Raw genomic sequence first — 288358 nt, 5'->3', positions numbered from 1 at the left:
TGTCACTGCGAGTGATGTAATACATTCTGTAACACTGTCACTGGGAGTGATGTAATACATTCTGTAACAGTGACACTGCAAGTGATGTAATACATTCTGTAACATTGTCACTGCAAGTGATGTAATACATTCTGTAACACTGTCACTGGGAGTGGTGTAATACATTGTATAACACTGTTGCTGGGAGTATTGTGATACATTCTGTAACACTGTCACTGCAAGTGATGTAATACATTCTGTAACATTGTCACTGGGAGAGATGTAATACATTCTGCAACATTGTCAGTGCGAGTGATGTACTGCATTGGGTAACACTGTCACTGGGATATTGTAATATATTCTGTAACCCTGTCACTGGGAGAGATGTAATACATTCAGCAACCCTGTCACTGGGAGAGATGTAATACATTCTGTAACACTGTCACTGCAAGTGATGTAATACATTCTGTAACATTGTCACTGGGAGAGATGTAATACATTCTGCAACATTGTCACTGCGAGTGATGTAATACATTCTGTAACACTGTCACTGGGAGTGATGTAATACATTCTGTAACAGTGACACTGCAAGTGATGTAATACATTCTGTAACATTGTCAGTGCGAGTGATGTACTGCATTGGGTAACACTGTCACTGGGATATTGTAATATATTCTGTAACACTGTCACTGGGAGAGATGTAATACATTCAGCAACCCTGTCACTGGGAGAGATGTAATACATTCTGTAACACTGTCACTGCAAGTGATGTAATACATTCTGTAACATTGTCACTGGGAGAGATGTAATACATTCTGCAACATTGTCACTGCGAGTGATGTAATACATTCTGTAACACTGTCACTGGGAGTGATGTAATACATTCTGTAACAGTGACACTGCAAGTGATGTAATACATTCTGTAACATTGTCAGTGCGAGTGATGTACTGCATTGGGTAACACTGTCACTGGGATATTGTAATATATTCTGTAACACTGTCACTGGGAGAGATGTAATACATTCAGCAACCCTGTCACTGGGAGAGATGTAATACATTCTGTAACACTGTCACTGCAAGTGATGTAATACATTCTGTAACATTGTCACTGGGAGAGATGTAATACATTCTGCAACATTGTCACTGCGAGTGATGTAATACATTCTGTAACACTGTCACTGGGAGTGATGTAATACATTCTGTAACAGTGACACTGCAAGTGATGTAATACATTCTGTAACATTGTCACTGCAAGTGATGTAATACATTCTGTAACACTGTCACTGGGAGTGGTGTAATACATTGTATAACACTGTTGCTGGGAGTATTGTGATACATTCTGTAACACTGTCACTGCAAGTGATGTAATACATTCTGTAACATTGTCACTGGGAGAGATGTAATACATTCTGCAACATTGTCAGTGCGAGTGATGTACTGCATTGGGTAACACTGTCACTGGGATATTGTAATATATTCTGTAACCCTGTCACTGGGAGAGATGTAATACATTTTGTAACACTGTCACTGCTAGTGGTGTAATACATTCTGTAACCTTCTCACTGGGAGAGATATAGTACATTCTGTAACACTGTCACTGCGAATAGTGCATAACATTCTGTAACACTGTCACTGGGAGTGATGTAATACATTCTGTAACCCTCTCACTGGGAGTGATGTAATACATTCTGTAACAGTGTCACTGGGAGAGATGCAATCCATTCTGTAACATTGCCACTGCAAGTGATGTAATACATTCTGTAACACTGTCACTGGGAGTGGTGTAATACATTCTGTAACATTGTCATTGGGTGTATTGTAATATATTGTGAAACACTGTCACTGGGAATATTGTAATACATTCTGTAATCCTGTCACTGAGAGAGATATAATACATTCTGTAACACTGTCACTGGGAGTGATGTAATACATTCTGCAACACTGTCACTGCGAGTGGTGTAATACATTCTGTAACCCTGTCACTGGGAGAAATGTAATACATTTGGTAACACTGTCACTGGGAGAAATATAATACATTCTGTAACACAGTCACTGGGAGTATTGTAATACATTCTATAACACTGTCACTGGTAGTGGTGTAATACATTCTGCAACAACTGTCTCTGCGAGTATTGTAAAACATTCTGTGATATTGTCATTGCAGATGGTGCATTATATTTTGTAACATCAGCAGCATGCATGGTTTGCATGTAAGGAGCAGTGATGAACCAATGAAATGGAAAAATTATGAATTTAAAAAAGTCAACTGTTAAACAAAACCACAAGAATATATACCGCAGTCAAATGGAGTAGTGGCCACGTGACCCCCCTCCTGTACTGGAATTCAACAAACTTGTCTGCAAAGATGGAACTCTTAAACTGATCTGAAATAGCTCTGGAGGAGCACCCCCTCTGAAATTGAAAGGAGCACTATGACATAATAATGACTCTTATCAGCATGAATGAACTAACCAAGGATTCTGGAGACAGACTGACTCACAGCCCAAACAAAGATGAATAGGTGTGAAGTAGCACTGTGTTACCAGAATGGTCCCCATTCAGGCATCAATCGATAGCCATGGTTATCATATCCTGGCCCATTGTGTAGTTACACCTAACAGAAATCCTAATGTGACTGATTTTTACTTTAAAAAGGTAGTTCTCTGGAGTGAGAGAGAGGAGATCAAGCCAGCACCTTCAGAAAGCAGTCCAGCTAGAGGCTGTGCAAGAGATCCAGCCAATCAAGCACAATGCTGAGCAATAATTGAATAGCCACTACAGCAGAGACATCACAAAGTAACTTTAAGATTCTCCATCTGTGAAGGTAACAAAATCTACACTGCCAACTTTGTGCTGAGTTGTAACCACTAGAACTCTACAACAGCTCAACAAGTTCAAGACTACAAACCCCAGGCCTGTACCTTTAAATGAAACTGTCCTCCTGTGAACATTCAACAGGTTTACTCTAAACTATGAACACTTACCTCATTTTGAACTTTGAACCACATCCCACCCTTTTCTCTTTATCTACCCAACAAACAAATTTCTCTGCAGCACCTGTGGAAGAGCCTGTCACTCCAGAATTGGCCTTTATAGCCACTCCAGGCGCTGCTTCACAAACCACTGACCACCTCCAGGCGCGTATCCATTGTCTCTCGAGATAAGGAGGCCCAAAAGAAGACTGGTGTATGTGTGTGTGAGTGAATGTGCGTGTGGATGAAGTTGTGTCCATTTCAGGAATTCTGTAAAAATAGTTCTCCTTTTTTCAACCTATGAGAAAACCTGTTATTTGTCTGTTTATTTGACCTGAAAGACACTCCGGGGCTAACACATCATTTTTAACAAAACACGATTGTGGTCAGTTGGGAGGTGAGCAGTGGGAACAATCCATACCCCTTTCTACCTGTCAATAACAACGCATTACATGCTATCACACTATCACTTACAGCAATCATTAGATTCTGGAACACTGTCACTAGGAATTGTTCGTTATATTTTATAATATTGTCTCAGGGAACAGCACATTATATTCTGCAACACCTCCACAGAGTGCAGTACATTACATTCCATTACACTGTGAGCAATGTGTTATGGCCATGTGGTGAGGGGTTTGGGTGACTCCCACTGGTCAACTCCCACCTGACTGCAGCAAGTGTTTGCTTGTTATTAGGGTTTAACCTTTGTGTTTTATTTGTTAAATAAACAGACAGCAACAGGTGTTCTAGTAGATTTAAAACAGAAGATTAATTATTTATTCAGCAATACGCCATCCCAAAATTATTACAACCGCATCCACTCACGCAGTCACTTGCGCATACACGCACACTTGAGACAGATAGAGAGGAAAAGGGGTAAGTGGTTTTTAAGTGAGGCAGGGTTTTGGAGTTCACGGTAAACCTGTTGAATTCTCTAAGAGATAAAGTTATTTTTTGTTGTAGGCCTGAGATATTTCTCTGTTGGTTGAAAGTAGTTCAGTTTGAAGATAGAGGATCACTTTCAATTCACTGCTGCACAAGTTGAAAATGTAGAATTCACAATAGGGCACCTTCCTTTTGGCTTGTTGGATTTTCTCCCAGCTCTCAGTTGGACAAGCTTTTGGTAATGCTTCTTCTTGGGTCTCTTTTAAGGTCAAAAATGGTTTCACACCTTTGCATCTATTGAGAGATATAGATCTTCCCTGGGGTGACTGAAAATGGCCCAGGATGTGGCTATTTCACACCTTCTTTGTTTCAGAAGAACCCATTCAATCAAAAATGTCTCTTGATGGGTTCAGAATGGGTGTAATTGACACCTCTTCATTTTGAATGTTTTTTTTTGTCTTTGCCAGACAGTTTGAATAAACAAAGCCAGGTCTTTTAACCTTTAACCTTTTTGGCAACTTTTTTTTAGCATATTGTCTACTTTTCAAAAGAAAAGTCTATTTTTATATTGTTATGACTGAGGTGGGAGCAATGCACTGTCAATTCAGTCCCATCACTCCATAGGTCACAGCATATTGTTAAAGTTTTCCCACCCAACTGGAAAATAGCCAAATTAAATACTCAGGTAACTCCCAGAATAAAAACAGGCCAAACAAGGTATCTTTAGACCACAAAAAATTAACCATTTATTAAAAACTAAATCTTAAACACTATTAAAAACCTTACAACTTCTTATTTTAACCTAATTACCCCATTCACACACATACACTCAAACATCAACAGTTACTCTTCTTTTTAAATGATGTTTAAAAAATTAACTGTTTCTTAAGAATAAATAAATAACTGGGTTGTTTGTCTTTGTTGGTTCTGATGGGTGAAGTATCCTAGTGTAAAAATAATCAAATACCACTCAGTCTCCACACGGATTTGTTGAAACAGACTCTTAGTAGATAGGCATTCGGCTGCAGCAGACATTACATAGTTCTTTCAATGATGAGCATAGCAATAGCTCTACTTGAATTTTTAAAAATCAGCAGTCTCTCAGTCGTACCTTTACTGTGTATTCCAGCAAACACAATCAGTCAAGAGAGAGTCAATTTTGTAGCAAAGAGTCTTAGATGGGAAGTAAAGAAAAGGAATTTTGCTCCCTACAGCAATACGAATAGTCTCTTCAAAGGGTTTTTTCCTCCTTAGGCAATTAACATGACCTGTAGCTTATTGTAGAATTTCTGCTGAGAGAAATAGCTCTTTTCTCTAGTAAGCGTGCTTTGCTGGTATCTCTCAAAACTGGTTATAGCTGGTTTTTGCACAGTCAACTTGAAACTTTATACCATGTGACCTCCTCACTCTCCTGCTGTTGCCTAGGTAACAAAGGCAGCTGTGGCACATTGTTCTCAGAAATCTAAAACTTCTCTCTGTCTTAAAGCTACACTGTTTTCAACAGAGTCTTAAAGGCACGCTGTTTCAAACAGAGGAGGAAAAAAATACAGTTCTGTGACAATAACTTTTTAGGGTGAGTTCTTGTAGTTTCAATCGCTGCACTTTATGTGACCATCACAAATGCATTACATGCTGTAACACTAAGAGCAATCAATGCCTTACATTCTGTAAGATTGTCATTGGGAGTGGAGAATTACATTCTATAATGCTGAGAGCAATGATGTGTTACACTTGGAATAATGCATTACGTCTATAAACTGTGACTGGGAACAGTAATTACACAGTCACAGGGAGCAGTGCATTACATTCTGTAATACTTGGAGTAATACATTCAGCAAAATTAGGGGCTGTACAGTTCTATTGGTAACAGTGCCACTGAGAATAATGGATTACATTTTGTAGCATTGCCGCTGCCCAGCAAAAGGAGTAATTAATTACATTTGGTAACACTTGGGTTGATGCATTATATCCTGGGAGTGGCACGTCACATTTTGCAACACTGCCATGGCCCATGGGATGATGTATTACATTCTGTAGCACTCCATTACCTGGATTGCCACAAAGGCCTATACTTGGCCCTTATTCATCTACATGTACATCCTGCCCCATGGCAACATCACCTGAAGACATGGGTTCAGCTTTCACATGTACACTGATGACACCCAGCTCTACATCTCTAACACATCTCTCAACTTCTCCACCGCCTCTGAGTAATCAGACCATTTATCTATGTTAATTGTATATTAATTTCAATGCAATGAGAAGGTATCACGCCAGGATAAAATGGAACCAAAGACTGAAAGGAAATGCTGTAATGGAGCAATTGGCTATCTTCAAGGGTGAAAGGTAGGGGAACCAAAAACAGGGCTCCATGAATGACGAGGAAGATAGAGATTATGAATAAACAAAAAAAGGCGTGTCAGGTGAACTTATCAAGTGAGAACCTGGCCAAATACAATAGATTGAGAGGGGATGTGAAGAAGAAAATAAGTCTGGCAAACAGAGAACATGAGAAGAGAAGGGCAGTCAACATAAAAGGAACCCAAAAATCATCCACCAGCATGTAAATAGTAAGCTGGTAGTAAAAGGTGGAGTGGGACCTATTAGGGACAAAGAGGGTAATATATGCTTAGAGGTACAGGTAAGGCAAGAATACTTAATGAGTACTTGGTTTTGCTGTTTACTAAGGAAGAGGAATTTGACAAAATATCAGTAGAAACGGAGAGCATAGAGACAAAGGCTAGGGTAAAAATTGAGAGGGAGGAGGTACTGGAAAGGCTGACAATGCTTAGGATGGATAAGTTACCTGGTCTGGATGGCTTGCATCCCAGGTTGCTAAAGGAAATGGGGATGATGATACTGGAAGGGCTTGCCAGAATCTTTCAATATTGCCTTGATATAGGGGAGGTGCCAGAGGATTGGAAAGTGACAATGTGGCACCCTTATTCAAGAAAGGGTGTAAGGATAATCCTAGCAACTACAGACCAGTTAGTTTAACATCAGTGGTGGGTAAGGCTTTAGAAACTGTGAGCATGGAAAATACCAGTAAATACTTAGAATCATAGAAAGTTTAAGGCACAGAAAAGGGCCACTTGGTCCATCGTGTCTGTGCCGGCCAAGAAACCTTGCAGAAGTTTGAGTTAATAAAGGATAGCCAGAATGGATTTGTAAAAGGCAGCTTATGTTTGACTAATCTAATTGATTTTTTTTGGTGAAGTAACAGATCAGATTCTTGAAGGGAATGCGGTGGATGTTATCTATATAGATTTTAAGAAAGCATTTGATAAAGTACCGCATAAAAAGCTGGTTAACAAAATTAAGGCTCATTCAATAGGAGGGTCCATGTCCAACTGGTAAAAAAAATTGGCTTAAAGATAGAAAACAGTGAGTCATGGTAAATGATTGTTTTTCAGACTGGAGGATGGTAAGGTCAGTGCTAGAACTACTGCTTTTTTTGCTATATATAAATGACTTGGATTTAGGAATACAGAGTAGAATTTCAAAATTTGCAGATGATACCTAACCTGGAGGAGTGGCAAAAGTGAAGATGATATGAACGGCCTGTAATGCAATATGGATAGGCTAGCAGAATGGGCAGACAAGTGGAGATGGAAGTTAATGCGAACAAGTAGGAGGCGATGCATTTTGGCAGAACAGATGGGGTGAGGCAATATAGACTTTATGCACAGTTCTAAAGAGTGTGCTCGAACAGAAAGACCAAGGGGTGCATGTGCATCAATCTTTGAAGGAGGGAGGACATACTGAAAGAATTGTTAGCAAAGCTTATGGGATATTGGGCTTCATAAATAGAGGCACAAAGTACAAAAGCAGGGAAGTTATGCTGAACCTTAATAAAGCTCTGGTTGGGCCCTAACTAGAGTATTGTGTCCAGTTCTGGTCACCACACTTTAGGAAAGATGTGAGGGTCCTTGAGAGGGTGAGGCGGAGATTTACCACAATGGTTCTAGAGATGGAGGATTTTAGTTACAAGTTAGCTTGGAAAAGATGGGATTGTTCCCCCTGGAGAAAAGGAGATTGAGGGAGATTTGATAGAGGTATACAAGATTATGACGGGTTTAGATAAACTGGACAAGGAAAAGCTGTTCCCATTAACTAATGACACAAGGACTAGCGGACACAGATTGAAGGTTTTGGGCAAAAGATGCAGGGGGAATATGAAGAAGAACTTTTTTACGCAGCAGGTGGTAATGACCTGGAACTCACTGTCAACAAGGGTGGTGGAAGCAGAGACAGTCAAGGATTTCAAAAGAAAATTGGATGGGCATTTGAAGGAAATAAACTTGCAGAGCTACAGGGATCAAGCAGCAGAGTGGGATTGACTAGATTGCCCCATGGAGAGCCAGCATGGACCTGATGGGCCGAATGGCCTCCTTCTATGCCGTAAATTACTCTATGACTTGAATTGTATTTAATTGCAAGTGGTGGACATTAACTGGGGATTCATTTGTGCTCCTATAAAAAGACTCTGGTGTTGGGTTAGGAGGTACATGTTTCTAATATGTATCTCTGTAAATAAATGCTTATAGAAGTGTCTATGGATTGGCTCCAGTTCTATCCTTCACCACCTGGCTTTCTGGACTGTACCAATCTGAACTCCAGTTTTGAATGAATCATCATTTTCTCCAGTTCAGCATTGGGAAAAGCAAAGTAATTGCCTTCAGCCCCCACCACAAACTCCATTCCCTATTCACCAATTCTATCCCCCATTCTGACTACTTTTTCAGGCTGAAGTAGACAGTTCACAACTGCAACATCCTATTCAACTCTGAGCTAAGTTTCCAAACCTAAATCCTCTTCATGACAAAGGACGCCTACTTCCATCACCATAACATCATCAGTCTATTCCCCTTGTCTGAACCCAAATAGAATCATAGAAATTTACAGTCCAGAAGAAGGCCGTTCAGCCCATCATGTCTATGCCAGATGAAAAAGAGCTATCCAGTCTAATCTTACTTGCCAGCTCTTGATCCATAGCCTTGTAAGTAATGGCTCTTCAAGTGCTTATCCAAGTACTTTTTAAATGAAAAGTGGGTTCCTGTCTCTACCACCCATTCAGGCACTGAGTTCCAGACTCCCACCCACCTGCTGGGTCAAAACATTTTTCGTCAACTCGCCTCTAATCCTTCTACCATATTCCTTATCTATCATCTTAACCCTCTATTCTCTTCTCCTTCAGATATTTATCTAGCTTCCCCTTAAATGCATCCATACTGTTTGCTTCAACCACTCGCTGCGGTAGTGAGTTCCACATTTTCATCACTCTTTGGGAAAAGAGGTTTCTTCTGAATTCCCTATTGGATTTGTTGGTGACTATCTTATATTGATGGCCTCTATTATGCTCTTCTCCACAAGTGGAAACATTGTAATACTCTAGCAAAACCCTTCATAATTTTAAAGATGTCTATTAGGTCAACCTTTCGCGTTCTTTTTTCAAGAGAAAAGAGACCCAGTATGTTCATTAAATCCTGATATGTATACCCACTCAGTCCTTTAATGCCTCCAATTTAAAATTCTCATCTTTGTGTTAAAATATCTTCATGGCCACCCTGTCCCTTTCTCTGTAAGCTGTTACAACCCTGCAGTCCTCCACTGAGTTCTGCACTCCTCTGACTCCAGCCTCTTGTGCATCCTCTCCTCCCTATAAACGGAATGGATTCAGAACAGATCTAGCAGCTCCAAACTGGGCATCCATGAGGCGCTATGGGCCATCAGCGCCAGCACAATTGTATTCCACCACAATCCGTAACCTCATGATCCTCAATCTAACATTACCATTAAGCCAGGCAACCAATCCTGGTTCAATTAAGAGTTTAAGAGAGCATGCCAGGAGCAACAGCAGGCACACCTAAAAATGAGGTGCCAAAGTGGTGAAGCTACAACACAGGAGTACATGCATGCTAAATAGCATGCTATAGATAAAGCTAAGAAATCCCATGCCCAATGGATCAGATGAAAACTCTGCCATCCTGCCACATCCAATCATGAATGGTGGTAGACAATTAAACAACTAATGGCAGAAGGAGGTTCTACTAAGTTCCCCATCCTCAATGATGGTGGAGAGCAGCATATGAGTGCAAAAGACAAGGCTGAAGCATTTTCAACTATCTTCAGCCAGCAGTGCTGAGTAGATGATCTATCTCAGCCTCCTCCTGAGGTCCCACCATCACAGATGCCAGTCTTCAGCCAATTCGATTCACTCTATGTGATATGAAAAGCAGCAGAACTACTGGATACAGTAATGGCAATGGGCCCCAACAACATTTCAGTTGTAGTGCTGAAGACTTGTGCTCCAGAACTAGCTCTCCTCTAGCCAAGCTGTTCCTGTACTGCCATAACACTGGCATCTATCCGGCAAAATGGAAAATTGCCCAGGTATGACCTGTCCACAAAAAGCAGGACAAATCCAATCCTGCCAATCAATGTCTCATCAGTCAACTCCCAGCAAAGTGATGCAAGAAGTAGTTGTTAATGCTGTTGAGCAGCACTTACTCACCAATAAGCTGCTCCGCCTGTTGTACATTTTGGGTTCCACCAGGACCACTTGCCTCCAGACTTCATTACAGACTTGGTCCAAACATGAACAAAAGAGCCGAATTCCAGAAATGAGGTGAGAGTGACTGCCTTTGACATCAAGCCAGAATTGGACCAAGTGTAGCATCAAGGAGCCTTAGTAAAATTGAAGTCAATAGGAATCATGGAGAAAACTCTCCAATGGCTGGAATCATACCTAGCATAAAGGAAGATGGTTGTGGTTGTTGAAGGCCAATCATCTTCACCCTAGGATATCACTGCAGGTGTTCCTCAGAGTAGTGTCCCAAATGCAATCATGTCCAGCTTCAATGGCATTCCTTCCATCATAAGGTCAGAAAAGGAGATGTTCACTGATGTTTGCACAGTGTTCAGTTCCATTCAAAACTCTTCAGATAACAAAGCCGGGACAATGTTCAGAATCAGACTGATAATTGGCAAGTAACATTTGCACCACACAAGTGCCAGGCAATGACCATCTCCAAAAATAGAAAATCAAATCACCTCCCCTGGATATTCAACAGCATTACCATTGTTGAATTCCTCCACCATCAACATCCTGGGGTTACCATTGACCAGAAACTTAACTGGACTAGCCACATAAATACCACAGCTACAAGAGCAGGTCAGAGGATGGGTATTCTGTGGCAAGTAACTCACCTCCTGATTGCTCAAAGCCTTTCCGCCATCTACAATGCACAAATCAGAAGTGTGATGGAACACTGTCCACTTGCTTAGACGCGTGCAGCTTCAACAATACTCAAGAAGCTCAATGTCCTCCAGGGTAAAGCAGCCCACTTGATTGGCACCACATCCATTACTTAAACATTCAATCCCTCCACCACTGGTGCAATGTGGCTGCAGCAACTCGCCAAGGCTTTTTCAATAGCACCTTCATCTCTGTCCTAAATGATCGACCTGTTATCCTGCCAGTTGTGCCCCCATGTCTGAGATTCTCCAGCCAGGGGAAACAACATCTCAGTATCTACCCTGTCAAGCCCCTTCAGAATCTTGTATGTTTCAAAGATATCACTCCTGATTCATCTAAACTCCAGACTGTATAGGCCCAATTTACTCAGCCTCTCATCATAAGACAGCCCTCTCATCCCAGGAACCAATCTCATGAACTTTCGCAATACCCAAGGCAAGTATATCCTTCCTTAGATATGTAGACCAAAACTGCGCACAGCACTCCAGGTGTGGCCCTAAAGACTGGAGCAAGACTTCCTTATTCTTCTACTCAAATCCCCTTGCAATAAAGGCTAACATGCCATTTGCCTTCCTAATTGATTTCTTTTTGTGTGTCTTTTATGAATAAACCCAAATCATAGAGTCAAAGAGCCATTTACGTCATAGAATGAGACCATTCGGCCCATCAAGTCCATGCCGAGTCTCTCTGAATATCAGCATTTAAAAGTTTCACACCCTTTAAACATATTCTTCTTTTCTATTCTTATTACCAAAATTACCAATGAATAACCTCAGACTTCCTCACATTCTCCATCTGCTGCTTTGTTGTCCCCTCACCTGTCTATATCTCTGCAGCCTCTTTATGTCCTCCTCACTGCTTACATTCCCACCTAGCTTTCTATTGTCAGCAAATTTGGGTACATTATTTCTGGTATCTTCATGTAAGTCATTAATATAAATTGTAATTAGCTGAGGCTCCAGCACTGATCCTTGCGACACTCCACCAGCTACAGCCTGCCAACTTGAAAATACCCTGTTTGTCACCACTCTCTGCTTCCTGTCTGTTAACCAATTCTCCATCCGTGCTAATATACTCTTATTCTCAACTCCATTATTTGCATATTATAATCTTTTGTTTGGCACCCTATCGGATCTCTATGTTGAACGGTACCACAGTGTAGCTTGCACATCCCCGATTTCCTTCACTCTGCATTGACAGCTGTGCCTTCAGCTTCCCAGACCATAATTTCCCTCCCTAAGCCTCCACCCCACTTTCTCTTTCTTTAAGTCACTCCTTAAAACCAAAAGCTTTGATCAAATTTCTGGTCACAGTGGCGCAGTGGCTAGCACTGCAGCCTCACAGCTCCAACAACCTGGGTTTGGTTCTGGGTACTACCTATGTGGAGTTTGCAAGTTCTCTCTATGACTGTGTGGGTTTCCTCTGGGTGCTCTGGTTTCCTCCCACATGCCAAAGACTTGTGGGTTGATAGGTAAATTGGCTGTTAAAAAAAAAAATTGTCCCTCGTGTAGGTAGGTGGTAGGAGAATTGAGGGAAGGTGGGGATATGAGAGGGAAAAAATGGGATTAATGTAGGATTAGTATAAATGGATGGTTGGTGTGGACTTGTTGGGCTGAAGGGCCTGTTTTGGTGCTGTATCACTCTATGGCTCTAATATCTCTTCATGTGGCTCAGTATCAAACTTCGGGCCTAGACAGTTAAAGGTACAGCAACCAATTTTGGAGTGATGAAAATTGAGGTTGTGCAAGAGGCCAGAATTGAAAGAGTGCAGAGTTCTCAGAAGGTTGTACAGTAGGAAGAGGTTGCAGATATAGGGAGGGAAAGGTCATGTAGAGATTTGAAAACAAAGATGGGAGTTTTAAAATCGAGGTGTTGCTGGACTGGGATCCAATGTAATTCAGTGACTATGGGGTGTTGGGTGAATGGGACATGGTGTGAATTGTGATGTGGATAGCAGAGTCACTAACTATTATTATCCTATCATATAGTCATCATATATCATTTGTATTTTAATTTCTTTCCATATGTGAAAAGTTACATGCTTATAGTTAGTACATGGACATAAGGTGTTGAAATTCAGAAAGCTGGTAATGGAAGAATAATGCTGGAGCCTATATTTAATCAGTTTCACATTTATTGTGCAGAATTAAAGGTTACAAACATGTAACTCCTCACACAAAACCTTTCACCAGTCTTAGTGAGTGTCTGCTTATAAGTGCTCAACTAAGACACCAATTAACATCCTTCACCTGCATATGATCAAATCATTGATGCACATTTAACAGATTAACATAAGGGAAGTAAAATTTAGCATCTATTTTACATTGGTAAGCACTTTAAGGTTAGACAGGCCATCAGGTATCTTTTCGTGATGCCCTCCTTTATGTGCTTGAAGCCTAAACAAGAAAATAATATAAGAGGAATTAGAAACTTCATGTTTGATAGAAAAGGTAGGTTCAGGAGAAGAACTCAGAGTTAGAATAATTGTTAGTCAATGATTGTCATCATTGTCAATCTTTAGAGTATAAGAATGTGGTGGAGCAATTAAAAATAGAAACACAGGCAGAATGTTGGGATATATGACCAAAATGGTGGAGTGCAAGTGAAGGCTTTACAATGTCAGAATTGGTCTGAGCCTCATGCTGAGTAACTGTGCTCTGGATTGGACCCACACCACATGCAATGGTGAGGATGCAGGTAAGAGCAAGCACACAGATCCTGTGACAAGGGGATGAATTCCAAGAACAGATGACAGAAGCTTGGTCTTTGCAGTCCAGAGAGATGGTGGTTATAGGGATGGACAGAAAAGCTCACAGTAAAAGGTGGAATTCACCAATAATTCAGTGCTATGGAATCAATTATGGGCTAAATTGTGAAATTGCCCTATTTCCCAGATGGCCAGTTCTTCCCTGGATGGCGAAGAGGAGATGTCATATATTAAATGCTAGAGACACAGTAAACCTATTTTATTATTGTCAGGGAAGTAAGACCAGAGGATATAAATGTAAAATGGTGAAAAGTAAAACTCATATTACTTAATGTATTAGATACATATGTCCAGTTGGGTCGTGGAATCAAGACACTGGAGAGCAACAAATTGCTGCTGAAAGCTATAATGAGAAGGGCAGGGTCTTACAAGAATGGCCTTTGCTGGGTCAAATGTTCTTTTTATAAGCTTGATTTTCTTATGATCATAATGGCATCATCAATACATTTTCATGCATACTAATTTGTACTAGTGGTAAAGAGAAATTAGGCAGATGTCCTTAACAGCTATAAAGTCCATTTAACATATGATAATTGTAGTCAACTTGAAGATAAGCAAAAGGCTATGTTAATATATTTTGCCATTATTATTTAAAACTGATATTAAGGAAGTTTCTAAAACAAGTAGATTATATTAGCAAAACAGGAGCCTTTCTTTCATGTCCTTTATCATTTTGAAGAAAGTTAGGAAGAAGTGTAATATAAGCTAAAATGCATGCGGTAACAGCAAGGAAAGAACCAGAAAATGTCCAACTGGGCTTCATGCATTTTTTAAACTGTAGAAATCTAAGCCTATTCATAGCAATTATTTTGGTGTTATTCTATCTAGGCATGTAAAACGATACAACAATTTTAATTAGTAGGCCATTTGATAGCCGTGTACTTTGTACCACAATGCTTTCTAAACAAAATACATCAGTCTGAAGTGATCTGCCAAGGTGCCATGGAGGTAGTAAAGTATAAAGATAATTACTCACTTTTTAAAAACTATTTATTTGCAAATAAAATGTAATTAGTCTGCAGCAGCTGCATTTTTAACCCTGGCTTATTCTCCCCCCTCCTCAGCTGTTGGGTGCTAAGGCCATCTGTTACAGTGCGACTGCTATTCCCAGTTCAGATCAGCTTTACTCAGCACAGACCAGGATTTGAGCTTGGGGTGACCATATCTGTACTGACCAGCTGTACAGTAAAGTAAGCAATGCAGTCAGGAATCAGGGAGCTGGCGACAAGCATTAGATACAGCTCAGACTAAGTAAAAGCTAGTGCATGTTAGGTAAGGGTATCAAGGGATATGGAGTTAAGGTGAGTAAATGGAGCCAAGGTACAGATCACCCATGATCTAACTGAATGGCGGAGCAGGCTCGAGCGGGTGAATGGCATATTCCTGTTCCTATGTTCATGTTCCAACAGCTCAGATTATGTGGCTCACACACAGAAATAAAACTAGATGCTAAATGGGATTAATTGCATCCTCATCATAACAGAGAAGTTGATATTTGAGAGTGGCTTCAACTGTATTGGTAATAGAAGAAGTGGTAATTACTTATGTAACATCTGAATAAGTACAGCAACTATATCAAAGGCATTAGCTGCCATTTGCAGGTTACAAGTATCAGTTTAACCTTTGGACTGGATACATTATAGGAATAATTTATTTTGACTTCATGCTTCTGGCAGAAATTCAGTGCGATGCAGCATACAATGTCAAGACCATTAGATCAGGTGCACACCACCCAGCATAACCTTCAGTATCTAATATTCTGTATTAAGGATTACCACCTGCTTCAGTAGAACCCGGCACAAAGCGAAGAACAGGTTTGAGGTGGCTTTAAAAAGATAAATGCAGTCCCATGATTTGTGTTCAGTAAACTGTATCCCCACATTGAAATAAGGTGCTTCCCTATATTGTGCCACCTTTGCATTGCTCCATATAACATATTTAGAAGTTGGTGAGCACTTTGGTGATAGTGATCACAATTCGGTTAGGTTTACCTTAGCAATGGGCAGGGACAGGCATATACAGCAGGGCAAGAATTATAACTGGGGGAAAGGAAATTATGATGCGATTAGTCAAGATTTAGGATGCGTAGGATGGGGAAGGAAACTGCAGGGGATGGGCACAATCGAAATGTGGATCTTATTCAAGGAGCAGCTATTGCGTGTCCTTGATAAGTATGTACCTGTCAGGCAGGGAGGAAGTTGTCGAGCGAGGGAGCCATGGTTTACTAAAGAAGTTGAAGAGCTTGTCAAGAGGAAGAAGAAGGCTTATGTTAGGGTGAGACGTGAAGGCTCAGTTAGGGCGCTTAAGAGTTACCAGCTAGCCAGGAAGGATCTAAAGGGAGAGTTAAGAAGAGCAAGGAGAGGACACGAGAAGTCATTGGCGGATAGGATCAGGGAAAACCCTAAGGCTTTCTATAGGTATATCAGGAATAAAAGAATGACTAGAGATAGGTTAGGGCCAATCAAGGATAGTAGTGGGAAGTTGTGTGTGGAATCGGAGGAGATAGGGGAAGTGTTAAATGAATATTTTTCGTCAGTATTTGCAGTGGAGAAAGAAAATGTTGTCGAGGAGAATACTGAGATACAGACGACTAAGCTAGATGGGATTGAGGTTCACAAGGAGGAGGTGTTAGCTATTTTGGAAAGTGTGAAAATAGATAAGTCCCCTGGGCCAGATGGGATTTATCCTAGGATTCTCTGGGAAGCCAGGGAGGAGATTGCAGAGCCTTTGTCCTTGATCTTTATGTCGTCATTGTCGACAGGAGTAGTGCCGGAAGACTGGAGGATAGCAAATGTTGTCCCCTTGTTCAAGAAGGGGAGTAGAGACAGCCCTGGTAATTGTAGACCTGTGAGCCTTACTCCGGTTGTGGGTAAAATGTTGGAAAAGGTTATGAGAGATAGGATTTATAATCATCTTGAAAAGAATAAGTTCATTAGAGATAGTCAGCACGGTTTTGTCAAGGGTAGGTCGTGCCTCACAAACCTAATTGAGTTTTTTGACAAGGTGACCAAACAGGTGGATGAGGGTAAAGCCGTGGATGTGGTCTATATGGATTTCAGTAAGGCGTTTGATAAAGTTCCCCATGGTAGGCTATTGCAGAAAATACAGAAGTATGGGATTGAAGGTGAATTAGTGCTTTGGATCAGAAATTGGCTAGCTGAAAGAAGACAGAGGGTGGTGGTTGATGGTAAATGTTCATCCTGGAGTTTAGTTACTAGTTGTGTACCGCAAGGATCTGTTTTGGGGCCACTGCTGTTTGTCATTTTTATAAATGACCTGGATGAGGGTGTAGAAGGGTGGGTTCGTAAATTTGCGGATGACACGAAGGTCGGTGGAGTTGTGGATAGTGCCGAAGGATGTTGTAGGTTACAGAGGGACATAGATAGGCTGCAGAGCTGGGCTGAGAGATGGCAAATGGAGTTTAATGCGGAAAAGTGTGAGGTGATTCACTTCGGAAGGAGTAACAGGATTGCAGAGTACTGGGCTAATGGGAAGATTCTTGGTAGTGTAGATGAGCAGAGAGATCTTGGTGTCCAGGTACATAAATCCCTGAAAGTTGCCACCCAGGTTAATAGAGCTGCAAAGAAGGCATATGGTGTGTTAGCTTTTATTAGTAGGGGGATCGAGTTTCGGAGCCACGAGGTCATGCTGCAGCTGTACAGAACTCTGGTGCGGCCGCACCTGGAGTATTGCGTGCAGTTCTGGTCACCGCATTATAGGAAGGATGTGGAAGCTTTGGAAAAGGTGCAGAGGAGATTTACTAGGATGTTGCCTGGTATGGAGGGAAGGTCTTACGAGGAAAGGCTGAGGGACTTGAGGTTGTTTTCGTTGGAGAGAAGGAGGAGAAGAGGTGACTTAATAGAGACATATAAGATAATCAGAGGGTTGGACAGGGTGGAAAGTGATAGCCTTCTTCCTCGGATGGTGATGGCAAACACGAGGGGACATAGCTTTAAGTTAAGGGGTGATAGAGATAGGACAGATGTCAGAGGTAGTTTCTTTACACAGAGGGTAGTAGGGGCGTGGAACGCCCTGCCTGCAACAGTAGTAGACTCGCCAACTTTAAGGGCATTTAAGTGGTCATTGGATAGACATATGGATGAAAATGGAATACTGTAGGTCAGATGGTCGGCGCAACATCGAGGGCTGAAGGGCCTGTACTGCGCTGTAATGTTCTTTCGAATATAGATAGACTGGAGAGTTGGGCAGAGAAATGACAGATGGAGTTCAATCAGGGCAAATGCGAGGTGATGCATTTTGGAAGATCCAATTCAAGAGTGAACTATACAGTAAATGGAAAAGTCCTGGGGAAAATTGATGTACAGAGAGATTTGGGTGTTCAGGTCCATTGTTCCCTGAAGGTGGCAACGCAGGTCAATAGAGTGGTCAAGGAGGCATACGGCATGCTTTCCTTCATCGGATGGGGTATTGAGTACAAGGGTTGGCAGGTCATGTTACAGTTGTATAGGACTTTGGTTCGGCCACATTTGGAATACTGCGTGCAGTTCTGGTCGCCACATTACCAAAAGGATGTGGATGCTTTGGAGAGAGTGCAGAGGAGGTTCACCAGGATGTTGCCTGGTATGGAGGGCGCTAGCTATGAAGAGAGGTTGAGTAGATTAGGATTATTTTCATTAGAAAGACGGAGGTTGAGGGGGGACCTGATTGAGGTGTACAAAATCATGAGAGGTATAGACAGGGTGGATAGCAAGAAGCTTTTTCCCCAGAGTGGGGGATTCAATTACAAGGGGACACGAGTTCAAAGTGAGAGGGGAAAAGTTTAGGGGGGATATGCGTGGAAAGTTCTTCACGCAGAGGGTGGTGGGTGCCTGGAACGCATTGCCAGCGGAGGTGGTAGACGCGGGCATGATAGCGTCTTTTAAGATGTATCCAGACAGTTACATGAATGGGCAGGAAGTAAAGAGATACAGACCCTTAGAAAATAGGCGACAGGTTTAGATAGAGGATTTGGATCGGCGTAGGCTTGGAGGGCCGAAGGGCCTGTTCCTGTGCTGCAATTTTCTTTGTTCTTTGTATCCAAGGAAGAGGTAAATAAATTCGCCAGAAAAAACAACGGACCTGAGGATTGGGAGCAGTTTAGAATTCAGCCAAGAAGGACCAAGGGATTGATTAAGAAGGGGAAAATAGAGTGCGAGAGCAAGCTTGCGGGGAACATAAAAACTGACTTTAAATGTTTCTACAGGTATGTGAAGAGAAAAAGATTCGTGAAGACAAATGACACCTGGCCGGGTTCATTACCCAGTACTAAATCCAATGTGGCATCGCCCCTGGTTGGCCTGTCTACATACTGTGTAAGAAAACCCTCCTGCACACACTGGACAAAAACTGACCCATCTAAAGTACTCGAACGATAGTATTTCCAGTCAATATTTGGAAAGTTAAAGTCCCCCATAACCACTACCCTGTTACTCTCGCTCCTGTCAAGAATCATCTTTGCTATCCTTTCCTCTACATCTCTGGAACTATTTGGAGGTCTATAGAAAACTCCCAACAGGGTGACCTCTCCTCTCCTGTTTCTAACCTCGGCCCATACTACCTCAGTAGACGAGTCCTCAAACGTCCTTTCTGCCGCTGTAATACTTTCCTTGTTTAACAATGCCACACCCCCCCCCTCTTTTACCCTCTTCTCTGTTCTTAGTGAAACATCTAAATCCCGGAACCCGCAACATCCATTCCTGTCCCTGCTCGACCCATGTCTCTGAAATGGCCACAACATCGAGATCCCAGGTACCAACCCATGCTGCAAGCTCACCCACCTTATTCCGGATGCTCCTGGCATTGAAGTAGACACATTTTAAACCAAGCTCTTGCTTGCCAGTGCCCTCTTGTGTCCTTATAACCTTATCTCTGCCCTCACTACTCTCAACATCCTGTACACTGGAACTACAATTTAGGTTCCCATCCCCCTGCTGAATTAGTTTAAACCCCCCCGAGGAGCACTAGCAAATCTCCCCCCCAGGATATTGGTACCCCTCTGGTTCAGGTGAAGACCATCCTGTTTGTAGAGGTCCCACCTACCCCAGAAAGAGCCCCAATTATCCAGGAAACCAAAACCCTCCCTCCTACACCATCCCTGCAGCCACGTGTTCAACTCCTCTCTCTCACTATTCCTCACTTCGTTAGCACGTGGCATGAGCAACAATCCAGAGATAACAACTCTGTTTGTTCTCGCTCTAAGCCTCCACCCTAGCTCCCTGAATTTCTGCCTTAAATCCCCATCTCTTCCTACCTATGTCGTTGGTGTCTATGTGTACCACGACTTGGGGCTGCACCCCCTCCCCCTTGAGGATCCCAAAAACACGATCCGAGACATCACGTACCCTGGCACCTGGGAGGCAACACACCAACCGTGAGTCTCTCTCGTTCCCACAAAACCTCCTATCTGTTCCCCTAACTATGGAGTCCCCAATGACTAATGCTCTGCTCCTCTTACCCCTTCCCTTCTGAGCAACAGGGACAGACTCTGCGCCAGAGACCTGTATCCCATTGCCTACCCCTGGTAAGTCGTCTCCCCCAACAGTATCCAAAACGGTATACCTGTTGTTCACCAATGCCCTGTATAACTGAAGCATAACATCCTTACTTTTATTTTCAATTCTTCTCATCATAAAGGATAGCATTCCATTAGCCTTCTTTATTCATTGCTGCAGTTTTGGTCACCTTATTTAAGGAAGGATGTGAATGCGTTGGAGGTGGTTCAGAGGAGGTTTACTAGATTGATACCTGGAATGAGCGGGTTGTCTTTTGAGTAAAAGTTGGACAGACTGGGCTTGTTTTCACTGGAGTTTAGAAGAGTGAGTGGAGACTTGATTGAAGTACATAAGATCAAGAATGGTCTTGACAAGGTGGATGTGGAAAGGATGTTTCCTCTTGTGGGTGAGTCCATAACGAGGGGGCACCATTTTAAAATTTGGATTGCCCTTTTAAGACAGAGATGAGGAGAAATTTTTTCTCTGAGGGTTGTGCGACTTTGGAGCACTCTACCTCAGAAGGTGGTGGAGGCAGGGTCATTGAATAATTTTAAGGTGGGGGTAGATAGATTCTTGTTAGGCAAGGGAATCAAAGGTTATCGTGGGTAGATGGGAGTGTGGAATTCCAGACACACACACATCAGCCATGATCTTCTTGAAAGGCGGAGCAGGCTAGAGGGGTCGAATGGCCTACTTCTCATAATTCGTGTTCGTATGTTTGTATCATGGGATATCTCTCCCTGCTGCACAAACTCCTTAGCATTAAATGTGGCCATTTCTTTTGTTCCTAGCACTGTAGAGGAAAACAGAAGAGTACAAGAAAACCTGTTTGTTTACCCTTCCACAATTTAGAGGTCAATTTTCCCTCCCGTTTTCCAAATTTCCCGTTTGTCTGGCAGTTCAGATCCCAGACAAGCCCCCAATTGGTTACGGCCACCTGGTGAGGGTGGTTTGCACTGTCAACTCCCACCTGACTGCAGCAAGTATTTTTTGGTTATGAGGGTATAACCCTAACTTGTTTTATTTGTCAAATGAACAGCTGCCTTGTGGGCGTCTCGGGAGAGACCACGGCTAAGGGAGTAAACCCTAACAGAAAATCCGGAGTGGAACCCCGTAGGCGGTCATGTGTCACCTTTGGCATGTTTCCGGCAGTTCCTGCAGCCATACCGGTGCCAAACGTCGTGCTCTGCACTCCTTTGGACCCCACCAGAAAGGCCGAGAGGGGGGTTTTGACGCTTGGGCAACTCTCAACCTCCATACATTCGCCCAGGCATGCGCCATGGAGAGGTCACTCCATAGTTGCCTCACAGCGACTGACACCACTGACCACCTCTAGGCGCTTACCCATTGTCTCTCGAGACAAGGAGGCCAAAGAAAGAAAGAATATAACATATTGTTGCATTCATTTCCCACTGCACTGTAGTGTCAGCCAATAATGTCAAACATGTATATGATATACAGTGCACTGTGAATGGCTGGAAACAATGATAGAGGGCAGCAAGCACAGGGCAAACAATGGCTTCGACAATAGAGAATGAGCTTTAGGGAGGACTAGGTGTTTGATTGTTCAGATAAAAAGAATGCTGGCGATCTGAAATAAAAGTTGGGAACAAATAGCAGGTCTATTAACTTCTGTAAAGACAAAAATAGATTCATGTTACAGGTGCAGATCGATTATCTGGACTGAAATGCCACGGGAATGTGAACCTCTGAATAAGACGAAGGGATAGGTAAAACAATGGGTAGCTATCAAGGGGGTGAAGTCGCCTTGGGCAGTAGTGTAAATGGGCAATAGCAAATTGGTATCCTGTTTTGCACCCTGCCCTAATTGGATTGCCAATTTGCAATCGGTTATACTGACAATGACACAAAAACTCATTTAATAGGTTTCATAAACTGTGGAAAAAAATAAGGTTGTGAAGAGGCAAAAAAAACCTACAATGATGTAGGAAGGATATTTGCAAGCACTACAAAGACCAAAGATAAGGAGAACAGTTTTAAAATTAAATATGATGCAGGTGTGAGAGAAGGACTATGATAAAATACAGCAAGAGATAGCAGAGGTATGACAATATCAAAAACCAGCACAGATAAAGTCAAGGCACATCATAGCAGTGTCATCAAACACAATTTGATACCAAGCCACATAAAGAAATATTTAGGACAGGTGATCAAAAGCTTGGTCAAAGAGGTAAGTTTTAAAGAGGGAGAGGGAGGTAGAGATGAGGAGAGGTTGAGAGAAGGAATTCCAGAGCTGAGGGCCCAGGTAGCTGAAGGCACAAGTGCCAATAGTGTAGCAAAACCTGAAGGAGCCCAGAGATCGTGGAGGGTTGGAGGGCTGGAAGAGATTACAGGGTCTGAGAGGGGAGAGACCATGAAGGGATTAGAAAACAAAATGCAGAATTTTAAAATTGAGGCATGCTGGATTGGGAATCAATATAGCTCAGTGAGAACAAGGCTGATGGTAAACAGTACTTGGTGCAAGTTACAATATCATACTGGATACTGCAAAAGCTATGGGCCCTGACAACTGGCAAACAGTGTATTTACACCTAATCTGTACGAATGCTTTGTCTTCCAACACACCATTAACATATTGTTTGCCTTTGCTCCGTGACCTTTTGGTCAGCTATGTGGCCTGGTCCAATCTAGACCTCCTTTGTTATCTCTTGCCCCACCCCCACCTCACTTGCTTATAACCTGTGACTTTTCTAATATTTGTCAGTTCCGATGAAGGGTTGCTGACCCGAAACGTTAACTCTGTTTCTCTCTCCACAGATGCTGCCAGACCTGCTGAGTGGTTCCAGCATTTTTTGTTTTTATTTCAGATTTCCGGCATCCGCAGTATTTTGCTTTTATTTTAGTGGTTAACTTGGTTGATCCTTATAACGGGTTGTAGCATTCTGTTCGGTTTGGGTTTGTTCATCCTCATCTGGGTCTTCCAAATGAATGACTGGCTGTTGCTTTTGGGGAATAGGGATGATATTTCTCTTATTTCTAAGTATGTTTCCTTCATTCGTATGCAACACATACGATTGCTGGTAGTTCTCATGTCTGTGGATTACCGTACCTTCCCTTTCTAGGTCACGTATCCATACTCTTTGACCATTAATCAATTTTGGTAAGAGTCTGGTTTGAAATCTTCCATTATAATTTCGGGTTTGTTACCTTCTATAAGAGTTTTCCCTGTCTCTTTCTTTCTCATAGACCTGGACATTCAATCCTGGAAGCAATTTCTTAGGCAATACAGGAAGCTGTGTTCTTCTCTTCCTGCACATCAGTAATTCTGCAGTGATAATTCACACATCAATGGTGTAGATTGATAAATTAGAAGCGAAGTTGGAAGATCTTCATTCATCTTCAGTAAAGACTATGGTTCTGACACCTCTTTCCACCTCACCATTTGACTGCGGATACCTCAGTGAACTAGTGACATGTAGAAATCCCATCTTCGTTGCAAAATGAGTAAAATATTCGTTTGCAAACCATGGTCACTTATCTGACAATATTTCATCAGGGATATCATGTGTCTCAAAGATGTCTTGAAGAAATCCGATAACTGTTTCTGTTGTCATAGAATGCAATCTTCGGACTTCTATCCTTCTATCCACCTTGAGAAGTAATTGATGATTATTATGTATGACTTTCTGTTGAACATGAATAAATCTATACCTGGCATTTGCCATGATTTGGTTGGAAATTGGGTAGGTGACAGAGCTTCATACTGCTCTGGCCACTGTATCACACAAAACTGAAAGTTCTGGACGACATGCTCAATGTTCTTCAATATTCCAGGCCACCATACTGAAGGTTGTGCGGCGAAAACTAGTGGTAGGCTGGAGGATTGGGAATTATTTAGGAGCCAGCAGCGGATGACTAAAAAGCCAATAAAGAGGGAGAAAATTGATTATGAAAGTAAATTGGCAAAAAATATAAAAACAAACAGCAAGAGCTTCTATGGGTATATAAAAAGAGAGTGGCTAAAGTGAGCGTGGGAACCTTGGAGGACGTGACTGGAGAATTGATAACGGGAAACAGGGAAATGCAGATAATTTAAACCAACATTTTGCATCAGTCTTCACGGTGGAGGACACTATAAGCAACCCACAGATATCAGATAAGCAAGGAGCTAATGGGAGGAAAGATCTTGTAACAGTCTCTATCATGAGGGACAAAGTATTTGACAAATTAATGGGACTAAAGGCAGACAAATTGCCAGGACCTGATGGCCTGCATCCAAGGGTTTTAAAGGAAGTGGCTGCAGAAATAGAGGAGGCATTCGTCGAAATATTCCAGAATTCACTGGATTCCGGGAGGGTTCCAGTAGATTGGAAAACTACTAATGTGACTCCCTTGTTCAAGAAGGGAGGGAGACATAAAGCAGGAAACTATAGGCCAGTCAGCTTAACATCGATCGTTGGGAAAATGCTAGAGTCCATTATTAAGGAAGAAATAGCAGGACATTTAGAAAAGTTTAACGCAATCAAACAGAGTCAACACGGCTTTATGAAAGGGAAATCATGCTTGACAAATTTGCTAGAGTTCTTTGAGGATATAACAAGCAGAGTTAATAAAGGGGAACCGGTAGATGTAGTGTATTTGGATTTCCTGAAGGCATTCAATAAGGTACCACATAAAAGATTATTGCACAAGATAGGAGCTCACAGTATGGGGGGTAATGTATTAGCATGGATTGAGGATTGGTTAACTCACAGAAGAGAGAGAGTCGGGATTAATGGGTCTTTTTCAGATTGGAAAGACGTAACTAGTGGAGTGCCACAAGGATCAGTCCGAGGGCCTCAATTATTTACTATCTATATTAATGACTTGGAGGAGGGGGCAGAGTGTAATATACCCAAACATGCTGACGATATAAAAATAGGTGGGAGGGCATGTTGTGATGAGGACATAAGGAATCTGCAAGGGGATATAGATAGGTTGAGTGAGTGGGCAAAAATTTGGCAGATGGAGTTTAATGTAGGAAAGTGTGAGGTCATTCACTTTGGTAGGAAGAATCAAAAGGCAGACCATTATTTAAATGGAGAAAGACTCCAAAAAAGTGCAGCACAGAGGGATTTAGGTGTTCTTGTGCATGAAACACAAAAAGTTAGCATGCAGGTGCAGCAAGCAATCAAGAAGGCAAATGGAATTTTGGCCTTTATTGCTAGAGGGTTGGAGTTTAACAATAGGGAAGTCTTATTACAACTGTATAGGGTGTTGGTGAGGCCGCACCTGGAGTACTGTGTACAGTTTTGGTCCCCGTATTTAAGAAAGGATGTACTGGCATTGGAGGCAGTTCACAAGAGATTCGCTAGGCTGATTCCTGGGATGAAGGAGTTGCACACTGCACTTGATTATTCCCAAATGGGCTTGGTGTAGATGATCTAAGATCGCTGATCTCAGTGAACTAGGAATGACTAGTCTGTCATTGTAAACTAATAAGTTGTCGATAATGGTAAAGTATTTCCTGTACTCATAGAACATTTTCATTGTTCTCCCACGAGGACGTTCTTGTGGCCACCCTTGTGTGCAATACTGCCTTATGTGAAAGCATTCATCATCACTTTTTTGGGCTTGCCGTATTTCTTGCAACTTCTGTTAGCTTGCTGAACAATTTTGTCCTGTATGTTGCAAATATGATTGTATCTCGCATACAAAATTCACATCTTGCTGTGTTGGATGGTCTACCATCGTCCTTGATAATGCATCATCTGACATTTGTAATTTCCCTTAGACGTATACTGTCCCATATGAATACCTCGTCAACCTTAGATGAAATCTTTGTATTCATGGGGCATTTTTGCAATCTCCTTTTCATCTAACAAAGGTTCATGGTCTGTCTCGATGACAACACTCAATCTCTCTATATAGTCAGAAAATTTTTCACAAGCCCATGCGACAGCTTGTACTTCTTTTTCTATGACCGCATACCCTGTCTCCGTGTCTGACAAAGCTCTAGATGGGTAGAATATTGGTCCATGAGAACCATCAGGTTGCTCCTGAAAAAGAACTGCCCCTAAACCAGTTGAAGAGGTGTCGGCCGCTGTTGTTGTAGGTAGTGTAGGGTTGTAGTGTACCAAGATGTCCGGTGTTATAAGCATCTCTTTAATCCTCTGAAATGCTTGTTATGCTGTTTTTTAAGACGTTGTCTCAGCAGTTCAGTTATCTGTGTTATGTGAGGTAGAAACTTTGCTAATTGGTTTACCATTCCCAGGAATCTCTGAAGCTGCTGAATGGTAGTAGGTGGAGGAAATTCCATAATGGTCCATGTCTTCTGTGGATCTGCCATTCTACCTTCACTGCTCACTGTGGGTCTCAGGAAACAAATTGAGTTTTTGGAAAATTCGCACTTTTCATTCAAATTTAGCCCTGCTTCTTGAACTCACTGTAGAACCGCTCAAACTCTTTGGTCATGTTCCTCTACTGTCCGCTCATGTATCAGGAAGTCATCCATGTGACAAACAACTCCTTTGAACCCCTCTAAGATGTTAGACACAGATCTTTGAAAGATCTCTGGTGCGGATGTTATTCCAAATGGTAACCTATTGAAATACAACCTCCCAAAAGATGTTATAAATGTGGTTAATAATCTTGAGGTCTCATCTAAGGGTCCCTGCTAAAACCCACTATTGACATCAAGTTTTGTGAACATGGTGCTTTGAGAGAGTCTCACTGAGCTGTCATCAACAGTGGACATTGGGTGAATCTCACGCGTTACTGCTTTGTTGAGCTGTGATAAATCCACACAAATACGCAGAGTTCCATTTTGTTTCAGGACAGGAACCATGGCCGAACACCACTCTGTTGGTTGTGTTAAAGGAAAGATTCCTGTCATCTCTTCCTATTGATCTTCAACTTGGTTTAATAATGGGTGAGGTATCTTTCTGAGTGCAAAGATACACACTGGCCTGGCCCCTTCCTTAAGTCTGATTCTATACTCCGTCTTGAGACTTCCAAGCCTTGTAAAAAGCTTCGGGTATTCTGCTTGAAAGCAATTGTTTACCTGTGTTTACTTGACTTCATCAATCTTCTTGATCATATGGAGGTCTAAGCATGCTTTTCTACTCAGTAAGGAAAATTCTCAATTATGCAAGTCTTATGGGGTTTCCATAATTTGTCTCCCTCTATACTGGAGAGTTGCTTGAAGTTTACCTTTTACTTTTGGTTGTGTCCTGCCTGGATCATGCAGCTGGTTGTAGCAATGTCTCATCAACCATGGCTCTTGGTCTGACACAACTGTGCCATTAGCACCTGTGTCCAGTTTAAAATTTAGAAGGTGTCTATTTACGTAGATGTCCACCGTCCAGAATCCTTGATTTGGGTTATTAATTTCTCCTTGGAAATCTCCTGGTTCTTTACCTTCCGGATATTGATGCACTTGGTTCACTGCTTTTTGTGTGAAGGTCTTCTGCTTTGCATTCTTAAGCGAAGAAATTTTATTCTGGCACATTTTCCCACAATGTCCAGTCTTTTTGCAATTGTAACACACCTTTACTAGCTGGACACTGCTCCCGTCTGTGGGTCTTCCTGGTTCCACAGCATTGGCATGGTTTCCCGGTGTTGTGTATCTTCTCAGCTGTGTGTATCTTATTTTCCACAAAAGTGTTTTTCTGACTTTGGCTTTACAAACTGTATAGCCATTGAACTTCTTCTCATCCACGGCTTGTCTGCAGCCCACATAATGGTTCTATTTTGATTGCAGATTTCAGCCTGTCTTACAGGTAAGGTCCTCTTTCGACTGCAAAAGGTCTGACAAGGATTTATCAGCTATGCTGACAACTATTCGATCCCTAATTAGTTTTGCCTTTAATTCACCTTATTCGCATCCCTCTGCCAATCTGTACAAATCATTGATGTAAGAGTCTATGGATTCGCCTATCTTCTGCACCCGCTTGTTAAATTTGGCTCTTTCAAGGGTCTTATTGCTACAAAGATTGAAATATGTATCAAAAGCTTGAAGTACATCTTCAAATTTATCAGAAGCCTTGTATATCCCTAGCTGCACTAATACGTCGTCCCCAATCTCTCCAATTGAATATAAAAGGGTATTCACTTGTTCTACTTCTGATTTGGTATGGAGTTGGGAAGCAATTCTAAATCATAGGAATCTTTTCCTCCATCAGGCCCAATTTGGTACCCGATGGGTCCTTCTAGAGCACAGAAACTCTCAGGCATTCCAAATTTTGACTCCATAGTCCTTTCTTGGCATTTGCAAGGCTTTCTAGGGTGTTCCCATTTGTTTTTAAATCTTTCCAGCTTGAATGGATGTGTTCACAGTCTTTTTTGGGGATTTCCTGTGCTTTCCAACTTTCCCGCACTTCCTCTCCACGGCCTGGCTAAGCAATGACTGCTGACTCTGCCCGACGTCGGATACGCCTTTTCGCCAGAGATTACACAAGAAACACAAGAAATAGGAGCAGAAGTAGACCATATGGCCCATTGAGACTGCTCTGTCATTCAATACGATCATGGCTGATCTCGGATTTCAATTCCACTTTCCTGCCTGCTCCCCATATCCCTTGATTTCCTGCGAGACCAAAAATCTGTCTATCCCAGCCTTAAATGTATTCAATGATGGAGCATCCACAACCCTCTGGGGTAGAGAATTCCAAAGATTCACAACCCTTTGAGTGAAGTAATTTCTCCTCAGCTCAGTCCTGAATGATTGGCCCCTTATCCTGAGACCGTGTCCCTGTGTTCTAGATTCCCTGACCAGAGAACAATCACTCAGCTTCTACCCTATCAATTCCTTTCAGAATCTTGTATGTCTCAATTAGATTGCCTCTCATTCTTCTAAACTCCAGAGAATATAGGCCCAATTTACTCAGCCTCTCATCATAGGACAAAACCCTCAACCAAGGGACCAATTTAGTAAATCTTCGCTGCACTGCCTCCAGTACAAGTATATCCTTTCTTAAGTGTGGAGACCAAAACTGCACACGCTATTCCAGGTGCAGTCTCACCAAAGCCCTGTACAATTTTAGTAAGACTTTTTTATTCCTGTACTCCAATGCCCTTGCTATAAAGGCCAACATGCCATTTGCCTTCCTAATAGCCTGCTGCACCTGTATGTTAACTTTGTGCATTCCTTGTATGGGTACCCCCAAGTCTCTCTGAACGTCAACACTTACCAGTTTCACACCTTCTAAAAAATATTCTGCCTTTCTATTTTTACAACCAAAGGGAACCTCACACATCCCTACATTATACTCCATTTGCCATCTTGTTGCCCATTCACTTAACCTATCTATATCTCTTTGCAACCTCTCTACATCCTCCCCACAGCTTACCTTTCCACTGAGCTTTGTATCATCAGCAAACTTAGACACATTACTCTCTGTCTCTTCATCCAAGTCATTAATATAGAGTGTAAATAGCTGAGGCCCCAGCACTGATCCTTGTGGCAGTCCACTATTCACTGCCTGCCAGCTTGAAAACACCCCATTTATGCTCACTCTCTGCTTCCTGTCTGTTAACCAATCCTCTATCCACGTTAATATATTACCCCCGACACCATGAGCCCTTATCTGGCCTATTAATTTTTTATGCGGAACCTTATTGAATACCTTTTGAAAATCCAGGTCTACTACATCTGCTGGTTCCCCTTTATCTACCCTACTAGTTACATCCACAAAAAATTCTAATAAATTTGTCAAACAGAATCTCCCTTTAATAAAACCATGCTGACTTGTTCTAATCATGCTATGCTTTTCCAAGTGCAATGTTAAGAATTCCTTAATAGTTTCTAGCATCTTCCCAACGACTGATGTTAGGCTAACTGGCCCATAGCTCCCTGTTTTCTCTCTACCTCAGAAAAGTATAAATTCAAAAGCAGTGAGGCAAATGTCAAGGCAGAACAGCGCAGAATTTTGGGTAAAAATAAGCAGAATGGGTCAGGGACAGTGAGAGTAACAAAGGTGTTAGGGTATTAGTGACTAAGGTTGTTTTATGATTCTCTTTAAAATTGATTTCCCTTAAAGATCTTAGCATGTTAATGAGCTAAGTACAAGGACATAATCACGTGACTTGGAGCCAGAGTCACACTGCAACTGTAACACCTAGAGTCAAGTTCTGTAAATAGTTAGCTCTCTACTGTACATACTTGTTAGCTGTAATAAACCTGTTCTGAGGTCTTCACCAACTGGACTCCATGCATCTCATTTATGTTGCATCAGACAACATAAAAAAGCTCATTATATGGTGGCAGCTGTAGTTAAAAAATGAAATCTAAACTTGGAGACCACAGGAAAACAGCTCTGAAAATGACTATTCCTACAGCCACTCAAGAGAAAGTTCAAGAAAAGTACTGGCTGAAACAGTACAAAAAAGAATTTACCTCAAGCTGTAGAAGACAGAACTCAAAACGACAGGCTGCAAGTAAATTGGGTGAGTCATTGCTAGTTTAAAAAAAAACGAGCCTTGAAGTGCTTAAAATTGATCTCCTTTCAAAAGCCTCTATAAAAAGAAGGGAAGACCTGACACCCCTCCCAAGCTGATCGGGTTTGGCATCATTACAGGAGGCATTCATTAGAAAAAACGTGGGAAAACCTCGATCTGTGCAGAACCTGATCCACGTAACCAAAGTTTAAAAAAACATTAAAACCACTCGAGAGTGAAGAACCACAGCTGTGTAAACAGAGAGCCTTAAGTGCTAAAAAAAAACTCTAGCAGAAAAAAAACCAAACTGTCTATTGAGCAGCTATGTAAACATACCAGATGGAGTGCTAAAAGCTAGATAAACAGACAAGCACCAGCAAAGACTGGTCCTGTCAATCAAAGTAGCTAGTCTAAATAATAGAGAAGTTTCTTAAAGGGGAAGCAGTGCAGAGTCATCGAACAAGTCTTAAAGCAAGTTTTAAGCAAAGAACAGCAGAAGTATGGATACCAAATTTCTCAGCAGGAACTGGAAAGTCGTGGATATCCTGTTCAACTGTTCAAACAAAGAATGCAGTTATGCTTTACAGACCAAGTAATTGTGGAACCAGAAAAACAGGCTGTGAAAATACTAATAGCAGTTGGAAATGAGTGATTGCACAGAATCAATATATCTGGCTTATCTGAAGAGGACCAGAAAGATCCCACAAAGATATGGAAAGTTCTAGAAGATCAGCTCCAATTACGAGTGAATTTTAAAATTCACCTCCTGGAATTCGTGTCCTACAGGCAACAGCCACAGGAATCAATAGATCAATTCATCAGTAGATGCTGTAGTAAGGGCAATGAATGCGACTTGTCAGAAACTGAGCTGTCGGACCGAATAATGGAGCTGGTGATCGTATCAACACCCATTGAACTGTTTCAGAAAGACCTCTTGGGGAAAAAGAAAGGTCACAGCATTGATGCAGTGCTGCAAGATGGCAGGAAGTATGAAACCATTGTAGTTGGGCAACAGCCCCTACAAACACTGGGTGCAGCCAACAGTATTGGCATGATAACCAGGTCAAAAAGAGCAAGCAAGCTGTGTGATAAGTGTGATTGGTCCCACTCACTGCAAAGTTGTCCTGCATTTCAAGACTTGTGCAAGGCATGCAGTGCAAAAGAACACTGGGCCCGCCTATGCAAGAAATCTGGCTCCAAAGACGAGGCCAGAAGTCACAGTAGGACACAAGCAGCAACACGGCAACAGCAGCAAGGAAAGCGCCAGAGACCTGCGTAAACGCAAGCCGATACATGAGGTCCACAGCAAAACAGACATGAGACAAGACCCAGAGAGAAGTAATTCTCAGACAGAAAACAAGAAATCCTTCCACATTGTGAACCTGACACATCACTTTGATGAAGTCCAACAACTGGAAGTTTTTGCCACTATTAGCAACATGTGCCCAAAGAAAGCTGGCAAACACATACTCAAGGTCAAGATTGATACTTGCGCCAGTGCAAATATCCTGCCAGTCTGAATCCTCGAAGATATGTACCAGAATCGTTGGAAATCAATGACAACTGCCAAGTTATCTGCATACAACGGGTCAGTGGCACACTAACATTGCAATGCAGCTATGGAAAGTCGGCATGGAAACCACAAACATTCTACCTAGTAGACATGAGCTGACCAGCAGTGCCAGGAGTACCAGCACGTAAGGACCTCACATCATGACCATCCACGAGATTACCAAGGTACCCATTACAGTGGAAGAGACCCATATTGAGTCAGTCCATGACCTACAAAAAATGTAGCAGACAGGTTTGACGCCATAGGAGATTTCAAAGGCGATGCCTCAGAGAGGATGCAATTCCGTTAGTCAACTCCCCCCACCCCCAGAAAGTGCAGCGTGCACACACAAGAAAAGCTTAAGTGGAGTTAGATGACAAGGAATGCAATGGCATCATCCATCATGTGCATCATCACACAGACTGGTGCAACTCAATCACTTGCCTATTGAAGAAGGTTGGAGCAATCAGGGTATGTCTAGATGCGAGGCATCTAAACCTCTCCCTAAAGAGATGCCCCCACAAGATTCTGACATTAGAGAAATTGAATCCCAAGGTCCTAGGAGCCAAATTATTCTCCAAGTTGGATGCCAAACATGGATATTGGTCGGTAAACCTGGCCAAGGAATCTCAAAAAATCACCACCTTCAGAACACCATTTGGAAGATATTGCTTCCAGAGACTACCCTTCGGCTTATCTGTCAGTCAAGATCAGTTTCAGCAACATATGGACAGAATTATAGAAAACACGCCTGGTTGCATATGCATTGCCGATGACATTATGGTAATGGACAAAACCAAAGAAGAACATGATCAAAATCTCCATTCCCTGATGGCAGCAGCTTGTCGCAAGAATGTAAGTCTAATAGACTTCTTTGGCTCCATCTATTCCAGTTGCAAAATCCGTCTTGACTCAGGCAAAATCAAAAATGTAAGGCATATGCCTACCCCACAAGAAAAGGAAGGCCTCCAGAGATGTCTTAGATTTTTCGACTTTTTGACTTGGCACCGTACATTCCAAACTTTTATGGCAAAGCATCATCGCTGAGAGAGCTCTTAAAAAATGACGTACCATTTGTATGACAGGAGGACCTCCGCATATGTTTGAGTCTCTCAAACAAGAATTGGCAGCAGAGACCTGTACCCTGCAGTACTACGACCCAAGGAAGAAGACAATCCTGGAAGTTGACGTCTCACAGAAGGGGCTAGGAACATGCATCCTACAGGATGGCAAACCAATTGCATTCGGGTCCAAATGTTTATCCTCAGCACAATCCAATTAGTCAAACATAGAGCGTGAAATATTTTCTCCGATGTTTGAGATCACAAGGTTCCACACCTACCTGTTTGGCAAGCAGTTCACAGTGGAAACTAAGCACAAAGAACTGGAGATGATCTGGCGCAAACTATTGACAAGCGCACCACCTCGACTACAGTGGCTCGTAGTGAAACTACATGGTTACGACGTCAACGTCTAGTACAAACCGACCAAAATAGTCACCTTGGATACGCTGACAGATTGCCAAACCTGAGCAAGAATGAAGAAGTTCCACAGGATCTACAAGTGGACAGCATAGACATCAAGGTGGAAGATGTGCTCAAAATCAATTTATTGCATTTCGGTCAGCACAAATGTGACCAACTACAATCAGAAACATCAAATGACCCACAACTGAAGGCACTAAGGAGTGTCATCATGGAAGGCTGGCCTGACACCGTAAAAGTGTTGCCAGAAATCCTCAGATGCTTTTGGCCTTACAGAGATGAACTAGGTATCTCAAGAGGCATCACCTTCAAGGGCAAACAAATAATTGTGCCAAAGCTCTCCAACAGGACATCTTGTTACAACTTCACCAAGGTATTATGGGCATAGAGTGAACAAGATGACTGGCACTTGACACTGTTTATTGGCCAGGGATAAACAGTGACATCAAAAGGTTAGTGAGGATGTGCGAGGCATGCCTGAGCCACCAGCCACAACACAACAACACAGGTATATGTGCACCAAATGGGGCGTAAACCATATGATGTCCTCACCACATTACCCTAGCTCTAATGATCTTGCCGAGCGAATTGTTCGCATAGCAAAATCCCTGATCCTAAAGTGTAGGACAACAAAACAAGATCTTTGTGTTGCCATACACCTATGGATATGGGCTTACCATCACCAACAGAGATCATGTTTAGCAGCCAAGTGCGGACGCCTCTGCCAAGCTATCATCTGTCCAAATTAACCGAGATGCAGGAGACACAGCTCGAGAAACAGGGGAGAATGAAGATAGTGCATGACTGACATGCAGGGGCGGCACTACCTCAGTTACACGTTGGACAAAAGGTCAGGGTCATACACCCTAAAATGAAAACATGGTTACCCACAGAGGTATCCAAAATTTGCAGTGAGCCTAGGTCCTACAAGATTACAACATCTAGCGGAGCAGTGTTGAGAAGGGACCGCAGTCAACTAAGAGAAGTGTGCAATACCCCAGTTGCACACGGCACTCCGACGATGAGGGTGTGATGGAACAACAGGACAATAACCAACACAGTGACAACATGCCTGCAAACCCAAAACAGCCAAGGATGACATCCCCAGAAGTTATACCATAACCAGATCTGGAAGAGTTGTCAAACCACCGAAACGATATGTGGACTATTAAGCTTCTGCACCTGTAAAGTTTATAATCTCTATACCTGTGTAAATAATTTTGGTGTTATCTAATATTATGTGTTTTTAGTTTTAGCATATGAGAATTATCTTTGGAAAGAAGGGGGATGTTGCCTTTAAGATTGATGTCCCTTTAAGATCTTAGTATGCGACTGAGCTCAGTGCCAGGATATAGTCATGTGACTGGGAGCCAGCATCACTCTGCAACTGTAACACTTAGAGGCAAGTTCTGCAAATGGTTAGTTCTGTACTCTATATACTCGTTAGCTATATTAAACCTGTTCTGAGCTCTTCAACCAACTGGACTCCACACATCTCATTTACGTTACATCAGACAATATCAAAAGAATTCATTACAGGTGATATCAGGGAAAATTAGAAAAAAAATCAAAGCTAAACGCACTATATCTGTATGTGCAAAACATTCACAACAAATTAGATGAATTAATAACACACATAGAAATTAATAGGTTTGATCTAATAGCCATAACAGAGACGTGGTTTCAAAGTGGTTAGGAACTAAATATTCCAAGATACTTAACTTTTAGAAGACGTTAGCAAAATGGAAAAGGAGGAGTGGCAGCCCTGATAATAAAGGATGGGATAAAGACAGTAGAGAGAAAGGATCTTAGCTCAGAAAGTCAAGAGGTAGAATCAGTTTGGGTGGAGATAACCAACAGCAAATGGGCAGAAAAAATTGGTGGGAGTTGTTTATAGGCCCTCAAAAGTAATTGTAGTGTAGGGCAGAATATGAATCTGGAAATTAGAGACGTGTGAAATAAGTGTAATACAATAATCATGGGGGACTTTAATCTTCATATAGACCACGTAAACCAAATTTGTAATAGTGTGGAGGATGAGTTCATGGAAAGTATACAAGATCGTTTTCTAGATCATTATGTCGAGGGACCAACTAGCGAGCAGGCTATTTTGGATCTGGTATTGTGCAATGAGAAAGGGCATAAAATGCACACTGGGTGGGACTCTTCAATGCCCATCACCAAGTGTGGCTGGGCGGCACAGTGGTTAGCACTGCAGCCTCACAGCTCCAGCCACCCGGGTTCGATTCCGGGTATTGCCTGTGCGAGTTCTCCCTGTGACTGCATAGGTTTTCGCCGGGTGCTCCGGTTTCCTCCCACAGCCAAAGACTTGCATTTTGATAGGTAAATTGGCCATTATAAATTACCCCTAGTATAGGTAGGTGGTAGGGGAATTGTGGGGATGTGAGAGGGTAATGGGATTAATGTAGGATTAGTATAAATGGGTGGTTGATGGTCGGCACAGACTCGGTGGGCCAAAGGGCCTGTTTCAGTGCTGTATCTCTTAAAACAACAAATACGACAACTGGCAGAGTCCTGAAGTATGTGGGTGCCAGACTGGGCCTACAACAGGTGGTGAAAGAACCAGCATAAGGGAAAAGCCTACTTGACCTTGTCCTTATCAACCTACTTGTCATGTTAGTATTGGTAGGAGTGACCACCGCATACTCCTTGTGGAGACAGAGTTCCATGTTCACACAGCGGCTGTATGGCACTATCACTGTGCTAAATGGGATAGATTCAGAATAGATCTAGCAGCTCAAAACTGGGTATCTTTGAGAAGTTGTGGGCCATCAGCAGCAGCAGAATTATATTCCACCAAAAACTATAAGCTTATGCCCAGCATATCCCTCACTGTACTATCACCATCAAGCCAGGGGACCAACCCTGGTTCAATGAAGAAGGTCGGAGAGCATGCCAGCAGATGTACCTAAAAGTGAGGTGGCAACCTGGTGAAGCTAAAATGTGGAAGCAGCACGGTAGAGATGGAGCTAAGCTAGTCCACAACCAGTGGGTCAGATCAAAACTCTGCAGTCCTGCCACATCCAGTCATGAATGGTAGTGGACAATTAAACAACTTATGGGAGGAGGAGGCATCCCCATTCTAAATGATGGGGGAGCTCAGCATGTCTGTGCAAAACACAAGGCTGAAGCATTTATAACCAACTTCAGTGAGAAGTGCCGAGTGGATGATCGATCTCGGACTACTCTTGAGGTCCCCAGCATCACAGATGCCAGACTTCAGCCAATTCAATTCATTACATGTGATATCAAGAAACAGCTGAGTGCAGTGGACACAGTAAAGGCTATGGGTCCTGACACCACCCTGGCTACAGTGCTAAAGCCTTGTGCTCCAGAACTAGCCACACCTATAGCCAAGCTGTTCCAATACAGGTGCAACACTGGCATCTAACTGGCAAAGTGGGAAGTTGCCCAGTATGTCCTTTCCACAAAAAGCAGGACAAATCCAATCTGGCTAATTCCTGCTCCATCAGCCTACTCTTAATCACCAGCAAAGTGATGGAAGGTGTCGCACTTACTTATCAATAACTGCTCACCAATGCTCAGTTTGGGTTCTGCCATGATTACTCGGTTCCAGACCTCATTACAGCCTTGATTCAAGCATGGACCAAAGAGCTGAATTCCAGAGATGAGGTGAGACTGACTGCCCTTGACATTAAGGCAGTACTTGACTGAGTAAAGTTGAAGTCAATGGGAACTTTCTGATGGTTGTGGTCAAACCAAGCTTAAAGGAAGATTGTTGTGGTTGTTGGTTTTTGGAGGTCAATCATCTTAGTCCCAGTACATTACTGCAGATGTTCCTCACAGTAGTGTCCTAGGTCCAAACACCTTCAGCTGCTTCAACAATGAGCTTCCCTCCATCATTAGGTCAAGATGGGAATGCTTGCTGAAAAATGCAGTGTTCAGTTCCATTTGCAACTCCTCAGATAACGAGACAGTCTGTACCCACAAGCAGCAAGACCTGGACAATATTCAAGCTTGGGCTGATAAGTGGCAAGTAACATTCATGTCACACAAGTATCAGGTAATGACCATCCCCAACAAGAGAGTCTAACCACTTCCTCATGAAATTCAATGGGATTACCATTGATTCATCAACATGCATTGACCAGAAACTTAACTGAATGAGCCACAAAAATACTATGGCTACAAGAGCAGGTCAGAGGTTGGGTATTCTGCAATCAGTAACTCACCTTCTGACTACCCAAAGCTTTTCCACTATCTACAAGCCACAAGTCAGGAGTGTGATGGAATACTTTGCACTTTCCTGGATGAAAGCAGCTCCAATAACTCTCAGGGAGCTCAACACCATCCAGGATAAAGCAACTCTCTTGATTGATATTCTATCCATCACCTTAAACAGTGAGGGGAGGCAGTGAGAAGAGACATTTGCCTGAGTGAGACATTGCCAGAGTGAAGCTGGAATTTGGCGCACGTGGGAATTCAATGCAGAGTCTCCAGCAGCTCATGAGTCTTCTTCCTTTGATTACAAGGTAGATGATTAGTTGGTGAGTGTTTTATCACTAATCTTTCAAAACTCAGGTAATTTTAGAAATTGTAAGGTTTTTATTTGGTAATACTAGTTCATAAAGCAGCCAGAAGTACTGCACAAAGAACAGCTAGGCGTTGCGCAAACGACTACTGGCAACACCTATGCAGTCATATTCAGCTGGCCTCAGACACCGGAAACATCAGAGGAATGTATGATGGCATGAAGAGAGCTCTTGGGCCAACCATCAAGAAGATCACCCCCCTCAAATCTAAATCGGGGGACATAATCACTGACCAACGCAAACAGATGGACCGCTGGGTTGAGCACTACCTAGAACTGTACTCCAGGGAGAATGCTGTCACTGAGACTGCCCTCAATGCAGCCCAGCCTCTACCAGTCATGGATGAGCTGGACATACAGCCAACCAAATCGGAACTCAGTGATGCCATTGATTCCCTAGCCAGCGGAAAAGCCCCTGGGAAGGACAGCATTACCCCTGAAATAATCAAGAGTGCCAAGCCTGCTATATTCTCAGCACTACATGAACTGCTATGCCTGTGCTGGGACGAGGGAGCAGTACCCCAGGACATGCGCGATGCCAACATCATCACCCTCTATAAAAACAAAGGTGACCGCGGTGACTGCAACAACTACCGTGGAATCTCCCTGCTCAGCATAGTGGGGAAAGTCTTTGCTCGAGTCGCTCTGAACAGGCTCCAGAAGCTGGCCGAGCGCGTCTACCCTGAGGCACAGTGTGGCTTTCGTGCAGAGAGATCGACTATTGACATGCTGTTCTCCCTTCGTCAGATACAGGAGAAATGCCGTGAACAACAGATGCCCCTCTACATTGCTTTCATTGATCTCACCAAAGCCTTTGACCTCGTCAGCAGACGTGGTCTCTTCAGACTACTAGAAAAGATCGGATGTCCACCAAAGCTACTAAGTATCATCACCTCATTCCATGACAATATGAAAGGCACAATTCAACATGGTGGCTCCTCATCAGAGCCCTTTCCTATCCTGAGTGGTGTGAAACAGGGCTGTGTTCTCGCACCCACACTTTTTGGGATTTTCTTCTCCCTGCTGCTTTCACATGCGTTCAAATCCTCTGAAGAAGGAATTTTCCTCCACACAAGATCAGGGGGCAGGTTGTTCAACCTTGCCCGTCTAAGAGCGAAGTCCAAAGTACGGAAAGTCCTCATCAGAGAACTCCTCTTTGCTGACGATGCTGCTTTAACATCTCACACTGAAGAATGCCTGCAGAGTCTCATCGACAGGTTTGCGTCTGCCTGCAATGAATTTGGCCTAACCATCAGCCTCAAGAAAACGAACATCATGGGGCAGGATGTCAGAAATGCTCCATCCATCAATATTGGCGACCACGCTCTGGAAGTGGTTCAAGAGTTCACCTACCTAGGCTCAACTATCACCAGTAACCTGTCTCTAGATGCAGAAATCAACAAGCGCATGGGTAAGGCTTCCACTGCTATGTCCAGACTGGCCAAGAGAGTGTGGGAAAATGGCGCACTGACACGGAACACAAAAGTCCGAGTGTATCAGGCCTGTGTCCTCAGTACCTTGCTCTACGGCAGCGAGGCCTGGACAACGTATGCCAGCCAAGAGCGACGTCTCAATTCATTCCATCTTCGCTGCCTTCGGAGAATACTTGGCATCAGGTGGCAGGACTATATCTCCAACACAGAAGTCCTTGAAGCGGCCAACACCCCCAGCTTATACACACTACTGAGTCAGCGGCGCTTGAGATGGCTTGGCCATGTGAGCCGCATGGAAGATGGCAGGATCCCCAAAGACACATTGTACAGCGAGCTCGCCACTGGTATCAGACCCACCGGCCGTCCATGTCTCCGTTATAAAGACGTCTGCAAACGTGACATGAAATCGTGTGACATTGATCACAAGTCGTGGGAGTCAGTTGCCAGCATTCGCCAGAGCTGGCGGGCAGCCATAAAGACAGGGCTAAATTGTGGCGAGTCGAAGAGACTTAGTAGTTGGCAGGAAAAAAGACAGAGGCGCAAGGGGAGAGCCAACTGTGCAACAGCCCCAACAAACAAATTTCTCTGCAGCACCTGTGGAAGAGCCTGTCACTCCAGAATTGGCCTTTATAGCCACTCCAGGCGTTGCTTCACAAACCACTGACCACCTCCAGGCGCGTATCCATTGTCTCTCGAGATAAGGAGGCCCAAAAGAAAGAAAAGAACTAGTTCATGGGGAAGATGTTAGAATCAATAATTAAGGCGGCTATAGCTGGGCACCTAGAAAAACTCAAGGTAATCAGGAATAGTCAGCATGGATTTGCGACAGGGAGATCATGTTTAACCAATTTATTGGCGTTCTTTGAAGGAGTAACATGTGTCGTGGATAAAGGAGTGTCTGTTGACGTACTGTACTTGGATTTCTAGAAGGCATTTGACAAGCTGCCACATAAAAGGTTATTGTGCAAAGTAGAAGCTCATGGTGGAGGGGGTAACATATTAGCATGGATAGAAGATTGACTGACTGGCAGAAAACAGAGAGTAGGCATAAATGGGTTCTTTTCCAATTGGCAGGATGTGACAAGTGGAGTCCCGCAGAGGTCTGTGCTGGGGCCTTAACTTTTTACAATTTATATCAATGACTTAGATGAGGGGAGCGATGGCATGGTAGCTAAATTTGCAGCTGGCACAAAGATAGGTCGGAAAGTAGGTTGCTGTCCGATATAGATAGGTTGAGTAAGTGGGCAAAAATCTGGCAGATGGAGTATAATGTGGGAAAATGTGAAGTTGTTCACTTTGGCAGGAAGATTAAAAAAGCTTAAATGGAGAACGACTGCAGAACTCTAAAGTGCAGAGATCGAGGTGTTCTCTCTTCCCATCCCTGCAATGTTAACTCTGGTGTCCCCCAAGGATCGATTCTTTGCCCTCTTCTAGTTCTCATCTACATGTTGTCCCTCAGTGATATCATCTGAAAGCACAGCATATGCACTGATGACACCCAGCTCAACCTTATGGTCACCTCTCTTGACTCCTCCACTGTTATTAGATGATCAAATTTCTTATCCAACATCCAGTACTTGATGAGCAGAAATTTTCTCCAATAAATATTGGGAAGACTGAAGTAATTGTTTTTGGTCCCCACTCCAAATTCTAGTCCCTGAGTACTGACTCCAACCTTCTTCCTGGCAACAGTCTGAGATTTAACCACTCTGTTTGCAACTTGCTGTCATATTTGACTCTGTGATGAGCTTTCGATCACATATGCGCTCCATCGCTAAGACTCCCTATTTCCACCTCCGTAACATTGCCCAACTTCACCCATCTCTGCTTATCTGCTGCTGAAACCCTCATTTATGCCTTCGCTACCTCTAGACTTGACTATTATAACACACTGCTGGCTGGTCTCCTCCATACTACCCTCTGTAAACTCAGATCATCCAAAACTCCACTGCCTGTGTCTTAACTCACAACAAGTCCCATTGTCCTATCACCCCTGTACTCACTGACTTTCACTGCACCCTGGTCAAACAACATCTTGATTTTAAAATTCGTATCCTTGTTTTAAAATCCCTCCATGATCTTGTCCCTCTCTATCTCTGTAATCTCCTCTAGCCCAGAACCCTTCAATATATCTGTGCTCATCTAATTCTGGCCTCTTGAGTATCCCAGATTTTAATCATTCCACTGTGGTGGCTGTGCCTTCAGTTGCCGAAGCCCTAAGCTCTGGAATTCCCGCCATAAACCTCACTTTCCTCCTTTAAGACACTCTTTCAAACTCCTTTTTGACCAAGATTTTGGTTATCTAACCTAATATCTCCTTAAGTGTCGTAAGTGTTATATTTTATTTTATAATGCTCCTGTGAAGCACATTGGGGCATTTTAATAAGTTGTTGATGTTACATGGAGAAGGTACAGATGAATTGCTGCCTCATGTGGAGGCAGTACAGGTAGATTGTTGTCTCACACGAAGAAGCGGCACGGGGCGGCACAGTGGTTAGCACCGCAGCCTCACAGCTCCAGCGACCTGGGTTCAATTCTGGGTACTGCCTGTGTGGAGTTTGCAAGTTCTCCCTGTGTCTGCGTGGGTTTCGTCCGGGTGCTCCGGTTTCCTCCCACAGCCAAAAGACTTGCAGGTTGATAGGTGAATTGGCCATTATAAATTGCCCCTAGTATAGGTAGGTGGTAGGGACAGGTGAGGATGTGGTAGGAATATGGGATTAGTGTAGGATTATTATAAATGGGTGGTTAATGGATTACAGCCTCAATTGAAGGAAATATGTGTTGATTCTTGTCACATGTGGAGGCAGTACAGGTGGGTTGCTGCCTCACATTGGAGGAAGTGCAGGTGGATTACTGATGAGGTACTGGAGAATTCCTGTCTCATTATGAAGAAGTGCAACTGGATTAAAGTTTCACTTGGATGAGGTACAGGTGGATCCCGTTTCACGTGGAGCTTGTTGTCTTAAATGGAGGATGTAAAGGTGGATTTCAGTCTCCCATGGAGAGGGTACAGCTGGATTCCTGTCGCATGTGGAAGAGGTACAGTTAGAATTCAGTTTCACATGGAGACAGTACAGTTGGATCAGTCTTGCATGGAGGTGGGTACAGGTGGATTACACTCACATGGAGATAGTAGAGCTGAGTAGTTCCAGATGGAGACAGGGCAGTTGGATTACAGTCTCACATGGAGATGGCACAGGTGGATTATATTCACAGGTGGAGAGGGTACAGGTGGATCAGTCTGATGAGGAGGTACATGTAGGTTATTGTCACATGTGGTGGTACAGGAAGATTGCTGTCTCAACTGGAGGAGTTACAGGTAGATTACTATCTCACATGGAGGAAGTACATGTGGATTGCTGTCACATGGAAATGGCACAGGTGGATTAGCGTTATATGGAGACAGTACACATGGATTGCTGTCCTATGTGGAGAAGGTACATGTAGATTAGTCCCATATGGAGACAGTACAGGTGGATTACTATCTTATATAGAGAATGCACTTGTGGATTCCTGTCATATGTAGGGGAGGTACAGGTGAATTGCTCTCACAGGGAGATAGTACACACGAATTGTTGTTGCACATTGTTGAAGCTCAGTGAATTATATAGAGGAGGTATGTGTAGTTCAAACTAAATGATGATTATATTCTTGAGCAGCTGGTGCCCCTCAGTATTGAAAACTACAAACATCTGTTCAATATATTCTAGTTTAAATGGAGAATGCTGATGAAAGCACTATGGAACTGATTTGGAAAAGTTACTAACCTCAGTGGAAGGAGACAAACATCAGAATAGTGAGTGAATAGCAATGTGAAATGGTGTATTAATGAATGACCCAAGCGACTGCTTGAATTAGTTTTGATTGTCAAAGGGATCACGAGGAATTTCCCAGATTCTTATCCCCTCTCCACTACCAAATCGGCGTGACTTTTATCTGCCTTTGCTGCGCTCCCAGGAGATCTCAGTTTCAGGTGGGATGGAGAGTATCGATATTATAATACACAAATCACAATTGTAAGGGACAAGCAAGACAGATTAGAGGGTCCTTTTCTATTTGTCATAGTTCATATGAACCATGCAGTTCATTTGCACAAAAAGTATCAGAAGTGCTAATGGAGATGAAACACTTGGATCAACTAATAAGCATCAGAGAACAAGCTCAAATTGAGAAGTGATTAAAAAAACAAGAAAAATGGAAAGAAGATTACATGGGGACAGATAAAGTGGCATAAAAACTGGACTCCACTGTAATTTAATCTGGGGAACAATGAAGCTTGTGATTGAACTGGAGATTATTCTTGATAGTGGCACTGAGCCATAGACATGAGGTGCATTCACATCTAGCAATGTAATTTCTTATATTACATGGGGAGAAAATATCCACATTACAAGGTTAGACAGGTACCGCGAGGGATGTGAAAGCCATTATCTTTTCCAAATGTACTGTTTCCTATTACCTTTAATGTTATCCAATCATTGCTGTAATATTTCTGTTCAGTACTTTTAATAATTTGACCAGAAAGAGCCCAGTCACCTGTTCAGTGGATTCAACTTTACCATCTCCATGAGATAATCTACCCTGCATGGTTTTTCATTTAAGTGTAAACGACCCTCAAACTGCAAGATATTGCCTAGGTTAACAGGAAAAATCATTCAGCATACAACTCCTTTAAGACATTTTTAATGCCATTGGGGGTGAAATTTGTCTTTGCCAGTAGCTGCTACCCTGTCTGACTTTCTTTTCCTTTCACTCTGTAAAATGGCTGCCGATTTGCTATGAACATATTTTGTGCCTCTGGTGAAGCTCAATTTCACCCCCAATGAGTTGGCACCACCACCCATGTGGGCTCTTTTTTGCCAATACTGTACTTCCCTAAACAGCAGTTCTTCTCTCCAGAGCAGGCAAAAATAAGGGAAATAACATTTTGGTGTGAAATTAACAGGAGGATAATATAGCTAGATGGCAAGAATTGTGGGATGTGGTAAATGCTTCCAGCTGAACAGCAAGGATGAGACCATGGCAGATAATCGAGCTTTCTTCATTCAAACACCTTCCACCAAACACAGGAAACTGACTGAATTGCAACCAGGAACAGAAGGCCCTAAAAGAGAGTCACATGTATCCAGGATGAACCCACAAAGAGAGATTACCTGTCAGTTGAGAAATAATGCTGAATGAAAATTGTTCCAACTAGCACCTTTACACAGATGCTGTCTTGTAACCTTCTTGAGGCTAGCCCATGAAGTAACTGTAGACTTACTTGAATGATCTTCCGGCCTACTTAGATTTTGTTCCTGCTCAGTGGTAACAATGCAGAATAAATTCAACCAGTCATATGACCATTCTTTTATACTACAAGACATAGTTCCAGTTAGAATGTGTCAGTAACAGCTGACATTGTGCAGCCTATATAATAAACTAATGTCCTTTGAATTCACAAAATGGAAGCTCAGTGCCCACTCAGAATTATGCTTGAAGATCAAAGGAACAGTACCTCCTTTCTGCAAACAAAGTTCCAATACTACAGCGAGGAAAATTCATGGAGGGAGCACCTCTGACACCAAAAGGCAGTGCTCGTTGAATCAGGATAATTGACCGATCTACACATTGTTAACAACTGGAACACTGCATGGTGGTGAGCAACTAGATATGTACTGCTGGACACTGTTCCAACATGAAAGCCCACCAGCACAGGCCAACTTTTCAGCTGTGCCACCTAGAATGCCCCTGAAGCATAGAGGTATAATTCTGTATTACACAAGCTCCTCAACCAAAGAACAGTACAGCACAGGAACAGGCCATTTGGCCCTCCAAGTCTGCGCCGATCTTGATGCCTGCCGAAACTAACATCTTCTGCACTTCCGGGGCCCATATCCCTCTATTCCCTTCCTATTCATATATTTGTCAAGATGTCTCTTAAACATCGCTATCGTATCTGCTTCCACCACCTCCCCTGGCAGCAAGTTCCAGGCACTCACCACCCTCTGTGTAAAAAACTTGCCTCGCACATCCCCTCTAAACTTTGCCCCTCGCACCTTAAACCTATGTCCCCTAGTAACTGACTCTTCCAACCTGGGAAAAAACTTCTGACTATCCACTCTGTCCATGCCGCTCATAACTTTGTAAACCTCTATCATGTCGCCCCTCCACCTCCGTCGTTCCAGTGAAAACAATCCGAGTTTATCCAACCTCTCCTCATAGCTAATGCCCTCCAGACCAGGCAACATCCTGGTAAACCTCCTCTGTACCTTCTCCAAAGCCTCCACATCCTTCTGGTAGTGTGGCGACCAGAATTGCATGCAATATTCTAAGTGTGGCCTAACTAAGGTTCTGCACAGCTGCAGCATGACTTGCCAATGTTTATACTCTGTGCCCCGACCGATGAAGGCAAGCATGCCGAATGCCTTCTTGACTACCTTATCCACCTGCATTGCCACTTTCAGTGACCTGTGGACCTGTACGCCCAGATCTCTCTGCCTGTCAATAGTCCTAAGGGTTCTGCCATTTACTGTATACTTCCCATCTGTATTAGATCTTCCAAAATGCATTACCTCACATTTGTCCAGATTAAACTCCATCTGCCATTTCTCCGTCCAAGTCTCCAAACCAATCTATATCCTGCTGTATCCTGACAATCCTCATTATCCACAACTCCACCAACCTTTGTGTCGTCCGCAAACTTACTAATCAGACCAGCTACATTTTCCTCCAAATCATTTATATATATTACAAACAGCAAAGGTCCCAGCACTGATCCCTGCGGAACACCACTAGTCACATCCCTCCATTCAGAAAAACACCCATCCACTGATACCCTCTGTCTTCTGTGACCGAGCCAGTTCTGTATCCATCTTGCCAGCTCACCTCTGATCCCGTGTGACTTCACCTTTTGCACCAGTCTGCCATGCGAGACCTTGTCAAAGGCTTACTAAAGTCCATATAGACAACATCCACCGCCCTTCCCTCATCAATCATCTTTGTCACTTCCTCAAAAAACTCAAATCAAATTAGTAAGACATGACCTCCCCTTCACAAAACTATGCTGTCTCTCGCTAATAACCTAACCAGTTAGGAAAGCAACTGTTACCGAAATCCAGAACAGCAATGAAATCTGTAATCCAAACAGAATACTTGGTTCCAATGCCACCAGTGTTCTATCTGCAAAACTTGTTAATGGGGAGAATTTGAAAGATGGTTCAGTGAGTAAAATGCCTGCTGTACCTACCTGATCTGTGCTGATTTACCCAATCTCATCTACTTGAATGATAGAGGAGTAATCAACTTACATCATAAAAGGGACCGCAACACCTGCCTCAAAAAAATGTCTGCACACGGCACGGAAAAGGAAATTTAGCAGGTCATGTAAAGTCAAAATAACAAACACCCACGGAAACACCCAACCTGGCTTACTCTAAGCAACGTAAAAACATTGGAACAAAGAGAAGCCACTCGCTGGACTATTAATATTTTAATCCACAATAGGAAAAATATTATTTGCTCCCATGTAGTCAGTTTTCCAATTTTACTGAAGAGTAAATACTACTGCAGTAGGATGTGATTAATGCTGCAGCTAGCCTTAAGTGACTGATGCAATAATACAAGAATTTTTGTGTTCTCTAATGTCATCTCCTCTCTCCCAAAGGTGGCACATCATGCATCTGTTTGCTCCCACTATTGGTTCCAACTCTTCAACATAGAAAATAAAAGCAGTCGGCCACTCTGCCCTTCGAGCCTGCTCCATTCATCAGCATCATGGCTGATCATCCAACTCAGTAACCTGTTCGCGCTTTCTCCCCATACCCTTTGATCTCTTTAGACCCAAGAGCTATATCTAACTCCTTCATGAAAACATACAAAATTTTGGCCTCAACTGCTTTCTGTGGTAGCGAATTCCACAGGCTCACCACTCTCTGGGTGAAGAAATTTCTCCTCATCTCAGTCTTAAAAGATTTACCCCCTATCGTTAGACTATGACCCCTGGTTCTGGACTCCCCCACCATTGGGAACATCCTTCCTGCATCTACCCTGTCAAGTCCTGTTAGAATTTTACAGGTTTCTAGGAGATCCCCCTCACTCTTCTGAACTCCAGTGAATATAATCCTAACCAACTCAATCTCTCCTCATACATCAGTCCCGCCATCCCAGGAATCAGTCTGGTAAACCTTCACTGCACTCCCTCGATAGCAAGAACATCCTTCCTCAGATAAAGAGACCAAAACTGCACACAATATTCCAGGTGTGGCTTCACCAAGGCCCTGTATAATTGCAGCAAGACATCCCTGCACCAGTACTCAAATTCTCTCGCTGTGACAGCCAACATACCATTTGCCTCCTTTACCGCCTGTTGCACTTGCATGCTTACCTTCAGTGACTGGTGTATGAGAACACCCAGGTCTCGCTGCATATTCCCCTCTCTCAGTTTATAGCCATTCAGATAATAATCTGCCTTCCTGTTTTTGCGACCAAAGTGGATAACCTCACATTTATCCACATTATACTGCATCTACCATGCATTTGCCCACTCATTCAGCTTGTCCAAATCACCCTGAAGCCTCCCAGCATCCTCCTCACAACTCACCCTCCCACCCAGTTTTGTGTCATTTAGTTCCCTCATCTAAATTATGAATATATATTGTGACTAGCTGGGGTTCTAGCACCGATCCCTGCAGTACCCGAGTCACTGCCTGCCATTCAGAAAAAGACTCATTTATCCCTACTCTGTTTCCTGTCTGCCAACCAATTTTCTATCATCGCAATACACTACCCCCAATCCCAGGCACTTTAATTTTAAATGCTAATCTCTTATGTGGGACTTTGTCGAAAGCCTTCTGAAAGTCCAAATAAACAACCACCACTGGCTCCCCCTCATCAACTCTACTTGTTACATCCTCGAAGAATTCTAGAAGATTTGTCAAGCAGGATTTCCCTTTTGTAAATCTATGCTGACTCTGTCCGATTCTACCACTGTTCTCCAAGTGCTCTGCTATAAAGTCTTTGATAATGGACTCTAGATTTTTCCCCATTACTGACGTCAGGCTGACTGGTCTATAATTCCCTGCTTTCTATCTATCCCCCTTTTTAAATAGTGGGGTTACATTAGCTACCCTCCAATCTGTAGGAACTGTTCCAGAGACTACAGAATCTTGGAAGATGACCACCAATGCATCCACTATTTCTAGGGCCACTTCTTTAAGTACTCTGGGATGCATACCATCAGGCCTTGGGGATTTATCGGCCTTCAATCCCATCAATTTCCCAACACCATTTCTCTACTAATACTGATTTCCTTCAGTTCCTCTCTCTCATTAAGCCCTGTGTTCCCCAACATTTCTGGTATATTTGTGTCCTCCTTTGTGAAGACAGAACCAAAGTATGCATTTAGTTGGTCAGCCATTTCTTTATTCCCCATAATAAATTCCCCTGTTTCTGACTGCAAGGGACCTACATTTCTCTTCATAATCTTTTTCTCTTCACATACCTAGAGAAACCTTTACAGTCAGTTTTTATGTTCCCTGCAAGCTTGCTCTCGTACTCTATTTTCCCCTTCTTAATCAATCCCTTGGTCCTCCTTTGCTGAATTCTAAACTGCTCCCAATCCTCAGGTCTGTTGTTTTTCCTGGCAGATTTATTTGCCTCTTCCTTGGATCTAATGTTATCTCTAATTTCCCTCATAAGCCATAGTTTGGCGACCTTTCCCGTTTTACTTTTGCGCCAGACGGGCAATTCATCCATGCGCTCTTTAAATGTTTGCCATTGCCGATCCACCGTCATACCTTTAACTAACGTTTCCCAATCTGTCATGGCCAATTCGCCCCTAATACCTTCGTAGTTTCCTTTACTAAGATTCAGGACCCTAGTCACAGAATCAACTACATCACTCTCCACCTTGATAAAGAATTCTAACATATTATGTTCGCTGATCCCCAAGGGGGTCTCACCACTGGACTGTCAATTATTCCTCTCTCATTCCACAATATCCAGTCGAGGATGGCCTGTTCTCTAGTTGGTTCCTCAATGTATTGGTCGAGAAAAATATCCCGTATACACTCCAAGAACTCCTCCTCTACGGTATTGTGACTAATTTGATTTGCCCAATCTGTATGCAGATTAAATTCACCCATAATTACAGATGTTCCTTTATCTCATGCATCTCTGATTTCCTGTTTAATGCCATTCCCAACATCACCACTACAGTTTGGGGGTCTATATACAACCCCCACTAAAATTTTTTGCCCCTTCGTGTTTCTCAGCTCTACCCATACAGATTTCACATCGTCAGAGTTAATATCTTTCCTCTCTTTTGTGTCAATTTCCTCTTTAACCAGCAATGCAACTCCACCGCCTTTTGCTTTTTGTCTGTCCTTCCTAAATACTGAATATCCCTAGATGTTCATTTCCCATCCCTGGTCACCTTGCAGCCATGTTTCCGTAATCCCGACTATATCATACCCGTTTACATCTATTTGCATGATTAATTCATCCAATTTATCGCAAATGCTCTGCACGTTAAGGCACAAAGCCTTAAGGCTTGTCTTTTTAACATTACTTGTCCCTTTCCCACTACTTTTCACTGTGGCCCTGTTTGATTCTGACCCTCGATTTCTCTGCCTATCACCTTTCTTATTCCCCTTACTGTCTTTTGTTCTTGTCTTTGATTCCCCCCCCTCCTCTGACTCCTTGCAAAGGTTCTCATCCCCCTACCATTTTAGTTTAAACCTTCCCCAACCACGCTTCAAATACTCCCCCTAGGACATCAGTCCCGGTCCTGCCCAGGTGTAACCCGTCCAGTTTGTACTGGTCCCACCTCCCACAGAACCGATCCCAATGACCCAGGAATCTAAAACTCTCCCCCTCACACCATCTCTTCAGCCACGTATTCATCCGATATATCCTGCTATTTCTACACTGACTAGCACATGGCACTGGTAGTAATCCTGAGATCACTACCTTTGAGGTCCTGCTTTTCAACTTACTTCCTAGCTCTCTCTATTCTACTTTTAGGACCTCATCCTTTTTTTTTAAAAACCTATGTCGTTTGTACCAATGTGTACCACGACCGCTGGCTGTTCACCCTCCCCCTTCAGAATGTCCTGTAACCGCTCTGAGACATCATTGATCCTAGCACCAGGGAGGCAACATACCATCCTGCAGTCTCTTTTGCAGCCACAGAAACGCCTATCTATTCCCCTTACAATTGAATCCCCTATAACTATTGCATTCCCATACTTTTTACTCCTCCCCTGTGCAGCAGAGCCAACCGTGGTGCAACGAATTGGGCTGTTGCTGCTTTCCCCTGAAAGGCCATTTCCCCCAACAGTATCCAAAGCAGTATACCTGTTTTGCAGGGGAATAGCCACAGGAGATTCCTGAACTGCCTGCCTAGTCCTCTTGCTCTGCCTGGTGGTCACCCATTCCTTTCCTGCTGGTGAAGTCTGAGCCTGCGGTGTGACCACCTCTCTATACGTGCTATCCACGATACTCTCCGCCTTGTGGGTGCTCCACAGTGTCCCCAGCTGCCGCTCCAGCTCCGAAACCTGGCTTCCAGGAGCTGCAGCTGGAGACACTTCCTACACACATGCCGGTCCCGGGCACTGGAAATGTTCCCAGTTTCTGACATGGAGCACAAGGAGCATATCACGGCTTTGAGCTCTCCTGTCATAACGTAACCCTTTAAATTAAACCTTTCGGAAGATCTTAATATCAAATAATATCAATTACTCTAGTGCCCTTCTTCCCTTGTCCTCGTTACTACAGAACTCCCTAAAAAAAACACTACTTACTATATATGAAAAAAAACTGTAAACCTTTCTTACCTTAGATACTTACCCAACTATTTAGAGCTATTACCTAACGCTGTCCTAAGTGATCATTCTTCATCTGAGCCTGAACTGTCTGTCACCAGACTTTTAAACTGTGGGGTCATCACACTTGACCTGCCCCAGGCACACATCCAACAAGAGTTGCTGAGTAGGTATTAGGAAGGGTAACTTTAGCTTATTATTTCTTCCCCCTTATAGCCTATGACTGTCGAGCCCGAAAGGTAGCAGACCCACACCTTCGAACTGAGACCAACCACTAATGCCACACACCACACATATGGCATACATTTGATTACTATTTGAGAAATTATTTCTCAATTCCGCACCAACCTTTTTAAAAAAAAACAAATCTCAGAGCTGAATTCACAGATTAAATTAAAGGCTAGTTTACATCAAATGTAAGTAGCATCTAACAGAATTGTGCATCACTGTGCAAATAGCTCAATGCTTTAACCATTCCCTTATTTCAGTGCCACTCTTGCAGCTTAAATAGTGTATTTGTGAGGCATCTCTGGTCGTAGCAGCAGAAAGATGAAATATAATTAAAGCATAGGCATGCTCCACAAATTAGTACACACATTACAGTTTAAAACCGGAATTACAGAAAATCAGCAAAAACAAACTTGTTTTTATGATGGCAATTACGGATATACAGATGTGCATAAATATTCTGAGGTATCGTTGCAGAGGAGCAATAAAATCTGCAATGTAGTCAGTCAAGTTCCAAATACAGTTTAGATCAAACAGACTTCTGAATACAGACAGTTTCAATACAATGAAACTCTAAAAATAAACAAAGTGGACAGTTTCTGCAGTAAGTGGAGGTGAAGTAATGATATTGAAGGCATCCAGACTTGGTTTCAGTGGATATGGTTTTGATCATAATCAATTCCATGGGGTACTTCACTCCAGGGTTTGCCAATCATTCATCACCTAACTCTTGATAGGGAAAATACCAAGTACAATCTGATTTAATTAACACCCAACGCATTGAAATTTTTTTTTTTTTGAAGGCACTTGCTTGCTTTAAATTTGTACCTTCCCCCCCTCCCCCCCACACTTACCAATTTTCTCTCTTCCCATCCTCTCTGGAAAAGGCTGAGTCCTTGCTGGGGTATGGTACTACAGGCACCTTGTTTAAATGGGCTTTATTTACACTGAAGCCTTGACTCTGAAATGTGAGATCTTTCTGGCTGGGTACAGTTCAGCAATTGGGAGAACACAACGTTAAGTGCTCTCTCAGAGTGCTGGTGACATACAACAGCTTGTGCTCCCATTTCAAAAAAGGTTCAAACTCATTCAATGTGCCTGCAGTTCAGGAAGATTTCATGCCCAGTATGCAAATTAACTGATCTTGGCAGGCTACAAATTGGCCTCAGCACCCTTGGATTAAAGAGGGAGAAATGGGCTAGGATCCCTGCTCCTCAGTGGCCTATGTTGGAAGTATGCATGTATGGATATGAACAGGACTGGGTGCTCCCCTGGAGGAATATGCTGCCAACATTCAGTGTCAAGGGCTATGAATAATGGCTACTTTGACAATGTACCTTGGAACCATACTCAAGCAAGGAGTGAATTCATTCATGTGAGGAAGGACGGAAAATGTATAGAGAAACTCGGCAAGAAAAATAAAATAAAAAATAAATTTGCCCAGTCCATTTAATACTACAATAACTTTTAATCATACTTGTAAGTAGCTATCCAACTACCTTTAACAAAAATACATACCAAAATGCCTACTAACCCAAACAGTGAAAATTGATCACAAATGCTGCAAAATCTGTTTATGAACATATGTACAATTTGTTATATTTATAACAGCACATGAACATTCATTTGGGTGCCTGTAAAATGAAGACGTGTGCATCAAACAATGTTCTAAAAAATCAATAGCACACTGGGAATTTATCCTTCTGTGGAAACCTACACGAGAACAAATCCAAGTCATTTCTGTGTTAGTGCAACAATATCCTGTAACCGAAAATGGCATCTTCCGTCAGTCTCTCTTTTGATCGGGCACTGCTCATGAAGGTGCCTCTGTTGCTCTGAGTTCCTGCCCTTTCTTCCCTTTGCTTTGTGTCTCACACAGTTTGAGAATTACATTGCGTATTTCTTCTCGTTTCTTTTTAACTTGCTGCTGAGGAAACCAGTCCATCAAGTTCATAGGAAGCTCAAAACTTGGAATCGGATTCTGTGGATAGTATAGTCCAAACATTAAATGAACAGTAAAGTGCGCAGAGGGGGAACAGACAGCATTCTGCTGCAAATATTATCAGCCAGTGCTTTTGTACCTACTCTCTATCCAACTTGGCTGTCCTTTTCAACAACTCACATTTTTATAGCACCTAAAACATCCCGAGGTGCTTTACAGGAGCATTATTAGACAAAATCTGACATACAAGGAAATATTAGGACAGATGTCCAAAAGCTTAGTCAAAAAGGTAGGTTTTTAAAGAGTGTCTTAAAAAGGAACAGAGAGGTGGAGAGGCATATAGATTTAGGGAGGAAGCTCCAGACTTTAGGGCCTAGACAGCTGAAGACGCAGCCGCCAACAGTGGAGTGATGAAAATCGGGAATGCGCAAGTAGCCAGAATCGGAGGAGTGCAGAGATCTCAGAGTTGTACAGCTCGGGGAGGTTACAGAGATATGGAAAGGAGAGGCCATAGGTAAATTTGTCGACAAGGATGAGAATTTTAAAATCAAAGTCACTGCTTGACTGGGAGCCAATGTAACTCAGCAACGATGGGTGAACAGGACCTGGTTTGAATTAGAATACAGGTTGTAGCGTCTTGGATGAGCTTAAGTTTACGGATCTGACAAGCAGAGGCACTGTCCAGGAAAGCATTGGAACAGTCGAGTCTAGAGGTAACAAAGGCATAGTTAAGGGTTTCAACAGCTGAGGAGCTGAAATAGGGGTGGAGAGGGACAATGTTATGCAGGTGGAAGTAGGTGATGAAGCTCAGGGTCAAAGGTGCTAGCCCACTACTGAAGGGCCATTTTGAATGTGATCACAGTAAGGAGAACTAAAATGGCAACACTCATGAGAGGCCCAATCATTTGTGGTGAATGCCAAAATCTTAAAAATAAACAAAGGACAGACCCTATTTTCGGGACTTGAATGCTTCATCTAAAAATATTTAGACCAGCAGCCTGCAGTATTGGGCCATTTCCTAAAATGTGACTGAATGCTTTGGTTAGTGGTTTCCAGTGTTTCTTTACTCCTATTGCAATTCTCAGATTGCGAGTTCACATGCAGCAGGAATAAAGCTATTAAGTGGTGAAAACTAAATTTCGAGCCAGCACAGTCATTGGGGTGCGATGTTGGGGTGGTTGGTGGATGTAAATTAGCCAGGTCTTCCACTACTGATCAGCTAGTGAACTTCTGTTGGATAGTATGTTTACATGGACAACAGTATCGGGCCCACTGTTGATTAACTTATCGGCTAGTTGCTTGCGTGAGGTGACAGCTGGTGGCTGCCACCTCATGGATCTGTATCTGAATAAGTCAGGGCCTTCAGAAGCAGAGGGAGGAAGATAGAGCGCAAACGTGATTAGTTATTACAGATGTATATAAAAGCAAAGCCTTCCTACTTTCAAAGCAGATTCCCTCTCTTCCCCAACCAACAATAAAAGTTGACACCAACCTCAAAAAAGCTTTCTACATACTGTAGGATGTATACACCGCAGTCACTAAAGTTGTCTTGCTGAGGAACACGAGGATTGGAGCCCTTCATCACGTCTTTAGTGAAAGACCTTTTGCTCGCTTTCCTCATTTCCCACTCTACTTCAAGGTACCTGTTCCAGAAACCAACAAAAGGGAGTTAAATGGGACTATTCCTGTTAGAATAAAAAAAATGAATTCATGATTTGCAGAAGTGCCCTTACTCTCGCAGGATCTTAACTACATTTGTACGACTTGGTCCACGTAAAGAATCCATGATGAGAATGCACGGCCTGTGAAAAAGAACAACACTATGAAGATGCACGTGATTAATTGGGTTATGATTGTCAATTGAGTAACGAAGGCCTAGACAGAATTTAATATCCCCTGTCAAATATCCTGGAATTTTAGGAATATACCTGCCATCTCACATTCTTGGATATCACATCAAGTACAATTGTTCATCTTCCACCAACCCAGCTTCCAGCAACATTCCTGGTACATTTCACATCATCATCCAGGGCCCCCAAATGCACTTCCCACGAGACAGCGATTTGTGGCCACTTTTTCCAATCTAGCACACTGCACTCATCACTCACATGTACAGCCTCCTTTTACACTGGGGAGACCAAACGCAGCTGGGTGACCACTTTGCGGAACATTTCCATTCTGGCCGCAAATATGACCGACTTACTCAGGCCTCTGCCTGCATACTCCTATACTTGTTTTTAAACAGTCAAGCTCAATTCAACCTGCATGAACAGTATCTCTGCTTTCTTCTGAGCTCCCTGAAACCTTCTGATGTGATTACTGACTTTTGCACTTTTAGATCACAGCAAACTGTTGTTGTCTCAGAGACAGAGGCATTAGTGATGCATGAAACCTGTTGACAGCTGGAAGGAGTAGCCAGCCTCATGACGTGGGGCATTTGTTAGAGCACAGTGCTGACTGGGGGCAGCTTAGGATGTAATTTGAATGTTCCTGATCTTTTATGTGTTGGCAGCCTACTGTGCATTTACAGCATTTTTTGCTTTCAACTCCAGATTCCCAGCACTCAAATTTTTCCTCATACCCCATTTCATACTTTTTCCTTCCCCAACATCTGTTCATAGATAAAGTTATCTCTGATCACTTCCTTGTATCACTCTTCACCAACCCCTTCCCCCTCCCAGCCCTAAAAAAAAACTCTCCCAATTCACTTACAACTTCACTTTCAAATCCTAACTGCCGAGCCTTTGGCCTTCATTCACTACATTTTTGCAGCGACCAACCTGCTCAACCACACCCTGACCTTTGATGGCTTAGTCCCCATCAAAACCACCACGCTCTCATATACTGGCTGTTCCCCTGGTACAGCCCTCATCTCTACACCCATAAGACCAAGGAATTCAGGCTTGAATGGTTCTGGCAGACAACTGGTTTGGCAATTCACCAGTAGATCTGGCTGGACTGCAAAGCAGTATCAGGTCCTGCACGTCTGCCAAAATTGCTCACTAATCCAGCATCGTCCTGGAATGCAAAGATAACTCGCAAATCATCGTCTTAAATCCCTCTCCCCTGTCCCCTTCACCCTCACCAACAAGTGAGGAGCTCATGGTGGTCTGTGTCACTAAGATTAAGACTATCTAATCAACTGCCTCTGCCACTTCCCTCCCTTCCACACACCCACCGGGCCAAAATTCCTTTAAGGTTCCCCCCAACCTACCCCTGCCTTGCATCTTTCTCTAGTTTCTCTCCGATCGCCCTTCATATCCATTCTGAACTTATCTTGTCCACGAGGCCCACCTCCTGCTCTCTTGACCCTATTCCCACTAAAACTGCTGACCACCCAACTTTCCTTCCTGGCTCATGTATTAGCTGATATTAACTGTTTCCTTTCTTCAGATACTGTCCCCCTCTCCTTCAAATCAGCTGTCATCACCCCTCTCAAAAAGCAAACTACCATCCCATCTCCAACCTTTCTATTCTCTCCAACGTTCCTTGAACGTTCTGTCAACTCCCAAATCTGTGCTCATCTTTCCCAAAACTCCATGCTTGATCTTCTCCAATCAGGTTTGTCTGCCACAGTTTTGTAACAGATCTTAGCAAAGTCATAAGTGACATCCTATATGACTGTGACAAAGGTAAACTATTCCTCCTCGTCATTCTCGACCTGTCTGCAACCTTTGACATGGTTAATCACACCATCCTCCTTCAAAGCCAGAGTGGGTGGGACTGCATTCACCTGACTCCATTCTTATCTATTCAATCGCAGCCAGAGGTTTACTTGCAACGGGTTCTGTTCCTGCTACCACACTGTTACCTCTGTTGTCCCCCAAAGATCTACCCTTGGCCCCCTCCTATTTCCCATCTACATGCTTTCTCTTGGCAACATCATCTGAAAAGTTAGTTTCCACATGCACGCTGATGACACCCAGCTCTACCTCACCACCACCTCTCTCTCTCTCTGTCTCTCGAGCCCGCCCTGTCGAAGTTGTGAGACTGCTCGTCTAGCATCTAGTACTGGATGAGCAGAAATTTCTTCCAACTAAACACTGAGAAGAATAAAACCATTATCACTGGTGTCTGTCACAAGCTCTGTTCTCTAGCCACCGACTCCATGCCACTTCCTGGCAAATGTTCGAGGCTGAACAGGACTCTTCGCAACTTGGTGTCATATTTGACTCTGAGATGAGCTTCCAACCACACATCCATGCTAACATTAAGACCGCCTATTGCCACTTCCCGAACATTGCCCTACTCCACCCCACCTCAGTTCATCTGCTGCTGAAATCCTCATCCATGCCTTTATTATCTCTAGACATGGCTATTCTAACGCACTCCCACATTGTACCCTCTGTAAACTTGAGGTCACCCAAAACTCTGCTGCCCATGTCCTAATTCCACCAAGTTCCATTTACCCAACGCCCCTGTGCTCGCTGACCTATACTGGCTCCCAATCAAACAAATCCTCAATTTTAAAATTCTCATCCTTGTTTTCAAATCCCTTCATGGCCTTGTCCCTCGCCATCTCTGTAATCTACCCCAACCCTATAATGCTCCAAGATGCCTGTACTCCTCCGATTCTGGCCTCTTGAGCATTCCCGATTTTAATGGCGATGGCCACAAAAGGAGGCCATATGTTCAGCTGCCAAGCCATTAAGCTCTGGAATTCCTTTCCTAAACCTCTCTTTCCTCCTAAGACACTCTTCAAAACCTACCTCTTTAACCAAGATTTTTGCCATCAGCCCTGATATTTCATGTGGATTGATGTCAAATTTTGTTTGATAATGCTCCTGTGAAGCGCCTTGGGACATTTTTCAACATTAAAAGTGCTACATAAATACAAGTTGCTGTTGCTGCTGATTCGCTTGCTAAGATGATCTTCATAAATTTCCATCAGCTTTGATCCCTTTAAACAAAAATTAAGCCATTGCATCCCTTCTTTCTCCTCCTCTTATTTTTCAGTTCCATCAAACAGCTCACTTACCTTCCAGTTTCCAATTCCGATGAAGAGTCCACACCAGACATATTACTATCTTCTGGGCTACTGTCATGTTAAAATTGCTAACTAAGAGAGCAAACACTGTATATGATGGGCTTCAATTCTGAAAAATTCTACCACTGCATTTTGATTGGCGATTTTGTTGGCAATTCTACATCGATTAACTTGTTTTCTTTGCCAGAAAGGAAGCAAGCAGATAAACTCAGGATTTTACTGTGGTTCCGATCAAATTTCTGGAGGATTATCAGACTCAAGAGCTTGGTTAGTACTTGGCTACTGAATTTCATGTGACACTCTTAATGAGGCACGATACTCTTTCAACTTAAAAGATTAGGTTATATGGGATTTGGACTTTGTCAGGTGTTTCCAAGTAGATGGCACTTGTAGGTTAGTAACAAGTCTAGGGTGATGCACGTAAGTAGGGACAGTATCAAGTTTAAGAAGTTGACCATGTCAGATAATTGTAAGTTCCTGAAAGGCGTTACTGTGCAAATGAAGTGGTACTTGGCTGACGGTACCATTTCAGGCATAACTTTCATATTATTAATGAATATGGTTTCAAGGACGAAAAAGTTACTAGCTTGAGTAGAATGGCAATGACATGAATTTCCACAATCTGGTTGTAGGAAGATTATATATGTACAGATTGTGGGAGAATCTAGAACTAGGGGTTACTGTTTAAAACTAAGGGGTCACCCATTTAAGACAGAGATCAGGAGAAAATTTTTCTATGAGTCTTTGGAATTCTCTTCTTCAAAAGGCAGTGGAAGCAGAGTCTTTGAATATTTTTAAGGCAGAGGTAGATAGATTCTTGATAAGCAAGGCGGTGGAAGGTAATCGGGCATAGGTGGAAATGTGGAGCGATCAGATCAGCCGTGAACTTATCAAATGGCGAAGCAGGCTCGAAGGGCCGAGTGGCCTACTCCTGCTCCTAATTCGTATGTTTGTAAAAAGTAGTGCTAGAACTGATCCATAAGGCAGGTAATTGATTTGGTATTTCTACAAGTTGGTGTGATCAGCTAGGTGTACTCTGAAACTTTGGCCCTGCAGCAGTAATTCACCAAAAAGTTGACCCAATATGACAGGATCTTCAATATTTTTGCCAGAAGACCAGACGGTGTCATTGGCTGCTGTTAGATAGAGGTAGAAGACTCTACTTTTAAGGATTTTTCTGAAAGCCATTTTTAATTAACGTGGTTAGGGCAAGTACTTGTTTATAAGTGTAGCCATGTATCAACTTGGTCTGGGCTTAGTGCAGCATCAATTATCAGAGTTACACATTAGAGGACCAGTTCAACTTTGCTAATCTGAGATAGATGCTGGATTACCAGTCGCTCGTGCATCTTACAGCACTCAGGAGGGAGATTGATCAGTAGCCCACTCTTAACTGTTGAGAAAGTCAAAACATGAAATAACCAGAACTGCCAAATGTGCCAACTTTGCCTCATCAGCAAATACGCCAACTTCACAATCATCCTTTCTTGCACTCCGCTATTCAATTGTGGAAAATTCCATTTCGGCTCACTCACTACACATAAGCTGGTGGATACTCAGCTCTAAGCTACTATGGGCCTCGTGTCAGGCACATTGTGCCCTACATCCCTCCCATGATTTTTGCAATGTAGTTCCTCCAGATCTTCACCATTCAGATGCAGTAGCAAAATTGGGGAATAGAGACAAAAATCATGTTGGCAACTTGCTCCAATTTGTTCTGTCCATCAACAGGCATCTTCAAGACATCCAATATGGTCAACTTTTTCCGATTCCTTGGACATTTCCTTAGTGACCCGTCAGCGTGAAGACTGGTCTGCGGAATCCCCTATAAAAACTCACAATCTCCAACTCTACAGACCGTCAACTCAATTTAGCTGTCCATATCAGAGTTGGACACTTCTGAACCACTTTCAAATTGCAATGGGACACTGCGCCCGAAATCTTCACACCCATGAAGCCTTTGTGATGACGACAAACGTCCTCGTTAACAAATATAACCATGTCCCACCATCACTGACTAAACTAACTGATTGTCATCACCAGCATACAAATTGTAGACCATGTTATTTAAAATGGCTGGAATTATAAGCCTAGCCTACATAGGCTAAATGAATTCCAAGAAATGGTTCAATTTCAAGAAACTGGGTTTACCTTTGAAAAAGGGCTGATGAAATGTCTATAAGGAGTGGTCGGATTTGTAGGTTACTTGTATAGTTTTCTAGTACAACGTGTTTAGAAGACCCAGAACCCAAAGTGGGATGAGGAGAAAAATTATCAATTTTTGTGACAATTTTTAAAGAACTGTATAACTGTGAAAGACAAGTTTGTAAGCAAACTATGTTCAACTCAGACCTGTTCTGTTTCATAACACTCGTACTCACTGTTTAGAAGGTTGCTGACCCCACGGCACGCTTTCTGAAGAGTGATCCTCTGCCATGCTCCCAGCTTCATTGCTGTCCTCCTGAACAATAGCAAGTTCTACAGTCAATACCAAGAACAACTGATCCAGAAACAGCAGTGAAGTGAACACCATATGCAAGTCACTGAGTTAAAATCACCAATTCCACCCCCCTCCACCCTTAACTGGAGTACTGAGAAGGACATTTAACCAAAACTACTTATAGCAGACTCCAGCTGTCACGCTGACACAAGGAAAGCTGATGCTCTCCAACAGTTCTTGTACAAAATCAAACTAGAAAGGAAATTGCTGGTTTAGCATTATCCCCGGTTAACAAACTCAGGCACTGAGAAAATCCACAGACAAAATACCACACCTCTGTAAGAACTAGTTCAATTGTCAGAAACATTTGAAATCTTAGGATATAGCATGGTATGCTGGCAAAAGCAACGGGGACAGCAAATCCTGCAGTCAACTTTTGTTCCGTAGAAAGCGTCACAGTGATCAACAGATGTTACGGACCGCATCGTGATGTTATTGTAGTCAAATAGCAATGCTCAGCCAGTAGCCTTGGAGGACAACATTCCTCTTGTTGCAAAACTAAGCAACTCCTTATCCCTGGCTTCAATGTGCAGCTTTACCCCCATAATCAGATGGTTTAACATTGTTTTATTTTAAATATTAAAATAAGCTTAAGCTAAATACAAAATGTCAACCCCAAGAACTCTTAAAACCAAACATCATACTTCCTTTATCCTCTAAGTATTTGTAACTTAAAGATACCTTATGGTACTTACAACATAAAACAGGATGGAAGACATAGGAGAGGTAGTTTTAAATTTAGCGATGCCATAGTGAAGTAGGACAGGTGAGTATATTCTGCTTAAGATAGGCTTGGAGAGGCTAAAGTGTGAGCGCTACATATATGGACAATGAATTGAGAACTGAAAAACACTGCTAAAGATCAAGGCAAAATCATTAGTCATGCAAATAGTACAAAAAAACTGGACTAAATACTGCACAAGACGGGGCAAATGTAAGGCAGTCTACGATGGGTCTGGAGTGCAAGCGTGTAAATGCACAGAGAATGGTAAATAAGGTTGGTGACCTGGAGGCACCGTTCGCCACAGGGGACTATGATATGTTTAGTTTAGTTTAGAGATACAGCACTGAAACAGGCCCTTCGGCCCGAGTCTGTGCCGATCATCAACCACCCATTTATACTAATCCTACACTAATTCCATATTCCTACCACATCCCCACCTGTCCCTATATTTCCCTACCACCTACCTATACTAGGGGCAATTGCTAATAGCCAATTCACCTATCAACCTGCAAGTCTTTGACATGTGGGAGGAAACCGGAGCACCCGGAGGAAACCCACGCAGACACAGGGAGAACTTGCAAACTCCACACAGGCAGTACCCAGAATTGAACCCGGGTCGCTGGAGCTGTGAGGCTGCGGTACTAACCACTGCGCCGCCCTAATATAGTGACAACAACACAGGCCAGGCTCAAAGAAAGGGAAGATTGGGAACTTCTGGCTACAAGGTATTCAAGGAAAGATAGGGAAGGCAAAAAAAAAAGAAGGGTTTGGCAGCATTGGTCAAAGAAACTATTATAGCACTGGAAAGGGTAACGTAGTTGAGGAGTCAAAGATAGAATCTATTTGATTAGAATTAAGGAACAGAAGAAGAGCTTTTATGCTACTGGGAATGTACTGTAGGCCACCAAACAATGGAAGGAGATCCAGGAGCAAATTTGCAGGCAAATTATAGATGGATGCAAAAACTATAGAGTAGTGATAATGGTGGATATCAATTGTCCTAAGAAAGACAGGGATAAGAACAGTGTAAAGGGTAAAGAGGGGGAAAGATTCCTGAAATGTGTACAAGAGAACTTTTTTTGATCAGCGTGTTTGCAGATCAATGATGAAGGAAGCACTGATGGATGAAATTTTGGGGACTGAAATGGGGAAAATGGAGCCTGTTTCAATGAGGGAACACTTGGGGAATAGTAATCATATCACCTGGTTTAAAATAGGTATGGAAAAGAACGGAACAATCAAGTGTCAAAATACTTAACTGGAGGAGGGTTAATTTCAGGGAGTTGAAAAGGGATCTGGCCCAGGTGGATTGAAATCAAAAATTGGTAGGCAAAACCATAATTGAACAATGGAATGCCTTAAACAGGAGATACTTTGGGTACAGAATAAACACCTTTTCACGAGGGTGAAATGGAGGGATCCAAAATGTAGAGCTCCCTGGACAACAAAAGATATAGGGGGCTAATGGCACTGTTGATTGGCTGGATGCCTGAGCAGGGGGGGGCCAAGATCATGAGTGGTTAGGACCATTTAAAACTAGCCTGCACTGCTTAAAGCTAGCCTCTTAGAAGGGGTGGTGTATTGCTGCTGGAACTGGTGCTGGGAGTCCTGTGGGAGCTAAATCTAACCTGGGAAAGACAGAATGACACAACAAAGAAAGCAGGCTTCAAGGTTTTCAGAAGTTGCACTGGAGGCCTTAGTCAAGAAGTAAATATGTCCTGTATGCACAGGGGCCAGGAGGCCCTCGGAAGGCAGTCGGAGCAGATAGCTGTGGAGGTCAATACAGGAGTCAAGCCCCAAAGACCTGGATGCAGTGCTGCAAGAAAATAAATGACCATACACGAGCAGTCAAGGTCAGCAAATGAACCTTCAAATACTATATCTTACCAATTGCACCAGTCGCCTCAGACACTTCTCAATTCACCATACCACCCCCATCACTCTCCTACCAATCTGAACTCACACCAGACACATATATGCTTCGCTACACCCTCATTCATTTAGCATTGCTAAAAGTCTCACACACAGATCTCAAAGCTTGCATACACTGTCAGCTATTCAACCATGACAGTCACATCAGCCAAATCGATTGCACGACACTCACTGGCACATTTCCATCTCACCTGCAGGACAATATGGCACATAACCAGAGGCAGCAGGAGCTAATCAAAGAGGGATAGGTGCTCCTGCACATCCTGACTCTCATGGAGATGATGGATAGCCATTATTAGGACATCCATTGCTGAGGCTGTGGTCAGCCGAGGGGCTGAAACCATAGAAAATAATATACACGTACTTAATCCTCCTTCCTACATCCCAACTCTCCCGATTTAAAAGCTGATGATGTATACATGCACCTCATACTTCGCCCCTCCTTCTTATCGTTGTGTCTTTCTCCTTTCAGGTACCCAAGATGTGCAATCTGGCTGGGCAGTTGGGAAACAGCAAGACAATAATGATGAAGACACAGAACCGCAACTTAATTCCATACTCACAGGTGCGAACTCAGATAGTGACGCTGCATGTAATTTAGAGAACAGCACAGAAGTGGAATCTGCATGTGGTGAGACACTGGGCACAAGTGGCATGCAGTCAGGGCAAGGACAGCACAGGTGTCAGCTCAGAGGTCGAGGTCGCACGCCAGTTCTGCTGCATAGCAGAACAGCAGCTCACAGAAGAGACTGATGGTTGGGGCATTGGGAAGTCTGCAGTCAATGCCAAGGTGCATGGAGGAGTCCAGCATCAACTTGGCATAGGTCATTGCGGAGAGCTTGGATTCCATCCTTTCCAGCACAATTGTGAGCCGAACCATGATGCAGCATCTGATGGCCATATCTCAGCTTCCATTGCAGCACAAGCTACTTCCACCAAAAGCCTGTGTGCTGCAGTGGAAGCTCAGACTGAAGTCATGCAAGCTCAGATTGCTGTCATCATGGCTATGGATTGTAGTGTGCAAAGGGGCTTGCAGGATGTTACAGCAGTCCAGCAATCTGTCCTCCAACAGATTATTAGCATTGCTGAAGCAGAGCCCCAGGGGAATGGCAATGGCTTCAAAGTGCACAAACCTGCTGTTATGTCTCAGGAAGAAAGTATTTGTCCTCCCACATCTCCCACTCTGCCTGTGTCCTGGCTGTTGCCTGTCAGCCAGTCAGCCCAGACTGCTATTGTCCATGCCGAGATGGTGCAGCGCAGTCCAGTCTTCTTGGCCTAAGGCTGCTCAAGGTCCTCTTCCAAGGCCATCTGCAGTCTCCTACACTGAAGGTCAGCAGCTTCCCACCAGTCATACTGCAGCCACTGCGTTGTAGCACTAGGACAGGCAAAGGCACACAGAAGACAGCCACTAAGGGAATGCCCAAGAATGATTAGTTTACTTCAGTATGCAAATGGAATTATTTCATTTATAAATTTGGCTTGGCATGTTTATTTTGTGGTGGTTTTTAATTTTGCATTGTGGCTATGCAGACACTGTCATGGTCAGTGACAGAACAAAGGGACTGTCAGTGAATGCGGAATTGGGGTTGGCATTACTAGTATCTCACTCTGAAGACTGCTTCATGGAGATCCCAGCCAGAAAGGGGTTGTGTCCTCTCCTCCTCCTGAGCTGCTCACCATATAGCTGGTGGCAAGGGCTGTGCCCTTGTTGTGCTGCATGCAGCAGACCATAACAAATCTTGATACCTGCTCTACTAAGTACTGCTGAGTGTTGTTTCAACACACCAATGGTCTGCTCGATCACATTTCCTGTGGTAGCATGACATCATTGTATGTGTGCTGCAAACATGGGCATGGGTTGTGAGCCAAAGTCAGGAGTAACGTTGCCAGCAGATAGTCATTGCCGTGCAGTAGATACCCTTTGGTTTCCTGTGACAGCTGAAATACAGTTGGAGGACTGCCGAAGAATGAAGACATCATGAGTGCTGCCAGGATACCAGGCATTCACCTGCATGATTCACTGCCTAAGGCCACACACCAGCTGGTTCTGGTGTAGGGCAGAGTTGACATACTGCACCGCAAAATGATGTTAGCACATTCATTGGCACCCTGCACCATGAGGAAGTGTGCAATCCGAGTGCAGATGTGTGCTCACGCCTCCTGCTTCTCTCTGGCAAGAATGAAATAAATGTATAATTAGCTCGCAATGAGTACAGCATCAGTGACTTCTCTCATGCAAGGTCATCATTACAGGTTGGAGTTCTGGAAGCAACAGATGGCCGATTTCAGTGAGGACATTCTTATTGAAGTGCAGATGTTGCACGCATTGTTCCTCGCTGAAGTTCAGGTTGGAAAATTGCTCCTTGAACAGATATAGCCTCAGGCTGAGAGCCCTTTCCCACACCTCTCCCTCTTCTAGTCACTTATCCTGCTCTGCATGGCCTCTGCTCATTCTCTCAGTGATGCTGTATTCCAAGGAAAATGGCTACTACTGCTCCCAAGACTGGGAGCATCTGTTTTGTGCTGAAGCCTTGCACTCATCAAAACCTCCTTAAGCCACACCACTCCCTGTAGACTTCTGAAACTTGAAATAACTATAGAACATGTCAAAAACACACAGAATCAAAGCCAGAAGAAACTAACTGGGCGGCGCAGTGGGTAGCACTGCAGCCTCACAGCTCCAGCGACCCGGGTTCAATTCTGGGTACTGCCTGTGTGGAGTTTGCAAGTTCTCCCTGTGTCTGCGTGGGTTTCCTCCGGGTGCTCCGGTTTCCTCCCACATGCCAAAGACTTGCTGGTTGATAGGTTAATTGGACATTATAAATTGCTCCTAGTGTGGGTAGGTGGTAGGGAAATATAGGGACAGGTGGGGATGTGGTAGGAATGTAGGATTAGTATAAATGGGTGGTTGATGGTCGGCACAGACTTGGTGGGCCGAAGGGCCTGTTTCAGTGCTGTATCTCTAAACTAAACTAACCTATAATAGTCAACGGTCCCTTTAAATAGTGCTAGTTGGGGGGAGGGGGGGGGTTCCTTTCTGCTGCTGAACGCATGCTTGGCTGTGCAAGGTTAAGAAAGGGCATTAGCTTGAGCACTGAGCTCCAAAATGGCACCACTGATGTCAAATCAGCATTGTACACTGACTGATATCATGATCTGTTTGCTCTGCAGACTTTAACGGCTTTTCACTGCACGTGCTAACACCATACCAATATAGTGTTTGGCATGACTCACCCCACGTATCCCATTTGGGACAAACTGCCCAAACAATGAGCACTGCCAATCTGAATTGTGTGCCAATAGTGATTAAAATGAGACAGAGAAAGTAGGCTTAAGACAAACATAAGATGCACAATATAGTAGAGAACACAACTGATTATACAAAGTACAAGAGGAGATCTTAAAATTGGAATAAGACAAAGAGTATGAGAATGATTAGCGGCTAACACAAAAGGAAACCCAAGATTCTTACTATTTGTGCGTTTATGAAAAGGTGTAGTCAAAGGAAGGGTTGGGTGGAATAGGGTTGGGAGATATACTTGTGGGGGCAAAGGCCTCAAAAGAGAAGTTAACCAGTCTGGATGGGATGCATCCTAGGTTACTGGATGAAGCAAGGGTAGAAACTGCAAAGGCTCTGGCCACAATTTTCCAATCCTCCCTAGAGACAATAAACCAGGACAAAATTAATTAATTGCCATTTAGAAATGTATGGGCTAATAAATGAAAGTCAGCACTTATTTGTTGAAGGCAAAATATGTTTGACTAACTTGATTGAGTTCTTTGAAGTAACAGAATGTTGTTGATGCTATGAATATGGAATTCAAAAGGTTTTGACAAAGTATCACATAATAAACTGGTCAGCAAAATTAAAGCTCATGGTATTAAAGGGACAGTGCCAGTGCAGATCTGAAATTGGCTGAAGGGAAGAAAATAGAGTAGTGGTGAGCGATTGCTTTTCAGACTTGAGGGTGGTGTTTCCCAAGGATTAGGACCACTGCACTTTTTGAAATATATTAATGGCTAGGGCTTGGATATACAGCACATCATTTCAAAGTTTGCAGACGACCTGAAACTTGGAAATGTAGTAAACAGTAACGAGGATAGTAACAGACTTCAGAAGGACATATACAGACTATGTACTGGGCAGACATACAGCAGGTGAAATGTATTGCAGGTAAATGTGAGGTGATACATTTTGGTAGGAAGAACAAGCAGAGGCAATATATATTAAATGATACAATCTTAAACAGGGTGCTGTGACAGAAAGGGCGATAATGCATATAAATCTTTGAAGGTGGCAGGACAAGTTGAGAAGGCTGTTATAAGATATATGGGATTCTTGGCTTGATAAATAGAGGCTGAGAGTACAAAAACAAGGAAGTTAAACTAAGCCTTTATAAAACACTGATTGGCCACAGTTGGAGTTTTGTGGCCAATTCTGGGCACCATACTTATGAAAGGATGTCAAAGCCTTGGACAGAGTCCAGAAGAAATTTACTAGAATCATACCAGGGATGAGGCACTTCAGTAATGTGGAAAGACTGGAAAAGCTGGAGTTGTACTGCTTAGAGCAGAGAAGGTTATAAGGAGATTTCATAGATGTGTTCGAATCATTAACAGTTCTGACAAAATAAGGAGAAACTGTTCTAGTAGCAGAAGGGTCGGTAACTAGAGAACACAAATTTAAAGGCGATTGGTGAAAGAACCAGGTGATGTGAGGATTTTTTAATTCCATTTTGCAGCAAGTTGATGTGATCTGGAATGCACTGTTTGAAAGGCTGGTGGAAGCAGATTCAATAGAAACTTTCAAAAGGGAATTGGATAAACACCAGAAGGGAAAATATTCACATGGCTATGAGGAAAGAGCAAGGGAGTGGGAATAATTGGATAAAGCCATCAAAGAGCTGGCAAAGGCACAAAGGGCTCAACCTACCAAATCATCACCATGAAATACATTCCACAACAACTGCTTGCATTTCTATTGCACTCTTTAAAGAGATGAAGTTGTCTCAAATTGCTTTACTTTAAGGCAGCAAAAAAATAGCAGATGCCATGCAGGACAAAGGGAAAATACAGAAAGTTAGGTTGGACAAGTTAAAAATGGTTGAAGAGAACCATTTTAAGAGGTTTTTGAAAACTGGGAAGGTGACATAGTTGAAGCGGAGCTGGGTAGGGAGCTAAAGGTGGCAGGAGCACAATGGCTGAACAGCAGCCACCAATGATGGAGTAGTGGCCAGGACAGGGGAAATATAAAGCTGAAGGACACCATTAATTTAGGTGCAGCAAGACCATAAGTGATATTTTAAACGAAGGATTTTGAGGTCAATTCATTGGGGCAAGAGGATCCATTAGAGGCTTGAGAAAAATGGAACATTGGAGGGAGATGGCAATAGCAATGACTGCTGAGCTTTGAATGCATTGTCACTGAAAGAAGAGAGAAACTGGCAGATTGGCTTGAAGCTCATTAGGTCCTCAAGACAATGAAGACCTATATTAGGGCTTTGGTGGCACAAAGTATTATTCAGTGGCATGATGCACAGAATGCTGACGAATGGCTAATGGTACAGACAAGGAGGAACAACAGATTTTTTATGAACTGTCTTCTTTCAAATTTTGCTTTAGTGACAATAGCACTTGTTTTTGTAGTTATGAATTCTAGCCTACAGAACAATAGTCAAAGTAACTCAGTGCACACAAGTGTTATGAAATGCTTCTAATGAAAGCACTACATAAATGCAAGTTTTTTTTTCTTTGAAGTTCTGACAGCAAATGCTGCAGTTAATGAATCCACATGGATATTTGACAGGCTGGTGTCATTCTAGAATACAGGCACCGTAGTGCAGTAGTTAGCACCAATTCATAAATTTATGATATCATAAGCAGATTATCCTTTCATAATAAAATAATATTTATGGATATTTATGTACAAGTTATAATCTCACCTGGTTATACTCCTGATCTGGTAAAAAGTCAAAGGGATCATCGTTATCATCAGCATAACTGACTTGGATTTGCCTTAAGGCATCTGTTTAGAAAAGTCAACATACATCATCAGCGGTCTTAAAATTGAAGTTTCTAATCATCAATAGTTGCATCAAGCCTCTAGCTGTGACAATTAAGCAACAGATGTTAAAATGGTTCAGAACATGCTGAAAATCTACATTTATAGCAGAATGTCCCCGATCTTAAAATAGTTCTTAACCAATTTGCCTTTGTCCTGCAAGTTAACAATTGTTGCAGATTTGTCTTTGAACACAGCAACTGTTCAACCATAAAGACCTCAATATAAACCCTCCACAGCAGGCAGGAGGGGGTTGGGGGTGAGGGGGAAACAGTGGGTGGGTGGTGGTTTAAAAGGTAAATCTAGGTAACAGGCAGAGAGGCAGAAAACTTGATTTTTTAACATATTTAAATTGGGCTCCCACAGTGCAACTGGGAGACTCCTTTAAAATTTACTATTGCTGCAAGGAGTGAAAGGGAGGTGGAAAATGCTGCTTTCACAAGATGGGTGCCTCTTTCAGCACTCCCTGGGACCAGGAGAACAAAGAGCTACCCCCCCCCCCCCCACCGGCCTCTCAAGGGAACCTTCAGCCATCCCCAGCCCCAAGGGCCAATCTCTCTCCAGCCCTGATCACCAAACACACCCCTCAATACTTCCAATTGTGGGCCCATACAACCTCCCAATCAAGGACCTCTCTGACCTACCAAGGACTGTCCACAAAGGTTCCCAATTGCAGTATCCTGTTGCTGGCCAGTCAGGTTGTTCATTAAGCCAGAAAATGAGATAAAAAAAATTAATGAGGCCCTGCCATTAAGACTTGTCTGTCCTTGGCCTTCACATTCTTCTGCCGTTTTCGGTCTCACCCATACCCTCCCTGCCAACATCGAGGCCAAACTGTGCAGTTATTGACTGGGATAATATGGAGTCAAAAATAAATGCTTGGCCGATGTTCTGAAGCAGGAGGTTTCCACTTGACTGGGGTAATATTTTTGTATTCTACCAAGAACTCCTAGATTTGTCAAGTAGGTAACTGGCTCAGGTTAGAACTGTGGGACACACATTCTGTTTGGGTCACTGTGACCCCAATCGACTGCACGCTCAATGGGATATTTTATAATCTCTTAGAGGTCAAACATTGTGCACAAGACTGGCAAATGATTTTTTAAAGACACATGCTTAAACTCTTCAAAGTTAGCATTTGTGTAATAAAACTTGCTATTGCTGTGAGTAGGAATAAAACAAACTGCAAGCACTTTTTAAAAATGGTTATAAAATCAATAAAAGTGTAACTCCGAATCTCATCACCTGAATCCACAATTTTAGCGTTTCAAAATATATAACTTTTGAAACAAAAGCAGTGTGGAACATCCAGTGACAAATGGAAGGGAAAACAAAATGACACTCCTATCAGGGACATTTCACAAAAGGTGCATCATTTTCAGTACAATGAAACAATTGAAAGAGAAGGCAAGGAGAGTCTGGAGATGGTGGACCTGAATCAGCAAAACCCAGACTGACAAGGTAAGAAAATTGGTTCTACTTATTAGTTTTGAGCAGGACAGCAGTTGGATTCAACAACTAGACCAGTCATGTGTGTAGAATGCATGAAGTGAAATACCCTTGATTTGTGAAGTATCCAAGGGTGCTCAAACTGAACAAAACTATAACTTAAATAGACAGCACAACACATTTCACTGCCTGCTGCATTTTTAAATTATATTTCAGATAAAATATACCATAATTTTCTTATTTATATTTGAGATCTCTGAAAGATCATGCCAAGTTCATCAAAATGCCTTCACATTTAGTTACAATAGTAACTGAACAATCTTGCCAGAATGACTTGAGAAGTTCTAATATATTGGGAAGAGGAAAAATCTGCAGTGGGGAAATCTTACACAGCTCAGTTGAAAACACATTTCTATCTCAATGAATCTTACTCCCCTGACTCTGAAAGCTAAGTCTTTTCAGATAGATCCTCTATTCTCAATATTTATTTTAAGTTTTAGGAATCAAGGAAATCTCCTGCAATTCGACATACAAATGTATTATTGATATCCACTGAAATGGGAAAGTAGTGCAAGGTTATCATTTAATTGTGAAATTAATTTTCAAACAAATTCTGAAATGGCAATTTGGTTATGACGACTCCTTTAACTGGCAGCTGGTAAAGCTAACAGTTTACTTAAATCTTGACAATTTCAGCTTCTGTACAGGATTTTATCCACTTCAGGAAAATGACAAAATGACAAGTTCATTTAAAATTGAAGAGTTGTTTTTATTAGCTTAGTTCTGAAATTAAAAATAAAACAGGTACCTAGCTGTTTACCTTCCGCAACATGTTCTGCTTTCTGATTTGAGCTTTGGTCGTCTTCTGATTCAGTATCCAGCTGATTAACATTGCTGAGGATTTTATTAGCTGCTAACAGGCATCTTCTTGTGTGGAGTTTATCAAACTCCACACTTTCAGAGTTACTGCCAACACCGAGTTCAGGCATTTTGTCTATAGTGTCAGGAGCTTTTCTCAACACATTTGCAGAAGTTGCGTCGTCGGCTAAATCATCAGTCTCCCCTTGCAACGATGACCAGTTACTGTTGCTTTCCTCTAGCGCAGAGCTGCTGAACTGCATTCCTTCATTTTCCTGTGACTTAAGATTTGGCTCAGTGCAAAGGCCAGGAAAACAAATCACAGCCAAAAACCAATGAGCCCTATAGCAAAGAAGAAAAGATTTTATATTAACTTAGTTTATTTCTAAATAACAGACATTTAATTCAGTTTGCTGGGTTAAACCAATAGATCCAGAATAAAAAGCTTCTCAGTTATAGAAGGAATGTATTATGAAAGTATGTAAACTGGCACAGAACCCCAGTTAGCTCAGTAGCTGACCATAAAATCTAGGCCCTATTCCAGATTTGTACTAATTTAATTGATCTCAATTGGTTATAATTGTAGAACTCAATTAGTGTCAACACAAAGATGCAATGGTCTCTGACTCAGCCACTCCCTGCCTCATCCATTCCATGCTTCAACAACTCTCTCCTTATTCCCAGTTTTAATCTGATGACCCCTTGTCTGACTCCCCAACCAGAGGAAGTGGTCACTCTTTCAAAATCTCTGTAGCTTTATTGAATCTCCTCATAGTCTTCCCTGCTCTGTTGGCAATAGATCCCAGAATTTTGTGGATGTTAATGTGCTGGAGAGAAAATTTACTAGAATGGTACTAGGGGTGAGAGACTTCAGTTATGTGAAAACTTTAGAAAAGCTGGGATTGTTCTCCTTGGAGCAAAGTGGGTTAGGCAGAGATTTGATAAAGGTGTTCAAAATCATGAAGGGTTTTGATAGAACAAATAAGGCAAAACTTCCCATGGGTAGAGGGCAGGCAGGGTCAGTAACTAGAAGACATAGACTTAAGATAATTAGCAAAGAAACAGAAGGAAGGTGAGGAGCAAGCTGTGATCTGGAATGCACTGCCTGAAAGGGCAGTGGAAGCAGATTCAATAGTAACTTGCAAAAGGAAATTGGATAAAGACTTAAAGAAAAATTGCAGGGTTATGGGAGGGGGGAGTGAGGCAAATTGAATAGCTCTTTCAAAGAGCTGACACAGGCACGATGGGCCAAATAGCCATCTTCTGTGCTGTAAGAATCTATGATTGCAACAGATGTGGGTTGGGAAGGGAATATTTGCCAAGATCCCTGCTCCCAACAGCTATCCGGTGACCTCTAAGTGCACATGTGGATTTTGGCTGAAAATAGCATCAGGCTAGGGTATGACACCTCCAGCACTTGATTCATCAGCCAACATTCTGTCCTGGGCGAGGCGTCATTAATAGCACTCGGACGATGTACTCCAGTTAGGGGTTATGCAAAAAATGCAGAGAAAGTTGGGGTTGGGAGCGAGAGAGAGCGAGACGTTTTCAAAGAACAGAATATGCCTTTATTGTACAATAAATGAACCAATTTTAACTAAATCTTTACTGAGAAAGCAGTTTAGTCCAAATCCACTTGTTCACATACCTGGAATTAAGCCATCTTTGGCCCTCAGCTCTGGGATTCCTTCCCTAAACCCCTCTCCCCTCCTTTAAGGCCAATCTTAAAAAGCCAGTTTGACCAAGTTTTTGGTCACCTGCACTAGCGTCTGCTTCTTTGGATCAGTGCTAATCTTCTTATAAAGCTCTTGTGAAGTGCCATGGGATGTTTACTACATTAAAGGTGCTACATAAATGCAAGCTGTTGTTATTCTTCGATATAAAAGTATAAATTTCGCATGCACAGTGTTCTAATCTCATTTGTGGGACTTCAGGTGATAATTCAGATACTGGTTTCTGCTTTGCATTATTCTTTCGTCCTACAGTTACACCATGTAGCAGCACTAATCATCAGAGCAACATTCTATTTAATCTATAGTCCCCGTATGGGTCTTGTTTAATATAAAAGCCTCTGAAAACTGTAATAAATACAATGAATAAGTCACTATGATACTCACGTTTCATTAATAGGAACAAAAACAAAATCCTTTTGAAATAGATCCACATGCCTGGTCCACGTTTTCACCCTGGCATGACGCCGTTGTGGTAATCTAAAAAGTTGACATCAGAAGATTTGTTGATATTATAAAGCATATCTACACACAACAGAAAAGCATACAACATAAAAGGACTCATGACTGTACAGCAAATATGAAAAATTTATTAATGGAGATTGATTAACACAGCCTTCAATTTCCATGCCAACCTAATTTTGGGGCAGTGTTAAATGTTTGACGACCCTTAGCTGCCTCTGCCATTTCCCTCCCTTCCACTAGCCCACCTGGCTAAACTTCCTATAATACTTCCCCCTGCCCTAGCCCTGAACTCGCATCTTTCTCTAGTTTCTCTCCTATCTCCCCTCATACCATCTCTGAGCTCATCTTGTCCATGAGACCCACCTCCTGCTTCCTTGACTCTATTCCCACTAAATCGTTAACCACCCAACTTCCCCGCCTGGTCCCCATGTTTGCTGATATTGTTAACGTTTCTCTCTCAGGTGTCGTCCCTCTGTCCTTTAAATCTGTCATCACCCCTCTCCTCAAAAAACCAACCTTTGACCCCACCGTCCTTGTAAACTACTGTTCCATCACCAACCTCCCATTCCTCTCCAAAGTCCTAGAATGTGTTGTCACCTCCCAAATCCATTCCCATCTTTCTTAGACCCCGATGTTTGAATCCCTCCAATCAAGTTTCTGCCCTTGCCGCGTATCGAAAGTGCTCTAATCACAAATGACATCTTATGTGACTGGCTCGATGGGCTGAATGGCCTACTCCTGCTCCTATGTAACTTTCCCTCCTCGTCCTTCTCAACCTGTCTGCAGTCTTCAACAGAGTTGACCACAACATCCTCCTCCAACCTCCCTATGCTGCCATCCAGGTGAGTCGGACTGCTCTCAACTGGTTCCATTTTTATCTATCTAACCGTAGCCAGACTATCACTTGCAATGGCACCTCCTCCTGCACTGTTACCGCTGGTGTCCCCCAAAGATCTATCCTTGGCCTGCTCCTGTTTCCAACATGCTGCCTCTCGCAACATCATAATAAAACACAGTGTTCATTTTCACATATACACTGACAACACCCAGCCACACCCTCATCACCTCCTCTCTCAACTCCTCCACTGTTGTTAAATTAACAGACTGCTTATTCAACAACCAGTACTGGATGAGCAGAAATTTCCTCCAATTAAATATTGGGAAGACTGAAGCTATTGTTTTCGGTCCCCACTTTAAACTCTGTTCACTAGCTACTGACTCCATCACTCTCTCTGGCAACAGTCTGAAATTAAATCAGTCTGTTCGCAACCTTGGTTGTCACATTTGACCCTGACGTAAGCTTTCAATCACATATTCGCAGCAGCATTAAGACAGCCTAGTTCCACCTCTAAAAATCACCCGACTTCATCCTTGTCTCAACTCATCTGCTGAAACCCTAATTTTTGCCTTTGTTAGCTCTAGACTTGACTGTTGCAATGCACTCCCACATTCTACTCTCTGTAAACTTTAGGTCATCCAAAACTCTGCTGCCTGTGTCTTAGCTCGTACCAGGACCTTTTCACCTATCACTCTTGTGCTTGCTGACCTACACTGGCTCCTGGTAAAGGCCTGCAACCCGATCCAAACACAACATGTGTCGGGTTTGGGTTGGGTCGGGCCCCCTCTTCCGGGTCTGACTTTCGGGCTCTGCCGGTAAGTATTAAAAATAAAAAAAAAAAACTTACCTGAGCTGGGAGTCCAGGACGAAACTGAGTCTGCGCAGTGAGCAAGTGATGTCACTATGACGTCATCACACATGCGCTGCAGCTTCGTGGAGCTTCCCAGTCGGAAGGTCGGGTTGGGGCGAAATTAGAGGGACTCGGGCCGGGTCAGGCTCTGGTCTGCTGTGGATTGGTCGGGTTCTTTTTCCCGACCTGAGGAGGCCTTTAGCTCCTGATAAAGCAACACCTTGATTTTAAAAATTCTCATCCTTGTTTTCAAATCTCTTCATGACCTTGCTCCCCCCCCTCTCTATTTCTGTAATTCCCTCCAGCCCCACAAAGCTCAGAAGTACCTGCGCTTATATAATGCTGGCCTCTTGAGCATCCCCAATTTTAATTGCTCCATTATTGGTGGTTGCATCTTCAATTGCCTAGGCACTAAGCTCTGGAATTCCCTCCTGACACCCCTCCGCCCCGCTACCTTGCTTTCAACCTTTAAGATACTCCTTAAAACCTACCACTTTGACCAAGCTTTTGGTCATCTGACTGAATCTCTCATGTGGCTTGGTGTCATATTACATCTTATAATGGCCTCTGTAAAGTGTCTTGAGATGTTTCATTACATTAAAAGGTGCTATATAAATGTAAGTTGTTGTTGTGTTGGATAGTGACAACATTTACATAGCACCTTCGACATACAAAACATCCCAAGGAACTTCAGAGAAATAAAAATTGATAAAGAAACACAGGGAAAAGTTAGGAGACTTGACTGCAGGCTCGGTTGAAAATAAAGATTTCCAAAAGTTGCCCACAGGAATAGAGATGTAGAAGAATTTAAGGTGTCTCAAACAGGAGACCCATGATGGCTGAAATCTCTGCCACTGATGGTAGGCTGAAGTGGGGGAGAATGCAGAGGACTGAAAGGTGCTCGAGGGGATTCAAAGCTGGAAGAGTGAGGCATTAAACAGAGAAGGATATTAAATCAGACACATTGGGAAATTTTGGGATCCAGTGTAGTTCAGCAAAAGGGGGCCAGTAGTGGGGTTGGGGGTGGGGTGTTGTTGATGGGTGAACTGAACTTGGTGCAGGGCAAGAGGTAGGCAGCTGCATTTTGGATAAGTTGAAGCACGTGAATATGGGTAAGGGAAGGGCAGAAAGGAAAGCACTGGAGTAAAAGCAATGGAGAATTTTTTGAAAGCAAAAACCAAGTAGACAAGAAACCATATCCAAGCTTGGACAACAGAATAAAATTTTTAAATACAATAAAATAAATTTTTTGAATACAGTAGAATAAAAAATTTTGAATACATGGACACAGAAACACATGGGTAATTTCCAGTTCACAGAATATTGTCATAAAGGTAGTAAGAGCAATAGTTAACCCACAGTACAACATTAGGTCCAGTTTCAGGCACTCCATTAAGGCAATAGAGTGCATAGATTCACCAGAATGATGCTAGAGATGGGAAAGTATAGTTATGAACATACTAGGACTATTTTCACTGGAGCAGTAGAGGCATTGCAGAGATCTGATACAGTTTTTAAAAATTATATAAAATTTTGATAGGTAAATAGGCAAAGACTATTTCCTCTGGTTGGAGAGCATGATGAGGGATCATCCATTTAAAATTGTCACTAAGATAATGAGGAAAGAGGTTGGGAGAAGTTGAAATATGGAGTAAGGTGGGGCAGGAGGTATTTTAATCTCCAAAAACAGGTGGGAAGCTGAAAAGCTAAAAATCTGAAACACAAACACAACCCACCTCGAACCAGCCCACTTCCAGTTTTAATGGAGATGGAATGACGGGTGAATGACCAATGCACTCGCAGGAGGCAGGATGGTCATTTCATTATTTTAATGAGGCTGCCTGTCTTCATAGTAAGTGATTCTATTTTTAACCACAGTCAGCCAGATTTCTTTGGCCTCAGGAATCTTGGAAGGTGAAGATGAGAAAGGCTAAATCCATGTTAAGTGCCTTTACAACACAACTTGTGGGCCAGGAGGAGCAGGAGTGTTTCCTCTACGCCAAACAAGCTAACCAATAAACCCCCAACCTCCTCAACGACTGTCCCCTACCCCCACTATCAGAACCAACCATCAGCGGGCCCCCCAGCAATCAGACCCTCTCCCCCCTCCCCCCCCACAAGACCTCTCTGTTCTCAGCCCAGCTTTGTTGCGATCTCGTGCTGTAGGATTTCCTGCCTGGTAAACAGCCAACCTGTTAATCAGGTGAGCAATGTACACAAAAAATTTAAAGACATCCTGCAGTACAAAAACTACAGAACATTCAGAAAACCCATACTTCCAGGTTTCCCAACCTTAAAAACAGTCCCCAGCTCTGTTGCTGTCAGAGAGATAATATCCAGTCCATGGAATTCCTGGTCATGACAAGTGGCAGAGGCAGAGGCAATTGCATCTTTCTAGGGAAAAATGTACATATAGAAAAATATTGGAGCAGAGCTTGATACCCAGCTACAGGGAGAGAGAAGTAGAATGTGATGAGTATTGGATTGTTCAAGCTAAGAGGCAACATAGAAATAATGGACTAACTCGTTCCCCTTTGTGCTGTCAATTTCTGTGGCTCTCAATTCCCTTAGCAAATTCATTGAAAATCCAACAAAACATTAAAGTCATTGATGGGAGAGGTTATTGGTTAATGGAGTGTTATGACACCCATTTTTAGCTAATGCACAAAATGCTAGGGAGATTATAAAAAAAATTCAACTTTCTTCCAAAAAAGGTAAGGGGCCACATCAGCTGGGATTCTGCACACACCAAATAAGTGATGTTCAGTCGATTAAAATGAATGGGCAGAAAACTGCAGGCTGGGGAGGAGGGGAAAACCCCAACCATCGTTACTTAGATACATTAGAATGCAAAGTTAGTAAATGCAACTATTTTCCCAAGAGGATGAACTCTATGTCACACTCTGGGTAAACAGAATGATCCAGCATATTTCCGGATCAAAGGAGCACTTGTTTTTTCCAAAGTGAACTCAAGTGTCCAATGTGGGTACAGATTGTTTAAACTGAGCTGGAAGTATTTTTTAAGAGAACACTGGTGACAAGTTAATGCTCTGATATGGATGGTCGGCCCCTCATCAACAGCTCACTTTTTTTTCATTGGTGGGGGAGGGTGGAGGGAGAAAGACATCCCCAAAATTTTGGGAAAACAGAGGATTTCTTCACAAAACCATTTCCATGCATTCCACACTTTCCACTTCTCTGGGGAAAAGTTACACAACTCTCAATTTTCAGTTATGATAGCTTACGAGAGATTGGCAGATTCTGGAATGTTCCGTCGTTCTCGCTGATTCAGACGTTTGTAAAAAAAGGAGCTGAAAATGTGTACTCTATCTGCATCCTGCTGTTTGATTTTTTCAAGTACTAAATACCTGCAGAGTTACAAAGAATGGGTCAGGACAAAACAGAAAAAAAAGTTCATCTTCATTCATCATGGCAAAGCTACCTCAAAATACACTACTCTCCTGGCAGATATGTGAATGGTTTAAATAGGTAACTCAGGCCTTGCAGTTCTTGATGCCATGCATTGTGATAAAGATAATTACCTCAATATTTATACAACTTAGACCAATGCACAGATAATTGACAAGTGCACCTATGAGATAATATAAAAAGAACTTGAGAAGATTTGCGGGTTGATAGGTAAATTGGCCATTATAAAAATTGCCCCTAGTGTAGGTAGGTGGTAGGAGAATTGAGGGAAAATGGGATTAATGTAGGATTCGTATAAAATGGGTGGTTGTTGGTCGGTGCGAACTCAGTGGGCTGAAGGGCCTGTTTCAGTGTTGTATCTGTCTATGACTATGCCAATCTACACTTGTCCCTCATTTCAGATCTCCTCAAAGTTGGAAACAATTAATTTGACAAATATCTGAAATAAAGATTAATCTATATTAGATCTCCACCCTAGAGACTGGGGGGGGGACGACAGAGCGAGAGATGGGTGGGGGCCGACACAGAGAGAGATGGGTGGGGGCCGACACAGAGAGAGATGGGTGGGGGCCGACACAGAGAGAGATGGGTGGGGGCCGACACAGAGAGAGATGGGTGGGGGCCGACACAGAGAGAGATGGGTGGGGGCCGACACAGAGAGAGATGGGTGGGGGCCAGAGCGAGAGATGGGTGGGGGCCAGAGCGAGAGATGGGTGGGGGCCAGAGCGAGAGATGGGTGGGGGTCAGAGCGAGAGATGGGTGGGGGTCAGAGCGAGAGATGGGTGGGGGTCAGAGCGAGAGATGTGGGGTTGGGGGAGCAACAAAGCCATCTTCCAATCTAGATCTTCTACCTTATATCGCCTTTTGCTTCTTTGCATTACCAGTCAAAACCTTACGATTCGGTGATACTCTTACCCAAGTGCTCCCCCACATTCACTTGGTCCACTCGGCTCAACTCACTTCCCAGCACCACATCCAGCAATGCCTCCTTTCTTGTTGGGCCGAGAATGTACTGATAAAGGAAGCTCTCCTGAACACATTTCAGAAATTCCTCCGCCTTACCCTTTACTATAAAATTATCCTAATCAATATTTGGGTAATTAATGTCCCCCCCCCCCCCCCCCCAAAATATCACCACACTATAGTTCTTGCACATCTCTGTGATTTCCCTGCAGATTTGCTCCTCTATCGCGCTCTCACTTTTTGGAGGCCTACCGAATACCCTCCAATAGCCTGATCATACTGTTTTAACTTTTCAACCCTAACCAAATGGATTCTGTCCTTGCCTCCACAAAGACATCCTCTCTTTCCAACACTTCAATGTCTTTCCTAATCAGTACTGCCAACCCACCTCCTTTGTTCCTCATCTATCTTTTTTTTGCCATTTTATATCCATGTATAATTAGTGCCCAGTCCTTACCATTTTTAAGCCACGTTTGTTATTGCCACTACATCAAGTTCCCATACTGCTACTTGAACTTGTAGCTCACCAACCTTTGTTGCATTTACATACGTGCATGGTAATCCTGTCTTTGCATGCTTTGTAGCCCTTCTCAGTCCACCCCTACCTAATATGGAACTATTCTCTACTCTAATATTGTCCAACATTCTCACATTATGCACCTTATTCCTCTCATCTACTACGATATACTGGTGCCCAACCCCCCTGCCAATTTAGTTTAAATGCTCCCCAAACACACTATGGAACCCCCGGCGAGGACATTAGTCCCAGCCCTGTTGAGGTGAAACCTGTCCCTTTTGCTCCACAACTGAAGTCTTCCCTCCCGCACCATGCTTCCAGCCATGCATTGATCCTCCCCATCCTTCTATTTCTACTCTCATTAGCACGTGGCACTGGAGTCATCGAGTGATTACCACCTTTGAGGTCTACTCTTTAACTTCTTCCCTAGATCCTGAGGATCTGACCGTAGGATCTCAATACCTGCCCTCTTTATGTTGTTGGTTTCTTTAACCTTTTTCAAATTCACCAAAGAAGTCTCCTAGCATTAGTATTATTGCACAATTTCGGTCATTTGTTTGTGCTGAAACTAAAGAGAAATTCTGCAACACTGCAGAGTTTGAAAGTAGATTGTTTTATATTTTGGAACTAAAGTACATTTCAAGAGTTTTCAGATAGTGCCACCCACAGGCAAGAATTATGTACTACTATATATAAATAAAATGATATTAAAGCACAGTAAAACTTCCATATTGGAGGGGACAATTACCATACAAGTCTATATTTAATCAGTATTCGCATGGTTATTGGAGGGAGCTTTTATTTGTTGCTGCACCGGGAACGGAGTTGGGGGTATGGAGATGGGGAGCCAGGAGCGAGCGGAAAACCCGAAGTCTGGGCTTTCTTGCGTGCCATGGCATTTTTAACCAGAGGGTGCATGGGTGGTGTGAGTCTAATCCCGGAGGCACAGGGAGGAAGCACATAGATTTCTCCTGAGCCACAAGGCGTGCTAGAAGGTACTTTTCTTCTCCCCAAAATTGTCCCCACTTCCCAAGGCTCCAGAATAGCAGCCAGCCAGAGTTAAATCTGCAAGCCAGGTTAAATGACACTTGCAGCCTCATTAACATATTTACAATGCCAGTTCACCAACACCCCACCCCGCTCTCCTTCCTGGGAGCAGGTTAACTGTCCACCCCTTGTTCCACCTCAGTAAAACCTGGAGGTCGGTGGGTTGGAGCAGGCTTTCCAATGCACTCAGAACTTTGGTCCATTTAACCACCAAACCCACCACCCATACCCAATCAAACCTGCTCATGCATATTAAAATACCCATTACCTCAGCCTTGCTTTCACAAACCCGAATTAACACAAACCTGAGTTAACATTTTATTTATCTAGTGTTCAGTTTGGCTGTTTGCATTTCTGTGATGATCTCCATGATCATATTCTGGATGGTTAACAGAAAGTTTACTTGGAACTTTATTTTTGTTGTCACCAAGTGCTTGTCTCCACTTAAGGCCTGGGGCTGTTTTGGATACCCCATGCTGGCCTGTAGGGACTGTACTATCAGGGAATTTGTGGTAGGGGGCTGGTTATCATTTGATCCGGAGATCTCTGCATTCTTGAGGTGAGGGGCAAGAACAGCGAGATGGAGATGCTCTAGCACTTGTTTTGGAGGTGAGGTTTTTGCATTGCTGTTCGTGATGCTGAGTTTGGCATTGTTTTTGATTTCACACCCTGAGCTGTGGGAGCTGTTGGCTGGGCATCCCTGGGGGATGTTTCACAAAGCTAGCGTAGATGAAGGTACCTTATTTTTCGGGATGCATGGGGACTAGGATGAACTGTTGCCTGGTTGGGTGGCTTGGGCTCCTGTAGAGTGCACCAGGATGGGGGTTGGAGGGGGGTGGGGGTGGTGGGTGAAACCTCTGGATACTCCTTGGATTGTCTATTTTGCAGCTCCCTATCTCCCAGGGTGCACAAATTTTCTTGACTAACAACCTTATTGATGGAAACCATTTCAGCAATACAACCATTCACCCCAATTAGAATAAAAAAACAAAAGGTTTCTTGCATTCATGGAAATGATCATGTAAAAGGAGTATTATTCATTGTGAACTTTATTTCTGGGGGCTAAATGGATTATACTAGAATATACCATGCACGTCTCTGAACATTAAGCCTTCAAGGAGTGTACCAACAAGTTGTTACGCATCACCTTTCATCTCAGCCAGACATATGAAAGGCATGAAAAAGAAAAAAAGTGATTTAAATGTAACTTCAACATGGAAGACAAAACAATGGAATGGGCAGAGGAGCTGAAGCTGAAGACCATTTGGAACATAGAAATTAAAAGTAGACCATTCTCAGCCCATGAGCCTGTTCAATCATGGATGATCCAAACGTCAACTCCATTCACCCTCCTTTGATCTATATCCCTCGACACACTTCTCCAATAAAACTCTATCAATCTCAGTCTTAAAAAATTTTAAACTGACTCAATATCCAGATTTTCACTACCCTTTGAACCAAGTATTTTCTAATCTCACTCCTGAATGTATATACCCTATCAAATCCATTTTCATTTCTAACACCTCAGTTAGATCACCCCTCAAATCTTCTAAACAAGGGAATAGAAACTATTTATGCAACCTGTCCTTCGAAATTTACCATTTAAGCCTCAATAACATTCTGGCGAATCTGTGCTGAATGCCCTTCCAAGGGCAATGTATCTTTCCTGAGGTGCAGTACTCAAAATCAAATGCAGGGCTCCAAATGGGGTCGAACCAAGGCTCTGCACTACTGAAGCAGAACTTCCTGCCCTTTGGTGTCACAACCTTCTTGAGGTAAAGGCCAACAATTCCACTTTTGATTACATTTTGTACCTATGCACTAACCTTTAGTGATTTGTGTCCATGAACACCTAAATCCTTTTGCTCCTCCACAGCTCCTAGTGTCTCACCATTATGAAAATATTCCAATTTGTCTCTCTCAGATCTAAAGTGCATGACCTCACACCTTCCCATATTAAACACCTGCCACAGTTTTGCCCACCCACTCAGTACATCTCTGTAACTTCCCTCATCCATCTACAAAACTTACTGTTCCTTCTAACTTAGTGTCATCTGCAGACTTGAATATACAACTCTATATAGCTTTACCCAACTGATTAATATGTATGGTATCAAGTTGAGGCCCCTATGTAGATCCCTGAAGAGCACCACTTACCACATTCTGCCAATCACAATATTCCTTTTATCTCCTACCTGTCAACCAATTAACCATGTCCTAAGGTTACCTCTAATTCGTTGTGCTCTCATTTTTGTGAATCATCTTTTGGCACATCAAAGCGCATTTTGCTACTCAAGTTCATCCAACCAACAATTCAATTACATTTTGGATGCCATTCATTTAGTTCTACTTGTTTTATCGATCATATTCCAAATATCTTAACCAACTTAAAACATTTATTGGAATATATTCCTTTAATTCTATTTTTCAACAAATTATGTAATTGGCACAACTTCAAACTAATATGCTGAATTCACTATGTATGCTATTTAAAACTTTTAATTATTTCAACTGTAAAGTGCTTTCTATAAAGCTTATGCAACTCTAACCCTTTCTCACAACTCATACTATTTGTACAGCATCATTTTGTTCTCTGCATCCTCTATAACACCCACACATAACCAGAATTTTATAAAGTGGCAATCAGGGCATTACAAGTGCCTCTACAAAACCTCTGCAGACTTGCACTGCATTGTTCTGGCCAAGTACCCCAATAGTCTACTTGCTTTCCTTCAATTACTTCTCCAGATGGTCAACATTGACTCTCGCACCTTTTAAAGTCTCAATTATGCCATTTTCCAAGCTCAAAATCCAGTATTCATAAAAAAACTTTCATCTGTCTGTTCAATTGCATTGTATAACTAATTGGTCTGCAAATTGCTAACTGCTTGTATCCTTCCTTTAATATCCGCAAATTAAACAGGTTTACAATTGCTCTTTACAAACAGATTATTTATGTCGACAGGGAAAAAAACAGGGGTCCAAACATTGACCATTACTGTTTTCCATTCAGTAACATCTCCTTCGTCGAACCGTTACCTCGGACACTTTGACGTGGCACCCATCATGAGTCTTCTGCTTTCTACCCAAAGTCTTATCCAGCCCCATGTTCTATCTTGGATTCTCAGTCAAGTCTAACACATTGTAAAAGTCTTTCTGAAGGTTCAAAAACTATTTAACAGAGAGTACCACTGTTCCTCATTTATAGTATTCACAAGGAAGACTGCGGAGGTTTGTCAAGCCGTATCACCCTCTTATAATTCCATGCTAGTCTTTTTTTTCAAATTAGGCTACCGCTATACAAGTATTCATCGAGCCCTACTCCATGAAGTGACTTCCACCATTTATCCCATTTCTGGCTATTAGGCCTTTTGTTGCCTATGTCAAGAGTCTCTCTTTTAAATATGCACACATTTATATTTTCTGTTGTTGCTTACATAAATACATAATAAACAGTTACTCACTTTAAATAAAAATCTATGATAACATCGTTCAAGAATTCTCCCTCTTTCAAACAATAGAGATCTTCATTAGTCACAGATATGCCGCCCTTAGATGGAGGAGGTGGGTAAACTATCAACCTGGCAAAAACAGAACCACACTTGGAATAATACAATTCCTTGAGAGATGGAAATATATGCTGACTATAGACAATGTCTTATTCTAGGTAGTGCAACATTTAAATCCAGAATTAAAACCACCCCTCGGCACAGAGTTTTAGGTGCATTAAAGCATTACATGGAATCCTAAAGTCAAGACAGAAATGTTTTTCAGGTCAGATTTACATCAGAAACTCTCCTAATAAGGAATGGTGATAAGAGGGAGGAAAGCAGAACAAAAACCTAAGAAAGTAAATTCAATGGCCTGACAGCACACAGGAGGAAGAGGGCTTCTGCAAATCAACGGTTGCTAAAGTTTCTTCTGTTTTTCCCTACTCCACGGGGAGATATTTGGCCTCTGCTTAAACGCTCATAGCAACAGCACCACTGAGCTCAGTTTTCAGTGGAGTAGGGGATTTAAACTGCTAAGCTCCCAGACTCATTTTATGCAAGTCTACCTGCTCTACCATGTGCTGTCCACTGTCAACTGTTTTTGGAAAAAACTTATTTCTCTTCTCCAAAATGTTTTAAAATTTCACGACTGAGTCATAAACTGGACTTACAGCTTAATTTAACAGTTTTCTTAATCTATACAATCATTCTGAAATAAACACAGTATGTTTTAAGGACCTTTGCTCAAGTACTGTGATTTCTTCCTTCAATTTAACACTTACTTTTCAATAGGACCCGCAAAGGAAGTATGGGATGTTCCCAATCCATCGTCACTTGAAAGGGCGGTGTTCCTCAAACAGTATTTGGGGGAAACCTAGAAATTAGATTTAAAGTACAGGTCATACATAGGAGTAGGAGAAAATAGAAGGGGGAAAAAGTAACTTTCTGCCGTTATTGTAGTCACTTTTTCAATTAGGGCAATTCCATATTCTACAGATTAAAATCACATGCCCAGTAAAACAGCAAGGCCTCTCCCACTCAAATTCCTTAGGTAGAACTATGTGAGTCTTTCCCCTCTCAACTGTATGATATCCAGTGCCCATCTTTACCTCCCATCAACCAGCTCACAGCAGCACACAGTTAACACGTGACTTTTGGAGGAGTCCAGTGCCTTTCGTATGTAGAAGGAAGGAAATTACCTGTATTTGACAGCTAATTAGAATTTAAAAACACAATTAATATCCAACACTTCAGTATTAAACTTCTTTAACTTACCAATTCATTCAGTAGAAAACCTACATTCACTAGCTTGGGGCACGGGGGGGGGGGGGGGGGGGGAAAAGATGACACTTGCAACATGCTTTCATGTAAAAGTTAAGGTCAACAATACCTAAAGAGGTCTTACATCTGCATCACTACATCTTGCAAACCATTAGAAACATATCCAGGCTTTTTAAATACACCCATGGTCTGACTTGGGATGTGATAACTGACAAAAAAAAAAAGCCCTCAAACTGCATGAGCAGTATTGCAGAATAAAGTGCATTTACTAACTGACATTCAGATTCTACTAATAGATGACTGATGTTGCAGATGGGTCTAGCACACTGACTGCGGGAACAGGAAACTAACGAAATGTGCATTCGGCTTAGTCCCATGGAACTTCCTTGCTTGTATATAAATATTACAAGATATTCCAACTCTTAACAGAATGCTATGTTGCCTATGAGTGAAAATGCCAAGGGCACAATGTTCCTTTAATTAGGCTAGATGTATTAGAATTGAGTAACCCAAAAGGTATATCCCTGACCTAGGTACCGGTCATTAATTTTAAACTGGGCAGTGAAATGTATAAGCTCATTGCCCACAATGGCCTCAGATCTGCATGCAATGATTTCAGTATTGCCTAATACATTTCATTAGTCTGGCTGGATGTCAAAGTCATTCATTAGTCTTTCAAGTCTGCTGGTGAGTATGCCAGTGCCACCTAATGGACACTAATGTCTGTTGTGAGTGGCATAACGGAGGTAACTGCATCTACTGTACATCAATCCAGTCTTTGGCAGTCACCCAATGCCAGAATTCGACTGGTAAACATGAAGACCAGTCCATGTTTATATTCCATTCTTGTTCCTACATAAATCCACTTCTCACACCCAATGCTGAGGGATCATTTATCTAGCAACACATTTAACTTCAAGAACCTTGTGTTTGGAATAGTCTTAAGTGTTCATCTTTGCCCAATCCAATGCAACAACACTAAACCTTCTTGCTCTTTCAAGGAGAAAGGCCAAGTGACCTCAGCTGCTCTCGTTTTCCTGCAGCATTCCCATTGTTCTTCAGAATTTCCAACCTTCTTGCACTTTACAATCTCAATTAGGCATAGACAGAAATACCACAAAAAAACTGATTTAAAAAAATTATTTGTTCACTGGATGTGGGTGTTGCTGGCTAGGATAGCATTTATTGCCCATTCCTAATTGCCCGCGAGAAGGTGGTGGTGAGTTGCCTTCTTGAACCACTGCAGTCCATGTGGGTAGGTACACCTACAGCGCTGCTGGGAGGGAGTTCCAGGATTTTGACCGAGTGACAGTGAAGGAATGGCGATATAGTTCCAAGTCAGGATGGTGTATGGCTTGGAGGGAAACTTGCAAGTGGCGGTGTTCCCATGCAACTGCTGCCCTAGTCATTCCAGGTGGTAGAGGTTGTGAGTTTGGAAGGTGCTGTCTAAGGAGCCTTGGTGCATTGCTGCAGTGCATCTTGTACTTGGTACACACTGTTGCCACTGTGCGTCACTGGTGGAGGGAGTGAATGTTTGTAAATGGGGTGTCAATCAAGCAGGCGGTTTTGTCCTGGATGGTGTCGAGCTTTGGGGTTGTTTGAGCTGCACCCAGCCAGGCAAATGGGGAGTATTCCATCACACTCCTGACTTGTGCCTTGTAGATGGTAAACAGGCTTTGGGGAGTCAGGAGGCGAGTTGCTCGCTGCAGGATTCCTAGCCTCTGACATGTTCATGTAGCCATGGTATTTATATGGCTAGTCCAGTTCAGTTTCTGGTCAAAGGTAACTCCCAGGATGTTGATAGTGGGGGATTCAGCAATTGTAATGCCATTGAATGTCAAGGGGAGAAGGTTAGATTCTCTCTTGTTTGAGATAGTCATTGTCTGGCACTTGTGTGGTGCGAATGTTACTCGTCACTTGAACATTGACCTTGTTGTTAATTTGGTGCTCCTGAGGATCATACTTAATTTCATACAATCAAAGTTATACAGCACATAAACAGGCCCTTCGGCCCATCATGCCCGTGCCAGCCATCAACCACCTATCTATTCTAATCCCATTTTTCAGCACTTGGCCCATAACCTTGTATGCTATGGTGTTTCAAGTGCTCATCTAAATACTTCTTAAATGTTGAGGATTCCTGCCTCTACCACCCCTTCAGTCAGTGTGTTCCAGATTCCAACCACCTTCTGGGTGAAAACATTTTTCCTCAATCCCTTCTAAACATCCTGGCCCCTTACTTTAAATCTATGCCCCCTGGTTATTGACACCTCTGCCAAGGGAAAACGTTTCTTCCTATCTATGCCCCTCATAATTTTGTATACCTCAATCAGGTACCCCCACAGCCTTCTCTGCTCTAAGGAAAACAACCCTAGCCTTTTCAGTCTCACTTTATTGCTGAAGTGCTCCAGCGCAAGCAACATCCTGGTGAATCTCCTCTGCACCCTCTCCAGTGCAATCACATCCATCCTATCGTGCAGTGACCAGAACTGTACACAGTACTCCAGCTGTGGCCTGACTAGCGTTTTATATAGCTCCATCATAACCTCCCTGTTCTTATATTTTATGCCTCGCCTAATAAAGGAAAGTATCCCATATGCCTTCCTAACCACCTTATCTACCTGTGCTGCTGCCTTCAGTCATCCATGGCAAAGTACACCAAGGTCCCTCTGTACTTCCGAGGGTCCTACCATCCATTGTATATTCCCTTGCCTTGTTAGTCCTCCCAAAATGCATCACCTCACACTTCTCAAGATTAAATTCCATTTGACACTGCTTTGTCCATCTTACCAGCCCATCTACATCGTCCTGTAATCTAAGGCTTTCCTCCTCACTATTTACGACACCACCAATTTTCGTGTCATCTGTGAACTTACTGCTCACACCTCCTATATTCACATCTAAATCATTAATGTACACTACAAACAGCAAGGGTCCCAGCACCGATCCCTGCGACAGACCACTGGTCACAGGCTTCCAATCGCAAAAACAACACTCGATCACCCTCTGCCTCCTGCCACTAAGAAAATTTTGGATCCAATTTGCCAAATTTCCCCGGATCCCATGGGCTCTTCCCTTCTTGATCAATCCCCTATGCAGGACCTTACTGAAGTCCATGTAGACTACATCAACTGTTTTACCCTCATCTACACACCTCGTCACCTCCTCGAAAAATTCAATCAAATTTGTTAGACACAATCTCCCCCTGACAAAGCCATGCTGACTATCCCTGATTAATCCCTGCCTCTCCAAGTGGAGATTAATCCTGTCCCTCAGAATTTTTTCCAATAGTTTCCCTACCACTGATGTTAGACTCACTGGCCTGCAATTATCCGGTATATCCCTACTACCCTTCTTGAATAATGGTACCACATTCACTGTCCTCCAGTCCTCTGGCACCTCTCCTGTGGCCAGAGAGGCTTTGAAAGTTTGTGTCAGAGCCCCTGCAATCTCCTCCCTTGCCTCACAAAGCAGCCTGGCATACATCTCATCTGGGCCTGGGGATTTATCCACTTTTAAGCACTCTAAAGCCGCTAATATCTCATCCCTTTCAATGCTAATTTTTTCAATTGTATCACAATCCCCCTCCCCTGATCTCTGCACCGACATCGTTCTTCTCCATAGTGAACACAGATGAAAAGTAATCACTTAAAACCTCATCTACGTCCTCCGGCTCCACACACATATTGCCACTTTGGTCCCTAATGGCCCTACTCTTTCTCTGGTTATCCTCTTGCCCTTAATATACTTATAAAACACCTTGGGATTTTCCTTTATCTTGCTCGCCAGTGTTTTCTCATGCCCCCTCTTCGCTCTCCTAATCACTTTAAGTACCCCCCTACACTTTCTATACTCCTCTAGGGTTTGCGCTGTTTTCAGCCCTCTGAATCTACCATAAGCCTCCTTTTTTCCCTTATCCAATCCTCTATATCCCTTGACATCCAGGGTTCCCTGGACTTGTTGGCTCTACCCTTCACCTTTACAGAAACACGTTGACTCTGAACTCTCGCTATTTCCTTTTTGAATGACTCCCACTGATGTAATGTAGACTTTCCGACAAGTAGCTGCTCCCAGTCCACTTTGGCTAGATCCTGTTTTATCATATTGAAATTGGCCTTCCCCCAATTCAGTACCTATATTTCGGGTCCATCTTTGTCCTTTTCCATAACTACCTTAAATCATACAGAGTTATGGTCACTATCCCCGAAATGCTACTCCACTGACACTTCTACCACTTGTCCGGCTTCATTCCCTAAGATTAGGTCCAGTACCGCCCCTTCTCTTGTAGGGCTTTCTACAAGACTGGCTCAAAAAGCTCTCCTGGATGCACTTTAAGAATTCCTCCCCCTTTAAGCCTTTTGCACTAAGACTATCCCTGTTAATATTGGGGAAGTTGAAATCCCCTATTATTACACTACTATCTTTATACCTTTCTGAGATTTGCCTACATATCTGCTCCTCTACCTCTCCCTGATTGTTTGGAGACCTATAGTACACTCCCAACAAAGCGATTGCCCCTTTTTGTTTTTAAGTTCTCCCCATATGGCCTCATTTGAGGAACGTTCTAAGATATCCTCCCCCTTTACTGCAGTAATTGTCTCCTTGATCAATCGTGCAATACCACCTCCTCTTTTACACCGCCCCCCCCCCCCACCCCCGGTCATGCCTGAAGATTCTATACCCTGGAATATTGAGCTGCCAGTCCCGACCTTCCCTCAACCATGTCTCTGTGATAGCAATATCATATTTCTGTGTGTTGATCAAAGCCCTCAATTCATCTGCCTTATTTGTAAGACTCCTTGCGTTAAAACAGATGCAATCCAGTCTTGCATTATTCACTTATGCTTTAACAGGTCTATATTTCCAGACTGACTCAGCAGCAAAGAAAGTCATGGCTTTGGAATTGTGCATTGAGGAAATTAATATATAGTACCATTAAAGCATATGTGGCACACTAATGCAGTACTGAAGGAGTGCTGCATTATTGGAAGTGCTGTCTTTTGGGCGAGACACGAAAGGAAGATCTCATCTGCCTGTGCCGCCAGATATAAAAGATCCCATGACACTATTTCTAAGAACAGGGAAGCTCTCCTCAGTATTCTGGCTAATATTTAATCCCTCAACCATTAAAAACAGATTTCTGGACTTTATCAGACTGCTGTTTGTGAGACCTTACTGTGTGCAAATTAGCTGTTGCATTACAACAGTGACCATACTTTGAAAGTACTTCATTGGCTGTAAAGCACTTTGGAATGTTCTGGGGTCACGGATATGGAGTCATTTACAGCGCAGGAGGCCATTTGGCCCATTGAGTCCATGCTGGGTCGCTGCAGAGCAATCCAGTCAGTCCCTGTCCCCCGCTCGATCCCCGTAACCGTGCAAGTTTATTTCTTGCAAGTGGCCATCCAATTTCCTTTTGAGATCATTGATTGTTTCCATTTCCAGCAATCTAGCTGGCAGCGAGTTTCAGGTCACTACCATGCACTGCGTAAAAAAGTGCCTCCTCATATTTCCCCTGTATCTTTTGCCCAAAGCCTTCAAAATTGTAACCCCATGTCCTTGTACCATCAGTTAATGGGAACAGTTTTTCTTTGTCTACCTTATCTAAGCTGTTCATTATCTTGTACACCTTCTACGACCATACGAATTAGGAGCAGAAGTAGGCCATTCGAGCCTGCTCCGCCATTCAATCAGATCATGGCTGATCTGTTTCTGTCTAGAATTCCACACTCCCATCTACCCTTTGATTCTCTTTCCTAACAAGAATCTATCTACCTCTGCCTTAAAAACATTCAATGACCCCACCTCCACCAGCTCTATTAAATCTCGCCTCAAACTCCTTTGTTCTAAGGAGATCAATCCCAGCTTTTCCTAACCTCGTAAGTAATATTCCACATTCCCTGAAACCATTCTGGTAAATTTCCTCCGCACCCTCTCAAGGACCCTCAAATCCTTCCTGAAATATGGTGACTAGAACTGGACACAATACTCTAGTTGTGGCCCAACCAGAGCTTTATAAAGGTTCAGCATAACTTCCCTGCTTTTGTACTCAATGTCTCTATTTATGAAGCCCAAGGTCCCATACGCTTTGCTAACCACTCTTTCAATTTGTCCTGCCACCTTCAAAGATTGGTGCATATGCACCCCCAAGTTCCTCTGCTCCTACACACTTTTTAGAACTGTATCATTAAGTCTATATTGGCCCTCCCTATGTCAGAGAAATATCCCAAGCCTGTTTGTGAAGAAGACACTGAGACTAGGATGCTTTGGTGGAGATAGTTTATTGCTTGCCACAGAGCTTACGTCTGCTCTCCAAACACCACCAACCACTGCTGGCTGGCTCATATATATATATACACTTGAATACAATTAACTAATTAACACCCAACACCTGTTCACCCTATTATTTTGAATTACCAGGTATTTATCATCCATTAAAAGAACTTCAGACCCTAACACCCTATCCTTTCTGACAAAATGCATCACCTCATACTTCTCTGTATTAAATTCCATCTGCCACTTGTCTGCCCATTCTGCTAGCCTATTTATGCCCTGTTGCAGGCAATTCACATCATCCTCACTATTTGCCACTCCACCAAATTTGGTATCATGGGCAAATTTTGAAATTCTGCTCATGAAAGGCACTATATAAATCCAAGATTTTCTTTCCTAAATACATTAATACATTGGCCAGACCCCATCATAAGTACTGTATACTTCTGGTCATCTAATTACAGTAAGGATGGCAGTGTCTAAGAGGCAAGCAATAAAAAAATTACCAACAATTGAAAACTTAAGTTCTGTTAAGTTCTGAGAAAGATGAAGAATTTCCTCCCAACCACCCAGAATAGGAGAAGCTTTCAGGTAGTTGAATTCAACTTTCCAAGATCTGAAGGGAAGCAACAAAACTAAGCCAAGCAAATTGCTCCTGGTGATGAAAAGTTCAAAAACTTGAGAACATATGTTAGGAATGGGTAAGTTACCTCTTCCGTTCCTAACATTTCTTATAACCTGGACCTCTGCCTTTCAGAGACCGGACTGAGACCTGCACAACGTGGTGTGTTTTTTCAATGTCACTGGTATTGGGTGTTAATCAGTTAACTGTATTCAAGTGCGTATATATAAAGAAGAGCCAGCCATAAGGCGGCCAGTCAGTCTGCACTAAACACACACCCAAGTTTGTAGAGGTCTAGAAGAACCAAGGTTCATCATTTGACTTTGCACTCCATTGTTTTGCACCCAAGCATCCGTAAAACAAGTACATCAGTGGAAACGAACCAGAGTAGTACAGCCACATGCTTACCCTGCTGTCGTCAAGTAATAGATTCCCCTTGGTATGTTCCTCTTGGTTGTGTGTAAACAGAAGCAGCCTGCTGTTTGCTTCAACAAATGATATGGGGACAAAAAATTTTGGTACACTGTTCTTTTTGCCAATTTCAGTTAAAATCCTTTCAAAAATAGCAGTCGCTCGAAGATCCGGAACAGACTCAAAAATCAGGACAATGTATCGTTCATCAGTAGCTGCAAAATACAACACACAAATGCTGCTCAACGTCTTTGCCACCAAAAACAGCTACGCTGGTGTTTAAGATGTGCCAGATATTTTCCACATTGTTACTGTAATATTATGAAGGAAATGCAACAGATTCATATTAATTTCCAAAAGGTACATGATAAATTGCTGCATTGGTTGCCTGTTGATGATGCTAAGGGAATTTTAAGCACAGATAGGAAGTTGGTTAATAAAAACAACTCATGTGCATATGGCACCTTTCATGGAGACTGCATCAAGGCACTTCCAGAAGTGAGAGTAAAAGTAGGTAATGAGTCAAAGGAGGTGAGATTCAGAGAAAGCCAGCATGGACTTGCAAATTATTGATCTGGCTAGGAAATTGCATGAGCAGCAGCAGTCAGAGGGTAGGGATAATGGGTAGATGCTCTCATTGGCAGAATGTGATCAGTGGTGTCAAGCAATGATCTGTGTTGGGGCTTCAATTATTCACTGTATTTATTAACAACTTAGATGACAGGATAGAGAACCACATATCCAAGTCTGCTGATGACACAAAGATAGGTCTGGATGGAAAGAAGTGTAGATGGAAGCATAAAATTACTGCAATATAGACAGATTAAGTGAATGGGGATTTCAATATAGGCAAATGTGAGGTCATCCACTTTGGACCTAAAAAAGGATAAATCAGAATACTTCCCAACTGGCGCAAAGCTCAAAACAGCAGAGGTCCAAAGAGACTTAGGGGTCCATGTACATGGATCATTAACATGCCATAGACCTGTACATAAATAATAAAAAAGGCTAATGGAATGCTGGCCTTTATATATAGGAGGACTATAATACAATGGGTTAGAAATCATGCCACAGCTATACAAAGCCCTGGTTAGACCATTGCTAGAGTAGCGTTTTCAGTTCTGAGCACCATACTTTAGGAAGGATATACTGGCCTTGGAGGGAGTTCAGCATAGATTTACTAGTATGATAACTGGACTCCAAGGGTTCAATTATGAGGATTACACAAACTAGGGTTGTATTCTTTTGAATGTAGAATGCTAAAGGGTGATTTAATTGAAGTTTTGAAGATATGAAGTGGAACTGATAGAGTCAATAGAAAGTATTAAAACAAACAGCAAGGGAGTTGAGAGAAACTGACGTCACAGTAAAAGTAGAGGAGTATCTCACATCATAAGGAGGGGTAGCGGGGGCAAGTTACAGCCCTTACCCCCTTAATTACTTTATTTAATCTGCCTACAACTTAAACTTAAGACTCAATTACTAGATCAAGTTTATTTCTGGTAATTTCAGTTATTCATCTAATCAATCGAGCGATGGCAGGGCACCTCAGTCCCATCAAATGCACATCCTGTGCCATATGGGAATTCCAGGACCTGCGACCTCAACCATCAAGAACAAGGGCAGTAGACGCATGGGAACACCACCAAATGTAAGTTTTCCTCCAAGTCACACACCATCCTGACTTGGAACTGTATCATTGTTCCTTCACTGTTGCTGGGTCAAAATCTTGGAACTCCCTTCCTAACAACACATGGACTGCAGCAATTCAAGAAGGTAGCTCACCATCATCTTCTCAAGGGCAATTAGGGATGGGCCACAAATTCTGACCTTGCTCGTGACACTCCCATCCATGAATGAATTTTAAAAAAAGGATGCTTCTTCTGTCCTGGACAACAACATGCTCAGTGTCATCAGCTGGAGGAGCACGAGCTCCAGGTTTCAGAGCTTTAACAGCAACTAGCACTACTGCAGTTCATCTGTGAGGCTAACAGCTACTTGAATAGCACATTTCAGGAGGTGGTCACCCAGCAGCTTAACCGTGTGCAGGCAGACAGGAAATGAGTGGCTGCCAGACAGAAAAGGAGGACAAGGCAGGTAGTGCAGGAGTGCCCGGAGTGCATCTTGCTCTTTTAACCTGTATTCACTTGTGAAAACTGGTGAAAGCAATGGTTTCTCTGGGGAGAACAGCCAGAGCCAAGGTCACAGCACCATGTATGGTTCTGCTGACAAGGGGGTTGGGGGAAGGAGGTGGGGGAAGGAGGTAGAGGAAGGGGGGTCAGGAAAGCAATAATGATAGGGAATTTAACTGTTAGGGGAACAATCAGGTGTTTCTGTGCTGCCCACATGAATCCAGGATGGCGTGTTGCCTCCCTGGTGCCAGGGTCAATGACGTCACTTAGTGGCTGCAGAAAAGTTTTTGAAGTGGGCTGGTGGGGCGAGGATGAACAGCCAGCAGTCATGATCCATATCGATACTAATAACATCGGTAGAAAGAGGGATGAGGTGCTGCAGACAAATTTTCGGAAGCTTGGAAACAAATTAAAAACCAGGATCTCAAAGGTAGATTACTCCTGGTGCAACATGCTACTTAACCCAGAAATAGGAGTAGAGTGCAGTTCAATGTGTGGCTTTTCATGGTGCATATATCAATGACTTAGATGAAAATGTAGAAGGGCATGATTAAAAAGTTCGCAGATAATACAAAAATTGGCCACGTGGTTGATAGTGAGGAAGAAAGCTATAAAATGATCTTATTGAATGGTGGAACAGGCTTGAGCAGCTAAATGGCCTACTCCTATGTTCCTAGGAATGTGAAGTGATACATTTTCAGAGGGACAATAAGAGAGGAAATTTGCACTAAATGGGAATACTTTAAAAGCAAAAGAACTTGTGAAGTCCAGATATACTAACCTTTAATGGTAGCAAAACAAATTGAGAATATTTTTTATTGATAGGAGCATCAAATGCTAAACTTACACAAATCATTTATTTGGGATAAGTAATATAGATACATATACATAATTATTAAAAAAAGGACTTTAAGCAAAAGAATGAGATATTAGGAGAGGTAGTCAAAAGTTTAGTCAAAGAACTGGACTTTGAGGCGGGTCTTAAAGGAGGAGTTAGAGGTGGAAAGGCAGAAGAATTTAAGAATCGAAAAATCAGTTGCCAATGGAGACATGGGGGTGCAGGTGTGGTGCAGCAGAGAGGGGAGAATACAAGAAGTGCCACATTCAAAGAATGCAGAGTTCTGTAGCACTGTAACACAAGGATAAGAATTTTAAATTGTAAGTATTTGGGTACTAGGAAGTAATGTCAGTCAGCAAGATAAGGGCTGATGGTTGGAGAGAGTTTTGGTCTAGCGGCAGTTTATGTAGGAGGGAGATCAGAGGCTGGCTGGGAGAGCATTGGAAGTGTTGAGTCTGGAGGTGACAGGATCAAACTTTCAGTGGCTGATCAGCTGATGTAGGGACAAAGGTGGGCAATATTACAGAGCTCTTTATAATGGAGAGGATATGGGGATCGGAGGTCAGTTCGGGGTCGAATAGAATGCAGAGGTTGTGAACAGTCTGATTGAGGCTGACAAGTAGCCAAGAATGGGGTTGGAATCAGTGTCAAGCGTCCACAGTTTGTGGCTGGGACCAAAGAATACTACCTTTGGTCTTCCAAACGTTTGAACGAAGCGTGGCTCATCAAGAACTGGACATTTGACAAGCAATCTGACTATACAGAGGCAATGGAAGAGTAGAGAGAAGTGTGGTGGGGTACAGCTGTGTGCCATCAGCGTACCTGTGGAAGATGATCCCATTAGGTAGCATGTAGATTAAGATGAGGACGCCATGGGTAGATTCTTGGAGGGCTCCAGAGGTCACTGTTGGAGTTGGAAGAAAAGCCATTGCTGGGGATGTTCTGGTTATGGCTGCATAGGCAAGAGTGAACCCAAGGAGCTGGACAACTGTGGGAGGATAACTAGGCCATGGAGAGGGGAAAAGGAGATTCACTACGGTAATATCACATTAAAGACCAGAGAAACTGGACCTTTTATTAGAGCAGACAAGGTTAATGGAGTAGTTCAAAATTTGAGGGATTTTGATGAAATGAGAGAGAAAACTATTTCCACTGATGTGTGAATCAGTAATCAGGAGGTCTAAAATTGAGATCACCGAAACAGAACGGTTAGGCTAATTAATTAAAACAAATCAAAGGGTTATAAGAACAAAAAAATGCCCTACCAGAAACAATGTGGTACTAATTGAAATAGAAAAATCTTAAAAAGTCAGGACAAAGGGCACAGAAATGGAATTAAAAGGAGCTAACTCAAAGAGCAGGCACAGAGACAACGGGCCAAATAGCCTCCTTTGGTGTTGTAACATTATTATTCTATGAAAAGCTCAAACTGTCTCAGGTTAGCAAATTAATTGAGGTTGACAGAGACATGGTGAGCAACATTCTGCTTCTACGATGGCTACGATCCCACACACAAAAAAGAAAGTGCTAATTGCCTTAATTCAGCAACAAAAACAACTTGTATTTAAATAGCACCGTTAACGCAGTAAAACATCCCAAAGCATTTCATAGGTGTGCTATCAAACAAAATTTTACACTAAGCCACCTGAGGAGACATTAGGACAGGTGAAAAAAAGCTTGGTGAAAGAAGTAGGTTTTAAGGAGCGTCTTAAAGGAGGAAAGCGAGGTAGAGAGGCAAGAGATTTAAGGAGTCAATTCCAGAGCTTAGGCCCCAGGCAGCTGAGGGCGCAAGCACAAATGGCAGAATGATTATGAATGGGGATGAGCAAGAGATCAGAATTGGAAAAGAGCAGAGATCTCAGAGGATTGTATGGCTGGAGGAGATTACAGAGATAGGGAGGGAGGCTGGGGGTGTGGAGGCCGTGGAGTGATTTGAAAACAAGGATGAAAATTTTAAAATTGAGGCTTTGCAGGACCAGGAGCCAACGTAGGTCAGCGAGCACAGTGGTAATGGTAGAACGGGACTGAGTGTGATTCAGGATACAGTGGCACCTGCACTTGGGTACAGTATTTTTATGTAAAAGATCAAAAAGTTCACGTGTGCTTATCAATTTAACATTGGCAATACAGTGGATTATACTTACTGGTCCCTTGAGAATCAAACCAGTTTTTCTCTTTGTTCATTTGGAGAGATGATCGTATATTGTGGCAAGCAGCAGGCGTCATTTGGAGAAAAAGTACTGGTAATACACGTGCATGGCACCATTCACACATAATGAATTCTGAAGCTTGTAAAACAATGTCCTGGGATGACTCATTAGGTACTGCAAAGGAAGGACAGATATGTTGTTATATTCTATTCACTTTTTTTTTTATACATGTAATGATTTTCATATGACTGATTTGGTTTAGTTAATGGTTAATAAAAGCCTCACTTTCAATTGATCAAGTACAAGAAATTCAAATATTCTGATTGAAATATCTGTCCACTTTCACCACTGAAATATATTTAAACAGGAGCAATCAGCGCATTTACTTGTGCTTACTATGCCCAATAGTATGAAGAGCAAAATTAATATGAAATCATTCATCCAGGCTGCTCCAGTGAATCTATCCACTAGTCTGACATCCTCTTACATTAATACCACCAAACTAATCTTCCACGTAGCAATAATCAGGAACAGAAAAAAAAGCAAAGAATGCTTAGAAGATAATGATTCAGAATCATGTGATCAACCATTGCGTGCTGCTGGAGGGCAGAGAGTGTGAAGAAGGAAGTTTGGTAAGTAAAGGAGTTCGGTAAGGAGGGGAATTATAAATTGAGAGAAAATAAATTTGTCTGCACAGAGAGCTACTTTGAGTGCAGAGAGTGTAAAGTGGGAGTTTGGTGCGTGAGGGAGGGGCTCCTTTCTTTTTCTACCTTTTTTCAGCCTCTAGTAGCTGCCTCTCTCATCGGTACAGGGGATGAAGCTGATTGGTGAGTAACTGGTAAGTTATTCTACTTCTAATTGTAATATATAGTTTTTAAAGTTAAGGTATGGCAGGTCAGCTTGGCCAAGTGGAATGTACATCCTGCGGTATATGGGAAGTCATGGACGCACCAGTTGTCCTAGATGAACACATCTGCAGGAAGCGTCACCGGCTACAGAAGCTTGAGCTCTGGGTTTTGGAACTCAAGCGGCAGCTGGAGTCACTGTTGTGCATCCACGAGACAGAAGACTACGTGGATAGCACGTTTCGAGAGGTGGTCACACCGCAGGTTAGGAGCATGCAGGCAAGGAGGGAACGGATGACCGCCAGGCAGTCCAGGAGAATCAAGCAGGCAGTGCAGGAGTCCCGAGTCTATCGTGCTTGCTAATTGGTTTTCCATTTGGATACTGGTGAGGACGATGGTTCCTCAGGGGAGTGCAGCAAGAACAAAGTCTGTGGCACCACTGGTGGCACAGCTGCACAGGAGGGGAGGAAGAAGAGTGGAAGAGCAATGGTGGTAGGGGATTCAATAGCCAGAGGATCAGACAGGCGTTTCTGCAGCGGTAAAGGTGACTCCAGATGGTATATTGCCTCCCTGGTGCTCAGGTCAAGGATATGACGGAGCGGCTGCAGGACATCCTTCTGGGGGAGGGTGAACAGCTAGAGGTCACAGTCCACATTGGTACCAATGACATAGGTAGGAATAGGGATGAGGTCCTGAAAGCAGACTTGAGAGAGTTAGGGAGGAAATTAAAAAGCAGAACCTCCAAAATGGTAATCTCAGGATTACTCCCAGTGCCACATGCTAGTGAGCATAGGAATAGGAGGATTGATCGATTGCAGATGTGGCTGGAGAACTGGTGTGGGGGTGGGGCGTCAGATTTCTTAGGCATTGGGACCGGTTCTGGGACAGGTGGGACCTGTACATGATGGATGGGCTGCACTTAAACAGGACTGGAACTAATATCCGCACATGGAGATTTGCTAGTGCTGTTGGGGAGGGTTTAAACTAGCTTGTCAGGGGAATGGGAACCTGAGCAGTAGCTCAAATTGGAAGGAAGTAAAGCTGGTAACATGAGGTAGAAAAGTAGCAAGCGACATTAGAGGGCAGGCGAAACAAAGGAAAGCATCAACTAGGTTTAGAATGCAGAATAATGCCAAGACGACAAGGTTAAGGGCACTCTACCTTAATTCATGCAGCATTCACAACAAAGTAGATGATTTAAACGCACAAATAGAGGTAAATGGGTATGATCTATTTACCATTATGGAAACGTGGTGTCATGCAGGCCCCCGCCTGCCAAGCATGAGGCACATTAATTTGACCACATGGACATTAAACTTAAAATTGTTGCTGGTAAGAAAAGAGGGCCTATCACAAGGAATTGCCAAGCCCCTCGCCGGAAAGATATTTTTGCATACCAGCAGACAGTGTTGGAACAAAGGAACCAGTCCCTGCTCCCTAATACACGTCGTGTGGTCAGACCAGTTTGGTCACATGACTAGCTGGTGGTTGCAGAGTTTCGAACTGAGAAATTTTGAACTGACAGAAAGCTCCTGCCTGCTCTCATCTCTTTCTCACCAGCTTTGGAATCCATTGAAGACATATGAACCCCCAAGAGGGAAAAACCTATGTTTACTGGTTATCACATGACTCAAATTAAAAATAGAACAGAAACCCTGGTAACTGGGTAAGATGTGGGCAGAGAAGTGACAGTCGTGTGCCCCTTGACGAGACAAGCCTGCTGAAGAAGTGTCATGGAAGAAAAGACCAGATTCTTACTGACTGTTTAAACAGTCAAGCCTGCACAAGAAGAGAAGAGAATTTCCAAGGCAGGACAGAAGACCACAACCCAGCTGAGCTTTCCAGCACCTCTCTGAAAGACCGAGAAGTCCACTGTGTCAACTCATCTCGTCTCCAGTCTTTGAAGAAAAGCCTACTAAATTAATTCTCAATGCCGCCTGAAAAGAACAGTTCTAAGAGATTCCAGTGACCCATCTACGTGTATTTGGAGGCTAGACTGTACGCCAGTTTTGGAACACAACATATCTCATCTGCTGTTTTCTGCAAAAATGAGCAAGTATTCAGCCCAAGTATTTTTTTGTCTGTTACAGACCTCTGAACAAAAAAAAACCTTTTATTTTTCCGGCTAACCAGTGTATATGTATTTGTGTGAGTGAATGAGTGTGAGGGGTTAAGGTAAAAACGGAACTTTCAAATCTGAATCGGTGTGTTTATGCTTTACTTCATTATTTGTTAAGACCTGTTTTATAGCTAAATATCTATAACTAAATAGCTACCTTATAAGTGGTAAGGTTAATACTACTAAGGTTTTAGCTGGTGTAATTTATTAGTAATTACTAATTAGAAAGTGCTGTTTGGACAGAGTGTGAGGCTGTGAGTTGGTGTGTGAAGGAGTTCAGTGACAAGGGGAAGGAGGTGCTCTTTTGACACTTTCTTTTCTGCCTTTTCAGCCTCCACGGTACAGGGGAAGAAGCTGATTGGCGATTATCTGGTAAGTTATTCTACTTATTGCACTTATGACATTAGTTTGTAAAGCTAAGGCATGGCAGGGCAGCTTGTCCGAGTGGAATGTGTACTCTGTGGTATGTGGGAAGTCATGGATGCACCATGTGTCCTTGGCAAACACATCTGCAGGAAGTGTCACCGGCTGCAGAACCTTGAGCTCCAGGTTTCGGAACTCGAGTGGCGGCTGGAGTCACTGTGGTGCATCTGCAGGCAGAGAACTACGTGGATTGCACCTTTAGGGAGGTGATCACACCGCAGGTTAAGAACGTGCAGGCAGAGAGGGAATGGGTGACCGCCAGGCAGTCTAAAAGAACGAGGCAGGTAGTGCAAGAGTCCGCTGAGTCGATCTTGCTTGCTAACTGGTTTGCCATTTTGGATACTGGTGAGCGCAAGTGTTCCTCAGAGGAGTGCAGCAAGAGCTAAGTCTGTGGCACCACAGGTGGCCCGGCTGTATATGAGGAGAGGAAAGAGAGTGGAAGAGCAATAGCAATAGGGGATTTGTTAGAGTAACAGACAGGTGTCTCTGCGGCCGCAGATATGACACCAGGATGCTATGTTGCCTCCCCAGTGCCAGGATCAAGGATGTCAGAGAGCAGCTGCAGGACATTCTTCTGGGGGAGGGTGAACAGCCAGAGGTCGTGGTCCACAGTGGTACCAACGACATAGGTAAAAGGAGGGATGAGGTCCTGAAAGGAGAGTTTAAGGTATTAGGAAAGAAATTAAAAAGCAAGTCCTCAAAAGCAGTAATCTCAGGATTACTCCCAGTGCCACGTGCCAGTGAGCATAGGACTAGGAGGATTAAGCAATTTAACAAGTGGCTGCAGAATTGGTGCAGGAGGGAGGGCATCAGACTTTTGAGGCATTGGGATCCGTTTTGGGATGGTGGGACCTGTACAAGATGGACGAGTTGCACCTTAACAGTACCAGCCAGAACATCCTCGCAGGGATATTTGCTACTGCTGTTGGCGAGGGTTTAAACTAAATTGGCAGGGGGTTGGGAACCTAAGAGGGAGCTCAGATTGGAGGGAAGCACAACTGGTAACAGGAAGTAGAGAAGTAGTAAGCGAAATTGGAAGGCAGACAAGGGGAAGGCAAACATCAAATAGGATTGGAGTGAATAATAATGTTAAAACAAAGTTAAGGGCACTCTGTCTGAATGCACGCAGCATTCGCAACAAGGTAGATGATTTGAAGGCACAAATAGAGGTAAATGGGTATGACTTAATTGCCATTAAAGAAATGTGATTAAAGGGTGACGAGGACTGGGAACTGAGTATTCAGGGATATTCGTCAATTAGGAGGGATACGCAGAGGGGAAAAGGAGGTGAGGTTGCGCTGTTAATAAGGGACGAGATCAGTACATTAGTGAAACAGGATCTTAGATCGACGGAGCAAGTTGTAGAATCAGTTTGGGTAGAGCTAAGGAACAGCAAGGGGCAGCAAACATCAAAGGGAGTTATTTATAGGCCACCAAACTGTAGTGGTAATGTTGGGCATGGTATAAATCAGGAAATTAGAGCTGTATGTAGCCTGGGAAATACAGTAATAATGGGTGACTTCAATTTACATATAGATTGGGCAAACCTAATTAGCACTAATGCTGTGGAGGATGAATTCCTGGAGTGTGTACAAGATGGGTTTCTGGAGCAGTACATCAAAGAACCAACGAGGGATGAGGCTATTTTAGATTTAGTATTATGCAATGAGAAAGGGCTAATTAACAACCTTGTTGTAAAGGAGCCATTCGGATATAGTGACCACAATACAATAGAATTCTATATTAAGTTTGAAAGCGATATAGCTTATTCTGAAACTAGGGTCTTAAATGTGAACAAAGGAAACTATGAGAGTATAGCAGGTTGGCTATGGTGGATTGGGAAAATAGATTAAAAGATTTGATGGTAGACAGGCAATGGCTAGTATTTCAAGTAGTATTATACGGTTTACAACAAATATACATTCCTCTAAGACAAAAACCCAACAGGAAAGGTGAATCTACTGTGGCTAACAAAAGAAGTTAAGGAATTCATTAGGTCAAAGCAAGTGGCTTATAAGATCGCCAGAAAAAGCGGTAAGCCCGAGGATTGGGAGCAATTTAGAGTCCAACAACGGAGGGGCGAGAAACTGATAAAGGGAAAAGACATTATGAATCTAAGCTAGCCAGAAATATAAAGGCAGACTGTAAAAGCTTCTTTAGGTATGTGAAAAGGAAACAATTAGCAGGGATGAATGTGGGTCCACTGCAGGTGGAGACAGGAGAGTTTGTGGTGGAGAATGAGGCAATGACAGAGAAATTAAACAATTACTTTGTGTCTGTCTTCATGCAGGAAGACCAAGAATATATCCCAGAATTACTAGTGTACCAAGGGACTTGTAAAAATAAGGAACTGAGAACAATTAGTATCAATAAAAAGGCAGTAATCGAAAAATTAACTGGATTATAAGTTTATAAATCCCCTGGACCAGATGAGCTACATCCCAGAGTATAGAAGGAGGTGGCTACAGAAATAGTAGCTGCACTGGTGGTTATCTTTCAAAATTCTACAGATTCTGGAAGGGTTTCTGTCGACTGGAAAGTAGCAAATGTAACCCAACTATTTAAGAAGGGAGCGAGAGAGAAAACAGAGAACTACAGACCTGTTAGCTTGATGTCAGTAGTAGGGAAAATGTTGGAATCTATTATAAAGGATGAGATAACTGGACACTTGGAAAATAATGATTTGATTGGGCAGAAACAACATGGATTTGTGAAAGGGAAAACATGTTTGACAAACCTGTTGGAGTTTTTTGAGGATGTTACTTTTAGCATAAAGGAGAACCAGTCGACTTGGTGTATTTGGATTTACAGAAGGCTTTTGAGAAGGTCCCACACAGGAGGTTAGTAATCAACATTAAAGCTCATGGGATTGGGGGTAATATACTTCAATGGATTAAGAACTGGTTAACAGACAGAAAGCAAAGAGTAGTAATAAATGGGTCATTCTCAGGATGGCAGGCTGTTATTAGTGGGGTACCACAAGCTTGGACCGCAGCTTTTTACAATCTATATAAATGACCTGGATATGGGGACCGATTGTAATATTTCCAAATTTACGGATGACACAAAACTAGGAGGGAACCCAAGTTGTGCGAAGGCTTCAAGGGGATTTGGACAGGCCAAGTGAGTGGCAAGTACATGGCAGATGGACTATAATGTGAATAAGTGCGACTTGATCCACTTTGGTAGAAAAAAACAAAAAGGCAGAGTATTTCTTATATGGTGAGAGGTGGGGAAGTGTTGATGTCCAAAGAGACCTGGGTGTCCTTGTTCATGAGTCACTAAAAGCTACTATTCAGGTGCAGCAAGCAATTAAGAAGGCAAATAGTATGTTGGCCTTTTTGCAAGGGGATTTGAGTACAGGAGCAAAGATGTATTGCTTCAATCATATAAAACATTGGTGAGACTGCACCTGAAGTATTGTGTTCAGTTTTGGTCTCCTTTTCCAAGGAAGGATATACCTGCCATAGAGGGAGTGCAACGGAGATTCACCAGACTAATTCCTGGGATGGCGAGATTGTCTTATGAGGAGAAATTGCATAAACTGGGCCTGTATTCTCTCGGGTTTCGAACAATGAGAGGTGATCTCATTGAAACGTACAAAATTCTTACACGGTGTCACAGGGTGGATGTAGATAGGATGTTTCCTCCGGCTGGTGAGTCTAGAGCAAGGGGACATTGTCTGAGAATAAGGGACAGGCCATTTAAGACTGAGAGGAGGAGGAACTTCTTTACTCAGAGGGTGGAGAATCTGTGGAATTCTCTACCCCAGAGGGCTGTGGAAGCTCAATCATTGAGCATGTTTAAGACAGAAGTCGATAGACTTCTAAATACTATCAAGGGATATGGGAATAGTGGGGAAAAGTAGCGTAGAGGTAGATGATCAACCATGATCTGTTTCCATGGCTCAACTGGCCGAATATGTCCTATAATATTTCCTATTATATATTCTATAATAAACTGATAATTTTATTGTTCATTAAAGAAACCTGGTTAGTGTGTTTTATTCTGGGAAAAATAGAGCATATGATTGACCATGTCAGTAAGTGGGAAAATTTAAATATATGTTGTGACCTGTGGAGAAGTGGAACTAGAACAAACAGTGCACTCTTCCCACCTCGGTCACAACAGAAGAAACATTAATCCCAATATGTAAGTTGAATTTAAAAAGATACACCTTTTGGCAACTTTTAAGGAAACAATTTTAAATAACTCTTTTCGCATTCCAACTCTATTTGTGTTCTCAGTCTGATATGGATACTCTCAGCCCCCATAAATTTTGAACACCAGTTTTACAAACCACTGATCTGTAATTTTAGAAATTAATTGACTTACCTCCCATACTGACCTTGATGAAGTCTAGACTGAACTGAAATAAGAAAATCTGTTTTACGTGTTTGCAAATTCAACAATTTCAGCTGTTAAATAGCATCAGTGATAAAGAATTAACAAAACTGCAACAAACCACATCTTCTCAAAATAACAGCACTTCAATAAAACCAATTTTCTTTTTCTTCAAATGAAACCTAAAACAATCTCAATTAAATTCAAAACAAGAAACGCTGGAAATACTCAGCAGGTCTGGCAGCACCTGTGGAGAAAGAAGCAGAGTTAATGTTTCAGGTCAGTGACCCTTCTTCAGAACTGGCAGATACAAGAAATGTAAAAGATTTTAAGCAAGTAAAGCGGGGGCGGGGCAAGAGATAACAAAAGAGAAGGTGGCGAAAGGACAAGGTCACAGAATAGCTGACCAGAAGGTTTGGAGCAAAGGCAAACAATATGTCAATGGTGTGCTGAAAGACAAAGCATTAGTACAGATAGGGTGTTAATGGGCTGAAACTGAACAGCCACAAGTACAAACATGTAAAAAAAAAAGTGGGTAGGCACAGTAGAAACAAACCGAACAAACTAAAATAAACATAAAAAATAACTAAAAATAAAAGTAAAATGGGGGGCCCGTCATGCAATTATTGAACTCAATGTTCAGTCCGGCAGGCTGTAGCGTGCCTAATCGGTAAATGAGATGCTGTTCCTCGAGCTTGCGTTGTTGTTCACTGGAACACTGCAGCATTCCCAGGACAGAGATGTGGCTGTTCTTTCTCCACAGATGCTGCCAGACCTGCTGAGTATTTCCAGCGTTTCTTGTTTTTATTTCAGATTTCCAGCATCCGCAGTATTTTGCTTTTAAATTAAATTCAAATTGGTTTGTCACACATGCCTTATTTAGGTGTGACCATTCAGAATCATAGAAATTTACAGCACTCTCGTGTCTCCAGCTGGCACTTCAATGTGATTTCCCATTAAGTGAGCAGCTACTAATCACCACGGGCCCTCAGACTTGCCTGCAGTTCCATACACACGAGATGGAGCCTCAAAAGCCCCAGTTCAAGGTTTCTGAATGTTTTCTCCATGGTACCATCTTGGTTTCTCTTTAAGTGATAGTTCCAATTTTCTGCTTTAAAAAAAATGTTGGTCTTTTGTTTTAAGGTCTAGCCACCTTTCAGCTTCCTGCCTCCCTGCTAAAAAATTTTAAATTTAAATTGGATTCCTGTCTACACTTGCTGGCTTTCAGGCCTGACTTCACTTCTGCCTCGTTTCATCTTCCACTGAAATGCATGCCTTTGTTACCTCTAGACTTGACTATTCCAATGCTCTCCTAGCTGGTCTTTCAACCTTGCATCCTCCATGAGTGAGAGCTCATCCAAAACTCTGCTGCCTGTATCTTAACTTGCACCAAGCCCTGTTCAACCAGCACCCACACTCGCCAACTTACACTGACTCCCAGTCCAGCAAAGCCTCAATTTTAAAGTTCTCATCCTTGTTTTCAAATCCTCCATGGTCTTGCTCCTCCCTAATGCTGTAACCTCCTCCAGGCTTACAACCCACTGAAATCTCTGCACTTCCCCAATTCTGGTCTCTTTTGCATACCTTATTTTAATCACTCCAACATTGGTGGTCGTGCCTTCAGCTGCCAAGGTCCTAAGCTCTGGAATTCCCTCCCTCAAGCTCTCCCTCTCTCTACTCTCCTGTAAAACGTTGAAACAAACCTACCTCTTTGACCAAATGTTGGGTTATGCAGCTCAGTGTTAAAATTTGTTGGGTAATGTTCCTGTGATATGACTTGGGATGTTTTACTACGTTAAAAGTGTTATATCAATGCATGTTGCTGTTGTAAGTTGCCCATTGTAAATATGTTGATTTTTAATTTTAATAATACGTATAAAAGAAACTGTGGTGTTGTGGTAATGTTGAACTAGTGATCCAGAGGCACAGGCTAATGCCCTGGAGACAAAGGTTCAAATCCCACCACAGCAGCTGGTGGAATTTAAATTCAATTAATTAATTTTAAAAATTCAATTAATTACTAAAAATCTGGAATTGAACGCTAGTCTAGGTAATTGTGCCATGAAACTACCGATTGTCATTAAAAATCCATCGAGTTCACAAATATCCTTTAGGGAAGGAAATCTGTCCTCCTTACCTGATCTGGCCGTGATGTGACTGCAGACCTCAGCAATGTGGTTGACTCTTAACTGCCCTATGAAATGGCCTAGCAAGCCACTCAGTTGTTAAGGGTAATTAGGGTTCGGTAACAAATACTGGCCTTGCCAGTGACATCCACATCTCATGAACGAATTAAAAAAAAAATTCATTCCCAAGATCTAAATATTCTGTACTCTGTAAATATATACTTACTCCCTAGCTCCCAAAGTAACAGAAATACAATCACAGCTCCCTCTTAGGCTCTGCTTGCCTCCCATTATCTCCATTCGATAGCATGGCACCTACTCTCTGCCAAACTGACATCCCAAGTCAGCCAGCCACTAGCCTGCCTTCACCTGCCATCACTAGTCATCAGTGGCTTAACCCTAGCTTTCCAAGCCTGGCATTGCTTCCCACCCCCACTCACACTTCTACCCTGTCTGCTGCATTTATGCCCAACTGTCAGCAGCCTGCCCCAACTCCAGCTTGTGCCTTGCTCATCAGAGTGCTGTCTGTTGTTGTCCATGGCTTGGCGACTCCAATCCCTTAGGTACCAGCGTTAAAGGCAACGGTAGAGAAAATTGCTTCTGTTGTGGGGGCGGTTCAAAGTCGGGAGACAAAACAGAATATCAATAATGTTTGAGTTTGTCAGTCCTCTTCCCTAACGTCAATTCAGAATACAATTTTCTTTTTAAGAACTATACTCCCTACACCCTTCGCCCCCATTTCTGCTCATGGTGTTACTGGATCCAAAAGTGCAGCAATTCTACATGCTCCACCTGCTGTGGCATCATTTGATTCTCTCATTTGGTGTCAGCCGTGGCTCAGTGGGTAGCACTTATACCTGAGTCAGCTGACTTGAACATATAATCCAGGCTGACATTACAGCATAATGAAATTAAAGTTCCTTAATCTGATTGCACGAAGCATCTGAAACAAGATAGATGAACTAGTGGCACAAATAGAGGTGAATGATCTCGATCTAACTGCCATTCCCGAGACATGGTTACAAAGAGATCAAAGTTGGGATATTAATATTCCAGGGTACACAATATTTCAGAGGCAGACAGAATGGCAAAGGAGGAAGGGTAGCCCTTATAGTAAAGGATGACATAAGGGCATTAATAAAAAAGGATCTGGCCTCAAAAGATCATGAAGTAAAATCAGTTAGGGTGGAAATTAGGAATAGCAGGAGTCAGAAAACATTGGTGGGAGTAGCTTACAGACCCCCTAACTGTAGTCATATTATTGGACAGAACATTAAACGGGAAATTATTGCAGCATGTAAAAAAGATAATGAATTGTGGGGGACTCTAATCTGCATATAGACTGGGACAATCAAATTGGCAACAGTGGACCAGAAGATGAATTTGTAGAATGTTTTTGAGACAGTTTCTTGGAGCAATATGTCGTAGAACTGACTAGGGATAAAGCTATCTTAAATCTCGTATTGTGTAATGAAGCAGGGTTATAAGCAAAGTCATAGCAAAAGATCCACTGGGAAATAGTGATCATAATACCATTGAATTTCATGTTAAGTTTGAAAGTGACATATTTCAATCACAAACAAGAATCTTAAACTTAAACAAAGCCAATTACAAAGGTATGAGAGGAGAACTGGCTATGGTTAATTGGGTAAATAGACTGGAAGGTATGGTGGTAAATGAACAGTGGGATAGATTTAATGAAACAATTCAAAGGGTTCAACAAAAGTACATTCCATTCAAAAATAAAAACTCGTCAAGAAAGACCCATCCATGGCTCACTCAGGAAGTTGAGAGTATTAGACTAAAAAAGAGGCTTACAATGTTGCAAAAAATAGTAAAGTCTGAGGATTGGGAGTGTTTTAGAAACCAGCAAAGGGCCAATAAAAAGTTTATAAAAAGGGAAGAAAGAGAATGAGAGTAAACTAGCCAGCTATATAAAAAGATTCTAAGAGCTTTTATAAGTACTTAAAAAGAGAGTAGCTAAAGTAGAAATTGGCCCTCAGAGGCAGAGACAGGAGAAATCATCATGGGGAATGAGGAAATGGGAGAGGCCATTGAACAAATATTTTGTGTCTCTCTTCACAGTAGAAGACACAAGTTGCATACCAGAAATAGGCAGTAATCTAGGAAACAGTGAGGAACTTAAGGATATTGGTATCAGCCAAGAAAAAGTATTGGAGAAACTTGAGGGACTAAAATCTCACAAGCCCCCGGGACCAGATGACCAACATCCTAGGATTCTAAAAGAGATAGCTGCAAAGATAGTGGATGCCCTGACTATGATTTTCCAGAATTCCTTAGATTCAGGAATGGTCCCTTCAGATTGGAAGTTGGCAAATGTTACGCCGCTTTTCAAGAAAGGAGGTAGAGCGAAAACAGGGAACTACAGGCCAGGTAGCCTAACATCAGTCGTTGGGAAGATGCTGGAAACAATTATTAAAGTCTTAGCATTGCACTTGGAAAAGCATGGTATGATTAGAACAAGTTGGCATGGTTTTACTAAAGGGAGATTCTGTTTGGCAAATTTACTAGAATTTTTTGAGGATGTAACTAGTAGGGTAGGTAAAAGGGAACCAGTAGTTGTAGTATACCTGGATGTTCAAAAGTTATTCGATAAAGTGCCACATAAAAGATTAATAGGCAAGATAAGGGCTCATGGTGTTAGGAGTAATATATTAGCGTGGATAGAGGATTGGTTAACAGGCAGGAAGCAGAAACTGGGCATAAGTGAGGCATTTTCAAGTTGGCAGGCAATGAATAGTGGGGTGCCGCAAGGATTAGTGCTGGGGCTTCAGCTATTTACACTCTTTATTAAATGACTTGGATGAAGAGACAGAGAGTAATGTATTGAAGTTTGCTGATGATACAAAGCTAGGTGGAAAGGTAACTGGCGGGGAGGATGTACAGAGGCTGCAAAGAGATCTAGACAGGTTAAGTGAGTGGAAAACAAGATGGCAAATGGAGTATAATGTAGGAAAGTGTGAAGTTGTTCACCTTGGGCATAAAAATAGAAAAGCAGAATTTTTTTAAATGGTGTGAAACTGGTATGATGTTCAGAAAGACTTGGAGGTACTTGTACAGGGAAGGCACAAAGTTAACATGCAGGTGCAGCAGGCTATTAGGAAGGCAAATGGCATGTTGGCCTTTATTGCAAAGGGATTGGAGTACAGGAATAAAGAAGTCTTAATAAAATTGTACAGGGCTTTGGGGAGACTGCACCTGGAATACCGTGTGCAGTTTTGGTCTTCACATTTGAAAAAAGGATATACTTGCACTGGAGGCAGTGCAGTGAAGATTTACTAAATTGGCCCCAGGGATGAAGGGGTTGTCCTATGAAGAGAGGCTGAATAAATTGGAGAAAACTGTCTGGAGTTTAGAAGAATGAGGGGCAATCTAATTGAGACATACAAGATTCAGAAAGGAATTGATAGGGTAGAAGCTGATATGGTTCCCACTGGTCAGGGAATCTAGAACACAGGGACACAGTCTCAGGATAAGGGGCCAATCATGCAGGACTAAGATGAGGAGAAATTACTTCACTCAAAGGGTTGTGAATCTTTGGAATTCTCTACTCCAGTTGGTTATGGATGCTCCATCATTGAATACATTTAAGGCTGGGACAGACAGATTTTTGGTCTTTTAGGGAATCAAGGGATATGGGGAGTGGGCAGGAAAGTGGAATTGAAGCCCAAGATCAGCCATGATCATATTGTATGGCGGAGCAGGTTCGATGGGCCGTATGGTCTACTTCTGCTCCTATTTCTTGTGTAGTACTGAAGGTGTCGGGGGGTGCTGTCTTAGGGCAGACATTTCATGCATATCAGGTAAACATAAAAGAACCCATGGTGATATTTCAAAGGAGCAGGGGAGCTTTCCTGAATGTCCTGACCAACATTTATTCTTCAAAGGCCTGTTTCTTCATGTCAAGTCTGACTATGCTTTTTAAAAACTGCACTCCCCATCTTACATTTGTATTCCAAAACAGAGTAAAGTTAATTTTAAAAAAAAAATCCACCATATATATCCTAGTTCTTTTTACTGTTTCTTTTCCTCCCTTCCTAATCCTGCTTTTCCATTCTAACCCTGCTCGTTACTTCTCTCTAATTTTCCTCTACCTTCTCCCTTCCATTTTGCCTCTTCACACTGAAAGCATAGTCCAACCTATATCCAAATCCAATTACTTGACGTGTATGCATTTGCCCTTGACACCATGAGCAACAGCATGGGAAATTGACTGGTTAGTGTCCACACTAGAAAGGATTCTAAATATTTCAACATAATAAAGCCATCAGCAGCCTGGCAATGCATTTGCTTCCCACAGACAGCGAACCTTGGAATCTTGCTGCTGCCAATACTGCTGCTTGGTTACTTCTCCTCCACTGTGTATATGGTACAGATCCTCAGCAAGGTATGAGTTTAGCTTGTTTCTTCATGTCAAGTCTGACTATGCTTTTTAAAAACTGCACTCCCTATCTTACATTTGTATTCCAAAACAGAGCAAAGTTTAATTTATTTTTTAAATCCACTGATCTGGCAACAAAAAAACTACTTCAACAAAATGCAAACTTCCATGACTGCACTTACAATAACAGGTTCCAATACTGTTGTGCGAAAGGTTCCTATTCGTATACTTCGGCACTTGAGAATAATACTTTCACAACTGCTTTCCGCTTGCGAACTAAGAACATCTGTGTGTGTCTGAGTAACCTCAAATTTTCTTTTTTTGCCTCCTGTTTCGTGATAAGAATTTCCAAACTGTAAAGAGAGCAGAGATAGCACATTTAAATGCATGAAAATAAAACAGAATGCTTGTGGTCAGAAAACTTTGGACTTGATCCGAATGTGGTTTAGTCAGCAAAAGAAGTTTGGAACAAATGAGGTACTTTGAAGCAAACATAAAGCCATGTGGCCTCCTGCAGAGTTTGATGCCTAAAGAAGCTGATGTGCATTCTCATGTCTTGTCCCTCAGGTTTGTTCAGCCACCTGAACATGGCATAGGAACCGAACTTCATGCTACCACCACTACAGAGAAGGTAAAATGCTTCCGACAACTGCTGCGTGGCATTAACTAGAGCCACAACTTGGTAATATCCATGTTAGTGGGTTCAAGTGAATTTAAGCATAATCTTAGAATTCATCCTTTAAGGGACTAATTACTGAATTCAATCATAAACCTTATTTATAACATTTTATATTTTCCTCCTTTCTTGAATGCAGTGAGCTCTGCAAAACATGCAGAAACAAAATAGGAGATTAGACACATCTGGGTTAGGATATTCTTCGTTCTTTAGGACTACAACTGTGAGACAGAAATAAATGTGGCACCACAAGTGTAACTATTATTTCAGATGTTGCAAGTACACCATCAAGATCACCCCTAATTTTTGGAAATGGACTTTAGTATTTATTTAGAAATGTAAATAGTCTTAAGTCTAGGAAAATAGCAACAGCGCCCCCGAGCCTGTTCCACAATTCAATTAGATCATGATTGATCTGAACCTCAACTCCATATCCCTGGATACTCTTACCCACAAAAATCTATCGATCTAAGTCTTAAAAGCTCCAATTGTCCCATAATCTGCAGCCTTCTGGAGGACAATTCCAGATTTCTACTATTATTCATCTGAAAATATACTTTGTGAATTTCCTCCTCAATCACCTAACTCTAATTTCAAGATTATATCCCCTCATTCTTGATTCCACCATCAGAGGAAATAGTTTCTATGTAATGACCCTATCGATTTCTTTTAACATTTTAAACACCTCAATCAGATCATCCCTTGGTCTTCTATAATCAAGCCAAGTTTATCCAAGCTGCCCTGATAATTTAACAGTCGAAGCTCCAGTATCATTCTGGTGAATCTGCATTGCAGCCCCTTCCAAGGCCAATATTATTCTTCTCGACAGAAGCAAGCCTCTTGACCTTGTCAAGGAGCCAGAAGAACTGTGCAACCTTTCTTTCACAACACTGGTGTGAGCAACCTAACATTCAGGACATGGTATGTATTTTTTCCAGTTCTGGATTTTCAGGACCGATTCCTGCAAGCTGAGCGTTGCGCCTACAAGTGGCATCTCTGCTCTCACATGCCCTCACAGAACTGCCCAGAGGCTAGCAATTACCCCATTTGCTGCAATTAATGCAGTCTTCAACAATGTCACTGAGTCAGAGTTATACAGCACAGAAACAGGCCCTTTGGCCCACGGTGTCCGTGCCGGCCATCAAGCACCTATCTAGTCTAATCCCATTTTCTAGCACTTGGCCCGTAGCCTTGTATGCTATGGCATTTCAAGTGCTCATCTAAATATTTCTTAAATGTTGTGAGAGTTCCTGCCTCTACCACTCCTCCAGGCAGTGTGTTCCAGATTCCAACCACCCTCTGGGTGAAATTTCTTTTCCTTAAATCCCTACTAAACCTTAAATCTATGCCCCCTGGTTATTGACACCTCCGCTAAGGGAAAAATGTTTCTTCCTATCTACCCTATCTATGCCCCTCAAAATTTTGTATACCTCAATCAGATCCCCGCTCAGCCTTCTCTGCTCTAAGGAAAACAACCCTAGCATATCCAGTCTCTCTTCATTGCTAAAATGCTCCAGTCCAGGCAACATCCTGGTGAATCTCCTCTGCATCCTCTCCAGTGCAATCACATCCTTCCTATAGTGTGGTGCCCAGGACTGTACACAGTACTCCAGCTGTGACCAAACTAATGTGTTATACATCTCCATCATAACCTCCCTGCTCCTATATACTATGCCTCGGCTAATAAAAGCAAGTATCCCATATGCCTTCCGAACCACCTTATCTACCTGTGCTGCTGCCTTCAGTGATCTATGGACAAGTATACCAAGGTCCCTCTGACTCTCTGTACTTCTTAGGGCCCTACCATCCATTGTATATTCCCTTGCCTTGTTAGTCCTCCCAAAAAGCATCACCTCACAATTCTCAGGATTAAATTCCATCTACTACTGCTCTGCCCATCTTACCAGCCCATCTATATCATCCTGTAATCTAAGGCTTTCCTCCTCACTACTTACGAAACCACCAATTTTCGTATCATCTGCGAATTTACTGATCATGCCTCCTATATTCATGCCTAAATCATTAATGCACACTACAAACAGCAAGGATCCCAGCACCGATCCCTGTGCTGCGCCACTGGTCACAGGCTTCCAATCACAAAAACAAGCTTTGACCATCACCCTCTGTCTCCTGCCACTAAGAAAACTTTGGATCCAATTTGCCAAATTGCCCTGGATCCCATGGGCTCTTACCTTCTTGACCAATCTCCCATGCGGGATCTTATCAAAAGCCTTACTGAAGTCCATGTGGACAACATCAACTGCTTTACCTTCATCTACACACCTAGTCACCTCGAAAAATTCAAATCAAATGTTAGACACAATCTCCCCCTAACAAAGCCATGCTGACTATCCCTGACTCTCCAAGTGGAGATTAATCCTGTCCCTCAGAATTTTTTCCAATCGTTTCCCTAACAACCGATGTTAGACTCACTGGCCTGTAATTGCCTGGTTTATCCCTACTACCCTTCTTGAATAATGGTACCACATTTGCTGTCCTCCAGTCCTCTGGCACCTCTCCTGTGGCCAGAGAGGATTTGAAAATTTGTGTCAGAGCCCCTGCTATCTCCTCCCTTGTCTCACAAAGCAGCCTGGGATACATCTCATCTGGGCCTGAGGATTTATCCACTTTTAAGCCTGCTAAAACTGCTAATACCTCCTCCCATTTAATGCAAATTGGTTCAAGTATATCACAATCCCCCTCGGCCTTCTCCACAGTGAACACAGATGAAAAGTAATCATTCAAAACCTCACCTATGTCCTGCGGCTCCAACACAGATTGCCACTTTGATCCCTAATGGGCCCTACTCTTTCCCTGGTTATCCTCTTTCCCTTAATATACTTATAAAATGCCTTAGGACTTTCCTTTATCTTGCCCGCCAGTGTTTTTTCATACCCCCTCTTCACTCTCCGAATTACTGTTGTAAGTACCCCCTACACTTTCTATACTCTTCTAGGGCCTCCACTGTTTTCAGCCCTCTGAACCTGCCATAAGCCACCTTTTTATTCCCTTATCCAATCCTCTATATACGTTGACATCCAGGGTTCCTTGGATTTGTTGGTCCTACCCTTCATCTTTACAGGAAGATGTTGGCCCTGAATTCTCAATATTTCCTTTTTGAATGACTCCCACTGATCTGATATCGACTTTCCTACAAGTAGCTGCCCCCAGTCCACTTTAGCCAGTTCCTGTTTTATCATATTGAAATCAGCCTTCTCCCAATTCAGTACCATTATTTCCAGTCCATCTTTGTCCTTTTCTATAACTACCTTAAATCTTACAGAGGTATGGTCACTATCCCCAAAATGCTCCCCCACTGACACTTCTACCACTTGTCCGGCTTCATTCCCTAGGATTAGGTCCAGTACTGCCCCTTCTCTTGTAGGACTTTCTAATGTGCTGGCTCAAAAAGCTCTCCTGTATGCACTTTAAGAATTCCTCCCCCTTTAAGCCTTTTGCACTAAGACTATCCCAGTTAATATTGGGGAAGTTGAAATCCCCTACCCTACTATTACTCTGTTACTTTTACACCTTTCTGAGATTTGCCTACATCTCTGCTCCTCTATCTCTCCTTGACTGTTTGGATGCCTGTAGTACACTTCTAGCAAAGCAATTGCCCCCTTTTTGTTTTTAAGTTCTCCCCATATAGCCGCATTTGAGGAACCTTCTAAGATATCATCCCTCCTTACTGCAGTAATTGATTCCTTGATCAATCGTGCAATACCACCTCCTCTTTTACACCCCACCCTGCCCCACCCCCAGCATGCTTGAAGATTCTATACCCTGGAATATTGAGCTGCCAGTCCTGCTCTTCCCTCAACCAAGTCTCTGTGATAATATCATATTCTCATGTGTTAATCAATGCCCTCAATTCATCTGCCTTGCATTAAAATAGATGCAATCCGGCCTTGCATTATTCGCTTGTGCCTTAACAGGTCTATATTTGCTCTGCCTTCCAGACTGACTTAATTATATCTGGCTGTGTAATACCCCCTACTCTCCCTCCCATCCCCCTGCCAAATTAATTTAAACCACCCCCACCCAGCTGCCCCCAACAGCACTAGCAAACCTCCCTGCAAGGATGTTGGTCCCGTTCCGGTGCAACCCATCTGACTTGTAAGGTCCCACCTTCGCCAGAAACAGACCCCAGTGATCCAGGAAGCTAAAGCCCTCCCTCCTGCACTATCTCTTCAGCCATGCATTCATCTGCTGTATCCTCCTATCCCCATAATCACTAGCACGTGGCACTGGGTGTAATCCAGAGATTACAACCTTTGAGGTCCTGCTTTTGAAATGAGAGATATCACATAATCCAAAGGTTCACAATCTAATGCAATTACTAACTTTATTTACAATTAAACAGTGATAGGAAGAATAACATTTGGAAAACCTGTTGTAAAAGTATTTCTCTCAAGCAGGGAGAGATAGCAGTTCTCTCCTTTAGTAAGAAATCTATTTCAACCTGGTGTCAAACTCAACAGTTCAATTATCTCCTCGAGATAACCTATCTGGAACCAGAAAATTTAGAGGTTTTCTATGCAGGTCAGGAATTACTCGGTCCATTTGAGAGATTGAAAGAACCATCCCTCCTTCCAGAAAAAGCTAAAAAGTTAGTGTGCTGTTACTTTATTCATTGGACTGGCAACATACTGAAGTATACATGAAGGTTGAAGAATTGAAAAAGTAGCAGCAACTTCGAAAGCTGCAATCTATTTGAAAGTTAGGTTTATACATTTGACCTCAACAAGTGGAAGAGAACTTATTAAAGCAAATTTGTGGCCATTTAAAATACATATAAAACTGGAACTTATTGTGAATTATGTTAGTAGATCACTCAACATACAATTCACCCAGCAAAGCAAGACAAGTCCTCAACATAAATTTAATTTGTAAAATTTTTCAATTAAAAAAAGAATCAATTCAATTATAAATGATCGGAAAGTGTAAAGGAGCAGGAAAAGAAAAAGAATGGACCAACGGTTACTTCTTTCTTGAAAATACAGTTTTAAGCAAATACACCAACAGCAAGTTTTAAAGGAGGTGATTTTATGTGGGCTCTCAAGAGGAAAATAAACCATGGCAACAAGCAGTGACAGTGCAACTCTGAAGCTGGGTTCTAATCTAAAGGAGGGGTGAGGAAATCTCTGGAGGATACAGCTTCAACTCGCTTCCAATTGATGCTACGTGAAATATAACTCTAGTGCGTAGAACTCAAGCACAGCATCAAGCCTTCTAGACATTTCACAAATTGAAGCCAAAATTCTTTTTTTTCAGAAAAATATTTGAAAAACTGTTCAGGTTTACACAAAAATGGTGCTGGGGTAAAAAAAACAAACACAAATTATCAAACATTTCTTTTTTCCAAGCAGTTTACGAGATGTGTTTCAAATAAAATAATTATATCATGGATTATACGAACATGGGATCTGTAGTAGGCGATCTCGCCCCTTGAGCTTATACCACCATTAACAAAAATTTATCAAATTTAGATTTAAAATTAACATCTGAACTATCAATTGCCATTTGCAGAACAGTGTTCCAAACGTCTACAAACTTAGTGTGTACAAGTGTTCCTTAATTTCTCTCCTGAAAAGTCTGGCTCTAATTTTTAGACTATGCTCCATTATCCTACACTCCCCAACCAGCAGAAATAATTTCTCTGTCTACACTATATCAGTTCCCCTAAATATCTTGAAAACTTCAATTAAATTACATCTTAGCCTCCTAAAATCCATGGAATACAACTCTAGTTTGTTGAATCTCTGCTTGCAATTTAGTCCTTGGAGTCCAGGGATCATCCTGGTAAATCTATGCTGCAAGCCCTCCAAGGCCAATACATCTTTCCAAAGTATGGTGCCGAGAACTACTCTGTACTCCAAGGTGTGTTCTAACCAGGGCTTTGTATAGCTGTATCATTCTACTGCCTTGTATTCTAGTCTTCTAAATATAAAATCCAGCATTCAATTAGCCTTTCTGATTACTTTCAGTTGCTGTTCATAATACTTTAACGATCTATGTACCTGGAACTCCATGTCTCTTTGGACTTCCCCTATTTCTTACTTTCCAACATTTAGAAAGGACGCTGTTCTATCCTTTTTAGGCCTTACATTTGCCTACATTGAAATCCATTTGTCACAGTTGTCCCAAACATTTCATCAATCAATATCTTTTAAAAATTTTGCTTTCATTTACACTGCTTACAATTCTGCCTACCATATTGCTATCCGCAAATTTGGATATATGGCTTTGTATCCCCTCAACTTTCTTTTCTTTTTTCTTTTGGGCCTCCTTATCTCGAGAGACAATGGATACGCGCCTGGAGGTGGTCAGTGGTTGGTGAAGCAGCGCCTGGAGTGGCTATAAAGGCCAATTCTGGAGTGACAGGCTCTTCCACAGGTGCTGCAGAGAAATTTGTTTGTTGGGGCTGTTGCACAGTTGGCTCTCCCCTTGCGCCTCTGTCTTTTTTCCTGCCAACTACTAAGTCTCTTCGACTCGCCACAATTTAGCCCTGTCTTTATGGCTGCCCGCCAGCTCTGGCGAATGCTGGCAACTGACTCCCACGACTTGTGATCAATGTCACACGATTTCATGTCGCGTTTGCAGACGTCTTTATAACGGAGACATGGACGGCCGGTGGGTCTGATACCAGTGGCGAGCTCGCTGTACAATGTGTCTTTGGGGATCCTGCCATCTTCCATGCGGCTCACATGGCCAAGCCATCTCAAGCGCCGCTGACTCAGTAGTGTGTATAAGCTGGGGGTGTTGGCCGCTTCAAGGACTTCTGTGTTGGAGATATAGTCCTGCCACCTGATGCCAAGTATTCTCCGAAGGCAGCGAAGATGGAATGAATTGAGACGTCGCTCTTGGCTGGCATACGTTGTCCAGGCCTCGCTGCCGTAGAGCAAGGTACTGAGGACCCTCAACTAACTCATTAATAAACACGGCAAATAATGGAGGCCCCAACACAGATCTGTGCAGGACAACACTAATCACATCCTGCCAATGAGAGTACCTGCTCATTATCCCTACTCTGTCTTCTGCCGCTCAGCCACTTTCCTAACCAGGTCAATAATTTGCCTTTGATTTCATGACCTTCAACTTCAGCTAACACTCTCCTGCAAGAATTTATCATATGCCTTCTGGAAGCCCATACAATCAACATCTAAAGACATTTCCCTGTCCACTGCTTTAGTCACCTCTTCAAAAAATTCAAACACGTTCATCATGCATGGCCTGCCCTTCAAAATCCATGCTGATTCTTGGTGATTTATTAGATAATAAACCTTGGTACTACAAGTAAACCCTGCTACTACTCATACTGTTACTAATAAAGCCTACCAAGAGTAATAAATCTTACTATTGGTAATAACCTTACCAATAGTAATAAACCTTCCTGAAAAATAAAAGACAAGACTCATCAGCTACTCACTTGTTACCTGTTATTACTACTTAATATTTTTAATGTTTTAAACTCCCAGTCATTTACATCCAGTTCCTGAGCAGCAAAACTCACCAGCTAATCAACTCATGACTTTCCTATGATGTCACGGTTTGATATTCTTTCAAACTCAGGGCGCACTTGGACTCCAGTCTGCTGCTGTCCCAGAAGGTTCATTGGCATAGGCCACGATTCTCGGGCTTTATTTAGCTGCTCCCCACTCTGTGTTTCGCCTGCAGGTCCACTCTTGTCTGCTGTTTTGGCTTGTTACCCCCATCATGAGTGCAGGCACCTTACCACTCAAATGCGCCACCCCTCCCCACCCCCCAACAAATCATTCATTTTCTATTTGCAATACAGTGATCGACTCAGATATAAATGTCAATCACAAGGGAAGCACGTGGTTAAAATACTGACAGGTATACATTTCTCCTATGAGGTACTTCACAGTGAACAGATTTCAGACAAAACTTCACTGAACAAAAATGGAGCTTTGATAATGGTGTCAGCCATGCCTCAGTGAGAGCATTCTTGCCCAAGTCGGAAGGTTTAAGTCCCACCGCAAAGTAAAGGCCTGCTCGGGTCTGCAAATAAAAACCTGACCTGAGCCCAACAGAACCACATCTGACCCAAGCCCGACCCAGCCCGAGTCCTTCCATTTTTTCCCATGCCTGACCCGACCATCAGTTAACTTGCCTTCCGTTTTTCACTTTGTTGCTGATCTGCGCAAGCTTAAAATAACTAACAAAATCACCTTTCCAGTCCAAAAATTAAATTAACATTGGAGCCACTTACCTGTGATACAGCGTGTCCGACTCGGCCCGACCCGAGCCTGAATGCCAGACCCGGAAGTGCAACCCGACCCGGACACACGTCATCGGGCCTGTCAGGTTCGGGTCGGGTTGCAGGCTTTTACCCCAGAGACACGAGCATAAAATCTAAGCTGATACTCTAGTCCAGTATTGTTGAAGGTGCCATCTTTCAGATGAGACATTAAATCAAAGCCCTGTCTGACCTCTCAGGGACATAAAAGATCCCAAAGCATGATTTTGAAGGAGGACAAGGGAATTCTTCATGGTGTCCTGGCCAATATTTATTGCAAAACCAACATCGCTGAAAACAGATTATCTGGTTATTGTCACATTGCTGTTGTGGGATCTTGCTGCTTTCAAATTGGCCGTTGTGTCTCCATTACAGCAGTGGGAACACTTAAAAGAAAGTACTTAATTAGCTGTAAAGCACTTTGAACATAAGAAATAGGTGCAGGAGTAGGCCATTCGGCTTCCCGAGCCTGCTCCGCCATGTAATAGCATCATGGCTGATCTGATTGTGCCCTTAACTCCACTTTTCTGCCTATCCCCCCATACCCCTCGACTCCCTTGTAGATCAAAAATCTGTCTCACTCAGCTTCGAATATATTCAATGACCAGACCTCCACCTCTCTCTGGGGAAGAGAATATCAAAGATCAACGACCCTCAGAGAAGAAATTCCTCCTCATCCCTGTCTTAAATGGGAGACCGCTTATTTTGAAACTGTGCCCCCTAGTTCTAGATTCCCCCAGGAGGGGAAACATCCTCTCAGCATCTACCCTGTCCATCCTCCAGAGTCTTATATGTTTCAATAAAATCACCCCTCATTCTTTTAAACTCCAATGAGTATAGGCCCAACCTGCTCAACCTCTCCTCTTAAGATAACCCCTTCATCCCAGGAATCGGCCTAGTGAAGCTTCTCTGAACGGCCTCCAATGTAAGTATATCCCTCCTTAAATAAGGGGGCCAAAACTGTAAGCAGTGCTTCAGGCGCAGTTTCAACAATGCCCTGTACAGTTGTAGCAAGACTTCCCTACTTTTATACTCTATCCTCCTTGCAATAAATGCCAACATTCCATTTGCCTTCCTAATTATTTGCTGTACCCGCATGCTTTGTGATTTGTGATCAAGGACACCCAGATCCCTCTGTACTGCAGCATTCTGCAGTCTCTCTTTATGTAAATAATACTCTGCTTTTCTATTCTTCATGGCAAAGTGGACTACCTAACATTTTCCCATATTATACTCCATCTGCCAAATTCTTCACAACTCACTTAACCTATCTATATCTCTTTGCAGACACTTTGTGTCCTCCTCAGAACTTGCTTTCCTACTTATTTTTGTATTGTCTGCAAATGTGACTACAATACATCAGTCCTTCATCCAAGTCATTAATATAGATCGTAAATAGTTGAGGCCCCAGCACTGATCCACATGGCACTCCACTTGTTACAGTTTACCAACCTGAAAATGATCCATTTATCCCAACTCTGCTTCCTTAAGTTAGCCAATTCTCTATCCATGTTAATATATTACCCCCAACACCATGAGCTCCTATCTTGTGTAGTAACCTTTTACGTGGCATCTTGTCAAATGCCTTTTGGAAATCGAAATACACAACATCTACTGGTTCCCCTTTAATCACCCTGCTTGTTACATCCTCAAAGAACTAATAAATTTGTCAAACATGATTTCCCTTTCATAAAACCATGTTGACGCTGCCTGATTGCATTATGATTTTTTTTTAATGTCCTGCTACTACTTCCTTAACAATGGATTCTAGCATTTTCCCCAATAACAGATGTTAGGCCAACTGGCCTATAGTTTCCTGCTTTCAGTCACTCCAGCCCTCCCCACCCATTTTCTTGAGCAGAGGTGTTACATGTGCAGTTTTCCAATTCGCTGGGACCTTTCCAGACTCCAGGGAATTTTGGAAGATTACAACCAATGCATGCATTCTCTCTGCAGCCACTTCTTTTAAGACCCTAGGATGCAGACTATCAGGGGACCTGTTGGTCTTTATTCCCATTAGTTTTCCTAGTACTTTTCCTCTAGTGATAGTGATTATTTTAAGTTCCTCCCTCCCTTTTCTCTCTTGGTTTTCTGCTATTCTTGGGATGCTTTTTGTGGCTTCTACTGTGAAGACAGATACAAAATAATTAATCACAGTCTCTGCCATTTCCTTGTTTCTGATTATTAATTCCCCAGTCTCATCCTTTAAGGGACCAGCAGTTACTTTAGCTACACTCTTCCTTTTTATATATTTGAAGAAGCTTTTTTGTCTGTTTTTATATTTCTTGTTAGTTTACACTCAAACTCTAATTTCTCCTTTTTTGAAAGTTATCCTCTGCTGGTTTCTAAAACTTTCCCAATTTTCTGGCCTACCACTAATCTTTGCAGCATTGCATGCCTTTTCTTTCAATTTGATACCATCCTTAACGTCCTTAGTTAGCCACTAATGATGCATCCTTCTCATAGAGTCTTTCTTTCTCAATGGAATATATCTTTGTTGAGACTAAAGTATCTCCTTAAATGTCTGTCACTGTTTCTTTACTGACTTACCTTTTAACTTATTTTCCCAGTTCACTTTAGCCAACTCTGTCTTCATACCCTTGTTGTGCCTTTATTTAAGTTTAAGACACTTTGGGATGTCCTGAGACCATGAAAGGTGCTATTTAAATTCAAGTCTTCATTTTTTCTGGATTTCACACATAAAACACAACAGGATATCTAGAGCTCTGCGCTGCATTACCTTGTCCTTCATCTTTGCCTTTCTTGGCAACATGGCTATAGATTCTACTTCTGCGAGAGTATTTTCAGAAAGCTGCTCAGCTGGATTTCCATCAGGAGTCTCCTCGGGGACAGGCTCTAAGGGTCTAGTGGAGGGCACAGGAGAAAGGCTTGCAGCATCAGTAGTTCTACCAGCAGAATGAACACTGTCCATTCTGCTACTTCCAGTACTGGCATTGTCATCGTCTTCCTCTTCATCATCACTGGACAGCACAACTGGGCAAAAATGGCAAAATTAGTGTGCAGAGACGTGCAATTATCTACGTAGTAACATTCCCCTTATACTTTATACCCATTTTAAGTCTGACAATTTTGCTCATATATCACCGAACGTTGCACAAAAATACAAGGGGCCAGGGTGGAAAGAGAATAAAAATTGCTAATGGTTGCTTTCCAAACATGGGAGATTATATGCTATTGGGACATTATATTGAAATTAAAATCCTCAAGAAATCTACTTTGTTGAGAAAACCTGTTTGGAACAGTAACCATTCACTATTGGAACAAGTTGCGAGATCACTAGAGTGAAAATGGATTGACAGCATCAAGTTTTTTTTTTACAAACACCTCATACGCTTAAACTACTTCCTCATTTCTGGAACATTTCACTGAAAAAGGGAGAGACTTTCTGAATTATGTTATAGGAGTGATGTCAGGAAAATGTTCTTCACACATAATGATCAACATGTGGAATGAACTTCAAGGTTTAATCATGGAAGCAAAAAAGGGCTTATTTATTAAAAAAAATCTTTAAAATGCCATTTTAACCAATGACCAATCCATCTCATGTATATTTAATGGTACAATTGCTTATAAAAAGGTTCTCACATTGGCCTGCCCTTCTGTCTAGATCTGGGAATCTGCAGCTGTCATCCACAAAATTGATATGAAAGAGACTGAGTAGAAGGAAGAGTGGGTTGAGGGTATAATGGGAGTTCTAGTTTTCATCTTGCTCCGATTTTCCAAATTTCACTACAATAATCCATCATACGACAGAAGTTACAGCTAGGTTCATAATTTTCACTGTTGCTAGATCCAAATCCTGGAACTCCCTCTCCAACATCACTGTGGGTATACCCGCACCAGATGGATTGCAGCGGTTCAACCACCTTCTCAAGGGCAATTTGGGATTGGCAATAAATGCTGGCCTAGCCAGCGACGCCCACATCCCATGAACGAATAACTAAAAAAAAACTCTACAGGAGGAAGGGAATGATCCAGAAATTGTGGTACAATTCACTATTAATGAGATAGAACAGGTATTAAAGATCCGATGGTTAGATTTTGAGGAGCTAGACAGGAAGTTAAAAAGTAGGATCTTGAAGATAGAAATCTCTGGATTATTCCCAGAGCCATGCAGTAGCAAGTGTAGTGACAAGAATATAGGGGGATCAATGTATGGTTTGAGGCATGGTGCAGGAGGGAGAATTTCAAATTCTTGGGGCACTGGGACCAGTTCTGGGGGAGGAGGGACCTACTCAAAAGGGACAGGTTGCACCTCAACAGGACCAATGGCCCCTGGGGTGGTCCACTAGTCTGGTTTAAATTGAATTGGCAGGAGGATGGGCACCAGCATATAGACAAAGAAAAGAGGAATAAGGTGCATGAAATGATAGTGATCGATGGTACTAAAGAAGCAAGTAGTACCATATTAGATAGCAGCAGACCACCAAGGACTATGAGGAATACAAAGACAGGTTTAGAATGCATGTATATAAATGCACAAAGTGTGGCAAAGAAGTTTTAGTGAGCTACAAGCAGAAATAGCTGTGTGGGAATATGTCGTTGTAGCAGTAACAAAAATATGGCTTAAAAATGGTGAGGACTGGGCGCGTAACTTTCAAGGATACAAAGTGATCAGAGACGATAGGAAAGGTAAAAAGGAGGTGGGAGTCAAAACTGGTTAGGGACGATATTGTAATGCTGGAAAGAGAGGAGGTCCTTGAGGGGAAAAGACAGAATCCATTTGGTTAGAGCTGAGAAGCAGAAAAAGGTAAGATCATGCTACTGGGGGTATTTATTTATTTATTTAGAGATACAGCACTGAAACAGGCCCTTCGGCCCACCGAGTCTGTGCCGACCATCAACCACCCATTTATACTAATCCTACATTAATCCCATATTCCTACCACCTACCTACACTAGGGGCAATTTACAATGGCCAATTTACCTATCAATCTGCAAGTCTTTGCCTGTAGGAGGAAACCGGAGCACCCGGCAGAAACCCACACGGTCACAGGGAGAACTTGCAAACTCCGCACAGGCAGTACCCAGAATCGAACCTGGGTCACTGGAGCCGTGAGGCTGTGATGCTAACCACTGCGCCGTATTCTACAGGCTCCTGTTACGACCAGGTGAGAAACAGGTCTAGGGGTTCTCTTTCAGCCTTCATCTGGTCTTACTGTATCAGGATTTTGTTTTTAAACACACTGTTTTGAGCTCCCCCTTGGTGAATCCTTGGTTCACCGCTTTCCAACTATAAAGCAAAGAAATGAGCACGAACAGGCTTTCTTAGGTTTAAAGAAGAAACGTAAAATTTATTAAAACTTAAACTAAAGCTCTAATTGGGTTTAACGCCTACAGATACTAGCCCCATGCTAGCATGCATATGCGATATGCATATGCAAATAGAGACAGAAAAGAGAAGAAAAAGAGTGGAGAGGTTTGAGTCAATCTCTGAAGAAGGGTTTTTGTTACTGTGCTTCGAGCTTGCGGTAGTCCTTGCTTGTAAGTAGATCTTGCTTTTCGTTGGGGCCCAGTATTCTCTTAAACCTTGTTCACTGTCGGAGACTTTTCTCTCTTGGGGTTCATATGTCTTCAATGGATTCCGAAACTGGTGAGAGAGATGAGAGCAGACAGGAGAGGCTCTTTTCAATTCAGGAGCAAACAGCTTTCTCCAGTTAAAAACTCTGTGGCAAGTTCAAATTCAAAAAACTCAGGTTGCCCAGCAGGTGAGTCATGTGACTGGGGGTGTGACCACATCCATTTATGCATTCGGCCATCTTAGCCGTCAACCTGGAATATGAACTCCTCCACCCTCAATGTCTGGTAATCAAAAGTCCATTGTGGATTAATTTGGAGCAGGTTCCTTTGATCCAACACAGTCTGCTAGTATGCAAAAAAAAAAATGTCTTTCCAGCCAGGGGCTTGGCAACTCCTTGTAATAGATCTTCTTTTCTTCCCAGCAACAATTTTAAAATTTAATGTCCATGTGGCAAAATTAATATGCCTCATTCTTGGCATATGGGGGCCTACATGACAGCTCCAAATAGTGAGAGAAGCTAGAGGAGCAAATCTGCAGGGAAATTGCAGAGATGTGTACAAACTATAGACTGATGATATTGGGGGACTTGAATGTTGGAGTGAGGGGAAAGGAGGGGGAGGAATTTCTGACATGTGTTCAGGAGAACTTCTTTGAGCAGTATGTTCTCGATCCAATTAAGAAAGAGGCATTGTTGGATCTTATGCCTGGGAATAAGGCGGGCCAAGTTGACCAAGTGTCTGTGGGGAACACTTGGCTAACAGTGATCATCGTATCATAAGGTTTAGATTAGCAATAGAGAAGAACAAGGAACAATCTAAAGTAGAACTTCTAAATTGGAAGAGGGCGAACTTCAACGGGATGAAAAATCTAGCCAGGGTAAAATGGAACCAAAGACAGACAGGAAAACCTTTAACAGAACAATGGGTAATCTTTAAAGGAGGCGAAGTTTTATGTTCAGACTAGGTACGTTCCAACAAAAGAGAACGGTAGGGGAATCAAAGCCAGGGGTTCTTGGATAACGACGGAAATAGATAACATGATGAAACAAAAATAGAGGATGTATGATGCATGTCAGTTGAATTCTTCAAACGAGAACCAGGCCAAATACTATACATTGAGAGGGGAAGCGAAGATGAAAATAAAATTGCCAAAGAGAGAATGTGAGAATCTTCTTCTTCTTTGGCCTGCTTGTCTCGAGAGACAATGGGTAAGCGCCTAGAGGTGGTCAGTGGTTTGTGCAGCAGCGCCTGGAGTGGCTATAAAGGCCAATTCTAGAGTGACAGACTCTTCCACAGGTGCTGCAGATAAAATTGGTTGTCGGGGCTGTTACACAGTTGGTTCTCTCCTTGCGCTTCTGTCTTTTTTCCTGCCAACTGCTAAGTCAAGAATAGAATGTTAATATAAAAGGGAAACCAAAAATCTTCTACCGCATGGTAAGCGGGTAGTATGAAATGGGGCAGGTCTTTTTGGGAACAAAGAGGGTGGCATATACTTAAAGGCACAGGGCAAGGCTAGAATGCTTAATGAGTACTTTGTCTTGGTGTTTCCTAAGGAAGAGGATGCTGACAAAATATCAGTACAACAGGAGATGGTATAGGTAATGGATAGAGTGAAAATTGATAGGCAGGAAAGGCTAGAGTGGAGAGGTTGCCTGGTCTGGATGGCTTGCATCCTAGCTTGCCAAGGGAAGTGAGGGTGGAAATAGCAGAAGGCCTTGCCATAATCTTCCAATCTTTCCTAGATATGGGGGAGGTGCTAGAGGACACTCTTATTTAACGAACAGTACCTACAAGCTGGTCAGTTTAACATCAGTGCTGGGTAAGGTTTTCGAAACAATAATCAGGGGGAAAAAATATCTATGGGAAAGGTTTGAGTTAATAAAGGAGAGCCAGCACGGATTTGTAAAATGCAGATCGTGCTTGATTAACTGAAGTTTTTTTTGATGAAGTTAACGGAGACGGCTGATGAAGGGAACGCAATGGATGTTGCCTATATGAATTTTAAGAAAGTATTTAACAAAGTAGCACCTAAAAGGCTGGTTACCAAAATTAACACTCATGGAATAGGAGGGTCAGTGTCAGCTTGGCTAAAAAGTTTGGTTAATGACAGAAAACAGCCAATCATGGTAAATGGTTGTTTTTCAGACTGGAATACAATGGCTTCCCCAAGGTTCAGTGTTAGGATCACTACTTTTGATAAATATAAATGATTTGAATATTGGAATACAGAGTAAAATTTTAAGATTTTCCAATGATACCAAACTTGGAGGTGTGGTAGATAGTGAAGATAACAATGGACTGCAACAGGACATGGATAGGCTAGCAGAATGGGCAGACAAGTGGCAGACAGAATTTAATAGAGAAGTGTGAGGTGATGCATTTTGGCAGAAGGGATAGGGTGAAGCAATCCAGACTTATTGGCACAATTCTAAAGTGTGTGCAGACTTGGGGATGCATATGCATTGATCTTTGAAGGTGGCTGGAGATAGAGAGAGTGATTAGCAAAGCATATGGGACCTTGGGCTTCATAAATACAGACAGTGAGTACAAAAGCAGGGAAGATATGCTGAACCTTTATAAAGCTCTGGTTAGGCCACAACTAGAACAGTGCGCCAGTTCTGGTCATCAAACTTTAAGGAGGATGTGAGGGTACTTGAAAAGATGCAGAGGAGATTTACCAGAATGATTCCAGGGACGAGGGATTTTAGTTATAAGGTTAGGTTCAAGAAGCTGGGGTTCTTCTCCTTGAAGCAAAAGAGATTAAGGGGAGACTTGATAGAGGTGTACAAGATTATGACAGGTTTAGCGAAGGTAGACAAGTAAAGCTGTTCCCATTAGTTGATGGTACAAGAACTAGGGGACTCAGATTTAAGGTTTTGGGCAAGAGATGCAGGGGGAATGTGAGGAAGAGCATTTTTAATCAGCAAGTGGTAATGACCTGGAACCCACTGCCTATGAGGGTGGCGGGAGCAGAGGCAATGAATGATTTCAAAAGGAAATTGGATGGGCACTTGAGGGAAATAAACTTGCAGGGCTACGGGGATGCAGCAGGGGAACGGGACTGACTGGACTACTCTACAGAGAGCCGGCAAGGACTCGGGGCTGAATAGTCTCCTTCTGTACCTTAACGACACTATGACTCTATTTTTACCTCACGTCAGTAAATTGGCTGAACAGTCTGTCACTTTGTGCTTAAAAATGAAAATCAAATTTTTAATCAAACAATCTGAATAGCAGCAAGTTAAATGCTGAAAAAAAATTATAAATTTCGTTATTGGATGTGAAATGCTTTGGGACATCAGAAAGGCACTATATAAATGCAAGTTCCCTTTTTTTTTAAAACTGACTGTGAAACATTCCTATCAGTAGTTAAGCAAAGTTACCAAACAACCAACTATTGTCAACAAATCAAAATTTGCTCAATTTTCTTGCAAAATTACTACTTCATGAACTAGCAAGCATCACAAATTTCATCAGGTTGCTCACAATTATATTCCAATTTTCTGTCAGCCATGTTTCTGTTTGAGCCACTGACCACATGCAGCTAAAATTTAATTCATAACACGACAAACAAAGAAAAATATCAAATAAATCAAGAAACAAAGACAGTAATGTCCTAATTTTATTTTGGAAATCCCAGTAACAACTTCCTGCTGCACAGGCTTGCCTTTTTCTCTGAACCTGGGGCTTGATTCCTAGTGTTAGCAGCCTTCACCTAGATACACCAACTCAGCGGGTGGCCTGTCTTGCAATCTTTAGGAAGGAGTACATTTGTAAAATCATACTCTTCAGGAAGTCTCACCTTCGGCTGCTATAACTACTGAAGTTGAGAACCCACTCTCCAGAGCTGCCAGGCCAGCTCCAGCCCCTCCCTCATACAGCCATTCTATTCTTTGATGGAGCTAGGTGCTTCCCATACATTACTCCAACAACTTAGAAGTCAGTGGAAGTGAAAACTGGAATTGTTTAATGGGTGATCAATCCAATTTACACGATCACCAGAAGTTGAAATGCCCCTCCAATTAGTTACTTTCTAATTTGAATACGTAAAAAGAATAGCAGCCATTCTGCACAAGCAACAGCCTACAAACAAGGAGATGAAAGGCCAGTTAATGGATTTTTTTTTGGTTCGCTTGCTTAAGCGTGGCCACAACACTGAGTTGTACCATAAGATCTTTAAATGCACCTGAAAAATCAGGCAATTTATCAACTACAACAATTCCGCATTTTGCTCGGTACTGCTTTGGCGCATCAATTTAGACTACCATTTTCTTCTGTGAGGAACACCACAGATCAACTGTAATACATTGTGCATTAACTTGTATAAAAAACTGTCAGAATCATACAGAACAAACGGAGGCCATCATGCCTGGGCCGGCTCATTGAATGAGCAATCCAATTAGTCCCACTCCCCTGCTCTTTGCCCATAGCCCTGCAAATTTTTCCTTTTCAACAATATACTCAAACCAGTTTTGAAAAAGGCACTCTTGAATGGGCTTCCACCACCCTTTCAGGTGGTGCACTCCAGATCATCATAACCCACTGCATTAAATAATTTCTCATCACCCTGCCCAATTCTTGGCAAACTATCTTAAATAAGTGCCCTCTATCACTTATTCGCTGATTATCATGTACAATAGAGATCGACTAGATTGGGGAAAAATGGGTTTTTGTTTTTGTCAAAGCGTGTTTCAAATTTGTCGTTATTCTGTAATAAATTTCAAAGTAGTAATGCGCAATCAAATCATCTAACTTCTCCAAGAAATCAATTCTTCAGAACCGTTTCTTTAAAATAGTTATGAATGGACAAGTGTTGTAATGACTTGATGATTCTTAGGTGAATCAAAACATCACAAGGTTTTGATGAAGGAAATTAGGAAGAACCGCTTCCATTGGTGGTAAGTTGTTATCTGTGGTGCATAAATTTAAGTTGAGTACTGAAAGAATAAAGTGGTTATCAAAAAAAAATCAGAGTTGTTAAGATATGGAACAACCTGCCAGAAACAGCGCTTGAAGCATACTGAATAATACCTTTTAAAAGGCAAGTATGAATTGTATGAATGTTTTTTATATGAAAAGGGTCTCGGAATAAGCAGAGAGCCAGTGCGGGCACAATGTGTGGAATGTCCACCTTCTGTACTGTAAAATTGTATGATTCTACACTGATAACTGAAACATGAAAACAGTAATTTTATAAGAAAGATTTGCATTTGGATACAGCTTTTCCTACCCTCAGGATGCTACAGGACACATGGCAGCCAACTTGCATACAGCAAGGTCCCACATACAGTAACATAACAATGTCCAGATAATCTGCTTTTATGTATAAAGTGATGTTGGTTTAGTTATAAATATTGGCCAGGGCACCAGGGAGAACTGCACTGCTCTTTTCTGAAATAATGCAATGGATCTTTTACATCCACCTGAGAATGCCAAAGGGGCTTTAGGTCAATGTCACATCTAGAAGACAGCATTTTCAACAGTGCAGAAGAGCTCCTTCAGTACTGCACTGGAGTGTCAGCCTACATTTTGTGCTCAACTCTATAGAGTGGGACTTGAACCCACAACCTTCTGACCCAGAGGTGAGAGTGCTACCACTGGGGCACAGCTGACAATTATTTTCAATATTTAGGTCTCCTTTTAAAAATGGTAACAAAAGCCACTCAGGATTCCTTCCAGGAGCACCATGTGAAGGCAGTACTGTCATGCAGTCTCATCTACCCCATAGGTTGAGCCAGGCTTCCAAGCATCTGCTGTGGAGTCTGATGTGACTGCTTCATAATCAGGAATGTGACTAACCTGGCTTGATACAGCTTCAAGATAGACAAGTTCAGCACATTATCTCTCAGAAATTTAAAATGCTTTTTATAATTTAGAAGTAGCAGCACAATTTTTGATGGGAGGGGATGAGAAGGAATAAAGCCAACCATCTCCTTGGCCATAATGTGAACTTACTATTCCCAGATCAACAACTTAAATTTATACAGTGCCTTTAACATCAGAAAACAGCCCAAGGAGCTTCACAGGAGCATTATTTAAAAAAAGTGATAGAGTCACATAAGGAGATATTGCATCAGATAACCAAAAGCTTGGTCAAAGTAGTAGGTTTAATGAATGTTTTAAAGGACTAAAGAAATGTAGAGAGGCAGAGACATGCTAGAAGGGAATTCCAGAGCCAAGGGCCCACGCAGCTGAAGGCACGGCCACCAACAGTGGAGCAATTAAAATCAGGGATTGTCAAGAAGCTAGAATTAGATGAGCGCAGCTATCTCAGAGGATTGTGGGGCTGGAGGAAAAGAAGCAAGGCCATTTAGGGATTTGAAAATAAGGATGAGAATTTTAAAATCAAGATGTTGCTTGACCGGGAGCCAATGTAGGTCAGCAAGCACAAGGGCAAGAGGTGAACGCGTCTTGGTGGGTGTTGGATGACCTCATGTTTACAGAGGGTAGAATGTGACAGACCAGCCAGGAGTACGTGTATGTGCATATATGTAGTCCTGGAAAAATGCAGCTATGAGGAAAGATTGGACAGGCTGGGGTTGTTCTTCTTGGAACAGAGAAGGCCAAGGGGAGATCTGATTGAAATGTACAAAATTTAGAGGGGCCTGGATACTGTGGAGGTGAAGGGCCTATTCAGCTTAGCAGAGAGGTCAGTGACTAGGGGGGGGCATAGATTTAAAGTGGTTGGTAGAAAAATTAGAGGGGAGATGAAGAAAGATTTTTCACCCAGAGGGTGGTGGGGGTGTGGAACTCACTGCCTGAAAGGGTAGTTGAGGCAGAAACTCTGAACTCATTCAAAATGAGTCTGGATATGCACCTCAAGTGCCATATGCTGGAAGGTGGGATTAGAATGGGTGAATTGTTTTTCGACTGGCATAGACACAATGGGCGAAGTGACCTCTTTCTGTGCCTTAAACTTTCTATGATTCTATTCTATGAGTGCGTTAGACTTGTCAAGCATAGATGTAACAAAAGCATGAATGAGGGTTTCAGAAAATGAGCTGAGAGAGGTTGAAGTTGAGCAATTTTACAGAGGTGGAAATAGGCGGTCTAAGTGACAGTGCAAAGACGTGGTCGGAAGCTCACCGCGAGGTCAGATATGACACCAAGGTTGCGAACGGACTGGTTTAATCTCATACTGTTGCCAGGGAGAGGAATGGAGTCGGTGGCTTCATTCATTCCAATATTTAACTGCTCATCCAGTACTGGATGTCAGATAAGCAGTCTGATAAATTTAGCAACAGTGGAGAAGTCATGAGAGGTGATGGCGAGATAGAACTTGGTGTCATCAGCCTAAGTGAAAACTAACGCTGTGCTTTCTGATGATGTCTCCGAGGGGTAGCACGTAGATGAGAAATAGTGGTGGGGGTGGGAAGGGAGAGGGGTGCCAAGGATAGATCCTTGGGGGACATCAGAGGTAACGGTATGGAAGTGGGAAGAGAAGCCATTGCAAGTGATACAATGGCTATGATTAGATAAATAAGAATGAAACCAAGTGAGAGCAATCCCACCCAGCTAGACAACAGTGGAGAGACGTTGGAGGAGACGGTGGTGTAGTGGTATTGTCACTGGATGAGTAACCCAGAGACCCAGGTTATTTCTCTGGGGAGATGGGTTCGAATCCCACCACAGCAGAAGGTAGAATTTGAATTCAATTAATAAATCTAGAATTAAAAAAAAAAAAGCTAGTCTAATGATGGCCATTAAACCATTATCGATTGTTGCAAATACCTGTCTGGTTCACGAATGTCCTTTAGGGAACGAAATCTGCTGGCCTACATGTGACTCCAGACCCACCGCAATGTGGTTGACTCTTACATGCCCTCTGAAATGACCTAGCAAGCCACTCAGTTGTATCTAACCGCTACGAAGTCAATAAAACAGAATTAAACCGGACGGACCACCCGGCATTGACCTAGACACTGAAAACGAAAATGGCAAACCAGCCCTGTCGACCCTGCAAAGTTCGCCTCATGAACATCTGGGGGCTTGTGCCAAAGTTGGGAGTGTTGTCCCACAGACTAGTCAAGCAACAGCCTGACATAGTCATACTCAAGGAATCATACCTTACAATGTCCCAGACACTGCCATCACTATCCCCGGGTATGTCCTGTCCCACCAGCAGGACAGACCAAACAGAGGTGGCGGCACAGTGATGTATAGTCCAAAGGGAGTTGCCCTGGGAGTCCTCAACATCAACTCCGGACCCCATGAAGTCTCATGGCATCAGGTGAAACATGAGAAAGGAAACCTCCTGCTGATTATCACCTACCGTTCTCCCTCAGCTGATGAATCAGTATGCCTCCACTCCACATTGAACACCACTTGGAGGAAGCACTGAGGGTGACAAGGACGCAGAATGTACTTTGGGTGGGAGACTTCAACGTCCAATACCAAGAGTGGCTCGGTAGCACCACTACTGACCGAGCTAGCCATGTCCTAAAGGACATAGCTGCTAGACTGGGTCTGCGGCAAGTGGTGAGGGAACCAAGAGGGGAAAACATACTTGACCTCGTCTTTACCAATCTGGGTGTCGCAGATGCATCTGTCCATGACAGTATTGGCAGGAGTGATCACCGCACAGTCCTTGTGGAGACGAAGTCCCACCTTCACATTGAGGATACTCTCCATCGTGTTGTGTGGCACTTCCACTGTGCTAAATGTGATAGTTATCGAACAGATCTAGCAATGCAAAACTGGACATCCATGAGGCACTGTGGGCCATCAGCAGCAGCAGAATTGTACTCAACCGCAATCTGTAACTCCATGGCCTGGCATATTCTCCACTCTACTGTTACAATCAAGCCAGGAGACCAACCCTGGTTCAATGAAGAGTGCAGGAGGGCATGCCAGGATCAGCACCAGGCATACCTCAAAATAAGGGGTCAACCTGTGAAGCTACAGCCCAGGACTACTTGCATGCCAAACTGCGTAAGCATCATGCGATAGACTAAGCGATCCCATAACCAATGGATCAGATCTAAACTCTGCAGTCCTGCCACATCCAACCATGAATGGCGGTGGACAATTAAACAACTAACTGGAGGAGGTGGCTCCATAAATATCCCCATCCTCAATGATGGGGGAGCCCAGCATATCAGTGCAAAAGATAAGGCTGAAGCATTAGCAACAATCTTCAGCCAGAAGGGCCAAGTTGATCATCCATCTCGGCCTCCTCCTAATGTCCCCAGCATCACAGATGCCAGACTTCAGCCAATTCGATTCACTCCACGTGATATCAAGAAATGGCTGAAGGCTCTGGATACTGGAAAGGCTATGGGCCCTGACAATATTCCGGCAATAGTACTGAAGACCTGTGCTCCAGAACTTGCCGTGCCCCTAACAAAGCTGTTCCAGTACAGCTACAACACTGGCATCTACCCTGAAATGTGGAAAATTGCCCAAGCATGTCCTGTACATGAAAAGCAGGACAAATCCAACCCGGCCAATTACCACCCCATCAGTCTACTCTCAATCATCAGTAAAGCGATGGAAGGTGTCATCGACTGTGCTATCAAGCGGCACTTGCTTAGCAATAACTTGCTCTGTGACGCTCAGTTTGGGATCCGCCAGGGCCATTCAGCTACTGACCTCATTACAGCATTGGTTCAAACACGGACAAAAGAGCTGAACTCCAGAGGTGAGGTGAGAGTGATTGGCCTTGACATCAAGGCAGAATTTGACCGAGTATGACATCAAGGAGCCCTAGCAAAAATGAAGTCAATGGGAAACAGAGGGAAAATTCTCCACTAGTTGGAGTCTTACCCTAGCACAAAGGAAGATAGCCGTGGTTGTTGGAGGTCATAGAGTCATACAGCATAGGAACAGGCCCTTGGGCCCACCGCGTCCATGCCGACCATAATGCCTATCTATACTAATCCCACCTGCCTGCATTAATTCCATATCCCTCTATGCCTTGCTCATTCAAGTACCTGTCCAGATGCCTCTTAAATGTCGCTACTGTTCCTGCCTCCACCACCTCCTCAGGCAGCTCATTCCAGATACCCACTATTCTTTGTGTGAAAAATTTACCCCTTTGATCCGCTTTAAACCTCCTCCCACTCACTTTAAATCTATGCCCTCTAGTTTTAGTCACCCCTACCATGGGAAACAGACTCTGGCTATCTACCCTATCTATGCCTCTCATAATTTTATATACCTCTATCACGTCCCCTCTCAGCCTCCTTCGCTCCAGAGTAAATAGACCCAGCCTATCCAAACTCTTTTTATAACTCAAGCCCTCCAAACCAGGCAACATCCTTGTGAATCTTTTATGCACCCTCTCTAGCTTAATCACATCTTTCTTGTAGTGCGGCGACGAGAACTGCACACAGTACTCCAAATGCGGCCTAACCAACGTTATGTACAACTGTAACATGACGTCCCAACTCTTGTACTCAATGCCTCGGCCGATGAAGGCAAGCATGCCATACGCCTTCTTCACCACCCCGTCTACCACCACTTTCAGGGAACTATGTACTTGCACCCCAAGGTCTCTCTGCTCAACAACACTCCCCATGGCCCTGCCATTCACTGTATATGTCCTGCCTTGGTTTAACTTCCCAAAATGCATCACTTCACACTTGTCTGCATTAAATTCCATTTGCCAATCCCTTGCCCACTTTCCCAGTTCATCTACATCCTGTTGTAACCTTAGACAACCTTCTTCACTGTCCACTATACCACGAATTTTGGTGTCATCTGCAAACTTACTAATCATGCCCCTTACATTCACATCCAAGTCATTAATACATATGACAAACAACAGAGGGCCCAGCACCGATCCCTGTGGCACACCACTGGTCACCGGCCTCCAATCTGAAAAACAACCCTCCACTACCACCCTCTGCCTCCTATCACCAAGCCAATTTTGTATCCAATTGCCTAGCTCACCCTGGATCCCATGTGTTCGAACCTTCTGGACCAGCCTACCATGCTGGACCTTGTCAAAGGCCTTGCTAAAGTCCATGTAGACAACGTCCATCGCCCTGCCCTTGACAATCCTCTTGGTCACCTCCTCGAAAAACTTAATCAAATTTGAGAGACATGATTTCCCACACACAAAGCCACGCTGACTATCCCGAATCAGACCTTGCCTTTCCAAATGCATAAAAATCCTGTCTCTCAGAATCCCTTCCAATAACTTTCCCACCACTGATGTAAGGCTCACCGGCTTGTAGTTCCCTAGTTTATCCCTGCTGCCCTTCTTAAATAAAGGCACAACATTAGCTATCCTCCAGTCTTCCGGTTCCTCACCCGTGGCTAACGATGATACAAAAATCTCTGCCAGGGCCCCAGCAATCTCCTCCCTTGCTTCCCATAGCATCCTAGGATACACCTGGTCAGGCCTGGGGATTTATCCACCTTAATGCGCTTCAAAACCTCCAAGAGCTCCTCCTTTGTAATGTTTGTATGCTCCAGGATGTTCCTCCCTTGAACTCACTAGCTTCTATGACCTTCTCCACGGTAAATACGGACGAGAAATATTCATTTAAGACCTCGCCCATTTCCCGTGGCTCCACACATAGAATGCCACACTGATACTTAAGGGGACCTACTCTCTCCCTAGCTACCCTTTTAATATACTTATAGAATCTTTTAGGATTCTCCTTTATCTTATCTGCCAGGGAAATCTCATGGCCCCTTTTCACCCTCCTAATTTCCTTAAGTGTACTCCTACATCCCTTATACTCCTCGAGGGACTCGCTCGATCCCAGCTGCCTATACCTGACATATGCCTCCTTCTTTGTCCTGACCAGACCCTCAATATCCCTCGTCAACCAAGATTCCCTAAACTTGCCAGCCTTGCCCTTCCATCTAACAGGAACATGCTGGTTCTGAACTCTTCCTATCTCGCTTTTAAAAGCCTCCCACTTACCAGATGTCCTTTTACCTGTAAACAGCCTCTCCCATTCAACTTTTGAGAGTTCCTGTCTGATGCCATCGAAATTAGCCTTCCCCCAATTTAGGACTTCAACCTGAGGACCAGTCCTATCCTTTTCCATAACTATCTTGAAGCTAATAGAGTTATGGTCACTGATCCCAAAGTGCTCCCCCACTGACACATCAACCACTTGCCCATCCTCATTTCCTAAGAGGAGGGCGAGTGTTGCCCCTTCTCGAGTAGGGCCATCCACATACTGCTTCAGAAAACTATCCTGGACACACTTAACAAATTCTTCCCCATCTGATTCCTTAGCACTAAGGCAGTCCCAGTCAATATTAGGGAAGTTAAAATCACCTACTATTACAACCCTATAATTCCTACACCTATCTGTGATTTCCCTACAAATATGCTCCTCCACTTCCCTCTGACTATTGGGGGGGCCTATCGTATAATCCCATCAAAGTGATCACCCTTTCTTATTTCTAAGTTCTACCCATATGGCCTCTCTGGACATTCCCCCCAGGATATCCTCTCTAAGTACTGCAGTTATGTCCTCCCTAATCAATAGTGCAACTCCCCCTCCACTCTTACCACCACCTCTGTCATGCCGGAAAGATCGGTACCCCGGAACATTGAGCTGCCAGTCCTGCTCATCCCTCAACCATGTTTCCGTAATAGCTATAATATCACAATCCCATGTACTGATCCATGCTCTAAGTTCATCTGCCTTACCTTTAAGGCTTCTTGCATTAAAGTAAATGCAGTTTAGCCTACCAGACCTTCCACGCTCCCTGTCCTGCCCCTGCCCGGCCTGCCTACTGGACTTGCTTGCTTTAACCTCTACATTTGCCTCCACTATCTCATCTGAGAAACGACTACTTTGGGTCCCACCCCCCTGCAAGACTAGTTTAAACCCTCCCGAGTAGTGCTAGCAAACCTCCCTGCAAGGATATTGGTCCCCCTCCAGTTTAGATGTAACCCGTCCTTCTTGCACCAGAAGAGATCCCAATCATCCAAGTAGCTGAAGCCCTCCCGCCTACACCAGTTCAGCCACGCATTCGTTTGCCTAATCCTCCTATTCCTACCCTCACTAGCACGTGGGACAGGGAGTAATCCTGAGATTACAACCCTAGAGGTCCTGCTTTTTAACCTTCTGCCTAACTCCCTATCTTCACTTTGCAGGACCTCTCTTCCTGCCTATGTTGTTCGTACCAGTATGGACCACAACCTCTGTCTGCTCACCCTCCCCTTTCAGAATATCCTGCAGCCGCTCAGAGACATCCTTGATTCTAGCACGGGGGAGGCAACATACCATCCTGGAGTCTTGTTTTTGGCCACAGAAATGCCTATCGGCACCCCTTATGATAGAATCCCCTATCACTATAGCTCTTCCAACCCTTTTCCTCCCCTGCTGTGCAGCAGAGCCCTCCGTGATGCCACGAACCTAGCTGTTACTGCTTTCCCCTGGGAGGTCATCCCCCCCAACAGTATCCAAAGCAGTATGTTTGTTTGAGAGGGGGATGGCCACAGGGGACTCCTGCACTACCTGCCTGCGCCTACTACTCCGTCTGGTGGTCACCCATCTCTTTTCTGCCTGTGCAGCCATTACCTGCGGTGTGACTACCTCACTAAACGTGCTATCCACGACTTCCTCAGCATCATAGATGCTCCACAGTGAATCCACCCACAGCTCCAGCTCCGTTTTACGGGTAGCCAGTAGCTGCAGCTGGATACACTTCCTGCACACATGGCCATCAGGGACACTGGAAGCGTCCCTGATTTCCCACATAGCGCAAGAGGAGCATATCACGGGGCTGAGCTCTCCTGCCATGACTTACCCTTAGGTTAATTAGTTACTCCCTTCATTAAAAAATACTGATTATATTAGGGGTCTTGTTCTACCCACTCCAATCTAAAGTCCTTCAAAAAAACACTTTAGTAGTACTCACCTCATCACCAGAGGTTTTATTTTCAACAAATAAAAACTTAGCCCTCTTTTTTTAAAAACGATATTCTAACAGCTGCTACTCACCAACCAATCAACTTGCAGCTCTCCTGTGATGTCACTGTTGGCTTTTTTTCCCAAAACTCAGGCGCACTGTCGCTGACTTTTTAAACACCGCTGGTCTCAGTCTCGTTCTTTCTCGCTGTCGCTGCTCTTTTTAAACACCGCTGGTCAATCATCTCAGCTCCAGGACATCACTGCAGGAGTTCCTCAGGGTAGTGTCCTAGGCCCAACCATCTTCAGCTGCTTCATCAATGGCCTTCCTTCAATCATAAGGTCAGAAGTGGGGATGTTTGCTGATGATTGCACAATGTTCAGCACCATTCGCGACTCTTCAGATAGTGAAGCAGTCCGTGTAGAAATGCAACAAGACCTGCATAATATCCAGGCTTGGGCTGATAAGTGGCAAGTAACATTCGTGCCACACAAGTGCCAGGCAATGACAGCACTGTCAATGACACCTTCCATCACTTCACTGATGATTGAGAGTAGACTGATGAGGTGGTGATTGGACCTTCCCTCCATCATAAGGTCAGATGGGGATGCTCGCTGATGATTGCACAATGTTCAGCACCATTCGCGACTCCTCAGATACTGAAGCAGTCCGTGTCCATTCGGACAACATTCAGGCTTGGGCTGATAAGTGGCAAGTTACATTTACACTACACAAGTGCCAGGCAATGACCATCTCCAACAAGAGAAAATCTGATCATTTCCCCTTGACATTCAATGGCTTTACCATCACTGAATCCCCCACTACCAACATCCTGGGGACTTACCATTGACCAGAAGCTGAACTGGACCAGCCATAAATACTGAGGCTACAAGACAGGTCAGAGGCTGGCAACTCTGCAGCAAATATCTCACTTCCTGACGCATCTTGTCCACCATCTGAAAGGCACAAGGCAGGAGTGTGATGGAACACTCTCCACTTGCCTGGATGGGTGCAACTCCAACACTCAAGAAGCTCGACACCATCTAAGACAAAGCAGCTAGCTTGATTGGTACCCCATCCATCACCCTCTACATTCACTACTACACCACCGCGCAGTGGCAGCAGTGTGTACCATCTACAAGAAGCACTGCAGCCACTCACCAAGGCTCCTTTGACAGAACTTTCCAAACCCGCGACTGCCACCAAGAAGGACAAGGGCAGCAGATGCATGGGACCACCACCACTTGCAAGTTGCCCTCCAAGCCGTGCACCATTCTAACTTGGAACTATATCGCCGTTCCTTCATTGTCGCTGGATCAACATCCTGGAACTCCCTTCTTAACAGCACTGTGGGTGTACCTACACCACATGGACTGCAGTGGTTCAAGAAGGTGGCTCACCACCACTTTCTCAATGCAATTAGGGATGGGCAAGAAATGCTGGCCTTGCCAACAATGCCCCCACATCCTATGAAAAAAACATTTTTATTCAGTCCAGAATAACCATCTTTAAAAGACTTGAATTTTGCTCCACAAAAAAATCAGGTCATTTAGGTTGAGGGGTATTGAACTCAATGGGAAAAGGACGGTTACAAGCCAACTTCCTAGCTAATGGTTTTCTCCAAATATTATACGTAGGAAAGAAAGAAGGTTCAGTACTTCAATGCACTTGATAGTGGACAGGTACCAAAAGTCACTTCTGGACAAATGACTAGTGAAAAATCATAAACTGGATTCAAGTTGTTAGCCTCGGCTCAGTCGTAACACTCTTACTTCACTCAGAAGATCTAAGATTCAAGCCCCACTCCAAAGACTTAGCATAAAACCTAAGCTGACACTTTAGTGCAGTACTGTGAAAATGTTGCAGGTTCAAAAGTGCCATCATTTGGATGCGACTTTAAACTGAGGGTCCGTTTGCCCGCTCTGGCATTATTTTGAAGATCAGGATAGTTTCTGGTATCCTGGCCATTATTTATCCCTCAACCAACATCACACATAAAAAAAATATCTGGTCATTGTCACGTTGCTGTTTTTAGGCTGTCACATTTCCTACATTACAACAGAGACTACAATTCAGTACTTTATTGGCTGTGAAGGGCTTTGGGACATCCTGGTGCTGGAAAAGGCACTAAATTAGTATAAGTTCTTTCTTTTTTTTTGGATATGTGGCTGCCCTCAATAGGATTTATTTTTAAAATCTAGTTGAAGGACTTGCAGTGTTAGCGTGTAAGAAGTTAGAAATCTGTTACATCTAAAACAGCATTATGAAGCAACATTAATCTCGATAAATATTACACAGTATCATTTCGTTTCAAGGTCTAGTAATCCATTGATACCCATCCGATTTAGGACATGGCCTCAATTAAAAGTTTAAACAACAACTTGCAGCCATGTTGAAAATCATTATGGTATTGTCCCTCTCCGTCCTGAAGGATGCCTTGGAGAATGCTATGCATCAGAAGAGTATCATAGATCAAGGGCATACACTGAACCTCAGGTGTGTTTTCATTTCCTACAAACTAGAAAGGAGGCAATGGGGATTGTTACGATCGAGGCAGGAGTGCACGATCTTCCTCCAGTTCCACTTCTCCATGGGCCACAACATATATTTAGCTGTTTACCCAGTTACCGACATGGACAATTATATACTCTTTTTATTTCAGAATAAAATTCACCAACCAGTGATCTTTAATAAACAACAAAATCATCAATTTATTATCAAACAAGACTTATCCAGTAAAGATGCATAGCACTAACACACAGATTGAAATATGAAAGTTCCCTTTTAAATTAGCCCAACACATAAACACGCACACACCAGTTAAACAAAAAATAAAGTTTTCTCTGCAGAGATCTCTTTACGAAAAAGACAAAAACTTTTGCTTGCCAGCCTGCGATTTTTTACCCATTCATTTTATAATGGCCTTGTTGCTCACATACAGTCATAGAGAGACTTGGCCCACTGAGTCTGTGCCGACCATCAGCCACCCATTTATACTAATCCTACATTACTCCCATATTTCCTACCACATCCCCAATTTCCCTTAATTCTCCTACCACCTACCTACACGAGGGGCAATTTACAATGGCCAATTTACCTATCAACCTGCAAGTCTTTGGCTGTGGGAGGAAACCGGAGCACCCAGCGGAAACCCACGAGGTCACAGGGGGAACTTGCAACCTCCGCACAGGCAGTACCCAGAACCAAACCTGGCTGCTGGAGCTGTGAGGCTGCGGTGCTAACCAATGCGCCACTGTGCCACCCTTACCTCTGTTAAACAACCAGTCTGGTCTTGTGTCAAATGTTGCCTGAAAAGTTCATTTGCAATAGTAGCATACTGATAGTTGGTTTAAGAATTTCCAAGTCTTTCTTCAGTAGAAATTAAACAATATATTCTATTAAAATAAAGACTTCAGTACCTGTTAAGGTGGTGCATTAAACTTGTTCTTGCAGTGTATATTGTCTGAGCCCTGGATGACTTACTTCTATTTCCTTCTGAAGACATTAAAAACAATCAAAACAAAATCTGTGCCGTCATTGAAGGCTCAGCTAGCAAACTCACTGCCCAGTGTAAAATTAAGATTAAAATTAAGCCAGAGTACTAGTCTATCTATTACCAGTATGCAGAGCTATCTAAACCAGAGGCTGATGCAGTAAGTTCCTATGCCTTTGAGGAAAGAGTACAGGTGATTTTTTTAAAAAGCCAAGGTTCTCACTCCCAATGGCTACCCAGTAACACCTGCTGAAAAGTGCACACATCAACAACTGATGACTAGAGACTTGAGCTTGGCCCAAAATTATTTAGGAGAATCTGAACCTGTAGCTACTGGTAGTCATCTACCAGTCGATGAGCTATCCATTCCATTGTTTAGACACCATTATGTCATTGTGCAGAAACATGGGGTATCAGTATTATTGTACCCATAGTATTTTCTTTCTCTCTAATTTGTTTCAGATTCTTTTTAACCTTGAGTTCTGTTTTGAACTTTACTATGCAACAAATTCATTACATGATCTCTGCCATAAGTTAGTATTTGGTCATGTCTGAGTCTGGAGGAGCTAAATGTTGTGGAACAGCTTCGAGTTAATTCTACTGGGAGCTCGACGGGGAGGAGCAGTTGGCCCGAGTGCCCATGAGGCGGTCGTCGAGGCTCAGGGCCTCAATCCGGCCTCGGTCGCCCTTCTGCTGTCACAGCTGGGAGCCAGGAAAGAAGCTCCACCGTGAGCTGGATGGCGACCACGAGCGCAGCTTCAGCCTGGGGGACGCCGACATTGAGGAGGCCGTGCAGGCTGGCCCGCTCGCCAGGGTCGCGACCCCCGGCGGATGCCTCCCCCCTCTCACCCCCTTCCCCCCACCCTCCCTCCATGAAATCGCACAGTTTACCTTTTAGGGCCCCTGCTCAGGGATAGAAGCTAACAACCCCACTGCCTTGTGGGCGCCTCGGGAGAGACCAAGGCTAAGGGAGTAAACCCTAACAGAAAATCTGGAGCAGAACCCCTAAGGCGGTCATGTGTCACCTTTGGCATGTTTCTGGCAGATCCTGCAGCCATACCGGTGCCAAACTTCGAGCTCTGCACTCCTTTGGACCCCACTAGGAAGGCCGAGAGTGGGGTTTTGACGCTTGGACAACTCACAAACTCCATACATTCCGCCCAGACATGCGCCATGGAGAGGTCACTCCACAGTCGCCTCACAGCGACCAAAACAACCCGGAAGGCAGCAGTTACGGGTTATAGGTCCAGCTCAACTGGCGTAGAAATTGGGTACCACTGCTTGCCTTGGTCGGTGGGAGGGGTCATCGCATCTCACTGGACAGCTACCGCCCACCTCAAACTGGGCAGCCCCCAGTCAGAAAGGTTCTGTCCCGCCACAGTCCACCTGCTTCAATGGATGCTTGGAGCTCAGGGTCATTGCCCGACAAGTGGACTGTAACACCGCACCAAACAGCATGACAAAAAAAAAGAAAGAAGGTACCAGCCCTTCGTTTTGCAAGCTGGAACATCAGAACTATGTGTCCTGACCTGTCGGAAGACTTTACACAAATCAACGACTCTCGGAAGACCGCCATCATTAACAACGAGCTCAGTAGACTCAATGTGGACATTGCAGCACTTCAGGAGACACAACTCCCTGCAAGCGGATCTGAGAGAGAGCAAGACTACACCTTCTTCTGGCAGGGGTGGGATCCTGAAGAACCAAGACAGCATGGAGTGGGCTTCTCCATCAGAAACTCTTTACTCAGCATGATGGTGCCACCTTCAAATGGCTCAGAATCCATACTGTCCATCCGACTGCTCACCGCCTCTGGTCCAGTACACCTACTCAGCATCTATGCTCCAATACTCTGCTCCCCACCTGAAGTTAAAGACCAGTTCTCCAAGGAACTCCATAATATCATTAGTAGCATTCCTAACACCGAACATTTGTTCCTGCTGGGGGACTTTAATGCCAGGGTTGGGGCCGACCATGACTCATGGCCCTCCTGCCTAGGGTGCTATGGCATTGGAAGGATGAATGAGAATGGACAGAGACTGCTGGAGTTGTGTACCTATCACAACCTCTGCATCACCAACTCGTTCTTTCATATTAAACCCTGTCACCAGGTTCATGGAGCCAACCAAGATCACGTCGTTAGCACCAGCTGGACCTCATCGTCACAAGGCAAGCCTCTATAAACAATGTCCAAATCACATGCAGCTTCCACAGTGCGGACTAAGACACCGACCACTCCTTGGTGTGCAGCAAAGTTAGACTCAAACCAAAGAAGCTATATCACTCCAAGCAGAAGGGCCGCTCGTGCAACACTAGCAGAATTTCTCATCCACAGCTGTTGCATAAGTTTCTAAATTCACTTGAAAAAGCGCTTCAAAACACTCCTGCAGGGGATGCAGAGACGAAGTGGGCCCACATCAGAAACGTCATCTATGACTGAACAATGACCACCTTTGGCAAACGTGAGAAGCAGAATGCAGACTGGTTTCAATCTCACTTTGAAGAGCTGGAACCTGTCATCGCCACTAAGCACACTGCACTGTTGAATGACAAGAAAGCCCCCAGCAAGTGAACATCCGTAGCACTTAAAGTAGCCAGAAGCGCGGCACAAAGAACAGCCAGGCGCTGTGCAAATTACTACAGACAACACCTACGCAGTCGTATTCAGCTGGTCTCTGACACCAGAAACATCAGAGAAATGTATGATGGCATTGAGAGAGCTTTTGGGCCAACCATCAAGAAGATCGTCCCCCTTAAGTCTAAATCAGGGGACACGATCACTGACCAACGCAAGCAAATGGACCACTGGGTGGAGCACTAACTAGAACTGTACTCCAGGGAAAATGTTGTCACTGATACCACCCTCAATGCAGCCCAGTCTCTGCCAGTCATGGATGAGCTGGACGAACAGCCAACAAAATCGGAACTCAGTGATGCCATTGATTCTCTAGCCAGTGGAAAAGCCCCTGGAAAGGCCGGCATTACCCCTGAAACAATCAAGGGTGCCAAGCCTGCTATACTCACAGCACTCCATGAACTGCTTGGTTTGTGCTGGGATGAGGGAGCAGTACCACAGGACATGCGTGATGCCAATATCATCACCCTCTAGAAGAACAAGTGTGACCGCGGTGACTGCAACAACTACCGTGAAATCTCCCTGCTCAGCATAGTGGGGAAGGTCTTCGCTCGAGTCTCTTTAAACAGGCTCCAGAAGCTGGCTGAGCGTGTCTACCCTGAGGCGCAGTGCTGCTTTCGAGCAGTGATCGACCATTGACATGCTGTTCTCCCTTCGCCAGCTACAGGAGAAATGCCGCGAACAACAGATGCCCCTCTACGTTGCTTTCATAGATCTCACCAAAGCCTTTGACCTCGTCAGCAGACGTGGTCTCTTCAGACTACTAGCAAAGATTGGATGTCCACCAAAGTTACTAAGTATTATCACGTCATTCCATGACAATATGAAAGGCACAATTCAGCATAGCGGTGCCTCATCAGACCCCTTTCCTATCCTGAGTGGCGTGAAACAGGGCTGTGCTCTCACACCTACACTGTTTGGGATCTTCTTCTCCCTGCTGCTCTCACGTGCGTTCAAATCTTCAGAAGGAATTTTCCTCCACACAAGATCAGATGGCAAGTTGTTCAACATTGCCTATCTAACAGCGAAGACCAAAGTACGGAAAGTCCTCATCAGGGAACTCCTCTTTGCTGACGATGCTGCATTAACATCCCACACAGAAGAGTGTCTGCAGAGACTCATCGACAGGATTGCGGCTGCCTGCAGTGAATTTGGCCTAACCATCAAGAAAACGAGCATCATGGGGCAGGACGTCAGAAATGCTCCATCCATCAATATCGGCGACCACACTTTGGAAGTGGTTCAAGAGTTCACCTACCTAGGCTCAACTATCACCAGTAACCTGTCTCTCGATGCAGAAATCAACAAGCGCATGGGAAAGGCATCGGCTGCTATATCCAAACTGGCCAAGAGGGTGTGGGAAAATGGCGCACTGACATAGAACATAAAAGTCCGAGTATTTCAAGCCTGTGCCCTCAGTACCATGCTCTATGGCAGCGAGGCCTGGACAACGTTTGTCAGCCAAGAGCGACGTCCCAACTCATTCCATCGTCACTGCCTCCGGAGAATCGTTGGCATCAGGTGGCAGGACTGTATCTCCAACGCAGAAGTCCTCGAGGCGGCCAACATCCCCAGCACATACAACCTACTGAGCCTGCGGCGCTTGAGATGGCTTGGCCATGTGAGCCGCATGGAAGATGATAAGATCCCCAAGGATGCATTGTACAGCGAGTTCATCACTGGTATCAGACCCAGCGGCCGTCCATGTCTCCGCTTTAAAGACGTCTGCAAACGCGATATGAACTCCTGTGACATTGACCACACATCATGGGAGTCAGTTGCCAGTGATTGCCAGAGGTGGTGGACAGCCATAAAGGTGGGGCTAAAGAGTGGCGAGTTGAAGAGACTTGGCAGTTGGCAGGAAAAAAGACAGAAGCGCAAGGAGAGAGCCAACTGTGTAACAGCCCCGACAACTAATTTTTTCTGCAGCGCCTGTGCAAGAGTCTGTCACTCTAGAATTGGCCTTTATAGCCACTCCAGGCGCTGCTCCAAAATCACTGACCACCTCCAGGCGCTTACCCATTGTCTCTTGAGACAAGGAAGCCAAAGAAGATGCCTGCAATTTTGACCACACAGAATAGTTAAATCACATTTGGTTATATGGGAACAGAATTTTTTTCTTTCTGCTGCAGAGTCCTAGCCACCAGGATTAGTTGGTAATCTGCCACTTCTGCGATTTCATGGTATTCTCTTACAACAGATAGCCTAAAAAGCTCTTCATTACCATCACCACAGGTGACTCAAACCTGTGACCTGGAGGTAAAAGAACACTGTGATTCCACCCAGTTTAATTGTCACTTGCTAGGGTTGGTGACAATTATTTCCTGCTTGGTGTACAATTTGGTAAATGACATCATCACTCCCTCTAAGATACAGTCTGCACCCTATGGAATTTAATGTGTTCAACTCTTCAACCTGAAGTTCTGAAAACCCTGATTTGAGAGAAGGGGTGATACCAGGGAATGAGACACAGATGCCTTGCTGCAAGTGAGTACCTAGTATGAGAAAGGACTACATTAAGAGATTGTTGAATAGTAACATTCGCTGTTGATAAACTGCGATCGGCAATTTTTTGCACTTGGGACGCATTTGAAATTTGTCACATATTATCTACAAGACTTTTACATAGATAGTTAAATACTAGAGAATGCATAAGGGTAGTTTTATTCCATTTTGCATCTTGTTAATCAGCAGCAACTATCAGTGAATGCAAGCAGTGCAGTCCATGAAGTTAATACATCACAATGCCCACAAGGATGGTTTAGTGATTTTGACACAATCTCTGAAAGTTTAAAACTATTAATTGACACAAATAAACGTTAAATGCAGCATTACATTACACCCAAATACAGTTACTTAAAATAACTGAACGCAATATATCTAAATTACTGAACGAGAATTTATCCTTCAATGGCTTCCAAAAATACAACAAAGATTAACCTGGTATGAAATTACAAAATGGTAGATCAAAATTCAATAGTTCTTTCTGTTCCAGCTCCCCCCACTACCACACCAATAAAAACCTAGAATGAAAAGCTCCCCAATAACATGAACTACCACGTGTTCACTCAGAATATGCTGCAAACAGATCAGCAAAGACAGCAAGCTCCTAATCTTGGATAATCCAATAGCGTAAGTAATTGAGCAATTACAGATCACCAAAACAGATCACCTGGCCATTATCACGATACCGTTTGTGGGATATTGCTCATGCACTAATTGACTGCTGCATTTCCTACATTATAATGGTGACTGCACTTCAAAAGTATCTAACTTGTTGTAAAGTGCTTTGGGACATGGTCATGAAAGTGTATTATAAATGCAAGCTCTTTCTTTAGTTTACTCTGCTGATTTCAGTCAAAGTCAGGTCTTCAAGCACGTGCAATCAGCTGTCTGCACCTCAGTGAAATACTATTACCTTAGTGATGAGATTCTAGATGTAACTGCAAACAATTGAAGAAATGCACTGCTGAGTAATTTCCTGCTTTTTTTTTTAAGTGGATATTGTCGCCACTGTGTCAGCCAATGAGTTGGAAGTGGGCAGGATTTATGGCTTTCATTTGCTCAAGCTACAGTAAAGAGTTTATTTACTCAGCAAATAAAGTCTCCAGAGTACAGCAGGATTGCTTCTCAGCAAAATACAGTAAGTGGAGAATAGTCACGTAATACAAATCGTGTGTGTAAAATCAATGGAGTGTCTCCTAACAATGCAGAACATGCACAGAGCAATTACTGACGTTATCAATACGTCCAAACATTTGCCAGCTTGCCAGTATGTATCTGCGCATGTGCGTGGCAACATCAGACGTAACGACATCCGATTGTTGCCTCACCCAATAGCTGCAATCGCTGTCTCCACCCACCCAACAGTTTCCCGCTCCCTCCCGCGATCGCTGCCTCAACTGCCGTTTCTCTTCCACACTCTTGTCTGTTCGCTGCTTGCTTCCTACCTCGCCGCTCGCACCACCGTTTGAGGGAATGGGGAGCAGATGGGTGCGAGATGAAGCAACGGTCAGGCAGGCGTGGGAGGGAGCGGGAAACTGAACGTGGCCATTGAGGCGGCTATTGCAGTAGGAGCGGGCAAGAGAAGCAGCGATGGTGGGTGCGAGCAGGGTACTGTTGGGGGTGTGGTTGGGGGGGGGGGGGTGGGGGGTGTGAGTGGAGGTGGCAATTGCAGCCATTGAGGGGTAAGGGGCATTGGGTTCTTTTTTTGTGTCAAATTGAGCAGCACCATTTTTATTACTGGCAGCTGCCCGACACATCTCAGACAGTGATGTTTCAGTCGATGAGACTGCATTTGTGCATGTGCCAATCCTGTGCCTCGTGTTTGCGTGGTCAGCAAACGCAGCCTAAATATCAATCCCAGTCAGTTACAGCAGTGTGGTCTTCAGGCGTGATTGACAAGGGAATTATCCAATCAATCTTCACTATTCCTGTTGTGTTATTATATGTAGCCATTTTTGAAATGTCATTTACTTATCTCTTTGGTTTTGCCGTCCACAGCATATAGAGTGCAAACCGCATTAACCTCAAACTGCCTGCCATACTGTATTTGCAAGCACAGTGCCACACCATTCACCACTTCTGGAACATATCCTTACATTTCTGCTGTGGAGAACGCGAAGCTACTGAAAATGTCCATACTTACTGGGATCATTCATTACAGCCTTCCTGGAGTCCATCCGTCCAGTTCCATATACAACTGTACGCCCCATCAACCCTATGCTGCCATTAGTTTGTAAAAGGTTGCTCCTGGTAGAATATAGTTTAGTAGTGGGTACTGTAGTCAATATTATGTCAAGAGAAGGTTTGTTGTAAAACATCTTGGCACTGACACTCATGTTGCCTTCAGCTTGCGTTGGGGAACATGCATGAATAGATGGGCGTGGATCAGGTGTCCCAACATATTTGGAATCTGAAACTTGTTTGGGTCGTCTTGTTGCATCCTTAGGTATTGGCTTCCTACAATGTTCACATTTTGTATGGTCTTCACTTTTTCTCCCACAATTTTTACATATACTGAAGAATTCATCGAGTGTCTGCGCCTGAAATTTGGAAAACAACACCAAAATATTTTTTCAAAAATCCAAACATTTGTATTGTAGAACTATCTTGTACTCCTTTCTCCTTCACAGTCCTAAAACTGGAATTTATCAAGATAATAGACTAAAAATCAAACCAAAGATGTGAAAAGCATTCTGCAAATGCAAGGTCTTTGGGTCTTTAATAAAAACAGACAATTCTAGCAACACTCAGCATGTCAGGCAGCATCTGTGAAGAGAGAAACAGAGTTAATTTTTCAGGGTGCTGACCCTCCATCAGAACTGGAGGTTAGAGATTTAACAATTTATAACCAAGTACAGAGCAGGAGGGCAGGGGGAGGGGAGAGGAGAACAAAAAGGAAGGTCTTTAATAGAGTGGAGAGTCAGTGATTAAATGACAAGAGTTATGATGGTGCATAGCAAAAAGGTAATGGGACAATGAACAAAGGATGGATCCAGAGAAGGTGGAAATGGCAACAGAAACATTATCAGCCACCACCCCCCCGCTCCCCCTCACCACCACCTTGCATTTTATTCCTGGCTCTGCACTTGCTTATAAACCTTTAAATTGATAACTTCTTCCAAGTTCTTATGAAAACTCAATGCCCTGTTTCAGACGCTGCCTGACCTGCTGAGTGTTTCCAGCAATCTCTATTATTTCAGTTTTCCAGCGCTCGTGGTATTTTGCTTCACCTATGTTTGAAAGGTACTAAAACATATATTGAAAACAAGTAGACAATGATGGTAAAACGAAAAAAAAAAACAAATACTGGAAACCAAATTAAAACTGAAAATGCTGGCAATGTTCCATCAGATCTGAAGGAGAAAGGTCTCTGCAAAATTGGTTTCAGTGTTTAGAATCATTGAAAGTCTACGGAACAGAAAGAGGCCACTTGGCCCATCACGTCCGTGCCGGCCGAACAAAAAAAATAGAGCCACCCAGCCTCATCCCAAATTCCAGCATTTGGTCCGTAGCCCTGCAGGTTACAGCACTTGAAATGCACATCCAGGCACCTTTTAAATGAGATGTGGTTTTCTGCTTCTACTACCCTTTCAGACAGTGAGTTCCAGGACCCCACCACTGGGTGAAAAAAGTTTTTCTCATCTTCCCTCTAATTTTTCTACCAATCACTTGAAATATATGCCCCCGAGTCACTGACCTCTCTGCTAAGATAAATAGGCCCTTCCAATACTATCTATCCAAGCCCCTCACAATTTTGTATATCGCAACAAAATCTCCATTCAGCCTTCTCTGTTCCAAGGAGAACAACCCCAGCCTATCCAATCTTTCCTTATAGCTGCAATTTTCCAGTCCTGGTAACATCCTCATAAATCTCCTCTGTACCCTCTCTGGTGCAATTACATCCCTTCTGTACTGAGGTAACTGGTACTGCACACAGCACTCAAGTTGCGGCCTAACTAATGTTTTATCTCGTTCCAGCATAACCTCCCTACTCTTATACTGTGCCTCAGCTAATAAAAGGATATCATTCCACATGCCTTCTTAACCATCTTTTTGACCTGTCCTGCTACCTTCAGGGCAAGGTCCTCACTTCCTCTACACCTCTCCGTATTCTCCCATTTCTTGTGTTTGACCACCTCAAATGCATCACCACACAGTCCTCTGGGTGAAATTCCATTTGCCATTTTTCTGCCCACCTGACCAGTCTACTGATATCTTCCTGCAGTCTACAGTTATCCTCCTCACTAACAATTATGCAGCTAATTTTTGTGTCATCCGTAAACTTCTTGATCATTCCCTCTACATTCATGTCCAAATCATTAATATAGACCAATCAAAGCAGGGGACCTAGTTCCAAGCCCTGTGGAACACGACTGAAAATAGCCTTCCAGTTGCAAAAATACCCATCAACAATTAACCTTTGTTTCCTGCCACTGAGCCACTTTTGTATCCAGCTTGCTACATTCCCCTAGATCCCATAGGCTTTTTTTTTTTTTAAAAGTCTGCCGTGTGGGACCTTGTCAAAAGTCTTGCTAAAATCCATGCCAATCACATCAACTGCGTTACCCTCATCAGTCCTCCTATAAAGGCCAATTCTAGAGTGTCAGACTCTTCCACAGGCGCTGCAGATAAAATTGGTTGTCGGAGCTGTTACACAGTTGGCTCTCTCCTTGCGCTTCTGTCTTTTTTCCTGCCAACTGCTAAGTCTCTTCGACTCCCAACTCTTTAGCCCCGCCTTTATGGCTGCCCGCCAGCTCTGGCGATCACTGGCAACTGACTCCCACGACGTGTGGTCAATGTCACAGGAGTTCATGTCGCAATTGCAGACGTCTTTAAAGCAGAGACATGGACGGCCAGTGGGTCTGATACGAGTGACGAACCCGCTGTAAATGTGTCCTTGGGGATCTTGCCATCTTCCATGCGGCTCACGTGGCCAAGCCATCTCAAGCGCCGCAGGCTCAATAGGGTGTATATGCCGGGGATGTTGGCCGCCTTGAGGACTTCTACGTTGGAGATACGGTCCTGCCACCTGATGCCAAGGATTCTCCGGAGGCAGCAAAGATGGAATGAATTGAGACGTCGCTCTTGGCTGACATACGTTGCCAGGCCTCGCTGCCGTAGAGCAAGGTACTGAGGACACAGGCTTGAAATACTCGGACTTTTATGTTCTATGTCAGTGCGCCATTTTCCCACACCCTCTTGGCCAGTTTGGACATAGCAGCGGACGCCTTTCTCATGTGCTTGTTGATTTCTGCATCGAGAGACAGGTTACTGGTGATGCTTGAGCCTAGGTAGGTGAACTCTTGAACCACTTACAAAGTGTGGTCGCCGATATTGATGGATGGAGCATTTCTGACGAGGTCAAAGGCTTTGCCGAGATCTATGAAAGCAAAGTAGAGGGGCATCTGTTGTTCACGGCATTTCTCCTGTAGCTGGCAAAGGAAGAACAGCATGTCAACAGTGGATCTCTCTGCTCGAAAGCCGCACTGCGCCTCAGGGTAGACATGCTCAGCCAGCTTCTGAGTCTGTTCAAAACAACTCAAGCGAAGACTTTCCCCACTATGCTGGGCAGGGAGATTCCACAGTAGTTGTTGCAGTCACCGCGGTCACGCTTGTTCTTATAGAGAGTGATGATATCGACATCGCGCATGTCCTGTGGTACTGCTCCCTCATCCCAGCACAGGCAAAGCAGTTCATGGAGTGCTGAGAGTGTAGCAGGCTTGGCACCCTTGATTATTTCAGGGGTAATGCCGGCCTTTCCAGGGGCTTTTCCACTGGCTAGAGAATCAACGGAATCATTGAGTTCCGATTTTGTTGGCTGTTCGTCCAGCTCATCCATGACTGGCAGAGACTGGGCTGCACTGAGGGCAGTTTCAGTGACATTTTCCCTGGAGTACAGTTCTAGGTATTGCGCCACCTAGTGGTCCATTTGCTTGCATTGGTCAGTGATCGTGTCCCCTGATTTAGACTTAAGGGGGACGATCTTCTTGATGGTTGGCCCAAAAGCTCTCTTAATGCCATCATACATTTCTCTGATGTTTCCGGTGTCGGAGACCAGCTGAATACAACTGCAAAGGTGTTGCCTGTAGTAATTTGCACAGCGCCTGGCTGTTCTTTGTGCAGTGCTTCTGGCTACTTTAAGTGCTACGGATGTTAACTCGCTGGGGGCTTTCTTGTAGTTCAACAGTGCAGTGCGCTTAGTGGCTATGACAGGCTTGCTGTACAATGTGCCCTTGAGGATCCTGGCATCTTCCATGCAGCTCACATGGCCAAGCCAGCTCAAGCGCCGCTGGCTCAGTAGGGTGTATATGCTGGGATGTTGGCCGCCTCGAGGACTTCTGCGTTGGAGATACGGTCCTGCCACCTGATACCAAGGATTCTCCGGAGGCAGCGAAGATGAAATGAATTGAGACGTCGCTCTTGGCTGACATACGTTGTCCAGGCCTCGCTGCCGTAGAGCAAGGTACTGAGGACACGGGCTTGATAACTCGGACTTTTGTGTTCCATGCCAGCGCCAGTGATTTCACCCCTCCACTTTCTATACTCGTCTCAGCTTTCTGTAGTATTGAGTTCTCGGTGTCTGACATAAGCTTTCCTTTTCTGGCTGATCATACCCTGTAAGCTCCTTGACCTCCAGGGGGCTCTAAATTTGGCCGTCCCACTCTTTTTCTTTGTGGGATTATGTTTACTCTGAACCCTCTGAGTCTCCCCTTTGAATGCTTCCCATTGCTTTGACACTGATTTCCCTCCAACTAGCTGTTTCCAGTCCACTTTTGATAAATAAATCACTTTCCAGTTTAGTAAAATTGGCCTTAGCCCAATTTAGAACTTTAACTCCTGTTCTCTCTCTGTCCTTTTCCATAACGATGTTAAAACAAACAATTATCACTACTACCAAAATGCTCTTCCACCTGTCCAGCTTCATTACCTAAAACCAAGTCCAGAACTGTGCCCTCTCTTTATTATGGCCAAAAAGATCTCCTGAATGCACCTTAAGAATTCTGTTCCCTCCATTCCTTTCGCACTAAAACTATTCCAGTTAATAGTAGGGGATTTTAACTACCCTATTACTGCCCTATCGTTTTTACAAATCAAAGATTTGCCTACATATTTGCTCGTCCATCTCGCTCTGACTGTTTGGGGGTCTATACTACACTCCTAGAAGTGTGCCTGCCCCTTTTATGTTCTTATGCTCAATCCATATGGCCTCAATTGATAATCTTTTTGACATATCACCCATCCTCATAGCTGTAATTGCTTCTCTAACTAAAGGATACCGCCACCCCATCAGCCTACTTTCGATCATCAGCAAAGTGATGGAAGGGGTCGCTGACAGCGCTATCAAGTGACACTTGCTCAGCAATAACCTGCTCGCTGACGCTCAGTTTGGCTTCTGTCAGGGCCACTCAGCTTCTGACCGTATTACAGCCTTGGTTCAAACATGGACAAAAGAGCTGAACTCAAGAGGTGAGGTGAGAGTGACTGCCATTGACATCAAGGCAACATCTGACCGAGAATGGCATCAAGGAGCTCTAGCAAAACTGGAGTCAATGGGAATCAGGGAAAACTCTCCGCTGGTTGGAGTCATACCTAACATAAAGGAAGATGGTTGTTGCATGTTAATCATCGCAGCCCCAGGACATCACTGCAGGAGTTCCTCGGGATAGCAACCTAGGCCTAACCATCTTCAGTTGCTTCATCAATGACCTTCCCTCCATCATAAGATCAGAAGTGGGGGCAGCACAGTGGCGCAGTGGTTAGCACCGCAGCCTCACGGCTCCAGCGACCCGGGTTCAGTTCTGGGTACTGCCTGTGCGGAGTTTGCAAGTTCTCCCTGTGACAGCGTGGGTTTCCGCCCACAGCCAAAGACTTGCAGGTTGATAGGTAAATTGGCCATTGTAAATTGCCCCTAGTGTAGGTAGGTGGTAGGAGAATTGAGGGAATATGGGATTAAATGTAGGATTAGTATAAATGGGTGGGTTGTTGGTCGGCACAGACTACGGTGGGCCGAAGGGCCTGTTTCAGTGCTGTATCTCTCTATGACGCTATGATCATGACTATAATTGTACAATGTTCAGCACCATTCGCAACTCCTCAGATACTGAAGCAGTCCGTGTCCAGTTGCAGCAAGACCTGGACAATATCCAGGCTTGGGCTGATAGGTGGCAACTAACATTCACACCACACAAGTGCCAGGCAATGACCATCTCAAACAAGAGAGAATCTAATCATCTCCCCTTGATATTCAATGGCATTATCATTGCTGAATTCCCCCACTATCGACGTCCTGGGGGCTTACCAATGACCAGAAACTGAAATGGACCAGTCACATAATACTGTGGCTACAAGAGCAAGTCAGAGGCTGGGAATTCTGCGGCAAGTAACTGATCTCCTGACTCCCCAGTGCTTGTCTACCATCTACAAGGCACAAGTTAGGAGTGTGATGGAACACTCTCCACTTGCCTGGATGGTGCAGCTCCAACAACACTCACGAGCTTGACACCATCCAAGACAAAGCAGCCTGCTTGACTGGCACCCCATCTACCACCTTCAACATTCACTCCGTTCACCACCGACACACAGTGGTAGCAGTGTGTACCATCTACAAGACGCACTACAGCAACTCACCAAGCCTCCTTTGACAGCATCTTCCAAACCCGCAACCTCTACCACCTAGAAGGACAAGGGCCACAGATACATGGGAACACCACCACCTGCAAGTTCCCCGCCAAGCCACACACCATCCTGACTTGGAACTGTAATCGCCATTCCTTCACTGCTGCTGGGTCAAAATCCTGGAACTCCCTTTCTGACAGCACTGTTGGTGTACCTGCACCACAAGGACTGCAGCAGTTAAAGAAGGCAGCTCACCACCACCTTCTCAAGGGCAATTAGGGATGGGCAATAAATGCTAGCCTAGACAATCATGCCCACATCCCGTAAAAGAAGAAAAATTGCCACCCCCCCTCTCCCTTTCTATTCCCATCTCGTCTGAAAACACTGTAACCAGGAACATTGAGCTGCCATTCTGTCCCTCTTTAAAATATGTTTTTGTGATAGCTATAATATCATACTGCCATGTTTCTATCTCTGCCCTCAGCTCATCTGCTTTATTTGTCATACTCCTTGCATTGAACTATATACCCTTGAAAACTACCAAACTCTATTTTCTATCCTTTGTTTCCTCTGCCTACCAGACTCGCTCACTAATTTTCTGCCTTCCATTTCTGATTTTACCCCATCTGAATCTATCCTCAGGTTCCATCCCGCTGCCAAACTAGGTTTAAACCCTGCCCAACAGCACCAGAAAACCTCCCAGCAAGGATATTGGTCCCGGCCCTATTGAGGTGCAAACCGCCCAGCTTGTACAAGTCGCACCTCCCCCAGAACCAGTCCCAATGCCCCAGAAATCTAAAGCCCTCCTCTTGCCATGCATTCATCAGCTCTAACCTCCTATTTCTACGCTCACTAACGCATAGCACTGGCAGTCATCCGGAGATTACTATTTTTGAAGTCCTGCTTTTTAATGTCTCACCTAACTCCCTAAAATCTTTCAGGACCTCATCCCTCTTTCTACTTATGCCGATGGTACCAATGTGAACCATGACTGCTGGCTGTTCACCCTCCCTCTAAAGAATATCCTGCAGCCGCTCTGTAACATCCTTGTCCCTGGCACCAGGGAGGGAACATACCATCCTCGCGTCATGTCTATGGCTGCAGAAATGCCTGCCTGTTCCCCTATCAAATTCCCTACCACTATTTTTCTTCAACTCTTCTTCCTTCCCCCCTGTGCAGCTGAGCCACCCAGGTGCCCTGAACCTGACTCTTGCTACACACCCCTGAGGAACCATTGCCCTCACCAGCATCCAAAATGGAAAACCGGCTCCTGAGCGAGATAGACTGAGAGGACTCCTGCACTACCTGCCTCCTCCTCCTAGACTTTCTGGTGGTCACTCATTCCCTCTCTGCCTGCATGATCCTAACCTGTGGTGTGACCACCTCCCTAAACGTGCTAGCCACATAGTTCTCAGCCTCGCAGATCGACCACAGTGACTCCAGCTTCCGCTTGAGTTCCGAAACCCAGAGCTCAAGCTTCTGCAGCTGGTGACACTTCCTGCAGACATGTTCCTCAAGGCCACTTGAAGCGTCCACAATTTCCCACATACCACAGGAGGCACATTCCATTCAGCTGAGCTGCCCTACCATACCTTAACCTTACTTTTAAACTAATTGTCAGTAGAATGTAGAATTACAGACCCTCACCAATCAGCTCCTTCTCCTGTAGGTAGGTAAAGAGTTATTCAAAACTTTTACATTTTTCTATTATGCAGCTATTTACACAGTCCCTTACAGTGGATACTCACTGACCAATCAGTTTACGAGTTAAGTTGCACTCTCCTAGGTTGGAGTCAAAGGAAGAAAAACTCACTAACTACTGGAGGCTGAAAAAGATAGAAGAAATGAACACTTCCTTCCCATCTTCACCAAACTCCCAGCTTCACACTCTGTTCCCAAACTGCACTCCGTGACAAGCTGCACTCCAGATCCTTGTATTTATGCTGCCTGAAACTCAGACGAGTCAGCTCTGCTACAGCTACAGAAACCAGTTTAAATGAGCTACCTAATTAACTAATTTCAGCTGCTCTCCAGTAGAGAGCTTGTTTATCCCCGCTTAAGACTTGAAGAAACTTACAGTAAATTTTAGTTCAATGCTAAATTCAAACAAGACTAGATTTTAGAAAGAGATTAACCCTCAAGATTCCCTCACTCATCGAACTCTCAGCTTCACACTCTGTGCCCTAGCTACAGTCCAGACCCCTGCATTTCCATTGAAAGTTTGGCAGATTTACTGTTTACCCATAAAAAGCTTCTATCCAAAACATGAACCTGTGTTTCCTTTTCAGATGTTGATGGGTCTGCCATGTTTCCAGCATTTTCTGTTTTAATTTGTTTTTTGTTATAATTACACACATTCACATTCTTGTCTTTTGTTCACTCCACGAAGGTATTTTTCTAAAACTGCCTACCAGTGATCTAACGGAATGTATTTGGTTCAAATATCAACACACAACTTAGCTAAGATTGATCTACTCATTGCTTGCACAGTGATGGGAATATGGTGCAAGTCTAGAGAATAATTTTCTGCCCTGAGTATTAGGCAACTTCACGTCAGGCGATTTTGTAATAAGCAAAAAAACAAAAATCACTAACTGTATGCTTAATTAAATTCTACCACACAGAGGTTATTCATTTATATGTTTAAATACAAAGAGTAAAGGTCAAAAATTTAAACAGAAATGTACACTGTGTAAAGTAGGCTTTCTTTGCATTTTCTACGCGCAAATAACCAGCAAGACCGCATCCTCGTTGAATGGTTTTAAAAAAATGCTCAAAGCTATTCAAAACACACAGATCAAAGACACATTCTTTTAAAATCAAGAAGTAAAGCACTACAATGATTAAGAAGCATGTCCATTCATTTTGTACCACTAGATCAACTTGCATGGAGGGCACAGTGGGGTGGAGAGAGGATACGACATTACGTGCGTATATGTAGCCTGTGAGGGCAGGGTTCGAGGAGGAGGAAGAACAGCAACATGCAATTGGCATCCAGGGCTAAAAAGTACAGGATACAAGCTGGCTAAACATGCACGGATGTAATCTGGAGACCCTGAGTAACTTGAGTCGAGATGGCTCCTGGGAAGAAAACTAATGTTTTCTCAGCTTTCAGATTTTAAAATTGCTATTCCAAATCACATGGTTAAAGGTACTATTTACACCAAAAACCTGACTGAACACTTCAGTTTAGTACTGGCAGATGGTTAGATCGCACCTGTTACGAATATTTCAACCAGACTTGCAATCCCATTCCCATCTTCCTGAACCACTACCTGCACCAATCAAAAACCTTGTTTTTTTTTAAAAACAAATCACCTGTACAAATGATCTCTCAGTGCATACTAATGAATACTCTCTGCAGGATTAATGTTTCCACACGCAATACATGATTTAAAAAAAAATTACTATTCTGTAGAGATCCAAGAGACACAAGTGGCAGTGCATATCTGAATGCTGAACCCAGATGAATATATCTCAAGATAAACAATATTATATATCAACATGCCCTCTACTACTGCTTTTTTCCCAAAATTCCATAACACTTGTTGAAATAGCCCAACTGCATCAAAAAAATTGACTTTATCCTTCCCAATAACAACAGACTTCACTGCGCAGTCTTGAGTTTTTCTTTATGCTACACCATCAGTTTTTACATATCTGGAAAAGCAGATAACTTTCTTTCGGTAAGAAAATCTCCAATGCCCACCTCAGTATGTGCCGGACTTTGTGCAGCAGAAACCTCAAGGTCTGTTGATTCTGGCAAAGCTGTTGTCAAGTCATCTCTTAGTCGCTTTGTCAAAACACGTCTCTTAATATTTGGTATGGAATACATCTGTTCTTCCAATTCTGTAGAGCCTACATCTATCAAAAGAGCACAGATCTCTCTCTGTAAAGAGCTTATGAAACCGGTGACAATCTAACAATACAAAAAGATAGTTAAACTTGCAGTACGTTTATTTAAAAAAATGAAGATGCACATCTAGAATAGTTTGAAGAACAGAACTCTGAATCACAGTACCAAACAATTTGATCTACAGCCAGTGATATGGAACATTTACACTTAATTTTGCTTAGACCTGGTCAGCTAGTCCTGGAATGGTTGTCTTCTGTTTAAAGGTCATGTAAGTGGTTGGGCATCTCACACCCCTCAATCTACCTACCTCAAACAGAGTGTAACTGTGTGATGACTACACAGACGATAAAACCTTCAGAGATATAAATACAAACTAAAAAAAAAGTCAGGAATCTGCCTCAAACTACACAGACTCACCTCTTCCATCAGACTCCATTAAAATAATACTGTCCACTGGAACCCTTTGAACATCAGCTGGATATTCTTTTCTGAAAACAAACAACGGATTTTAAGATAAACAATGAATAGATTGTCAAGACTACTACACAATCTCCACAGAAAATATAACATTTATTTAAATACATTTCTCAACAAAGAAAAAAAGTGTATTCCTGCAGTTCTCAGCATCAATTCTCACAAACCACCCACAGCACTAAAGCCAGACCCAAATTTTAAAGAAGTGACTATTCACATTCAGTTAGGAGAAGCATTACTAACACAAAACAAAAACTATTTGAGATCGTCTGTCCCTAACCATTTTATTACATCTGCCAAACATGGAAGTTTCTTGGGATTCTACCTGCAACACAACTGGGGGGAGATGGAGGTCAGTTTTATTGAAGAATAAAAAGTGTTCAATATTTGCAAAAATACTGGGGCAATAAGTATATTATAGTCATTAATACAATAAGGAATCCAGGAGAAACCTCTTTACTCAGAAAGTGGTTAAAACATGGACCTCGCAACCACAAGTAGTGCAGCAAATGGAAGAGATGCATTTAAGGAGAAGCTAGATAAACCACATTAGGGAGAAAGGAATAGAAAGTTATGCTGATAGGGTTAGATGAAGAGGGATAGAAAGTGGTTCATGTGGAACATTAACACCTGTATGGACAGGTTGGACCCAACGGCCTGTTTCACATTGTACATTATATGTAGTTCTATGTAAGACCAACCCAATGAAAATTAACCTGGGTTATTCCAAGTAATTATGTGCAAAACAACTTTTTTAGAAAAACACGACAATCAGATTACAAGGTACAACACAGCACATGCAATTCATATTTCGACAAAAAACCCACAATTAGGTTTGACAAGAAGCCTGCATTTACATGGCAGCAAGTTACATTTGAATGAAGCACTGAAGCATGGAACCGATTATTCATGTCATCCTGCATTTAGCGACAGCACACCTGAAGCTTCAGTATTAGGCAGGGTGCATTAAGCTATGTTAAGCAAAGCATTTTAGGTTAGCCAAGTATCCACCCAAAGAAGCTGCACCCGAGTAAAACAACAGAATTAAAATACAAGTTGAACAGATATATTAATAATGGATTCGAGTTTAATCCAAATTGGGCTGGAATGTCAAAGCAATGGTATACTTTTATGACACGTGAAAATATTGCTACATTGTACATAGTTGACCACTATACAGAAGGCCCGAGTAAAATTTGTTGAGAAACACACATTATCACAAATCTTGGTGAACAAACATCAATATTTGGCTCATTGTACACTCTGATTCATCCTTTTGGGCACCAAATGCTCTTTCACATATACTATTTCACAATAGATACTGTTATTAACTGGAAGTTATTTCCTGTAGATTTACAATTAAGATTAAATTTAGAATGAAGTAGATTTGATTCCTCAATCCACACTGTACTCAGAATAAGCTTTGACGCAGAGATTCTGAATAATAGCAAACTTTGTAGAACAGCAGACTGTATAGTGGTGGACTAATGATGACTCATTGAAAATTGTAATGAATCTTTGCAGGCTAAGCCAATTCACCACTATTCTGATTGGAAACTAATTAATTCCATTACTGTTTGTAAAGAACTGTTTTCATCTCTAATACCTAGATCCTATATTCGAACTGCAGTACAAAGAATAACTTTTACAGCTTTGGAGCAGGGATTACTGTTGCTTGCACAAATTTGTTGGTGAACAGCAGAACAGCAAGATTAAATTGAGGTAATTTCAGAAACATTCATAAGTGACTGATAATGAGCTCAGCACCTGAAACTGAAATTTGAAGTGATTGGATCACTGCATTAGGGTTAGGATCAATGAACAGTATAATTAGAATTACATCACGCACATCCTGCAATACTCTGGGATGTTTACTGTGCAATATTAATTTGGCAAAAAATTGTTCCTAGATTGGCAAGGTCACACAAAACACCTACTGTGGAAAAATACCATTGTGGTAGAAGGCGGCACAGTGGCGCAGTAATTAGCACTGCAGCCTCACAGCTCCAGGGACCTGGGTTCGATTCTGGGTACTGCCTGTGCGGAGTTTGCAAGTTCTCCCTGTGACCGGGTGGGTTTTCGCCGGGTGTTCCGGTTTCCTCCCACAGCCAAAGACTTGCAGGTGATAGGTAAATTGGCTGTTGTAAATTGCCCCTAGTGTAGGTAGGTGGTAAGTAATATGGGATTACTGCAGGGTTAGTATAAATGGGTGGTTGTTGGTCGGCACAGACTTGGTGGGCCGAAGGGCCTGCTTCAGTGCTGTATCTCTAAATAAAAAAATAAAAAATAAATAAACATGAACATGAGGGTGGGTGAAAACAGCGTACTTGCATGTCTTGATTGCACACAGTTTAAATAAAGTCCCAAGCAACTGACAAGCACACAAACCACTGACACCTAATGAAGCTATTTTTGAGACCATGCAATGTCAATCCCAGCTGTTAAGCATACACATCAATGACACTTACCCCTCATCAGTTAAGCCAAGATTGCTTTAAAAGATGAAAGAAAACAAGAGGTAATAATCTCAAATTAATGTTTACGGGATGACACGACAAATTATTAGTATATTACATTTTGTATTTTTCAGTTTCTTTAAAAAGGCAGTTACAATGCTATTTACAGTTACATGAGAGAAGACTCATTAAAACTGATAATTTTTAAGGTAATGTCTGGTTATTACAAAATTTCCAACAATATCACTTCTGCTAACCAAAATATACACTTAACCATGAGATTCAACATCAATTCTAATCAAACTTAAATGGTTTATAATTTTAGTCCATGCACCTTTAAGATCATATTCCCAGCTTTATCTCCCAATACTGCAATATCAGAACATCGCCAAGCTTGCAAAATGCACTTGCCACTTTTAATAAATATTAGTTATTCCTCCTACAGCAGATGAGATTTATGGAGTTTAAGATTTAATAGCCAGCTGTTAATATTTTCTGTATAGGAATTTGGATCAGATTGTTGCTATATCTCTTAAATGCCACAAAATGTTTATCACAGGTTGAACATAATGTACTGCTAAGGAATTTCAAAGCACTGTTACTAAGATTCTACACACGAATTGTTATGTGATTGCCTTTAAGAGTGATGTCCTTTTAATATCTTAGTATGCTAATGAACTAAGTATCAGGACGCAGTCATGTGACTCGGAGCCAGTGCCTCACTCTGTAAATGGAACACCAAGAGGCAAGTTCTAGAGATAGCTCTGCACTGTATATACTTGTTAGCTGTTAATAAACCTGTTTGAGATCTTCAATCAACTGAACTCATTTACGTTGCATCAGACAACATAAAAAGCTTCGCATTACAGATTCATCTAATGGTCATGATCTAGTTGAAGCGGTTTGCACTTCAATATTTTGCAAAGTGATCTTATGGTCCCACCATGGGTAGACCTTCATTGTGCAAGCAAGTTTAAATGTAAAAGGAACCAACATCAAATTAATAACTGCACAGGTTTCAAACTGCATTAACATTTCTTATGATCAAGACAGCTAGCCAACACTTTTCAGTTACACGTGGATCATTCTGACTGGTTAAGTGGCAGAGATGGTGGCATGATTCTTTGGAAATTCTGTTCAAAATGAAACACAATATAAGAACATAAGAACTAGGAACAGGAGTAGGCAATTCAGCCCCTCAAGCCTGCTCTGCCATTCAATATGAAATTTACTAGAACAATATTGTTACGATCGAGGTGGGAGGAGGGCACCATCTTTCTATTGTTCCACTTCTCCACAGGCCACAACATATATTAAATGTTTACCCAGTTACCGATACGGCCAACTACAGACTCTTTATTTCAGAATAAAATCCACCAACCAGGTTTCTTCAATAAACAAAATTATCAGATTACAAAACAAGACGTATTAGGTAAAGATGCAAAACATTAACTTACAGACTGAAATAAGAAAGTTCCCTTCTAACTTAGCCCAACACACTAACACCGGTTAAAGAAAAAAAAAAGTTTTCTCTCCAAAGATCTCTTTACCAAAAAGACAAAAAAAATACTTTGGCCTAATACTTGTTAATTCTTGAAGGAAAAAAGATATGGAAACATATCAGTTGTCCCTTTATTCTGATGTCCCAAATGCACGGAGATGGGTGTCACTGGGATCTTTTTGGAGCAGTTCTCTTCAGGCGACGTCGAGGATTAGTCTGGCAGGCTTTCGAGGAGAAATGCCGTATCAGGTGTTTCAGCTATCGCACACTGGATTCTCAGGGTTTCTCACAGAGATGGAGAAAGGATGAACTGATGTCTTCTCTCTTAGTAGGCTGAACCCCAACTGACTGAAAACAATATCCAAAATGAAATCAACTTGACCACCATAAATCTTGACATGTCACTTCTCTGTAAACAACTCCCCTAGTCACCAAGTCTCTTGCTGTTTATTTAGCTTAAGGCATGTGACATCCAGTAAGGGGTTATTTTGAAACAAAGTCCTTACAGTGACTTTTTAAAAAAAACCAAAGTGCAACATCTAAGAAAAATCATCAGTCCTTCAACTGAATCAATTTCCACAATATTTAGACAAGAACCCTCAAAAAATATTTTTTTTTTAAAAAAGAAGCACTTTCATAGCATCTTCATCCTTGAAGGAATGAAATACCATTTTAAAATGCATTTCAAAGTGTGGAAAAAAAACAGATGATGAAAACTATTAAAACACATTTACACACTCATTCTCATTCACTCTTTACCTGTAACTAACGCAGTTATGCCTTGTACCATCTTCTGTACTCATAACTCAAAGCAAGGTTAAATTCTAGACAAAGCGGCACAGTGGCGCAGTGGTTAGCACTGCAGCCTCGCAGTTCCAGAGACCCGGGTTCGATTCTGGGTATTGCCTGTGTGGAGTTTGCAAGTTCTCCCTGTGACCGCGTGGGTTTTCGCCGGGTACTCCGATTTCCTTCCACAGCCAAAGACTTGCAGGTTGAACGGGAAATTGGCCATTGTAAATTGCCCCTAGTGTAGGTAGGTGGTAGGGAATATGGGATTACTGCAGGGTTAGTATAAATGGGTGGTTGTTGGTCGGCACAGACTCAGTGGGCCGAAGGGCCTGTTTCAGTGCTGTATCTCTAAATAAATAAATAAGCATCAGCAATTACATTTTTGTTTCCCGAAATGTGGATAATCTTCAAGTGATAGGGCTGTAATAGTAAACTCCATCAAAATAGTCTGGAAATCTGTTTTTTTTTAATTTTTCCACAAAGGCTATGGGGTTAAGATCAGTACATACCAGTTTCTTTCTGTAGTCGTGGCAGACATATACTTCAAAATGTTTAAGAGCTAGTATTAAGCAAAGGGTTTCTTTTGGTGTCCATTTAGCTTTTTGAAAAAGTATCCTACTGGCCTTTCTGTGCCCGATTCATCTTCCTGCAACAGGACTGTACCTACCCCCAAGTCACGAGCATCAATTGATACCTTGAGGCACTGAGTGAAATTTGGGGCAGCCAACACTGGTTCCATTGATCAAAAAGACTTTCAGCCTCTCAAAGGATGCTTGGCACTTTGCTGATCACACTATCTTGGCATTCCTTTTTGTAGCACATCTGTCAGTGGAGCAGCTATAGAGCTGAAATCTGGTACAAACTTGCAACTGAAACCACATATCCCCAAAACCCTCATAGAAAATAGGAGCAAGAGTAGGCCATTCAGCCCTTCGAGTCTGCTCTGCCATTCGTTATGATCATGATTTCTTCTTGTTTGGACTTAGGGGCAGGAAACACCATCAATGCTTATAACTTTTGCTATTCTTGGCAACATTTGTCTTTGCCCTTCTATATGCCCTAGGTAGGTTATTCGCCCTTTTGAAACTTCACTTTTGGCAAGGTTTACCACCAAATCAGCCGACTGTAATTCTCTAAATAGAGCTTCTAGTTCCAAGTGGTCCTTCCAAGTGTCAGGGAATACCAGCACATCAAGGTAAACCACACAGCTAGGGACACTGGCTACCACTTGGTTCATTACTCACTGGAAAGTTGCTGGAGCATTTATTAGCCCAAAAGGCATCATTCAGCATTGGAAAAGACTGTCTGGTGTGAAAAAAGCCCGGTATTTCTTTAGCTTGGGGTGTTAAAGAAACCTGCCAGTATCCCTTAAACAAATCAGTTTTGGTAAGAAATGTGGCATGACCAACTTTGTCAATACAGTCTTCCAAGTGAGGAACTGGATGGAGTCTGCATTTGTTACTGCATTAAACTTGCTGTAATCTATGCAAAATCTAGTTGAACTGTCAGGCTTAGGCTCCAACACAACTGGGGAACACCAGCTGCTTTGACTGGGTTCAATTAGGTGATTTTTCAACATATTGGATTTCTGCTTTCACCTGGGCCGGTTTCTACAGACTTAAGCAATAAGGATGCTGTTTTATAGGAGAGGATTCTCCTACAACCACATCATGTATGGCTAAGATTCTACATCCTGGTTTGTCCCTAGACTCTTTAAATGCTCTGAGTAGCCTGGTTAGGTCTTTTCGTTGTTCTGAATCTAAATACGAGAGCACAGTGTCTAATTTCCCCAACAATTCAGTATTAGCTAATCAGACAGGAGGAGTTTCAATTTGAGAATTGTCTAGGCCTCATTCTGCCTCATCCTCACTATCCCTTTCATCCTTCACTATGCTGACTACCTGAAATACCTGTTCTTGCCTTTATACCTCCTGGCGGTGATACTGTTTCAACATATTCATGTGACACAGCCAATTCTTTTTCCAACGATCTGGGGTGTCAATCAAATAATTTACGTTACCAATCCTTTTTACTACGCCATACGGTCTACTGAATCGTGCCTTCAGCAGTTCACCCTGTAAAAGCAGCAATACATCCTGTAAAGGCAGCAATACTAACACCTCATCCCCTGGTTGAAATATTCAAGTCTTGGCATGCTTGTCTGCCCATTCCTTCATGGTTGTTTGGGACGTTTCAGGTGTTCCTCAGCCACTTTGTAAGCTCTCGTGAGCCACTCCTGGGACATGGATATATAATCTAAAATGGAAGGTTCGTCCCTCCGTTCTAAAATCTTTTATTTGATTAGATTTAGGAGGACCCCTTACCTCACGTCCATAAACTAATGCAAAAGGACTAAAATCGGTACTCATTAGGTGAATCCCTAGAGGCAAACAAAAGAAATTCCAGTCCTTTGTCCCAATCATGGGGATATTCATGACAATATGCCCTGATCATCATTTTGAGGGCCTGATGGTACTGTTCTAAAGCCTCTTGTGTCTGTGGGTGGTATATTGAAGATTTTAACTGTTATACCCAGATTGCTCATAAACTCCTGAAAAATTTTAGACATAAAAAATTGGAACCTTGATCTAACTGGATCTCAATCAGTAATCCATATCTAGTGAAGAACTGGGTTAACTTTCCTACCACTACCTTAGCAGAAATTATTCTCAAGGGAATGGCCTCTGGGAACCCACTAGCCATATCCATAATAGTGAGTATATATTGATGTCCCACTTTTGTTTTTGGTAAAGGTCCCACACAGTCTACCAACACCCTACTAAATGGCTCCCTAAAAACTGGTATGGGAATTAGAGGTGCTGGTTTTATGGCGGGTTGCTGATTTCCCACAATAAGGCACGTTTTACAAAACTGTACGTCCCAGTAAAGACCTGGCGAATAAAAATCGCGACTTATATGTGATTGAGTCTTCCACTATCTGGTGAACCGTCCATTCTACATCCACAGGTCTGTGAGAAGGTCTCCACTTCCTCATCAGAATCCCATTTTTAATACAGTAGCTTTCCGAAACTCCCTTTGCTTCAGCTTCCATTAGAGCCAATTGTGCCACTTAACACTGGATCGGCTTGCTGAACCTTAATCAGAGAAGATTTACTGAATATTTCCGTCAGATTATGCAAATTCCCAAAGAAAGTTTCAGATATTCAGCTATCTGTGGTGCCAATTTGACCTCCAACAATGGAACTTATTTAGCCATTGCTCGGATCGCTACACAAAGGAAAAATTCCTGGAATCTTTTCCTGCAACTGCTCTGTCTCTTTGACTTCACTTGGTCTTCCCGTGACTAATGGAGAAGCTACTACCTGTAATCTGGCCAAATCATTCCCCAGGAGTACGTCAACTCCATCTACAGGCAAACTATGAACAACTACTACAGTTACCATTCCAGACATTAGGTCACACTCCATTTCACCCGATACAAAGGTATGGGTACATACCCCCAGCTGATACCATTCACTAAAATCTTGGCATTCAGTGCACTCTCTGGTGGAAAAGTTATGCCTTTCCCCAGCAAGAGAGTTTGGGTTGCTCCTGTATCGTTAAGTATAACTATAGGTTTACCTGCCTCACTTAAGGGATAAGTAGTCACTTTTTCTTTTGACAAGAATTCCCTATAAGTCTCAGGTATCTCATTCACGTCCTCCGCACTCAGTGGTTTTGTTACTTAGCCTTACAAATGCAGTCAGAGCTACAGTCTGATCTGTCACACTCTTGCTCAGGGCCCCTTTCTCTGCATTGGTCTGGTGTACCCCAATAAGTCCCATGGGTTTACCACAGAACTTCCAGCATTCTGCACAAAGATGTCCCACTTCATGGCAATGGTAACACTTGAGCTTTCAGACCTTACTTCCACCCTCAGCACCTTCCATTCTGGCCCGAGGAGATCCTGGGGCATTCCCAGCTATTCCTTCTTGTCCCTGGTTACTTACCATTCAGCTCCCATCTTCTATCTTTTTCAGGTTTGTGGGGGTGACAGAAGAAGGGTTTGGGCTTGTACACGATCTCAGCTGCCTGTCTAGCTGTTGACATCTTCTGGTTCTCTACATGGGTTTTTACCAACGGATGGAGTGAATTTTAAAATTCTTCCAGAATTATTTCCCTAAGTGTCTCGTACGTGGCCTCTACCTTTAGTGCCCGCATCCAACAATCAAAATTAATTTGCTTTATCCTCTCAAATTCTATACAAGTCTGCCCAGGCTGTAACCAGAGGTTCCAAAATTTCTGCCAGTAAGCTTAACGCATAAGCAGCAAGAATAGCCTTTTTTGCATTCTTATAGCCTGCAGCAGCTTCCTCAGAAAGCAGAGCATAAACTTCATGAGATCTGCCAATCAACCTGCTTTGCATAAGCAGTGTCAAGCTTTCCTTCGGCCACTTCATCTGTCTAGCTATTACTTCAAACGAAATGAAAAATGCCTCTACGGTCCGTTCCTCAAACTTCGGAAGGGCTGGCACAAATTTAAATAGCTCTCCACTGGGTCCTGGGTGGGAGTCAGGTCTTCCCTCACCAGACTTTTCACTGGAGTCAAGGCCACCCTTTTGTTTTAGTTCCAGCTTTTTAAAATTCGAATACCCTTTCTTGCTCTCTCTCCTGCCTCTCTTCTTGTTCCCTTTGAAACATCCTGTCTTTTTCCTTTTCGTCTCTTAGAAGTGCTTCTTTTTCAAGTTCAAGTTTCTTCATAGTCAATTCACTTTCTTGTTAAAGCTGCTTCATCTGCAACTGAATTCTAGCTAATTCAACTGAATTATCATCTGGATTGCCTTTGCCTTCTTCCAATTTCAAATGCTGCGCTATTACTTCAATTATGTCTTCTTTCTGAGCTCCTGGTTTAAACTTTAACTCTAACTTGCCAATTATTTTAGTTTAGCCTTAGAATCATAGAGCTGTACAGCATAGAAACAGGCCATTTGGCCCACCGCATCCAGACTGACCATAATGCCTAACTATACTAATACCACCTGCCTGCATTAATTCCATATCCTTCTATGCCTTGCTCATTCAAGTACCTGTCCAGATACCTCTTAAATGTTGCTACTATTCATGCCTCCACCCTTTAAACCTCCTCCCTCTCACCTTAAATCTATGCCCTCTAGTTTTAGTCACCCCTACCATTGGAAACAGACTCTGGCTATCTACCCTATCTGTGCCTCTCAGTTTTATATACCTCTATCATCTCAGCCTCCTTCGCTCCAGGGAAAACAGACCAAGCCTACCCAATCTCTCTTTATAACTCAAGCCCTCCAAACCAGGCAACATCCTTATGAATCTTTTCTGCACCCTTAGCTTAATCACATCTTTCCTGTAGTGCGGTGACCAGAACTGCACACAATACTCCATATGCAGCCTAACCAACGTTATGTACAACTGTAACATGACATCCCAACTCTTGTACTCAATGCCTCGGCCGATGAAGGCAAGCATGCCATACGCCGCCTTCACCACCCTGTCTACCTGTGTTGCCATTTTCAGGGAACTATGTACTTGCACCCCAAGGTCTCTCTGCTCAAGAACACTCCCCATGGCCCTGCCATTCACTGTATATGTCCTGCCCTGGTTTAACTTCCCAAAATGTATCACTTCGCACTTGTCTGCGTTAAATTCCATTTGCCAATCCCTTGCCCACTTTCCCAGTTCATCTAGATCCTGTTGTAACCTTAGACAACCTTCTTCACTGTCCACTATACCACCAATTTTGGGGTCATCTGAAAACTTACTAATCATGCCCCCTACTTTCTCATCCAAGTCATTAATACATATGACAAACAACAGAGGGCCCAGCCCCGAACCCTGCGGCACACCACTGGTCACCGGCCTCCAATCTGAAAAACAACCCTCCACTACCACTACCGCCGGCTATCACCAAGCCAATTTTGTATCCAATTTGCTAGCTCACCCTGGATCCCATGTGTTCGAACCTTCTGGACTGGCCTACCATGTGGCACCTGGTCAAAGGCCTTGCTAAAGTCCATGTAGACAATGTATGCCGCCCTACCCTCGTCAATCCTCTTGGTCACCTCCTCAAAAAACTCAATCAAATTCCTCAGACATGATTTCCCACGCACAAAGCCATGCTGACTATCCCTAATCAGACCTTGCCTTTCCAAATGCATATAAATCCTGTCTCTCAGCATCCCTTCCAATAACTTTCCCACCACTGATGTAAGGCTCACCGGCCTGTCGTTCCCTGGCTTACCCCTGCTGCCCTTCTTAAATAAAGGCACAACATTAGCTATCCTCCAGTCTTCCGGTACCTCACCCGTGGCTAACGATGATACAAAAATCTCTGCCAGGGCCCCAGCAATCTCCTCCCTTGCTTCCCACAGCATCCTAGGAAATACCTGGTCAGGCCCCGGGGATTTATCCACCTTAATGCGCTTCAAAACCTCCAACACCTCTTCCTTTGTAATGTTGATATGCTCCAGGATATCGTTGTTCCCTTCCTTGAACTCACTAGCTTCCATGACCTTCGCCACAGCAAATACAGAAGAGAAGTCTTCATTATTTAAGACTTCGCCCATTTCCCGTGGCTCTACACATAGATTACCACACTGATCCTTAAGGGGACCTACTCTCTCCCTAGCTACCCTTTTACTCTTAATACACTTATAGAATCTTTTAGAATTCTCCTTTACCTTAGCTGCCAGGGGAAATCTCATGGCCCCTTTTCGCCCTCCTAATTTCCTTAAGTGTACTCCTACATCCCTTATGCTCCTCGAGGGACTTGCTTGATCCCAGCTGCCTATACCTCCTTCTATGTCCTGACCAGACTCTCAATATCACTCGTCAACCAAGGTTCCCTAAACTTGCCAGCCTTGCCCTTCCATCTAACAGGAACATGCTGGCTCTGAACTCTTCCTATCTCACTTTTAAAAGCCTCCCACTTGCCAGACGTCCTTTTACCTGTAAACAGCCTCTCCCAATCAACTTTTGAGAGTTCCTGTCTGATGCCATCGAAGTTAACCTTCCCCCAATTTAGGACTTCAACTTGAGGACCAGTCCTATCCTTTTCCAAAACTATCTTGAAGCTAATAGAGTTATGGTCACTTCCCCATCTGATTGATCCCTTAGCACCAAGGCAGTCCCAGTCAATACTAGGGAAGTTAATATCACCTACTATTACAACCCTATTATTCCTACACCTATCTGTGATTTCCCGATATATATGCTCCTCCAATTCCCTCTGACTATTGGGGGGCCTAAAGTATAATCCCATCAGAGTAATCACCCCTTTCTTATTTCTAAGTTCTACCCATATGGCCTCGCTGGACATTCCCCCCAGGATATCCTCTCTAAGTACTGCCATGATGTCCTTCCTAATCAATAGTGCAACTCCCCCTCCTCTCTTACCTCCACCTCTGTCACGCCGGAAGTAGCGGTACCCCGGAACATTGAGCTGCCAGTCCTGCCCATCCCTCAACCACGTTTCTGTAATAGCTATATCACAATCCCATGTACCGATCCACGCTCTAAGTTCATCTGCCTTACCTGTAAGGCTTCTTGCATTAAAGTAAATGCAGTTTAGCCTACCAGACCTTCCATACTCCCTGTCCTGCCCCTGCCCGGCCTGCCTACTGGACTTGCTTGCTTTAACCTCTACATTTGCCTCAACTATCCCATCGGAGAGACTACTACTTTGGGTCCCACCCCACTGCCAGACTAGTTTAAACCCTCCTGAGTCGTACTAGCAAACTTCCCTGCAAGGATATTGGTCCCCTTCCAGTTCAGGTGCAACCCGTCCCTCTTGTACAGGTCACCTCTGCACCAGAAGAGATCCCAATGGTCCAAGTAGCTGAAGCCCTCCCGCCTACGCCAGCTCTTCAGTCACGCATTCATTTGCCTTATCCTCCTATTCCTACCCTCACTAGCACGTGTGACAGGGAATAATCCTGAGATTACAACCCCAGAGGTCCTGCTTTTTAACCTTCTGCCTAACTCCCTATATTCACTTTGCAGGACCTCATCTCTCTTCCTGCCTATGTCGTTCGTACCAATATGGACCACAACCTCTGGCTGCTCACCCTCCCCTTTCAGAATGCCCTGTGCCTGCTCAGAGACATCCTTGACTCTAGCACCAGGGAGACAACACACTATCCTGGATTCTCGCTCACGGCCACAGAAACACCCATCTGCCCCTGACTATAGAGTCCCCTATCACTTCTGCTCGCCTACACTTTGACCTTCACTGCTGTACAACAGAGCCAGTCGTGGTGCCATTGACCTGGCTGCTGCTGCTGCTTTCCAGAGAGGCCATCCCCCCCAACAGTATCCAAAACAGTATACCTGTTATTGAGGGGAATAGCCACAGGGGACTCCTGCACTACCTGCCTGCCCCTCCTGGAGGTCACCCATCTATCTGACTGAACCTGCGGTGTGACCACCTCCCTGAAACTGCCATCTATGATACTTTCTGATTCCTGTATGCTCCTCAGCGAGTCCAACTGCCGCTCCAACTGATCCATGTGATCTGAAAGGAGCTGCAGCTGGACACACTTCCTCCAAACCTATTAGTCAGGGACATTTGACTTCTGCCTGATCTCCCACATTTCACAGGAGGAGCATACTACCCCAGTGACTGCCATTTCCACCCCTCGCATTACTTCTGGCTTAAAGGAAAGACAGACAGAAATTGGGAATAAAAAAAAAACTAAGCCTTACCTTGTCAATACTCACCCTCCTCACCGAAGCCCGACCTACACCAAAGCCCGCACTTTGACCTTACAAGCAGCACTGCGACCTCGCAGCTCCTCCCAACGATGGCCGCTCTCGGATTTTTAATTGCGCTTTCGGATTTTACCTCAGGGAAGAAGCCACTGGATGCTGATGTCAATGTGAGTTGCTGACTCTGGGAATCTCCAACTGGGGCTCCGCCGATCCCGGGCCTGTAACCAGTCCTCGGGGCCCCCACACCCGTCCCACGCCTCTGCGATGTCTCCAGGTGTGCAGCACTGGGCTAATCTCCAACTGCAGCCCCCCGCTGTGTCCCGGCCGGGGCGGGTAGGCCTCTCCGCGGGCCCCGATGACTGCTGCTGTTGGTGTAGCCCGACCACTGGCTGGCTGCAGGTAGTCTGGTGCCGGCTCCCCGGTGCTGATGGTAGTCAGTGTGGGAAGCCTCTCCGCTACGCCAGGGACCAGAGCCTGGAGACGGCACCAGGGATGCTCCGAGCAGTGGACAATCCCAAACTGGTTAAATTTTGGTTAAGTTTTTCAAATCACTCAGGGATAAGTTCTCCCTCCCCAGAAAGGTCATAGCCATTCTGGTAGTGTAAAGTTTACTCTAATGCAAAATAAACCTGGCATTTTCTTTTTCCCCTTTTCAATTATTATTACCCCACTTACCATTGCACATCATCGGTTTTGGTTAGACTAGCCCCAAATTATATGTTATGACCAAGGCGGGAGGAGTGCATGGTCTTCATCTAGTTCCACTTCTCCACAGGTCACAACATATATTGAAATGTTTACCCAGTAATCAATACGGCCAATTATATACTCTTTATTTCAGAATATAATCCAACCAAGTTTCTTTAATAAACAAATTGATTAATTTATTATAAAACAAGACTTATTCAGTAAAGATGCAAAGCACTAACATACAGATTGAAATAAAGTTCCCTTTTAAATTAGCCCAACATCTACATGCGCACGCACACACACAGGGTAAAGAAAAAATAAGTTTTCTCTGCAGAGATCTCTTTACGAAAACAGACAAAAAATACTTTGGCCAAATACTTATTAATTCTTGAAGGAAAAGGATAAGGTATGGAATGAAATCAGGTGTCCCTATATTCTGCCATTAAAAAACGCGTAGACGGCTGTCACTGGGATCTTTTTGGAGTAGTTCTCTTCAGGCGACGTTGAAGCTTAGTCTGGCAGGCTTTCGAGGAGAAATGTGGCATCAGTGGTTTCAGCTATCACATACTGAATTCTCAGGGTTTTATCGGAGTGGTGGAGCAGGCTGACCCCCAACTGACTCAAAACAATATCCAAAACAAAACCAACTCTTGACCACGATAAATCTCGACATGTCACTTCTCTGTAAACAACTCTGCCTAGTCACCAAGGCTCTTGCTGTTTCTTTAGCTTAAGGCATGTGACATCCAGTAAGGGGTTGCTTTTAAGTAAAGTGCCAAAGTCATTCCAGTCACCTTTTTAAAAAGAAACAAAGTCCAGCATCTATGGAAACTCTTCAGTCTTTCAATTGAATCAATTTCCACAATATTTAAATACAAGTCGCCAAAAAATATTTTAAAAATGGAAGCACTTTCATAACATGAAAAGCATGAGCAGAAGCTACAGTGCAAGTGGCGAAAAAATTGAAAAGGATCCCCTTTCCAAAAACAGGCAGACATCAAGCTTCAAAAATAGGACTCCAAACTACTCAGCAAACATTGACCTAAATCACTTTAGTTTTGTGATGGAAAAAAATTGCAAATGCTGGAAATATGAAATATATGGATAGGCAATAAATACACAGATCAGTCAGCAGCTGTAAAGAACGGACACATCCAGCACATTAAAGAGAAAAGATCAGTTACGGATGCTGACTGATATATGCATTTACAGTTTTTTTGCTTTTTCATCACTACTTTATTAGATAAATACATGAATCTGATACTAGTGCTGAAACTCTTACTCTAGCAGTTATATTTGTCATTTCTTCGCACCACAAACATCAGCATGAAACAAGAGAAAAACCTATATAGAATATTAAGCAATTTCTTTAAATCTTTGCAGTTGTATTTTGAACAGTGTTTGATGTTGATTATTTGTTACACTTTTTTCAATGAAAGAAGGTAAATGTAATAACTCCACCTAACAGGGCTGACAGTCCAGAAATCACATTTGACTCAAGCCAGTAACTGATGGGTTTTTGGCAGCTGTTCGACGTTTTCAGCAATCACCATTCCCTACAAAAAAGTAAACAGTCCCTCTGCTGGTGGTTTCAATATGGCTGCACACTCTGCAATAATGCTGTTTCTACATTCAACAGCAGCCGTTAATATTAGGATTAATAATCAGGAAATTGCTAGAGTCTCTAATTAGGGATTGGCTGACTGAATATCTTGAAAATTTTCAGCTCATCAGAGAGCGCCAGCATGGATTTGTAAAGGGTAGGTCTTGCCTCACAAATCTGATTGCCCCGTTATCACTTTTAAAAATTCAATGCTATGGATGTTATTTATATGGACTTACAGAAGGCATTTGCTCAAGTCCCTCATAAGAATCTGTTAAAATTAAAGCTCATGGATTTGAAGGCAAATTATTGACCTGGTTCAGAAATTGGCTGTGTGTAAGGCAACAGAGTAGGGATAATGGGCAAGTATTCTCATTGGCAGGATGTAACTAGTGGTGTCTTGCAAGGATCGGTGTTGGGGCCTCAACTATTCATTGTATTCATTTGTTGCTGATACAAAGATAGGTGGTACTGTAAACAGTGTAGATGCAAATATCAAAATTACAAAGATAATTTTAGATTAAGTGAATGGACAAAACCATGGCAAATTGATTTCAATGTAGGCACATGTGTGGTCATCCACCTTGAACCTTAAAAGGATAGAACTAGGTGCTTTGTAAATGTGGAGTTTCAAAGAGACTTGGGTGGGTCCAGATGCATTGATTAAAATGTCATGAACAGGTACAGAAAATAATTTAAAAGGCTAATGAAATGAATACTGGCTTTTATATCTAGACAAATAGAATACAAGGGGTAGAAGTCATGTTTAAGCTATACAAAGTCCTTGCTAGACCACACCTTCCGAAGGATGTACTGATCTTGGAGAATGTGCAGTGTAGATTTACAAGAATGATAGCTGGACTTCAAGGGTTAAGCTACAAGGAAAGATTAAACAAACTCAGGTTGTATTTCATGGAACTTAGAAGGTTAAGGGGTGATTTGATTGAAGTTTTCTGATATTAAGGGAACTGACAAGTTTCTCCCAATCTACCCTATATCCGCTGGTTGGGGTGTCTAGGACTAGGTCAGAGTCCAAAAATTAGAGCCAGATCTTCCAGGAGTGAAATTAGGAAGTACTTCGCCATACAAAGGGTGGTAGAAGCTTGGAACTTTCTTCCACAACTGGCAATCGATGCTAGATAAATTGTTAATTTTGAAAGTGAGGCTGATTGATTTTTGTTAATCAAAGGAATTAAAGGATACGGGCAAAGGCAGTTACATGGAGTTAATTCATAGATCATAAAGTCATAGAGAGATATAGCACCGAAACAGGCCCTTCAGCCCAGAGTCGGCGCCGACCATCAACCATCCATTTATATTAATCCCATTTTTCCCTCTCACATCCCCACCTTCCCTCAATTCTCGTACCACCTACCTACACTAAGGGCAATTTTTTTTAATATAATGGCCAATTTACCTATCAACCCGCAAGTCTTTCGCACGTGGGAGGAAACCGGAGCACCCGGAGGAAACCCACACAGTCACAGGGAGAACTTGCAAACTCCGCACAAGCAGGACCCAGAACCGAACCCGGGTCGCTGGAGCTGTGAGGCTGCGGTGCTACCCACTGTGCCGCCCTCTCACTGAATGGCAGAACAGGCTTGAGGAGCTAAATGGCCTACTCCCGCACCTATGTTCCTCGAAAAGCGCTTATAATTGTGCTGACCATTTTAGGAAACACCAGCTAATATTCATGCAGCTGGTATCAACCAATTAACCAGTTGGACGGAATCGTGGAATGAATGCAGCATAAAGAACCAACACCTCATCATTGACCCAACAGAGAGTTCCTTGGCTTCGACCTCCCTCGAAGGCAGTAGACGGCACTCAACTGAATCCACACAGGGCATGCATGATGTGGCCAACTGCTCCAAAAGTGGAAGGTGAGGGATGACCCAAAGTGCAAGTATGGCCATGAGCCCCAGACCATGGAACATACCATGTCAACCTGCCCACTGAGATTTGTTTCAGGTAGCACCCCATTTCTTCCCTCAGCATTTCAGGAGGCCATTGAGCCAATCTGACATCCCACTAAAATAATACACAAAAATAATAGCGACCAGCACACAGGACATCTTTAGTTCACAAAAGAGATCATGAGTGAAATTTTCCAACAGCTGCAGCCACAATGGCAGCCTCAAATCAGGACAAGGAAAGCATTGCCTATCATAGTCAAGATGATGGTGGCTCTTAACTTTTACGCATCTAGTTCCTTCTTGCCTGCTGCTGGATGTATAAGCAACATCTAACTGCATAAGTCCGTAAGGCTTTCTATACCCAGACTTCATCTTGTTCACTCTAGCCAGAGAGGAGCAGGCGAAGCAAGCATAGGTTGCATGGATGGCAGGCTTCTCCATGATTCAGGGTGCCACTGCTTGCATGCAGGAAATATGTCTTATGCAAACTAATACTTCATTAAGCGAAAGGAATTCCAATCCCTCAATGTGAAGTTGGTTGTAATACAGACAGTGCTTCATGCAAGTGAATGCCCGTCATCCTGTCAGCAGTCACGATCCTTTCTTCTGCAGTAGTAATCTGTCTTACCTCTATTTGAACTAACATGGCAAGACGAAGGCTGGATACCTGGGGTTAAAGGACTATCTGACACATGACATGGCTCCTGAAACGAGTCCTGAACCCAAACACACAGAGGCCTATAGCCAAAATCATGCTGCCACAAGAAACCCTATTGAGGATGGCATTGTATCCTCAAAGAACACTTCTGCTGCCTGGACCACTCTGGGAGGAGCCCAGAAGTACTCAACTGAGCAGGGATTGAGATTTGTGATAATATGTTGCATATAGCGCAACCTGGTCATTATGAAGGAACAGCCCTTGCCACAAACCCACCATGAGAGAAGCAGGACATGGACTGCAGTGGCTCAAGCAAGAGGCTCACCACCACCTTCTCGAGGGCAGTTAGGGATGGGCAATAAATGCTGGCATAGCCAGCAATGCCACATCCCATGAATGAATAAAAAAAGAGCAGGTGCGCTAGGAAGAGAAGGAAGGGGAGGTCATGCAAGACGTGGAGGAAGGGGAGTGTGAGCCACTTACAACATAATTCATCAGGGGGCCCAATGAATTGCACAGATAGCACTGGCTGCATGCAACAATCTATATAAAACAGCACAAAGCCCGAATGGTAAACCGAATGAGCACTAATGCTGTTGAGGACAAGTTTCTGGAGTGTGTTAGGGATGGTTTTCTAGCGCAGTATGTTGAGGAATCGACTAAAGAACAGGCTATTTTAGATCTAGTATTATGTAATGAGAAAGGGCTAATTTATAATCTTATTGTAAAAGAAGCTTTAGGGATGAGTGACCATAATATGATGGAATTTTACATTGTTTGAAAGTAATGCAGTTCAATCTGAAGCCAGGGTGTTAAATTTGAACAAAGAAAATTATTAAGGTATGAGGGGAAAATTGGCTGAGATGGATTGGGAAAATACATTAAAAGGTATGACAGTGCATAGACAATGAATAGTCTTCAAAGAATTATTACATAGTTTACAGCAACAATACATTCCTTCAAGGCACAAAAACCCCACAAGTAAAGGCAGTCAACCGTGGCTAACAAAGGAAGTTAAGGATTGTATAAGATTAAAAGAAAAGGCCTATAAAATTGCCAGAAATAGCAGTAAATCATAGGATTGGAAGAATTTTAGAATACAGCAAAGGAGGACGAAGAAACTGATGAAGGGAGAATAGAATATGAATGTAAACAAGCAAAAAAAGAACCAACTGTAAAAGCTTCTATAGTTACGTAAAAAGGAAATGTTTGGCTAAGACAAATGTGGGTCCAATACAGGATGAGTCAGGAGAATTATAATGGGGAATAGAGAAATGGCAGAGAAGCTAAATGATTACTTTGCCTCTGTCTTCACTGAGGAAGATACAAGAAATCTCCCAGAATTAGAGATCCAAGGGATTGGGGGAATGAGGAATTGAAGGAAATTAGTGTTAGTAAGAAGGTTGCATTGGAGAAATTGATGGGGCTGAAGGTTGATAAGTCCCCAGGACCTGATATTCTACAACCCAGAGTGTTGAAAGAGGTAGCTATGGATCAGTACTTGGGCCCTAGCTGGTGACAATAAACATCAATGATTTGGATGTGGGGATCAAATGTAATATTTCCAAGTTTGCAGATGACACAAAACTAGGTGGGAATGTGTGTTGTGAGGAAGATGCAAATCGGCTTAAAACAGATTTGGACAGACTTAGTGAGTGAGCAAGAACGTGGCAGAAGGAATTATAATGTGGAAAAATGTGAGGTTATCCATTTTTGTAGGAGGAACAGATGTGCAAAGTATTTCTAAAATGGTGAGATTAGAAATTGTAGATGAACAAAAGGACCTGGGTGTCCTCGTCAATAAGTCACTGAAAGCTAACATGCAGGTGCAGCAAGCAATTAGGAAAACTAATGGTATGTTAACCTTTATCGCAAAAGGATGAGAGTTCAGCAGTAGTGAAGTCTTGCTTCAATTGGTTAGAACCTTGGTTAGACCACACCTGGAGTAGTGTGCAGTTTTGGTCCCTTTACCTTAGGAAGGATATTATTGCCATAGAGGGAGTGCAACCAAGGTTCACCAGACTTGTTCCTGGGATGGTAGGAATGTCCTATGAAGGGAAACTGGGCCTGTATTCTCGAGTTTCGAAGAATGAGGTGATCTCATTGAAACCTACAAAATACTTAAAGGGATAGACAGGGTAGATGCAGCCAAGATGTTTCTCCTGGTTGAGGAGTCTCGAACCAAGGGACACAATTTCAAAACAAAGGGAAAGTCCCTTAGGACAGTGAAGAGGAGAAATTTCTTTACAGAGTGGTGAATCTTTGGAATTCTCTACCCCAGAGGGATGTGGAAGCTCAGTCATTGAGTATGTTTAAAGTAGTGATTGACAGATTTCTAAATACCAATGACATTAAGGGATATGTGGGGAAAAAGGCATTGAAATGGATCATCCATGATCATACTGAATGGTGGAGTAGGCTCGATAGGCTGAATGGCCTGCTCCTATGTTCCTATGAATTTCATGGGCTGCCTGCAATGTGAAGAACGGGTGTGAGTAAATCGCATACTGCTTTCTCAATGCCCATTTTGGGAGTTTATCCAATTTAACCCCCATAGACTCATCACTTTCAGTGTCCAAGGTACACAACAGTAATTCATAGTGGTTTTCAAATAAATAGAACATCCCCAAGCCAATATATAGGAAGAAATCTGGACACCGAGTAACAACTTATATTTATACACCGCCTTTAACATAGTAAAAATGTAAAAAGGAGAGAGGCAGAGAAATTTAAGGAAGGAATGCCAGCGCTTAGATCTTTGGCAACTGAAGGCACGGCTGCCAATGGCAGAAAGATAGATATAAGAGATGCACAAGAGGCCAGAACTGGAAGAGCGCAGAGATCTTGGCAGGGGCAGCAAGACAAAAGTTAGGGCAAAATGCTTGAAGACACAGTTGAAGAGATGTTTTAAGAGGATATTAGAAGGAAAGGAAAGAGGAAGGAAGTCAAAGAGAATCGGAAAGCAAATTCCTGGAAGCAAGGACACAGTGGCCAGAGGTTAGACAACAGATAATAGCAACATAGAAAATAGGAGCAGGAGTAGGCCATTCGGCCCTTCGAGCCTGCTCTGCCATTCATTATGATCATGGCTGATCATCCAACTCAGTAACCTGTTCCCACTTTCGCCCCATATCCTTTGATCCCTTTAGACCCAAGAGCTATATCTAACTCCTTCTTGAAAACATACAATGTTTTGACTTCAACTGCTTTCTGTGGTAGCAAATTCCACAGGCTCACCACTCTCTGGGTGAAGAAATTTCTCTTCATCTCAGTCCTGAAAGGTTTACCCTGTATCCTTAGACTATGACCCCTGGTTCAGGACTCCCCCACCATCGGGAACATCCTTCCTGCATCTACCCTGTCAAGTCCTGCTAGAATTTTATACGTTTCTCTGCGATTCCCCCCTCACTCTTCTGAACTCCAGCGAATATAATCCTAACCGACTCAATCTCTCCTCATACGTCAGTCCCACCATCCCAGGAATCAGTCTGGTAAACCTTCATTGCACTCCCTCTATAGCAAGAACATCCTTCCTCAGATAAGGAGACCAAAACTGCACACAATATTCCCGGTGTGGCCTCACCAAGGCCCTGTATAATTGCAGCAAGACATCCGTGCTCCTGTACTCTAATCCTCTCGCTGTAAAGGCCAGCATACCATTTGCATTTTTTACCGCCTGTTGGACCTGCATGCTTCCCTTCAGCGACTGGTGTACGAGAACACCTAGGTCTCATTGCATATTCCCCTCTCTCAGTTTATAGCCATTCAGATAATCTGCCTTCCTGTTTTTGCTACCAAAGTGGATAACCTCACATTTATTCACATTATACTGCATCTGCCATACATTAGCCCACTCACTCAACTTGTCCAAATCACATTGAAGCCTCTCTGCATCCTCCTCACAACTCACCCTCCCACCCAGTTTTGTGTCATCTGCAAATTTGGAGATATTACATTTAGTTCCCTCATCTAAATCATTTATATTGTGAATAGCTGGGGCCCTAGCACCGATCCCTGCGGTACCCCACTAGTCACTGCCTGCATTTGGAAAAAGACCCATTTATCCCTACTCTTTGTTTCCTGTCTTCCAACCAATTTTCTATCCATCGCAATACACTACCTCCAATCCCATGCGCTTTAATTTTGCATGCTAATCTCTTATGCGGGACTTCTGTCGAAGTCCTTCTGAAAGTCCAAATAAACTACATCTACTGGCTCCCCTCATCAACTCTACCAGTTCCATCCTCGAAGAATTCTAGTAGATTTGTCAAGCATGATTTCCCTTTCGTAAATCCATGCTGACTCTTCCCAATTCTACCACTGTTCTCCAAGTGCTCTGCTATAAAGTCTTTGATAATGGACTCTAGAATTTTCCCCACTACCGACGTCAGGCTGACTGGTCTATAATTCCCCGTTTTCTCTCTACCTCCCTTTTTAAATAGTGGGGTTACATTAGCCACTCTCCAATCTGTAGGGACTGTTCCAGAGTCTATAGAATCTTGGAAGATGACCAACAATGCATCCAATATTTCTAGGGTCACTTCCTTAAGTACTCTGGAACGCATACAATCAGGCCCTGGGGATTTATCGGGCTTCAATCCCATCAATTTCCCCAACACCATTTCTCTACTAATACTGATTTCCTTCAGTTCTTCTCTCTCACTAAGCCCTGTGTTCCATAACATTTCTGGTATGATATTTATGTCCTCCTTTGTGAAGACAGAACCAAAATATGCATTTAGTTGGTCAGTCATTTCTTTGTTCCCCATAATAAATTCCCCCGTTTCTGACCTAAGGGACCTACATTTGTCTTGACCAATCTTTTTCTCTTCGCATACCTACAGAAACTTTTACAGTCAGTTTTTATGTTCCCCACAAGCTTGCTCTCGTACTCTATTTTCCCCTGCTTAATCAATCCCTTGGTCCTCCTTTGCTGAATTCTAAACTGCTCCCAATCCTCAGGTCTGTTGTTTGCAGCAGAGGGAGGGTACACGTACACCAGACCAGAATCAGAGATGCAAAGTGTGCAGCAGACAGCAGATATAGGATGAGGCAACACAAGTGAGAGGTGTAAATAAGATAAGAACTTTGAAATCCATACCCTTGGGACAGGGAAGCAGTGGACATTGACAACGTGGCAAACCACTTTAAAAAAGCTAACAAAACACTGAAATACATAATCTTCATTAGTAGACAAAGAAAAGCTGTTCCCATTAGCTGATGGCACAAGGACTAGGGAACAAAGATTGAATGTTTTGGGCAAGAGATGCAGGGGGAATGTGAGGAAAAACTATTTTTCACAGCGAGCGCGAATGACCTGGAACTTGCTGCCTATGAAGATGGTGGGAACTGAGATGATCAATGATTTCAGAAGGAAACTGGATAGGTACTTGAGGGAACTGAACTTGCAGGGCTATGGGGATTTCAAGGGAATGAGAGATTGGACTGCTCCACAGCGAACTGGCATGGACTTGATGGGCTGAACAGCTTCCCTCTGTACCGTAATGAATCTATGACTTATGGTGATTCATTATGATAGGAAGAATGAGAAGAGGCAATACAAGCTAAATGGTACAATTTTAAAGGGGATGCAAGAACAGAAATACCTGGGGGTGTTTGTGCATAAATCTTTCAAGGTAGTAGGAGAGGTTAACAAAGCAGTTTATAAAGCATATAGCATCCTGGGCTTCACAAATAGGGGATAGTGGCCAGGAATGCACCAGTTCAGCCTCAGCTGGAGTACTGTGTTCGATTTAAGATCACACACTTTAGGTAGAACATGAAGGCTTTGCAGAAAGAGAGATTTATTTATTTATTTTTATTTAGAGATACAGCACTGAAACAGGCCCTTCGGCCCACCGAGTCTGTGCCGACAATCAACCTCCCATTTATACTAATCCTACACTAATCCCATATTCCTACCACATCCCCACCTGTCAATATATTCCCTTACCACCTACCTATACTAGGGGCAATTTATAATGGCCAATTTACCTATCAATCTGCAAGTCTTTTGGTGGTGGGAGGAAACCGGAGTACCCGGCGAAAACCCACGCAGACACAGGGAGAACTTGCAAACTCCACACAGGCAGTACCCAGAATTGAACCCAGGTCGCTGGAGCTGTGAGGCTGCGGTGCTAACCACTGCGCCACCCATTTACTGACATGGTTCCAGGAATGAGGGATTACAGTTATGTGTATAGACTGGAGAAGCTGGGGTACTTCTCCTTCGAGCAAAAAAGGCCAACAGGAAATTTGATAGAGGTGTTTAAAATCATAAAGGATTGAGAGAGAGTAAATAAAAAGAAATTGTTTCCAATGGCTGAAGGGTGAATAACCAGTGGGTGCAGATTTAAGGTGATTGGCAAAAGAACCAGAGGTAGCATGAGCAAAACCTTTTTTTAAATAAAAAGAGTGGTTGGGATTTGAAGCACAGCATCAAGGAGAAAAATTGATATAGAGAAAGAATGGAGGAGTAGGACTACATGGATTGTTCTTTGAAAAAGCCAGTGCACACTCAATGGCTCCTTCTGTACTGTACTTTTCTATGATTCTATATGGTAAAGATAAACAACGTGACTCAGCCAGACCATTCTGGTCACCAGGCCCCAAATACATGTACATCCGCTGGAGAAGGAACAGAAACTATAAGATTAGATTCTCTCCCACCTGCAACAAGCATTGATTAGACAAAAACAGGAATACTGCCCAGAATGTTCTGATGGTGCTTATAGCAAGTCAATAATCTCACTATGGATGAGGAATCTGAAAATTAAATTTTTATGGTTTAGAAAAGTTCATGAACGGGAGACTTCAGCGAGGTATATAAAATTTTTAAATGATACAGATAGTACTACTTGAAATTCGGACCAAAAGTACCAAATTAGTGAAAAGTAAAGATTAAAATGAGCAAAGCTGCAAGAGGAAAGAGCTTCAATGGGCTAAAAATCCATTTCTCATCCTTTACCTTTAAATTGTGATTATAAGCTGACATTGTACATCTGCCTTAAATGAGGTCGATTCAAAATCTGCTAGTGGGGGTTCAAGTGCACATTTGATGCCATCAAAATAAATCACTCTGCAAAATGAATGGCAATTTAGTGCAATAACGTGAACAAATCATAAAAAGGTTACCTGAAATTTTGATTATTAAAACCATAGAAAAATTACAGCACAGAAGGAGGCCATTCAGCCAGTCATGTCTGTACCTGCCGAAAACTAGCCGCCCAATCTAATTCCACATTCCAGCACCAGGTCCATAGCCTTGCAGGTTACAGCACTTCAGGTGCATGTCCAGGTACCTTTTCAAATGAGTTGAGTGTTACTGCCTCCACCACCATTCCTGGCAGTGAATTCCAGACACCCACCACCCTCTGGGTGAAAGAGTTTTTCATATTCCCTCTAATCCTTCTACCAATCACCTTAAATCTGTGCCCTCTGGTAATTGACCCATCTGCTAAGGGAAACAGGTCCTTCCTGTCTACTCTACTCTATCTAGGCCCCTCATAATTTTGTACACCTCAATTAAGTCACCCCTCAGCCTCCTCTGTTCTAAGGAAAACAACCTTAGCCTATCCAATCTTTCCTCATAGCTGCAGCTTTCAAGCCCTGGTAACATTCTTGTACTCTGCACTCTCCCAAGAGCAACTATGTCCTTCCTATAACGTGGCAACCAGAACTGTACGCAATACTTCAACTGTGGTCAAACCAGCATTTTATACGGTTCCAGCATTACTTTCCTGCTTTTGTATTCTACACCTCGGCCAATAAAGGAAAGCATTCCATCTGCCTTCTTCACCACTCTTATCTACCTGTCCTGTCACTTTTAAGGACCTGTGGACATGCACTCACAGTCTCTCACTTCCTCTACCCCTCTCAATACCTTCCCATTCATTGTGTACTCCCTCGCTTTATTTGCCCTCCCCAAGTGCATTACCTCACACTTCTCTGGATTGAATTCCACTTGCCACTTTTCCACCCACTCGACCAAACCATCGATATCATTCTGGAGTTTACAGCCATCCTCTTCACTATCAACTACACGACTAATTTTTGTATCATCAGCAAATTTCCCCATTATGCCTCTGATATTTAAGCCCAAATCATTAATATATGCCACAAACAAGGGACCCAACCCTGAGCCACTGGAAACAGCTTTCCATTCACAAAAATATCTGTCGACTCTGACCCTTTGCTTCCCGTCACTGAGTCAATTTTGGATCCAACCAGCCATATTCCCCTGTATCCCGTGAGCTTTCATTTTACTGACCAGTCTGCCATGTGGGACCTTGTCAAATGCCTTACTAAAATCCATACAGACCACATCCACTGCACTACCCTCATCAATCCTCCTTGTTACTTCCTCAATGAATTCAATTAGGTTATTAAGACATGACCTTCCCTAAGCTGACTATCCCTGATCAGTCCATGCCTAAGTGGCAGTTTATCCTGCCCCTCAGAATTAATTCAAATAATTTACCCACCACAGGAGGTCAGACTGACCGGCCTATAATCATTTGGCTTATCCCTCGCACCCTTTTTAAACAATGGTATAATGTTCACAGACCTCCAATCCTCTGGCACCTCGCCCGTATCTAGTGAGGATTTGAAGATGATCCTCAACGCATCCGCTATTCCCTCCCTGACCTCCTTTAACAACCTGGGATGCAATCCAACCAGCTCTAGTGATTTATCCACTTTCAAGGATGTCAGACCCTCTAGTACTTCCTCTCCCATTATGCTAATTGTATCTAATATTTCACACTCCTCTTTGACTACAATGTCTGCATCATCCCTCTCCTTTGTGAAGACCAAGGCAAAAAACTCATCAAGAATCCTGCCCACATCATCTGCATCCACGTATAAGTTCCCTTGCTCATCTGATAGACTCTACCCGTTCCTTAGTTATCCTCTTGCTCTTCATGTACTGATAAAATATCTTTAGGTTTTCCTTGATTTTACCTGCCAATATTTTTTTCATGTCCTTTCTTTGCTTTTCTATTTTCCTTTTTTACTTCACCCCTGCACTTTCTATACTCCTCTAGGCTTTCTAAAGTATAAAATTTTCTGTGATCGTCATAAGCTTTCTTTTTCTGCTTCAACATACCCTGTAAACCTCTAGATAACCAGGGGGCTCTAGATTTGGCCATACTACCTTTTATCTTTGTGGTGACATGCCTGCACTGTGTCTGCAGAATCTCGCTTTTGAATGCCTCCCACTGGTTTGCCACTGATTTTCCTTCCAGTAGCTGTGTCCAGTCCACTTTCACCAGATCGCCTCTCAGCTTTGTAAAATTTGCCTTCCCCCAATTTAGAACTTTAACTCCTGTCTTATCTTTGTCCTTTTCCAGGATTATGCTAAAACTAACTGTATTATGATCGCTATCTCCAAAATGGTCACACACTGCTACTTCATCTACTTACCCAGCTTCATTACTGAAGACTAAATCTAGAATTGCGCCCCCTCTCGTTGGGCTTAAGTGCTGGCTAAAAAAGTTCTCTTGAATGCAGTTCAAGAATTTTGCGCCCTTCACACTGTTTGTATCCTAGTTGATATTAGGGTAGTTGAAATCCCCAACTATTATTGCCCTATAGTTTTTAAACTGTCAGAAATTTGCCTACATATTTGTTCCTCTATCTCCCTCTTACCATTTGGGGATTTATAGTACACTCCTAGTAATGTGGCTGCCCCTTTTTTATTTCTGATCTCCACTCATATGGCCTCATTTGATGATTCATTTAGCATATCATCCCTCCTCACAGCTGCTATTGATTCCTAACCAAGAATGGTACACCCCCTCCTTTTTTTAATCCCCCTCACTATCCAGGGATGATGAGCTGCCATTCTTGCCCCACTTTCAGCCAAGTTGCCATTAGAGCAACAATATCGTGTTGCCACGTGTCTATCTGTGCCCTACTGTGTTAAACATTTTTTGCACCTCTCACTATCAAACAATATAACTGCAGTCAATGATAAAAACTTAACATTTAACATTCTCATATGACAAAAATGCATTAAAAAAATCATTATTTCCTCTTAACAAAAAGTTACGAGCTACTTAAAGTTAAGCTATCAGGTAACTCTTCTTCCTGTGGTCAGGGCATTGAGAACAAACGCAGCTTACCTGCAAGACAGCCCAATTGAATAAGTAATCAGTAGCTAAGAACTAAACAATTGGTTTAGATATTTATAACACTGACCCTTGGCATTCCCCTTAAATTCTGAACATAATTGACTCTGGACCTGCACTACTTAAAGCAATGAGAAGCAAGACTTGTTCTCAGGTGGTAGCACTCTCACCAAGTCAGAAGGCTGTAGGTTCAAGTCCTACTCGAGATTTAAACACATGATCTAAGCTGACACTGCCAGCGCAGCATTAAGGGTGTATGCGCTGTCAAAGGTGTCATCTTTCAGATGATTGGTTAAACTGTCTGCCTGCTCAAGTGGACATAAAATAACCCCTCAACTGGACATAAAATATCCCATCACACTGTTTTGAAGAGCAGGAGAGTTCTCCCCAGTGTCCTGGCCAATACTTATCCCTCAGGCAACATCGCTGAAACAAATTATCCGGTCATTATCACATTCCTGTTTGTGGGACCTTGCTGTACACAAATTGGCTGCCAGATTTCTTACATTACAACAGTGACTACTCTTCAAAAGTACTTCATTTGCTGTGAAGAGCTTGAGGATGTACAAAGAACAATACAGCACAGGAACAGGCTATTCGGCCCTCCAAGCCTGCGCCGATCTTGATGCCTGCCTAAACTAACACCTTCTGCCCTTCCGGGGTCCATATCCCTCTATTCCCTTCCTATTCATGTATTTGTCACGATGTCTCTTAAACGTCGCTATCGTATCTGCTTCCACCACCTCCCTCGGCAGCAAGTTCCAGGCACTCACCAACCTCTGTGTAAAGAACTTGCCTCGCACATTCCCTCTAAACTTTGCCCCTCACACCTTAAACCTATGTCCCCTAGTAACTGACTCTTCCACCCTGGGAAAAAGCTTCTGACTATCCACTCTGTCCATGCCGCTCATAACTTTGTAAACCTCGATCATGTCGCCCCTCCACCTCCGTCGTTCCAGTGAAAACAATCCGAGTTTTTCCAACCTCTCCTCATAGCTAATGCCCTCCAGACCAGGCAACATCCTGGTAAACCTCTTCTGTACCCTCTCCAAAGCCTCCATGTCCTTCTGGTAGTGTGGCGACCAGAATTGCACGCAATATTCCAAGTGTGGCCTAACTAAGGTTCTGTACAGCTGCAGCATGACTTGCCAATTTTTATACTCCATGCCCCGACCGATGAAGGCAAGCATGCCATATGCCTTCTTGACTACCTTATCCACCTGCGTTGCCACTTTCAGTGACCTGTGGACCTGTACGCCCAGACCTCTCTGCCTGTCAATGCTCCTAAGGGTTCTGCCATTTACTGTATACCTCCCACCTGCATTAGATCTTCTAAAATGCATTACCTCACATTTGTCCAGATTAAACTCCATCTGCCATTTCTCCGCCCAAGTCTCCAACCGATCTATATCCTGCTGTATCCTCTGACAATCCTCATCATTATCCGCAACTCCAACAACCTTTGTGTCGTCGCAAACTTACTAATCAGACCAGCTACATTTTCCTCCAAATCATTTATATATACTACAAACAGCAAAGGTCCCAGCACTGATCCCTGCGGAACACCACTAGTCACATCCCACCATTCAGAAAAGCACCCATCCACTGATACTCTGTCTTCTATGACCGAGCCAGTTCTGTATCCATCTTGCCAGCTCTCCTCTGATCCCGTGTGACTTCCCCTTTTGTACCAGTCTGCCATGAGGGACCTTATCAAAGGCTTTACTGAAGTCCATATAGACAACATCCACTGCCCTTCCTTCATCAATCATCTTCGTCACTTCCTCAAAAAACTCAATCAAATTAGTAAGACACGACCTCCTCTTCACAAAACCATGCTGTCTCTCGCTAATGTTTGTTTGTTTCCAAATGGGAGTAAATCCTGTCCCGAATAATCCTCTCTAATAGTTTCCCGACCACTGACATAAGGCTCACCGGCCTATAATTTCCTGGATTATCCTTGCCACCCTTCTTAAACAAAGGAACAACATTGGCTATTCTCCAGTCCTCTGGGACCTCACCTGTAGCCAATGAGGATGCAAAGATTTCTGTCAAGGCCCCAGCAATTTCTTCCCTTGCCTCCCTCAGTATTATAGGGTAGATCCCATCAGGCCCTGGGGACTTATCTACCTTAATGCTTTGCAAGACACCCAACACCTCCTCCTTTTTGATAATGAGATGACAGACTATCGGCACTCCCTTCCCTAGGCTCATCATCCACCAAGTCCTTCTCTTTGGTGAATACTGATGCAAAGTACTCATTTCGCACCTCGCCCATTTCCTCTGGCTCCACACATAGATTCCCATCTCTGTCCTTGAGTGGGCCAACCCTTCCTCTGGTTACCCTCTTGCTCTTTATATACGTATAAAAAGCCTTGGGATTTTCCTTAATCCTGTTTGCCAATGACTTTTCATGACCCCTTTTAGCCCTCCTAACTCCTTGCTTAAGTTCCTTCCTACTGTCTTTATATTCCTCAAGTGCTTCATCTGTTCCTAGCCTTCCAGCCCTTACAAATGCTTCCTTTTTCTTTTTGACTAGGCTCACAATATCTTCCTGAAACTTGCCAAACTTGTCTTTCTTCCTCACAGGAACATGCTGGTCCTGGATTCTAATCAGCTGACGTTTGAAAGACTCCCACATGTCAGATGTTGATTTACCCTCAAACAGCCACTTTCCTGCCTAATATTGTTATAATTAGCCTTCCCCCAATTTAGCACCTTCAAGAGGACTACTCTTATCCTTATCCACAAGTACCTTAAAACTTATGGAATTATGGTCACTGCTCCCGAAATGCTCCCCCACTGAAACTTCGACCACCTGGCCGGGCTCATTCCCCAATACCAGGTCCAGAATGGCCCCATCCCTAGTTGGACTATCTACATACTGTTTCAAGAAGCCCTCCTGGCTGCTCCTCACAAATTCTGCCCCATCCAAGCCCCTAGCACTAAGCGAGTCCCAGTCAATATGGGGGAAGTTAAAATCACCCACCACCACAACCCTGTTACCTTTACATCTTTCCAAAATCTGTCTACATATCTGCTCCTCTACCTCCCGCTGGCTGTTGGGAGGCCTGTAGTAAATCCCCAACATCATGACTGTACCCTGCCTATTCCTGAGCTCCACCCATATTGCCTTGCTGCACAACCCTTCTTCCGAGGTGTCCTCCCGCAGTACAGCTGTGATATTCTCCTTAACAAGTAATGCAACTCCCCCACCCCTTTTACATCCCCCTCTATCCCGCCTGAAGCTTCTAAATCCTGGAACATTTAGCTGCCAATCCTGTCTTCCCTCAACCAAGTCTCTGTAATAGCAACAACATCATAGTTCCAAGTACTAATCCAAGCTCTAAGTTCATCTGCCTTACCTGTTATACTTCTCGCATTGAAACAAATGCAATTCAGACCACCAGTCCCACTGTGCTCCGCAACATCTCCCTGCCTGCTCTTCCTTTTAGTCTTACTGGCCTTATTTACTAGTTCCCCCTCAGTTATTTCACCTGCTGTCCTACTGCTCTAGTTCCCACTGCCCTGCCACACTGGTTTAAATCCTCCCGAGTGACGCTAGCAAACCTCGCAGCCAGGATATTTGTGCCCCTCCAGTTTAGATGCAACCCGTCCTTCTTGTACAGGTCCCATCTGTCCCTGAAGAGATCCCAGTGGTCCAGATATCTGAAACCGTCCCTTCTACACCAGCTGTTCAGCCACGTGTTCAGCTGCACTATCTTCCTATTTCTGGCCTCACTGGCACGTGGCACAGGGAGTAATCCCGAGATTACAACCCTAGAGGTCCTGTCTTTTAACTTTCTACCCAACTCCCTAAACTCCCCCTGCAGGACCTCGTCACTCTTCCTGCATATGTCATTGGTACCGATGTGTATCACAACGTCTGGCTGTTCACCCTCCCCATTCAGAATGCCCCCTGTCCGTTCAGAGACATCCTTGACCCTGGCACCAGGGAGGCAACATACCATCCTGGAGTCTCTTTCACGTCCACAGAAGCGCCTATCTGTTCTTCTGACTATACAGTCCCCGATAACTATTGTTCAGCAGGGAGGGACAAAGCGCAGAAGAGCAACAGTGCCAGCCACTACTGGTGCCACTGCTCTGGCTGCTGCTTTTTTCCCGATAGGCCATCCCCCCCAACAGTAGCCAAAACGGTATACTTGTTAGAGAGGGGATAGCCACAGGGGATTCCTGCACTGACTGCCTGCCCCTTCCAGCGGTCACCCATCTATCTGCCTGCACCTTGGGTGTAACCACTTCTCTAAATCTCCTGTCTATGACGCTTTCCGCCACCTGCATGCTCCTAAGTGTATCCAGTTGCCGCTCTAACCGATCCATGCGGTCTGTGAGGAGCTGCAACTGGGTACACTTCCTGCAGATGTAGTCGCGCGGAATGCTGGAAGCGTCACGGACCTCCCACATCTCACAGGTGAGATGTACTCAGGTCATGAAATGCACTATATAAATGCAAGAACTTAAAAAAAATTCATTGATGCAATATGAGCATTGCTGGCAAGGCGAATATTTATTGCCTATCCCGAATTGCCCTCAAGAAGATAGTGATGAGCTGTGTTCTTGAATTGCTGCTGTCCGTGTAGTGCAGGAGCATACACAATGCTGTTCGGAAGGGATTTCCAGGATTTTGACCCAGTGATGGCGAAGGATGATATATTTCCAGTCAGGATGGTGTGCGACTTGGGGTGGTGCTCCCATGAGACTGCAACATTTGTTCTTCTGGGTGGTAATGGTCGTGGGTTTGGAAGAACATCGCTTTTATTACTTTGCTCAGGCAAGCAGCTTCCATTTTAAGCAAAAAGGGTCCATCCACCAAGTACAACAGCAGCTGCGTTCTAAAAAAGCAACTCAAATGAAGCAGAGCACGTCACACCATCTATCTCTAAATTTAATGTGTCGCACCCTGGTTCCCCAGGAGGCGGTGGCGTAGTGGTAATGTCACTGGACTAGTAATCCAGAGCCCAGGCTAATGCACTGGGGACTTGGGTTCGAAACCCACCACGGCAGATGGTGAAAGTTGAATTCATTTAACAAATATGGAATTAAAAATAAAAGCTAGTCTGATGATGACCATGAAACCATCGCCGATTGTTGTAAAAACCCATCGGGTTCACTAATGCCCTTTAGGGAAGGAAATCTGCCTTCCTTACCTGGTCTGGCCTACATGTGACTCCAGACCCACAGCAATGTGGTTGACTCTTAAAAATGCCCTCTGAAATGGCCGAGAAAGCCATTCAGTTCAAGGGCAAAATTAGGGATGGGCAATAAATGCTGCCTAGCCAGCGACGCCCACATCCTACACAACAAATAATAAAAAAAAAAATAGGACTACTGCTTTTCTTGATATATATTAATGACCTAGACATGGGTGTACAGGGCACAGTTTCAACATCTGCAGATGGCACAAAACTCAGATGCAGTGTGAAGGGTCAAGAATCAGAGGACACCAATTTAAGGCGATTGACAAACGAACCAACCAACAGCGACACGTGGAACAACTTTTTTGCTCGACGATGGGCTAGTGTCAGGAATGCACTGCCTAAGAGGGTGGTGGAGGCAGATTCAATCGTGGCTGTCAAAGGAGAATTGAATAAACACCTGAAGGGAAAAGATTTGCAGAGAAGTGGGACTAGCTGAGTTGTTCTTGCATAGAATGGTCTCCTTCTATGCTGTAACCATTCTATGATTCTGTGCGAAACATTTGAAATAATGTAGTATTTGGTTACAGCTAGTACAGACTATCAGATCATCCGCACCAAAAAAAATTCAGAACTCGCAGCAATAGCCAAGTTCTTTTTTATTTGGGAATTGACATTTCATGAATCAGGACACTAAGATTCAGTAGTCAGTTTCAGAATCAAGCATTTAATATCATGGAAATTCAATACCGTGATTAACAAATTTCCACAGTACTTTTGCATTTACCCATCATTTACCTCTCTCTGCAGAAGTTGAGTCACCATTTCAAATAAACATAAAATAGTTTGGGTGCAAAAATCCAGTTCAGGCTGATGAGGCTTTCACCCCAAGTATAAGATAAAAGGTTAAGCAGTCACAGACCCAGTGCACAAGATTCTACACAGTCTGCTAACTCGCAGCCCTCAAGGATACAAGGAGAGATAGTGTGAAAAATGGATGCATTGGTTGTAATCTTCCAAAATTCCCCAGATTCTGGAAAGGTCCCAGTGGATTGGAAAACCGCAAATGTAACACCCCTATTCAAGAAAGGAGGGAGCCAGAAAGCAGGAAACTATAGACCAGTTAGCCTAAAATCTGCCATTGGGAAATTGCTGGAATCCATTATTAAGGGAGTAGTAGCAGGACATATAATACGATCAAGCAGAGTCAACATGTTTTTACGAAAGAGAAAACCTTGTTTGGAACCTTTATTAGAGTGTTTTGAGGATGTAACAAGTAGGGTGGATAAAGGGGAACCAGTAGATGTAGTGTATTCGGAATTCCAAAAGGCATTTGATAAGGTGCCACTCAGAAGATTACTACATAAGATAAGAGCTTATGGTGTTGGGGTAATATATTAGCATAGAAAGAGCATTAGCTAATTAACAAGAGATCAGACAGTCAGGATAAATGGGTCATTTTCAGGTTGGCAAACTGTAACTACAGAGGTGCCACATGGATCAGTGCTAGAGCCTCTACTATTTACAATCTATATTCATGACTTGGATGAAGGGACAATGTGTATCATAACCAAACTCGCTACCGATATAAAGATAGGTAGGAAAACAAGTTATGAGGCCACAAAAAGTCTGCAAAGGGATATAGATAGGTTAAATGAGTGGGCAAAAATTTGGCAGATGGAGTATAATGTGAGGTTATCCACTCTCGAAAAATAATAGAAAAGTGAAATATTTAAATGGTGAGATACTATAGAAAGCTACAGTAGAGGGATTTCTGTGTCCTTGTACATGAAACACAAGAAGTTAGCATGCGGGTACAGCAGGTAATTAGGAAGGCAAATGGAATGCTAGCCTTTATTGCAAGGAAGGTACAGTTTAAAAGTAGGGGCGTCTTGCTACAACTGTAAAGGGCGTTGGTGGGACTACAACTAGAGTACTATGTTCAATTTTTGTCTCCTTACTTAAGGAGGGACATCTTGCATTGGAGGCAGTTCAGAGACGGTTCGCTAGGCAGATTCCTGGGATGAAGGGGTTATCTTATAGGAAAGGTTGAGCAAGCTGGGTCTATATTCAATGGAGTTTAGAAAAATGAGAGGTGATTTAATTGAAACAATATTCTGAGGGGGGCTTGAAAGGGCAGATGTTGACAGGATGTTTTCCCCTCATGGGGGAATCTAGAACTAGGGATCTCAGTTTCAGAATAAGGGATCACCCATTTAAGAGATGAGGAGGAATTTCTTCTCTCTGAGGGGCGTGAATATTTGGCATTCTCTACCTCAGAAAGCTGTGGAGGCTGAGTCATTTGATATTTTCGAGGCTGTGATACGACAGATTGTTGAACTATAGGGAGTCAAGAATCGTGGGTAACACGCAGGAAAGCAGAGCTGCAGCCAAGATCAGATCAGCCATGATCCTATTGAATGGCGAAGCAGGCTCGACAGGCTGACGGGCCTACTCCTGCTCCTACATCTTAGGCTATGAAATAGAAGTTTCACACTACCAGAGTAGTGTGTGCCTTTCGCAGGTTAGCATTAAGGCCGATGACGAGAGAATGGAGGAAGTCCTATCCTGCAGGTGGACATACTATATTCGAGCTGAGTATATGTCAGGAGCAGCATCACAAAGGTGGAAAGTGTTTCATTCTTCTGCACTGCCATTTCTCATCTTGACATGCATAAAAAAAGATGAAACAAACAGAATGAGGATAGAGGTTGTGAATTGCAGTGTTACAACTTTGCGGCACATTCATCACTACAGCTGTAACATTTGTGCAAGGCATTTTTATTTTGTATCAATTCTATAATCACTACGTAAATCCAGCCTAAATCCAGATTCAGAGCCTGAAGTGAAGAGACAGCCTCACTCTTCTTCACTCTGGAATCAGTTAGGGAAATAGTTAACATTAGGTTCTGTTCGTTAGCAGTAGATTGAAATTAATTACTTATTCAAAACTAGTTTTACAATCTAAGACACACCGTATGAGCTATAAATGCCAGCAATGAAAACACAATGATCTAATTTTTAAGGCTGATGACAATTATAGCAACTGTTTGAAGGTCAGCAGGAATTATGCTTAGATTACATGACATTCTTGATGAGCCTAATCCTCTGCCAATACAGCTAACCTGCAATAGTCTGAATCTTTTTAAATACTGTGACAAATGCCATTTGTTATGCTTGCTTAGAAGAAACTTGGAGCATACTGCCCCACTGTAGTTATGCAACATAATACTTTAGGGTTCTAATCCAGCTATGTAGAATACCAAAACAATCACAAATTAATAGCTAAACACGAAAGACCAGACCTACCTTTGGGCCGCTGTTTTTACGGCTGATTGTGCATTGGCATGGTGAAAACGCCTTCCATGTAAAACTATCCCTGCATTTGAAGGACCACTAATTACAAAGCATTTGTTTTGACTTTTATCGACCTCCTTGTTTGATGAGTGTGGTGAGATCACAGTTGACACACTTTCACTGTAAACAAAGAAATTTAGCATCTCAGTACACTGTAGAAACATGCCATTCTAATTACAGAATCACAGAATTCAATGGCATTGCAAATGCTGAATCCCCCACTATCAACACCCTGGAGGTCACCATTGACCAGAAACTGAATTGCAGCCGCCACATAAATGCTGCGGCTACAACAGCAGGTCAGAGGCCGGGAATACTGCGGCAATTAACTCACTTCCTGATTCCCCAATGTCTGTCCACCCTCTACAAGGCACAGGTCAGGAGTGTGATGGAATACTCTCCACTTGCCTGGATGGGTGCAGCTCCAACACCACCCAAAGAAGCTCGACACCATCTGGGACAAAGCAGCCCGCTTGATTGGCACCCCATTCCCCACCTTCAACATTCACTCCCTCCACCACCGATGCCAAGTGGAAGCAATGTGTACCATCTACAAGATGCACTGCAGCAACTCACCAAGACTTCTTCAACAGCACCTTCCAAACCTGCGACCTCGACCACCTAGAAGAACAAGGGCAGCAGATGCATAGGAACACCATCACCTGCAAGTTCTCCTCCAAGCCACACACCATCCTGACTTGGAACTATATTGCCTTTCCTTCACTGTCATTGGGTCAAAACCCTGGAACTCTCTTCCTAACATCACTGTTGGTGTACCTACACCCAAAGGACTGCAGCAGTTCAAGAAGGCAGCTCACCACCAACTTCTCAAGGACAATTAGGGATGGGCAATAAACACTGGCATAACCAGCGATGCCTGCATTCCCAGAACCAATAATAAAAAATTGTTAGTGTAGGAGGAAGCTATTCAGCCCATCATGTCTGCACCGGCTCTCCGAATGGGCACTTCACCTAATGCCATTTCCATGCCTTCTCCCTGTAACCTTGCACATACATTCTTTTCATAAAAACAATCTAATTCCCTTTTGAATGCCTTGACTGAGTCTGCCTTCACCACACTCTCAGACTGTGCATTCCAGATCCTAACCACATGAAGTCTTTCATGTCACTTTTGCTAATCACGTCAAACCTGTGCCCTCTCGTTCTCAATTCTTTGATGAGTGGGAACAGTTTTCCCCATCCACTCTGTCCAGACCCATGATTTTGAATACCTCGATCAAATCTCCTTTCAGTCGCTCTTCTCCAAGGAAAACAGTCCTAACTTTATCAATCTATCTTCATAACCGAAGTTCCCCATCCCTCTCTCCAATGCCTCCAATGCATTTCCTAAAGTGTGGCGCCCAGAATCGAATGCAATACTCCAGCTGAGGCCGAACTAGTGTCTTATAACCTCCTTGCTCTTGTATGCCACGCCCTAATTAATAAAGCCTTAGAATGCTGTATGTTTTATTAACTGCTCTTTCAACCTGTCCTGTCACCTTCAATGACTGATGCACATATACACCCAGGTCCCTCTGCTCTTGCACCCCCTTTAGAGTTGTATCCTTTAGATTATATTGTCTCATGTCCTTCCTACCAAAATGAATCACTTCACATTTCTCTGCATTGATCTTTATCTGCCACTTGCCCGCCCATTCCACCAACCTGTCTATGTCCTCCTCTCAGTTGACAATGCTTCCAAGTTTCACATCATCCACAAATTTTGAAACTGTGCCTTGTACAAAGTCTAGCTCATTAATATACATCAGTAAAAGCATGGGTCCCAACACTGACTCCTGGGGAACTCCACTACAAACCTTTCTCCGGTCCAAAAAACATCCATTAACCACTGCACTCTGATCCCTGTCACTCAGCCAATTTCGTACCCATGTTGCCACTGTCCCTTATATTCCATGGGCTCTAACTCTGCTCACACTGTATTGTATGGCACTGTATCAAATGCCTTTTGGAAATCCATGTACACCAAATCAACAGCATTGCCCTCAACAACCCTCTGTTACCTCTTCAAAAAAACTCCAGCAAGTTAGTTAAACATGGTTTTCCCTCAAGAATCCTTGCTAGCTTTCCTTAATTAACCTTTAATTAAATAGGTACTGACAAGTGGCAACCTCAGCAGCTCAGTTGTGTGCAAAGGGGGTGGAGAGTGCTGAAAACATCCAAACTGGCTAGCTCACAATCATCACAAGACTGATGGTCTCAAATAAGCCGTTCAAAAAGTTGAAAAACTTGTACAAGCTCATGCTGTGAGTAAGCTGATCAAAATCAACACTAGTACAACCTCCAATTCAAAATGTCGTACTGTATAACATTTAAGAAAATCTGTTAATGTTTAGGGCAGTTAGTATAACCCCCACAGATACACATTTGAAAGTTTGTACTAAAGACAAAGTTGTATAGGCCTTTTTTTAAAGCTGTGCATACATGTTTGAATCATTCCCAGGTTTTGTAATGCGTCACAATTACTGAGCATTTTGCACTTAATTTAGGTCTCTGCAACTTCACTTGCCCCATGCATCCAACTGGGCATCACTGTGCAGCCCCAACGTTCTCACATTAAATCACAGCACCCAACCAACTATACTTCACTTCATTCTTAAAATCTATGTCTAGTACAAAGGCATTTGTTTTATATGAACACAGAAATAGTGTTATGAAAAAGATCATTTAATCATATAAACTTCTTTTCTACAGCCTGAAGCAAGCAGAGCATAGCTCATTTTGAAAATTCTAGATGCCAAATTTCCAAGGAACATTACTTCATGTATTTTCAATAAGTTACATTAAACATTTATGAGATTGAGTGCAAATTCAAACCATAGCCCTCTGCAGAACTCAAGTGAACTCCCAAGTTTAGAAATGTATGCTTGTTGCAAAAGTGTGTTAGAAACAGCTTCCAGTGGCGGTAACCAGACGACAGATTTAAGTTGGTTGGCAAAAAAACCAGAGACGGTATGATGAAACGTTCTGTTATGCACAAAGTCATTATGATCTGGAATGTACTGCCTCAAAGAGTGGTGGAAGATGATTCGTAGTAACTTTCAGAAGGAAACTGGATAAATACTTGAAGGGGAAAAAATACAGGGCTATAGGTAAATAGTTGGTGAGTAGAACTAATTAGATAGTTCTACCAAAGAGCTGACACAGGCACTGTGGATCAAATGGCCTGCTTCTGTGCTGTATGAACTTCATTGTTAGAAAGGACATAACACCAATATTTTGGCTTGCCCATACACCTTAATATGCTGAATCAAAGCAATGTCATAAGCAAGTTTTGCGTGTAATGGTAGAGGTTAGAGAGCGTACAGCAAACAATACTCAGCCCAAATGCTCGAGAGCAAATACGTTCACCAATTTGACAGACCTTAGTTTCTTGCCAGACCCCAACATGTTGAGTCCAGTTGCATTTCCTTTCAAAGTTTTACAAAAAACACTTCCTTGATTTCTTCTTGTATAGCTTTTCAAGAAACTTGTACTGTTAACTGATTGTGATGAAAATGGAGCTTCACTCTGAAAGATAAAGTAATCACAAATGGCACTTCAGTGCAAAAGTTTTTTGCATTTTTGTAGTAAGTTGCAAACTATGTTTTTAAAATAAAAACAAGAAATGCTGGAAATACTCAGCAGGTCTGGCAGTATCTGTGGAGAGAGAAGCAGAGTTCTGATGAAGGGTCACTGACCTGAAACGTCAACTCTGCTTCTCTCTCCACAGATGCCGCCAGACCTGCTGAGTATTTCCAGCATTTCTTGTTTTTATTTCAGACTTCCAGCATCTGCAGTATTTTGCTTTTATACCTATGTTTTTTAATTGGCTTTTAAATGTCGACATTGTAATTCTTCCCATTGTATTTTGTCAGCTCCTGCATTGTTCCTTTTCACCTCAAATCTTGGATCGGAGGGTAACCTCAAATGGAAATAAAGACTGAGCGTCTTTGCAGGGCCGCCTTCTCATCTTTTTCAGTCAAGATCAACTAAAATAGAGTATCATCCATTTAGTCTTTACTTTAGCAAAATGGAATGAGTTTAGTGTTTAGGGTTATGACAGGGCCCCGATCCATTTCTGAACAAAACATAAAACACATATGATGTTGAAAATCTGAAATAAAAACAAAACACGCTGGATAGATTCAGGTTAGAAGCATCTGTTGGGGGATCACAAACCAGCTCACGTTACAGATATCGATCTTTCCGAAGAATCCAGTTCTGAAAAGAAAGTCATGCATTTATATAGTACTTTTCACAACCTTGGGACATGCCAATGAAGCACTTTTGAAGGCTAGTCACTACTGTGATGCAGGAAACATGGCAGCCAATTTGCACACAGGCAGCTCCCACAAACAGCAAAGTGATGGTTTGGCCAGATAATCTGTTTTTGTGATGTTGATAGAGAGAAAAATATGGGCCAGGGCACCAGGGTTAACTCCCCTGCTGCTCTTTACAGTACTGCCATGGGATTTTTTAATCTGAGAGGACAGAGGGTGCCTCAGTTTAACATTGCAACTCAAAGACAGTACCTCCAATAATGCAGCATTCCCTCAGTGTTCCACCGGAAAGTCAGCTTTGATTTATGCTCTCAAATCCTGGACTTGGGACTTGAACCCAGAACTTTCTGACTCAGAGGTAAGAGTGCTACTGAAAGAGCCATGGCTGACAGCATCTATAACTGATAGATGAAGTGATGTACTTTCTTGATGGATGCTCCCCAACCTGATGTCCCTTGTCTTTTTTTTCTGGGTTATTTGGAAGGAGAGGTGCAAGGGCTTAATGGGAATTTATGAGGATGCTTTGCAACACTGACGTCTGTATGTTGGTCTAGATACTAAGCTACGTTTAAACTGCGTTTCTTTTTGCAATGTGTAGTTTAATAGAAAAAACAATTTAAGTCACAATGAACTAACGAAATACATGATGTTGATTGCTATAATATCCTGTGGGTTACCACTGACCAGAAACTTAACTGGACTAGCCATATAAATACTGCGGCTACAAGAGAAGGTCAAAGGTTGGGAATCCTGCAGCGAGTAATTCACCTTCGGACTCCCCAAAGCCTGTCTACCATCTACAAGGCTCAAGTCACTTGCCTGGATCAGTGCAGCTCCAACAATACTCAAGAAGCTTGACACCATCCAGAGCAAAGCAGCCTGCTTGATCGGCACCCCATCCACTACCTTCAACATTCTCTCCCTCCACCACTGGCACAGTGGCAGTAGTGTGTACCACATACAAGATGCACCACAGCAAATGTGCTGTGCCTTCTTCGACCCGCAACCTCCACCACCGAGGGCAGCAACACATGGGAACACCATCTGCAAGTTCCCCTCCAAGTCAACATCATCCTGACTTGAACATATAGCAACATAGGAGCAGGAGTAGGCCGTTCAATATCATGACTGATCACCCACTTCAATGCCTTATTCCAACACTATCCGCATGTCCCTTTATGTCATTTGTATTTAGAAATCTGTCAATCTCTGCTTTAAATATACTCAATGACTGAGCTTTCACAGCCCTCTGGGGTAGAGAATTCCAAAGATTCACAACCGTCTGAGTAAAGAAATTTCTCATCATCTCGGTCCTATGTGGCTACCTCCTCATTTTGAAATTGTGTCCCCTGGTTCTGGACTCCCCAATTACCCTGTCTATCCCTTTAAGTATTTTGTAGATTTCAATGAGATCACCTCTCATTCTTCGAATCGCTAGAGAATACAGGTCCAGTTTACCCAATCTCTCTCCCTAGAACAGTCCCGCCATCCTGGAAACAAGTCTGGTGAACCTTCGTTGCACTCCCTCTATGGCATTCAGATCCTTCCTAAGGTAAAGGGACCAAAACTGCACACAGTACTTCAGGTGTGGTCTAACCAAGTTTCAATGCAACTGAAGCAAGACTTCACTACTCCTGTACTTAAATCACCTTGCAATAAAGGCCAACATACCATTATCGTTCCTAATTCCTTGCTGCACCTGCATGTTAGTTTTCAGTGACATATTGACGAGGACACCCACGTCCCTTTGTACATCTACACCTTCTATTCTCTTAGCATTTAAGAAATATTCTGCACATCTATTCCTCCTACCAAAACGAATAACCTCACAATTTTCCACATTATATTCCATCTGCCATGTTCTTGCCCACTCACAGTCTATCCAAATCCCTTTGAAGCCACTTTGCATCTTCCTCACAACACACATTCCCACCTTTATCGCCGTTCCTTCACTGTCGCTGGGTCAAAAACCTGGAACTCCCTTCCGAACAGCATTGTGGGTGTATCTACACCAGCTCACTATCGCCTTTCAAAGGCAATTATGGATGAGAAACAAATGCTAGCCTTGCCAGTAACACGCACATGCCATGAAAGAATTTTTAAAAATCTTTCATGGCTTGCTTGGAAATAATCGAGGGACTCAGTTAGCACCACTTAAACAACTATATGAGGATTTCTAATTTCAACAGAAGCACAGTGTTATGAAAGTGATTTTTTTTTTGGTTAAAATATTTTTAAAGGAATTTATGGTTAAGCTGAATAAATGTTGGATCAGTTGTTTTTTTTTTAATTAAGAGGACATTGAGGGAGCCAGATTGGCAACTGTGTTGCTGGCTGTCACATGGCTCCAGTTAGGCTCAAAGCAGATGCCTTTTTAAATGGGGCAGAAAAGTGACAAGCGCTCCCCTGATTGGACAAGCCCAGTAGTTAGAAAGAACACCTGGATGGGGAGAAAGTAAAAGTGTCTGTGTCTGTGTGTGTGTGCGTGTGTGTGGTTTTATCTTCCAGAAGGAGATAAAGTCAAGCGCTGTTGACGTGTCAAAAAAGGGAAGGAGACAATTCCAAGGAAGACGAGAACCCAGCTCGCTTTACCACAATTCCCTAAACGATTCTATGAAGTTCACTCTGTCGAATCATCTTGTTTCCTGTATTTGGGGAAGGCCTGCTAAATTACTTTTAAGTGTGTTACGACCAGGTGAGAAAGGTGTCATGGGGTCTTTCTCAGCCTTCACCTGGTCTTATTATAACAGGGTTTTAGTTTGAAACACACCGTGTTCTGAGCACCCACTTGGTGAATCCTTGTTCACCGCTTTCCAATTATAAGACAAAGAAATTAGCATAAACAGGCTTTCTTAGGTTGAAAGAAGAAAAGTGAAATTTATTAAAAACTTGAACTTAAACTCTAATTCGGTTAACGCCTACGGATCCACGCTGTGTCTCACGCTAGCATGCATACACGATACGCACATGCAAATAGAGACAGAAAGGCGAAGAAAACAAAGTGGAGAGGTTTGAGGCAATATCAGAAGAGTTTCATGTTACTGTGCTTTGAGCTCACTGTAGTCCTTTTGTAGATAGATCTTGCTTTTCGTTGGGGCCCAGTATTCTTCTTAAACCCTGTTCACTGTAGGACACCTTTCTCTCTCGGGGTTAATATGTCTTCAATGGATTCCAAAGCTGGTGAGATAACGAGATGAGAGCAGACAGGAGACAAGCCTTTTTGAGTCTAGGAGCACACAGCTTTCAGGGTTTTAAAACTCTGTGGCAAGTTCAAATTCTAAAAAACTCCAACAGCCAGTAAGTCATGTGACTAAACTGGTCTGACCAAGTGTGTGTGTATTCAGCCATCTTAGCAGTTAACCTGGAATGTTAGCTTCTCCACCTTCAATGTCTGGTAATCAAAAGTGCACTGTAGATTAAATTGGAGCAGGGAGTGGCCCCTTTGTCCTTTCCAAGTACTGTCTGTTACCATGCAAATGTCTTTCCAGTCAAAGGTCTGATTTTTTTTTTTTAATAACAAGTTCTTTCTTTACTCCATGTGGCGAAATTAATGTGTCCCATTCTTGGCAGGTGGGGGCCTGCATGATAAGTGCCTCCTGACGAGAACGGCGTGCGCTTGGAAGTTTGATGTTCCAGTTTGATGCAGCGTGCCTCATCTGCTATTTGCTTCAGGAGTATGCAAGTGATCTGCCCGCGTGTTTTTTTTTGTCTGTAACAGAGCTCGGATATAAAAATCCTTTGAAATTTCTTTTTCAGTAAACCAGTGTGTGTGTGTGCGTGCGTGAGAGAGAGTATGTGAAGGGACTTTAAAATTTGATTCTCCCTGCTGCTTTCACATGCGTTCAAGTCCTCTGAAGAAGGAATTTTCTTCCACACAAGATCAGGGGGCAGTTTGTTCAACCTTGCCCGTCTAAGAGCGAAGTCCAAAGTACGGAAAGTCCTCATCAGAGAACTCCTCTTTGCTGACGATGCTGCTTTAACATCTCACACTGAAGAATGCCTGCAGAGTCTCATCGACAGGTTTGCGTCTGCCTGCAATGAATTTGGCCTAACCATCAGCCTCAAGAAAACGAACATCATGGGGCAGGACGTCAGAAATGCGCCATCCATCAATATTGGCGATCACGCTCTGGAAGTGGTTCAAGAGTTCACCTACCTAGGCTCAACTATCACCAGTAACCTGTCTCTAGATGCAGAAATCAACAAGTGCATGGGAAAGGCTTCCACTGCTATGTCCAGACTGGCCAAGAGAGTGTGGGAAAATGGCACACTGACACGGAACACAAAAGTCCGAGTGTATCAGTCCTGTGTCCTCAGTACCTTGTTCTATGGCAGCGAGGCCTGGACAACGTATGCCAGCCAAGAGCGACGTCTCAATTCATTCCATCTTCGCTGCCTCCGGAGAATACTTGGCATCAGGTGGCAGGACCGTATCTCCAACACAGAAGTCCTCAAAGCGGCCAACATCCCCAGCTTATACACACTACTGAGTCAGCGGCGCTTGAGATGGCTTGGCCATGTGAGCCACATGGAAGATGGCAGGATCCCCAAAGACACATTGTACAGCGAGCTCGCCACTGGTATCAGACCCACCGGCCGTCCATGTCTCCGCTATAAAGACGTCTGCAAACGCGACATGAAATCCTGTGACATTGATCACAAGTCGTGGGAGTCAGTTGCCAGCGTTCGCCAGAGCTGGCGGGCAGCCATAAAGACAGGGCTAAAATGTGGCGAATCGAAGCGACTTAGTAGTTGGCAGGAAAAAAGAGAGGCGCAAGGGGAGAGCCAACTGTGCAACAGCCCCGACAAACAAATTTCTCTGCAGCACCTGTGGAAGAGCCTGTCACTCTAGAATTGGCCTTTATAGCCACTCCAGGCGCTGCTTCACAAACCACTGACCACCTCCAGGCGCGTATCCATTGTCTCTCGAGATAAGGAGGCCCAAAAGAAAGAATGAAGGAAGAAAGGTAGAAAGGGGACTTTTAAAAAATTTAATGCTGGAACTTTAAAAATTCGATCTACGTGTTTATGTTTTACTTTATTACTAGTTAAGACTTGCTTTATAATAAACAGTTAATTTTGTTGTTCAGTAAAAAAAACCTGATTAGTGTGTTCTATTCTGGGGGAAAAACAGTGTATCTGATTGACTGTTTCAGTAATTGGGAAAATTTAAAAAACATGTTTTGATCTGTGGAGAAGCGGGACTGAATTAACAGTGCACTCCTCCCACCTTGGTCGAAACAAATGCTAGCCTTGCTAGCGATGCTCACATCCCATGAAAGAAAAAAAAAATCGTTCATTGCTTGCTTGAAAATATTATAGAGGGACTTAGTTAGCAGTTGAACAGCTATGTGAGGATTATCAATTTCAACAGAAGAGTAGCAGCTTAAATATTCTGATCAGCAATGTTAAGCTACACGTCATATGCATGATCTTATTCTTTGAAGTGCAGGTCATTTGCTTGTTTTGTAGATTTACTTACATTCAGAGGAAAAAATCCTGAAGACATTGTCCCTTTAAGCACTGGCAATGTATAGAAGCCATAATCATTACACAAAATTTCTCACTGTATATACAACCCTGCTTTGGAAAATTATGTGGCTGTTTATAAATAAGACCACAGTAGAGAAAAAGATTGATGCAATGAGTTTGCAACAAGGGTTTTGTGCTGTCACACATTAGTGCCATTGTTAACCAGCTAAAATACAATTAAGAAAACATTCTGAGATGGAGTAGCCTCATATATGGTTTATGACCATGGAATGTTACCCATTGAATGGATTCAGGGCTAAATAATGGAGCCTATAATGTTAGATTTACCCTAACGTTTTTGGTTTTTGACTCCGGGGATGATGGTTAAGTTTCAGTTATTTATTCTTTTGAAACTACTACATGTGATCATTCATCTTCTTTAGCAGATTGAATACCTTGGATAAGGCTCATGACAGTGCAAACTAAACCAAATCTAAAAGAAGAACAAGCTCCGTCAGCTGACATTTTCTCATTCAATTGGTTGTCACATTTTAGAATTTCTATTTCACCACAGTAGGTTCTTGATACAATTCATATTGAAATGATATCAAATTTAGCTCACAGGGGATTAACCATAAGGAAGGGAGGGGTGGATGGTGGATTAAGTCTGAACTGAGCAGTTTGTGGAATGCTGCCTCTGGCACATGGACACTGGAAGTCCAATTAGGCATTCTTGTAAACTTGCTTTCCCATTATTTCAGGATGGTATTTATTACATAACACACCAATTGCGACAGTAAGATTTCTTAATCTATGCCAAAAAAGGATTGGATGATTACAGTGGGATGGGTTCTTTGCTGTGAACTTAGTAGGAGGTGGTTCAGGGGAAATACCAATTTTGGGTGTGAGGAGGAAGAGCATTTTATCTGGCAGCTTTAGTTGTGAATCCCTGGACAGGAAGAGCTCGCAGAAAGTGAAAGCTCAAGCTGCTGGCTTCCTGGCAGAGAGCTAAGTCAAGGTATGATTATACTGATCTACAAATGTTGCTCTACTCATTTATTTAATAATTGCAAAGTAAGCAAATTTGTTGATAGTGACCTCACCATGCTATAACATTAAGTAGCCTATCTTTCAAAAGGTTGGAGAAGTACACATCAAAGCACATGCAAAATTAGTGTGATGCTCATATAACAAAGGAGTTTCACTGATACGAGCTCATTGGTCACACTATCATAGGACTTGATATTGGCAGTGAAGATAGAGTCATAGAGTGATACAGCACAGAAACAGGCCCTTCGGCCCATCACATCTGTGCCAGCCATCAAGCACCTAACTACTCTAATCCCATTTTCCAGCACTTGGCCCGTAGCCTTGTAAACACTTCTTAAATGTTGTGAGGGTTCCTGCCTCTACCACCTCTTCAGGCAGTGCGTTCCAGATTCCAACTACCCTCTGGGTGAGAAAAGATGAACTCCTGATCATAAGGAACACTTACAGAAGAGAAGTCACATTGAACCCATGAGAATATCTGTAGCAAACTTGAAATTTATAATAGTTATACCTTGGATGTCAATGAAACGCATTAAGACATACACTAGGTTGTACACTTATGGTTATATGGCACCCTTGAGGTCATAACGTACTAAGTACACAGTGCGTGAACTATGAGTCACGTACTCAGTTGAATTTGAGAAATCACAAGATATGTAAAGACTACTTAGTTGAAACCTTTTTTTGCTTGGGAATGGAATACTTCCTATTTTACACAGTGACACTATCAGGTCAGATATAGATAGCACAATTAATTGGAAAGCAAACCTCACTATGCTGTATTGAAGTAACCTGCTTCAACCACCAATCTCAGGTAAGCATCCCCATTGCATCAGAGTGAAATTTTCCATGTTCCAAACAACCAGAAAATGTTTTCTTGAAAAAAATTAACGCCTAGAATGCAAACCTTCGTCAAATTCTTCATACTAGCAATGAAAAAGAAACTGACCCACTTCTTGGGAAATGTATCTTTTCTCAAGCATGCACGCTGCTGTCATGTCACTATGATCAAGGTCAAAATAACATTTAAAAGATCACCCTTACAATTTTTCATGTTAATGACCTGCTCCTATTCTAATTCAGTACAGAAACCCCAGTTCCGATATTAATAATGGTTTATAAATGGTCATGGTGCCCTTAATTGGTTTTGGGCATAACTTTCGAGCGTAAGAAAACATTTAGTGAAAAGGATGTACAGCCTCATTATTATTGGTAATGCATAATGTTAGATTAGATTAGATTAGAGATACAGCACTGAAACAGGCCCTTCGGCCCACCTAGTCTGTGCCGAACATCAACCACCCATTTATACTAATCCTACACTAATCCCATATTCCTACCAAACATCCCCACCTGTCCCTATATTTCCCTACCACCTACCTATACTAGTGACAATTTATAATGGCCAATTTACCTATCAACCTGCAAGTCTTTTGGCTTGTGGGAGGAAACCGGAGCACCCGGAGAAAACCCACGCAGACACAGGGAGAACTTGCAAACTCCACACAGGCAGTACCCAGAATCGAACCCGGGTCCCTGGAGCTGTGAGGCTGCGGTGCTAACCACTGCGCCACTGTGCCGCCCAGCAACTCACTGCTGTTAGGATACTCCCCCATCTAATGATGATCAAATGTGCTTTTTAATATCGAACAGTAATTCACTTTGAAATACTTGTGCTGGTTACCCCACTGGGATTTCCAAATGATCTAGCTGGGGTAAATGGTGGGATTGCAGCTTTCAATCTTATAATGCAAACCATCTTCCATTAAAAAAGACAGAAAAAGCTTGTAGGAGTTTGAATGATAAAAGCTAGAAGGCGAGGATGCAAAAACAGCGAGCCTATGAAATGCTTTTAAATATTGCCAATAACAACTGGAATACTGTCCTCCTTCAAACTGCTCCAATATGTTCTTTGTACTTTTTTGTATCTAAGTTTTAACTTCACTCCAATGCATTTGAAAATGCTTTAAAATAAATATCATGTGCAGAATAAAGGCCACACTACATCAATTTGCAGCCACATGGCACCTTTAATTGGTAAAAAAGGTCTAAGGTACTTCATAGAAGTGTAATCAGAGCCAAACAGAGAAACAAAGAAAGAGATATGCTAAAATAAAAGCAAAATACTGCGGATGCTGGAAATCTGAAACAAAAACAAGAAATGCTGGAATCACTCAGCAGGTCTGGCAGCATCTGTGGAAAGAGAAGCAGAGTTAACGTTTCGGGTCAGTGACCCTTCTTCGGAACTGACAAATATTAGAAAAGTCACAGATTATAAACAAGTGAGGTGGGGGTTGGGCAAGAGATAACAAAGGAGAAGGTGCAGATTGGACCAGGCCACATAGCTGACCAGAAGGTCACGGAGAACAGGCAAACAATATGTTAATGGTGTGTTGAAAGACAAAGCATTAGTACAGATTAGGTGTGAATATACTGAATATTGAACAGCAGCAAGTGCAAACATGAAGAAAAACAACCTGAAAAAAACAGTGGGTCAGCAAACTGAACAAACTAAGATGAAATGAAATAAATGCAAAAAAAGATTGTAAAAAATGTAAAAAGGAATGTAAAAAAAAAGGAAGAAAAAATAACTAAAAATGAAAGTAAAGTGGGGGGCTGTCATGCTCTGAAATTATTGAACTCAATGTTCAGTCCGGCAGGCTGTCGTGTGCCTAATCGGTAGATGAGGTGCTGTTCCTCGAGCTTGCGTTGATGTTCACTGGAACACTGCAGCAATCCCAGGACAGAGATGTGAGCATGAGAGCAGGGGGGAGTGTTGAAATGGGAAGCAACCGGAAGCTCAGGGTCCTGCTTGCGGACTGAGCGGAGATGTTCCGCAAAGCGGTCACCCAGTCTGCGCTTGGTCTCCCCAATGTAGAGGAGACCACACTGTGAGCAGCGAATACAGTATACTACATTGAAAGAAGTACAAGTAAATCGCTGCTTCACCTGAAAGGAGTGTTTGGGGCCTGGGATAGTGAGGAGAGAGGAGGTAAATGGGCAGGTATTACACCTCCTGCGAGTGCAAGGGAAGGTGCCCTGGGACGGGGACGAGGTGGTGGGGGTAATGGAGGAGTGGACCAGGGTGTCACGGAGGGAACGATCCCTTCGGAATGCTGACAGGAGAAGGGAGGGGAAGATGCGACTGGTAGTGGCATCACGCTGGAGGTGGCGAAAATGGTGGAGGATGATCCTTTGGATATGGAGGCTGGTGGGATGAAAAGTGAGGACAAGGGGAACCCTGTCACGGTTCTGGGAGGGAGGGGAAGGGGTGAGGGTAGAGGTGCGGGGAATGGGTCGGACACGGTTGAGGGCCCTGTCAACCACAGTGGGGGGAAATCGCAGGAGGTGTAATACCTGCCCATTTACCTCCTCTCTCCTCACTATCCCAGGCCTGTATGATTGCCTGTATCGGTAATTGGGTAAACATTTGGATAGATGTCGTGACTTGTGCAGAAGTGGAGCTAGAAAAGAGTGCACTCCTCCTATCTCAGTCGTAACACTAAAGAAGTTATGGATGGCATCAAATTGAAAGAAAAGGCGTACAGTGCCGCAAAAATTCGTGGTAGCACAGCTGATTGAGAAAATTTTAGGAACCAGCAGAGGATGATTAAAAAAAGAGATCAGAGTATGGGAGTAAACTAGTAAGAAGTATGAAAACAGACAGAAAAAGCATCTACAAATATATAAAAAGGAAAAGAGTAGCTGAAGTAAGTGTTGCAGCTGCAGTATGTGGGAGCAGGTAGACACCAGTGTGATCCACAGCAAACAGATCTGCAGTAAGTGTCTGCAGCTCAAGGAGCTTCAAGTCAGTGAGATGGAGGCCTAGCTACAGACACTGTGATGCATCAGGGAGGGGCAAAATATTACCTGGACACTTGGTTCCGGAAGATAATCACATCCCTTAGGACAGAATCTTCTGATTTGGTCAATGGTCAGGGATAGGAGGGTGTGACTGCTAGTAAGGCAGGTAAGGGGATCGAGAAGGAAGTAGAGAAGCCACAGCCCTTGCAACTGTCCAACAGGTCTGAGGTTCTTTCAGCTCTGAGGTTCTTTCAGCTCGTATGGATGAGAGCGAGGGTTGCAGGGTGGATGAATAAACTGACCATGGCACCATGGCAGGAAGTCATTCAAGCAGGGGGAGTAAATAGGAATGTAGTAATATGAGGAGATAGTATAGTCAGGGGGATAGACACAGTTCTCCGCTGCCAAGAGCGAGAGTCCAGAAGTTGTGTTGCCTGCCCAGTGCCAGGGTTTGGGACATGTGCTCAGGGCTGGAGAGGAACCTGCAGTTTTTGTGGTCCACGTGGCTCCTAACGACATTGATAGGACTTGGAGAGAGGTTCTGCATAGGGAGTATGAGTAGCTAGGAGCTAAATTAAAATAACAGAATCTCAAAAGTAATAATCTCTGGATTATTAACTGAACCATGAGCAAATCGGAGTAGGGTAAATAAGATTAGTGTGTTAAATGCCAGGTTCAAAGATTGGTGCGGGAATAGTGGGTTTCAATTTATGGGGCACTGGCACCAGTACCGGGGAAAATCGGAGCTATACTGTTGGGATGATCTTCACTTGAACTGTGCTGGGACCAGTGTTCTGACACGTCATTTAACTAGGGCGGTAGAGAGGGCTTTAAACTAAATAGTGGGGGCAAGGGATCAATTGAGGAAAGATGTGATAATTTAAAGAGAGCAAGGTAGCAATAAGGAAATTGATAATCTGAGTGTGGCAGGAAGGGACAGAGTGTACAAACCTAAGAAAGCATCAGTGGATAAGGCTAGGGGTTGTGAAAATGATAAAAAGACAGAATTAAAGGCACTCTATCTGAATGCATGCAGCATTTGCAACAAGGTAGATGAATTGATAGCACAAATAGAAGTAAACAGGTATGATCTAATTGCCATTACGTAGACATGGCTGCAGGGTGACCACGGCTGGGAACAGAATGTTCAAGGGTATTTGACATTTAGAAAGGATAGGCAAAAAAGGAAAAGGAGATGGGGAAGCGCTGTTAATAAGGATGAGATCAGTACATTAGTGAGTGAGGATCTTAGATTGAAGGATCAAGACATAGAAACAGTTTGGGTGGAACTAAGAAACAGCAAGGAGCAGCAAACATTGGTAGGAATTGTTTATAGGCCACCAAACAGTAGTGATAATGTAGGGCACGGTATTGTCATGGAGCTGGTTTTTTTTCTCCTCTGTTTAAAACAGTGCACCTTTAAGACTGTGCACAGTCTGCCAACAACTGCATCTGTTTCCCAGGCCACAGCAGGAGAGAGAGAGAGAGAGAGAGGAGGAGACATGGTGTACTGTAACTTTTAATGGTGGAAAAAGACCAGTTTTAACCTGTCTGAACTGGAGTCCAGCAAAGCATGCCCTGAACGAAGCAACTGTCTGTTTCTCTTAGCAGAAAAACTACATTGAGTTACAGGCTGTGTTATTGCCTAAGGAAGAAAGAAACCCTGGAAAAAGAACATTTGCCTTCAAGATTGACACTCTGTCGTTCGTTTGTGTTTGCTGGAATTCTCGGTAAAATTTCTACTGAAAAACTACCAATTTTAGAATCCAAATAGACCTGTGGCTATACTCTTTGTTAAAGGAACTGTGTAATGCCTGCTGCAACTGAGGTACTTTGAACGTCTATCCATCATAGGCTGTCAAATTCGCCTGGAGGCTTCGAGTGGCATCTGATTGTTCTAATCTGGAACACCCCATCAACCAGGAACACAACTCATCAGGACTTAGAACCCAGCTACTTAATTTATTCCTAAGAAATACTATTTTTAAAAACCGGTTAACCATTGCTAGTTTTGAATGCATGTGTGTGCATGGGAAGGTTTAGGTTAAATAAGTTAGAAAATCTTCAGACACAGATTTATCTTTAATAGTGTTAAGATTTTGTTGATTAATAAATAGTTAATTTGTTGCTGTTTAAAGATTCCTGGTTAGGTCTGTTTTATTCTGGGGATTACTAAAAATTTGGCTAATTTCCAGTAAGTGGGAAAACTTTAATAATATACAGGACTGAATTGACAATGCATTACTCCTGCCTCGGTCATAACAATATAAATCAGGAAATTACAGGTGCATGTAACAAGAGTAATATCGTAAGCATGGGGGACTTCAATTTACATATAGACTGGATAAACCTAATGAGCACTAATGCCGTAGCGGACAAATTTCTGGAAAGTACACGAGATGCTTTTCTAGAACAGTATGTTGAGCAACCAACTAGAGAATGGGCTATTTTCGATCTGGTGTTGTGCAATGAGAAAGGGCTAATTAAGAATCTTGTTGTGAAGGAACCTCGAGGGAAGAGGGACCATAATATGATAGAATTTTACACCAAGTTTGAAAATGATGTACTTCAATCCAAAACTAGGGTCTTAAATCTGAACCAAGGAAACTACAAAGGCATGGGGGTAAGTTGGGTGTGGTAGATAGGGAAACTACATTAAAAGATATGATGGCAGACAGACAATGGCTAGCATTTAAAGAATATATGGTTTACAACAAATTTACATTCCTTTGAGGCACAAAAACCCAACAAGTTAAATATTGTATAAGATCAAAGAAAAAGGCTTATATAGTTGCCAAAAACAGTTGTAAGCCTGAGGATTGGGAGCATTTTAGTATTCAGCAAAGGAGGACCGAGAAACTGATAAAGGGAAATAGAATATGTAAGCAAACTAGCGAGAAACATAAAAGCAGACTCTAACAGTTTCTATAGGTATGTAAAAAGGAAAAGATTAGCAAAGACATATGTGGGCCCATTACAGGAAGAGTCAGGGGAATTTATAATGGGGAATAAAGAAATGCTAGAGAAACTAAACAAATACTTTTGTGTCTGTCTTCATGGAGAAAGATACAAAAAATCTCCCAGGTATACTAAAGATACACGTGCAAGGCAGTTGGATATCTGTTGCATTTCTGTTATGCTGTAAGGCATTTTTAAATATCTCATGCATTTCTCTTTATAAGTAAAATGTAACCAGTTGTGTTGTGAACCAATGTGTGGGGCTCACCAGGTCGTAAGAGCATGGCGTGTGGAGGACACTGGGACGAAGGGAGAAGAGTTCTGACCAAAGACTTTCTTTGAACAACAAGGACAGTTTAACTGAACGCACACGTACGTACCAGGACATGCCACTAAGGTGGTGGCCCCAGACTATTACAACATCAGATACTCTGCCTACAACAACTCGCAAACAATGGCCTCTTGGAATATGTGTGAATGGTTTCCTTCTTGCCTTATCAAGATGTAGATATCACATCCATTGCTGGTTTGCACCTAAGGCCCCCCCACCCCTTGCTGAGAGCAGGATATGACACCATGCATGTGGTCTTGCATAGCCATGGTGGGATTGATAAGGCACTGAAACCCAATCGGGGGACTCAATTCGAGACATTGCCTTGTATGTCGAGGGACCAGGGTCAGAACATTGTTGCTGCAGCCGGGAAGTGTGACTTGGTCAGTCACAGAAAGGCTTGCAGAAGAATTTGTTCAGCACACTGACCACCCCAGGCACGAGCTCCTGTATGCGGGTCCAGCTAAGCAACTGGTGTTCTAAGTACATACTATTGTTTAGTGGGTTAAGAAAGGTCTTCCACATAAAATGGAAATTGCATCCAGTGTTTGTTTCGTCTCATTGATACTAAGTACGGGGTCAGGACCTTAGAGGGAAGTGACCCCGTTTAAGAATCTTACAGATTCTGGTGACCACAAGCAGGGACCCCAAAAAGTAAACAAAACCAACTATAGATGGGTTAGTCACAAAATATGTGGCGGGGAGACTGCCCCTGAAGGAGGGGTGGGTTAAGGTGATTCTGGAAGCCGAGTAGGAGCTGATCAGTGGACACAGGGATCCACATGCAAACGAGCACTAGTAAAGGCAGTCTGGTTGATATCAAGGGAATGCCATGAAATGGAGGCAAACTTGATTAAACTGAGAAAGGAGAAGGAGGAAAGATTGGCTATAGTGGACAGAACCATGGAAGAATTAAAGCAGGAAAGGGAACAGAGACATAAAGAGAGTGAAGATCAGAATAGAGAAGGGGGGGGGGAAGCGAGAGGGGGCAGGGAGAGAAGGAAATGACATCAGAGCATCCTACAGGGTTCAGCAGTAAGAAAAGGACAAGCTTACTGACCACACACATTATCGGCGACATATTGGGATGCTGGAGGCGAGATTGTAACAGCATCGGGGCGTCATTTGCGCATTAGGGAGAGGACACGATGTAGACTTGGAGAAAGAGGAAAAGATGGGGGAGAAGTTTGAGGATGGCAAGGAGGGGAGAAACGGTGCCTGTGCTGGACAGGCAACATTCTGGCCACCCAGAAGCGAGGCCAGGGAGAATGGATGGGTCTAGTTTTGTAGAACAAGGAGAATGGAAGAGGGGTTGTGGGATCCATGACCCCCTCCGAAGCTGGCTATAAAATTACTATCCCACCTCAGCACCCAACATGTTGAGCTGGTCACTGTCACCTATATGGTTATCCACCCTCAGGAATTTCCTACCCACTATATGGTCTGCTCAGACTCAGTGTTTACCTGCAATGCTGTGACTGAAGTTTTAGCAATTTGGAACTGTAGGGGTTTCACATCGGCAGACAGTCAACCCTTAGTCAGCGCGCCTTTGCTGAAGGCTATTCTCCAAGTGGTCGGGAAGGGGGATGGCCAGTATTGCATCCACAAAGCTAAGGCTTAATCTAAAACTAAGCCTAGGTGGGAGTGGAATAAGGTGGCGGAAGAATTAGCCAAAAGGGGGGCCGTAGAAGGAATGCTTTGGGGCCCCCATCAGTTGGGAGTAGTAATGGCAATTCCTCCCAGTACACCTGTTGAGATCCAGCTCCCACCCAACTTGATAAAGGTACAAATGAAAGGTGTAGTTCTGAGAGCAGCCATTCAAGTCAAACTAGACAACTGCCCAGTGGAAAGACCCTTTGGAGTGCTAGATGGCCAGTTAAGGGAAGGAATGTTATTAAAGATGATAGGTGGGTTGTCCCCGAGGGATATCGTCAAGAGATTAGTCTAGTGCATGGGGGTGCAGAAGTGGGTCACTCTGGCCCTGAGACTACCTGGGAATGGATCAGGCCTGTGGCTTTGTGGCTTAGCATCCACTAGGATGTTGTCAGTCATTGCAAAATCTGTTTGGTATGTGCAGCGAACAAGCCGGATTCTCACCATCACAAGGTTTCCACGGGTCATACTAGGCGCAGAGACACCCTGGCAGGATGTGCAGATCAACCTACCACCAAGAAAGGTAAAAAGTTTGTCTTGTCCTAGTAGACAATTTTACCAAGTGGGTGGAAGCTTTTCCCTGTAAGGCAACCACTGCATTGTGGACTGCCAAGATCCTAGTTAGGGAAGTGTTTTCTTGATGGGGGCTACCGCAGATGGTGGTGTCAGATCAGGGCAGCCACTTCACAGGACAGGTAATGCAGTCTACTTTAAAGCTATTAGGGATTGAAGGTAAATGGCATGCTGCATACAACCCCCAGTCTTCAGGTATCATGCAACGCATGAACCACACCCTCAAAAATGTTATATGTAAAGATCTCCTCGTTCAGTACTGTAAGTGGGATGAGATCCTCCCACTGATAGTCATGAATATCTGAGGTACAAAATCCAAAGGGACGGGTTATTCCCCTCATGAACTGGTCAGTGGGCGTCAGATGAGAACACCAGTGCAATCTGCTTGTGCGCACCCTTACTGAGATTTTGTATACAACATTATGAGGGGCATAGATAGGAAGAAACTCTTCCCCTTAGCAGAGGTGGCAATAACCAGGCGGCATAGATTTAAGGTAAGGGGCATGAGGTTTAGAGGGGATTTGAGGAATGAATTTTTCACCCAGAGGGTGGCTGGAATCTGGAATACACTGCCTGAAGGGGTGGTAGAGGCAAGAACCCCCACAACATTTAAGAAGTATTGAGATGAGCACTTGAAACGCCATAGCATACGAGGCTACGGGCCAAGTGCTGGAAAATGGGATTAGAATAGATAGACTTGATGGCCGGCGCAGACACGGTGGGCCGAAGGGCCTGCTTCTGTGCTGTTTAACTCGATGATTCTGGGACACAGGTCAGGGAAATGACCAAGGACAAATTTACAGCTGAGTTCTGGCAGACATTGTGTTCCCTATATCTCAAGGGTCACAGACACCAGCATAACTGCTTGAACTTGAAGCCACTGAAACCTCAGGAGTGCAGTGTGGGAGATCAGGTCATGGTCCTAAATTATGCTAGAGTGGGAGCATTTGAACCACTCTAAGACCTCTACTCTATAGTGAACAAAGCCAGCCCTATGGTGTATGCAGTCCACGCTTCCCAAGCCAGTCAAGCGGTTTCACATTAAACAGATGAAGCTTCACCAGCCGCCAAACGCAGGACCGAAGCCCAACGGTTCTGGCTAAGTTGCCTCTCTGCAACCCTGTGATCCAATCATGTGGGATTGTGATGAAACCTCAAACTCACATCAGGGGGATATCATAGATGATACTCCCGTAGGTGACATTACAGACGACAGCTGGACATTCGAACACTTTTTTCAGAGGGCAGCTGGAGATACTAAAATTGAGGCATCTGGGAGAACACCATCGCCATGACAGAAAATGCCAATGCAGCCCGAGGAGGAGCAACAGGGATAGGAGATCCAGATGGGACTCTAATTTCATGTACCATTGAAGTTCAATTATATAATATGCCTGTGACCAAATTTGCTCGCAGAGCAGGGCTTGGTTTTGTTTTTTCTTTTATCTTACAGAATCATGCAGGCGATGCTAAGGGTGATGATCCTGGGATTCGTGACTGGCAACCTATGACTGGACAAGATGCTTAGCACTTCAAAATAAGAAGGATAATAATAATAATGCAAAGCCAGTCATTTTGCGCATCTGTCCACTGAAAGCCCGAGGGCTGAGGCGGAGGTATACATCAGGAATCCAAGGATAGAGTGGGGCAAATTGGTGGGCATGAGAAGGAAGTTACAACATGGTGCTCAAAGGAAATTGCAAAATAAAGTGCACCTTCAACAGCGCCATGAGAGTCTGGGAAGATCAAGAAGGGATAGGGGTGTGCATCAAGTGATCCATCCAAAAAGACGGATGGGAGAAAACAATACAGTCTGCATTGGAAGAAACTCAGAGACAGTTCACTTGGCTGATTCCTGGGATGAAGGGGCTATGCTATGAGGAAAGGTTGAGCAGGTTGGGCCTATACGCATTGGAGTTTAGATGAATGAGAGGTGATCTTATTGAAACATATAAGAATCTGAGGGGCTTGACAGGGTAGATGTTGAGAGGATGCTTCTCCTTGTGGGGGAATCTAGAACTAGGAGGCACAGTTTGAAAATAAGGGGTCTCCCATTTAAGATGAGGAGAAATTTCTTCTCTTGGAGGGTCATTAATCTTTGGAATTCTCTTCCACGGAAAGCACTGGAGGCTGGCTCATTAGATATATTCAAAGCTGAGTTAGACAGATTTTTGATCCACAAGGGAGTCAAAGGTTATCGGGGCAGGCAGAAATGTGGTGTTAAGGCTACAATTAGATCAGCCATGATCCTATTAAATGGTGGAGCAGGCTCGAGTGGCCTACCCCTGCTCCTACTTCTTCTGTTCTTACGTTTGCCAGCATCACTCACATCCCATGAACAAAATTTTAAAAAATAAATAAAATGGTACATCTGTTCTAATAATATTGCACCTTCATGCTCAAGCCTGCTCAAAGCTTGGGTTTCAACTGCTAAACGTTGTACATGTCCAAGAGATCAGAGTCCAAGGAATGCAGTGGAGACACTAGGCTGTATCTTGATGGAAAGTGCCTTAAACCATGCTGGATGCCTTTGCTGTTGAGGAATATCACTGGTACAACAAAAAAACCTTCAAGGATCTCAAGTACTTACTGCCTTATAGACTAGGCCCGAAGGCACAAGAACACAGCATTGAGACATTGCAAATAATGCATGTTAGACCCAAAATAAGTAATTTTTTTTATATTAAAGACTAGTATCCTGAATTTACAGCAAGGAGTAACTGGACCAGCTAAGCTCACAGCCAAAACATCATCTACAGAAACACATATACTATAGATACAACTTAATAAGGAAACAGTAAGACGACCAAAACTGCACACAGTACTCCCAATGTGGTCTCATCAAGGTTCTCTATAATTGCAGGAAGATTTCTTTACTCTTATACTCCAATCTTTTTGTAATAAAGGCTAACAAACCATTTGCTTTCCTTATTGCTTGCTTGATTTGCATATTAACTTTGTGGTGCATGTACAAAGACACACAGATCCCTATAAATATGAACACTTCCCAGTCTCTCTGCTTTAACAAAAATCTACTTTTCTATTTTTCCTACCAAAGTGAATAATTTCACATTTTTTTTCTACAATATATTCCATCTGCCACATTCTTTTCCATTCACTTAGCCTGTCTATATCCCTTTCCAACCGGTTTCTTCCTCATATATAACTTTCCCATTTAACTTGGTACCATTAGAAAACTTGACATTACACTCAGTTCCCTCGTCTAAGTCATTGATACAGATTGTAAATAGCGGAGGTCCAAGCACTGATCCTTGAGAAAGCCCACTAGTTTATACCCACCAACCCAAAAACGACCAGTTTAATCCTATTCTGTTTCTGTTCAACCTCAATTCATGAGCCCTAATTTTGTACAATAACCTCTTGTGCGGCACCTTATCGAATACTTTTGGAAAAACCAAATTACACCACAAGCACTGATTCCCCCTTATCTACTCTGCTAGTTACACCCTCCGAAAACTGACAGCTTTGTTGAATACAATTTCCCTTTCATAAATCCATACTGGCTCTGCCTGATCATATTTAATGATTTATCACATCCCCAATAACAGATTCTTGCAGTTTCCCTACAACTGATGTCAGTCTAGCTGGCTTATACTTTCTCTCTCCCTCCTTTCTATAAATAGCCAGGTTGCGTTTAATACCTTCAAGCCCACTGGGGCCATTTTAAAATCTAGGGAATTCTGGAAAATCAAAATCAACACATCCACTATCTCCATCATCACTACTGTTAAAATGCCAGGTGTATCCCACCAGGTTGAAGGGATTAACCAGCTTTCAGTCCCATTACTTTCTCCAGTACGACTTCGTTACTAATACTAATTTCTTGAAGTTCCTCGGCCTCACTAAAGCCTTGGTTCCTGACTATTTTCAGATGTTTTTTTTGTGTCTTCTACCATGAAGTCAGATACAAAGTACTTGTTTAATATCTCAGCCATTTTTTTATTCCCTATTATAACTTCCCTAGTCTCTGCCTGTAAGGGACACACATTTACTTTCGCAGATCTCTTCGTTTTTATATACCGTAAAAGCTTTTAAATCTGTTAAAGTCTCCTGCTAGCTTACTTACATTCTACTTTCTCTGTGAATTTCCTGATCAATCAGTGCTGAATTCTAAAATCCTCCTAATTCTCAAGCTTACTACTCTTTGTGGTAATGGTTTAAGCCTCTTCCTTTAATCTCTAGTTGAACCACTTTTCCTGTGTTTTTTTTTCCCCTCAAGGGAATGTACATTCATTGTACATTATAAATTATTTCTTTTAAATATTTGCCAATGCTTATCTGTCATATTTTTAATCTGGTCTTCCAAGCTACCTTAGCCAACTCACCCCCTCATTCCTATGTAGTTCACTTTGTTCAGATTTAAGACTTGCACAATTCTAGATCTAAAATAGCCTGCTCTCTACTTGGTTCCTCGAAATACTGATCTAAGACATCATCTTGAATGCATTCCATGAACTTGTCTTCTAATCTATTACTGCAAATTTGGTTTTCCCGTTTTATATGATTACTATATTACTCTTGTACATGCACCTTTAATTTCCTGATTTATACTCTGGTAAACACTACAAGTACTGTTACAATCTTGGGATGGCCTCCTTAAAACTTGAGGGAGTGGCTGCTATCACACATAGGTCCTGTGCTTTTACACATCTGATGAAAAGAAATTCTCCAGAACTAATCACAATTAGAAACATTCCAACAGTGAGAAGATACATCAACAAAACCTGCTGCAAAGAAATATTAAGCAGCAAAAATAAAAATCCAATTTCGACAACTTTTTAAGAACAGCAGAAATGTTTGGTCTAAAGTTACAACAACTCCATCATTGTCGGACAGAGATTTCATTATCAACACCTCAGATGGCCATTCAAGAGTTCCAAGGATTTCAGCTCCTAAATTCCATTATCAATTTGTGAAACATGATGCAAGCCCAATCACAGTAGTCTAAATTTGCAAAATAATGCGCATTAAAAAGCCTCAGCTCCAAAGACTTGTGCATATAACGTAGGCCAACACTTCAGTGCAGCACCCGAGAGAGTGTTGTCTTTCGGGTGACATATTAAATTGAGGCCCTCAGGCCGATTCAGTTGACGTAAAAGATCTCATGGCACTTTATTTATTGAAGTGAAGGAGAAAGTTCTTCCATTGCCTTTGCCAACCAACAGCCTTCAACTACCATCAAAACAGATTAACTAATCATTCAGCCACAAATTAGCTGTGATGTTTACTTAAGAACAGTAAATACAGCAAAAGTAATTCATTGGCTGTAAATATTTTCAGAGAGCATGAAGACATGATAGACGCTATATAGATGCATATTTATATAGTCAAAGAATTTAATGGCCAGAAGGAGGCCATTCGGCCAAGAAACAGCTATTCAGCCAAATCCCACTTTCCAGCTCTTGGTCCACGGTCTTGTAAGTTATGGCACCTCAAGTACTTCATAAATGTGATGAGGGTGCATGACTCTATCACCCTTTCAAGCACTGAGTTCTAGATCTCCATCACCCTGTGGGTGAAAGAAATTCTCAACTCCCCTTTAATCATTCTGCAATTACTTTAAATCTATGCCTCGGATATTGACCACTCTGCTAAGGGAAATGGGTCCTTCCTATTCACTCTCACTAGGCCCCTCATAATTTATACACCTCAATTAAAATCTCTCCTCAGCCTCCTCTGTTACAACCTATCCAATCATTACTTGTATTTAAAATTGTCCAGCCCTGCCAACACCCTCATAAAATATTTGTTCTTTCTGATAAGACCAATAAGACAGTTAAAAAAGATGATCAGTTTTTATGCGAAAGTAAACATTCATTCTACAAATCTGTCGCAAAATACTTTATTGCTTCCAGAAAATGTGTTTATACTGTGGGGGAAAAAAATAGCAAATATCCTCAATAATTTTTAAAGAGCTCATTTCCTTACCTTTGGTTCTTCAGTTTCCATCTCTTCACTATCAGTACTCAGCAGATTGGACTCACTGTGAAATGAAATGGTGTGGTTACACTAAGCTTAAAATGAGACTTAGGTATTTTTTTTTTTAAAAAGCCAACATCAACTTACAAAATTTTGTTTGCATTTGTTGTTAGTGGAAGATAAGTGGAGAAATCCATTAAAGTGCAAAAGCTACCAAGGGGGTCATCTAGCAAGAGAACAATCAGATGTATGAAGGGAACAAATAAAAGATAAAAAAAATGCTATAGTCAAAGTTCCCAAATATCTGCCTACAGACAGTGTCACAACACACCCATACCTGCAGCTCAGAGTCTCAAAATAAGATTAAAGTAGTAGAATCAGCACATACCCAGTACTTAAAATGGACAATGATTTTGAAGAAGAAAGCAGAGCCCAAGCATTAAGCTTATCCTCAGTGTGACGGCACGGAATAGGCACTGTATCTAACCAAAAAATGTGGAATTGAAGGAAGAAACGTTATGCCAGCTAGTTGCGCGGTGGGGGGGGGGGGGGGGGGGGGGGGTGTTGGTGGCTTGATAATGAAGACATCACTGTTCCCTGGCCAGCCTGGATAGCAGTTTCTGCTGCAATTCCACCCCTCTCCATTAATAAATTAGATTATTAATGCCAGGCTGCTTGAAGAGCATCCTTATTTTGAAATGAAAACAACGACAGCAGTATGCTTTTATTGACTGTTACTCAATGCTGTCATACTGGAAACTAGACTATCATATTAAGATGGTCCAATTAAGTTCAAACTTTACCTATCCTCATCTTGAATCATTTTTCCATTTACAATGGATTGAATTTTCCTAATCTGCATTCCGCGAGCCAAAAGCACTTACTCAGTAACATTTTTTCCCCATTTTGAAATAGGAAAAAACTGTATATTGCAAACACAAGAAAAAAAAACACAGGCCTCTGCTGGACCTGGGGATCCAGTCCGGATTTTACAGTCCCCAGGCCTGAAATTGGTCTTAGGCAGGACTTCCACCTCATTCAGGCATCGGGAGCGGTGGCCACTGCTGGGACTGCAATCCAGCTTCCGCATGAAGAGGATGGACAGCCCCGGAAAAAGTTAGAGTTCTGTGGCCTCGCTTGGGGTGATTAGTCAAGCCCCGGCGAGGCGGCTGGGGGGGGGGGGGGGGGGGGAATGCTGGGCTTTGGAGGTAACCCTCCATCGGGCACAGGATGCCCGATCAGAAGCAACCCCCCTACTCAGAAAACATGCTGGGCTTTGGAGGTGACCCGCCATCGGGCACAGGATGCCCAATCAGAAGCAACCCCCCTACTCAGAAAGCCACCTACTTTTGCCAGGTGGCTTTTCTCAGGCCTGGGCCACCTGCCTGCCAACGGTAAAATCCCTCTAACTGCAGCCATTTTAGGGTCTTGATTGGCCTGGGGCGGGCGGGCCATTTCCTGCTGCCGCCCCGTGTAAAATGGCAGTGGAGGTGGGTGCGGGTCTGGAAGGGCCCCGAGTCTCCCCCTCCATTATACGCACTGCCCACCCCCCCACCCCCTGCCACCAGCCCACTCTTTGGGTGGGGGAGGTGGGGCAGGGGGGGTCATAAAATTCCAGCCACTAATTCCCTCTAGAAATCCAGCACTTTGTTAAACTTCAAATATAACATAAGCAACACCTTAAGGAGCTTTGTACCCCACAGGCCACTCTATTTTATTGCATTCCTTGTTTAATTAAGTTTCTTTTAATACTTATTTTTTCCCAAATTTACCACTTGAAAATACTAACGCACTTGTTTCTTGGGGTGGGGAGAGAAAATGAGTGGTATGAAATTCTTGCAGTCTAGCAGGTTCATTCCATTACACCTATAACAGGAGGACACAGGTTTCAGGCCAACATTCCTTACCCTGGAAGTTCCCAATCTTGGCTGGGCTGTCAAGGGGATGCACCAAATACAGGAGAAGAGCTTCCCTATAAGGGAGAGAGAAAAAGTCTGTAGGCATGCCAGTCCAAGGCCATCCCCACAGCCTATCCACACTCGCAATCAGAGAATAGTGCACTAGAAATCAACTGGTTGGTGGGGCAGTGGTGGAGAACACATTTAAAGTAGGTTTTGATCATTTGACACCACATATTTTAAAAGCTATCTGAAAGGATTATGTGCCGACCTTGCTGCTACGGAGAAGATCCTAATCAGCCTACGTAATTGCTATTTAAACAACTTCAATGCATTTGAAGTAGCTTACTCAATTGGGAGGAACAAAATTCCAAACTAAAACAAATATAAACGTTTTTTAAAAATCACCTTAAAAGTGTTTGAAACAGTACTATTTTTGATTGTATATAAACACAATATATACACACTTCCTCACTAAAACTGAAACTTTTTAAAATTCCTGCACTGATGGAATCTCAACTGTCTCAGTATGTAGTCCAATAGTTTCAGATACACACGCACACACAATCAAAATGCTACTAGGTGTTTGCTTGTTAGACTCCCTTCACAAGGCAGTAATTCTGCCAAACAGCTGAAGAAAACTTCGAATGAGTGATACAGGGAGTGGAGAAATTGATATTGGAAATAGTATGAGATAATCTTCAAGGGTAGGGGTTAAAAGACACACTGGGCAAAGACAAGATGTGGTCTAATGTAGAAACTCCTACTCCCGTGAAGAAAGAAGTTGGCAAGGGAGCAGCTTGAAAGAGATGTAGATGTATTAGTCAGACTGCCACTAATATCCCAAGAGTGTGAGGTTAACAAGGAAAGGTGGTTAAGAACAAGACATTGTATTCATTTAGGACCAGTTAGATGCCAGTGTAGTAAGATGGCAGGTTTATCACCACCATATAACAGCACTGGACACAAGTTATATCAAAAATGTTCCTCGTGTTTAGAACTGATATGGTGGGTGGGAGGGAGGGATTTAGAATTTAGAAAAGCATGCAATCACAGAGATCAACTTTAACCTCCACACCTTGGAATCAATAAATTTGCTTTACACATCTGGCCATCCTTTTCAGTTGACTTACAGGAATCCTGCCAAACTCTGCTGTTGCAGATGTCCACAGTTTCCAGCAGCCATTCTTTGCCCCCTTCAATAGTCAAATGTGAAGTACAGAACATAAAAGGAGCAAAAAAGGGAGCAACTTTGTACTTATTTGTATTGATTTTCATCTGCCACCCACATTTAGGTCACCACTTGTGGTACTGGAATAGTTATGGGTGAAGTGGAGAGAGATTCAAAGGTGTTAGACTTAGCACTTGACAGATTGCCACCCTGCAAACATGTCAACAAAACAAATAGAATGCCAAGCTCCATAACAAAATAACTGAGCAGCAAAATCAGAGGATATCAAAACTGTACGATAATCAGACCGCACCTTGAATAGGGGTCAACTGACGTCTATATTGAAAATGCTAGTCCTTTTAATTAACCAGGACTTTCTTCAGTGTTAATAGAGAGCAGGTGATGCTCATTGCAGTTAGTATTTAAGGGCTGGGTTTTTCCCAGGGAGTTACTCCAGAAGGGAAGAGTGGGAACTGGTATTTGTACTGAACTGTGTATCGAGAATAAAACAGTTGTGGATTAGAGACTGTCTCCTGATTTTGGTGAATGGATATCTGCCAATTGAACAAGTGAGACAAGGAAGACTTTCAATTCCTGGAGATATGTCAGTGAGGTTTTTCCTTAGGTCAGATGACTGAATTCTGAGAAAACGTTGAAGAAACTTATGTTTTTTCAGTCTTGAGAAAAAAAAAGTCACTGAGATGACCCTCCCCAGGTAAGTGATATAGGAAAAGTAAATCTGCAACTGGACTTCAAATTAAATAACAGAAGTGAACAAAAAGTAAAATTGGAACAGATATATCGAGGTCCATCAGGAAAGGAATGATCTATTAGTGCACAAACTTCTGGGAATAACAATAGACGAAGAAACATGGAATCATTTATTAGCTGGACATTGTATAACACTGCAACTACGGATTATTCTGGATAAATAAAATAGGATGAGAAAAATAGCCTTCCTCTTCTCTAACCATTGTGATTTTCTCAAAATTGATTTGAGTCTTTCTTGGCATCAGCTCATCTAGAAGCAGTACACTGTCCCCATTAAATTTTTGAATTAAAATAAATGATAGTATATCAGTCAGATCATTGTATTTCTGAAAAAAGACATTCTGTCGAAGCTTTTTGTCCTGCATTCATCGGGGCAGACCAAGAATGCCAAATTTCAAAGGGAGCAACAATTTATATTGCATGAGAAAAGGATGCTGATTGGTCAAGGCTCTGCCATGGAGAATATCACATATGGTCTCCACTTTTAGACCTGAAAAGTGCACATTCGATCTCAAATTACCCTGGAAGGGTAAGGAATCTCAAATTTGAGCAATAGGTGCAGCTAGCCATTTCACAATGCTATGCAGTAGCAGCACAAGTGGTATTTTCCACTAACAGGATACTGCCGTCAAGCCAGAAAGACATTCTGCTTACCACACAAATGAATAATGTGGTATATAAATTCCAGTGCTGGTGCGATGCCAGCTCGATAGGATCCACCAGTCGTTGGACCGTACAGCCTATCAAACAGCACATCCCTTTGGCTGTTCAAACAGATGGAGTACTGACTGTACTCAATCAGACAGTAATTACAAAACTCAGAACATAATGTCTAATGTTAGATGTGATTCTGCGATTGGACAGCACTTACTGAACAATCCTGAGTGTACGAAGAATTACATTAACAACCAATTTAAGATTTTCGGTTGGGTTTGCAATGCAGCTCACTTACACTTGCTAGAAACTACACATTCATGCGAAGGGACCTGTCCTCTGCAAGCAAAAGGAACATGTCCAGGCACTGCGCCCTTTTTGAATTTAAAAAAAAGTGTGGGGGACAATAGTACGCTGGTGCATTCTCCATGGCAAAGCCTCGACCAGAGTCAACTTGCCAACCAATCAGCACCCTTTTTGCATGCAGTATAAATCGTTGCTCCCTTTGAAATTTGACAGTCTTGCATCTGTCCTGATGAGTGCAAGATGAAAAGCTTCGATAGCATATCTCTTTCTCAGCACATTTCATTGTTTGCCTCCATTATGCTACACTATGTTGTTGATGCAGTAATGCATTATGTTGCATGGAAATTACACATGGAAACAGGTAATTCAGATAGACTCATCCCTGTTGGTTATTATCCGCTGCACAAGCATGTGGTCTTATTCCCATGTGTCTGCACTCTTTCCTTCATCTCTTTTTCAACCACCCTATCTAACCTATCTGTAAATGTTAATGTGGCCACTGCTTCCAATCACCAACTCTGGCAGCTTCATAGCCACACAACTATTTGTGTAAATAAGCTCCTCCTGCTCACTGCTCTAAACTATTCCATTAGCTTTCTCAAATATAAAATGAAAGCCTTATTCCACTTGAGGTGTCACTTTTAAGGTTTGGTGAACCTAAGCCTCCAAATCTCTCTGCTCTTCCACATCACTCTGCCTCCCCCCAAATTACTACTGCTATTTTTAACCAAAATGTATTACATCACATTTACTAACATTGAATTTCAATTCCCATTTTTTTGCCTGTTTCACCATTTCATCAATATCCATTTGAGGTTTCCTTTGGTCCTTAGAACCATGCCTTCCATTTTAGAATGATCTGCAAATTTGGACACCACTCCCTCAAGTCATCCATCCAACTCCCTGATGTACATATTGAACAGAAGTGATCACAGAACAGAACCTTGTGGGACATTGCTACCCAATTTCAAACACTGAGAAGCTACCCTTACCTCCTACTCTATTTCCTCCATTCTAACCAGTTCTTAATCCAAGTTGCTACGTTCCCTTAATTCTATATCCCTTCTCCAATGTCATTTAATCTCTTTTGTCTTCCATCCTATCATAGACCTTCCTTTTGTCATTTTCCCCCTCCCTGTCTCTCTACTTGCTTAAAACCTGTTGCATTTCTAACCTTTCCCAGTTCTGACAGAAGATCACCGACCTGAAACTAACTTTTTCTTTCTCCATAGGTGCCACCTGACCTGCTGAGTACCTCCAACATTTGCATTTTTATTTCTAACTTAGAACATCCACAGTTCTGTACTTTTGCAACCCATTTGAGATGCTTACTCCCCTTTTGTTCAAATGATTCCAATCAACCTTGCTCTGTCAAAAGAATGGCAAGGATTGCTGGACCTTTGTGAATATACCCATAAAAATCCTGAACATGATTTCACAGCAGAAACATATATTTTGAACCAAAATTCCTCTTCGCTCAATTTGTCAGGAAGCCTAAAATGTGACAGCTAGCCAATGTTAAAACTATTGCCCCCACACAAACCAAAGTTTTGTGGGTTGGGTTTCCTGATATTTGAGCACTTAGAATTAAAATTCATCAGATGTCTTTTTTACTTTGATCAACCAATCAAAATCATCTCCGCAAAAAAGTGATCGCACACAATTGCAGATTTGGATCAATATGGTCGGCAACCATTTCAACTTGCCAAATAATGTAAATCAAAGCTGACCATGCAGAAAAAAAACAGGAATAGTGCTAACTAATCTTTGCAATCATTGGTTATATAAACTTGCATGACAATGATTGAGTCAGCATCAAAAAGAGCAAGTGGAAAGGGTGTCACAAAATTGCTTGTATTATGACATCACTTCATCCAAAGTTTATATTGAGATATACTATATTGAAATAGAATTGAATGTGGTGGGATAGGCACAAAAGAACCACCAACAAATGGAAAACCCAAAAATCTGGCCTACTGGAAATAAATGGGAAATTAATAAAAATCAACCTGACCAGCAAAACATGAAAACACAATTAGCTTTGTTTTCACGCACGATTGAAAATTAGCCCGAGGCCAACTGTTTATAGCTTGAGCAACCTCCTTACTCTTTTTCTGGATTCACAGGACAGTCTTCTTCCTCTGTCTCTTCAGAACGCCATTTACTTTTAAAGCCACGATCACTTCGAGCTGTTGATCTATCCAAAGCTGCAACAAAAACCAGAAAGAGTTCAGACAGACAAAAGGCAACCAACCACTTCCTTTCCCTTCAATATATAAAAGCAGCTTAGCTAGGAAATAGCATTCTACTGCATCAACTTCCTAATGTGCTCAAAATGAGAATTTGGCCTAAATTTATTAATTTCTATAGAAAGTTAATACATTTCTTGTGCAATCCATTTGATTCATTACTTCAACTCACTCAGTCACCAGCAATGATACATCTTTAACCACCAGCACTTTATCCTACTGATATACAATTCTTTCCAGTCATAAACCCAGTTTGAGAATATCTAGAATAGTACAGCTAGGTATAGGTGTTTTGCCACAGTTGCAAGCATGTAAAAAAAGTATGGAATTCTTCAGTATTACATACACTTCACTGAAAACTCTCCTCATCCACACACATCATCCTGTATCAACCCAACTATTTCCTGACTGTAGATGAAAGCTAGCTCAGCCATAGCTCTACTGGCCTGTTCCCTTACTCCATTGGCACTTCTCATTTGATCTGTCCACACTTAAATTTAACCTACCCCTCTCCCCTCTTGTACTCATTCAACTTCACCATGTATATAAACTTCCAAGCCTGACACCAAGACCTTTTCAACATGAAAAGCATTAGAGGGCACACTTAACAGGCCATCTCCGATCATTTCATCTCGTTCACTACCCACCAATTCTTCACCTCGCCATGATGCTATCAGCTCCATCAAACTGCAGAACTGTAACCTTGCTTCTACCCTGCCCTTCCTGAACTCAATACAACAGCAACCTTTAAAACCTTAAGAGTCGTGGGCTGGAGCATCCATGCCATCTGAACACCATTTTCCACCCCCCCACCCAACCCTGCCCCAGTCATACACTAACAGATCTGGCTTGACCACCTGAAACATCTCTCCCTTGAAGAGGTCAATCGTGCATCACAGGAGGCCATTTAGCAGGTCATGCATTTGTCAGCTCTTTGAAAGAGCCGTCCAATTTAGTCCCACATCCAAGCTTTTACTCCGAACCCTGCAAATTAGTCCTCAAGTACATATCCAATTTTCCAAGATGGCTCCTGGGCTGGAAGCTCCCTAGGAAGCTCCCTTGCTGTTCAACTCTATCCATGGCCATCTGCTCCCATCCCTAACGTTTTCTCCCCCAATCTGCCCTCTTAAACTGTTTAAATTCCCCTGGCTCTTTAAATCAGTTCATTTTAGCCCTATCTAAAAGTTAACAGTTAGTTTAGTGTATGTTACCTGGGCCCACTGCCCTCCCCCAGCCACACCTGCTCTTTGTTTTCTCAATGAAATTGATCCGGATGAAATTGACGAGCACAGCTGCCGATACTTCAATCTCCGATCCTGCTGTCTTCACAGTCCAGAGTGTCTGCAGCCACGGCATGCGGTAAGTCCATTGAGGTGAAGAAGGAGCTGCGGGACCCGAGAGAAGTCCTGTGAAAAGGTGCCCCGAACACCCAAAACATCCACGAACGGCCCCCCCGGCCGCAACTTCAAAGCGCCCGCGGGAGATGGCTCGGAGAGCATCTGCAGCGCACTGTCGGCAATGCTGCATGCCTTTATTTAAACCACTGCAGAAAAAAAAACCCTTAGCAAATGTAATCACCTCTAAGTCTGCCAAATGATGCTTCACCTCCCGAAGGACATGGATGAGCTTTCCGGACGTCGATGGTGGGCACTGAGGAAATGGCTTATTACCTGCACCAGATTCCACCCCCCCTCCCCCCCCCCACCCCCGTCCCCTTCCCTGCTCCACCCTCTCAGCTCACCCCCTCACAACCCCGTCCCAGCCCGCCCCCCCCTCGCACCATCTTCACCCCGCACCCCCTTCCTCTACCCCTCCCCCTTGCATCCCCTCCTCCCACCGGCACCATCCTACACCTGTGTAGGGGCCCCAACAACCCCACTGCCTTGTGGGCGTCTCGGGAGAGACCAAGGCTAAGGGAGTAAACCCTAACAGAAAATCCGGAGCGGAACCCCGTAGGCGGTCATGTGTCACCTTTGGCATGTTTCCGGCAGTTCCTGCAGTCATACTGGTGCCAAACGTCGTGTCCTGCACTCCTTTGGACCCCACCAGAAAGGCCGAGAGGGGGGTTTTGACGACTGGGCAACTCTCAACCTCCATAAATTTGCCCAGGCATGCGCCATGGAGAGGTCACTCCATAGTTGCCTCACAGCGACTAAAACAACACGGAAGGCAGCAGTTACGGGTTATAAGTCCAGATAAATTGGCGTAGAAACTGGGCGCCACGGGTTGCCTTTGTCGGTGGGAGAGGTCATTGCACCTCACTGGACAGCTACCGCCCGCCTCAAACCGGGCAGCCCCCGGTCAATAAGGTTCTGTCCCGCCACAGTCTGCCTGCTTCAATGGGTGCTTGGAGCTCAGGGTCATTGCCCGAAAGGTGGACTGATACACCGCACCAAACAACATGAAAAAAGGAAAGAAGGTACCAGCCCTTCGCTTTGCAAGCTGGAACGTCAGAACTATGTGTCCTGGCCTGTCGGAAGACCTTACACAAATCAACGATTCTCGGAAGACCGCCATCATTAACAACGAGCTCAGTAGATTCAATGTGGACATTGCAGCACTTCAGGAGACTCGCCTCCCCGCGAGTGGCTCTCTAGCAGAGCAAGACTACACCTTCTTCTGGCAGGGCAGGGATCCTGAAGAACCAAGACAGCATGGAGTGGGCTTCGCCATCAGAAACTCCTTGCTCAGCATGATAGAGCCTCCCTCAAATGGCTCGGAACGCATACTGTCCATCCGACTGCTCACCACCTCTGGTCCAGTACACCTACTCAGCATCTATGCTCCAACACTCTGCTCCGCACCTGAAGCTAAAGACCAGTTCTATGAACAACTCCATAACATCATTAGCAGCATCCCCACCACCGAACACCTATTCCTGCTGGGGGACTTTAATGCCAGGGTTGGGGCCGACCATGACTCATGGCCCTCCTGCCTTGGGCGCTATGGCGTTGGAAGGATGAATGAGAACGGGCAGAGACTGCTTGAGTTGTGTACCTATCATAACCTCTGCATCACCAACTCGTTCTTTCACACTAAACCCTGTCACCAGGTTTCATGGAGGCACCCAAGATCACGTCGTTGGCACCAGCTAGACCTCATTGTCACAAGGCGAGCCGCCTTAAACAGTGTTCAAATCACACGCAGCTTCCACAGTGCGGACTGCGACACCGACCACTCCCTGGTGTGCAGCAAGGTTAGACTCAGACCAAAGAAGTTGCATCATTCCAAGCAGAAGGGCCACCCGCGCATCAACACGAGCAGAATTTCTCACCCACAGCTGTTACAAAAATTTCTAAATTCACTTGTAACAGCCCTTCAAAACACTCCCACAGGGGATGCTGAGACCAAGTGGGCCCACATCAGAGATGCCATCTATGAGTCAGCTTTGACCACCTACGGCAAAAGTGCGAAGAGAAATGCAGACTGGTTTCAATCTCATAATGAAGAGCTGGAACCTGTCATAGCCGCTAAGCGCATTGCACTTTTGAACTACAAGAAAGCCCCCAGCGATTTAACATCCGCAGCACTTAAAGCAGCCAGAAGTAATGCACAAAGAACAGCTAGGCGTTGCGCAAACGACTACTGGCAACACCGATGCAGTCATATTCAGCTGGCCTCAGACACTGGAAACATCAGAGGAATGTATGATGGCATGAAGAGAGCTCTTGGGCCAACCATCAAGAAGATCACCCCCCTCAAATCTAAATCGGGGGACATAATCACTGACCAACGCAAACAGATGGACCGCTGGGTTGAGCACTACCTAGAACTGTACTCCAGGGAGAATGCTGTCACTGAGACTGCCCTCAATGCAGCCCAGCCTCTACCAGTCATGGATGAGCTGGACATACAGCCAACCAAATCGGAACTCAGTGATGCCATTGATTCCCTAGCCAGCGGAAAAGCCCCTGGGAAGGACAGCATTACCCCTGAAATAATCAAGAGTGCCAAGCCTGCTATACTCTCAGCACTACATGAACTGCTATGCCTGTGCTGGGACGAGGGAGCAGTACCCCAGGACATGCGCGATGCCAACATCATCACCCTCTATAAAAACAAAGGTGACCGCGGTGACTGCAACAACTACCGTGGAATCTCCCTGCTCAGCGTAGTGGGGAAAGTCTTTGCTCGAGTCGCTCTGAACAGGCTCCAGAAGCTGGCCGAGCGCGTCTACCCTGAGGCACAGTGTGGCTTTCGTGCAGAGAGATCGACTATTGACATGCTGTTCTCCCTTCGTCAGATACAGGAGAAATGCCGTGAACAACAGATGCCCCTCTACATTGCTTTCATTGATCTCACCAAAGCCTTTGACCTCGTCAGCAGACGTGGTCTCTTCAGACTACTAGAAAAGATCGGATGTCCACCAAAGCTACTAAGTATCATCACCTCATTCCATGACAATATGAAAGGCACAATTCAACATGGTGGCTCCTCATCAGAGCCCTTTCCTATCCTGAGTGGTGTGAAACAGGGCTGTGTTCTCGCACCCACACTTTTTGGGATTTTCTTCTCCCTGCTGCTTTCACATGCGTTCAAATCCTCTGAAGAAGGAATTTTCCTCCACACAAGATCAGGGGGCAGGTTGTTCAACCTTGCCCGTCTAAGAGCGAAGTCCAAAGTACGGAAAGTCCTCATCAGAGAACTCCTCTTTGCTGACGATGCTGCTTTAACATCTCACACTGAAGAATGCCTGCAGAGTCTCATCGACAGGTTTGCGTCTGCCTGCAATGAATTTGGCCTAACCATCAGCCTCAAGAAAACGAACATCATGGGGCAGGATGTCAGAAATGCTCCATCCATCAATATTGGCGACCACGCTCTGGAAGTGGTTCAAGAGTTCACCTACCTAGGCTCAACTATCACCAGTAACCTGTCTCTAGATGCAGAAATCAACAAGCGCATGGGTAAGGCTTCCACTGCTATGTCCAGACTGGCCAAGAGAGTGTGGGAAAATGGCGCACTGACACGGAACACAAAAGTCCGAGTGTATCAGGCCTGTGTCCTCAGTACCTTGCTCTACGGCAGCGAGGCCTGGACAACGTATGCCAGCCAAGAGCGACGTCTCAATTCATTCCATCTTCGCTGCCTTCGGAGAATACTTGGCATCAGGTGGCAGGACTATATCTCCAACACAGAAGTCCTTGAAGCGGCCAACACCCCCAGCTTATACACACTACTGAGTCAGCGGCGCTTGAGATGGCTTGGCCATGTGAGCCGCATGGAAGATGGCAGGATCCCCAAAGACACATTGTACAGCGAGCTCGCCACTGGTATCAGACCCACCGGCCGTCCATGTCTCCGTTATAAAGACGTCTGCAAACGTGACATGAAATCGTGTGACATTGATCACAAGTCGTGGGAGTCAGTTGCCAGCATTCGCCAGAGCTGGCGGGCAGCCATAAAGACAGGGCTAAATTGTGGCGAGTCGAAGAGACTTAGTAGTTGGCAGGAAAAAAGACAGAGGCGCAAGGGGAGAGCCAACTGTGCAACAGCCCCAACAAACAAATTTCTCTGCAGCACCTGTGGAAGAGCCTGTCACTCCAGAATTGGCCTTTATAGCCACTCCAGGCGCTGCTTCACAAACCACTGACCACCTCCAGGCGCGTATCCATTGTCTCTCGAGATAAGGAGGCCCAAAAGAAAAGAAACATATCCAATTGCAGTTTGAAAATTTAATATGGAATCTGCTTCCACCACCATTCATGTAGCACATTCCAGATCTAAGCAATCTTTTGTGTTCAGAAATTTCTCATTTCCCCTCCACTTTTCTTTGCAAATTACCTTAAATCTATGACTTCTGATTACCAATTCAGTTGCCAAATGCAACAGCGTCTCTTTTTTGCTCCATCAAAACTCAATTTTCAATACCTTTGTTAGGTCACCCCTTAACCGTCTCTGCTCAGAGAACAATCCCACTTTCTCCAATCTCACCTTATAACTGAAGTCCTTCAGCCTGATTAGTATCCTGCTAAACCTCCTCTGTACCCTCTCCTGCATCTTGACATCCATTCTAAAGTGTGTTGTTCAAATTTGTAAACCATAATGTTGCTGAGCTCTAACCAGAGATATGTAAAAGCTGAGCATGGTTTCCTTGTTTTTTTCTATCAATGTCCCTACTTACAATGCCAAGAATCCCATTTAACTTCTTAACTGACTTATCAACTTGCCCTGCCACCTTCAAAGATTTGCGAATATGCACCCATAGTTCCCTCTGCTCATGCCCCCCTTCAAAATAGTACTATTTAAATTATGCTGCCTCTCTCTGTTGTTCATGCCAATGTACATGACTTCACCCTTGTCCATATTTAATTTTATCTACCATGTGTCTATCCATTTCACCAGCTTGTCGGTCCTAAAGATTGCTACTATCCTTCTCACTATTTCCTATGTTGCCAAGTTTGGTATCATCCACAACTTTGAAATTATACTCCAAGTCCAGACCATTTATAACACACTGCCTAAAGAGGTGGTAGAGGCAGGAACCCTCACAACATTTGAGAACTATTTGGATGAGCACTTGAAACGCCATAGCATATAAAGCTACGGGCCAAGTGCTGGAAAATGGGATTAGAATAAATAGGTGCTCGATGGTCAGCACAGACACGATGGGCTGAAGGGCCCATTTCTGTGCTGTATAACTCTATGACTCGATGTATAAGGAAAGCAACAATCCTAATTCAGACCATACTTCTCTCTAGTCAAAAAAAAACTTACCACTACTCCCTGCATCCTTTGCTTTAGCTAATTACGTAGCCCAAGTTGCCACAGTTCTTTTAATCCCATGTGCTTCTATTTTCCAATAAGGCTGTTATGTAGTACCTATCAAATGTCTTTTGAACATGCCTATATACACAACAGCTACTACTCTACCTTCATCAACCCTCCCTGTCACTTCCAAGAAATCAGGCTAGTCAGACACTATTTGCCTTAAACAAATCCCTTCTGATTGGTCCTCATTAACCCATGCTTCTCCAAATGAGAATTAATTTTGTGCTTGACAATGATTTCTACTAGTTTTATTAACACTGACATTAGAATGACTGAACTGTAGTTTATTCCTCCCCTTACACTCCTATTTAAAAAATGCTGGGGGCTATGTCGAAACATAAGAATGCACGAACATTAAAGAACAGGAGCAGTCAGTCATTCAGCCCCTCAAGCCTGCTCCGCTATTTAAGATAATGATTGATCTTCGATCTCAATTCCACTTTCCCACCCGATTCCCATATCCCTCAATTCCCTTAGTATCAAGGAATCTATTGATCTGTGTTTTGGTTATACTCAACGACTGAACATCCACAGCCCTCAAGGGTAGAGAATTCCAGAGATTCATAACCCTTTGATCGAAGAAATTTCTCATCTGAGTCTGAAATGGCCATCTTCTTATTTCAACGCTATGCTCCCTAGTTCTATACTCTCCAGCCAGGGAAAACAGCCTCTGTGTCTACCCTGCCAAGCCCCCTCAGAATCTTGTATGTTTCAATGAGATCACTTCTCATTCTTCTAAACTCCAGTCTCTCCTCATGAACAATCCTCTCATCCCAGGAATCAATCTAGTTCATGAGAAATTACTTTGGATTAGGCGACGACAGTGTCCAGGTGCAGTAAGACCTGGACAACATCCAGGCTTGGGCTGTTCAGTGGCAAGATACATTTGCGCCACACTAGTGGCGGGCAATGACAATCTCAAACTAGAGAGAATCCAACCAACCTCCCCTTGATGTTTAATGGCATTAACATTGCTGAATTTCCCAATATCAACATCCTGGGGGTTACCATTGGCCAGAAACTGATATGGCCACATAAATATTGTGGTTACAAGAGCAGGTCAGAGGCTGGGAATTCTGCAGCGAGTAACTCAGCTGTCTCCCCAGTGCCTGTCCACCATCTACAAGGCACAAGTCAAGGGTGTGAAGGAATACTCTCTGCTTGTCTGGATAGGTGCAGCTACAACAACACTCAAGAAGCTCGGCACCATCCAGGACAAAGCAGCCCACTTGACTGGCACCCCAGACACTGACGCACAGTGGCAGCTGTGTGCACCATCTACAAGATGCACTGCAGCAACTCACCAAGGCTCCTTGGACAGCACCTTCCAAACCTCTACTACCTAGAAAGACAAGGGCAGCAGATGCATGGGTGGCGCAGTGGTTAGCACCGCAGCCTCACAGCTCCAGGGATCCGGGCTCGATTCTGGGTACTGCCTGTGCGGAGTTTGCAAGTTCTCCCTGTGTCTGCGTGGGTTTTCGCCGGGTGCTCCGGTTTCCTCCCACATCCAAAGACTTGCAGGTGATAGGTAAATTGGCTGTTGTAAATTGCCCCTAGTGTAGGGAGGTGATAGGGAATATGGGATTACTGTAGGGTTAGTATAAATGGGTGGTTGTTGGTCGGCACAGACTTGGTGGGCCGAAGGGCCTGTTTCAGTGCTTTCTTTCTTTCTTTCTTTTGGGCCTCCTTATCTCGAGAGACAATGGATACGGGGAGCTGTATCTCTAAATAAATAAATAAACCACCACCTGCAAGTTCCCCTCCAAGCCACACACCATCCTGACTTGGAACTATATCTCCATTCCTTTACGGTCACTGGGTCAAAATCCTGGAACTCCCTTCCCACCACACTGTTGGTGTACCTACACCAAGCACTGCAGTGGTTCAAGAAGGCAGCTCACCACCACCTTCTCAAGGGCAATTAGGAATGGGCAATAAATGCTGCCCGAGCCAGCAACGCCCACTTCCTATGAAGGAATAATAAAACAGCTCTGTGTTCATGAGTCTTCATAGAATCTTGCAGTACGGAAGTTCATCATGCCTGTGCCAGCTCTTTGAAAGAGTGATCCAATTAGTTTCACTCCGCCCTATCTTTTCCCATGGCCCTGCAAATATTTCTTTTCTCCCAGTATTCATCCAATTCCCTTTTGATCGTTAGTTATTGAATCTGCTTCTACCACTTTTTCTGGCTCTGGATTCCAGATCAACTTGCTGTGTTAAAAAAAATTTCACCTCCTACTGGTTCTTTTGCCAAATATTTTAAATGTGTGTACTCTGATTAATGATTCTCCCACCAGTGGAAACAGTAATAAAATCTGGGGCTGTTACTGCAGCAACTGTGCAAAGTAACGTTCGGTCACTATTATTGGGTTAATCAGAGAGAAAAATCTTGCATTTCTGTGGTACCTTTCAGAGCTTCTATCTTCGCCCTTGCTTTCCTCAGCAATCAAGTATGCATCCCATCTGGACTGGGCAAGTTGTTTGCGTGCGTGAGATGGAGTTTCTTTTTTTTTAAAGACAGTCCTTGATTTGAAATGGAAACTGAAGGCTTCCAGGACCTGGGAGTCAAACCCAGGTTAGACAACTAAACAGTCCTGTGACTAAAGGCCGGCTACCCGACCCGAACCCAGCATGTCAGGTTCAGGTCAGGTCAGGTCGGATCAGATCGGGTCTCACTTCCAGGTCCGGCATTCGGATTCGGGTTCAGGTCGGGCCAGGCCGGGTCATACACGCTCTATCACTACCTCCAGTAAGCTCTTGGTATACTTTTTGGACTTGAAAGGTGGTTTTCTTACAGTTATTTTAAGCTTGTGCAGATAAGCAATGAAGTGAAAACCGGAAGGTAGGTTAACTGATGGTCGGGTCAGGCATGGGAAAAAACGAAAGAAGCAGGCCGCGTCGGGCTCGGGGTTGGATGCGGTTCTGTCGGGCTTGGGTCAGGTTTCATTTGCAGACCCGAGCCGGCCTTTACCTGTGACTGATGAAAACCAAACAGTTTTTTTTAAAACCACATGTGTGACTGGGGGCTTAGGTTTTTAAGTTTGACCAGAGAGCTTTTGAGAGTTGAGAAGAACACGGCAGTGGATGGAAAAATCAACCAATTATTGTTTAAAGAGGCAGGCTGAGAGCTGCAGGTTTTTGTGCTTCTAGGGAGGCTGCTTGGAATTGAAGCAATTGTTTTGACTACAGGTAGAGGAGCCTGGACTGAGAGGGCTGACCATTGATGAATATCATACAGCAGTTGTCTTTAGTGACAGAAAAGTTAGCAACGGAACCAGGCCATCAGGATGATAGTGGGCAAGGCAGAAGTTGTTCACGAGGCAACAAAACCAAACCGTTAAAGGGAAGACGGCAGCGCTGGTTATCAACAGGACCTCATTACTTCCATATTTGTATCCTGGAGAACAGAACTTGAGAAACTACCTGAGGAAGATCCTGATTTTATTCTACTGTGGAACTCTAGCCTGTTCAGAAGACTAGTAAGGACTACCTTTGTTGCACCTGATTGTTAATGTGTAACCTTAAAGATATCTACATCAATCGTACTTAAACTATTAGTTTATTTTAAATTTATGTTGCCTTTGGTTTGGGTGTTTTAGTAAAATTCATAAAAGTGAAATCTTGTCCATTTGGTTTTTTGTTGCCGAAATTGAGGTCAGTTGGTGGATTTTATTTTTTTAAATTTATTGGCAGCCTCCACAGGAATCATAACAGCATGAAGCCAATCTCTTTAGCATTTGCGTTTTCTATCTATTTTTATCCTATTGCTTTGTCATCTTCAAGGGCATGGAAACCCCAAAGTCTACCTCTTCACTATAAACCACCTCGTTGGACCTCCTATTTCTATCAGTCTCACCTCAAATGTCACTTGTGAAAAGCTCATTAAATTAGTCATCTCCAAATTGCCACTCTCACCTAATGCTTCACATCTCAGTCCTCACTCCAATTTCCTATTAGTTCTCATCAGATTCATCTCTACGAATGCCAACTGCTCCCTTGAACCCCTCCTGCCCAACTCAAGAGCACTCAACTATTGCCCCTTGGCATGAAGAAAACCAGCAGTAAAGCGCTCCTCCTTCGCTGGCATAAATCTCAAGCTTCAAAACTACCACTCACTCACTAAAAGGCCGCCTTCAGCACCTCCCTCTTCTACAACGGCTGTCCCTTCAACTTCCCCCTTCAGTGATCTTGGACTTTCTAACATAACCCAACTCTCCCATTATTCCTTGTTCAAGTCCTTCAGTCAAGTATCTGTCCTGCTCACAGCACAAGTTCCTAATATTTTGTCCAATTGCAATAGTGGCATTTTCCTTTCCTTGTCCTCCTCGACACAGTTGACCACTCAATCATCTTCAATAGTCCACAGCCAATAACACTGCCCTGTCACTTTCATTCCTATTTATCCCAATATTACCAGTACATCTCATGCAATGGCTTCTAGACCCAAGACTGCAGCTGCCCTGTGTGTCAGCCGTAGTTCAGTAGGTGGCACTCTCGCCTCTGAGTCAGAAGGTTCAAGTCCCAACCCTGGACTTGAGCACAAAAATCAAAGCTGACTCTAGTGCAGTACTGAGTAGTGCACCGAGGCCTGCTCTGCCTCAGATGGGCGTAAAAGATCCCAAGGTACTATTTTGAAGAGCAGGGAATTTATTCCCAGTCAAATTTCTATCCCTCAATCAACATCACAAAAACAGATTATTTGGTCATTATCACATTGTTGTTTGTTGGAGTTTGCTGCACGCAAATTGGTTGCCATGTTTCCTACATTACCAACAGTGGCTACACTTCAAAAGTACTTTATTGGCTTTCAAGCACTTTGGGACATTCTGTGGTCATGAGAAACGGTATATAATCGAAGACATTTTTCTACTCCTACTTCATCCTCGCAGTGAAATCATTCACAAGCATGAGGTCGGCTTTAATACATACAACAATAGCCAACTTCTCTCAGCTACATGCCACTGTGGTTCTATCCGACTGCCTGCCCGGCAAAGTCTTGGATGAACCCAGCAACAGCAAGACTGAAGCAATCCTTTCAGCCATCAAAGGTTTAGCACCTTATCCTCCAGCTCCATAGTTCATAGTACTTCTGTTTGCTCACCCAGGCTGAACAAAACAGTTACCAACCTCTGTGTTCCACAAGACCCTAAACTGAGCTTCAAATCTTAAGAATCTGCTTGCCCCCCCCTGCCCCACTCATTCACCTCTAGCTTTCTGAATTTCCTTCTACTCTGCCATGGTGGACAGCCTTCAGTGATCACAACCCAACAAACAAATCCCTTCCAAAAATCCCATCACCTAAGCATCTCTCTCCATTTTCAAAACATTAATATCTACCACTTCACTGTGCTTTATTATCTCCCCTAACATTCTTTCCAAATTTTGCTCAATATCCAGTTCCTCAGCTTCGGATATTTCACTGCTATAAAGGTGCTATACAAGCTATTGACATCTTAGTGAAAATGGTGAAGTTACGCCCATCATTTACGAAAGCATACCACTCTGATCTGTCGAGGGACAGGTGCAGAGATTGCTGCGGTTCTATCATTTATAAGCACCAAATACTACCACATTCTTTAATCTCTGCTTTCCAGATCAGAACCACTAAACACAGCCAATTACTGTGCAACATGGTTGGCTTATTTTCCAGAGTTTAAGCATTGCTCTTACTTTCTGTCACACGCAAGATGTCACAGTTTAACATATCCTCTGACTCACTGAGCAATTCCATAGGAAAACTGTTAGTTTAATGCACATTACCATTATTCATTGTAAACTGAAAATTCAAGTTTTTTTTAAAAAGACACTTGTTGATGGTTCCAAAATGTACTGTGTTAAACACTGAGCTGTAGCTAATTTGCATTTCTCATGTCCAACAGGAAGGTTAGCAGAGCCAAGTTGCTATGCATGAAATAGCATTTAAAAATCACACTGAAAAGGTAGACCAATTCCCACACACTCTGGCATTCTCTTCTAGTGACTTATCAATTCCCTCAAATCCAAAGATGCACACACACAGAAATGATCACAAGATAATTAAAGCAAAGGAAAGCTATTCGGCCCATCTTAGTTCATCCATTTAGTGAGAATTGCCCCTAGTGTAGGTAGGTGGTAGGAGAATTGAGAGATGGTGGGGATGTGAGAGGGAAAATGGGATTAATGTAGGATTAGTATAAATGGGTGGTTGTTGGTCGGCGCAGACTCGGTGGGCCGAAGGGCCTGTTTTGGTGCTGGATCTCTCTGTGACTCTATGAGAACCGAATGCCTACCCCCCAATTGCAGCATCCAATTGTTCCTTACAGGATTCCAGAGGTCTTTCTTCCATTTTAGAATAGAATCATAGAATGTTTACAGCACAGGAGGCCATTCGGCCTGTCGTGCCCATGCTGGCTCTCTGCAGGAACAATTCACCTAGCCCCATTGCTCTGCCTTTCCCCAGTAGCCCTGTAAATCTTTTCTCTTCAGATAATTATCCAGTTCTCTTTTGAAGGCCTCGATTGAATGTGCCTCCATCACACTCTCAGACAGTGCGTTCCAGACCCTAACCAATCGCTGCGTAAAACAGTTTGTCATGTCGCTGTTGCATCGTTTGCCAATCACCTTAAATTAGTGCCCTCTGGTTCTGGATTCTTTGGCCGACGGGAACAGATTCTCCCTATCTACTCTGTCCAGACCCCTCATGATTTTGAGCACTTCTATCAAATCTCCTCTTAATCTTCCCTTCTCCAAGGAGAACAGACCCAAACTATCCAACATAACCGAAGTTCCTCATCCCTGGAATCATTCTCGTGAACCTTTTCTGCACCCTCTCTTAACATCCTTCAGGTAGCTTGGTACCAGAACTGGACACATTTCATCTTGATGTTTATTCCACCTGTAGATCAATGTGTGGAGTAGAATTCCCTATCAGTCTTAAAAATGCCTTTTACTAGCTTGAACTTAGTTCTACCTCCCCAGTTTAATTTAAAATAATATAGGTTAACTTTGTCTAAAACCTTAACCTTATGTGCCTCCTACAGACTAAGAGCCCATAACTCAGTTCCCAAAACTGTGGGTCAGCTTCATGCTCTTCCTTGTCTCCAGTACTTGAATATCTCCCTTGTTTCTTCGCAACCAGAGAGGGATATCATACTTGAGGCCCTATCTGACCAGTGCATTGCACAATATATGACCTTCTTCTTTGGCCTCCTTGTCTCGAGAAACAATGGGTAAGCGCCTAGAGGTGGTCAGTGGTTTGTGAAGCTGTGCCTGGTGTGGCTATAAAGGCCAATTCTAGAGTGACAGACTCTTCCACAGGTAGTGCAGATAAAATTGGTTGTCGGGGCTGTTGCACAGTTGGCTCTCTCCTGGCGCTTCTGTCTTTTTTCCTGCCAACTGCTAAGTCTCTTCGACACGCCTCTTTAGCCCCGCCTTTATGGCTGTCCGCCAGCTCTGGCGATCGCTGGCAACTGACTCCCACGACTTGTGGTCAATGTCACAGGACTTCATGTCGCGTTTGCAGATGTCTTTAAAGCGGAGATATGGACGGCTGGTGGGTCTGATACCAGTGACGAGCTCGCTGTACAATGCGTCCTTGGGGATCCTGCCATCTTCCATGCGGCTCACATGGCCAAGCCATCTCAAGCACCGCTGGCTCAGTAGGGTGTATAAGCTGGGGATGTTGGCCGCGTCGAGGACTTCTATGTTGGAGACACGGTCCTGCCACCTGATGCCAAGGAATCTCTGGAGGCAGCGAACATGGAATGAGTTGAGACGTCGCTTTTGGCTGACATACGTTGTCCAGGCCTCGCTGCCGTAGAGCAAGGTACTGAGGACACAGGCTTGAAACACTCGGACTTTTGTGTTCCGTGTCAGTGTGTCATTTTCCCACACTCTCTTGGCCAGTCTAGACGTAGCAGCTGACGCCTTTCCCATGCGCTTGTTGATTTCTGCATCGAGAGACAGGTTACTGGTGATAGTTGAGCCTAGGTAGGTGAACTCTTGAACCACATCCAGAGCGTGGTGGATGGAGCATTTCTGACATCCTGTCCCATGATGTTCGTTTTCTTGAGGCTGATGGTTAGGCCAGATTCGTTGCAGGCAGCCGCAATCCTGTCGATGGGTCTCTGCAGACACTCCTTTGTGTGGGATGTTAATGCAGCATCGTCAGCAAAGAGGAGTTCCTTGATGAGGATCTTCCATACTTTGGTCTTCGCTCTAAGACGGGCAAAGTTGAACAACCTGCCATTTGATCTTGTGTGGAGGAAAATTCCTTCTTCTGAAGACTTGAACGCATGTGAGAGCAGCAGGGAGATGATGATCCCAAACAGCCCTATTTCATGCCACTCAGGATAGGAAAGGGGTCTGATGAGGCACCGCTATGCTGAATTGTGCCTTTCATATTGTCATGGAATGAGATGATAGCTTTGGTGGACATCCGATCTTTGCTAGTAGTCTGAAGGGACCACGTCTGCTGACGAGGTCAACGGCTTTGGTGAGATCTACGAAAGCAACGTAGAGGGGCATCTGTTGTTCGCGGCATTTCTCCTGCAGCTGGCGAAGGGAGAACAGCATGTCAAAGGTGGATCTCTGCTCGAAAGTCTCACTGTGCCTCAGGTTAGACAGGCTCAGCCAGCTTCTGCAGTCTGTTTAAAAACGACTCGAGCGAAGACTTTCCCCACTATGCTGAGCAGGGAGATTCCACGGTAGTTTTTGCAGTCACCGCGGTCACGCTTGTTCTTAAAGGGTTATATATTGGCATTGCGCATGTCCTGTGGTACTGCTCCCTCATCCTCGCACAGGCAAAGGAATGCTGAGAGTATAGCAAGCTTGGCACTCTTGATTATTTCGGGGTAATACAGTCCTTTCCAGAGGCTTTTCCACTGAAGGCAGTGGTGCTGCACTTTACAACTGCCTACCATAGCTGGTAACAGGCTGAACAGCTGACTGAAGTCTCCATCAGGTGTTCACACAATGGTTAACGACTACAAAAAGGCAGTCGAGTCTTTGGGCAGCTTCAATCAGCTGATAGGTTTAATGTTACATCAAGTCAACTTCTGCTACAATGCGTTGGTTCTATGTCTCGGTTTGTATTGCAAAGTGAGATGTTGACTGATGCAGCCATGACAAAAAAGCTTTTAAAAGGTCAGTGCTAAACTGCCCAAAATAGTTAGTGCGTTTAATACATTTTAAGTGCTGCCTTTGTAATTGACGCCTATGGCAATGGAAATGTAGTGCCATTTGCTTAATATAGGTGGCAGTCTAGGAGAAGCGTGGACTGGTGGAGACTGTGCTGAGCACAAACAAGATCCCTCTCTTAAAGACAATAGGAAATAGGAACAACCCATTACATTACCAGGCGCTACAAAGTAATGCCAGCAAGGTTTGCTTTGGTCACTGACTGCCTTGTCATCAGCTATTGGAGGACTTAAGAGATAGAAACACTTCTTAATATGGGACAGAGTGGATTTTTTGAACAGTCATCCATGATGAACCAAAGTATGCAGGCTATGATAAAGATATTTTTCCTTTACGATAGATAAATTCAAAAACCTGCAAACGTTCGTAACTGCCAACACTTCCTCCATTTGAACCCATCTGCTGTTTTCCAAACCTGAAATTCCTTTCTTTAAAAAAATATTTTTTTTTAAAAACCTATTCAATTTCCTCCATTCTCCTGTACATTACTTACTCTGAAGGTTCAGACTTGAACCAAGTTTTGCAACTTCAAATGGAGTGAAACATTTCGAATATTTTGGGTGTTTTGCCAGTGACAAACATGCACTTCTGCTCCAAATCTTCAGGCAATAAGAAATTTGACTGTCAAATGTAATGGCATAGATACATTTTTCTCTGCAATTCTGGGGCATGTAAAATAGAACCTGTTCCCCATTCTCAGTTCTTTGGCCACATCAAGGCAACCAAGAAACTGGAGTACATAATCCTGGCAACACTCCAGTGCAGTACTGAGGGAGTGTTGCACTGTCTAAGATGCTGACTTTCAGTCAAGATGTTAAACTGAGACCCTGTCTGCCCCCTCAGGTGTAAAAGATATCATGGCACGATTTCAAGGAGTAGCAAGGGGGTTATTCTGTCATTATCACACGGCTGTTTGAGAGAGCTTGCTGTGCTTCCTACATTACAATGTCTACATTTCAGAACTACTTCATTGGCTGTAAAGCACTTCATAAGTCCTGATGTTATGAAAAGCACCACAGAAATGCAAGTTCTTTTAATTGAAGATACACACTATACAAAAAAGATCCTGTTAAGACACTCCTTCTTCACCTTTCTCATTAAGCATCTAAATGGTTAGGAGCCCAAGTTTTGCTCTATGCTCAGCAGAGCACATATCCAGACATCAGCAACAAAATTATCCAAACTCTCATTGGCAGATCTTCTCAAATCAATGAAGGAATAAAATCATAAAGCATCTCAATGTTGATTTACAACCTCCCACTTTTTTTAAGAAATAAAAAAGCGTTCTTTAGAAACAATTCAAACAACTAAACTAAAGACTATTCTGATTCCCTGGTAGACCGATGGATTTCAACCCATTCAGAAAGTGAAAGCAAAAGAAAAAAAGATACAAGATGTGGCTGATTAAAATGCCATATGTTTTCAGGAATTTCTTCCTTGCACTATAAACAGTGCAGCAACTAAAAAAAGTGGGTATAAAACCAAACAGTGGTAGATGGGGAGCAGCTGAAAAGGCCCCAGGATAATGCACAGAATAAAAACAGCCAAAAATAAAGCAAGAGAACAGTCAGGCCCATAATACACAAATCACTAGATTGTCCAGTCATGGACAGGTTTCTTTAACCTCCAACTCCCTGTAAATGTCATTGTTAAAATTACTTAATCACAACTTTTTTTTTAAAATAGGGAAACAAATAGAAAAATATGGCAGATGGCAAAATGTAGTATGCAAGGAGTGTTAAATCTAGCTTTGGGACAAATCCACTAGTAATCATCTAACTCAACCTCCTACAAAAAATAAATCAAAATACGTTTTCCGATCTGTCTTACAATTAAAAATTTATTGCATGATAGTTTTCCTTAACTGGATGCAGCATGAGGAAAAGGAGACAAACTGAAGCCTCGGATCAGCATTTTTGACAGTGCATCATTTAGAGAGGGGTGTCTATATCTATACACTTAAGAAACAAAGTCACTCTAGTAACTGGACAAAGCAATATTTATCACAATAGTCTTCATAAACTCAATCTATTTTGCCATCTTTCACTTTTAGCTATGACTCAGTGGTACCACTCTCTCCTCAGAGTCAGACAGTTGTGGGCCCAGAGACATGAGCACAAAATCTAGGCTGACATTTCAGTGCTCTACTGTCAGACGTGCTGTTTTTCAGATGAAAAGTTAAACCAAGACTCTGTTTGCCCTCTCAAGTGGATGTAAAACTTTCCCACAGCAGTATTTTGAAGAGGAGGGAGCTCTCCCCAATATCCTTGCCAATACTCAGCACTCAAACATAAAAGATTATCTGGTCACCATCACACTGTTGTTTCTAAGAGCTTGCTGTTTGCAAATTGGCTACCGCATTTCCTAGAGCACAGAACTATACTTCAAAAAAAAGTACTTTATTAGCTGAGAAGTGCTATGGGACATCCCAAGGTCCTGAAAGCCACAATATAAATGCAAGTCTCTCTTTTTTTATTAACCAGGCTGTTCAGTCAGCAGTGATGACTGACTGACAAATAGAAATTGGTGCTCAAACATTTCCTAATCAATAGTTTTATGTTTAATTAAATAAATGGGTAGAATCACAAGTTAAAATCCCCAAAATACTGGGAAATATCCCAGAATACCAAGCCTTAAAAACATAACTTGATTTACTCAGTCCCCTGGACCCAATGAATGGGATGGAATATAGAATGTGATCTTAAAATGTTATTAAACATCCCCAAGACCAGTATAATAAAAATCAGAAATAAAACTAGAAAATGCAGGAAATACTCAGCAGTTCTGACAGTATCTGTGTAAAGGGAAACAGTTACAGTTTCAGATCGATGACACTTAATTTCCAGCTTCTGTCATACATTAAAATCAGATCCGGACTTCAGTCACTTGTGATTATGCTGACGACCCAAGACCCATTGCACTCAATATAATTGAGTATCATGTGGGGCATAGAATATGCATCGGATCTGCTACCATCTGTTTTGCGCTCCCACCCATAACGAATTTCACCCTCACCTTTACTTTGCCCTCCTGTCTCCAGAATCATTTTGGCTTGAAGTGCAAGTGTGAACAAGGAAAAGCCACCGTTCATCCAGCCAACTTCTTCCAATAGACCATGCAAAAATTGCAACACCTAAATTGAACAGAGAAAATTGCTAGAAACAGAGCAGGCCAACCAACACCTGCTGTCAGACCAGTTCTTAAGAACTAGAAAATATAAACAATTAACAGAACTGGAAAAAAGGACGAGAAGAAGAATCAGATATTCCAATCATTAATAGTTAATTGGGTTAAATGTCCTTCAAACTGTTTACAAAAAGAAAGCAGGAGATGGCTAAATAATATACAATTATTTTAGACTTATTAGTTCTCCCTTCATGTACTGTCCTGCTCTCCTTGAAATCTGCCATCACCCCTCTTCTCAAAAAAAAAAACCACCCCTTGCCCCCACCGTCCTTCAAACTACCCCATCTTTAACATTTCTTTCCTCTCCAAAATCCTTGACTGTGTTGTCGCCTCCCAAATCTTTCCTGGAACTTCTGCCCCCTACCACAGTGGCAAAACAGCTCTCAATGTCACAAATGGCATCCTATGTGACTGTTACAAAGGTAAACTATCTCTCCTTGTCCTTCTTGACCTGTCTGCAACCTTTAACATAGTAAAATGTGACAATATGCTGCACAACAGTGCTATCAGACAAAACTTGACATTGAGCCATGTAAATAGATATTGGAAAAGATGACCTTTTGGTCAAAGAGGTGGCTTTTAGGAGGTACGTTAAAAGGAGAGAATTGCAGAGCCATGGCAGCTGAAGTCATGGCCACCAATGATGGAGCAGTGAAAATGGAGAGCGCAAGAGGCCAGAATTGGAGGAGTGCATACATCTCAGAAGACTGTTGGGCTTCAAAAGGCTAGAGCTGGGAGAGGCAAGGCCATGGAGAGATATGAGGACGAGCTCACATGTGCTCAGCTGTTGTTTCGCTACTGTGAAAACAAGTGTCCATGTAAACGTGGCAGATTCCACAGCAGCTGGAACTTCAGGATATGAAAAAATCCTTTGACAATTCTGTAGCATTGCAAAAGGACACCAGGTTGGGAGAGTAGCAAGGTGTGGGGGAAGTAAGGAATCATGGAGAAACAGCTGCAACCTGTGTCCAAAGCACACAGCATGCTAACAATGTAAAAGACTGCACCAACCAGCAGCCTCACCAGTTTAGTTTGGGTCAAATGTCAGAGTGCTTCAGAGAAAAACAGTAAAACTGAAAATACCATGAGTTTTGCAAATTCAAAAACGTGCAATTATCAGATCATCAATTATATGGTAACCAGAAGACACAGATTTAAGATGATTATTTTGTCAGAGGTGATATGAAGAAACATTTTTTTAATTGCTCAGCAAGTCAGTGTGATCTGGAATATACTGCCCAAAAGAGGCTGATGGAAGCAGATTCAATAGCAACCATACAAAACATAATTGGATAAATGCTTGAAGGGGAAAAATTTACGGTAAGAGGGAAAAGGCAGCAGAATGGGACTAATTGGACAGCTCTACCAAAAATTGGCTCAAACGATGGGCAAAATGGCCTCCTTCCGTGTTGGATCAAAGATTCTATCAGTAAGTAAAAGCAAGCAAGATACAGTCTTTGGGAACTCTTGCTGCTTTCCCCCAGTCCAACTGCTATTTTCACTCTGCAAATCCTTCAGCCTGTGCCAGTGAAGTAGTTGCTGTTATTCTAGCTAACATGGGAAGCTGCATACCCAATATGTTTCAAAAGATAAAAGCAAAATACAAAGGACTCAGTTTTATCCCCTTATCCCCTCTCTGATGCTGAATGTTCTGTAATCAAAGGACTCAGTTTTATCCCCTTATGCCCCCACCTCAATGAATTTCGCACTCGGCATGAGGTTGAGCTCTTCTTCCTTCGCCTCCCCCTTCGGGCTCACTTCTTTCACCAGATCAGCAGACCCATTCACCCGTTCTCCAGCATTCTCCCTCTGTCTGGACCTCTCCCTCTGGCCTCTTACCCGCTCTTGATCTTTTCACCGAAAACTGTCGGCGAGACATTGGTCATCTCAATTTCTCTGCCTCCCTTACTAACTCTAAACTGTCCCCCTCTGAACTTGCCACACTCCGTACTCTCAGGTCTAACCCCGACAAGGGTAGTGCTGTTGTTGTATGGCGTACCAACCTCTACCTTGTAGAGGCTCAGCGCCAACTCTCAGACACTTCTTCCTACTTCCCCCGGACCATGAACCCACCACCAAACATCAAGCCACTGTCCACAGGACTGTCACTGACCTCATCTCCTCTGGAGGCTTTCCCTCTACAGCTTCCAACCTCTCAGTCCCTCAACCCCGGACAGCCTGCCTTCGGACAAGTTGAGTGAGTGGGTAAATGCAGCGCAGATGCAGTATAATGTGGATAAATGTGAGGTTATCCACTTTGCTAGCAAAAATAGGAAGGCAGATTATCTGAATGGCTATAAAGTGAGAGAGGGGAATATGCAATGAGACCTGGGTGTTCTCGTACACAAGTCGCTGAAGGTAAGCATTCAGCTGCAACAGGCGGTAAAAAAGGCAAATGGTATGTTGGCCTTCATAGCGAGAGGATTCGAGTACAGGAGCAGGGATGTCTTGCTGCAATTTACAGGGCCTTGGTGAAGCCACACCTGGAATATTGTGTGCAGTTTTCGTCTCCTTATCTGAGGAAGGATGTTCTTGCTATAGAGGGAATGCAACAAAGGTTTACCAGATTGATTCTTGGGATGGCGGGACTGACGTATGAGGAGAGATTGAATCGGTTAGGATTATATTCGCTGGAGTTCAGAAGAGTGAGGGGGGTTCTCATAGAAACCTATAAAATTCTAACAGGACGTGACAGGGTAGATGCAGGAAGGAGACAGTGGGGGAGTCCAGAACCAGGGGCCATAGTCTAAGGATACAGGGTAAACCTTTCAGGACTGAGATGAGGAGAAATTACTTCACCCAGAGAGTGGTGAGCCTGTGCAATTTGCGAACAACAGAAAGCAGCTGAGGCCAAAACATTGTATGTTTTCAAGAAGGAGTTAGATATAGCTCTTGGGGCGAAACGGATCAAAGGATATGGGGGAAAATTGGGAACAGGTTACTGAGTTGGATGATCAGCCATGATCATAATGAATGGTAGAGCAGGATCGCAGGGCCAAATGGCCTACTCCTGCTCCTATTTTCTGTGTTTACCTCCTTTCCAAAATCCACAAACAGGACTGTCCTGGCAGATCCACTGTTTCAGCTTGTTCCTGCCCCACTTCCTATCTTGACTCTATCTTTTCTCCGCTAGTCCAGTCTCTTCCCACTTACATCTGTGACTCTTCTGACACCCTACATCATTTTGACAATTTCCAGTTTCCTGGCCCCAACCGCCTCCTCTTCACAATGGACGCCCAATCTCTCTATACCTCCATCCCCCACAGGATGGTCTGAAGGCTCTCCGCTTCTTCCTTGAGCAGAGGTCCAACCAGTGCCCATCCACCACCACTCTCCTCCGCCTGGCTGAACTTGTCTCACATTGAGCAATTTCTCCTTCAACTCTACTCACTTCCTTCAAGTAAAAGGTGTTGCTACAGGTACCCGCATGGGCCCTAGTCATGCCCGTCTTTTTGTGGGATATGTCGAACATTCCTTGTTCCAGTCCTACTCAGACCCCCTCCCCCAACTTTTTCCAGTACACTGATGACTGTATTGGTGCCATTTCCTGCTCCCACCCCAAACTGGAAATTTTTTTTATCAACTTTGCTTCTAATTTCCACCCTTCTCTCACTTTTACATGGTCCATCTCCCCGACAGTTCCCTTCCCTGACTTCTCTGTCTCCATCTCTGGGGATAGACGGTCCATTAATATTCATTACACCCACCGATACCCACAGCTACCTCAACTACACTTCTTCGCACCCTGCCTCCTGTAAGGACTCCATTCCATTCTCCCAGTTTTTGTGTCTCCAACACATCTGCTCTGATGATGCTACCTTCCACGACAGCGCTTCTGATATGTCTTCCTTTTTCCTCAGCCGAGGAGTCCCCCCCCCCCCCCCACTGTGGCTGACAGGGCCCTCAACCGTGTCCATCCCATTTCCCGCACCTCTACCCTCACCCCTAGAACCGCGACAGGGTTCCCCTTGTCCTCACTTTCCACCCCATCAGCCTCCATACCCAAAGGATCATCCTCCGCCATTTCCGCCACCTCCAGCATGAAGCCACTACCAAAGGCATCTTTCCCTCCCTTCCCGACACCATTCTGAAGGGATCGTTCCCTCCACACCCTGGTCCACTCCTCCATTACCCCCACCACCTCATCCCCTTTCCCATGGGACCTTCCCCTGCAAGCGCAGGAGGTGTAATACCTGCCCACTTACCTCCTCTCTCCTCACTATCCAAGGCCCTAAACACTCCTTTCAGGTGAAGCAGCGATTTACTTGTACTTTTCAATGTAGTATACTGTATTCGCTGCTCACAATGTGATCGCCTCAACATTGGGGAGACCAAACGGAGACTGGGTGACCGCTTTGCAGAACACCTCTGCTCAGTCTGAAAGCAGGACTCCGAGCCTCCGGTTGCTGGCCATTTCAACACCCCCCCCCCCCCCCCTCTCTCATGCTCACATCTCTGTCCTGGGATTGCTGCAGTGTTCCAGTGAACATTAACACAAGCTCGAGGAACAGCATCTCATTTACCGATCAGACACGCTATAGCCTGCTGGACTGAACATCGAGTTCAATGATTTCAAATCACGACAGGCCCCCCATTTTACTTTTATTTTTAGTTATTTTTTCTTTTATTTTTTGTGTTTATTTTATTTTAGTTTGTTTCTACTTAGCCTACCCAATTTTTTTTCCATGTTTGTGCTTGTGGCTGTTCAGTTTTCAGTCCATTAACACCCTATCTGTGCTAATGCTTTGTCTTTCAGCACACCATTAACATTTTGTTTGCCTTTGCTCCATGACCTTCTGGTCAGCTATTCTGTGACCTTATCCTATCAATACCTTCTCTTTTGTTATCTCTTGCCCCACCCCCGCTTTACTTGCTTAAAATCTTTTACATTTCTTATATCTGCCAGTTCTGAAGAAGGGTCACTGACCTGAAATGTTCCCTCGGCTTCTCTCTCCACAGATGCTGCCAGACCTGCTGAGTTTTTCCAGCACTTTCTGTTTTTATTTCATGTTTCAAAAGATGCTTCCCGTCAGTCAGACCTGGTTTTGTATCTTGCTTCAATCAAGCCAGCCAGTCATGTTGCTGTTTTCCTAAAAATTCTGCTTACTGCACGTGGTGCCTCAGCCACTGAAGCATTGGGAGTCAACTCTATCTCGAACTCATAACTTCTGTGAACTCACTTGAGCACTCCTTAGAACCTACATCTTTATCCACCTGCCCAATGTCCCCTCCTTTGACTGGTATCCATTTTTTGTTTGATTAACACCCTGGAAAACCCTCTCTTTGTACTGCCTTAAAGGTGCTATATAAATGAAAGATGTTGCTTTAGAATTGTCAAATATCATTTTTATAGAAAAGAAAGTCAAGAGCAATCTTCCTGCACCTCCAGCAGCCATTCTTTCTGGTCACTTGCTATAGCTCAGAATTAGTATAAATCTTCTTGCCTGGTACCCTTGGCTGCCCCAACATTATACCTTCTAGCTCTAAGAAAAATCCCACTCTAGTCTCAAGTATCTTGATAAAGAACCTTTCTTTAGGAACAGAGGAACAGGAGCAGGACATTTAACCCCTCGAGCCTGCTCCGTAATTCAATGAGATCATGGCTGATCAGTGACCTAATTCATTACACACACCTTTTCCCCAGATCCCTGAATACCGTTGGTTAACAAAAATCTAACAATCTCAGTTTTAAGATTAATTGATCTATCAATTGTTGTAGAAGAGTGTTCCAAACCACTGCCACCCTTGACATGTATAGGTGTTTAATTTCATTACTGAAAGGTCTGGTTCTATTTTTTAAGATTATGCCCCCAGTCCTCGACTCCTCCAACTAGCAGAAATAGTTTCTCCCAGTCTACCTTGTCTGTTCCCCTTAATATCTTGAACACTTGTGTCACATCACTCCTTACCCCTTCTAAATTCCAGGGATTATAACTCTGGTTTAGGTAATCTTTCCTAACAATTTAACTATGGGAGCTCAGCTATCATTACAGTAAATCTACACTGCACTCCCTCCAAGGCCAACATATCCTTCCAAAGGTGTGGTGCCCAGAACTGCTCACAGTACTCCAGGTGTGGTCCAACCAGGGTTTTGTATGAAGCATGACATCTACCCCTTTGTATTCTATTTCCCTAGATATCAAGGCCAGCATTCAGTTCGCCTTTCTGATTACCTTCTGTACCTGTTCATGACATTTTAATGGTGTGTAACTAAATACGACACCACCCCCCCCAATCATCTGGAACGCCACTATTTCCAGCTTTTCACAATTTAAAAAATACTGTGTTCCATCCTTTTAAGGTCCAAAGTGAATGACCTCATATCTGCTCACATATTTATACAAGGCCTTTAACAAAACAAAATGTCCCAAGGCACTTCACAGGAGCATCATAAAACAAAACATGACACTGAGCCACATAAGGTGATATTAGGTCACATGACCAAAAGCTTCGTCAAAGAGATAGATTGAAATCCATTCAACACAGTTTTGCCCATTCACTTAAAATATCAATATTGCTTTATGATGTTATGCTTCCATCTAAACTACTCACTATGCCGCCTACTTTTCTGTCAGTGGCAAATGTTCATATGTGGCTTTCTATTCTAGCATCTAAATCGTCAACAAATATGGTGAATAGTTGCGGGACACCACTAGTCACATCCTGCCAATGAATACCTGCCCATTATCCCTCCTCTCTGTTTCCTGCCGCTCAGCCAATTTCCTAACCAGGTCAATAATTTGCCTTTAATTCCATGAACTTCAACTTCAGCTAACACTCTGATGCAAGACTTCATCAAATCTCTTCCAGAGGCCCATTGTTACGACCAGGTGAGGAAGGAGTCATAGGCACCCCGTTCGCCCCTTTGCTGGATTGGTCATAACAAAGTTTATCTTTTTAAATACAGTGGTTTGACTTACCACCTCAGGTGAACCCTTGCTCACTGTTTATCAAATATAATTACAAATGAACCAGACAGGTTTTCTTGGGTTTAAACAAGAAAGATGCAAGTTTATTAACAATAACACTCTGAACCTATTAAAATTACTAGAATATGCAACGCATCCACGCTCACATGCATACGAGAGGCACACACAAATAGATACAGAGGGGAAGAAAGAGTTGGGAGGTTGAAGTAAAGTTTGTAATAAATGGAATTCAAATACAGGGTTGTAATGTCCTTAATTGAAGTAAAAGTCTTGGAGTCCTTGTTGGGGCCATGTGCATAATTTCAGGCTTGCTTCTCTGGTTTGGGAAGGCCGAAGAGAAAGGATTTATCCGTCTTCTTGGTGGTCATCTGTAAAGTTCTGCAGTCTTGAGGCGTAGTAGCCGCCACCATGGTTTCCCTGGGACTTTGCTGGACAGACAGACAGCGCGAGAGTGCGCGACATGCTTCTTCTTGGAGTTCAGTTGCGGTCTCTTTTTCACTGATGCACAATTCAAAAACCTCAGTGTTGCACCAGCAGGTATGTCATGTGACCATCTCTTTTTGAAACAGCAGATCCTAGAGGTTGCTAGAACTTTACAGTCCTTCATAGATACTTGGTGAGGTGGGGGAGTGCAGGGGTTTTGCTCTTTCAAAGTCGAAGGGTGTCGACGTCTTTTGATCACCACGATTGACAAAACCAATCTCGCTAACTGAATCAGGGAGCACCCCCACTGTTCCAGTTAGATTGGGTACTTTACTTCTGTCTCTCAGCCAGCCTTTGCCTTCTCAAATGCAAACGTGCATGCCCATTTTTAGCTGTTCAGTTTTGTTTTGTTTTTTAAAAAAAGCTATTTGTAGTGTCCAGTAAAAAGTTCAAGCAGAGTTTCATACGATGAAATGAATATTTTTTCATTTGGCATGTGTGATTTGTTACACCATATAAATAGACTTTCACCTTGTCCACTACTTTAGTCACCTCTTTAAAAAAAAATTAATCAAATTTGTCAGGTATCACCTGACCTTCACAAAACTATGCTGGCTCACTGATCAGCTGAAAGTTTTCAACGTATTTCAAAGTAACAGGGTTGTAGTGGTGGGTGATTTTAACTTCCCCTATATTGACTGGGACTCACTTAGTGCTAGGGCCTTGGATGGGGCAGAATTTGAAAGGAGCATCCACGAGAGCTTCTTGAAACAATATGCAGATAGTTCAAAATAAAAACAAGAAATGCTGGAACCACTCAGCAGGTCTGGCAGCATCTGTGGAAAGAGAAGCAGAGTTAACGTTTCAGGTCAGTGACCCTTCTGCGGAGTTCCGCAGAAGGGTCACTGACCCGAAATGTTAACTCTGCTTCTCTTTCCACAGATGCTGCCAGACCTGCTGAGTGGTTCCAGCATTTCTAGTTTTTATTTCAGATTTCCAGCATCCGCAGTATTTTGCTTTTATTGTAGATAGTCCAACAAGGGAAGGGGCCGTACTGGACCTGGTATTGCGGAATGAGCCCAGCCAAGTGGTCGAAGTTTCAGTAGGGGGAGCATTTCAGGAACAGTGACCATAATTCCGTAAGTTTTAAGGTACTTGTGGATAAGGATAAGAGTAGTCCTCGGGTGAACCTGCTAAATTGGGGGAAGGCTAATTATAACAATAATATGCAGGAACTGAAGAACTTAGATTGGGGGCGGCTGTTTGAGGGTAAATCAACATCTGACATGTGGGAGTCTGTCAAACGTCAATTGATTACAATCCAGGACCAGCATGTTCCTGTGAGGAAGAAGGATAAGTTTGGCAAGTTTCGGGAGCCTTGGATAACGAGGGATATTGTGAGCCTAGTCAAAAAGAAAAAGGAAGTATTCGTAAGGGCTATAAGGCTGGGAACAGACAAAGCCCTTGAGGAATATAAAGACAGTAGGAAGGAACTTAAGCAATGAGTCAGGAGGGCTAAAAGGGGTCATGAAAAGTCATTGGAAAACAGGATTAAGGAGAATCCCAAGGCTTTTTATACGTATATAAAGAGCTAGAGGGTAACCAGTGAAAGGGTTGGCCCACTCAAGAACAGAGGAGGGAATCTATGTGTGGAGCCATAGGAAATGGGCGAGGTACTGAATGAGTACTTTGCATCAGTATTCACCAAAGAGGAGGACTTGGTGGATGATGAGTCTAGGGAAGGGAGTGTAGGTAGTCTCGGTCATGTCGTTATCAAAAAGAGGTGGTGTTGGGCGTCTTGCAATGCATTAAGGTAGATAAGTCCCCACGGCTTGATGGGATCTACCTCAGAATACTAAGGGAGGCAAGGGAAGAAATTGCTGGGGTTTTGACAGAAATCTTTGTATCCTCGTTGGCTACAGGTGAGGTCCCAGAGGACTGGAGAATAGCCAATGTTGTTCCTTTGTTTAAGAAGGTTAGCAAGGATAATCCAGGAAATTATAGGCCCGTGAGCCTTACATCAGTGGTAGGGAAATTATTAGATAGGATTTACTCCCACTTGGAAACAAATGAACTTATTAGCGAGAGGCAGCATGGTTTTGTGAAGGGGAGGTCGTGTCTCACTAACTTGATTGAGTTTTTTGAGGAAGTGACGATGATGATTGATGAAGGAAGGGCAGTGGATGTTGTCTATATGGACTTCAGTAAAGCTTTTGACAAGGTCCCTCATGGCAGACTGGTACAAAAGGTGAAGTCACACAGGATCAGAGGTGAGCTGACAAGATGGATACAGAACTGGCTCGGTCATAGAAGACAGAGGGTAGCAGTGGAGGGCTGTGACTAGTGGTGTTCCGCAGGGATCAGTGCTGGGACCTTTGCTGTTTGTAGTATATATAAATGATTTGGAGGAAACTGTAGCTGGTCTGAATAGTAAGTTTGCGGACGACACAAAGGTTGGTGGAGTTGCGGATAGCGATGAGGATCGTCAGAGGATACAGCAGGATATAGACCGGTTGGAGACTTGGGCGGAGAAATGGCAGATGGAGTTTAATCCGGACAAATGTGAGGTAATGCATTTTGGAAGATCTAATGCAGGTGGGAAGTATACAGTAAATGGCAGAACCCTTAGGAGTATTGACAGGCAGAGAGATCTGGGCGTACAGGTCCACAGGTCACTGAAAGTGGTAACGCAGGTGGATAAGGCAGTCAAGAAGGCTTACGGCATGCTTGCCTTCATCGGTTGGGGCATAGAGTATAAAAATTGGCAAGTTATGCTGCAGCTGTACAGAACCTTAGTTAGGCCACACTTAGAATATTGTGTGCAATTCTGGTCGCCACACTACTAGAAGGACGTGGAGGCTTTGAAGAGGGTACAGAACATTGGCTAGCTGAATTTTGAAATTGGATAGCTGAAAGAAGACAGAGGGTGGTGGTTGATGGCAAATGTTCATCCTGGAGTTTAGTTACTAGTGGTGTACCGCAAGGTTCTGTTTTGGGGCCACTGCTGTTTGTCATTTTTATAAATGACCTAGATGAGGGTGTAGAAGGGTGGGTTAGTAAATTTGCGGATGACACGAAGGTCAGTGGAGTTGTGGATAGTGTCGAAGGGTGTTGTTGGGTACAGAGGGACATAGATAGGCTGCAGAGCTGGGCTGAGAGATGGCAAATGGAGTTTAATGCGGAGAAGTGTGAGGTGATTCACTTTGGAAGGAGTAACAGCAATGCAGAGTACTGGGCTAATGGGAAGATTCTTGGTAGTGTAGATGAGCAGAGATATCTTGGTGTCCAGGTACATAAATCCCTGAAAGTTGCTACCCAGGTTAATAGGGCTGTTAAGAAGGCATATGGTGTGTTAGCTTTTATTAGTAGGAGGATCGAGTTTCGGAGCCACGAGGTCATGATGCAGCTGTACAAAACTCTGGTGAGGCCGCACCTTGAGTATTGCGTGCAGTTCTGGTCACCGCATTATAGGAAGGATGTGGAAGCTTTGGAAAGGGTGCAGAGGAGATTTACTAGGATGTTGCCTGGTATGGAAGGAAGGTCTTACGAGGAAAGGCTGAGGGACTTGGGGTTGTTTTCGTTAGAGAGAAGGAGGAGGAGAGGTGACTTAATAGAGACATACAAGATAATCAGAGGGTTAGATAGGGTGGATAGTGAGAGTCTTTTTCCTCGGATGATGATGGCAAACATGAGGGGACATAGCTTTAAGTTGAGGGGTGAAAGATATAGGACAGATGTCAGAGGTAGTTTCTTTACGCAGAGAGTACTAGGGGCGTGGAACGCCCTGCCTGCAACAGTAGTAGACTCGCCAACTTTAAGGGCATTTAAGTGGTCATTGGATAGACATATGGATGAAAATGGAATAGTGTAGGTCAGATGGTCGGCGCAACATCGAGGGCCGAAGGGCCTGTACTACGCTGTAATGTTCTAATGTTCTAAAAGAACAGATTTACCGGGATGTTGCCTGGTCTGGAGGGCATTAGCTATGAGGAGAGGTTGGATAAACTCGGATTGTTTTCACTGGAACGACGGAGGTGGAGGGGCGACATGATAGAGGTTTACAAAGTTATGAGTGGCATGGACAGAGTGGATAGTCAGAAGCTTTTTCCCAGGGTGGAAGAGTCACTTTTTAGGGGACATAGGTTTAAGGTGCGAGGGGCAAAGTTTAGAGGGGATGTGCGAGGCAAGTTCTTTACACAGAGGGTGGCGAATGCCTGGAACTTGCTGCCAGAGGAGGTGGCGGAAGCAGGTACGATAGCGTTTAAGAGGAATCTTGACAAATACATGAATTGGATGGGAATAGAGGGATACGGTCCCCGGAAGTGCAGAAGGTTTTAGTTTAGACAGGCATCAAGATCAGCGCAGGCTTGGAGGGCCGAATGGCCTGTTCCTGTGCTGTACTGTTCTTTGTTTGTATTGAGACACAGTATGCTTATAGACTCTAACAATTTCCTGACAACAGATGTTAGGTTGACAAGTCTATAATTCTCTAGTTTGCCTCACAACTTTCTGAAATAGCCGAGTGATATGTTCACTTTTCCAATTTAAATCAAGAGTTCCTGTATCAAGAGAACTTTGGGAGATTATAGTTAAAGCATCTGTAATGTATCTACCTTCTTCCTTTAAAACCTTGGCATAGAAACCATCTGCTCCTAGAGCTTTGTTACTCTTCAGTGTCATTATTTTCTTCATTACTGTGATTTTGCTTACATTAATTTGGGGGAGAACCTAACCCTAATTCAATATTAGTTTCTGTGGAATGTCTGGCATGCTGATCTCTTGCTCTATTGTAAATACTAATGCAAACTAATCATTCATCATGTCTGCCATTTATTTATCTTCACTGACAATACCACATCAGTTTTCAAGGGGCCCACATTGCTCCTGATGGCCCTCTTTTCCTTTTGTAATTATAAAATGTTTTTGTCGATTTTGTTACCCTTTGAAAGTTTCTTTTTATACATTTTGTAGGTTTATCTATTTTGTCACCTTTATTATTCTTTGTATCTTTAGCCATTCCCCAAGATCTGTGCTTTTTTTGCATTTTTGAATGATTTTTCCATTAACATTTGCCCAGTTTACTGTCGACAGTCTAGGTCATCTGACTGAAGTCATCTGACTGCAGTCAGCCTTAACTAAATCTAGCATCTTCGTAAATGTTTTGCGTTTCTCCCTTTCAAACACTACGGTCACACTTATGAGTGTAACGATGAAAAATGCAGACTCAAACTGAACAGTTATCAAAATTGACTTGACCTTGTTACAACAGAGGCCAGGAGGAGTGCAGTGTTTTCTACTTCCACTTCTCCACTGGTCACAACATCGATTTAAATGTTTACCCAGTTACCGATACAGCCAATCACAGTCTATTTTTTAAATCCCCGAACAAAATACACCAACCAGGTTTCTTTAATAAACAAAACCATCAGATTATTAAACAAGACTTAACCAGTAACGAAGCAAAGTATTAACACACCGATTAAAATATAAAAGTTCCTTTTTTAAATATTCCTCAATTACACTCACAAAACACACTGGAAAAATACAGAAATTCACTCTGCAGCGGGCTGTTACAAAAAAAAAGACAAAAGGAAGTACTTTGGCCAAATACTTGCTAATTCTTGATGAGAAAACAAATATTGGGAAGGAAGTCAGTTGCCCCTTTTTTGGCCTGGCATCCAGAGATGAGTCACTGGGATCATTTCAGAAGCAGTCCATTCTGGAGATGTTGAGAATTATTCTAGTAGGCTTTCTAAGAGAAATGTGGCATCAAGGTTTTTCTGCCACCACACACTTGAATTGCAATTTTTTTTTCATTTCCTTAGGAGCTACATAGCACCAGGGATTTTTTTCCCCCACACTGGATCTTGGCAGGGTTTCTTCAAAGAGGTAGAGAAGGTGGTGAGCTGGGTGGTTTATTTTTCCTTGGCAGGAAAAGACCCACTGTCTTCAAACTGTTCCCACAATTTTCACCCTTCTCAGTATCCTCAGATGCACCTAACCCCGGTCCTGGTGACTTATCAAATTTAAGTACCAGCCACCCTATCTAATCCCATCTCCATCAATTTTAAACCCATCCAGTGTCTCAACTACCTGCTGTTTCACTGACTTGGGCAGCATCTTCTTCCTTGGCTAAAAAAAAAAGCAAAGTACTCATTTAGTACCTCAGCCATGCCTCCTTCTTCCATACCTAAATCCACTTTCAGGTCCCTAATCAGCCCATTCCTCCTTTTATCACCCTTTTACTGTTTACATGCCCACAGAACACTTCAAGATTCCTTTTTATGTTAGCTACCAATCTCTTCTCATAATGTTCATTTGTTTCTCTTTGTTTTTACACTTCCCTCTGAACTGGTCCTCATTTGTATTATTCACCTGACATCTGTCATATGCATCCTTTTCAGCTTCATCTTACTCACCATCTCTTTAGTCATCCCAGGAGCTCTGGATTCATATGCCCAACCTTTTCCCTGCATGGGAATGTACTTTGGCTATACCTGAACTCTCTCTTTAAACTCAGCCCATTGCTCCATTGGAGTTTTGCCTGCCAATCTTGGAGTCTAATTTACCTGTACCAGGTCTGTTCTCACGCCAATGAAGTTGGGCGTCCCCTAATTAATTAATTTTACTCTGGATAGCTCCTTGTCCTTTCCCATAACCAACCTAAGCCTGATGATACTATGATCACTGCCCCCTAAATGCTCCCCTCCTTGATTCACGTGGCCCACCTCATTCCCCGAAACCAGATCCCACAAGGCCTCCTTTCTTGTTGGACTGGAAACATACTGATGTAGAAAATTCTCAACACTCTAGAAACTCTTGCCCTTCTCTGCCCTTACTATATTATTCTATTACTGTCCCAGTTTATATTAGGAAAGTTAAAGTCCCCCATTATCACTACCTTTGCACCTCTAATTTCCTTGCAAATCTTTTCCTTTAATAGCTTTCTCACTAGCTGGTGAATACACCCAGCAACGTAACGATACCTCCAATGTTTCTTAGCTCTAACCAAATATATGGTCATGGTCGAGGGAGAGGTATGTCACGAGCTGGCATTCAGCCCAAGGTTCTCCCATCCCCCAAAAGTAGAACTCGCAAAGAAAACTGTGGAAAAGCAGTTTAAGCGGATGATACATTGTAACGTTGCTGCCCTTAAATTAGATATGTCAACTCAACAGCTTGCAATTCTGAACAACATGCTGGAATCTCAAGTCCAAGTTTTGTCAACACAACTGACTGAAAAATAAAATTATAAAACGCCCAAGAGAAGATAAACTAAACCACCAGCAGAAAAATTTTGATGCCAGGGACAGGGTTAGTGCATGCCTCATGAGCTCAGGTTTAAACTCAGTACAGTCTGATGGGACAATGGTCTTTTCTTTCTGCTGGCTGTATGGTTTCTTCAAATTGAACTGAAGTGAGTTTGGGCAATTTTGGAATGTAGAGCAAGGATTAATATTCAAAACATATTATTGATGCAGGGTAGAGGGATCTTAACTATCCACCTAGGCTATGCTCCACCCCATTTGGGAACATCTGCTGCAGAGATGATACCAACTTCAGTATCAAAAATTCTGTTTTAAAAAAATACTTATTAGACATTATTGAATAGATACCCTCTCTCAACTCCAAATAATCCAGGCGGTGCAAGAATCCTCCAGGAGTGGGACACTCTCAAACCTGTACTCCACACTTAATACTAGAGAAGATAAAAGAATTAAGGGGTACGGATAGTGAGGGAAGGTGGAGTTGAGCTAAAACAGCCATGATTTTACTAAATGACAGTACAGGCTCGACGAACCCAAAAGCCCACTGCTGCTCTCATTTCTTATGATATATCAGCTTGACTGAATGCAGTTTCCAGTCTGGCACAATGAGACAAAAACTGCACAGGAGAGTCGAGCAAAGAAACACAGCTGTAATTGGAGATTTGATAGTGGCACGGACAGGCAGTTCTACTACTGCTGACATGAGTCTCATATGGTATGCTACCTCCCTGGTGCCAGGGTAAGGGCAATCACAAACAGGGTGCAGAGTGTCCTGCAAGGGGTAGAGCAGGAGTTAGAAGTGGTGGTCCATGTCAAAACAACAACATAGAGAGGAAGGTAGTTGAGGTCCTGCAGTCAGAGTTGGAGGAACAAGGAGGAAGTTAAAAAGCAAGGCCTCAAAAGGTAGTAATCGCTGGATTACTTCCAGTTCCACACACCAAGAGTAAAAATAGGAGGATATGGCAGGTTAATGCACGACTGGTAGAGAAGGGAGGGCTTTAGATTTCTGGGACAATGGGACCAGCTCCATGGCAGGAAGGACACACAGGTTGCACTTGAATAGACAAAGAAACAATATTCTCAGCAACGTTAACTAGTGCTAAGGGGGAGGGTGCAACCAAACTTAACAGGGGGTTGGGCACCCACACGTAGCATTAAAAAATAGAAACAAGGCGCATGGAGGACTGGGAGAGAGAGTGAGTTAGAAGGTATGAGGCGCAAGATGGCTGTGATAGATTGGGGAATGTTACTTAAAGGGTTGACAGTGGATAGACAATGGCCAGCATTTATAGAGCACATGGATGAATTACAACAATTGTTCATTCCTGTCTGGCACAAAAATAAAACAGGAAGTGTGGCTCAATCGTGGCTTACAAAAGAAATTAGGGATAGTATTAGATCCAAGGAGGAGAAATATAAAATGGCCAGAACAAGCAACAACCCTGAGAATTGGGAGCAGTTTAGAATTCAGCAAAGGCAGACAAAGGGATTGTTTAAGAAGGGAAAAATAGAGTATGAGATAAGCTTGCAGAGAACATAAAAACTGACTGTTCTTCTTTCTTCTTTTGGGCCTCCTAAAACTGACTGTAAAAGCTTCTATAGATATATGAGGAGAAAGTAATTAGTGAAGACAAATGTGGGTTCCTTACAGTCAGAAATGGGGGAATTCATAATGGGGAACAAAGAAATGGCAGACCAATTAAATAAATACTTTAGTTCTGTCTTCACAAAGGATGATACAAATTATCTCCCAGAAATGTTGGGGAACATAGGGTCTAGTGAGAAGGAGGAACTGTGTGAAATCAGTATTAGTAGAGAAATGGTGTTGGGGAAATTGATGGGATTGAAGGCCGATAAATCCCCAGGGCCTGATAATCTACATCCCAGAGTACTTAAGGAAGCGGCCCTAGAAATAGTAGATGCATTGCTGGTCATTTTTCAAAATTCTATAGACTCTGGAACAGTTCTAACACATTGGAGGGTAGCTAATGTAACTCCACTATTTAAAAAAGGAGGTAGAGAGAAAACAGGGAATTATAGACTGGTTAGCCTGACATCAGTAGTGGGGAAAATTCTAGAGTCCATTATCTAAGATTTTATAGCAGAGCACTTAGAGAACAGTGGTAGAATCAGGCAGAGTCAGCATGGATTTACGAAAGGGAAATCCTGCTTGACAAATCTTCTAGAATTCTTCGAGGATGTAACAAGTAGAGTTGATGACAGGGAGCCAGTGGTTATTGTTTATTTGGACTTTCAGAAGGCTTTCGATAGGGTCCCGCATAAGAGATTAGCATGCAAAATTAAAGCACATGAGATTGGGGTAAGGTACTGACATGGATAGAGAACTGGTTGACAGACAGGAAACAGAGTGGGAATAAATGGGTCTTTTTCTGAGTGGCAGGCAGTGACTAGTGGGGTAACGCAGGGATCAGTGCTAGGACCCCAGCTATTCACACAGATATTAATGATATAGATGAGGGAATTAAATGTAAGACATGCAAGTCTGCAGATGACACAAAGCTGGGTGTGAGTGTGAGCTGTGAGGAGGATGCAGAGAAGCTCTAGTGTGATTTGGACAGGTTGAGTGAGTGGGCAAATACATGGCAGATGCAGTTTAATGTGGATAAATGTGAGGTTATCCACTTTGGTGGCAAAAACAGAAGGGCGCATTATCTGAACAGTGATAGATTGGGAAAGGGGGAGGTGCAGCGAGACCTGGGTGTCCTTGTACACCAGTTGCTGAAAGGAAGCATGCAGGTGCAGCAGGCGGTTAAGGCGGCAAATGGTATGTTGGCCTTCATAGCGAGAGGATTCGAGTACAGGAGCAAGGATGTCTTGCTGCAATTGGACAAGGCCTTGATGAAACCACATCTGGAGTATTCTGTGCAGTTTTGGTCTCCTTATCTGAGAAAGGATGTTCTTGCTATGGAGGGAGTGCAGCAAAGGTTCACCAGATTGATTCCTGGGATGGCAGGACTGACGTATGGAAAGAGATTGGGTCGATTAGGCTTGTATTCGATAGAGTTTTGAGGAATGAGAGGGGATCTCAGAAACCTACAAAATTCTAACAGGACTGGACAGACTAGATGCAGGAAAGATGCTCCCGATGGTGGGAGAGTCCAGGACCAGGGGTCACAGTCTAAGGATAAGGGGTAAGCCATTTTAGGACTGAGATGAGGAGGGATTTCTTTCCCCAGAGAGTGGTGAACCTGTGGAATTTTCTACCACGGAAAGCAGTTGAGGCCAAATCATTAAATATATTCAACAAAGAGTTAGATATAGTTCTTAGGGCTAATGGGATCAAGGGATACAGGGAGAAAGTGGGAACAGGTTACTGAGTTTAGATGATCAGCCATGATTGTATTGAATGGCGGAGCAGGCTCGAAGGGCCGAATGGCCTACTCCTGCTCCTATTTTTCTATGTTCCTATGTTCTAATACAGAATTAGCTGGGATCATAGAAAGTATAAAGAGGTCTATGTTAGGTTTGGAGTGTATGTATGTAAATACACGGTGTCGTTAAGGGCCTGTACTGCGCTGTAATGTTCTATGTTCTATGTTGGTGAGCTGCAGGCACAAATAGCTACATGGAAATATGATGTAGTGGTATTGAGAAGAGACCTGGCTCAAGAAAGAAGAGAATTGGATTCTTAATATTTCTGGGTACAAGGTATTCAGGTAAGATCAGGAAGGAATAACAGGAGGAGGGGTATAAGTTTTGATTGATTAAAATATTACAGTGCTAGAAAGAGAGAATGTCCTTGAGCGGGGTCAAAGACAGGATCTGCTTGGTTGGAGTTAAGAAACAATATTACTCTACTACACTACTTGGTGCATTTTATAGGCCACCAAATAGAGGGAAGGCGATAGAGTAGTAGATTTGCTGGGAGGTACATGAAGTCTAGAGAAGGGTCAGTCATAACAGGAGGTGGTGGTGTCGTGCTATTGTCACTGGACTAGTAACCCAGAGACCCAGGGTATTGTTCTGGGATCATGGGTTCGAAGCCCATTTAAATTGAATGAATAAATCTGGAATTAAAAAGCTAGTCTAATGATGGCTATGAAACCATTGTCGATTGTTGTAAAAACCCATCTCGTTCACTAATGTCCTTTCGGGAAGGAAATCTGCTGCCCTTACCCAGTCTGGCCTACTCCAGACCCACAGCAATGTGGTTGACTCTTAAATGCCCTCTGAAATGGCCTGGCAAGCCACTCAGTTGTATCTAACCACTATGAAGTCAATAAGGAATGAAACCAGACGGACCACCCGGCATCGATCTAGGCATCAGAAAACAACAATGGCAAACCCAGCCCCGTCAACCCTGCAAAGTCCTCCTTACTAACATCTGGGGGCTTGTGCCAAAGATGGGCGCACTGTCCCACAGACTAGTCAAGCAACAGCCTGACATAGTCAGACTCACTGAATCATACCTTACAATGTCCCAGACATCACCATCCCTGGGTATGTCCTGTCCCACCAGCAGGAGAGACCCAGAACAGTGGTACATAGTCGGGAAGGAGTTGCCCTGGGAGTCCTCAACATCAACGCCGGACCCCATAAAGTCTCATGGCATCAGATCAAATATAGGCAAGGAAACCTACTGATTACCACTTACTGCCACCCCTCAGCTGATGAATCAGTACTCCATGTTGAACACCACTTGGAGGAAGTACTGAGGACAGCAAGGGTGCAGAATGTACTCTGGATGGGGGACTTCAATGTCCATCACCAAGAATGGTTCGGTAACACCACTACTGACCGAGCTGGCTGAGTCCTAAAGGACATAGCTGCTAGACTGGGTCTGCGGCAGGTGGTGAGGGAACCAAGAGGGAAAAATAGTTTTGATCTTGTCCTCACCAATCTGTCTGCCACAGATGCATCTGTCCATGACAGTACTGGTCGGTGTGACCACCACAGAGTCCTTGCAGAGACCAAGTCCCGTCTTCACATTGAGGATACCCTCCACTACCACTGTGCTAAATGGGATAGATTTCAAACAGATCTAGCAATGCAAAACTGGGCATCCATGAGGCGCTGTGGGCCATCAGCAGCAGCAGAATTGTACTCAACCACAATCTGTAACCTCACGGCCTGGCATATCCCCCACTCTACCATTACCATCAAGCCGGGGGACCAACCATGGTTCAATAAAGCATGCCAGCAGCACCGCCAGGCATATTTCAAAATGAGGTGTCAACCTGGGTGAAGCTACAACCCAGGACTATTTGTGTGCCAAACAGCGCAAGCAGCAAGCAATACACAGAGCTAAGCTATCCCATAGCCAATGGATAAGATCTAAGCTCTGCAGTCCTGCCACATCCAGTCATGAATGGTGGTGGACAATTAAAACAACTAACTGGAGGAGGCAGCTCCACAAATATCCCCACCCTCAATGGCAATCAGGGGGAAAACTTTCCGCTGGTTGGAGTCACACCTAGCACAAAGGAAGATAGTTGTGGTTGCTGGAGGTCAATCATCTCAGCTTCAAGACATCACTGCTGGAGTTCCTCAGGGTAATATCCTAAGCCCAACTGTCTTCAGCTGCTTCATCAATGATCTTCCTTAACTAGTAAAAGGTCAGAAGTGGGGATGTTCGCTGAGGATTGCACAATATTCAGCACCATTCGCGATTTCTCAGATACTGAAGCAGTCCGTGTAGAAATGCAGCAAGACCTGGACAATATCCAAGCTTGGGCTGTCAAGTAGCAAGTAACATTCGCGCCACACAAGTACATGTGTGTACTTAACATTCAATGACATTACCATCGCTGAATCCCCCACTATCAACATCCTGGGGTTTACCAATGACCAGAAACTGAACTGGAGTGGCCATATAAATACCATAGCTACAAGAGCAGGTCAGAGGATAGGAATCCTGCAGCAAGTAACTCACTTCCTGACTCCCCAAAGACCATCCACAATCTACAAGACACAAGTCAGGAGTGTGATGGAATACTCTCCATTTGCAGTACTCCATAGTTCAAACAAGGTTCTATATAAGTTTAAGATAACTTCTCTGCTTTTCAGTTCCATCCTTCTAGAAGTGAACCCCACTGTTTTTTTTATATCATAGCCTTATTAACCTGTGTCTCTACTTTGTAATTTGCATTTAATTCCCAGGTCCCTCTGTTCCTCTACTGTATTCAAAACATTATTTTTCAAGGAATAAGTGGTCACCTTATTCTTCCCATCAAAATACACCATCTTGCACTAAGCTATACTGAAGCTCATTTGCCAATTACAAGCCCATTCTGCAGGTTTATTCATGTTTTTCTGCTGTTTTATGTTTCGCACTGCTGTTCTACATCTTAATTTGTGAATTTTTTCCAGTTTATATTCCATAGTTCCATTCTCATCCTGTTAAATTGTAAATGAAAGCTGATTTTATTACTTCGGTCTTTGTCTCACTTGTGTCCGTCTCAGTCTTTATCTTAAACGTTTTATTATGTTGCGATTGCTACTGCCTAGATGTTCCCATGCACTTACTTCTCTACTTGTTCTGGTTCATTTCCCATTACTTGGTCCAGCAGTGCTCCCTCTCTAATTCGGCTTGTTACGTACTGGTAAGAAGGGAATGCTGCACATATTGCAAAAACAAACCCTGTATCTTTTTCACTTCCTCTTGCTAGTTTATTTGGGGGTTGTTAAAACGTTCCACGATTAGATTGTCCTTCACTAATTTCATATAATTCCTTACACATCTTTTCCACTATTAGGTGGCCTACAGAATGCTCCGATTAGCATGATTGATCCTCATCTTTTATCTCAACCATTTAGATGCTGTTTCAATCCTTCTTTCAACTGCCATTATGTTACCTCTAATTAGTACAAGTATCCATCGCCTCCTTCCTTCTGAATCTTTTCCAATTAACCTGCAATATTTAACTGCCAGTCCTGTTCGAAGCCATGTCTGAGTGATGCCTACTACGTCAGGCTGATCACTATGAATCATTGCCTCCTGTTTGCCCCCATTTTTTGCTTTGGATGTTGGGCACCTTACTTCATTGTTAGTTCTTCCACTCACCTTATTTCAAGTCATTTTATACATAGCTTCTGTAACTGTTTATGTTAACCTTGATCCTTACTTTTGTCTGACCTTCACTTTCACATCTTATTTCTTTCATCTTTATGTTTGTGATTTTCGTCAGATGTCCACCCTTTTCTACTAATTGAAAGTCCTAACCACAGCCCTGTTTATCCTGTCCACTGGGATACTGGTCTCACTCTGGTTTAGGTGGAACCCATCACAGCAGTATGGCTCCTTCCTGTCCCAGTACCCCATAAAATGGAATCCCTCCTTCTCACACCACTCTTACAGCTACACATTCCTGATCTGCCTATCCCTATCAGCATGTGGACTGGGGAGTTATCCTGAGATTTATATAGCGCATTTCACAACCTCTGTGTTCCAAAGTGCTTTACAGCCTATTAAGTTCTTTAGAAATGTAATGACTTTTGAAATGTAGGATTCGTGGCAGCCACAGCAAGTCACACAAACAAAAATAATGACCAGATAATCTGCTACAGTGATGGTTGAGGAATAGATATTGACCAGAACACTTGGGAGAACTCACCTGCGCCCAGAGGCTGTTGGGTGCCCATCGGTATCTGTTTGTGAGCCTTGATGATCATGAGCTAGCTATTTAATTGCAGGGAACATCCTTAGAGAGTGGTCGCACAGTGCGGTTGTAACTGAAGTGCATCGTAAACCGAGTCTAAAAGAGGCAATTTGGTAAGAATGGGAATGTGGTGCAGTGGGGGAAGGAGCTGCTGCTTTTTGCCTCCAGTACTTGTAGTGGTTCATGTAGGCTTGAGGTAGTAAATATTTAAACTTCTGTCCATGTTTTTAGTGCTCAGTGCAATTTAGTGTGTAGAAAAAGTGGGAAAAAAAACACCAAAAGATCTATCCAAGTAATATAAATAATCTATGATATGGCAGAGCACATTACAGTGTCTGAACTGCAGCGTGTGGGAGTTGGTGGACAGCAAGACTGTCCCAAACATCTTCAGCATATGTCTGTCTCGAATCTTCTGACTGAGTTATTAAGCCAGAGTGCGAGTTAGAGATAATGGCATATAAGGGAGAAGGATGAATATCAGGAAAGTTTGCTCCAGACCCCAGTCACATCTCAGAGAGGTACAAGTGCAGAACAGGGTTGTTGTGACTGCTGGTATACAGAGTAGGGAAATCCAGGTGAGATAGAGAACGAGGATTCTCAGAAACTGATCCTATCCGACAAGTACAATGTACTTAATTTTCTGTGAGGATAAAGACTGCTGAAGGTCATCCAGAATGGAACCTTGCAGCAGGAGGCTGCCTAAAGATGGAAAGTGGAGAAACATAATGTAGTAGCTGTAGGGGATTCAATAATTAGGTGGACTTTTAGTATCCTTTCTAAGCATGATTGAAAGTCCCACATGGTTTGTTGCCGACCTGGTGCCAGAGTGAGACACATTTCAAACAGGCTTGAAAGGATATTGAAGAGGGAGGGGAAGATCCAGTCATTGTGATCCATGTTGGGACCATCAATATAGGGAAGAGTAGGCAAGAGGACCTATTTGGAGGGTAGCAGGAACTAGGAGCGAAATTAAAGTCCAGGATTTCAATGGTTATAATCTCTGGTTTATTACCCGAACCACGTGCAAATTGGCATAGAGATAAACAGATCAGGGAATTGAACACATGGCTGAAGGAGTGCTGTGGGAACGAGGGGTGCCATTTCATGGGACACTGAAACTAGTATTGGGACAAGGAGGAATTGTACCTTTGGGACAGGCTCCACGTGGACCAAGCTGGGACCAGGGTCTGAGTAAAAAGCATAGAGTGGTCATGAGGACTTTATACTAGTAAATGCAGGTTGAGGAAGGCTTAGGTGAAAACAGTAGTATAAATAATAGTCCAAAAACAAGCAAAAGGGAAGAGGGCATGGTAACAGTAAAAAATTGTGCTTTTGGTTCTACAGGTAAAGGAAAAACTAAAAGATGTAAAGTAATTAAACCAGGAGAAAGAACTAAACAGGTGGGTAAAACATTACAGCAGAAGGACCAGTTAAAGTATGTGGTCCGAATAAACATTCTTTGTACAGAATCAGACGATGACGAATAAATTGCAGGTGCAAATTCAACTTGGAGTGTATGACATGGTCGCCATGAAGAAGACATGGCTGCATGACAATTTGGACTGGGAACTAAATATACCAGGTTGTAAGGACTACAGAAAAGAGAAAATGACAGGTGGACGAGTAGCCTTAGTGATTGAGGATGAAATCACTTCAGTAATAAGTGGATATAATGAGGTAGGCAGGCAGTGAAGACTTTATGGTTGAATAAAGTCATAGAAAATAATTTAAGACCATCCAGGACAATGCAGCCCACTTGATTGGCACCTCATCAACAAACATTTACTCCCTCCACCACCAACGCACAGTGGCAGCAGTGTGTACCACCTACAAGATGCACTGCAGCAACTCACCAAGGCTCCTTAGACAGTACCTTCCAAACCCACGACCTCTACCACCTAAAAGGACAAGGGCAGCAAATGCATGGAAACACCACTACCATCAGCAAGTTCCCCTCCAAGTCACACACTATTCTGACTTAGAACTGTATCAGCATTCCTTCACTGTCGCTGGGTCAAAATCCTGGAACTCTCTTCCTAACAGCACAGTGAGTATACCTACCCCACATGGATTGCAGCGGTTCAACAAGGCGACTCACCACCACCTTCTCAAGGGCAATTAGGGTTGGGCTATAAATGCTGTCCTAGCTAGCAACGCCCACATGCCATGAATGAAAAAAAATTACACAAACAAAATTTACCCTCACAGGAAACAAAGAAAATACAGAATTAAATTTCTAAGTATCCCACCTAAGGTGTGGCTCAACTAAGATCCCCAATTGGCACTGATTTCTGTAAACACTAGCAGAGCTGGCTGTCTGGACCATAATTGTGATGTTTAGTTGCTAATATGGAACTGCGCTTCACCTGACCTATCACTATACTACTCCTGATTAATTGGTCTCAGAGGTCAACCTGCAAACTTCAATAACATATTAAATCTGTAATTAATCCTCAGCATGAAATGGCACCTCTTTTTATATTTTGGACACTTTACAGTGTGACTGATACTCAAAACTTTTATGTAGATGATTTCATAGCAATTCACATTCTCTGCTGCTTTATGAGGACAGGAATGTTATGTTATATTATATACAATGTATTATTCTGCTGCTGAGGTGAGGATGTTTTCCTTCAAGGTTACAGTCTACCTATTAAATAGACATGGTGAGGGTAATAAGAGTTTAACTGCTCCTTTTGAAGACAAATTTGCACGAGAGGAGTTTACAACTTTTCGACTTCAAATCTTCAAAAATGCCTTTCATCTCTATTTTCTCTCCCCACTCTTACCCAGTGTGATTACCAAGGTAAACCACAGGCTACACACACTGACTTGTTTGCCAAAAAGGCACAAAGCTATCATGGAGAAACTTCTCAAATAACTCATTTTCTTCCTCTTTGAAGGCTGATCAATTTGCAGAAAAGGTGTGGCAGACAAAATACATGCCAGAAGTACGATTTTATGATAAGTCAAATGATGAGCAATGTTAAAAACAGAGCATTACACCATGTAAAGCACAATGTATTATTCTGCTGCTGCTAAAGGGGAAGTGTCCTTCTATGGCTCAAGTCTAATTGACAAAAAAACACTATTCAAAAGTAAATTGTTATTCAGGTTAGAGATCACAAATTTCGCTTTGTTTATGGGAAGCTCAATTTGGAGCCTGTAGACACTGCAGCCCCAGAGAGCTTTTTTCTAGGTTGCAAGTGTCTCATTTTTAGTGCATTTTAATTTTAATTAGACAGCATGAGACATTGGAGGTGTGGCATAGGAAGTGCACATGTACATAACATACTGCACGTTAAGCAGAATGATACACTTTCACAGTAACAGGAGCATTATATCATTTGATGCAATGTATTACTCTACTGCTTAGATGAAACTTTGCCCTTTTTCAATAATAATTTAATTGGTGTCAGTGTTTATAGCAGAGTTTAATTGCAATCCTTACTGCAGGTCAGAACCTTCATGTTCTCTTAAGCACTAGACATTCTGCATGCCATGTCAATTAAGGCAGTTTAAACTAACCTTCCAAATTATTCCCTTTGTTTCTTTATACTCTTGTGTTTCATCATTCCTTCCTTTTCTAGAAGCATTCTATAAAAATTTGTAGTGACACTTAATTTGCATCCCTGTATCATTCTGCCCACATTTCCCTCCTCTTCTGTGTCCGACTCTGGAAAAACTCTCCCCCAAGTTACTTACCTCTGAACACTCAAATTCCCAACTACCTAGCCCACGGCCTTTAATTCATCATGTTATCTCAGCAACTACTTTTTTGCTAAATTTCACCCTCCCCACCATCTTTGATGCCCTTGTCCCCACTAGGACAATTACTCTTTTCTGCCCTAATCGTTCCCTCTGGTATACACAGCACCTCTGCTCCCTTAAGTCCAAGGAATGCAAACTTGAACATCTCTGGTAAACAACTGAGCACTCATCGCCAAATCTAGCTAGACCACTAAAGCACTAACAGACTATATTTTCCACCACTAAAACTGTCCACTATTCAAAGATCATCCAGAAATGCAATAACACCTGGCTTCCACTAGCCCACCGGGCCAAAATTCCACTAAACAGCCCCCTGTCCTAACCCTGAATTTGTATCTTTATTTAGTTTCTCCAGCTCCCTTCATGCCCTCTCCGAGATTATCATGTTTATTAAGACCCACCTCCTGCCCCTTGACCCTATTGCCACTAAACTGCTGACCGCAACTTCTCTTCCATTACATTCCCTTACATCAGCCAACATTATTAATGGTTCTCTCCCAAGATACTGCCCCCTCTCCTTCAGATCTGCAATTACCAAACCTCTCCTCAAAAAACAACTCTTAACCCCTGCGTCCTTGCAAACTACCATCCCATTTTGAACCTCCCTTTCCTCCCCAAGGTCCTTGAATGTGTTAATGCCTCCACAATCCAAGCCCATCTTTCTCACCAAGTTCTTTACTTAATCCCTCCAATCAGATTTCCACCTCCATCGTAGGACCAAGACAGCTCTTACCGAAGTCACAAATAACACCCTAGTTGACAGCAATAAAGGTAAACTATCCCTCCTTGACCTGTCTGCAACCTGCGACATGGCTGACCATGAAATTCCACTCCAAAGCCTGCCCAGCTCATTGCCTGGCTGGGTGGAACTGTACTTGCTTCGTTATATTTGCATCCATCCTGTCTTAGCCAGAGAATCACTAGCAACAGCTTCTCTTCTCAGTCATGCACTGGTACCTCTGCTGTCCCCCAGGAATCTAACATTGGTTCACTCCTCTTGCTCAGCCACTTGCCATGACTTCTGATGATGCTGACAACGGACAGCATCAGTTTCCACATGTATGCTATCGATAACCAACTCTACCTCTCCTCCATCTCTCTTGACCCCCTCCTCTGCATGTAAATTGTCCAAAATCCAGGATTGGGTGAGAAGGAATTTCCTCTAGTTAAATATTGGGAAGACAGAAGCCAATATCTTTGGTCCCCATCACAAACTCTGTTCCCTTGCCACTGATTCTATCTCTCTCCCTGGAAACTGTCTGAGGCTGAACCAGACTGTTCACAATCTTGGTGTTATACATGACCCCAGGATGAGTTTCCTACCAAAGTCATAAGACTGCCTATTTCCAGCTCCATATCATATGACTTTGATTTTGTCTCAGCTTATCAGCTGCTCAAACCTTATTCATGCCTTTGTTTACTCCACCATACTTCCAGACAATCTCCCACATTCTATCTTCTGCAAACTGGAGTCCTTTCAAACTAAGCCACCCTTGTCTAACACTCACCAAGTCCCACTCACCCATCTCCCCTTGTGCTCACTGACCAACATTGGCTCCCGGTCAAGCAACATCCTGATTTTAAAATTCTGATCTGCGTTTTCAAATCCCTCCACAGCCTTGCCTCCTCACCAGCACCACTAATTCAGAGCTACTGAGCATTCCCGATTTTGAAAACACCATCATTGGCAACTGTGCTTTCAGCTACCACAGCCCTAAGCTCTGAAATTCCCTCCCTTTAACTCGCCATCTCTTTTTCCGCTTTAAGACACTCCTTAAAATCTACCTCTGACTAAGCTTTTGGTTATCTGGCCTAATATCGCATTATGCAGCTCTGTCAAATTTTGTTCATACGCTCCTGTAAAATGCCTTGGGCCATTTTATTAATTTAATGATGCTACATAAATGCAAGTTTTGTTGAATTGCTGGCTCAGTAGTGCCCACTATATATATACTAATTTATTCTACTGCAATATAGAGAAAATCTCACCAGTAAGTCAACTCACTTTGCCATTATGTTGTTCACATCATGTATCATCTGTGCCTTACATTGCAGCATTTCCTTTAACACTGCAATAACAAGCGCAGAATCAGAAGATTCCACATAATGCACTTTAAAGGGTGCAAGTGACAACGCCAAGCATCAACATTCTATCCAACAAAGCTACAATCTGTTCTGATGAAAAGTCACAGACTTGAAACGTTAACTCTGCTTCTCTCTTCAAAGATGCTGCCTGACCTGTTGAACATTTTCAGCACTTTGTTTCTTTTTCAGATTTTCAGCATCTGCAGTATTTTGCTTTTATTATGGTTACAATCTAGACCAGCTTGAATATGTAACTATCAAGGCATTGTGCTGCCAGTATATTTTTAATTAAATAAGGGAAAGCAATAACCATGTTTCGCTGTTCCCAGTATGCAAGCAGTCTCTTGAGCTTCATTTGTTTAACAAACTAGTATCTGGCAGCTGAAAAAATAGTGGATAACCAAGTATGAGAGCTAGCTACTCTCTTTTCAAAAACATCATAACTGCATTTAACTTCCCTCTGAAATAGGATTTGTAAAGAAACAGTGGGCACTTACACCTGGAATAGTTGTACATCTATCCCATTCCCAAACTAAGGAACTTTAAGAGCCAAAAGTTAAATTCACAGCTTGCTAATGGCTGCTGTGTACAATTTTCCATATGTCAGAGGTCTCAGGGGAGGGAGGAGAAAAATTTGAGATACTCATTTACCTGACTCTATACCATGAAAGTATACTTCAACCTAACATGGATCGATGACAGCCGCCATGGAAAATACATATCACAACTTGATACCAACAGCAGTAAACATGGCAATAAAGATCATCAGCAGGGACAAAGGGAGGGAAAACAAAAATTGATAGTTAATTTTAATGGATCTCCGCCGAAGCTGATTAAAGTTTATCCTATCCTTTTATGCGAGTTTGTGGGTTAACGAACACTACAGGTGTTTAGGCTGAAATGTAAACATAATACAAGTAAATTGGAAAGATATTTTTCCGACGCTAGAGAATTTATACCTTGCTGTAGTGAAAATTTCTGAAATTCTATTCCACATATTTGTCGGTACGCCGTGGCGTTTACAGCGACTTTAAAAAGGAACCCAAAGGGATTTAGATACTAAGCACCTTGGTTAACAATAGTAATAGAAAAGGTTAACGGTTTACTATGTTATGCTACTTCCAGTACTTCACATTCGTAATGCTGTTTTTCTATCTAAAGTTGGCTTACAGGACAAAATAGTTCTAATCGTGAGTTTCTGTCACTCCTGTAGGCCTACATCGTCCGTAGCAAGCCTTAAATCAGCACATACACTAAAATCAATTGTCCTTCCCTTTCAGGCACACACAATACATACAGAAATACCCAAGCATTGCTTTCCCTTCAGCAATAACAAACAGACAGACAGTACCGGCTACAAAAACGGATAACTAGTGACGCCAGCTCACCTTCCAAAAGTAGGCTTCTCCTTCCCGCCATTTTTGTTTTCAGTCCTTTGTGGCCTCTGGAGGAGCGCTGCCGGCGGAGCGCAGGCTGCACAACATCAGGTCGGCCATGTCAGCGCACGCGGGCCGGAGGGAGGGAGCGCCACCAGCCCGGAACCAACCTGCAAGGACCGGGTAAGCCCGGAACCCAGCAGCCCCGGACCAGCCCGGCCTAGCTCAGCTCAGCTGCTTTACAGCCTCATACCAACACCAAGCCCAGCCCGGCACAATTCCGATGGCCGAAGACGGGTATTTGCAAAAATATATTCACGTACAAAACAAGAGGGGAAAAAAAAGTCCTCTTGGTTTTTCTCTAAACTTACTCTTTCAAAAATGGCGTGCGTTTATCTACATAATTACTGAAAAAGCGACTCTGTTCAGTGCAACCAGTCCCTACAGATTTTCAGTGCTTTGCATTTCCCCCAGTGGTTAATCGATGCACAATAATTCACTCTCTAACTCAAGTAACAAAAATGTTCACTAGCCTAAGCTGCGCCTGTCCTTGCGTCAATACTGGAGGGGATCTGCTAATTCAGGTGAGCATCAAGTACCTCGTGGGGTGTAAAGAAGCCACCACGGTAAGCAAACTTAGGCCATTCCGTCATTACCAGTCACAATCAACGTGACCATTTTTATTCTCAATGCAGGGAATTTCTGCCTTTGTTATGACCGACCGCTCAAGTCAAAGCCCCCGCTCAAAATATACGATTCTGATTGCGGTGGGAGAAACACACTGTTGATTCAATCCCATCCCTCCACAAATCGCCTAACATATAATTTTAAACTTTACAAATTAAAGAAAGACCCAGCCAAATTGTACCATCTATTAACCCCTGAATGAGGCTTACCAAACCAGGTGTCTTTTGATCAACAAATTAACTGTTTAATTAGAAAAACTAAATTCTTAAACACTAAAGATAGAAACAACATTTATAATAGAAAAAATTAGAGTCCTTGTATATTTATGCTCCTGCCGAATGTGGAACAGTCCAAGGTTGCTTGAAGTCCTCAGCCGGCCGATGGGGGGAAAAAGGTTCTTCAACAGTAGAACATTCTAATTCAGAAGTCGAAATAGTTGCTCCTTCTCCAGCGATGAATTTTAAACAATTAACAACTTGCAAACACTTTTTTAAATGAATCAATTTGGCGTTAGAATTTTTGAGAGATAAAAGATTGTCACAGTCTAACTTCCCTTCCTTCAGTTTAAATTATCAGAGACCTCTGTTCTGGCTTGACATTTTAGAATTTTGAGAGAGAATAATAAATAAACAGACTAAATTCTCTTCCTTCAGTTTAAACGGTCTGAGACTGCTCCTTTCAGGTGCTAACACACAGCTGTCTGTCTGTTTCTCAGAGTTAGAACAGACTGTCTCAACTAAAAAGCCAGTTCAAAAGATAATTGCAACATTGTATATCCGGTCCCTGGTCTCTGAATGCCTGTTGCCGGGTAACCAGGATTCATTCTTTGAAGCTGGTTGGTTCCCTCTCTGTATGGTTGTATCCAACGGCAACCAAAATACACTTTCTCTAACTCCTGAGGCTTACTGGTTCTTAAAGCAGTATGGCTCCTTTTCCAGCCTTAAAGGCACACTGCATTCTTCCCGAAGAAAACTACAGGATCATAACAAAGTAAACACAAAAATGTTCGCTCGCTAAGCTGTGCCTGTCCTTGCATCAGTACTGGAGGGGATCTGCTGGTTTTGCATTGCGACTGTTTCAGGTGAGCATCAAGTACCTGGTGGGGAGTAAAGAAGCCAACACAGTAAGCAAACTTAGGTCATTCCGTCATTTTCGGTCACAATGAACAGGACCATTTTTATTCTCAATGCAAGGAACTTCTACCTTATAGAGGTGTATTGCAGATCAGACTGCCCAATACGCCCTTGTTGAACAGTGCTATCCCAATTTCTCAGCAATCCCTGCAATTTATAATATACTGAACAGATGCAGGCATTGAAAATATTGAAGTACTGACATTCTCCTTGGAAGGGTATTTTTTCTCGTACACTGTTCCTTCTTTTTACACAATGTCTAATGTACAGGGGGAAAAAAATCATGTGCTTGCTCTTCGTAAAACAGGTGTTGTGTCTTCCCATCTTAAGTGTACAGCAGGAGCTACAGACCTTTACTGAGAAAATGAATGTATATGAAACTGAGTCACACTTCTCAAATATATTTTTAAAAATCTGGTATTGCTGATGCATTTTGGATACTAACTCGATTTCCAGTTTAAAGAATAATTTCTTGTAAATGAAGGTGGCAAATCCTTTCATGGCCCGTCCCTTCCTACCTATGTAATCTCCTACAGGCTCCATCCCAACTCTCTGTTCCTCCAGTTCTGGCATCTTATGCATCCCACCACTGGTGGCAGTGCCTTCAATCACCTAGGCTCCATACTCTGCAGTTCTCTCCACCTCCCACTCCTCCTTTAAGACCATTCTTAAACCACCTCCTTTGAACACTCTTTTAGTTACCCCTTCTGATGTTTTCTTCTTTGGCTCAGTGTCCCAATGTTTTTATTTGTTTGGGGGATGTGAGCATCGCTGACTAGGCCAGCATTTATGGCCCATCCCTAATTGCCCTTGAGAAAGTGGTGGTGAGCTGCCTTCTTGAACCATTGCAGTCCTTGAGGTGCACCAACAGTGCTGTTAGGAAGGGAGTGAGTTCCAGGATTTTGACCCAGCGACATTGAAGGAATGGCGATATAGTTCCAAGTCAGGATGGTGTGTGGCTTGGAGGGGAACTTGCAGATGGTGGCGTTCCCATGCATCTTGTAGATGGTAAACACTACAGTCACAGGAGGGAGTGAATTTTTAAGATGGTGTTTGGGGCGTTGTCCAGGTCTTGCTGCATATGGACACAGGCTGCTTCAGTATCTGAGGAGTTGTGAATGATGCTGAACATTGTGCACTCATTAGCGAACATCCCCACTTCTGACATTATGATGGATGGAAGGTCATTGGTGAAGCAGCTAAAGATGGTTGGGACTAGGACACTACCCTGAGGAACTCTGAAGTACCTTGGGATATTATTCAATGTGAAAGATGGTCTATAAATGCAAGTTGATGTTATTGTTAAATAATGCTGGCTGGTTGTTTTTTATTTATTTATTTAGAGATACAGCACTGAAACAGGCCCTTCGGCCCACCGAGTCTGTGTCGATCAAGAACCACCCATTTATACTAACCCTACAGTAATCCCATATTCCCTACCACCTACCTACACTAAGGGCAATTTACAATGGCCAATTTACCTATCACCTGCAAGTCTTTGGCGGTGGGAGGAAACTGGAGCACCCGGCGAAAACCCACGCGGTCACAGGGAGAACTTGCAAACTCCGCACAGACAGTACCCAGAATTGAACCCGGGTCCCTGGAGCTGTGAGGCTGCGGTGCTAACCACTGCGCCACTCACTAGTATCTAGTGATATCTCTACGCCATGCTCATCTTACCATTCACATCGTTATACTGTATAACAGTCCGGGGAATTTACAAAAACCTTTCCCACAACAGGATGAAACTTTCTGGATTTCATTTGTTTTACATGCAATACCACTGATTATATATGATCACGTAGGCAGCACCTAACCATGATCAAATTAATGCTATCCAAACTAAAAATATGACTAAAATATCTCCAAAAGCAGCTCTGTTCCCCTGTAAGAAACAGTGCCACTTGGGTAAAATCTGTCACATGGTGTCCAAAGAATGGTCCATACAACAACAACAACTTGTGTTTCTATAGCACCATTAATGTAATAAAACATCCCAAGTTGCATCACAGGGAAATAGGACACTGATCCACGATGACCAAAAGCTTTGTTAAAGAGGTAGTTTTCAAGGAGCCTCTTAAAGGAGGAAAGTGAGGTAGAGAGAAGACATGGTTTAGAATTCCAGACCTTTGGGCCCAGGCAGCTGAAGGCACAGCTGCCAGTGGTGGAGTGATTAAAGTTAGAAATGCAAAGAGGCCAGAGTTAGAGGAGTGCAAATATCTTAGCGGGGTTGTGGGGCTTTTATTTTATTCATTCCTAAGATGTGGATGTTGCTGGTAAGGCCAGCATTTATTGCCCATCCCTAATTGCCTTGAGAAGATGGTGGTGAGCTGCCTCCATGAACCGCTGGAGTCCGGGGTGGTGCAGTTACACCCACAGTGCTTTCAGGGAGGGATCTGCAGGATTTTGATGTAGTGACAGTGAAGAAAAGGTGATAATGTTCCAAGTGAGGTTGCTGTGTGACTTGGAAAGGAGCTTGTTGGTGGTGGTGTTCCCATGTGTCTGTTGCCCTTGTCCTTCAAGGTGGTAGAGATCATGGGTTTGGAAGGTGCTGAAAGAGCCATGGTGAGTTGCTGCAGTGCATCTTGTAGATGGCACACACTGATTCCACTGTGCGCCAATTGTGGAGGGATTGAATGTTTAAGATGGTGGCGATGGGGTGACGATCAAGCAGGATGTTTAGTTTTGGATGGTGTCAAGCTTCTTGAGCGTTGTTGTAGCTGTACTCATCCAGGCAAATGAGGAGTATTCCATCACATTCCTCACTTGTGCCTTGTAGATGGTGGACAGGCTTTGGGGAAGTCAGGAGGCAAGTTACTCGCCACTGAATTCCCAGTTTCTGACCTGCTCTTGTAGCCACAGTATTTATGTGGCAGGTCCAATTAAGTTTCTGGTCAATGGTTACCCCCAGGATGTTGATGGTGGGGGATTGAGCAATGGTAATGCCATTGAATGTCAAGAGGAGATAGATTCTCTCTTGTTGGAGATGGTCATTGCCTGGCACTTATGTGGTACGAATGTCACTTGCCACAAATCAGCCCAAACTTGAATGTTGTCCAGGTTTAGTTTAGTTTAGAGATACAACACTGAAACAGGCCCTTCGGCCCACCGAGTCTGTGCCGACCATCAACCACCCATTTATACTAATCCTACACTAATTCCATATTCCTACCACCTCCCCACCTGTCCCTATATTTCCCTACCACCTAACTATACTAGGGACAATTTATAATGGCCAATTTACCTATCAACCTGCATGTCTTTGGCATGTGGGAGGAAACCCACGCAGACACAGGGAGAACTTGCAAACTCCACACAGGCAGCACCCAGAATTGAACCCGGGTCGCTGGAGCTGTGAGGCTGCGGTGCTAACCACTGCGCCACTGTGCCGCCCAGGTGTTGCCTCATGCGGGCATGGACAGCTTCAATGTCTGAAGAGTCGCAGATGGTACTGAACACTGTAATCATTACTGAACATTCCCACTTCTGACCTTATTAGTGGAGGGAAGGTCATTGATGAAGCAGTTGAAGATGGTTGGGCCTAGGACACTACCCTGAAGAACTCCAGCAGCAGTGTCATGGGGCTGAGATAATTGGCCTCCAACAACCACAACCAATATTCATTTGTGCTAGGTATGACTCCAGCCAATAGAGAATTTTTCCCCTGATTCCCATGGACTTCAATTTTGCTTGGGCTCCTTGATGCCACACTCGGTCAAATGCTGCCTTGCTTTGTACCTCTGAAATTCAGCTTTTTTTGTCCATGTTTGGACCAAGGCTGTAATGAGATCAGGAACTGAGTGGTCCTGGCCAAACCCAAACTAAGCATTGGTGAACAGATTATTGCTGAGTAAGTGCCATTTGATAGCACTGTTGACGTGACCTTCCATCACTTTGCTGATGATTCAGAGTAGACTGACGGGGTGGCAATTGGCTGGATTGGATTTGCCCCACTTTTTGTGATCAGGACATACTTGGGCAATTTTCCACATTGTCGGGTAGATGCTTATGTTGTAGCTGTGCTAGAACAGCTTAGCTAGGGGCGCTGCTAGTCTGGAGCACAAGTCTTCAGTGCATTGCCAGCTGGATTATTGTCAGGGCCCATAGTCTTTGCTGTATCAAGTGCCTTCAGCCATTTCTTGATATCATGTGGAGTGAATCAAATTGTCTGAAAACTGGCATCTATAATGGTGCGACATCAGAAGGAGGCCAAGATGGATCATTCACTGAAGATGGTTGCAAATGTTTCAGCCTAGTCTTTTTGTACTGACATGCTGGGCTCCCACATCATTGAGGATGGGCATGTTTATGGAGCCTCCTCCTCCAGTTTGTTGTTTAATTATCCACCACCATTCGTGACCAGACGTGGCAGACTGCAAAGATTTGATCTGATCCATTGGTTGTGGGATCGCTTAGCTCTGTGTATAGCACGCTGCTTCCACTGTTTA

General features: G+C 43.2%; 1 protein-coding gene across 10 annotated transcripts; it reads right to left on the bottom strand.

The window, feature by feature from the left end:
- Nucleotides 1-51966: 51966 nt before the first annotated feature.
- senp6a (SUMO specific peptidase 6a) lies at nucleotides 51967-282686 on the bottom strand. Of its 10 annotated transcripts, XM_068044667.1 has the most exons (26): nucleotides 282103-282684; nucleotides 252449-252566; nucleotides 233344-233443; nucleotides 228344-228408; nucleotides 226446-226500; nucleotides 203758-203903; nucleotides 200328-200495; nucleotides 165907-165930; nucleotides 163382-163452; nucleotides 162818-162972; nucleotides 152636-153032; nucleotides 125232-125485; nucleotides 113738-113908; nucleotides 107019-107052; nucleotides 99291-99470; nucleotides 94174-94391; nucleotides 86372-86463; nucleotides 85563-85679; nucleotides 79388-79510; nucleotides 74377-74469; nucleotides 72210-72601; nucleotides 69834-69916; nucleotides 61117-61196; nucleotides 55482-55550; nucleotides 55241-55391; nucleotides 51967-53787 (listed from the first exon to the last, which is right to left on the bottom strand). In XM_068044667.1, the coding sequence occupies exons 5-26, from the start codon at nucleotides 226464-226466 to the stop codon at nucleotides 53620-53622; spliced, it is 3207 nt and encodes a 1068-aa protein (XP_067900768.1). In that variant the 5' UTR covers nucleotides 226467-226500; nucleotides 228344-228408; nucleotides 233344-233443; nucleotides 252449-252566; nucleotides 282103-282684; the 3' UTR covers nucleotides 51967-53619. The 10 variants fall into 10 exon arrangements, with proteins under 10 accessions (XP_067900768.1, XP_067900762.1, XP_067900763.1 ...); XM_068044661.1 differs by lacking the exon at nucleotides 228344-228408 and having other exon boundaries at nucleotides 282103-282685; XM_068044662.1 differs by lacking the exon at nucleotides 228344-228408 and having other exon boundaries at nucleotides 72222-72601; nucleotides 282103-282685.
- Nucleotides 282687-288358: the final 5672 nt, after the last annotated feature.

This window comes from Heterodontus francisci, chromosome 13 (assembly GCF_036365525.1).
Source record: "Heterodontus francisci isolate sHetFra1 chromosome 13, sHetFra1.hap1, whole genome shotgun sequence".
Lineage (NCBI taxonomy): Eukaryota > Metazoa > Chordata > Chondrichthyes > Heterodontiformes > Heterodontidae > Heterodontus > Heterodontus francisci.
Note: the sequence above shows the minus strand (reverse complement) of the source record. Positions and strands in the feature narration are given on the sequence as shown.

What these genes read in the sequence shown, in the direction of transcription:
- senp6a (XM_068044661.1), bottom strand. Translation starts at nt 252,524, where the DNA reads ATGAACGGTGGCTTTTCCTTGTTCACACTTGCACTTCAAGCCAAAATG. An exon ending in CTTGGCTTAACTGATGAGGG is followed by an intron (nt 163,453 to 165,906) that starts GTAAGTGTCATT and finishes GTTTGTTTTCAG; the next exon opens with AAAAGAATATCCAGCTGATG. An exon ending in TGCGGAAGGTAAACAGCTAG is followed by an intron (nt 69,917 to 72,209) that starts GTACCTGTTTTA and finishes TTTTCTAAACAG; the next exon opens with ATGCCTTAAGGCAAATCCAA.